The sequence below is a fragment of the Spea bombifrons genome, chromosome 7 (assembly GCF_027358695.1).
Source record: "Spea bombifrons isolate aSpeBom1 chromosome 7, aSpeBom1.2.pri, whole genome shotgun sequence".
Classification (NCBI taxonomy): domain Eukaryota; kingdom Metazoa; phylum Chordata; class Amphibia; order Anura; family Pelobatidae; genus Spea; species Spea bombifrons.
The window spans coordinates 34,300,559-34,564,634 of record NC_071093.1 but is presented as its reverse complement, the minus strand read 5'-3'; the positions used below and the strand labels follow the sequence as shown (position 1 = coordinate 34,564,634).

General features: G+C 39.2%; 7 protein-coding genes across 16 annotated transcripts; 4 read left to right on the top strand and 3 right to left on the bottom strand.

The window, feature by feature from the left end:
- Positions 1-9,350: 9,350 nt before the first annotated feature.
- Positions 9,351-16,632, bottom strand: HAPSTR1 (HUWE1 associated protein modifying stress responses). The gene is made up of 4 exons (XM_053470424.1): positions 16,197-16,632; positions 15,339-15,419; positions 12,002-12,277; positions 9,351-10,814 (listed from the first exon to the last, which is right to left on the bottom strand). Exons 1-4 carry the CDS (start codon positions 16,390-16,392, stop codon positions 10,570-10,572), a joined length of 798 nt encoding a protein of 265 aa, XP_053326399.1. The 5' UTR covers positions 16,393-16,632; the 3' UTR covers positions 9,351-10,569.
- A 12,684-nt stretch (positions 16,633-29,316) lies between these two features.
- On the top strand, positions 29,317-61,856 carry USP7 (ubiquitin specific peptidase 7). The gene is made up of 31 exons (XM_053470422.1): positions 29,317-30,070; positions 40,295-40,399; positions 41,854-42,052; positions 42,821-42,959; positions 44,750-44,838; positions 45,352-45,460; positions 46,317-46,447; positions 46,874-46,928; positions 47,035-47,115; positions 47,194-47,284; positions 47,807-47,889; positions 49,554-49,663; positions 50,049-50,205; positions 50,732-50,876; positions 51,707-51,837; positions 52,745-52,879; positions 53,268-53,369; positions 53,828-53,933; positions 54,147-54,239; positions 54,330-54,397; positions 54,825-54,925; positions 55,087-55,240; positions 55,474-55,541; positions 56,127-56,235; positions 56,441-56,518; positions 56,861-56,961; positions 58,110-58,209; positions 58,614-58,733; positions 59,380-59,451; positions 59,849-59,939; positions 60,628-61,856. The coding sequence occupies exons 1-31, from the start codon at positions 29,989-29,991 to the stop codon at positions 60,732-60,734; spliced, it is 3,312 nt and encodes a 1,103-aa protein (XP_053326397.1). The 5' UTR covers positions 29,317-29,988; the 3' UTR covers positions 60,735-61,856.
- A 7,397-nt stretch (positions 61,857-69,253) lies between these two features.
- On the top strand, positions 69,254-152,993 carry MAP2 (microtubule associated protein 2). 10 transcript variants are annotated; one of them, XM_053470414.1, is made up of 17 exons: positions 69,277-69,318; positions 82,006-82,051; positions 104,820-104,882; positions 114,728-114,801; positions 121,658-121,941; positions 131,308-131,421; positions 133,997-134,074; positions 135,079-135,312; positions 136,956-140,513; positions 142,425-142,631; positions 142,813-142,947; positions 145,712-145,767; positions 147,119-147,266; positions 147,404-147,744; positions 149,349-149,430; positions 150,005-150,117; positions 151,683-152,993. In XM_053470414.1, exons 5-17 carry the CDS (start codon positions 121,680-121,682, stop codon positions 151,896-151,898), a joined length of 5,544 nt encoding a protein of 1,847 aa, XP_053326389.1. In that variant the 5' UTR covers positions 69,277-69,318; positions 82,006-82,051; positions 104,820-104,882; positions 114,728-114,801; positions 121,658-121,679; the 3' UTR covers positions 151,899-152,993. The 10 variants fall into 10 exon arrangements, with proteins under 10 accessions (XP_053326395.1, XP_053326394.1, XP_053326389.1 ...); XM_053470411.1 differs by having other exon boundaries at positions 145,709-145,767; XM_053470421.1 differs by lacking the exons at positions 69,277-69,318; positions 82,006-82,051 and adding exons at positions 104,516-104,691; positions 148,392-148,484.
- Positions 152,994-158,077: 5,084 nt separating this feature from the next.
- Positions 158,078-223,688, top strand: UNC80 (unc-80 homolog, NALCN channel complex subunit). The gene is made up of 62 exons (XM_053470747.1): positions 158,078-158,239; positions 159,786-159,834; positions 161,055-161,211; positions 161,306-161,601; positions 161,708-161,831; positions 162,413-162,486; positions 162,739-162,878; positions 163,413-163,674; positions 163,771-163,905; positions 165,346-165,562; positions 165,661-165,801; positions 165,908-166,176; positions 167,258-167,611; positions 167,966-168,091; positions 168,875-169,022; positions 169,255-169,403; positions 170,482-170,648; positions 176,518-176,616; positions 179,984-180,234; positions 181,340-181,446; positions 181,984-182,080; positions 184,474-184,646; positions 185,945-186,157; positions 186,676-186,811; positions 192,106-192,239; positions 192,654-192,819; positions 196,317-196,414; positions 197,266-197,466; positions 197,946-198,053; positions 198,907-199,045; positions 199,954-200,135; positions 200,240-200,371; positions 201,068-201,254; positions 201,421-201,549; positions 202,087-202,230; positions 202,517-202,617; positions 202,741-202,827; positions 202,963-203,146; positions 203,240-203,334; positions 203,478-203,567; positions 203,889-203,990; positions 204,167-204,347; positions 204,628-204,896; positions 205,215-205,349; positions 205,522-205,663; positions 206,214-206,310; positions 207,366-207,536; positions 207,743-207,835; positions 207,937-208,155; positions 208,325-208,525; positions 209,460-209,583; positions 210,265-210,390; positions 210,895-211,018; positions 211,118-211,324; positions 211,518-211,702; positions 212,148-212,313; positions 212,810-212,989; positions 213,615-213,756; positions 218,454-218,535; positions 219,676-219,787; positions 221,206-221,402; positions 223,159-223,688. The coding sequence occupies exons 1-62, from the start codon at positions 158,148-158,150 to the stop codon at positions 223,420-223,422; spliced, it is 9,672 nt and encodes a 3,223-aa protein (XP_053326722.1). The 5' UTR covers positions 158,078-158,147; the 3' UTR covers positions 223,423-223,688.
- A 2,654-nt stretch (positions 223,689-226,342) lies between these two features.
- RPE (ribulose-5-phosphate-3-epimerase) lies at positions 226,343-229,871 on the top strand. Its single transcript, XM_053470893.1, has 6 exons — positions 226,343-226,524; positions 227,994-228,073; positions 228,200-228,339; positions 228,464-228,598; positions 228,952-229,038; positions 229,397-229,871. The coding sequence occupies exons 1-6, from the start codon at positions 226,403-226,405 to the stop codon at positions 229,517-229,519; spliced, it is 687 nt and encodes a 228-aa protein (XP_053326868.1). The 5' UTR covers positions 226,343-226,402; the 3' UTR covers positions 229,520-229,871.
- A 1,443-nt stretch (positions 229,872-231,314) lies between these two features.
- KANSL1L (KAT8 regulatory NSL complex subunit 1 like) lies at positions 231,315-248,834 on the bottom strand. The gene is made up of 15 exons (XM_053471690.1): positions 247,794-248,834; positions 242,911-243,046; positions 241,990-242,181; positions 238,716-238,825; positions 238,343-238,544; positions 237,643-237,802; positions 237,435-237,545; positions 236,664-236,762; positions 236,482-236,570; positions 235,467-235,624; positions 235,229-235,277; positions 234,640-234,749; positions 234,278-234,440; positions 232,653-232,874; positions 231,315-231,476 (listed from the first exon to the last, which is right to left on the bottom strand). Exons 1-15 carry the CDS (start codon positions 248,828-248,830, stop codon positions 231,432-231,434), a joined length of 2,883 nt encoding a protein of 960 aa, XP_053327665.1. The 5' UTR covers positions 248,831-248,834; the 3' UTR covers positions 231,315-231,431.
- A 6,349-nt stretch (positions 248,835-255,183) lies between these two features.
- On the bottom strand, positions 255,184-263,481 carry ACADL (acyl-CoA dehydrogenase long chain). Its single transcript, XM_053470748.1, has 11 exons — positions 263,323-263,481; positions 260,756-260,926; positions 260,098-260,235; positions 259,632-259,796; positions 259,487-259,553; positions 258,842-259,006; positions 258,371-258,472; positions 258,150-258,263; positions 257,133-257,260; positions 255,693-255,779; positions 255,184-255,430 (listed from the first exon to the last, which is right to left on the bottom strand). The coding sequence occupies exons 1-11, from the start codon at positions 263,436-263,438 to the stop codon at positions 255,337-255,339; spliced, it is 1,347 nt and encodes a 448-aa protein (XP_053326723.1). The 5' UTR covers positions 263,439-263,481; the 3' UTR covers positions 255,184-255,336.
- Positions 263,482-264,076: the final 595 nt, after the last annotated feature.

The window sequence follows — 264,076 nt, the reverse complement described above, 5'->3', positions numbered from 1 at the left end:
AGCTATATACTGTATATCTATATATACATACATGCATACATACGAATCAACATACAAAATCAATGCATGTTTATACATGTATATATTCCCAGATTGCCCCATGTTTATAATTAATCAGGGCTATATATATTAATTTCTCATCCCTTGTCATTCCCATTCAAATTAGTTGTTCGCTGTACATACTTGAGAGTGTTTGTCTCATTAATAGAATTTCACAGCCAAAGGTTTCATGTACTTTATAAAGAATGCATTTGTTTGCATGGTAATCCAATATTAACTTTTTAATTCTTCCTTTCTGACAGTATATATATATATATACTGTTTGTTACATCAGTGTAAAAAAAAGTATATCAGATAGAGATAGATTTGAGACTTAATTTTATTTGGACGATAACTACATTAATGCCCGTTCATCTTAATAATATTGTAACTTCGAACCCAACACGGTACCCTAATATCATAATTCCAAAAATACACTTCATGAATTTGCTAAGAATATGTATTTATTAACATGTTGTATAATAAACAGTTTACAAAAGTATAATGGTTATTGCATCATTGTGTGAGTGCTATTCTTGTTACAGACAAACAGAATTCTGTCGCGCAGTCTAAAGGAGAATCGCGCACGTGGTGTCTACACAATTTAACCCCTTCAGGACCGGCGTTCGTGTACTGCGTCTTCCCTTGAAGACCGCAGTTTTATTTAAATATTTTAATTCCGTGCTCGTGGTTTCGCTTCAAAGCGATCGCGTGCACGGAATTGAGGGGGAGTGGTTGCTACGGACCGCTGGGGACACCCAGCGGTCAGTAGCAGCCGCCCCTCGCGATCCCAGCGTTCATAGCGACGCTGGATCGCGCCTCATCGATGACGTACCTGGTACGTTCCGGTCTGGCGGTGACGTATGACCAGGAAGTACCAGGTACGGCCCGGTCTTGAAGGGGTTAATATATTGGCATTCCCGGAATCAAAACATATGCATGTGCACCAAATTAACATAGTTTTGTTTCATTTTTCAAAACAAATTATGTTCCCTGCCCTTTCTGTTCTGATAAAATTCAGAGGATTTTTTTCATTTGGAAATGAAATTTGTTGTCTGAAAGCAACTCTCTCTCTCTCTCTGCCCCTCTCTTACTCTGCCCTCTTGCCCTGGTCCTATCTGTGCCCTTTACTCTCTCCTTTTGGCTCTCTCTGTGCCCCCTGACTTTATTTCTCTAGTCGTTTCTGTATTCTCTCCTCCTCAGCCACTGCCTGGCTGCTTCTGAACTTCATGTCTGCTTCTGAACTCTCTGTAGGAGCAGCAGAGAAGTCACTGCCGGGGCAATGTGAAGAAAGAGGGAGAAGGAAGGAGTTTGTGTGAGTGTATGGTGTGGTGCTTGTGCGCCTAATAACTTTAAGTCAAGCTCAGTAGAATATTAGGGCAGTAAAACCCACTAATATCTATACAGACAACATCCTACCTCAGATCACTCTAAAACATAACGTTTAATAATATCATTAAGCTCAAAGTGTGCCTCCCATGACATCATGTCTTTGTCAGGGGGTTCAGGGGAAACATGCACTGGTGGTAATGGTTAACACTTAATACATTAATGATAATCCTCGTCTTGAGGAATACTTTTGCACCTGTCTATTATAGTTAAGTTTTAGAGTGATCTGAGCTGGAGTTTTTTTTTCAGTATAGATATCTCTGGTATTGCAGTGGTTAACTAGTATAACTGCAATATGTTTAACCACTTAGAACCTGGCCCTGATTATTTTCTTGGAAGGTTGCCAGCAGTTAATTAGTTATATTTCTTGGAGTCATAAAAGCATAACAAGACATAACTACTTGAAAACCTCCACCAGATTTTCTGAGAACTTTGCCAAAAAGTCAATTACAGGGTGTTAAGTTTTTAAGACTCTAATAAATGTAACAGCTGCTAATCAACTGCTGGCAACCTTCCCAGAAGATGTGGGAGAAAGAGGGGAAATTCAGTCACAACAGACAAATATTGTGAGGCGTTTTATTCATTTTGTTGCCTTGGGGTCGCTCCTTGTCTACTGGATTTTGCCCAGAGACTTCAGGGAGAAGTCCTACTTCTCCCGCTCTCCGGGTCACTGTTTTCAGTCTAAAGGTGATAGAGTTAATTGGGGACTTCCCGGGCCTACTCAGATCTCTGTTTTCTTGAGGAGTGGCTTAGTGAATGGGTATGGCTAGATACACATAGTGGTAGCTGCATGAAGGGGCAAGGCCAGTATCAGACAACCTTTCCTGGGTGGGAACCGCATATCTCCAAACATCGCTCCCCAACGATAGACAGTACTGTTCCAAAGATGGAGGAAGCAGGCCTTCACATTGAGACTTCGGGTCAAATCCAGAATTTCGAAGTATGCTACTGTGAGGGTTCACTTACAATTGTTTCTCAAGCACAATACAATGCAGGAGTACATACAAATGATGTAAACGTGATGCCTACAAACATTATATTATGCAGAAACTACAAGCATTTTGAAAAAGAAAACAGTACTGTATTTTTCAAAATATAATTTTAATAAGGTCCCTTTAAGGGTTGACCTTCCTATCATAACATGTCTTTTTTTCAAGATATGTACACGTTTATGCTTGATGTAACGTGTGTGTGCAAAATATTTACCAGTCTTATTTACGTGCTAATAAAATAATTCACTGACCATGTATCACGAACTTACCTGGTCTGTAGTGAAGGAGGAACTGTAGGTAGGAATGGCCGCAAGCTGCTGTCACCCACCGAGAGTGACCAACATAGACTAGCCAGGGAAGGTGAGCAAGGGCAGGATGGGCAACAGAGAGCCAGGCTCAGGGCAACCGTAATTCTGGATGAAACTTAGGTGTCAGAGACAGAGGATAACTCAGGAGTGAAGTCGAACAGGCCAGAGGTCAGGAAAGCTTGGTAACAGGAGCACAAATGTATCCAAAAGCGAGGTCAAGTGCCAGAAGTTCGGCAACGGAAGTCGAACAGCGAAGTGGCTCACCAATAACAAAAAACTTTAGGTTTTGGAGTCTGCTGAGAGTAAAAAAATAAGCTGAGGAAAGTTCTTGAAAGGTAAGGACAGCTATTGACTGTTCTAGGAATAGCTTTTAAAATACAGTTTTTGAGTATGATGTGAGATGAACCTAGCTTATGTGTACGACCTCATGTTTAATTAGAAGGTGCTAATTAATTGTTTTTCCTTGTGTTTTAAAATTTCTAATAACAAGCAAAATATTGCAATTCCTGTTTTCATACTCAAGCAATGGCGATGACAAAGCATACTAACAACAACAATCCTTAACTCTAGTGTTTTGCTACAAATGAATAGTTGTTCTTTAGTTATACAGACTAATACCAATTTGGTCAAAAATCTTGGTATGGGATGATGGGGTCTGTAGAGTTATTTGACAGGGTCGCATTAAATGAGTTAATTCACTAGAGTTGAGCAAGAGTGTTGTGATGATTATGATGAAAGGCCATTCCATCAATCCAAGAGATGTTTTATCCATGCATTTTGTACAAACAACAAAGGCCAGCAGTAGAAGCTTGGTGTGGTCAGATCTTCCTAACTTATATCAGCGAGGTGAAACCTAAATTCTCCCACCAACTCCCACCTTAATGAATAAACTCCACATTATTCTGAATAACGTACAAGTATTCTCACATTTTCTAATCTCTTCCTCTACTCATTTTCTTTCTCTCCTCTATTTATGCTATCTTGCACACTATCTCCAGCCCCATAGGTATCATTCTTTTTCTCTTTCTATTTAATATAACAGGCTTACACAGGCCTACACAAATTAGGTTGTTACTTGCCAAATGAAACAAGAGAGCCTATATAAATATGAAAACCTTTTCTCCATCTGTCACCAAACCTTCATTTGAGAATTCCATGAGAGGAGACTATCATCTCTACAACTCAGACTTGCTGATTACCTAAAGTATAGCAAAAATATACATCAAGTAATTGAGATTTAATAGAAAAAATATCAGACTTCACAACAAATTATTATTATTTGGGTATGTGCCCATCGTGGAAACGGCACGGCTGAAAATCTTTCTCCCTTTCTCTCTATGCCATATCTCTCTATCCCAGTCGTTTCTCAGTTTTCTCTCTTCCTTCTCTTCTTTTGACATAACCCTTCCTCTCCTTAACTTTTTTTTTATTGGAGTCATACTTCTCATTGCCATATGCCCTTACTCTACAACACAGAGGCAGAGACATAGCTGTCTCCCAACATCCTAAGCAATAAACACAGATACTTATATATGAAAGTGAATTAAATCTTCATGGCTACACTTAAAGATATAAATTCTTCATTATGGACAGGATTAGATTGGAGGGGGTGGGTCAAAGAAAAGGACAGCTGGAAAGAACAGGACAGAGCAGAGAGGGTCTGGAAGGGGCAGCTTGGAGCAGGGAGGGTCTGGAAGGGGGGGGGGGCAAGTGAGATCACAGGGGCAGGAGGGCCAGTCCAGAGGAGCAGGAGGGAGTAGGTTAGATCACAGGACAGCAGGAGTAGTGGGTCAAAACACTTATTCTTGTGGGAATTCAAATGCTTTGCAACAAGCCCACCTAGCAGACCCGTGACAAGCGACAGGCTAATTAATATATTTAATTATCACTATTGTCTTATACTTATGTAGTACTAACAGTTATACAAAATGATATAGTTAAACAAAGGCAGTCGATGACAGAATATGCTTGACATAACTTAAAATCTACACCGAACTGTGTTGTGTGTCTTGATCACATCTTTTTTACATGGGGAGTAAGAACTAGACTGTCCAGGCTTTCATACCTCTAACTGGTATTTAAAGCCCTTGCTGCTGGAAGTAGGTGCTCTGTTTGAAAGGCATATATCTGCTTTCATTTCAGAAATAACCACACTGGCTACCCAAACACATGCGATAGAGAAAGATCCAACAGCTTCACTGTACTCCAGGTACAGAAAACCGAATGTCACAGTATTAGGTATTTTTACATCACATAGCAAAGAGTGAAAATTAGAAATAATGTTAAAAATTACAATATACAAAATTGACAATAACATTAACACACATAAAAACATACTGGTACAAAAAGAAAAGAGGGTCCTGCTCTTTTTACGCTAACAGTCTGTTAGGAATGACAGAAGTCGTTGAAATCTTTGGAAAAAGTTGATCTTGCGGCGAGGGTCGTGCCGAGAAGTCAGTGGGATAGAGATCTCAAAATTTGGAAAAGCAGAGGGTTTCTTTTCAGAATCCAGTTTGTTGATAAGAAATTGCATTCTCTTCTTAAGAGGTAGTTTTCAAGTTAATAAGTTGGCAACAGTCTGGCAGATCAAGGCATGGAATTCTAGAGGATAGGCTCAGCACAGATAAAAGTATGGATATGTGAGTGGAAAGAAGTGATGACAGTGAAGAAAGTCTGGCAGCGTAATGAACTGCAGTGGTAGACATTTTGGTATGCCATAAGGGATAAAAAAGGGAAGGTTGACATTAAAAGCATGGTAACACATTATCTGCTTTGAATCTATCCATGCATTTGCAGAGGACAACACAACATGTAAAGGGACCTCTCGGCTGCCATACGCATCCCTCTATTTAGTTAGAAATAAGGTGCACTACACAACCCAATCCACAAGGTGGCGCTGCAGGAACATGAAGGGTGGACAGACTATAAAAATAAATAAAATACAAAATGTATTTGGCCAAAATGAAATACACAAGAGTGATGCCGCTATCTCCCAGAGCCTCAGCGAGGTGGCTGCTTATATTGTATTTGTTGGGAAGGAGGGCAGTAGCAGTGTAGAATTGGGATGTGCCGTTTGTTTTATTAGATGCGTTGCTGTAGCAGGAGTGGTCGCATTAATGCGCCGAAGAGATTTAACGCACTACAGGCAGGCAAAATGCATCAGATGTGTGGCTTTCAGTTCGTGGCCACATATTGTGAGCATACGAGTAGTGTGTGACCACTAGATTCTTACAAAACTATTAAATTTTGCTTATTTTTTCCCTTAGCAACAAAGTACCTTCTAAAATGCTTTTAGGATTCCAGCTGCGGTTGGTAAAAGCGGTCCACGCGCAGGCAAGAGAGGCAATATCTTATTTTTTTTCTTCTTCTTTCAAGAGCCCTTAGTGTTCCTGCGGTGGTTTCTTGCAGGCAATGGTTGGAATATTTAAAAAAAAATGCTTGATGCAGAGCGTGGTTATATTCACAAGCTGCAAATAACAGGTTTAGGTGGTTGCTAAAATAGATGTGGAATTTTTACTTGATACCCCAGGAATAGTTAGTCCTTCTCTGTACCTGCTTTTTTTTTTGCGTAATTAATTTAATATTGCCATTTCACCAAATATGATTCTAGGCACTGGTTAACTGACACATCCCAAACATATCTGTTCTACTTAATTATGCACTGTGGGGTGTAAGTTTGCATATTTTCTGGCACGGACAAATAATCAGGTACAATCAACATAAACGTCTTTCTTGTCTTTGTGCTGAAGGGCCACTACATTTGTTATGACACCATTTGTACTGAGCGTGTCTCCTACCTCAGGTGTTTCTAGGCACCCAAGTGTCAAACTGCCAAGGTGGACACAACAAATTCATTTGAGCCGGTGCTCGACACATCAGGATAAGATCTACATCAGAAACTAATAGCAAGTCCATCTGACTGCAAATTAGTGTATATACAGCAGCAAAAGAGCACACAAAGGAGTTGTATGATGAAACCTCAAGATTTTATATATTTACGGCTGCATATGTATTATTTATGCCACATTTGCAATCAGAGGGGCTTATTAGATTCCGATGAAGATGACCACCCAGGCGTAATCACTTAAGATACATGCAATTATACATTAAACTACAGAGCAGGATAGTGATATACATATACACACTGGATCAGGACAGGGCTAGCACCTTTGTGTTGCAAGGATAACCAGCGCTCCCTCCCCAGCCCCCCCAAATTCCAGTGTAGGCAGTTTTCCTCCAGTGACACATTCATTTGTGACTCCATGAGTAGCACAGCACAATGACACAGTTGTACCCACTCCCACCTAACCCATGCCTGCTTAGAACATGTTATTACATCCCCCAGAAAGTGTCGTATCATATAACAGTACATCCTACAGTGTTTGCATCTCCCACTCCTGACCAACAGCCTGGACTCTCCCTGTCAACAGGAGCCCTGAGTGTTTACTCCACGCTCTTGCCACTAGCTTTAGAATGCCCACAATTTACATTAGGGCTATTCAAGCCCTGTCAATGATACTACCAGCTGCAATGGCTTCCACACAATGATCCAGTTTGTAGGGCTGCACCGTCCTGATTATTTGCGATCGTGTAATCTAAGATCACAATTTTAGAGGGAGGTATGGGTGCACTAAACACACAAAAAGCAATATACAAAAAAAAAAAAACAATACTTTGGGAGTATGTCCAGAAAGACAGCCTTATGGCTTCAGGAAGTTGAGCGGGGACGCACCAGTAATGTCTGAGACACTCCATCCCATGATCATGGCAGCAGCTCTCTTAACATGATTGAGGTACATCAGCAACCGCACATCAGGGTATATAACGTGCTGTAAAACCCGAAAGCCGTGTCGTATGCCACAGAAGTGACTTCAAGCCACAACAGTATTTGTGAGCTGCATCCAACTTCACATTGGTTTGAAGAGTGTAATGGCTTCTCGTAGGAAAATCAGGCCATAATTTACACAACACTGAATCCCTGGCCTGATTTACTTTTTTTTGGCTGTATAGCGGCCTGGAGTCTTGAAACCTAACCTCGCAGGATGATTGTAGTAGTCCTAGGTCCCGAATTATTTGGATTTACTTTTTCCAAAGTAACGAGAAGATATCTGTGGGGTGGGCGGTAGAGACATTGCCTGATCAAGCTGTCCAAACTCAAAAACCACATTCTGAATTGTCACGTGTGAATAAAACGTACCACAGAACTAGAGACTTTATTTTAACTCGCTTCTCATACGCTACAACAGGAAGCAAAACATTTCGGGGTCACTAACTGTACAAGCTCTGAAGAAAATAAAAATACAGCATTTTCATTGTCAATTGAATAAAAGGAATTGGAGAGTTTGGGTCGTACATAAAGCTTTGCTAAAGGAAGAGCGGAGAGGTTCTATGTATTTTTACCGGAAATGTTCAACACTGAAATTCCTATTAAGGGAACACCCAACATTCCTTTTAAAAAGGTTCAAATAATAAAAATATATATAAGAGCCAACGTGACATTCTGAATATTGACTTGGCACTTAAGCTGCATAAAAATACTTGAAATCAAAATCAAAATTCTCAAAGGGGGGGGGGGGGTAGAAAGCACCGGAAAAGGTTTGTCTTGCCAAATATTTTCAGCTCTATTCCATTTGCAGGCTAGTTGAACATTTCAGCCACCCAATAGGACTATGCTTTACAGACAGTTTGGTAGCAAGAATGGCTAAACTAGCCCCATGTAATGCATATTTCAAATCAGAGACAGACATTCAATATTATTCGTTATGAATTATGCAGGGACAGTGGAGCCCTCAACCAAGCACAGCTATATCACAAGGTTGAAGTTTCCGCTGCAAACTGTCTTTAGTTAGCACAGCCTATTGTTGTGAAACCATCTCTTACCAGTACGGCATACATCTTTCTTAAAGATGGCACAGCACTGAAGCCGGCAATAAAAAAAATTTCAGCTGAAAGCCTTCTGTTAGCGCCTGGGATTGTCCATTACCTCATGATTTAAGAATAGATGCACTTAAGACTACCCAAAAAGAGTCACATTGCATTACAAGTTTTACACACAAAAAAAAATATGACCCCCCCCCCCCCAAAAACCAAAACAGCTAAAAAATAAGAAACTTTTAGAAAGTGGGTTTTAAGCATTAAACATTTTCTCTAGAGTATTATAACACACCTTGGGGCCTCCAGAAACATCGATTGATAGGAGCGCCTTTGTTGCCACAAAATTAAAGGTCAATTAATAGGTCAAAGATAAGTCTAGTGATATACTCAAAAGCTGGATAAGCATATTTGAAGGCCAAACAGTTCCAAATCATGTATTACGTTTGATGGTTAACAGAAAAGAGATTAGAAGTCAAAAGGGCTTTGACCGCTCATAAAGCTGGGTATCTCTCACATAAACAAAAAAAATCAAACATAACGCCGGTTACATCATAACCCTTATACTAGCCCTTTTATATTTCTTGAGGCATTCAATCTAGGCTATCCTTTCAATAAAGAGCATATAGTGGTGTTAGCAGTTAAGCGAAGGCCTTTAAATAAGTGGCATGTTCACAAAAGCGTGCCATACGGACATTTTACTGCGCTTCATGGAGGATCTGTGACAATACAGGAGACTATGGAAAACCAGTAAGTGCAAAAAAGGGAAAACCCTACATTTATTGAGTAAAAGGAAGCTAGAGCAGACTGTTTAGTATGGCATGCCACATATAGAATAAAAATGTAAGCCATTTTTGTAATCATAATAACCACATCAAAATTGTGTTTCCATCCAGTTACCCTAGAATCTGATCTTTCTTGGTACCATCAGACATATAGGGGGTTTAAGGAAAGCATTTACAAAATTGGTATAAAGGTATGGAGAATATACATAGGATTCCAATGCAAGTAGCCATTACCCAAGAAAAATGAACATACCGAGTGAAAAATGTTCTGGTTAGGTAAACTTTACTGTGGCTTGAACAGTTCATAATTAGCTCACACCGATACAACTAGCATGTATTTTCCAAAGCCTATGAAAATCGTAAATGCCATTTATTAATACACAACAGTGAATCCAATAAAGTTCTTTGTATTCTAAGTGGCACTGTCGTAAAAAATAAAATATGACCATTAGACTGAAAAATGCCTATATGTTGTGTTTACAATTGTTAAAAGCCCAAGTCAGAATATCTGTAATAAGAGATGTGAACCTAGTTGAAACAGTGCACTGATGTGAACCTCCTATTGTTCCCTGCACTGTTAAAAAAACAAACAAAAAAATAATTTTAAGACTTAAAAAGCTGTTAGAGCATGCAGGATGTAGTCAGCATCAGCCCAGATACATGTTCGGTTTCTTTCAGCGAGATGATCTAAGTGTGTATCGTTTATTGCAAATATCTTTAAAACTACCACGTGTAATTGAATAATACAGCATACAGGCATTTTTGAGCTGTAGCGTAATGTTCTTGGTGACAGGGCCAATTAAAGCCATCAGAGGGAGAAGGGAAGAAAATTATATCAGAAAAATAACAAGGAATGAATACATTGATATTTTCCCTTTGCAAATACAATAAGGCCACTTCCATTAAATTGATAGATGTTCACTTAAGATGATCTTTGACAACTACAACAGTTTATATTGTCCTCTAATATTTATATAGTTTACAAAAGCCACAGTTACAAGAGGTACCTACAATACCCTTATTAAATAACCCTTCCTTTATGGCAATCCTAATTGCTTTATTTTTTTTCTCAAACAACGAAAAGGGGAAATGACCCTTGTGGTTCCTTTTTTTTTGTTTTTTTAAACAGTATGTTGAGGATTAAGTGGCTTTCAAGCAGCATGGTGGGTTTTAGGTTTTTGCAGTTTAAATCATTCGGTTGCGTTTATGGGTTGGCGAGTCTGTAATGACATCTCCACACTGGGCTGAGGTTCGCTTTCTGGTACCACCATTGTCCAAATGGAGTGCCATTTCTTCTGATATGAATGTGTTCAAATCCACATCATGGAGTCCATTTCTCCTACGGGTAGTGTTGGAGCTGCTGCTTACATGAGTAGGTGAGCCTGGGGTACTCGACCGGACACTAATGCTAGCCATTGCACCACTCAAACCTGGAATTATAAAGGAACATGTTAAAGATAATATGTGTGCAGGCAGAAGAAAACACTAAGATAAACATTTAACAGAGGAACACCAGGCTGTAAGGGGGCCACAAGAATTTCCTGACCTTTCCATATGCACATCTTACCAGGGTTTGCTCTGCATGATGCATCATTAACTGTCAAAGTTCAAAGGCATAATCCATACAGGAGTTTGAGATGAAGTACATGAACTCCCTTAATTCTTCACTCTTTCAGCAAAGCAGTCTTCCCCTTTTGACATCCTAAACTTAAAGGGGGACCTGCACAGCTTATTGCATGTCAGACATTATTAAAAACGGTTAATAGATTTTGTGGCGTGTCATTTGGTATAGAAAGGGCCTATTTTAAGATTTGCGGGACAATATCAGAGCAAGCATTCCAAATCCCTGGCCAGGCATTTACCCATCTCCTACCCTACATGCTTAGGGAAGGCGAGCAAAGGGGAATAATCATTTACAATGAAAATAAACTCTAAAGGAGGCGGCATTCACCAACACATGCAACGCAGGTTTCTAACACCTGGATCCTTCATCTATTAACATTATATTGGAAAAATGTGCTTTAGAAACTGATTTCTACAGCCCTTTGTTATAATTTATATGCGAGTTAATTTTAGACTGTAGCAAATCGGTGAAGACATTTACTTCTGTCCGAGCATACGGTGATGCACTTTCTGCACAACAGAAACCAAGCTGCTGTCAAAATCCAGGGGAGAAGCAGCGGCCATCCTGCACACGCATCTCTGGACGACCTCTTTAATAATACGTGTGCTACAGAGCATGTGCAAGAAGTGTACAGAATAATGCTTCCTTGTTTGAATGGAGGAGAAAAGTGACAACCAGTTTGCATGCAGTAACACACATTTGGGTTGCGTGGGGGACTAGACTGTTCTTTTAACGCCTCCGAGATACTCCCAAAGAGTTACATTGCACCGTGAAGAGTTTATAAAATGGAGCTCCTTTTGTGCAGAAGGAACACAAACTGCAAGGGAGCAAGACCTTTTTACAGCTCCTCCAGTATTGCCACCAGTATGTTAAGTGCTGTACCATACTTATAAGGATCATTTATTTTTTTCATAGCATTAAGGTTTGTACAAAAGGTAGCAGTTTGTATCACCCTTAATACAGAAGCAGACGTAAGAAAGTGAAGATCATTACCATGGAGCGCTATCGCTTCCCTGAAGGGCTGCAGATCAGTTTCTATAGAAGAGTCAGTTTCCGCTGCAGCTGCACGATTAGGTGATACAACAGTCAGTCGTGGGGGAGCACGGGAATTCCGAGGAGGAGGTATTTTCCCACATAAAAAGCTGATCAAATCTTCCCTGCGTATAGTTCTTCGCCGTTTTTTTACCCAGGCTAGCACATCTTTATTACGCCGTTGATAGCCAATTTGAATTCCTAAGTCAAAGCTCCTCTGATGGGCATCCACACTCTCTGTAACAGAAAAACAATGCCAATTTAAAATGGAAGGTCAGTATTTTCTTCGTTGCGCAGGCAGACATTTTCACATCTTTCTGAGATTGTATGGTTAGCATAACACGACTCTAGCAAAATCGTGTTTTATTCCTACAATCAAAGCAAGGTAGCCGCAGGTAGAACCCAAGATAAGCCTGATTTGTTTAGGAACCAGGAAAAATGAACATAATCTAATCTCTGCAAATTAGATTGTCACGGACTCACGTGGGACATTTCATTGGTCTTCGCAAGTGCATGGCACAAAATGAAGGCTGGCAATTGTTCAGTCTCATTTTGGGGAGATGGTGTTGTCAATTGGCCTCATTATTCCAAGCAATTAAAGAAATAAGTTTCTCTCAAGAGCATCGAAACATACCTCCTTTAGACTGCTTTTTAAGCCTACAAATTAGGTTTACCTAAAAAGTAACCCACCAGCACTAGCAATTTGTTTCAGAAACACCATGCAAAGCTGGCGCTTTAGTAATATGCATGAATACAGATGTTGATGGGAAGTGAATACAGATGTTTTTGGAGTAAATATTAGTTTGGAAACATGCTGCTTCCTACTACTGACAGATTAAATCCCCACTGGATGCAACTCCTAAATGTCCAGAAGTTCAGGTATTTCCTTATATCGCTGGGAAATTTGGGATATGGCCAGGATTTGTGGCGTTTGTATAGACCCTCATCTGGTCTTCTGCCACAGTAACTCAGCGACTGATCGCTCAGAGCTACACACAGCAATCAAAGGGATCTATATAGGATTCTGACCTCATGTCACTGGGGAACCCCAACAGGCGATGTCATCAGAGAAATAACAGGGGTTCCCCTGAGCCAAGCCCCCTGGGGTCATAAAGAGACCCTTGAGGGTGATCTCTAGACAATGTGCACTGCTCCCCTCACAGCTATCCTTTACCACCTCTACAATGCTGCCCAGGTTATTTAAAACCGTATTCACAACTTAACACTTTTGTTTTACACGTTCATGAATTACATAGCGTTAGAACCAGTGGGGAAGGAAATCGCCAGATATATTCATTAACTTGGTCTGATTTGGAAACTACCTTATATGCCCTGGATTTTAATCTGTTTTGTCCATAATTTTCCCATCCCCCACACCTGGGTTTCACTCATTCATATTTTTTTTATTCTGATTCTCTTGCCCAGAATACGGGCAACTGCATAAAATACCCTTTATGTTCAGTAATACGTCCTAGACCAGTTGTACCCAATTCAATCTACCCCACATGTTTCAGTCAACCCACTGTTAGCATTTTATATAATATATATATATATTTATTTTCTAAGAGCCCAGCTTGTTTTAAATCTGTTAGTGTTGAAAGCTTTACAGGGTGATTAATAAAACACACACACCAAGAATCATACAATTTCCCTCACAACAACACAATAAAATGCCACTTGCTCATTAATAGAGGAAGTCTTTCGTACATAAATGATTTTTCTGGTGATTAAAAAGGTGCCGTTCCCCCTACACTGCTGAGCATGAAAAACATAATCCCCAACGCTCTCCCAAACACACACCATGGAAAATATAGCTCTGAGAATCTTGCGAAAGCCGTTATCAGGTTTTCTCGCCATCGCCGGGATTTTACCAGCGCTGCTCACGTATCCAGAAGCAAGCAGTCTCTCCCACGCCCTACATTAAGGGGGCCATCCCACCCACCTAGATAGCCGACTGAACCCTTACAATCCCTCTGCTGTTCCTCTCTCTAATACCCCCGGCTGCAGAATCCACCCCCTACACATCTGCCCCTTTCCAAAACACGCAACACAATTACTACCAGTCAGATCCAGCACCGGCTAAGCAGACGCTCAGGGGGGTGGGTGGTCCTTTTAGGTTTTTGGTGAATATAAAGGAGAACTTCAGGATAAGAAATTTGCTATATAAAGCTAGTTTTGCCCCCCATCCCTCTCCTCCATGAGATAAACTATCTCCAAAACAATATGCCCCTGAAAAGCATAGAAGACAATTACATCAGTAAAATGAAATTTTGGTAATCTTATAAAGAACAATTCAGATGTATTGTTTTAATTTGTCTTTTAGCCATAGCATCCAACGGAATGATCCTGCCAACTGAACCGTTCCACTGGTTACTATGGCAACACCATCCCTCTTTACAGAAACACCGTTTGCTTAGAAATAAGAACCACCAAGCTCGTCTATTCTGCCTATTCCCCCCTGCTATCAAAACCTATTCTTGTCCTTGGCTTACATTCAGGATTTCCTTATACATAGATACCAGACTACATTCCTTCTACCACTTCCACTGGAAGGCAACATCAAGATTCTACCACCCCCCCTCAGCTTCTATAAGTTACACTTCAGCCTCTGATCTTCTAGTTTCATGCCCTTTTGCATGCCCGACCCGAAAGTGTCTCCTATGAAACATGCTTCGTTTCACGCATAAAACAAGCCCACCGATCAGCCAGTATATGAAACATAGCAATGAGAGTTCAAGTGACGCCTGTATAACGCGATAGGAAATAGACTGTCGAACTTTGCGTAACAAATAGATGGAGAGACTATACAGAAGTCTACTCAAAACCAGCGCTGGCCACTGAACTCACGAGAAGTCTAAGCTAAACCCAGTTATGTGCCCATGACCACTGATGGCTCTATTCACTAAAGGGAGGCTGAACAGGGGAGTTGGGTTTCGGCTCCTTGGCTTCACTATAGGTTAGTAAAAGCCAACCCCAGTTTCTGCAGCAGGAAGTGCTTGGCTGGCCCTGGATGATGTATAATCAAATCAGTTAAGGTTCTTGAAAGTCAATATATGGGGCCAGATGACCTTATTGCTGGACGAGCCCTTCATAATGAACAGTGAAGCGTGAGCTGAAACCACAACGCAACCATTAGTGAACAGACTCCCCCAAATGAGTATTTACTCTGGGATCTAGTGTTACTTATACAGATTCAGACCATATATAAAAAAGCAAGACAATCAGAACCTTACTTTAAGCCACGCCCACTACCGGACGTCAGCACCTCACCCCAAAATGCAAATAAATTCACATCTACCTTTATAAAGATTGGTGACAGCTGTCGCGGCGTTTTGGAAAGGGACCCACAGTGACAGCCCTTGCTGCTGACACACGCGATCTGCAATTGAGAAAACGAGCCACATGTAAAGAGCAGAAAACTTTGCGGTATTTTACGTAGAGTCCGTAGGGGCCCCGGCTGGGGCGGCTAGTCTGGGAATCGGGTCGGGGACACCGCGATTAACGCGACAGCTTCCTCCGATATATGACATTATAATCAACGGTAACAGGGAGGAGTCACTACCCAGCCGGGAATTTAGCGATCAGAAAAACAAAATGGGAGCAAGCGTGAATGACACATCCTTCACAATAGAGGAAAAAAGTGTAACGCCATTTTGTTTTACGAAAGCAATGCTTTCCCCGTTCGTAATCAGGATGACGGCCTACAGGCGGTGCGTCTCTCGTTGATACGATAATCGGTATAATCGCGTTAAGCCGTACCGGCCGTAACCGTACGGTAGTATGCCGCTGTACGGAAAGCCACCCCCCCCTCGCGAAACCGATTAAAATTTGGCTACATTGCGAAATTCCGCCACCAGCCGGGTCTGTGGTAAGAAGACCCGCCTATTCGATATAAAGACTAGCTGTAAGCCCCTGGAGAGATTGAGACAATACTCGTTACCGCCGGATTTACTAAACAATACCGCAGGGCGAACATGTGCGAGCGGTCGAAGCCCTTCTGGTCGTGTCATTTACTCGCTATATCCCTCCCATTTTTAGTTTCCCGACTCTGCCGTTGGACAATAGTGGGGTGGAGGGCTGCGTATTACTGCACCAAACGCCAGAGCTAGGCCTCAACACGGCACCGTCTCACAGACCCTTCCTCTAGCCCTCTGACCTTTATATAGCTGCGCCACGGCAGTCGCGGAGTTCTGGAAGAGGTGCCAGAGCTTCTGCTGATTCTGTTCGACCTCCTCTTCGCGTTGTTCCTCCTGCTCGGCCTCCGCCAGACACTGCCGCTCCCATTTACTAAACCAGTGCTCGGGTCCGTGTTCCTGTATTTCGGCCTCGCCCTCTTCTTTCTTGTCGTCCATTACGGCTCGAGTAGTTCGGCCTCTTCGCTTTTTATTTTGTAACTCCAGAATACAGCGGGTGCATAGAGCGTGTGCAAACGCCGCTTCCCACCCTCGAATACTTTAATAGGGGCTCGATAATGGATCCAGATCATTAACAAATCCCGGCGGAAAATAACCCAAACCGGCCCAATCCAACCTTACCTCACCCCCATACCTCCCGTTTGCTGACTCCAAACAAACTGAGTCTGTGACGCCGCTGACCTCAGACTAAGCCTTAACCCAGTTAAGTTTGCTAGCACCTAAGCCCCGCCTCCCATCCTTCCCATACGTCCATCAGTGGCTGGCTTCTTTCCTTGGTACCGGTTTGAATCACAAGGACGCATCTCATTGGGTGGTTGTAGCGCACATCAATTTATGTTAACTAGCTGAAAAGGTTAGGTTTGGTTGTCGGTGAAGCTAGTGGGCGGGGAAATAATTGTGCGCATGCGTTTTATTAAGGGAAGTGCCATGGAAACATTTTTTTTTTATGAGTGTTGTGTACACTAATGTAGTTTAGCGTTGAGGTAAAGTGTTAGGCGTCATTTTGTCCCAGAGCATTTTGCTTGCGTGCAGTTTAGTGTGTAGCCCATTGCAAGCCGTCATATGTTTTTTTTCTTCTTATCCCTCCTGATATTTAATAAGACTGAATTATGATTGAAATAGAGTGGTGGGATAAGGCCCTTACTGACCCCAATAATTGAAATATTTAATAGTTGAAATGTAATATTTAATCTTCGTAAAAATTCCATGCGCTGGCTCAGCAAATTCAAATGGCGTTGTGGAAAACGTGATTGCAATTATTTAAAAAAAGACTTAATTGAGTCACCTGCATTCAAGCAGGGGTATCAACCATCACATACTGGTAGTAAAAAGAACCAATTGGGAGTCTGAAATTGGGGCAAAATTCCTGAGACTTGGGGTAAAACCCTGAGATTTCTTAGGAATGGATATTATGTGATATGGTGCTACACTTCAATAGGACCCAAGGTGGACACTGCGTCAGAAGCAAGGGTCTCAAATGATTCTACAGCTCAAATGGCCGATCTTTTGCCCCCCTATAGGTCCATGATCACCTCTGTCCACAACAATGGGACAGTGGCTGAAAATCTGGCCTGTCTCTCTGGAAACGGGACAGTTCTGAGGTATGACTTTGGGTGAACGCTATTGCATAGGTTTATTGAGTGTATAGAACTTGTAGTCCTAATTTAAGTCTTTTTACAAAACCCCACATTTTGCAGTTTAATGCATTGATAAAATACATAAAATTAAAAGTATAAACGTATCAGAAAGCCATCTTGGGATATTTTATTGGTAAGTATAATTTGCTTTCATGGAAAATTAAGGCCAAAGTAGATTAAATTCCATACTTTGGTGGGTCCCAGTTGTATTCAGGCAGTTTAGCAGCCCATGTATTTAATCTCACCCTAATGTCTGTTTTATTAGTTAATTTTGTTCTCTTCCCTACGTGGACACCAGTACAAACAACAAATGGTACCCAAAAATAAAACAGCGCGTTCACAAAACATTTCTAGAATGTGTAATGAAAAAATGTGTAGAGTGCTGTCACTTTGCCCTAATGTGAACTGATGTGACTGCATGTCTGGTGACATCCTCTCCCCGATCCTCCAATTGGGGGAGAGGATGTAACCGGACTTGCCGTCATTTTGCCCTCAGGGCAAAATGAAGGAGCTTTTGGTGACCTCCTCTCCCCCAATTGGAGGATCCGGGAGACAAAGTCACAGCAAACACTGCCATTTTTGGAGGAAGTTCCTGCTGGGTAATTATTATTATTGTTTTATATGTGGCCATCAAGTTCTGTAGTGCTGTACAATGGGTAGACAGAACATAACAAGTAGTATATAACATAACAATATGACTTACAGAAACAATAGGTGAGGAGGACCCTGCTCAAATCAGCTTACAATCTGGAGGGTGCCATTGTTAGGGATGGAGCAGCCACACTAGTATAAGTATTGCAAGAGAGGTACTAGCTAAAGAAATATGGGAGGGTGTTAATGTGCTATGTTGTAAGTGTCTTTAAAGAAGTGTATCTTGAGGGATTTTTTGGAGGAATGAAGACGGGGGGAAAAGACGGATAGGACGGGGGAAGGCATTCCAGAGAATACGCAGCCCTTGTGAAATTTTGTAAGCGGGCATGAGAGCTAGAGATCAGAGGAGAAGATAGAAGTAGATCGTTGGATGAGCGGAGGGACCGGTTAGAAGTGTATTTAGAGATGAGCGAGGAGATGTAAGTAGGGGAACTGCTGTGAAGGGCTTTGAAGGTAAGAGTCAGGACTTTGAAGTGATCCTGAATCGCACAGGCAACCAATGAAGAGAGTGACAGAGGGGAGGATAGGTGTCAGCGGCATACAGGTGATATTGAAAGCTAAAGGATGTGATTAGTTTGCCAAGTGAGGAAGTGTAAAGAGAGAACAGAAGTGGTCTTAGAACTGAGCCTTGGGGGACCTCGACTGAGAGGGGGAGGGGAAGTGTTACTGGAGATGGAGACACTGAAGGTACGATCAGAGAGGTAAGAAGTGAACCAGGAGAGAACAGTGTCACGGAGACTAAGAGCATGAAATGTTTGAAGGAGAAGAGGGTGGTCCGCAGTGTCGAAAGCAGCAGAAAGGTCCAGTAGGATTATCATGGAGTAGATACTGCTATCTTCATTTAAAAAATGTTAATTTAAAGGTGACTTTTTATCATAGGCATTAAAAGACGGCTTGAGTGTCTCTTTAACGTGGGTAAGGTGAGAGACTCAGTAACAGAATGTCCAGTTCATTAGCCCTTTTTGGTTTGATTGGCTTGTGTGCTTGTCTGCGCTGTGATTCATTTAATGCTTGTTTGCAAACCACTGTATTCAAATTTTGACAATGATGGCAAAAGAATCAACCAGAAGATTATGAGAAACCTGTTTGTTTTATAGGAGGCTCACCACCTAGCAGCAGTCATTGGAGTGGAAGGCTCTTGGAGTAAAATTTTAATCTTTAAATCAACAAGAGTGGTTGGTTACCTGTAACTGAGGATTGTGAGAAAGTGTACATTTCGTTTGATGACATACACAATCACCCAATGATGTATGATTCACTGACAAAGTGCACTGCTGCTCCAGATCACTAGTTCACTTATCTTAAGGTAAAAAAAAATGCTAATTTTCTATATTTATTCTTTTAATTCCATTTTCCTATGTACACATATTTGACATATATGTGCATTTTCTATTTTATAATGTTGTTCTTTGAATTAGTATTTGCAATAATGTCACTATGATGTCATTTGGGTGCCAAATTTGAAAGCTTCCCACACTATTTATATGGAGATCTTTAGAAAGCCCTTTTGTTTGGGCGAAATGCGGTGTTTTATCCACTTTTGCTTTTATTATTTAATAAAGCTTTGGATTATTCTTATTTTTGGACCTCCTTTTTTATCCTAAATTTTATCCTGATTTTTATCTCACTGGAGTTATTTCCTTGGTGGGAAAATATACCACCCATGCTGATGAGGATTGAGCAACCTTTATTTGCTCTCAGAAATGTGAGTACTTTTTCATTCCTTTAAAGCCTATCCCATCCCCACAGTGTACACTAGGTCTTGCATCATTTATATCTCCACATATCTACTCTGAAAACCTGGGACCTAAGTACATCACCAGAAGAAGCCTAACCCGCAAGAACATCCACAGACCCTAGGCGTGACGGCCACATCCATCCTAAAGACTCTACATTCAAGCCAGATAGGAGAGATTCCTGGTACGGTTTATGTTGCTGCCTTCACCTCTGTTCAAAGACTACTCCCAGCGCTGAACCATCCTTTTGATTTTGAAAGGCCCCTCTGTGCCCGTCATGTCAGAATAAAGGACAAAAGTCACAGGTCTAGGTGAAGTTCACTGGACGCCATCGGTGGTACTTCCCTTTTTATGTTGTTGCTTCGAGACATAAGAGTAAGAGTAAGACAGACTTCACCAGAGTCCCTCTCCTCTACTGACTTCCATGAGATACTCTGTGCCATCAACTGGCATAGTGAAGTTTTTGACTTTGACTGTTTATATATCTCCTCTGGTATGTCTTGCACATGAATTACACAGATTAATACAGTAGCATAGTAATTTAGGATAAAAAGTAGACGTGTATTGACAACCAAAGTGGTCACTTTTTTGCCAGCAATGAATATGCTTACTATATTATCTATGTCTTTGAGCTCTATTTTTTTCTTCCTTATCTTCATTGAATCTTAAGGTTGTCAAGATGTACTCCTGAGGATTTCTATTTTTGTTATTATAAAATTTAGAAACGCAATAAAGATATATTGTATAAAAAAAAAAGTAAACGTGCACAGCGTGCAAAATCGGTTTGGAAATTTTTTTTGTTTTGGATTTGCCACATTTGTTTTTGGGCAATGAATTTCGTTTTCCAAACTCCTAAAATTCATTTAGGACCAAATTCGGAGGTCTTTTTTTATTGAAATGCCTGGTTTTGTCACCAATATTTATTTATCAATGAAGAATAATAGATGCTACAGGTTTGGCTGGTAGCGTAAATGAGCAACTGTCTTAATCAACTGAACTCTACTCAGGAACAGAGGAAAAAATGTCTGCCGCAGTCAGTGGTGTCGCTACAGGGGTTAAGGGGGGGCAATTGCCCTCAGTTTCCTCCACGAGGCCTCTACTTCCGCCTCGGTGCCGGCGTTTCATGTTGAGCGCCGGAATATGACATCATATCTGGCGCTCAGCAGTGAAGCAGCGCGCGCCACGGGAGAGCAGGAAGACGGAAGCCTCGTTCTCCGGCCGCAGGACTTAAAGGTGAGTGAACTACAAAGGGGGAGAGGGTAGATAGTGAGTAAGGAAAGAGGAGGGAGAGGGGTTAGAAAGTGATAAGGGAGGGAGAAGGAGTAGAAAGTGATAAGGGAGGGATGAATGTGGATGCATTGTCTGAATGAGGGAGCGCATGAGTTAATATGCGGATGAGTTGTCTGAATGAAGGAGAGCATGAGTTAATATGTGGATGAGTTGTCTGAATGAGGGAGAGCATGAGTTAATATGTGGATGCGTTGTCTGAATGAGGGAGAGCATGAGTTAATATGTGGATGAATTGTCTGAATGAGGGAGAGCATGAGTTAATAGGTGGATGAATTGTCTGAATGAGGGAGAGCATGAGTTATTGTGTGGATTAATTGTCTGAATGAGAGAGAGCATGAGTTATTGTGTGGATGAATTGTCTGAATGAGGGAGAGCATGAGTTAATGTGTGGATGAATTGTTTGAATGAGGGAGAGCATGAGTTAATGAGTGTGTGTATTATAGATGTATAATTGTGGAAGGGCAAAGATGGCACTAGCAGGATGTTTGATCCTTGGGGACAAAGATGGCACAGGCCAGGCTGTTTGGGGACAAACCTTATGTGTGTTATCTGGGTGCTAGCCAGGTTCTATGTTCAGGGCTGACTTTAGGGTGTGCAACCTGTGATCTATGCCTGTAATTTAGGGGGTTCAAATATACCTTTAATGCCGTGTTTTTATGTGAATTCCAATTGATCTATACCTGCAAAGCTGGGTTTTGTGTTATTCTGTAGATCCATATTTGCTATGCTATGTTTCCATACATTATTTATGTATACCTGCAAATGCAGGGTTTGTATGTCTTGTTCAGTTGATTAATACCTGCAATGCTGTTTCCATGTATTTATTTGATCTATACCTGCAATGCTATGTTTCGTATGTTATTATTGTATACCGGCAAATACAGGATTTGTATGTCTGATTCTGTTTATCTAATATTAACAAAACTGCCAGTTCAGCTGTAATTTTGAAATCATGTTTCAATCATAGTCTTTACTTCAAAGAGATAAGTACTCATTATGTGGTTAAAAACGCATGTCTAACGCATATATGCGATGGGGCCATCACATAAATCAGTAGTAAAGGGAGGGGCTTGCTGGAGGAATTAATACAAATGGTGGGTGGAGGCGATCATACAAGGGTCGGGGGCACCACATTAATCTATACTAAAAGGGTGCTGGCTGGGGCATCAATACACAAGGGGCAAAAACACTAAGGGGGGTATAAACGACAATGCAGTGTGAAAAATCCATCCTGATGTAGATGTCTGTGACGTAGATTGTGTCCTGCTGTTTGTGTGTTTTTGGTTATCAGTCTAGCAGAGCCTGTCCTGGGGTGTGTGTGTGTATAGGTGTTGGTGTGGCAGAGCCTGTCCTGCTGTGTGTTTGGGTGTTGGTGTGGCAGAGCCTGTCCTGGTGTGTGTGTTCGGGTGTCAGTGTGGCAGAGCCTGTCCTGGTGTGTGTGTGTTTGGATGTGGGTGTGGCAGAGCCTGTCCCGGGGTGTGTGTTTGGGTGTCCGTGTGGCAGAGCCTGTCCTGTGTGTGTGTGTGTGTTTGGGTGTCAGTGTGGCATAGTCTGTCCTGGTGTGAGCCTGTCCTGTTGTGTGTGTTTGGGTGTCGGTGTGGCAGAGCCTGTCCTGGTGTGTGTCTGGGTGTCGGTGTGACAGAGCCTGTGTTGGTGTGTGTGTTTGGTCATCTGTTTCCTGGCACTTAACTTACAATAGGAATTATTTCATTTATACTTATCCAGAGATAAAATGCCCTCCTGAAGCTGTAGTGACTTCAGGGGACAAAACGTTCAAGGCCCTGAAATCATTTAGTGGAAAAGTTAAGGTATTGTGTTAGTTACTCTATAATATTTATTTCAAGGATTAGTCGTACTAAATTGTGGCTTCAGGCTTCCCATGTTGAATGATCAAGTATCATTCCATAGCACATTACTTTTGGCAATATATATATATATATATATATATATATATATATATATATATATATATATATATATATATGTGTGTGTGTGTTTTTTCAGTGGTATGATTTAATGGTGGAAATTATTAATGCCCCCCCAGTTTGACTGTGGTATCTTGTGTGCCCCCCCCTATATATTGTTTCTAGAGTCGCCACTGGCCGCAGTCCCTGTAATACACAACAGCAGGGGTGTCCAACCTGCGGCCCTCCAGCTGCTGCAGGACTACAACTCCCTTATCCCTCAGCCAGCCCCTTAGCTGAAAGAGCATTATGGGAGATGTAGTCCTGCAGCAGCTGAAGAGCCGTAGGTTGGACACCCCTGCACTACAGTATTCACAACAACTTCTCTAATCCACCCCTCAACAGTACATTTTCTGCACTAATACTATGAATTAACTTGCAGTATGGTATATGAATAATGGGCATTAATCTGAGCCTCTGCTAAGATGTCATTGTCTCACACTCCAACTCCCATCAATCTGGAACCGCTGCTACTGACAAGTTAAAATAGTCCTTACACATATTACAGTGTTTAGGAACACTGTGTTTCTGGCTGTTATTACGGGGGTATAAGTTAAAATAGTGTCAGCACACTTATATATCTAATGCTTGTCCCTTCCCCTTGTAACTGCTGATTGGTCAGAGTGAAAAACGTAAGGAACAACGCCCACAGGTTGTTGGACCCATCAATCACAGCCATAACCTTCACCCCCATTTTCTTTGTTACTTCTCATCAAGTATTGGTATGTTCCCTACATACAATCCCTACCACTTTACCTTATCAAAACGGCTTGTAATGGTGGCTACATGCAGGGCTATATTTGCCACGAAGCAGACAAGGCAAAAGCCTATCGAACGCGCCCTGCAAGTCAGTGGTGTAGGCGAGAAAGGAGGGTAGTACGAATATTTAAATAAAAAGTGAAAATGAGTATTAGTTAATGTGTGGATGAATTGTCTGAATGAGTGAGAGTATAAATTAATGTGTGCAAAGCTGTGTTTTTGTGTTATTCTGTCGATCCATATCTGCTATGCTATGTTTCCATACATTATTTATATACCTGTAAATACAGGGTTTGTATGTCTTATTGAGTTGATCAACACATGCAGTGTTATTTCCACGAGTTGTTTATTTGATCCATGAGTTTACATGTGATTTACAGTTGATCTATACCCTCAGTGCTGGGTTTGTGTGTTCTGTTGATCTATACATGCACGTGCTGTTTACATGTGTTGTTTATTTTATCTATACCTGAACTACAGGGAGTAAGTAAAAGAGAGGAGTGGCTTAGTGAATGAGGGGACAAAGGTACTCTTACAGGGGAGAGGACCTCTCAATGTCACGGTAGGGTCTAAGAGAGGGAAGACTGCACTGACTCACAGTCTTCTCCTAATCTGCAGTCAGTGTGGCAAATATTGTTTTTGGTGCGGGAGCGGAGGGCTTGACAGCATGCTAGGGAGTGTGAAGCGCGGCCCAAGGAAATTCTTTCCTGGGGTCCAATTTTTTTCAATATAAAATATATTGGCAACAGGGTCCAATATTTATATATATCGGCAGCAGGGGCTAATATTAATATATTAGAGATAAGCACATATTGTATAGTTAAAAATGCATGTCTAAAGCATATATGTATATGTATATTTGTGTATATACACACATAGAGTGTATATGTAGCGTTTTATAATTGTCCCCCCACGTGACCCCCCTAAATATGAAAGCTGGAGAAGCCAATGCTGCAAGTGTTCCAGCCAATGGAGTGCGCCTGCGACAATTTTTGTGGGTGGCACCGCAGGATCCGATTGAAACGTTTGCCGTCAACAATGTGTCGCATCACTGTCTGCCTTGAATGATTGAATTTACACTTATCATTATTTTATTTAAATATAAGTAGGCACTGAGTATCCACTTTTAATGTACAGAGAGGAACAGGTGTAGTTTACAGAGGAAGTGGTGCGTCTTAATCAGGAAGGGGTGTGGTCTTGACAGGAAGGGGTGGGCCAATTTTAGATTAGGGGGGTGCCCGAGTTTAGTCTTGCCTAGGGCAGCACAAAACCAAAATACACCACTGGCTACACGTGGCAACAAGTCTAAACAAATGTTTGTCACTTTTGCAATTAGTTTTCTTTAGTTTTGTCAGAGATCTCCATCGTTTTCATTGATTCGTACAAACACAGGAAACAGGCAATTATCGTTAAAAATAAAGTTTGTACAGAAACAAATGCACAAGTCAAAATGTGTTTAGAAGGTCATCAGAATAACAAAAGCTCAGAGCCTTCATAGCTATCCTAGCAGCAGAGAAGACTGCATTCTAAAAGCCTGGTGGTTCTATGCAACTGTGCATTTATTTTTTGGATTTTGCCGTCCAGTCCGTGATGACTTTTTTTTTAGTTAGTGCTCTGGTGAGAGCTAGGTTTTCTTTTTGTTTTATTAATAAATGTACTGTTACCTTTGAAATTGAATAATAAAAGAAAAAGAATTGAAGGCTCTGTCATTTGTGACCCAAAAGACTGTACTAAAATCCCCAAATCTGTGAAAATCAATACACAAGCTATCCCGTCCTTATAACCAAATATATATCTCTGCATTTACTTATATCCTAAATAAAAAAATCTAGCTCATATTTACAGGTATCTATTGAAATTGATAGCATGATGTCCGTGGGTAGCAAATTCTACATCTTTATTGTTTTTTTTTTACTGTAAAGAGCCTTTTTTGCTCCTTTAAGTGACCTATGGTTCCTTGCACAAAGCTATTAATTCATGTTAGCATACACATATACATACATTCTCATTCTAACATACATACTACCTCATACCTCCTTACTTTACCCACAACTTTCTCTATGGCATTTGCACACTGTGCAAGCAGCCTTGTTCGTGACGTGGGTCACGTAACGTGACCTACATACCTGCCTCCCCGTGTCGGTCCAAAATTATTCACAAAGGGCTGGCCCTAGGCATGCAGGGAGAGTAGCTTTAAAGGGAGGTACAAGTTTTCACAGGGATCACCCAGGCCCTAAGAGGGGTGGGCCCAGTCGCAGTTGTGATGCCTCTGCCCATATACAGTATCTCACAAAAGTGAGTACAACCCTCACATTTTTGTAAATATTTTTTTTTAATCTTTTCATGTCACAACAGTGATGAAATGGCACTCTGCTACAATTTAAAGTAGTGGGCGTACAGCCTGTATAACAGTGTAAATTTGCTGTGCCCTCAAAATAACTCGACACACAGTCATTAATGTCTAAACCTTGGCAACAAAAGTGAGTACACCCCTAAGTGGAAATGTCCAAATCGGGCCCAATTAGTAATTTCCCCTCCCCCGGTGTCATGTGACTCATTAGCGGTTTCACAGAACAGGTTCCGCTCAGAACAGGTCCCACCCAGACGTAAGAGTGCTGCCAGCATTGCTGCAGAGGTTGAAGGGGTGGGGGGTCAGCCTGTCAGTGTTCAGACCATATGCCACACACTGCATCAAACTGGTCTGCATGGCTGTCGTCCCAGAAGGAAGCCTCCTCTAAAGATGATGCACAAGAAAGACCGCAAACAGTTTGCTGAAGACAAGCAGACTAAGGACATGGATTACTGGAACCATGCCCTGTGGTCCGATGAGACCAAGATAGACTAATTTGGTTCAGATGGTGTCAAGCCTGTGTGGCGGCAACCAGGTGAGGAGTACAAAGACAAGTGTGTCTTGTCTACAGTCAAGCATGGTGGTGGGAGTGTCATGGTCTGGGCCTGCATGAGTGCTGCCGGCACTGGGGAGCTACAGTTTGTTGAGGGAACCATGATTGCCAACATGTACTGTGACATGCTGAAGCCGAGCATGATCCCCTCCCTTCAGAGACTAGGCCGCAGGGCAGTATTCCAGCATGATTACGCCCCCAAACACACCTCCAAGACGACCACTGCCTTGCTAAAGAAGCTGAGGGTAAAGGTGATGGACTGGCCAAGCATGTCTACAGACCTAAACCCTCTTGAGCATCTGTGGGGCGTCCGTGACGGGGCCAACCCGTACCACGACTGGGTACGCCCGCCGAGTGTTGCTTCCTCCGCCCCATGGCCACCGGGACACCAGCGATTAACCCATTCATTTGGGGCAAAAGGGCTACATTTGAAGCATACACATTTTTTTTAATGTTCAACTTTGACATTTGGTGATCCTGTGCCCATGCCCTATTTGGTACATCTTCGAGCCTGGCCAATTTAATGTGCCCAGTAAAACCATATACTTTTGAAAACTAGACACCCCAGGGTATTTAAAATGCTGGTATTTTAACTCTTTCCATGCACGCAATTTACCACCAGCCTTTGTTAGCAGTAGTATTTTTGTGTTTATATTTCCCCCACACACGTTGTACTGGATATTTTCTCTTTTTCAGACAATTCTCTAATAAACCCTAGAGATGGTTGTGCATGAAAATCCTATTAGATCAGCAGTTTCTGGAATCAGACCAGCCTGTCTGGCACCAACAACCATGCCATGCTCAAAGTCACTTAAATCCCCTTTCTTCCCCGTTCTGATGCTCGGTTTGAACCTCAGCAAGTTGTACCTAATAAAGTGGCCAGTGAGTATATATATATATATATATATATATATATATATATATATATATATATAGATTTAGGGTTTGTCTTGCTGTCATTTACCGTCATTTAGTAGCTCTGGCCATTCCCTTTACAATAACCAGTATAAACTAGTCGACTCAATTGGTCCTTTGAAATTAATGTGGAGCAGAGCCGATAAAAAAATGATTGTGAAACTGCTAAGGTTTAACATCGCCCCTTTGCTTGTAAGCCAGATCTTCCATTACATAAAGTGAAGCTATTTCTTTTTCTGAAATTAGATGTCCTTACAGACCAATATAAAAAAAGAAGCAAACTGCACACAAGCTTGGTCCACCTGGCTAGATTTTGTAAAATCTGACAAATCGTTCATCTGCTGGAAGGTTACTTATAGGGGATCTGGAAACTTGGTGTGAAATCAGAAGGTGATCGTGATCGTGATCTGGAGCTTGTCCCCCGACTCTCGGCTTCTTCAGCCTCTATTGAACTGGTGCACCAGGTATGGCTCTCACTCAATAAATACAAGTTGGGTCTTGGTGGTATTGCATCTTCGCATGGAAATTTGTAGCAGGGAATTTTAGGTATTGGCTAAGGTGGCATCTCATCTTCGATTTCTTGAATTCTTATACCCTGTTCTTTTACATGTTTATTCTTATGTTTATTTTTCGATAAACTAAGACAGTGTCGTAAACAGACATCTGATTACAATCTGTCCTATGCTCTTGGTCTGGTAGTGGACTAGCTGTGGAAAAAACACTGTCTTGAAAGTACCCCTTAACCTCTTATCCTCATCACAGAGCAGCTATGGTTAGTAGTGCTGGAGAACAAACCAGCTATAGCGTCATTAGGCATTAACACCTCAATTTTTAAGGCCTGATTCTTAAGGATAGTTGGTATTACATCAGCAGCTGATTGAGGACTTCATCTTCTGATTTTCATATTAAATAGTGACTGGATTGTACCTAAAAGAGACATAATTATCCATCCCTATCCTGCTTTTCATGAAGCACGTGTCAGCATACATACGTGGCTCTAACCATGACAACAATGTTTCGGGTACCACATTCCTTCCAGCACATTTTGGGAGAGATAGCTCTGGAAACAATTTTGGAATGACTGAGGAATTAATATAGGATGGAAAAGTAAGTTATCCCAAAATAACTGCAATTAATATTGCATTCTCATGAGCCTTGTTATCCACTATCTATGACACGAAAGGCGTGTTACAGCATCCTCTCTAATGTATCAGTTTAATAAAGGCTACTGGAAATTTAAATGTGATATTTCATTATTTTGGAATATGTAACAACCCCAATATCAATGTATCCTATCTCTCCATTCCTCCTTCCTATCTCTTTATTCCTCCTTCTCCTCCCTCCCATCTCTTTATTCCTCCTTCTCCTCCCTCCTGTCTGTCTCTCCATTCCTCCTTCTCCTCCCTCCCGTCTCTCCATTCCTCCTTCTCCTCCCTCTTCTTTCCTCCTCCCACCTCTATCACGCTGCCTCATGCGGATATGACATTTCACTGAGCCGCCATTTTGAGAATCTGGCGTCTCCACAGTGGGGCTGTTGAAGCGGCAAGTCTAGAAAAGGAGGATACCCGATAAAGCAAGTTCTAAGAGAACGAACACCATTGCATGGGGTTGGCTCGTCCTGCAAATCACAAATAAAGAGCCAGGGTACTGTGTGGAGCGGGGTATATGATGTGCTGTCTAGAAGCGTATTCGGGGGCTTGGATAATATAAGGCCTCTGGGCTCTCCTTTGCACCGGTTGGGCTGCTACTCGACCAATGCACTTGAGGAGGGAACCGCATAAAAGCACAGGAGCTCCCCGCGGCCCGGAGCTGCAAGGTCTCGTGGCGATTAATAATCCCTCGCAAATTGATCGCTGTTAGAGCCCTCCCCGGAGTGTCGGTGCTCCCCAGTCACTCGCCGCTAGCAGCAGTTGAAGGCCCACGGGGAGAAGCAGCTGCTTTCCTCCCATCTCCTAACGGCGCCGAAATTGGGCGAATAGCGAGCAAATACGTCCGCGTTTCGTTGCCGCCGGCTTCTTCGGATCTCGCTACCCCGCATCTACTGCAGCCTACGGGAAAGGCCCAGGCTACCGCCGCTGCGCAGGCCCAATTGAGGCCGCTTTCCGCCCCACTCCCGCTGGCCCTACAGGCCAAGCCGGCGCAGCGAGCAGGTTTGACTGAGGAGGCTGAACCTAGAGATATGAACCATCACCACCATCATCAGCAGCACCAGAAACCAGGGGAGCAGCAGCTCAGCGAACCCGAGGACATGGAAATGGAAGGTACGCGTTCACTGCTCTTTATATTGCGATAATATACGATTACTGCGGTGGCGAGATGTCTGTACTGTAAATGCGTATCGCAATATGTAAAGGACAGAAAGGGTACGATAGAAGAGATTCACCAAAGTGCACACGGGAATTCTATCTCAAAGAATGAGGATTGTTAGAACAGGAGTTTATAATCTAAACAGAGGGTCAGAGGCTTAGATACAATGTAAGTAAGTTTTCCTTTACTGAGGGGTGGTAGATAAATGGAACAGCCTCCCAGAAGAAGTGGTAGAGGTACTTGGTATGAGGCTTTAATGCTTCTTATCTGCTGTCAAATTGTCTGTTTGTATTATCTGGTCGTTCCCGTTATAGATCCCGTCCTCGGGAATATGTAGTGGTTCTGTGGCACCGTCCACATCCGTGGCGGTATCTGCGTCATTAAGACACGGCACACTTTCCAGTCTTATTCTTTATGTCCCAGTAGAGTTTTTGGCAGCGATGTTGTGACTAGTTGTACCGCATCTTGTTACGTACCGCTCTTCCCATGCCGCTGTCATCCTCTCCTGGCTTTCTATACACAATGCCTGACCAGATCTCATAAACATCTTCTAAGTAACGGCCGTACAAAAAATATTTCTCATTTCATTAAGGGGTAAAAAACCCCCACACCTTTAACCCATTTATATATTTAGCAATTAAGTTATTAGTGAATATGTGCTCTATATTGTAAGCAGGGCCCTCTCCACTTAATAAATCGGTTCTAGTCTTATGATACCCCTTGAATATATGTATTGTAAGAAGCCTTGCATAATAATAATATGCAAGTGCCCTAGATATGTTTGTGATGCAGCATTTGCTGGGTCCGGCCGGGTTCTCTCGGCGGTGGCTCCGGCCGGGTTCTCTCGGCGGCGTTCAGGTGTTTGCTGTCTACGGGTGTTTGGTAGATCGCTAGTATGATGCAATACGGCCATCTGTCAGAAAACTCCATTCGGCCCTAAACTCTCAAGTCCTATTAGGAAGACTATAGAAAAATACTATATATTTACCAGTTTTCCCTGCTGTTTAAATCTGACGGCAGCAGCTGAACAATCATCGCCTTACGAGGAGGTGTCATACTTCTGGATCTGGCATTATTCATATTTTGGAGCAGTATAGTCTTCGAGCTGTACGTCTGATAGTTTGGGACCCTAAATGATGGGGGGGGTGGTCTTGGAGTTTTTTTGAGCCAGCGTAGGAAAAGATGGAGTCATACGAGTGTTTCAGGATCTGAGGTCTCTTGGAACACGGTTTATCCATCCCCGCTGCCTGCAGCTGTACTGCTTTTCACACAAACTTTCTCCAAGGGGGGCCGAACTCTGTAGGTAGTTTGGCCGTATGACCTGAAGGTAGGTGCCGGGTTGTTAATCTTCTCCTGACGGGTATTTTTATGCCATTATCTAAATGTTTAATCGTACTTTCTCCTGTCCAGCCAAGCTAAAAATCCATCCATCGGGGCTGTCTGCTCTCTTCTACATTTAGGTGTCATTTAGAAGAATTAAATATAAAAAAGGCAAATATTGGGAATGAAATCCATTTTTCTTTATTCGTTAATATGCATATCATCGGAGCAGCGGAGGAGAAGTGCCACAAAAGGTTTCTTTCAAAGATAGACAGTCTACGGTATTTCCCTGGGCTCACTTGGCGCTTTCCCTACAGCCTTTTCCCCAACCGTCTCACAGATCTTGTAGCAAAATGTGTGTTTTCTTCACACACGCGTTATATTGTTACTGGAAATGTATCTCGGTTGAGCGCAAATTGCAAGTATGTAAGCAAACACCAGTTTGTGTTCCTGACATCATTGCAGTTAATGACCCGTCTTCTCGTCATGATGGAGAACCAAAGCTCAAGCTTTCTCCTTTCAAAGATCAGTTTGCTGTCCGGAGGTTACGTTAGGGGCAGTTTAGCAGCCCCCTGGTTTAAATTACCCCGTTTAAAAGTATAGTTCTGTACCGAAGCAATCCGGGGTATGTGTTCTGGCCGTGCAGGTCGTACCCCGCCGGTGTGTCTTGCGTATTTCACGCACGCTTAGTAATGTTATACTAATGTTATAAAGAAACGTTAACACATTTATACCCTCGGAACATTAATTCTAAAAACAAAATGTTATTCCAATATAGACGTTATCACTATGCACCGGGATGCTTATTTTTAGAATACTACTTATTTTATTAATAACGTTTGATCAGGTATCTTTATCTAAGCAAACTTTGGTGCAGTTGTCACCAAGATAAGTCCCTGCATATCTGCAGTCTGATACCCAATCTAACAATGTAGATCGGGGGTTGCTAATCTTTCTATGATTACAGACCCCCCCCCAATTAGATTGAATATGTCCCCATACCCTCCTTTCACCAAACTGTCAAAGTACTTCAACCAATGTCGATGGCTTGGTTTTACTTTAGGGGCAGCTAGCTAGGGGCAGAACCGCTTAATGAACATCTTAAGGATTTTATCATATTTATATTGTCATGATAAATCACAAATATACACGCTAGCAATTTTTTCAAAATAGTGATTCGGTCCTGAACCCCCATCATTTATTTTCCAAACTCCCAGTAAGGAATACTTAACATAGCGCTTTTTAGGTCAGAACACCTTAAAAACCTAAGCTATTAAAGTGTTAAGGTACATGCGTATTTGTGATGCCTCCCGGTGGCCCCAGAATGTTCTGTGATGTTCACTAATTCCACTTAAGTGCAAGTTTGCAGGAGTTGTTGCACTTTGTCCAAAAGAGGGCAAACAACCCCAATGCCGTAGTCGTGATTTATGTATTTTAATCCAGACTGGGAAACCAATCCTTCTCTGCACCAAAAAAAATCACCCCTCCACCAGGAATATTAAAGCACCTACTACAGCAAAGCATCTCTGTTTACAACAGCGGTGGAATGAGCTATGAGCGGTGGAATGAGCTATGAGCGGTGGAATGAGCTATGAGCGGTGGAATGAGCTATGAGCCGCACACTTTGTTGGTCCAGAAAGAGCAATGCTATGGAGATTCTTTTAATCATGTCACATAGGGAAAGAGCAACTGAAGAAATCTGGCCGATTTGTGGCACAGGATAAAATGCTTTGTTAATCAGTCTGTACTGCAAGGTATGCAAATCCATGCAAAATAAGCGACTTATCCTTCAGGAGAAGCTGCAGCGTAACATCATCTCTGTGATCTGTTAGGGACTACTGACTGGCCAATCGGTGGCAAGAAGGTCTCTGTAGAGCCCTCTCTCCTGGAAGCCAGCAGTGAAGCTGACTGGAGGTAATTATATCACCTACAGCTTTTAGAAATAGCTGGGTGATTACCGAAGGTTGAATATCCTCCACCTATTCTTTCCACCTTATTCACTCCGAACCTTATTTTCCTTCTACATTTCCTAAAAAGACCTATACAGCAGTATGCATTTTTAATTAAATGCTAAAACAAAGATTTCAAATAAAAAGGCAAGTTATCCCTTGACCTGATACCTACACACACACATTCTTTTGTCTAGCTTTATTTACTTGGCCAAAAAAAGTATTCGGTGGTAACGCAGTTGCGTCCTACTTATTCAAATAGATGAGGTCCTTTTCAAGACTGACTCACGATGGCCCTTTGCAATTCAGTGTAAAGTCGATGAGCAGAAACTACCAGTTTTAGTGGAAAAATGCTGTAAGGCCGCAAGTAGTAAGCTATTGACTTGCTACATGGGGTAATTAATGCACATTTAGTGACCCAACGGTGCTGTCTGACTCGTGTCGGAGGATGATGTAAGTGCGTGTACTGTAAAGGCAATTCCCTGTGGAGGAATCACAATTGGCAGAGTCTGCCTGTTATTCCCATGTCTTCAATTGATATCCGTGGACTTAGGCTTCCGAGGCACCCCTGGAAAGTGTCTAGAGGGAATGGCTGTTTCTCCATAAGATATCGTTTAATACCCCGGGGCCGGAGATAGCACAGCAGATTTGGCTTCTGTAGCCCAAACAACTGTGGCCCTTGGTACAGTTCACTGTAGCACACCTAACACAATCTAGTACGGGGATTTATTTATTTATGTGAATGTGGACAGTACAATGTTTTAGTAAGATATAATTAAACATTTAAATTGCCTACTTTTCTGGATTCTAGATCTAGATATTGATAAATATTTTTTCTACAGTCTAGCCAAAGCACAGACATAAAGCGGAATACATATAGAAGGCTCAAGAACATCAAACTGGACTGTTAGAGATTAAGAACACATGAATGTACTTTACAAAATACCTTTTGATGCATCTTTATCTTTATTACAGTTTTAAATGTTTTTGAGAACCAAAAAAACACTGTTTAGTTCTGTTTAATTGAGCCTTTGTCTAAGTGTGTAGCTTTGTTTTCTAGTAGCCTTTATAGGTGTTTTTTCCATCATAAGAAGTCCTCAAGGATGTTATATTCAGGAAGTGGAATTCTGTTGAACAGAGATTGATTGCAGCACCAAAGGATAGAAGGATATTCTCCAATATATATTCTAGTAGCCAAAAGTAATATTCCCAGAGGATGACAGTTTAATGCATGTATACCTGAATCATATGTGCGCAAGCTGGGATATTAAAAAAAATAAAAATATATGGCCTGTTTGCAGCCCTGAAGGACTGGAGTTGTGCTCCCCTGCTCTATATCTGTCCAACCCCTGACTATATGTCATGCTTCTGTTGAATACATAAGAATGTCAGCGAATGCTTTGGCTCTATCTGCCGTTGACGCACTTTTTGGCTGAACCCTAAAAACGGGCAGATTAGATGGGCTGAATGGTTCTTGTATTCTATTTTTTTTTTTTTTTTTTTTGTAACCTTAGACTGACTTCCCATCCAAAAGGAAGCTGTCTTCCTTCCCGTTTCAAGTTCACGCACTGTTCAGTTGACAATTGGCACAACTCCCAAAGAAGAATGCAGTAAATCCCTGCCTCGGGATAGAAGGACTCATGGAAGACATGCTGATGCTCCATTTTTCCCTCCTCCGATGTCCACCATATAGGTTTTCCTGACAGGTTTGGCAGAGCTTCACCAGATGCTCCTCAGCAATCCAAACATGTTCATCTATGATGTAGCTATCTCTTGAGACTGCAACTCTGGCTCCATCTTTTATGACAAGCTATCACTGACGTCTGGTTGCTTGGTATCTTAGAACACTGCTACAAGCTGGGATTCTCCATGAAAGCTTCATGAGGACCCAGGTCACTGTTGAAGTGTCCGTTACTGATAGGTGTTTTGTGTGTTTCCTTGAAGAGCTGCCCTAGTAAAAGTGTCAAAATATTTCTGAGGGGGTACTGCATAGCATCGTGCCTGATCAATATGGGACATTTTCACTGAATATTGATCTGGTTTCTTCAGTCATTGTACAGTGTATCAGAAGGTCAATAACGGCAAACGTTCAAGCTTCCATCAGTCTTCCACACCTTGAGGATTTCTTGGTTACAGTAGATCTGCAGGATGTATACTTCTGTACCTCACATACACACTATGCACAATGTATGTAAACCACACATTAAATGATTACGTTAAAAATAGACAAGGATTTCATGCTGTATTTTTTTAAAAAAAATGTATGTACCTTGCATGGTTAATGAAGGAAAGGTCTGAGATGAATGTCCAACAAAATCATGGTAGCTGGGAATGAGAGGACGCCATACACGATGCTGCCATCTTGTACGTAGGAGTGCCTTTTGGCTGCCGGTACATGTTTGCCGATCTGTGCTTGGGTTACAGGGAGTCTTTGTGCGATGCAGCCGCCTAAGTGCACCGCTCACTTATTAGGCTTATCAGGTTAATACTCTTAGGACCCTGGAGACTGGCTTCGCAGGCTCGCTTCCTGGCTTGTGAAGAAAATAATTGTTTGAAGATTCTGAAAGATATGAGAAGTTTGCTACAAATCTGAGAATTTCAGAAATCTGCCACATAGATGAAAATTCTTATAAATGTTATGTAGGTGTCTTACAGTTCCTTTGGAACCGTATTTGTAGAAGTAACAGTGCTTACTAGATACATTTAGTATTACCTGTAAAGCCCTGTTTTCCCAGTTACATCATGTGTGATCAGCAATAATGGAGTCATCAGAGACCTCGGCGGTGTCTACAACATTAATGGAACCCGTCTGCTGTCGCTGCTGCGGGGAGGGCATGTCCAAACATCACAGAATGAGTGCGGTTACTCTTTCTCTATTATGTCCCTTTGTCGTTCTGACGATTTTTTTCTCAGGGCATATTTGAATGTATTTAGGGCGACATGGGAGTTCACCACCCTGCGAACAATTAGCTGGATCGATGTTTTTCAGCTTCCCATTAGATGTGATAAACATAAAAATAGAAATTGACTTCACGTAAGAACCATTTGGCCTTCCTATTGTAAGCCCACAAGAGCAGGGCTCGCTTCTCCTTTTGGACCGGTTCATTTTATTTTACTGACTCTTGTAACGGAATCTCCTGGGGCTATATGGATAAACGTAATGTAATCTAGTTTGTGAATATTCCTGTTGTAAAGACTCGGACCGTATTCAGTTCTTGGTCTCGTCTTGGATCCAATGCATGCTTTACCACTTCTGATGGCGTTTTCAATTATGACCTTAAACGTTTCTATTACATCTCCCCTCTCCTTTTCTTCAAACTATATGGTGTAGTAGGGCAAACTTGATATATTGTGACTCCCAGTACAATTTAGTATTACCGCCTGTTCGGGTTTATGCCTTTACAATAAAAATGACAAATGTATGTTGGTCTGTTTGATAGAAATAACATTTTGCTTCTGTTTTTTATGCAGACCCCCATTAGGCTTTTATATTCTGGTTCGCACCGCGATACCGCAGCAGTTTACAATAAAATCCCATCTATAATACTTTCCCCATTTGAGGATATGATCCAATGTTTTATATTGTATTTTTTACAAGGGATATTTTTTTTTTTTTTAACGGACTTGTGTTTGTATGATATATTAGTGGTAACATGGAAATTAAAATGGACAAAACACTGGCAAACACTCTGTTTTGTTTTTAGCAATTTTGCTTATGATTTATCATGGGCTGTGCTGGCCCTGAATAATGGCTGATTATGAACTATGCATCATACTGGGCCAGCCATGCCAGCCCACTGGGGTTAGTCCTTCATCATGTATAAGTAAAGTCAAGGAGCAGAAACCACAACTCTCCTGAAAGCTGTCTTTAGTGAATAGACCCTTTTCTTCTCTTCACCCTCTCTGCCAGACAAGCACTCGCTCCTTTTCATACCGCTTCTGGTAAACAAAAGGCTGGCTTAGTCCTAATCACCCAGACACTGATACCTCGGCTAATGAATGTCTGTGGATGAAGGGGATTACATTGGCTCTTTAGAATTTTCATAAACAACTCGGTGAGGTGTTTGAGTCAGAATAGACACTCAACATGTGACCGGCAGCAGTGGCAGACTTCAGAACCAAGTTTCCCTCGGTGCTCATCTATATTACTGTATTTAATGCTCAAATTAAAAAATACTTTACCCTGTAAATCTACCTCTCCTATAGTAATGCTGCTTTTTTTTTTGTAAATCTGTCACCATGCGGATCAGACAGGCATATGCCTGGAATTTGCAAAAGCTGTTGATACAGTAACGTATCGCATGTCCGGGTTTGTACAATTCAGAAGGCTCGGTTCTAATCGGACAAGCGTTTTAAGTGACCTGCGCCAAGGTCCTGTTTCTGGTCCTATTCCTTTTAATTAATGTTTATTAACATTGAAAGAAAGCTCTCGATGTTTAAAAAATTAGCCGAATCGGGACTGGATGTTTTTCCTTTTCACGTTCTCATGGGTGTCCCACAGGAGCCACTACCTGCCAGCTCTCACCATGCCATCAAGGGGACACATGAGTGTGAAAGCGTTAACCGGAAAACAACCCTTAAGGCTCACTTGCTCTGGGCCCTGCAGGGAGAGAGACAACTACACCTTAAATACCTAAGAAGACTTCAGTAACCTCTTTATTTACTAAAAGTGTAGAAAAACCCGATTTAGAGTAAAGTAAAATGTCAAAATTACAAAAAAAACAGTAATGTGCTATCCAATGTGAAGCTTTTTATGTTTAATCCAAGCAAAAGTGGTCAGTGATTTAAAAAAAAAATATGTAGAGAACATAAATCACAATATAACACCATAAAAGAAAAGCGAAATCTATAGAAATCTCCAGATGTTACTCCCTTGTCCCAAAATATCTAGGTATACTATATGGACAAAAGTATTGGGACACCTGAACTTTACACCAACAGGGACTTGGATGGCATTGCATTCTAAATACATAGACATTAATATATAGTTTGTCCCCTTGCATCTAGAACGGCTTCCACTCTTCTGGGAAGGCTTTCCACAGGATTTTGGAGTATTTTTATGGGAATTGTCGCCCATTCATCCAGTAGAGCATTTGTGAGGCCTGGCACTGATGTTGGACCAGAAGGCCTGACTCACAATCTCTGTTCCAGTCCATCCCAAAAGTGTGCCAGTCAAGTTATCCCTCCTCCACCAAACTTTGCAGCAGTCATCAGACTTCCAGATAGTGAAGCATAATTCATGACCCCAGAGAACGTTTTCATTGATCCATAGTCCAGCGGCAATGTGCTTTACACCCCTCCAGCTGATGCTGGAAACCTGTTTCAGGAGGCTCCTGGTGCTTGTGGGTGCGCGTAGTCTACTGCTCTGTGGCTGAGCTGTTACTCCTAGATGTTCCCATTTCATAATAACACAATGGACTGGGGCAGATCTAGCAGGGCCATGTTTAAAGTCACTGAGCTCTTTAGTATGACCCATTCTACTTCTACTGTTTGTCTATAGAGATGGCTGGCTATTTTCCTGATTTTATACACCTGTCAGCAATGGGTGTGACTGAAACACCTAAACTCAATAATTAGGAGGGGTGTTAACATACTTTTGGTGTTATACCGTAGGTTGTATACGTGGGAATATTCTCTACTGGCTTCTGCGGGCGGAGGTTACATTTGTTAAGACACTTCATGCTTCTGGAGACACCAATTTTTCAGTCAATATGAGTGTTGGTATACCACATGAAGGGAGACATGAATAGCCGTTCACTCGGTTGTGATGTCCGCTCACACCTAGCAACGCTTTTTTCAGGAGAGTCCAGGCTGTTGTAGACATTGCGATCTTCAACGTAGTGGCGAGAGAACCCCAGAAAAATTATTTTCCGCTGCTTCTGTCGTTTGTGACCCCTTCTTTCAGGATGTGCTGGTGTGTCCTATTTTCATGGTTGTGTTAAATGTTTCCCTGAGATTGGAAACTTAGAGGAGATGTGAAAGCGAGACGGGCGAGTTCAAGACAAGCAATGCCTTGAACTTGTGTGTGGAGGCTGAGGCCTTAATCACCTATAATGCCTACTGTGTAGGAGATACATGGAAGACAAACTGCTCAGAATGCTGTCCGGATACCTATTTAGTGCTGCTTTGTGTCCCGCGTTAAGCAATTGGTGAACGCAAAGGCTGCTGATCCACTCCTGAGCCGACAGCCACGTATGTTTAACTGCACATGTGAGATTACCATTAGATCGATCATGCGCCAATCATCAGCTGATGAGCTTTTGGCTACTATAACTCCAATCACAGCTTGCCAGAATAGATATGATGGGAGTTGTAGCCCTCAAGTTTGAGGTGCTCCAGAGATGCAAAAAGGATGTCATGCTTCTGAAAATGTAGATCCAGCCTATACTTTTACCTTAGCACGATTATTACATGTAAGCCTTTATTTCTAGATTGTATGCGGGCGACCTTTTTGTGTTTTGTGATGCGCCATTATGTCTTGTATGCTGATTGTTAAGCTTTGTATACCGCAATGGTTCTGTATAAATCAGTAATTAACACTGTGCGCCTACCCTGTAATATGTTGTCTATTTTTGCCTACAGAGGCATCATATGTAGCCTACATATATGTACATGATCTGGATAACTGTATGAAGCGGGTGGGGGCGCTTTTAAGAAAACTAGGTTTTGTTTTTAGTATTTTTAGTATTTCTTTGATCTTCGGTTGCTTGGATATTGTTTTTTTTATTATTCTTGTCCTTTGCGTCAATCCCGCAGAAAGTATTTTATGTCTGCTTTGTAAACACTTTAGTTGCTGTGGATTTTTTAGTTTGAAGTATATTAACAAAATGTCAGTTACATTATGGCAGATTTACTGAATGCACAAAATTCTAATTCCTTTCTCATTTTGTGATTTTCTCCTTTTTTAAGGTGGAGAAACAGATGAACCCCCAAGAATCACTCAAAATCCTGTCATTAATGGCAATATCTCCATTGCAGATGGCCACAACAATACAGAGGAGGACATGGAAGATGGTATGAAATATTTCTTGAAGTTTTTTTTTTTTTTCAATTTTGTTTTTGTGCACCTGCACAAATTATATAAAGTACAGATAGAACTTTGTTTGGGGAAAACTATAGCTTTTTCTAATGCAAAAATTATCCCTAATCCAGTTCAGTTGACCAAAATACCATAAAATATATTCACGTGCCTAAATTTTGAAAAAACCCAAATGCATAGTTTTTTTAAACATGTTTTGGAAGTTACAGGACAGAAAATTGGACATGCCTATTCCTTTTTCCAAACAAGAATATTTAGCATTTTATTCTGTGAGGCTTTTGAGACACATTTGTCTCATCTGTGACTGTTTAGCAGCCCAGCAGCTCAAAATACCCCATAATCCATTTTTGGCAGGAAGACAGCCCAGGGTACTTCTCTAGGTGCATTCAGACCCTTATCAAGCATCCATTTGGTCACCAATCCCTGGTAATTTTATTTTTCATTGCTTTTTTTTTTCAAGCAACATTTCCATGTATTTCAGGATTGTTTTCACAGTTTGCAGAGAAACCCGCCAGAATGTATTCAGCTGCATCTCCAGATTACATTAGGTCTTTTTATGTGTTTTTGGAAGCTGCAGGGCTGTAAGAGAATAGACGAGATCAGAGGAGGGTTTGGGCAGCTTTGTGTCTCTACCAGGCAGGGTGCTGAGGTCTTGGGGCAACATAAACAATACATGGACGAGCTTGTTGTAAAATATACATCTATCATTCATGCATTGCATATGAACCAGTTGTGGACCATTTAATTCTTCTATTCCAAGCACTCTGGAGCTTGTACATAACTGATGATTCCTCAGACTACGGGGAATTTCTAACTACTTGCTTTGCATTCTACATTCAGACAAGTTGCCTATTTGCATTACTACATGGGACACATTTTGCCCAAGTTGGTGCAAAGGATGGTGAATAGTCTAGCCCTGTGTGCTGTATTTTTGATGGAGAAGCCACAAGGCTTTTAGAATGGTCCCTGAAGGCGATGATGCTTATGGTTAGATGCTGTACTGTTCTATAACTGCTCTACCTGTAGAAGAAGTGAGACCTTTTTGATGGCGGTCTTTTCAAATTTAAATTGTTTGCGCCCGTCCTTCCGAAAGCAGGTGAACCCAGGATATCAGATGCATGTGACTAAAGAAAAGTACGTTCGATAAGCAATGTTTTTGTAGTCAAAAAGACCAAACAAATTCTCTCTAATGGAAAAAGAAATAGATGAGCTGAGAGAAAATATAATCCATAAAGATTAGGGGGTATTGCTCTAGCGGTCAGTGAAGGATGTGGCCAGTAGTATTTTCTAGAAGGAATATTTTGTTCACTTTAATTCACAATGGAAATAAAACGTACCTTTTTAATTGTTACACAAACCGAGTAAGTACTCTAGACAATGTAAATTTACCGTGCTTTCTAGCTACTGACCGTTTCAATCTTCTTTCTAGATACTAGCTGGAGATCAGAAGCTACGTTTCAGTTTACAGTCGAGCGATTCAGCCGGCTCAGTGAGTCTGTGCTAAGCCCTCCTTGCTTTGTTCGCAATCTTCCTTGGAAAATTATGGTAATGCCAAGGTTTTATCCAGATAGACCACACCAGAAAAGCGTGGGATTCTTTCTTCAGTGCAATGCGGAATCCGATTCGACGTAAGGCCTTTTGTCTTTTAATGTAACCTTTGAGTTGGATTCAAATTGATTCAGTTGATTGCCATACTTTAGTTTCCGTGTGGGCTCATAGAATGATTGCCATGTAATTCCATTTTTTTTTTATTTTATCCTTGTCACAAACCATGTCTGCCTCTTCACGTCAGCAGCCTGGGAGTGCCGGTGTGGTGTCTGTGTTACTGTTGTTGTGTGAGTGCCCATTTCCGATGGTTGGCGTGTGTGTGTCTGAATGCAATGAGTTGTGTGACTGAATTATGATTTGTTTGAATTGCGTAAATGCTATGAGATATATTGCTCCAATAAGTAAATATAGCTGTACATTGGCTTAAGTTTATGGAGGACGGATTTCCCCTGTCCAATTTTAACATACCTTATGTAGGTGGTTATGGGTAATTACAAAGAGAGCACAACTTGAAATTTGTTGTCATCAATGGCTGAGGCACACCTGGATTAATGTTCATACATAGACTTTATGTTCGTATGATAGACACAAAATCTCGCAGAATGCTTATTTATTCCCCTTTTTAAATCACCATAAGGGAGGGGAGTATTTATGTATGTGCAAAATAATATAACTAACATATAAAGTGTTGCTTCAAATTAAGTTCTTATGTATTATGAAATTTCACTGTATTCATTGTTATCGTTTTGTATGTTATTGCAGAAATAAGATAAATACTAATCTTCAAAACCTAAATATTTTATTATTTCTAATGAAGTTTTAATGTTTTCTCGATTCTGATTTTGCAGGTCATGGTCTTGTCACGCCCAAGCTGTGCTGAAGATAATAAATTATAAAGATGACGAAAAATCATTTAGTCGACGCATTAGTCACTTGTTCTTTCACAAGGAGAACGACTGGGGCTTTTCCAATTTTATGGCATGGAGCGTAAGTGTCGTTGTCGCCTATATACATACACAACATATGCATACATATAATTCCAGGATTATCAGATCAGGATCATCAAAAATCCCTGAGCATCATGTTAACCCTACAGAAAGCGTGTTTGATGTCTGGTCCCGAAGATTAGATGGAGTTGTTGGGCTTACTCACAGAGTGAGCTTGTATAGAATGGACAAGGACTGAGCAACGCTGGGGTGGACAGAACGCAGGGGTGAGCGTAGGGCTAGTGACCTCTTGGTTCAGTATTTCTTTGGTCCCTTTCTGTTCTATTCTTCCAGGGCCCCTTAATCATGAGGCCGTCCCTGACACTCGTAGATTGACACACACTCATGCTAATGCCATACAGTAACACGTACCCTAACACCCTTGCACACACGCTTACGCCTTCACACACACGGCCACTCATGACCTTGCTAGACACCTCGGTTACTTGGTGCTGTGCGTCCGCCGCAGATGTTTGGGTTTCATTTGCTATCACATATTGGTGGATTCACCTCCTAAAGAACCGACATTTTTCCATCCATGTTATAACATAAGTCATTTTTTTTTGTTGGCAACAACAGTTTGAATGACATACACAGATTTAGGAGGCTTATCTCTGCTCTCTTCCCGGGTGTATGTTTTCTTAAAAAGCTCTAGCATAATTCAAGTTTTTTTTTTTTAAAGATTTTATATAATTTCAAATATAATACCCCCCCTTTTCTATTTTGGCAAGGACATCTACTAAAAGAATTAAAAGTTCCCTAATGATTCTGAGAGCATGCTCTGTTTGCATGAGAACTATTATGTGCCGTTTGGGTCAATTCTTTTTCTCTAAGCTGCCTTTTATCAAGCAATATGATCTGGGGAAGATAACATTTCTGAGTGATATTAGTCCTTTGCTGTTATGATAATGGTGGCACTTGTGAAGTAGAAGACCATTAAAACCTATGACTTGTTGCAGGATTATACAAGGGACAGACCCTTCCCAGTAATGGAAGCATCCAAAGGGAAAGAAAAGATTTACTAAATTAATAAAAAGGAAACATTGAAAAATGACTTTTGCCCCTTCCCTATGTTTTTTTGCCCCCAGATATATGTACTTTTTAACTAACTGGAGTAGTGTTTGAAAGATGCCTTGTTTGCAGTGACTCTTCCACTACCCTACACCTGTAATATATCCCTTCGAGTACAATCGGCTGACACACAGCCATAGAGCCGTGTAATATTAGCAGCTGTCGTTTCCCTTGGTCCGCCTTTCCATGTGTGATAAAAACAAGTCTAAAAAGTCCCTTTCCTTGTGCTTTTGTTGGCATCACGTTTGGATCGTAGTAAATGTTTAACGCATGTTTGCTTTGGATGCTATTACTTTAGAAGTTTAGTAGGGTCTCCTTACTTTTAGTTTATTTCCCAGTTTCCTAGTGATGACAGAAATAGATTAAGGCATGCAAGCCTCACTAATATTGCGCCTCAAACCCACCCGCCATCCTCTGTCATTATTTCTGCACCCCTGGAAGTGTTACATTTGTACTTATTTGCATTGTGTGTGTGATTGACTGTTAGATATACTGTTTGCTATTGATAGTTCTCTTTAAGTGCCGATCTTCGTGTTCTGTGCTGCATTGTATGTAATGCAAGTTTTGTTAAATGCTGAGACTTACTGTCTCAAGGGGTTATTTTGCGTACCTGATCTGTATCTAAATTTATGATTAACGGTAACTGTTTACTTAGGAATGGACATTATCAAAGCTTTCCACAGTCATCACATCATTTTCCATTCTTTTTATTTTTTACAGGAAGTTACTGATCCAGAAAAAGGCTTTGTTGAAGATGACAAAGTCACGTTTGAAGTATATGTGCAAGCTGATGCTCCTCATGGTGTGGCGTAAGTATCTGAATGCAGTTTTTATTGCATCTCCGTGGTCTTAGATGGGCTCTGCCTTGAGAGGCAGGACAGGGGGTACTACTTAAAAACAAAAAAACGCTGCTCCCAACACCCCATTATATCACCGATTATACACCGTGAGTGTGTGCTTCTTCTGCCTGGTAGGTAGCTTATCGTTTCTACATCTCACAGAAGTAGAGATGATGATGATGGCTGTGCTGTGCACATGTGCTCCTTTTTATTTACCCCGGTATTGTAATTAGTCTTTTTGACATAAAGGCAGGAGCTTTCAATGCCAAATAAGAGCCAATAATTAGGTGGTTAGGTAGGAATTATCACAAGTGACAGTGATCAGGAGTGTTTGCCAGGGTGGCCGCCGTTTGTGTAAGTTATGCTGAGGTGTTTGCCAATTTGGCTTTGCTGGTCGGTGTCATGAAATTGTCCTCCCTTTTGGAGGAGAAAAAATAGATTTCCAATGTTTGTAAACCCCCCCCATCTTTTTCTCTTCTGTAGGTGGGACTCAAAGAAGCACACTGGCTATGTTGGTTTGAAGAACCAAGGAGCGACTTGTTACATGAACAGTTTATTGCAAACGTTATTTTTCACAAACCAGCTTCGAAAGGTATCTTGAAACGTTTTTATCTTTATTGACTTTATTGCTTCTGCAGTTAATAGTAACAAACTCGGTAGGTTTTATCCCAAGAACAGTTAAGTTGGTTAAATGTTACCAAACAAAACATTACCAAACCCACAGTAGTCCTAAATAACAAACTGCTATAGCCCTGACACACATCTAATCTACATTCTAACATGTTATGGAATATAGACTGTATACATGCACAGTATACTGTAACAGCTGCCCTTCCCTCCTTGTACTTCTTCATGCGCGCTCATTACTTCTGCAATGTAGCTTTGATGTTTGAAGTTAAAGGCATCGGTTAGATCTTTCATCGTTATGATGCTGTCTGTAATATATTACAGCTTAGTCTGCAGTAATCTGTATGTATGTTTTACCATGATATAGTATTCCTATTGATGTGTAGGTGCAAGCCTTTTGGTCGGCATCCTAATTTAAGTCTATATCAGCCTATAAAGTTGATATTTTCTTTACTGTCCCTCAAAGGCCAGTTTTTCCATTGGTTTTATTATAAAATCGGATAACTTCCCCAGCAGGTCTGTTAAGACCCTGAGGAGCGCATGCAACATTATCTGCAAAACAGCACACCGGATGACTGCATTTTCTACATTAGTGTCCACACACAGATTATATATTTTGTTCATTTTAAACCATATTAACCTATACAATTCATCATTTAATATGAAAAAAGAAAATGAAAATCAACGTGTTTTTTTTGTCACACCTAAAGCGCATATGTGAAACGCTTGCAATACAAGCAGAATTATTTAATGTGTTTTAGTGGCGGTTTTAATTTTCACTTGATTTGCTAATTAAATATTGCTTTCTTTCTCACTCCAAGGCTGTCTATATGATGCCTACAGAAGGTGATGACTCTTCCAAGAGTGTTCCCTTAGCTTTGCAGCGTGTATTTTATGAACTGCAACATAGTGACAAACCTGTAGGAACGAAAAAGCTTACAAAATCATTTGGGTAAGTATAAAGTGTTGCACGAATGCATTCAGAACTATGAAGCTCTAAAATAAACATAGGTGTGGTGATAACGGCAACATTGCTGTGTATGTATATATATATATAAATACGTACATACATACATGCATACATACATACACTCGCACCGTCCATACGTGGGTTTACACCTGGAGTATATTTTACAATTCTGCTTGCTTATTGCCACTGTATACGCAGTCATTGTCAGAAAACCATTGCTTCATGAGAAATCATTTTGTACGCACTTTCCGGCAGCCTAGTATTGTTTTAACGTCATTGATGCGAAGTTAAAACAGTCCACGTATTATAGGTTTGAATGTAAGACACGCAATTTGTTTTGTAGGGCAGAACCTAGTAGAAAATGTACTCTAAGCGGCACTGCGGTTCTAATATCTCATGTTATCTTAGGTGGGAAACTCTGGACAGCTTTATGCAACATGATGTTCAAGAACTATGTCGTGTGGTAAGTTCTTCCTTAAAGGCAACTTTGCATATCTATCAATCTGTCGCCTTTTAACCACATAAAAGACAAAATCGTGTGTCCGTAACTAAACGTTTCCTTATTGCAGTTACTTGATAACGTGGAAAACAAAATGAAAGGCACGTGTGTAGAAGGAACCATACCTAAATTATTCCGAGGAAAGATGGTGGTACGTGTAATAGCTTGTTTTTCTTGGACAGATGTGTGTTTTTGGTGCTAAACCGATTCTGATGTTTCTTGCTTTTAGTCCTATATACAGTGCAGACACGTGGATTATCGGTCCGAACGCATAGAGGATTACTATGATATACAATTAAGCATTAAAGGAAAGAAAAATAGTGAGTACACGGCAAGACGTTCGTTGATCGTATTTTTTTTAATGCTGTTTTATTGCTGTCACAGTTCTGTTTTTTTAATGTAAAAAACATTAAAAAACAGCTATGTGTCTTTACATTTTGGGTCCCGGATTGGCAATTTTATGTGGCATAATAATCTATTTTAACATATGCAACTTTAGTACCATTTGTTCTTTTGTCAAATTAAAGAACGCTAAAGATCCCCTTACGTCACTCCGCTAGTGTCTATTACAGCCTAAAATCACTTGCTTTTTTAAGAAGTGTGGTAACACAATAAAATGCTTGCGCAATATACTTACACCACCCTTTAGTACTGAAAAAACAATATGGGAAGAAGTCACTTCTTGTAAACAATATTTAGTTGTAAACATGTAAAGTGTAAAATAGTCCTTACCAAAGAGGGTTCTTAAAGTATTTGTTAGTTCTACTAGCTGTTGAGTACAATCTTTTTTTCTTTCTCTCTTTTTGTTGGTTAATCACAGTGTTTTGTGTTTTTTTATTTAGTATTCGAATCTTTTATTGACTATGTGGAGGTGGAGCAATTAGATGGTGATAACAAGTACGATGCAGGGGAGCATGGCTTACAGGTATGGGTTTTAATCATGTATGGAGGTGAATACGTGCGCATATATGTAGCGTCTGTGAGCCATATACAAAATGTTGGTATTTTTAGGTTGCCAAAGGGACATGTACCCGTAAGTCATCAGCTTAAAGTTTCATCATAAAATGTACCAATAACATTGTAGGCGCTACAACTGCTGGCCTCTTCCATTTGAATAGGCCCTAGTGTTCCCCAGTCTTTCGCGGTAAGTTATGTGTTAGCCATGGCTCTGCAAATCCATCCTAATAAAAGCTGCCAACACACCATTAAATACGCACTATGAAGTGTATGACACATTTGTTACAAGTACAGAGACAAAGACGCAAACCGGATCTCAGTATGACAGCAAACCCACAAGAACGCACTGAAGCCAGAGACCCCAACGTCTCAGCATGAATGCGCCTTTCTCATCTAAATATATATGTAAAAAGATTAATGACCTGTTTAAGTCAGAAGAAAACACTTGATGTCCTGAAGCACGAACGTCATAGCAGTCATTACGTGGGTGTGATCAAGCACCATTGTGAAGGTCATCATGAAACCTATTCCCCAAAAACACTTTAGGATTTGAGATCCATGGTGCTTGTTTTTCTAGTTTCACCCAGTGACCCACAGCCAATATAAATCTCCCAGGCTTTTCTAGTTGTCTCCTGACATCTGCCGCCCCCCCTCCCCACAAACCTCTATGGCAGGGGTGTCCAACCTGTGGCCCTCCAGCTGCTGCAGGACTACATCTCCCATAATGCTCTTTCAGCTAAGGACCTGGTAGAGGAGTTTGGGAGATGTAGTCTTGCAGCAGCTGGAGGGCCACAGGTTGGACACCCCTGCTCTATGGATTTCCAATACATTTGTTTAACCCTTGGAAATCAGGAATGTGAAAACAGCACATTAGTGAGTTAGGATAAAGCCACAAATTCTTAAAGAATCTTTTGTCCTGAAATATGTTTTTAATACTTATTTTTTTATACATAATAAATAGTATACCCTGTGTAACAATTGCCCACATGTGGCAGAGGGGTGACCGGATCACACACAATTTCTGCTTAACCTCCATAAAATTAGCTGTGTTAATTTGGCTTGTCTTCTCAACCAGATGGCACACAATGATTATAGACTTTATGTCCTCTTTAAATTCTAGGTTAGGTTCTACCATAGGAGGGTAGTTTTATGGCTAGGGTTTAGATGTTGGATTTAGATCTTGGTTGTTTTGGGCTTTCACCTCTTCACATTTTAGGCTTAGGGTTCATGTTAGGTGTTTGGATTACTGATTGTGGAGAGTAGCTGTGTTAGGTGTTAGGGTTAGAGATGGGGTTAGTATTGGCCAGATCCCCAAATCCTTTCTTCATGGTATACACCTAATATGTTACAAAACAAAATAGGGAATATATGTATATACAAATCCTATAAGTTGGATGTAAGGGAATGTAATGGCCCTCAGTCTCGTGGAAGCTGAGCACTTGTTGCCATAGAAATCAAGTGGTTGTGTTTAAGAGTGTTTCCGTATGATTAAAGTGGAAAAAATGTACAGCTCTGTTAAGGTTAATTTGTTTAATGTGCCAAAGATGTAATTAAATGGAACAACACTTTTAAATTATATTTTTTAATCCAAGAAGACATGATATTAATATTTATGTATTTCATTGTGTGTAGGAAGCAGAGAAAGGTGTGAAATTTCTAACACTGCCACCGGTATTGCATCTTCAACTTATGAGATTCATGTACGACCCGCAAACAGACCAAAATATCAAGATCAACGACAGGTAATGGCATGAAAATCCACCAAATCTGTACTTTGACATGTATTACGTCAGGCTCTATCAGTGTGTTATTTTTATACGACCTTTACATGTGGTCTTTAATATATATATATATATATATGTATAAGAACATTAAGTCTGCTCCTGTTGGGCAATATTAGTTCTTTTGTTGTGCTATGGTGAGATTCTCTAAAATGGGTTTTGCGTAAGAATGACTTTCTTAGTAGGTTCTTTTTTCAGACTTTTTGCACTATATTCTTTCACCAATATAACAATCCTTTTTTTTGTGCCGCCTTTCAGAAATTCTAACACCATTGTACATCAATTAAAAAAATAAAAAAAAAATGCAAGATCACATTAACAATTATAACTTATTTTTCCCCTTCAGGTTTGAATTTCCAGAGCAATTAGCACTAGATGAATTCCTTCAGAAACCAGATGCAAAAGATCCTGCAAATTACGTCTTACATGCCGTGTTGGTACACAGTGGCGATAATCACGGAGGACACTATGTTGTGTACTTGAATCCCAAAGGAGAAGGCAAAGTATGTTTGAGGGTTGAATATAGGAGGGGATATGCTAGTGTGTCATGCAAAAGTATTATTTGGTCGTCTTATCGGTTCTCTTACATTACCGACTTAAAAATGTTACCTTGTAAATTCAAAAAGAAGACGGTTTTATTTTTTAACTTCAACAAATGCAATTAAGATGCTACTTTTAGTCAATGAGCGCACTGCTTGAATTGTTGCATTAGTTCTTGAAATCTGTGATTCTACAGCAATGATTTACTGAGGAGCAGCTTTGAACTTGCCAAATTTCTATATTTTTGCATGGCCCCTTTTGGCTTGCTTAGACATTTTGGAACATGCGACAGCGCATTGATTAAATTCATTTTATTAACCCCTTCCACTAGAATGGAGTAGTGTGCTTACATGCAAGCCACATAGTATTTTCGGTGTGCAAATCCCATAATCCTGGAACTTTTCAATTATTTTATAAATGTTGTTACGTCTTGTCATTTTTTATATTGTATGTTCATGTCTAATTCTTTTTCCCTTTAAAATATGGCAGTGGTGTAAATTTGATGACGATGTGGTGTCGAGATGCACAAAAGAAGAGGCAATTGAGCATAATTATGGAGGCCATGATGATGACTTGTCTGTACGACACTGCACTAATGCTTATATGTTGGTTTACATCAGGGAGTCCAAGCTTAGTAAGTCTTTGCTGCTTCTTGTATTTTCATCAATATGTTGAAGAAAAAAAGGTTGTATTTTATTTACTAAAGGAAGAGTTGATGGTTTGCATGAGAGTTATGGTTTCAAACTCCTCACTTCTTCTTTCTACAGCAACTCACCAAGGTTGGCGCTTCATATTCTATAGAAAAGTCAAGTTGAAACCATTGTATTGTCTTGTATTGTCTCCTGTGCTGTCTCAAGTCTCCTGGAAATGCAGTTGTCTCCCGCCTCCTTGGCGCACGCTCAATGTCGCACTACCATCTCCGCTAATCGTGTCTGTGCCCGGTCTCCTTTTCCCCGGCTCTGATTGTCTTGCCTCCTCTTGTTCTTCTTGCTTTCCCTGGTATCGGCTCCGTTGCCCAGGCCTCCTAGAGCACTTCATCAAAAGGGCCGGGCCTCCATGCACACCCTTTCAACCGATGGCTGTGGCTTTGCCTTTTTGCGCAAGTATGCTAAGAGGCCAGAAAACTGCAGACTTTTGAGGACACGTTCCCAGGAGGCCTGGTTAACGGAGCTGATACCGAGAAGAAGCAGACAAAGCAGAAAGACAGAACAAGAAGAAGACAGACACTGAAGTGGTTGGAGAAGGTAATGAGACATTGACGGTGCACGTGTGAGAGAACATGCTGTTTTACCCTAATGTGTATTTTTTCCTTTAAGCATTGCATTTTTTTTTCAAAATACACCAAACTATAAGAATGAGGCCTGTAATTGGAACAATACTGTATCTTTTGTGTCAATTATTGCCAGCCTGAAACATTAAAAGCCGTTTAACATTTTCTGCTAAAATGTTTCTTTTTATTATTAGGTGAAGTTTTACAAGCTGTAACAGATCATGATATACCCCAGCAGCTTGTTGAGAGACTTCAGGAAGAAAAGAGAATAGAAGCCCAGAAAAGAAAGGAGAGACAGGAAGCCCACTTATATATGCAAGTGCAGGTCAGTCTATTGATGTTACCGATTCAGATATGCTGGCATAAATATGTGTGCAAACATGTCTTTAAATTGTACCCTGCATTGCCTGTTCTGGTTTTCAGAGTTTGCGAAACACCTTGAGTAATCTACTGGAGACATCCCTGCTTTAATCCATGATAACTTGCCTTTTGGATGCCATGGTATCCAGAAGGCTTTTCATTCATTCATTTTGTTGTGTCTTGGCTAGGCCGTGGCATTTATTTTGTAGGCGACTGTCTGCAATTTTTTGGAATCTGATCATTCCTTCCTTACTAGCATGCATCCTTGTCAGTAGATAGGTTTGCAGCTTCTGTCACATTTACTGACGGTAACTCTCAGCAAGCTCCCTAGCAGAGGCTTTCCATGTCTTCTGTTGGCGCTGTCAGCAGACTTTAGTATCCTTTTAGCGGACACCTTGTCAACCTCTTCTTTTGGATGTGATTTATTACATTTTCTGAGAGAGTTTGAGAACCACCGTGTAACCCGTTTTCTAAGATTGACACTCAGTCTGGGTGGGCAGACCTATACGTGGCTATAGTGCCTACAATGTTATAGCTGTTCCTATTTTATATTATATAAAGATTCTATAGATACATCCCTCCCTTCCTAGCTCCAAAACATTAACACTACTCTATCTCTAGGTTATGAATTGTGCAGCAATACAGCATTGTAGGGAAGTCTATCCCTGCATTTAGCAGCTATTTAAATGCCCTATTTACATGTCTCTTATATATCTTATGTCTCTGCAGAAAAATGCAGACTTAAAAGAAATACCCACTGCAAATTAATTCCCTAAATTGCTAATATTTTCCTATAACATAGTTTACACCTGGTAGTGTGTTAAATGCACTTTTGTGTTTTAAATAAAATTGTGTATTTGATTTTCTTGCAGATAGTTGCAGAGGACCAGTTCTGTGGGCACCAAGGCAATGACATGTACGACGAAGAAAAAGTCAAGTACACAGTATTCAAAGTATTGAAAAATTCGACCCTGGCCGAATTTGTTCATAATCTTTCACAGACTATGGTAGGTAATTTAAGAAGAAACTTGGAAAATATATATATTTATATATATATATATATGCACGCACGCACGCAGTCTGGGTGAAAATCAATGGTGGCACGTATACAGTTACGTGGGTTACCTTATTTGCATTAGCTTGCTATTTGTAAATGTACATGCACCGATATGGTACAATGGACATTTTCACATAGAAAAATACCATGTTATGCAACACAATTTGTATCCAAGCAAAATTGAGTAACATGCTTGAATTTCATGTGTAAGAAATGCAGTTATCCTGTTAAATGACGCCGCTAAAATGTATTTATATCAATATTTTCTTTTTGATCTTTACCCTGTCAGTCTACATCACTCTCTAAATCTATATCTGTCTGCCTTTCCACAACTTCAGGGGTTCCCCCAGGATCAGATCAGGCTATGGCCGATGCAAGCCAGAAGCAACGGAACAAAGAGGCCAGCGATGCTGGATTATGAAGCGGATTGCAGCAAAACTGTAATTATTCAATCTCTATAGAGAGACTACACTTCACTTCTGGATTCATGTACAGAATGTAATTAGTGTAGTTTTTCTAAATGCTTACTTTTTGTGCAGTTTGTAGTAGGTCTTGGGTAATAAGTGTATACATAAAGTTAGTTTTTATACATGCCAGAAACATATTAAAAATGTTAAGCATTTTTAACATGTTTCTGGGTAGACAGATTTGCTGCTCGACAAATTTGTTGCATATGCAAGCGAAACAAGATGCCATGCCATTACTTTTTTGGGGTTTTGTTTTTAATCAAACAATATATAGGGTATTGCAATATAATAGTATTGTCTGTCCTACATGCTATCTGTCTAGGATTTCCAAATGCTGAATATAAAAAAACACCCCTTTCTGAACTATTTATAAAAAATTTCAGAGTTTTTTTTTTTCCCTTTTCTCAACTTTCTGCCTTTCTGATTCATAGATGATTGAACTCAGTGATAACGAAAATCCCTGGACGATATTTTTGGAAACTGTAGATCCAGAAATGGCTGCTAGTGGTGCAACCCTTCCTAAGTTTGATAAAGATCGTAAGTGTAGGCTATCATTTATTTCATGTTTCTAAGATGTGTGTGTTCGCTACAAACAAAATGTGGTAACTGTACTTTGTTGCTTTTATGTAATTTTCTTGTTTTAAATTGGTAGTTACTAATGCTAGCGATTTGTGGTTAGAAATAGCAGACTTCACTTTTCAAATGTTTTTTTGTTTTCTGACACATTGTACATTTTTGTTTTAATTTTAGACGATGTGATGTTGTTCCTTAAAATGTATGATCCCAAGAGTCGAAGCTTAAATTATTGCGGGCACATATACACCCCGATATCCTGTAAAATACGTAAGTTGGGTTTTTTCCGTAAATATTCCGCTAATATTTAAGTTCGTCCATATCCCCTCACATTGCTGACTCGATTCCGTTTCTCGATAGGTGATCTACTGCCGGTTATGTGTGAGAGAGCAGGATTTTCACAAGGAACGGACCTTATCCTCTATGAGGTAAAAATTCATACTTGGGATGAATGAGAAATAATGTCTCTTAAGAGTTGCTTTTTTATGGATCGGGTACGAAAACTAATAGACAAATTGATTTAAAACGTTCTATAGATCTATGATAGTTTTTGAATCAGGGTATTGTTTCGGGTCCCATAAATTGTTTTAAATATAATAAAAAAGCAATAACCGGAAGCAAGGTATTGCAAGGATCGCTTTTATCTGGTCCCTTGCCCTTTTCTTCGCTGCCAGAAACACCTCTGATACCACCTCCTGCGTTTCTACTACTTAACATTGTTGCAAATAATCTCTTCGTATCATGCGTTTCCATTTTTTAATCTATGTACTTGAGCCTCACCTTAATGACCAATATAGTCTCCTCGGGTCAATGTAGTTTTTAAAATGTCTTTTTTTTTTTTTTTTTGCCTTGCAGGAAGTAAAACCCAATTTAACTGAACGGATTCAAGATTATGATGTGTCCCTTGATAAAGCACTTGATGAGCTCATGGACGGCGACATTATAGTGTTTCAAAAGTGAGTATAAGTTTTCTTTAAGAAGATTGCCAGAACTCCCGTTCATAGCACCGGCAACACGAATCTAGGATTGTGATTACCTTTGAGTGCAGTTCTGTTTCTTCGCCTGAAATGTATGTTTCTACAAAAATCATTCATTGATTTGTGATGTTTCTGTGCAGAGACGATCCTGAAAATGATAACAGTGAGTTGCCGACCGCGAAGGAATACTTCAGAGATCTTTACCACCGTGTTGATGTAATCTTCTGTGACAAAACAATTCCAAATGACCCTGGATTCGTTGTAACATTGTCTAATAGAATGAATTACTCAAACGTACGTATAACGAGATAAAATGCATTTCGAAATTGTATAATCCCTTCAAAAAGAATCCTTTAGATCTGGTCAGAGTTGCTTTATAACAAGGATGCCATCCCTTCGCCCATTGTTTGGCCCGCTATGGGGAAGGTTACCTTCGCTTTGATTTGGCAGATTTTTGTAAAGGATAGGAACTCCTTAGAACTCCTGAACAGAATGGAGTCTTCATAAGCGTTTCTTTGTTTCTATAGGTGGCAAAGACTGTCGCACTGAGACTTAACACTGATCCTATGCTTCTGCAGTTCTTTAAATCTCAAGGGTAAGTTTTTCTGTTTTCAGATTGTGAACAGTCAATTTAGAAGGAAAAAATTGAGATGCAGTGTTACGGTTCATGAATTTTTTAATCACATTTAAAACCATATAATTTGACAGCAGATGAGAAGAATTTGGCTCATCTAATCTGCCCATTTTCCCAGCTGAAGACGTGTGTGCCTTTAATCATATAGCCCATGTACATGTACAATAAATGTTTAAATCCCCCCCTTCCAACCTCTACAATTTCTGATGTGGTGCTGTTAAACTTATCTATTCTGGTCATTAAGACCAGAATGAATTTTGTTTAGCAAACCTTCGGGGGTTAGACCCTGTTTGGACAGGGAAGCCCATCAATGTGTTTGTTTTTCTTCACACTATGTAATAACAGCTTTTGTGCTGTTTCTCTGTTTGATTGTCTCCTAAGTTAGGGGCAAAAACTATTTGCCCTGCCCCCCCCACGCTCAAATGGTGAAACCAGATTTCTTTCACACATTAAACATAAAATCTAAAATAACTGGATTTACTAAACTTAAGGTTACTGCCATCCTTTCAATTGTCATTCATGTATCTTAATGTGCAATATTTATAGTTACAGGGATGGTCCTGGAAACCCTCTTAGACACAACTATGAAGGAACTTTAAGAGATCTTCTACAGTTTTTCAAGCCAAGGCAGCCTAAGAAACTATATTATCAGCAGGTAAACCAACCCTTCATCAAATGCAGTTTTTATATGTCTTTATTTATATATATATAGATATATATAGATATATTCCTATTGGACTAACATTTAGATTTTGTGCTGTAAGCACATTGTATATACGAATATGTACATGCTCATACATACCTGTGTAGACATGAAATCTGTATTTGGATGATCTGAATGGCCTTTGTGTTTGTTTCAGCTGAAAATGAAAATAACTGACTTTGAAAATAGAAGGAGCTTCAAGTGTATATGGTTAAATAGTCAGTTTAGAGAAGAGGTACGTATAACACACCTGTCTTGGGGATTGGTAGCAATCGGTTACATGCTAGTGAACATTTGATGGAAGCAATAACCGTTTCAATGTTGGTCCTATACCAACAGTAATAAATATGACACAAGGCAAGATTTAGTGTAATGTTTTCACCCTAAGGGTATCCTAAACAGCTCCGCATTCCCTTCCCGTATGACACCGAGTAGTATGTGGTTAATGCTTCATTGTATTTTGTATTAAAGTGCAGTCAAGGTGTTACCAAATGACTTTGAATGCGTAAATACAACTTAGTCATGGTAGGAAGAGCGTGTACTGACATTCCATGCGTTTGTACCCCTCGCCTTATAGGAAATTACACTATACCCAGATAAACACGGTTGTGTGCGAGATCTCCTAGAAGAGTGTAAAAGAGCTGTTGAACTCTCTGAGAAAGGATCTGGTAAATTAAGGTAAACAATTTCGGTATAAGTATTGAGTTAATGCAGTGAAGCGTTATAGTCTAACAATGACATCTACACCTTGACAAATACTCATAGGAAGCATTGGGTGGTTTAGTTATTTTTTTGTTTGTATTTAAGTACATTTCCGGTCCAAAAATAAAATTCATTTTATTGGCATTACATGCATGTCAAGTTTATATTTGTGACAGTCCCCTTAGAACTCTAAGGCATGTTCTCTTTAAAGTTATTTGTGTAAGAGAGAGTGTCACATTCCAGACAGTCCCTTATTATTGCACATATGTACAAGATATTACACATCTTTTATTTATAAATAAATGAATAAAACTGCTGAAATTATTTTGACTTGCACGGTTTATTGGAATTATCCTGAGACCGTGTCTTCTTTTCTTTTTTTTAAAGGAATGCCTCCCCCAAGGTGCTAATAAATTTACATAGGAATCTGTTTACTAAAACAGTGCCGCATCAGTCCATGCCAAATATGTACACTAAGATAACAGTGCCAAAAACCATAAAGGATCTTTAATAATAGTGCATAAAGTTAAATAATAAATAAAACTGTTTTAATGACAGTGTCTATAGTTTCAGATCATTGCTGCTGCAATCTGCTTATTGCCTATTAAACTTCGCCACCTAATACTACTTCCCGGTGAGTGAAATTGATGACATCCACTTGTTATACTACTTAAACAGGTGCTGAAGTCGGCATACCAGTGATCTGAAATAATAGACTCAAAAATTAGATTTAGACTTTATTCAAACTTCATGGATTGTTATGTAAGATATTTTTTTTAGAACGTTTCTGTGTATGATTGCCTTTGAAGCTTTATAATTATTTAGCAGCTGCTTGGTGTTATGTATAGTAAATAAAAATTGACTATTTATACTAACACTCGTGGCATTAAGATGGATATATATGGCAACTGAGTTGAAAGTACGACGACAAATCACAAATTTGAATTACTGTTTGTGGTGCAAAGTAGATATTGAGTTCAAACCTATGTTTTAGCTCTATGCACAATTATACATTTAGTACATGGGCCCTGCTGTCAGACTTTTCACTTTCATTTAGACCTGGATAAAAGCTTTATATATTATAGAATAGCTTGTGGATATAACGTTACCATTTTTTGTTATAGGCTGCTAGAAATCGTGAGCTACAAAATTATTGGCGTCCACCAGGAGGACGAACTCTTAGAGTGTTTATCACCTGCAACAAGTCGGACATTTCGAATAGAGGTGAATATTGGGTTACTTTTAAGAACGCTCCTTATAGTTTGTGACATGTTGCTTGAGTGTGCATTCTACTCTTCAGTTTTGCATTTTTAATGCCATAATTTATATTTGCACCACACACATAACGATGGTTTCTTCTGCCAGATAAGACATTTCTAAAGTCGCAGTTCACAAACTAAATATGAATCTGCAAGCTTTTTGCAAAGAAGTTTGAGCCTCTGTATGGTTATCTTAGAAGTCTGCTCTCCTGAAATAACCTAAATTTGTTCAGAAGCCCTTAAAATCCGGATTCATTTTTGAAAAGTATTAATATTAACCTGTTAAAATGAAGCTTCCAGTGCTCAGAACACGTAATTGATCTTTCCCCCATTGGGCTATGCCTTAATTACGTTTCAATTGCTTTCCAGGAAATTCCTCTGGACCAGGTAGAAATAGAAAAAGAAAATGAGATGTTAATCACTGTGGCACATTTTCACAAAGAAGTGTTTGGCACGTTTGGAATTCCCTTTTTGCTGAGAATAAAACAGGTATGGGTTTTCTACCATTTACAATGAAATACATGTTGAGATTGCAGGAGATGTGTGTTGGAGGAACACATCACCTCCTTGCATGCACGATATACGCTCATGTAGACCCCTCCACACAGAAAGTGCTATTTCCTGCTAAGTGGTTTTCCTGCTATTTATTATGTTTTATTTATATAGTGCCAACAATTTACACAGCGCTTATTTGTCTGCTTTGGTCTGGAAGGCCATACAGGAGGCAGTGCATTTTTTAGAGCAGGAGTGTCCAACTTGCAGCCCTCCAGCTGCTGCAGGACTACATCTCCCATACTCCTCAGCCAGCCTTTTATCTGAAAGAGGATTATGGGAGATGTAGTCCTGCAGCAGCTGGAGTTGGCCGCAAGTTAGAGGTTTCTTCCCTGTGCTCAGACTTCCAGGACATGGGTTTTGACCCAATTCTAATTCCAATTTACAAGATGCTCACTTAATATCAACTTCCTACTTGAGAGAGATGGCAAACCTATGCGGCACTAGTGTGTAAATTTCACATTTCTTAATGTACAATAGTGTACCTTGTGAAACGTCTGGTACTTTACAGCTGATATATTATCCATGACAATTAAAAGCAAAGTGCTGTCATTAAACTAATTCTATAATGTTTTTATCCCAGGGAGAACCTTTTCGAGATGTAATGAAAAGGATCCAAACACTGCTGGATATTCAAGAAAAGGAGTTTGAGAAGGTTGGTCTTAACCTAAGATACATTTTTTGTGTTTGTGCAAAATATAGTATTCATAGCAGGATGAACATTAAATGTTGTTCAATAATAAAAAAAAACATTGGCTAAGGTCCATCTTTGGAATAGATGGTAAGATACTGGAAACTATTACTCCTGGAAGAATGTTCTCTGAAGAAAAATAAGAAAATATATTTTGGGATTTTGTTCCATTGCACTAGTGATTGGTTTTATATATGGACATGGTTTACAATCCCTGCTTGTCCTGAGATGAAAAAAAAAACATAATTAAGATGCATGCAGAGTGAGACAATCCATAAGAAATGGTAAAAATGCTGTATTGTAATGTTTAAAACAATTCCTTACCCTTAAGTGCCAGTTTAACTGTGTCTTCTTGTTACAGTTCAAATTTGCCATTGTAATGATGGGCCGGCATCAGTACATTAATGAAGATGACTACGAAGTGAGCTTGAAAGACTTTGAGCCCCAGCCTGGTAAGTGATCGCTTGTGAACCACCACATCTTATGGGAACTGTTCGTAGGAAGCGCATCTTCTCCATTATACGGCATGGAATTTTATTTCTTGTGAATTTTGTAAAATTTAATAATCTGCATATTATTCAGATTACCCTAAAATATGCATAACCTATTCCTGTTATTTAATATTGGTAATATTCCTCATTTAACTTTGAAAGAAGGATATATTTACAGGTGGTCTTGAGACTGTTTACCTCACAAATTCCTGTGAACAGTATTTTACTCCCTCAATTACTTTACCATCGAGTATATTGTACATGTGCGTGCCTTCCAAATGCATTCCCTCTCAGGGCTCCTGCTGGCAGCTGTCAATGTACCAGTGGCACACCATCCTACTAGATGTGCCATTAAGCTGACATGAGCAGGACCTAGCAGCCCTGCAGTGTGTCTCAGAGAAACCCTCCACTGGACAGAGACAGGGCTACCTAATGTTTTAATTTAAAGTACGTTAAGTCATAGTAATTAAGTAATTTGCCAAATATTTAGTTCATTTCAGTATTGGAATTCTGGCACTTCAGTGATTTGACAAGTTGCAGTACCAACTAAAAGAAAATAAGAGTCCTATATTTACATGTAGCATAAGATGGCTTTATTCCAGATTGCCTTTGCGATTATGCATAACTTTTTGAAATGTTCTCTCCTTAGGTAACATGTCCCACCCAAGGCCCTGGCTAGGCCTTGACCACTTCAATAAAGCTCCAAAGAGAAGTCGCTACACCTATCTTGAGAAAGCAATTAAAATCCACAACTGACTCACCAAACCAAGTATCCAAGACACAAAAGTGTGTGTGCACCTTTTTAGCAACGCTAGAATGCTAGAACTTTGGTACACGTGCACTATATAAGTCTACAGCAAGAGGATTTGCTGATGATTGTTTTATTTGTCGAGGCTGTTCTGTTTGGCTTCTCTGTAACTATTGACTGCCTTTTTTGAAGAAAGCAGAGGTGTTTTATGAAGCTTAAATGCCCATGAAATTGATCTTATGGTAAACATCAAGCAAGGCTCGAGTCTGGAGAGTAAGAAGGGAGTTTAATCGATCAAACCATTTTGCACAACTTTTGTCCGTAGAAGATTTTTTTTTCTTTAAGGAGCGTAAAATTGACCGGCTGCCCACCAACCTTAGTGTTGTCATTCCACATCATTGCGGCTAATTAAACTGTGCACTGAAGACAGATTTTCCTCCCTTCAAATTGCATATTTGTGAATTTGTAAATTCAAGAACCCTCACTTCAATAAATAGCAATCTCTACTTCATTGTGCATATTGTTGCCCCTTTTTTAGCGTTTCAAATACTACCACACGATATCCTAATATTTCGTCTTTTGTTTTGCTAAATGGGTTAATAAATAGGTATGGTGTGCAATTTTGAAGTATAGGCATGACGTACAATTTTGCAAAATATACCGCTGCACCGAGTTGGCAGAAATCGATATACACCCATCCATTTCTGTGTGTTCTGTACACTTACACACAGTTGAAAATAAAACACATACTGTTAAACTCCTTTGAGAACAGAGGGCTTGCTCACTAGTGTTTAGTTGGATAACTGTACAAAATACAGCCTAACATGTATATTTAATGAACATGTACAAATTAACACATGGAGATTCATATTGTTGTGCGAGTCTGCAGGTCCTTCATTGATGTTGATATTCATTTTGTGTAGTTTTATTTACTCTATTTTTTTTTCCTTTAAGGGCAGCAGTGTGTCTAGTTTGAGTGCGGTAAATAGAATACAGCCATTCAACATAATTTTACAATTTTCCTGGTATTTTATGATTTTTTTTTCCCTGTAGCAGCAGTGTACAATTCTACATGTATATTGCCTTTTGCTGGAAAATGTTGTCTTGAATAAAATTTTCTATAAAGTTGTCATCTCAGTGAATGATATGAAAAATACCATACCTATGATATTGGCAGAATATTTTCTTTATTGAAATGGATTAGACACAGTTTTACTAAATGAAATGTCACTTTTCCCCAACTTGGGTTAATAAAACGGATGAAGGAGAGAATATAAATATATTATTCTATATAGCGCCATGAAATTTCGTAGCGCTGTACAATGGGTAGACAGGACATAACAATTTGATTTACAGAAATAAAAATATACCGTAACTAGTTAAAAGAATTAAGGTGTCTGAAGGACATACTTACATAGAGCTGATATGGCAGTTTTGTGCTACTGGTTTTGCTTGTATGACATACAGGTTCCGAATGTGAAGAAATACAGTAGCTGACATAACCAAACATGACTTTGAAACTTTACGTACCAATTCCAAAACTCACATGCCAACTTATATTGGTAAATAAGAAACAAAGTTCAGAATGATCTAATGGATCTCTCTGTGCCAAAAACGGGTTCAGGACCTCTGCAAATTCCCTGATATAGCAGACTGGAGAGAATGACAATATCCTAGTAGAACCCTGGTTCTCCATGGGGTCAAGGTGCCTTTGCACATGATCAGGTCTCCTGAGCCGAATAGGATGTTTAAAGGAAAAAACACAAAGCCAGCAGAGAAGAGATTGTGCATCTAGGAAGAAAGGTCTCCATGTATAAACAACAATAATGACTGTTAATAGACAGATCCTAACGGCCAAGATCCCTGTCCCTCCAGGCAAAAATGTAAATAAGAAATTTGCACAGCGCGGACTTTTACATAGTCTTATTTTTATATGATGAAAAGATGTAAGAACCACAGGAAGACGCTGTTGAGAATGGTGGATGGATAGAAATCTGTTATTGGGAGAACTCATTACACAGCTTTCCCCTCGGGGACTGGTAAAAGACTAAAACAAGCACCCAAAAAATAAATGAACTGGTTGCCGGTGTTGGCTGTGTAAAGATACATAAAATATATATATATTTTTTTTTCTCCTCCTAATGCTAGCATAAAATCACATGCCTCCCCGAGCACCTGCTCTCTTATGGGTATGTAAGTACCCCAAAAAAATAAGGTTAAAGAAAAAGCATGCAAAACCGTTATAAATAGAGCTCAGAGATTCAAGGAACAAAAAGACAAAGTATAAATCCATTGTGTTTTGAAAGCTGGTAAAGTACTATATGAATGCCACTGAAAAATGGTGCAGAAAAGATCAACCCACAAAGTGATTCCTCTGAAAAAAAGGTGTTTCTTTACTTCGTCATAAGGCCTGCATATAACATGTAATTCACAAAGAACCTGCTTCAATCATCTAAAGAATTTTAAACCTCAGTGGTTATTCGGTCCACCCACCATTGTTATGCAATCAGGAGTTTCAAGCTGGTACACCTTTTTTATTATGATAAAACAAAGGTTGTCATTTTACCGCCAATCAGCAAGTTCTAGCAATGCAACGATCTAAAGACAGATTTTCTTATATACAATTACCTTGTTTTGCCAACCTACAATTACCCATAGATATCGCCAGAGACCACCTCATCCTGTAAGACTGGACACACTGTACTAGTTTACTATAAACCCAACAATTTCTTCATCTTCAAGGATTCAGTATTAGACCCAATGTTCTCTGGACATTAATCCAGAAGAAATGGTAAAAGATACTTTGAATACCAATGGGCTCTCAATTTACAATGAAAATGGCCTGCAAAGCAGACTATAATGCTACGTTGTACGAGCAATTACCCTCATTGTGCACATGTAACCTAACCCATATTTACTTAAGAGACAGGGCATGCCCTACAGTTAAACCTCCTAAAGAAAAGTTTATTTGTTAATTGAGCTGGTTGGATGTTCTTCATTGGCAACCATACCAGAGGAGAGGCTCTGTCCTTTTGCAGAAGCTCTCCAGGAGGACTGGTTAACGGTATGGAAACCAGGGAGAGGTTGGTGAAGAAGACAGAACAAGAAGAGGCAAGAGAAGCAGAAGATTACAGAATTTAAATTCTAGAACTACTAAATGTGCTTTTATAAATGGTAAAACTATAAATATCCTGGAAAAATGCCTGTAAAATAAAACATTTCAACCTCTATTTTGATAATACATTTAACAGCAGATGGAGCTGTAAGCTTTGACTTTACATCTTCAAATCAACAAATATATAAAATACCAACATAAACCTTATAAAATAATGCCTCATGCATCTCTCCTCACCCGATCCATTCAAAAGCAACCTGAAAAAAACTATGATATATTATATCAATAGTGTATCAATATATGTATGAACCTAGATCCACCATTCATGGTGGAAGTGGTTCTTGCAGGACTTTTGAAGGACCGAAGGCAGAGGGAAAGGTGGATAAGCCGGGGGAGCGTATTCTAGAGGATAGGAGCAGCCCTTGAGCAATCTTTCAAGCGTGCATGAGAGTTAGAAGTCAGAGGAGAGGACAGAGGGAGATCATCGGATAAGCAGAGGGACCAGGTGGGACTGTATTTGGAGTTGAGTGAGAAGATGTAAGTAGGAGAACAGCTATGAAGAGTATAGACAGCATAATGGCTGTTAGTAAATTTGTTCTTTCAGGCATTTTAGTGACTCTCTCAGATTCACTTTTCTTCTCCCTGTTAGTAACTTGGACTTCTTGATTTGTAGTTCCCAATTAGCAATTATGTAATTGTTTTGACATCAATAACAATTTAATACAAACATATGGTAAATGAACTGGATGAATTAACACTAATGGTTGCATAAAATGATTTAAGTATCAGTGAGAGAACACACCTTGTATTTAGGCTTGTCCTATAATTACCTGGGTGTCTGAAAAACATGTCTGGTTGGGATGTGCCATTTGTTCCTTCCTGATTACGAAAACAGCTATTGTATTGGCTCCACTAAGCCTATGCTCACTTTTACATGTAATGCCCATATTAATGTCAAATACAAAGCTCTCTGGCTACATTAATAACATGAGAGGTATGTATTGGCTAGCCTAAAACTACATTCACACCTGATGGTGACCCATCAACTGGTTAATAAATAAAGAAACCCTGAAACTGCCAGGGAATCATATGGCTTGATGCTATGATATAAAACTCATAGCTCTGAGTAAAATTCACAATGACATTGAGACAGGAACCTCAGCCTGATATAAAATCGAACACACAATCCTGCGAATATTAAGTACTAGACATCCCAGACAGTGTGTCTGTTAAAATTCAGTCTACATAATTAATCAATAATCCTATCTGAGGTTACACTGTGCTATGGCATAGAGGAACCAAACACTGTATACGGTATATTCAAAAAGAATGTGGTGTGCATTCTTAGGGTTTTTTTTATTAGTATGTGTAGGGATAATCTTCTGTCTATCCACTGACTAGCTAAAAGTAACATTATGTACTAAACATAGAGATACAAGGAATATATATATATATATATATATATATATATATAGTTATACAAATGCTATGCAACTATAACTAATTTCATTTACTTACTAAATGACAATACGTTCTGCAGCAATGGTGGTGTAATAGGGTAGCCAGATGGCTGCGGTATCCAGGGATACATTTTCCATAAGTGTCCCTGCTAAAAGTGGAAACCGTAGGTAACAATGAAACATACTGAGCCTTCTTAATAAGTAAGGCTTTTAGTTAGCGCACGCTTTCAAGACCTCTTCACATGATCGTAAGAGCTTAATTGTTAAGAACAGGTGCATCTGCGATAGCTATGGAGAGGGCCTTATTTATGTCTCAGATACCCCTAGGCATTAATACTGCAGATGCCACCTCAAGTAAAGTTATTGAAGTATTATGGATAGTCTACTATACATCAGACAGGACATTTGGTGAACGGATTGGAAGGATTGAATATGGTTAGTGTAGACAAACCCACTCCCCTCATAATGGAGTCCCAATGGGATACCCATTCTTGATCATGGAAAACTACATTCTAATGGAATTCAAATGCCAAAAAAGTTTGTTGTGGATAGTGAATATCTAGACAATTGTTCTATACTATAGAGTCAGTGAGCTTTCAAATATAAAGACTGTATTTGTAAGTAACACAGAGTCATTTGCAGAAAGATAGAGGTTTGGAAGGTACTCGGATACTGAAGGCCATTCTTAGATCATGCAAGTATACACAATTAATGACACATGACATAAAGAGGCATGTTCATACAGCACATACCTATTTTACATACATATACAGTATTTAGCTGCTACTGGGTGGCATTGTTATGGGGTCTACAGATGATGCTCACCAAAACTGCACTAATCTTGTAGGTGAAGATCTCCTGCTTCATACTGTAGAGCACTAGGCATTGCGCAATTAGACACCATTTCTAAACCCACAGCAGTTATCATTGTAAATACTTAAAAATATATATATTTTTTTGTTGAATACGTAGTTTCTATTGAATTTAGGCATATTAAAAATTATGTTGTCCGTATTGTTATTTGCAAATCAATAAAAGTAAAATTTGAAAGTAAAAATCTATTGTAGTTTTTGTGCATTTATTGTACAGGTTCATGCATCTCTTAAGGCCCGTGAAAAGGCCTCAAAAATTCTCTTGGTGCTGCTTTAAATCCCCCAGGATCCATACAAATATTATTTGTCAGACACAAAAATAGATTTGTTCATTCGTTTGTTCTTAGCTGTGACACAGTTTGTTTCTATAGCAACTCCTGGATTGCGCAAGAGCTTAAGGATGTGCTTCTCTCTCTTTCTCCTCTCGATGCCTTCAAAAGTACACGAAGGCCATACTCATAAACTCCCTCACCTCCACCAACGGCAGAGGCAATGACAAGAAAATATCTGACCTGACTATATCTTTAAGAAAATTACATATTAGAGTTAGGAATTCATTTTTTGTAGACAAACCTTGCAATTGCTAGTAAAATTGGCGTTTGTTTTGAAATGTTCCTACTTTAAGATGAGGCCTACAATATGATACATTAGGAAATGCGGTATATTCTCTCTATACTGTATCATACCACTGATATATTAAAAAGTACAATTGGAGGGAAGATAAGAAACTAGTCTGACTATTTTTTTCCGTCTGTAAAATAAACTTTTTTTGGTCCCTGGTCTTGTCTTCGATTTAGACATATGCCTCACCTATGCCCGTTTAACGTTCCTCAACCTCTACCATGTCTGTTGAAAGACTGTTGAATTTATTTACCACCCTCTCAGCGCAGTAAAACAGGTTTTTTTAACCCGTTAATCCAATAACGTTTGATGAAATAAAGGCTATGGTTAAGGGGAACTAAGACGCTACCAGGTATCCAACAAAACATTGCGCAGTTGTGCAGTTCCATGGCCCTATCCTCAAGCTCTCAAGAACTATTAGAGAACTCTTACTGCTGACCATTTTAGGCCTCACTCCAAAACAGCCTCCTTATGTATCCGATGTGGCGGGGAAATTCTGTAAGACAACAGATCTCTTGGGACTAAATTCAGACTATCCGGAATAAGCAAATATATTTCCATGGCAACATACAGTGTTCTGGTCCTACAAGGAAATGCATTTACATTAATCTCATGGCGATTGTGCGGAATCTTGTGACCACAATGTTCATATTCAAATCAAAGGACATCCCAGAAATCATTGAACGCCACCGGAAAAGGAACAGTCATGCCGGGAATAACTGGGCACCCAAAATGTTTCTCTCATCGTTTGGCTATTTTATTAAACCGTGGATTTATTATTCTGGCATCAAATTTATTTGGTGGTGTTGAGATGAGTACGAGTTGTGCAAGCAATTCTATATTCTAGAAGAGAAACATGGAAGAAAATAATATAATTCTTCTGGGCTATAGAGCCATTCGCATGCAGGAGTAATTCTCAAAGGACACGTTTTTGCTCATCAGTTTCCATGGTAACAGAGCGTGGTAAATACGCTGTCGTCACCTGAATAAAGACATGTATAGAATGACAAGGTAATGGTTTAATTTTTACATCCTACCACAGCCATATAATAACCAATAGGGGCTCCCTTGTCTTGACAACACCGACGCACATGAAATTATGATAATTTTAACCATTTAAGTGAAATGATCAGTTTAAAGTAATTCTTTGTCTTAAATTTACACTGTCGGAAAAGCGTCTACCCTATCCCCACAAAAATGCATCATGCTTGTGAAATGAGCTGGAGAATGTTCAATCAACGCAAGCTCAACAGTTTGACGTTTTCAATTGGAGATTTATTTCGGGTGAATATACACCGAATTCCCCATTAGCAGTAACTTCAGAATTGTCTAATACAGTGGAAGAGAAACGACACCCCAGTTCCCGGCAGAGGATTTTCCAGTTTAACCCTTATAGTTACAGAACTTCTACAGGAGACGATCTACCTGCCGCAGGGCCAGCTCTATGGTTTCTTCTACAACCCTAAGATAACCATGTCTTTGTCTTCCCTTCGTCTTCCAGGAAAACACTTCGCGGTGGCCCCCACCTGGGTTTTCATTAGTATTTTGGATGGGGTTGGGGCACCAGTGATTTATATCACTAAGGGTGCCTGGAATATACAACCTTATGTAACCCTTTAGATGCATGTGAATGATGGACAATGTTGGAAAACCTGTAAATAGCGAATAAAGACAAGGAGACAAGTTGGATGTTGAATTAATCACAGCATTTGTTTAGAAAATATTGCAACATGTTAACGTATCAAACACGAACACGGTTGTGATTTATACTTTGTACCATACTATCTAGCGTATTCGGGTCCGTGGCATAATCTAATGAAAAATACGAGAATTCATATTAAATGTACTTTACAGCTAATGTAATATGCATTCTTTAAAAATATAGCACAATAGGGAACACATTAAAAGCAAAAGGGGCATGGGGTGTGGTGTCGACATATTTACTATGTTCACCAAACTACTCTTTAAGAGTTAACCCCTCTGGGGTCAGACTAACTAGTCCGAGGGGACAAGTACAATCAAGTGGATATCTTTATTGGGTAACTGAGTAGATTTTGAGCGCAAGCTATCAGGACCTCTCAGGTGTCTTCTTCAGGCACGCATGTTGTACAGTGAAGTTCTAGTAGCCGTGCAAAACTCATTATTTGGGCCATAAAGAGGAACTTTTCCTAAATAATAAAAATGCACCATTTAGCGGTATGTTAAGCTTTACTGCAGCACACGCCTGCTGAGCAGCGACGGAGAACTGTATACAGCTTTACCTCCCGATGCATGCAGATCCCTATAGGTGAGTATAGGAGATGGGAAGCACAATAGATCCGCCCGTGTGGGCGTGGCTGGGCGGGGCGCATGGTTTCAGGGCTGGAGTTAGGCTTGAACGGTGCTGCATAGTGCAGTGTTCACTAGCGGGCGTGGTTACGCCAATAGAGGGCGTGTCCTTGGTCCAGCCCCAGATTCTCGGTAGTCGGAGATGATCAAAGCGATCTGAGCATCCCGAGAACTGCGGCTGGAGCCTGAGCGATCGGTGAGTACGTTTTATCGTAGATGCTGCAGTTTGCGGGGAGTAGGGCACTGGATCTGGAAACCGGCTGAAGAGAACACAACTCGTCTTTCCTCGCTATCTATACATAGTGACCATCCTGTACTGTCTATACATACTGCCCATCCTGTACTGCCTATACATACTGACCATCCTGTACCATCTATACATACTGACCATTCTGTACTGTCTATACATACTGCCCATCCTGTACTGCCTATACATACTGCCCATCCTGTACTGTCTATACATATTGACCATCCTGTACCATCTATACATACTGCCCATCCTGTACTGTCTATACATACTGACCATCCTGTGCCATCTATACATACTGACCATCCTGTACCATCTATACATAATATCCTGCACCATCTATACATACTGACCATTCTGTACTGTTTATACATACTGCCCATCCTGTACCATCTATACATAATATCCTGCACCATCTATACATACTGACTGCCCTGTACCATCTATACCTGCCGACTATCCTGTACCCTGTTGATTCATCCTGCCACCTGCACACTATACTGTATTCTATACTTGTCCAGCTGCCATTCATTCTCCCCACTGCGTTACTCTTATAGATTTCACATGTATATCTTCTGTGTAGAATCAGATACAGTAACATCAGCCTGTCATTCTGTAGTAGCTTGACTATCACATACATGAACCTCTTCCATCACATCTGCCCCAATTACTGCCCCTCTAAATACAGCTATATTGGGTTTCGCTTCCATCTACCCCTTCTAGTGACCCCCGCTCTCAGCCAGCTAACTTCACACCTTTGCCTACCTTCTATTTAAATCATCTACAGAATATACCGAACTGTCACTTGATATGTGACCACTGCTGCCACGTGCTGTTCATGCCATTGTCTCGTGGCTGTTGGCATTCTCCCCTCTCCTTAAATCCAAAGCTTTATCCTCAAGACATCGCTTGCATTATGCACAGACCTACTTTGTCTTGTCAGTTGTGGAGCATCAATGATTGTCCAGTGCAGAGACTGTATCTGCTCGCTGTTGGCTTCTCTAGACACTGTCTGTCTGCATTGCAGTGTCGTCTCGTCTTTGTACATAGAGTCATGCACAATGGAAATGAATCCTGCATAAAGACGCATTTGTCGGTCTACCTGCCATACTCCTGATTACGCTGGAAATATATATACCGTACATGCCCGCCGTCCCTGCAATGCATCTAAATACCCACCCCAGCCTAGGGTGCATTATGCCTGCAGTGCGCCAGTGTTTCAATGTGATAGATTCTCATAGTATCCTATAGGAGAATGGAAAGAACATATTATATAGGAAGAACCTATAGAGAAATGCCTGTTCATGTTGAGGTTTATCATAGAGGGATGAGGAGGGACACACAAGGGACCTAATAAACTGATGGTGGGCAAAGAAGACTTGAAGAAGGTGTAGCAGAAGATGTGTGGGTGGTGATTCACGTAGGAAAATACCGCAATTTATCTCATCCATCTTTGCACAGACACACACACTCGCGCACATGCACACGCGCACATACACACACATACATACCCATTGTGAGTATTATGCTGCCATTCCAATGAAGGCCTGCAGTGTTAAATCACGGTTGTGCAGGGGATAAATGCCAGACAGCAGAAGATAAAAAGCTCCCAAGAGACCATTTTAAAATGATTTACTGCAATCACCGCATAAAGCCGGAGGTTATTCTTAACACAGATCTCTAGTCATTAGACCTGTGAATATAAAAGCTAGCGATCCATGTAACTCCTCAGCGCTGTATGACCTTAGCATATTGCGAATAGATACCTTGGCTTGTTGACCACATGATCTTCTAGATATTCAACATCTGTGATGGCTAAAATAATTTCCAGGTAATAAACAAGGAAATATCAACCACTTCCCGGCCCAGACATTTGGCATATTGTACATCTTCAGAACATGAGTATTGTCAGGTTCTTCATGCGACCGAAAATTCAATTAGGTCCTTCACAACATTACTTTTGGATAGGAGATGTTTTAGAGCTGATGCTCTTACTAAATAAAAAAGAATAGAAAAAAGGCACTCAGGATTTTAATGGCTGAGAGAAAGCTTCTGGTTATTTTTAGGGGTTTTTTTTTGCTATCACCTAGAATTGATTATCTATCTATCTATCTATCTATCTATCTATCTATCTATCTATCAATCTATCTATCATCTATCTATCTATCTATCTATCTATCCATCTATCTATCTATCTATCTATCATTGTCACGAGGCACCCGTGAGTACTGCATTCTATGTAGTCCAGTTAGACTGGTATTTCTACTATAACAATCAGCCCTGCTATCATAGTGAATAAAATAATCATTAGTAGATTGTTATAGCATACAGGCGAATTGTGTATTTAAGTGTTTAATACTGGCAACAATCACAGGGAGGGACAAAAACAAAGCTACTAAAAAAAAACACATTTCTTTTTAAAATGATGGGATTTGATCATCAATAAATGTACCGGGTGGCTTTGTCTGGATGGAGCTCATCCAGGGAAAAGTGGAGTGAATCTTTTGTCTGCTTTGGGAGTGGTTAGCTTATTCTATATACCGAGTCCAAATCATATTCATAATGAGTTTACTTAGTTTTCCTTTTATATGTATTATCTGTATTGATAAGAACATTCTGGGGTATGATCCGTCTGTAGAATTATGTGGCGTGTTCTGTGACCGGCGTGATACTTTGCATTGTCGTCGTATAAAACAGAGAAAATTACTGAATGGACCATGTAGCGGCTGAGAAAGAACCATAGAGGCAGACGAGGAACAAAGACTGGGAAAGAATATGTTGCAATGTGAGATACCATGTACTCGATACAGGGGGAGGTAATCTAGCTGTGACTGCATGAGAGTGATGGGAGTTGTGGACACAGGCTCGTACTGTGAGATTTCTCTATGATGTATTAAGTCTCCTGTGAGATTTACTCGGCACACCCAGCTTGCACTACGTCTGCCTGCTGACAAAAGCTCTTTCCATCCTTTCGATGTGTGCCATTTCATCCTCTCTTTTTTAATATGAATAGTTCGTTTTTTGTGAAGATAGTAAATACACACCTTTTTCTCATTGTGTTTTTGTAGCAAAGCGATTTGTGGTTTAAATAGCGCCGTGCGATCGCTGCTGCTTTAGACAAAGGAAGAAGAAAGGACTGACTAGGACTAATTATTAACCCCATAAGTGCCAGAGTTGTGGATGTCTCGCTCTTATTAGACTCATAATAAAATAATGTCGTTTTTAAGTGTTGTGTTGATTTCAGATCAGCCAAATAGTGTTAATAGGGTTTTTAGCCTTTTATTAGTTTGGTATGAAAATTCATACATGTGAACCCAGTTAGAAGCTCTATATTACCCTAAACTAAAGTATGCTTTACCTCACCTCTAGTGACATGTCTGATAATACGTGCCACGTCGTTGTACAGCTCTACAGAAACTGCTGGTGCTATGTAAATCAAAATGTGATAAGAGTAATACCTGCTTTAGATTCAGAGACCTTTAAAATATTTAACCAGTAAAAAAATCACAAAAGGATTAAGTACAGGACCGGACTGGGTATTTTAATTGGCCCTAGTAATTTAAGGCCTACCAATATAATGACACATGCTTCCCAACTGTCCTGCTTTGGACTCGCGCTAGGATCCTAGACTTTTGCATCACGTGACAGCGTGAATCCAGCCAGAGGCCGCACACTAGCACGAGCGACGGTTAGGGTACATGCGAGACGCCATGGGCACTGCCCACCAGGCCTTGTTATAAGAAAACAAAACTGTGAGGTTTCCTCACTTAAGAAGACTTTAGTAGGTTAGTTGCCGTCTCACCTTAGCTGCTCTACTATGCTTTATGAAGGACCAACCTTGCAAGAAGGCCTCCTGGCCCAGCAAAATGCTTAGGATATAATGCAACGCTCAAGATATCTTACTGATTTATTTATGTATGGAGGATAAGCTCACTGGGGTTGGTCCTTCCTCACCTCATGCATAGAGACGTTTGTCCCGTTCTTCTTTTATAGAGTGTAGACAGATGAGGTATGTTGTCACGGAGGGGTTATTTGCATATCCTAGATTGTAAGCTTGTATGAGCAGGGCCCTCCTCACCTGTTGTCTCTGTTAGTCAATTTGTTACATTACATGCTACTTGTTATGTCCTGTCTACCCATTGTACAGCGCTACAGAATTTGATGGCGCTATATAAAACAATAAATAATAATAATAATATTCTTACCCAGAATGCATTCGAAGCCTTAACTCTTAAGATTGTTCTTTGACTTCTTCCTTCATGAACAAAACACGTCTAATGATAAGACATCGTAACACATATACATCTCGTCAGCTACCATTCCAAGGAATTTGTCGTGTTCATTTGCTATTAACCGCATGATGATTTAAAATGAAAAGGACAATTAACCAGGAATGTGTTTGGTTTCCCTATTTGTTCAGCTGGGAGGTATGTTGTGTTTGGCTGCTTCCTATGCGTTGTAGCGGGAGAGGATCGCTGTAAGCAGCTTCTGAGAGCGCAGGGAGAGGTGCTGTCTAGACAGTGACGCTCATTGTCATTGCACCAGCCACCAGGCTCCCCATCAGCTCAGCGATCTGCTTCCCTTTGGGCAGCACAATAGCTGTTTCAGCGGCTGGTACCTTATACATGTTTTGACATTAATACACGTTGGCATGAGCTCATCTCATTTTACATACATGACTTTTACGTATATGACAGCGGATCACATCCATTTTTGGATCGTTACAGATTTGCTTGTAGCTCCCCCACTCGCTCAACATTTCCGTCACCGTTCCTTATCCACAAACATAGATCAGACTTGTCACTTTTTACATTTTAAAGTCTTATACAAATTGCAGTAAATAATTGCAATGTAATTGCAATGTAATTGCAATAAATAAAAAAAAACATGTTTTTAGGTGTTCTATGGGAGCCAGGGCCACCATTAATGGTTTATAACCAGTATAGCTGAATGGGGACTGGGGTCTCACACCTCCCCCATATTCCTTTCTTGAAAACGAATGCATTGGTAGTTATCTGTAAGACTTTGACCCCAACTCAAAGGGTTAGCTATAATTTAATTTCTATAGGTATTTTTGTCCTTAATCTTGTTTTTTTAAATAAGTATTTAATTACACTAATGTAGTATCGCAAAGCTAGTAGTACACGTTTACTAAAGTATAGATCACGCGGTGGACTAATGTGATTATAAATACAAGCATTTAAATGTCGAATACATAGGTATATATTTCTGCTTAGTAAGTAAAACAATATAATAATAATAATAATAATAATAATAACATATCAGAATGTCTATATAAAGAAATAAAATAATGTAAATTTGATATAATTATGAGCTTTATTTAAAATAATAAAAAAAAAACAATTGATGCTTCATACAACCAATTTTTACCTTTATAAATCATCTTCTTAGGTAAATGGGGTGTTAGACGGGCCAAATGGTTCTTATCTGACATAAAATTCTACGTTTCTATGAGTTCTCATTGTACTCAGACGCTCACAACAGGTCGATTATATATATCTTAAAAACCGCCATGTGGAACAAACCGTTAATACAATTCATATGTCATTTTTACGTCTTTATGTCAACATTATTTTTGATGACTGAGCACTGCACAAATCCAAGCCAAGATCTTTGTGAATGGACATAATTACACTAGCTTTTATCATAAATTAGAGAGTTCATCGTTTTTTTACATTGCAGCCCCATCCCAATTCAGGATTACTTTTTCAGTTTAGGTATGAACCCACACAAATTATATATATTTTTTATTTTGAAACCATATTCATAAATGAAGGACATTGTTTTGTGTGAATAAAATCTAAAAGATGGAAAAAAAATATTTGCAGTTTTACAGGTATATAAATTGTACACATTGATGAGTCACACATTGGGGTTTATACAGACCCCGCGTGTCCCTGCCGCATCAAGAGATTTCCTGGCAACGTCAGTGATGACGTCGCTGGAAGGAAATGCCTGAACTTCCATTCAAGCATTTAAATCCCTGTAGAATGTAACAACGCTCAATTAGAGCGCTGTCACATTCAATCTGACAGCTCTGGGCCACAAATTTTGCCCACAGCTGTCAGGGGAGAGTCTAGGCTTTCATTTGATCTCCTGATCTGTTCACCTGGAGGGTTAAATCCCATGATGTAGGGGATATGTCCTTGGCCCCCAAAGACCACTTTTTCATGCCGTATCCCCTACGTCACTGGTCGTTAAGGATTGAAGGTGAATTGTCACATCTAACATAAAAAAACAACATTTTAATTGGGCAGTAAAAACATCTGCTACTTGCATTATTGCAATTTTTTTGTGAAATCTCAACTCTGCTAGGCCAAAGGCATTTCCGTTTCTAAGACCCTTCACTAAAGGATCTGGAAAATATAAATCAGCCCAAGTAATAGTAATGCGTTGTAACACTTCTGAAGCTATCAGATTAGCCTACAAAACATTAAGGGGTGGTAATTCTTGCACTCATGAAGACTGCTCTCTAACCACTTGTATGGACTATTTCCAGGAACTCAGGTGGAGGGTGCCATTGAAGAAGCTTGGCACCTGACATGTCAAGGATGGTTTTTAGTTTGCCAGGAATCACCAGATCCTGCGAAGGGGAACAGATTACTGTCCAAGGCTGTCACAGACTGATCCTCAGCTTGCTCAAAGGCAACGCCATCACTGACACTCAATGATGATCAATTCCCAGTCCCCGCTCTTCTGGTTCCCTTAGTCCTTGGACATTTCCCTTCACATACCTTTTACTTACCCCCCTCAGGCGCTGTTGCTGCTGCAGTGCCACTAGTTTGTACCCCTGGAACTGTTTAATGTTTAATGTATTGTGCATGAATGTTTGTCTCAGGGGTACCTGTATATATTTGATAAAGCTGCTGGTGTTTGTGTTCTGCGTCGCAGTTTGCCTCGTCCATAATGGAAATTCTATTCTTGAATAAACTGAATCAAGCATTGCTTTAGCAAACTGCATGTAAGATGCCAGCAATAGGGATTTCATACAAACCATATAGCTCTCCTCTAAAGTCCATTCATAATAAAACCGGCAATGTCCCGAACTGCCAATAACATGAACACAACTGATACAGAAGCAGAAGAGGGGCTTACAATCTATTAGCAAAAGCAACTAGACAAACACATTTATAAAACAAATATGCAATTGTCAAAGGCAGTTTTTGATAAAGGGATAAAAACTATGCTATGAATTCATCTTGAAGTGATATATAAATGTACTTGATTCCACTTTGCCCAAAAAGCAAATATACTCTTGGTTAGTGTGGGAATGGAACACACTTCAGATGCTGTTAAATTAGGTAGACTCCTCAGCCTGGAGTTAAGTAGACTCCTCAGCCCGAAGAAAGATAAACACGTATGTAAAGGGAATGCTTACAATGCAAGTTCCTAAACTAGTTAGACCGCAACTCCCAAGGTCTGTCTCTTTTTGTTCAGAACTGATGCACAAGTAGGAAGAGAAAATGACTGAAGATCAGCACGACTCGCATACTGCCTGCCAGAGATGGCATGCCTTTAATTAACATTGGGAATAAAGAAATACATTTCAGTGCGGTCCAATAAACAGCACCATCCCGTCCTGCGTTTGTCAGCGCAGACTGGAAGTTAAAGCGTCGGGTGGATGCTGCAAACAATATGAGTCACAAATCTGAGTCACTGCAGGTCCCTGGGTTCTGAAGTATACGAAATCCAAACTTAGCTATGTATTATAAAACCAGGCTGTATCTAATATTAAAACTTGCCTTAATGGGCAATGTGGTTAACCGTCTCTGCTAAGGAGGCAAGCAGGGGACACGTGCTGAATCAGGGACACAGGTGTCCGTCACAAAGCATGAGGAAGTCCACTGTGTCTATGTAATATTTTGTCAAATGTCCTTCATAAAGGACAACAACTGAGAAATTGACGTAACGGTCAGCGCAAGTACCTGTGTACTGAATATTTTATTCTTCTGGAAGAATTACTAAGATCACACTTAGGACTACAAGTTGGCTATGACTTGGCTATGACTACGGACAACAGCAACTAGGATTTTTATACTGTTGTTTTTAATGGTAGGGTTAATGATACATTGGAATTTAGATATTAGAACTGGTGTTAAGGTTAAGTCTGTGCATTCAATGTCAGGTTAATATTGAAACAAAATTGCATACCATGTCCCAGTATAGTCCCAGTATAGTATTTTGTTTTCAGCTGTTTTCATGGTATTTTACCTTAAAGGACCTTCTTATGGAAACATTTTTATACAAGTTGTCTTTCCCATGTTGCTGGTACTACAGTCTGTAAGACAGCATTTGGTAACTTCGAGGTAGGCATTTTAAGCTCATCTAACCTTTTGATTTTAAATAATAAGTCAGAAATAAAAGGTCATATTACTTCCTTGACATGATTTGAAATTGGCGTTGGCAATAGTGTTCTGACATGTCTCGTAAAAACCTGCCAGTAGCACATTTGTTACAAACCCAAAAATATGCAGAGGACACAAAATAGCTAGGAATGGCAGTCTCATGGGGGGGGGGGAATCTTTCTGAGCATAAAATACAATGCTATATAGAGTAATTGACAAAAAAAAACAGTTTTATCTCAATTTGACCCAATAAATGACCTTTGTCTGCAGATCTGGAGGCTGGTGTTCCTGATATTTTGTGTGACTTTCCTTGCTCAGACTCCACACTGAGCTGTTTTTTTATGATAATGATAGAGAGGTCCATTCCTCCAATGACTTTTATTAGTCAGAGTGTCCGTCTAGGTGATTAACAATGAGCAATTCTATTTTTTTTACTGAAAGCAATGTGATAAGGAGTTGGAGTGTTTGTCTAGTAGACTGGGCTAACATAAGAGGGCTAGAAGACGTAAAATGTCTAATTTAGGGAAAAATCTAGAATTGTTTTAAAAAGAAAACTGCATCAGATTTTTTTAAAAAGTATTTTTAGTCTGATATTAGTCTTTTAAAATAGCAGGAATACCTATTTAATAAATTACGCTTTGAGTTATCATTGACCTGTCCATTGTGTCCACATTTCCTTTAATAAGCAATGTATCTATACAGAAACGGAGCAGTAGCATTGGCATCTTTATTTTTCTTTTTAAAAAAAAGCTAGGATTCATGTTCTAAAATTAGATCATGTGGGATGAAAAAAAACATGAGAATTACCCTGTAATTCCCAGTGGGTTTTGTGATATGTTGTGACTACTTGAATTCTCAGGACCCTTACAGTCTTGTTGCTCATTTTGCAGAGCAATCATCCCCTTAGGTGAGGAAAGGGTTAAGAATGTTTTATGGTTGTAGAATGTCTCAATATCTGTGTTGACAAAATAGCAGCTATACAGCGGCTGATGTATTCAATTCCCACAATATTTGACACGCTGTGCATGAAGTGATACCAATGGTAGATGTTAAAGGGGCACACTAAGGTCCCTGGCATCTCCCCTATAGAAGAATGAATGTATATGTGCATTCTTCCAGAAAAAATAAAAAAGCACTTAACTGACCGGCAGCAGCTGCCCTATTCCTCTGTGATCCAATAATTATGGTCACTGGTTGGCTATTTGAAGCAGCCAATCAGTGTCAGGAAAGCATTCTCATTGAAATCAATGGGGATGCATGTCATGCATGTGCACAGGGCTCTGAACAAACCCTGGAGCTAACTGGATGTGCATGGCATTTAGCTGAGGGGAGGGGGGCAAAGGGGCAAATGCATGCAAGAAGATTAGCATTAGCAGATCAAACGAAAAGTGCATTTGATGCTTGGAATGTCCCTTTAATATGATAATGAAATTTCAGCGTATATGGACTGGATATAAGGACCTCCTGAACATAACAAGTAGTAAATAACATAACAATTTGATTTACAGAAACAACAGAAATCAAAGAAATAGCAGCTGTAACGAAAGGCAGGATCCCAGCTATTTTAGATACATTTAATAATCTTCCCCTTAAACTGGAAATGTCACACTCATAGAGTCCATATTTAACACGCCAGTTAATTCAGTATAAAACCATGCTCAAACTAATTATGATTCTCTCCTTTTAAAATGTCCACCCAGCTTCTTGACTGTGTCAAATTGACCCTAAATGTTCTTATGATGAGTGGCCTCCAAATAATGGTAAAAAGCTAACTTGACAGCATTCCAAAAGGGAACTAAACCCCTACAATTATCAAACTATAATGAAACCTGATAAAACAGATCACAATGGGAAAAGAGGACATATGTTGAAATTACTTCCCAAAAACTCAACAAGAGCTAAGACAAATGTTGGACGATGTAGGGGAGAGAAGAAACACTAAAGAACCACAAGGCTGTGAGAGATGTTTTAGTTGCCTTTTGGGAACAAGGGTATACTTATAGATGCATACATTTCAAGAAGAAAAAAGGCACTGTAGAGGCAGCGCAAGCAGAATTATCACCCACAGAATGGAACAGAGACTTTTTATGGACAGAATAGTACTATGGCAATATATCATGGCAGCTATCGCACCCCATCGTATGCTCATGCAATGTTCAGCTAGAGAGAAATGATGACTTCAAAGATATTATCAAGGAGACAATAGAAGAAGCTGCCCAATTTCCAGGTTCCAGGCATGCAATAATAAACTTTTACTTCTACTAGAAGCAAGAGTGTGGTAGTAGGCATGGGATGTCCACCATAATCTACAAGAAAGTAGGTAACACAAGCAATTGTAACCCTACAAATATCATATAAGCTTTATGCTTTTTGCCACAGTATACTCTATAGAATGTACTATTTCTTGGGACTCCTTTATCCCTACACTTATATCCATAGTTACAAATCATTTATACATAATAATTTATGTTCTCTCATAAATTATTTCCCTTTCATAATTTCCTTTGAGTCAATTACAGCCTAATATCTGGATGCTGTATGTAAAGCATTATTATGTCTGGTAATTAAATGTCCAGGTTTATGAAACTAAATTTACAGCACATATAATTTTAGAAATCACATCATGTTAGCACTTTATAAAATCATATTAACTTTATGTGGGTTTTTACCCTTGTTATACATAATACTAATATACGTTTATCAAAATACCCAATAGAAGATGATGTAAAATTTGCTTTAAACAAGTATTTCTATGTTATAGATGTTTAGTATGCGTTTTAGCGTGTTTAAACATAAAATAATTACATGATACAAAATAATTACAGCTCTACAGAATCCGCCAGTGCTCTAAAAATGAAATCATTTCTTAAAGGTTTTCTGTCTATTGAGAACTGCGGTTCAGTAAAGCAATTTAAATAAGTCAGAGCGTCACAGGCATCCTTTATGTCTGTGGTATGGATGCGTCACTACTTAATTATAGTTTCTGATTCCTAGGCTATCAGTAACAAAACTGACGAGCGATCCAAGGTGAGGTTTAGTTTTTAATATTAAAAATGAGAACTTATATTTCTTATGACATGTTAATGTCACCTTTCATGTCATCTTCCGGTACTTCTGTGATGTTACTGGTAAGGGTACACAACATTGTACCAAGTCAGAAGTTGGTCAACTGTGCTGTTGATTGCTGAGATACCCTTGATGTTAATACAGATTGACCGGGGGAAATATAATCAAGCAGTCACTTTTAAAATAATTGGCCAAGCACTAATATCCAAGAGACACTGCTAGTAACTAGTCACTACCTATGGAAGTTGACCACACCACCCTACTATGTTCACTGAGTTGATCATCTATTATCTAGTGTATGATCTTGGCAAACAAACAGTGGCTAAGTGTTTTTAATGCATATTCTTTATTAATACTTGGAAATGATAAATATAAGCAAATAGCCACATTTATAACGTGCTTAAGTTAGGTGGTTTCTAGGTGGTCATGTGTAACTGCCATTGCACAATGATAGACACCAGCCAAGCACTTCCAGCTTTTGCAATGTGCTTCAGATATTCTGTGTTGGTTTAATGACTGGGTGTTGAACATCAGAGTTGGTGAAACAATCATGTACAACCACCACCTTTGTGCTTAACATTTCCCTAGATAGCCCACATGAACCTTACTCTGAGCAGCTCTGCCATACGTTGAAGTAGAAGTGGATGAACTGGCTAAAATATGGCAAGAGCTAAGCCAGGACTTTCTGTGGAACTGGATCATTCCACTCATAATATAAGGCAGAAAAGCAAACTAAGAAGAGATTTTTAGTAAGTATTTGCTGACTAATGTGATGAAAGGTATGTTCATCCAGGTGACCAGAAAATCCCATGAATCAGAAGATGCCAGTTCAGAAACTAGACTGTCTACTTTCAAAATAGAATTTATATGAAACCAACCAGTTAGCAAAGACCATTAGTAACTTAAATTGTAATGCTTAGAGAAACATACAAATACAAAACAAAGAACATGCCGTGAAACAAGTCAAGCTTACAGCACCTGAGCCCCTGACATTTTAGAGCTTTAATGGTGTTCGTCTGTATTTCTCCATTATCTAATCCAAGAGAAGTCCCTCTGCGGTGTACTTATAATTACATCAGAAGACATCATTTTTATTAAGAAGCTCCATTGTATGGAGTACAGTATATAGAAAGCATTTACTTCTGTACTGCTCTGCAGATTAAAGATGTATGAATAATTAACGGGATTTCCTTTGTGGTTTCAGATAACTCCCCAGTTGTACCCAGTTCTGGAAGGCTCACTCACTACAGGTATGCTTTCTAGTTTTTTCTATTGTAATAAATCATCTTCGTGGTTTTTCATGCTCAGTGTGGTTATATCAGTTGGTGGGGTTCATGTTTCATATATATGGCATTTTCAGATTGGTTGTATTAATTGTTGTTGTTTCACTGCTTTTCAGAAGTATTTATTCCATTCTGTCTCGAAAGCCATAAAATCCCTGTATATCTGGAAGCACAGCTGTTTTGGATGCTTCTTTACCTTTCCCAATTTGCTCTACATTTAAAAATAAATAAGATGTATCATAGGTTCTTGTCATCTATATAATATCGTTCCACTTTGGTGCCTGTTAAGTATGTTAGTCAAGAGTCCTTGTGAGCAAACCGATAGACCTTCGTATATAATTTTGTAATTTGCCATGCTGCTTTCAGATTACGGAATACTCAAATCACTTACTTTGTACTGGTATTATAGGCTCTGTGAGTAAGAAATCTTTGTGGTGAGTGATCCGTTATTTATTAATATTATCTAGGGATTCTAAATTGTGTTAGTGATTAAAAAGGTGTCTGTTTATACAGTTACAGTATATGTTTTATGGTGGATAATGATGCCCCTTCAGTTACACAGTACCTGGGAACTAATTGGAGTTGGAATTGTTGACTGTAAAAAAAAAAAGTTAGAAAATGGCTTGAGTTACGGCTAAAGGGATTTGGAAGGAAATTATGGAAAAGGTTTGCAGAGCATTACTAAGGGTGGAAAGAGCTGGTTTTCACTTGAGGGGGGAAAAGTCTTGGTGGGAAGTAGAGGTGGGGGAGCTGCCAGGTGGAATGACATGATCCAAACTGGGACCAAGCCAGATCTCATGAAACATTGGGTTGGGTTTGTATGTCTTCAAAGTTGATGGATACTAGGAATAATGAAGAGGTGATGAGGAGGTCTTTTATAGGGGGAAATGGCTTATGATAAAGCATTAAGGGAAAGTATTTAGACAGAAGGGGAACTGAGAGGGGTTATTAACAATGACTGGAGTGGCCAATAATATGAATACACCCTTGACTCCGGCTTGCTCTCCCACTGGAGTAAGACTTTGAGGAAAGTGTAAGGGAGGTCAAAGATAAATGTAAGAGGGGCTATTAAAAGTGAAAATATTTTTGGTATACAAGGCCTACTAACCTTCAGTTCACAAGGGGTGCAACCAGGTCAGGAATTCTGTATATCCCTACCTGAAGACAAACATGGTAATTTAATTATTGTTTAATTAAGATACCAGTGCTCAAGCTGGGATCTCTAGAGATTGTGGCCTTTTCGCAGCCCTTAAGTCTATAGATTTATTTTAATACCATTATATATTTTTCCATATACAGCATATTATAATTTTTTATTATATAAAAAAAAAGATAAAAAATAAAAGTAAAACAACAGTAAAGAATATTTTTGTTTTCTTAAGAAATAATTGGATCTCAGAATATCATAGCCTGTAGTTTTTGTGCTAGCTTCTCTATGCACTTCGGGTAAATTAGAACCAACTTGGAAAATGATCTGAGACTTGCTGAGTAAGTGTTTTTTTTCCCTCTATTTGTTCATAAATATATGCCACGTAGAAGTGGAAGTAGAGCTTCCAAGGGAGTTAGTTTAAAAGAAAATGAAGAAACTCATTACTGCTCTGCTAGAAAAAAACCACATTTTAGTTCATGCGTTCTTAATTGTTAAAATATTTGTTTATCTGAAACTTGCAAGGATTTGACTTTATAATTATTGTAATAAATGAATTCTGTCAGATGATGTGAAACCACTGGATAAGAGAAAAAAAATCTGTATCGAATTAATAACTCTAGATAAAGGGTCTAATTACAATGAACGAACAAAGGTCATCAGTTTATTTTTCATAATACATACACCATTTCCCTCCTGTGGACATGGAGTATACAGAGTCTTTGGGTAAAGCTCTGCTTCCTTGGGTCTCTGAGTCATTTCCCTCTTCCTCCGGAGGCAGATGCCTGTCCCTCCCAAAAGTCTGAATAAAGCTTTTCACAGATTTTTACTTTACATTACATTGTTTTTGTATATTTGAAAGTCTCTTAAATGCTCTTTAAAAAGTTTTGCATTGTATAAAACTCATTGTTATAGCAAAATTATATTTTGCTGAACTCAACTTTGAATCGCATTTAGCAATGGACCAATGTGGTGGCCATATTTTTAGTTGGTAATGGATCCGCAGTAGTAACAGCAGATTCTGTACAGTACTGCTCCTGGCCCCTAATGTCCCTGTACCCATGATGGCCGATACCCCTAGTATTTATTGTCAAGAAGCAAGACCATAGGAGTCTCTACTGTAGAGTTTGTAGTATGTGCAGAGTTGCTTGTGATCACTCAGAGAGTGGATGGGAGTGTCCTATGCAGGGGTAGGATATATTTATTATAATGTAAAACCGCTATTATAATCTTTAACACTTAATATACATGTGAGTATATGTATCGTGTTCCATATTTTGCGAGTATTTACAATAATCACTCGTATTAGTGATAGCCCACCTTTTCTGATAGCCCATAATCCGGTATATTCTCAAGGACATTGATGGACAATTTGCCCCTTTTGCCTGTTTGCTTCTTTGACATATTTAATTAAAATGAACTTGGTCCTGATGCTTTAGATAGGTTGGGAAAGGACACACTAAGGTGGAGCGCTCCATTAAAATGTACTTTTCATGATCAAGAATTTGGATATACTTTATGTATCTACAAGAAACATTTCCTCAAGACAGAGTAAAAAGAGCAAATCTCCTACATGTCCCTACATCTCTTTCAAGGCAAGATGAGATGTGCTTCTTCCTTAATTTTTTCTTCTACTAGGTGTAATAAAGAAGCCGAACAACAATCGCAAAAAAGCATTACAAAAAGTAATAAAAACCCAGTGATGTCAGCAGTGGGGAGGGTGGAGCTGTTTCTGGAGAGGCAGTGGAGCGGGGTGAGGCTTGTTAATGCAGCTTTGCTGATTTATGTCCCGTCAGAAATTGTATTGTAGGTTAATCCATTTGCACCTCCCTCATTCTGTAAATATTTCTGTCAGACACACCTCAGGTGTCACAAAGGGAGATTCCAGCCGGGATACAGCGATTAAACATGTATCGCATTTTCTTTCATCTTTCCAATCTGCATTTTTTTCCACCCAAAAGCATAAGCAGAAGATCGCAGAATAAATCATTCCTCTCTTCTATTCATGGCTTTAATGTAAAGTCAGAGGACATTACAGCTTGGCGCTGTGTCTTTTTTTACACCATTTTCAAGGTCTCAGAGTGAAGGGCCATTGTTATAACTATTTCATAAGCCTCAACAATTCAGGTGTCCCATTTATGTTGGGGCATGGCCAGTGGTAGGAGTGGATGGCACCCTGCCCACCCCCTTACCCAAAGAGACACCTTTCAGTGCTCAGCTTTAGAGCATTGCAAGGTGGCAAATTAGAAGCTGAGGATCTCCCCAACAGTCCTCACTGCCTGCAAAAGTGGGAAAGTAGGGCAGCTATGTGAAAATTAGGGCTGTTTCATGAAAACTGGGACACTTGGGAGGTATACCATTTGATTGCCACCATTAGGCAGTCACTACAGAACAATTAACATGTTTGGTAATAGTGTTGATCGATCAGGGCAGTAAATCACTCTGTTAATCCATCACTGCCGAAGCTATTTGGTCAGCCATTTTGCTTTATATTGTACACATGCACCATGTCTGAGCCTATCTCACCTTGACTGTAGGTTTATTCCTTAACTGATGAGGCTATTACGATAAGAAATAGGGAAACAAATGACTACAAACACCTCTCTAAACATCTGACATAGAAAAAAAAAGAAGAAAATTGCATGTTATGTCCTTGAAGAACAAAAGCACGCTGCCATTTGTTTAAGGAAGACATTTATATTGTTAAACTCTTGAAAAGGATGCTATTTCCATTGATTGATTGGATTTTTCTCCTCTCCATCTCCTTTGTCTTTTTTTTTTCCCTCCTGGTGAACGTTAAGGTTTTTCAGATACACTCTATTAAGGCACAGTAACTGTTTCCATAGCAACTGGCACACAGAGGTATTTCAGATGCCGGCACGTTAAGCATGGTTTACCATTTCACTGCCTCACTGTTTTAGTTCATGGTCAATGTTCGCACATAATTATTATATCTATGCCAGAATGGTTTTTGACATGAAATATAGGAAGAGTATGTGATCCATGGTATTTCAGTAAGCTTGGTGCTCAGTATGCAGATTATATGGAAGTACTGACTGCTTTGTATATAGTGAGATAAATCTATCTATCTATCTATCTATCTATCTATCTATCTATCTATCTATCTATCATCTATCTATCTGTATGTATGTATATGTGTATATATACTGGTATCAATAGTTGTGCCCTATGCATTGGTATAATTTATTCAGTATGCAATATGGGTATTTAGGACCTCTCATTGTGATGACTTTTTGATATACCCAGAGATAAAAAAAAAGCTTAATAGCAGTAAATGTGTGCTTTAGCGTATTTTTCCAAATACCTGTGCGAGTAGGGAGGTGGCATGGGCACATTTAATTGCTCAATTCAGAGTCAATTGGTAAGTGCCCTGTCTATGGTCTACAAGTGCTCTGAAGTGTTTCCGTGAAGATAATCTCTTATTCAGGAGAAAAATAAAAAGGAGCATGAGTAGTACCATCTGACTACAGGTTTAATCAAACAGCTGGTAAATGGGGATATTCTGAGTGCAGATTACCATTACCTTTCCAGTGGCCCAAGGGCCACTGTTCCCCTTGTACATATTGGCATCTTTTGCAGAACACCCTGCTGTATATTACACAATTTATCAAGGAACCATGCCAGGTCCAGGGAAGCTGCATTTCACACTTCTATGGAGCTCCAGTGCAGCCCTCAAAGCTTAAGTACTGCTTAGACAAGTGATAAAAATAGGGTTCATAGTCTAGTTTTAACAAGGAATACCATCCAGATGCCAGAGAATATCAGTTAACTACACATGGGTTAATGGCTTTGCCAAAATTGTCTGGCATCAGCTATTTCTGCAGCAAATAACAGTGTGCCAGGCACTCTCATTCCGAATTCCTTCCCTGCTGCCCCCCTACAAGGCCAGTTCTGTCGTTGCCAATAAATATCTGAGACGGGAGGCACAGGCTCGGCCGAGAAGTAGGACATTTTGCTGCTGGAAATCTCAGCAGCCAGGAAGAGAGCACGAGTGACATATTTTGTTCAGGAACTGGTGTCTGCTAAGCTAAGAGTTTTGGCACAGTTCCTGCGAACATATGCACTTGTTCTCCACCACGTGTTGCAGTCTTGCCATATGCTTCTATAATTTATTCAGTTTATTTAAACACAACCTAGAATTCGGAGTAGAAAAGTGTTGTCATTAAAGCAGAGGTTAAACACTCGCGTTCTATGAGCTGGTAAGATTCACTAGAATACCGCCAGGACAAATATGTTAAACTGCAAGAATGGCAACCAACTCCGCTTTCAACAGTATTATTAATTGTTAAAGGACTTTAAGAGGCATCTAACATGAAAGAACACTGTATGCTACTAAACTCAACTACTAAAAACCTATTATGGTCTCACAATCTGTAACAATGAGTACAACCTGCACATCATACACCATTTGTTACTTTAATGTTTCATTTATATAATCTGTACAAAACTATCACTGATGTTACAGTTAGTAAGAGCCGGGCCCACCCACCATTAAACTTTATAGTCACTATCTTTTGCTCATGAAAACATAACAAATGATATCATCATGTAAGAAGTCCATGCCCTGTGTAATTCTGCAACCTATTGAAAGCTAATTATGTAATGGAGTGGGGCATTCAGAAAAAGAACAATACAGTTTATTATTACACAAATCAATTTACTATTAATACATACGTTGTTACTTTTTGGGCTGCAGAGCACTGTGATCATACCTGGGAGCCGGAGTCTCCGGATAAAGCCCTGATCCCTGGGTCTCTGGGTCACTTACCTTTGTCTGTGGGCAGGGGGGACTGGTGCTTAGTCATGCCCACTTTCCCTCCTACACAATACTGCTTGGTGAAAGCCTCCCCCTGTGCATGGCTAGCCACACCCCTGTGCGTGGCAAGCCCTACCTACACAACCAGATAGCCCTGCCCCCTCATGGAGCCACTCCCACAGAATAGGTAGAGCTTCAGGTCCCTGGGAAGTTCTTAAGAATGACTGTGATAAACTCATACCCACAAAATATGTTGAGTTCCTGAGAAATGAGGGATATCAGGGGAAGAGAGCGGGGCAGAGGGATTAGAAGCAGCCAATCAGCAGCAGGAAAGCACTCCCTTTGAAATCAATAGGAGCATTTTCAGGAGTGCTGAGAGTTTATTTTGCAATGATAAGTGTCGACTGTGCCCAAAGCAAAACTATAACACTCTAATCCTTAGGATCTCAGAATAGCCATAAATACAAAGCAGCCACCCTAACAGGAAAAGTATTTCACATCTCATACTGTGTACAATGTAACAAACTGTGGAGGAGACAAAAAAAGGCTGGCTGCAGATTTCTGGATTCATACTCAGCAGATTCTCTGTACTAATCCTAGGAATCACTTATTATGCTGATCAAGGTAAAAATGGTCAGAGTAGAGAAGGCCCCCAGGAGCTCTAGACCTAGTAATTACTTTCAGCCGCTCCTACAGAAACCAGTCCTTGTTCAGATCGCTCACTGCTTCCCTAAGGAGATGGAGTAGAGAGTATCTGCATGAGTGGATTGACGTATCTTTGAAATCATTAAGATTAAGAAATGTGCACTCACAAATAGATAAAGTGTGGAACACATGGAAATGTGCCGACAATATTTGGCAACAGTGTGTAGGAAAACATTCTGCAATATAATACAAAGTAACAGGCAAACATAGAACTGCCGGCAGCTGCCTTTTTATCTGATAACCAACTGGACCTGTGTCAGTGAGGTGTCAACAGCTTTTCGTTCTCCAACGCAGCTTCATCTTGGTCCTATCCTAAAATTTTGATGACTAACCACGCACTCAAATGTAAATCCACCTTTGAAATTATTACGCCAAAATTTATCATGAATCATTTATTTTAATAATGGATTGCATCATTTAAGGAGAGCCGCAACAAAATGTTAACTTAAGGCATGATGGATTGAAATAAATTGTTACACGCATTACACAATATTATTTCTGGCGCAGTTTGTGAAATATGTGAATATGATAGGATGGGGTGAAGTTTGAGCCCTCTCAATGATCTTCTATAGCAACCTTGCACCTGGAATGTATCACAGCGCAGACTATTGAGATGCTGTCCTTTCTCAGCCAGCCTCATACCTGTTTGTAGACATTTTTCTTCTTTTGGGGTGCTCCCAAAGTGTAACAGTGAGTCCAGACATGGACCCCCTTGCTCACAGGTAGCTACAGAGTTCGTAGCTGTGAAGGCTTAAAGGAAGCAAACAGACACTGATACGGTACTAAGCATTTGATTCACCAGCATGTGTTTTTTTTTCTATAAATTTGCACCTGATTTTTATTTATATTGCAAATGCCACAGTGAAGCCGGGTCCCTGAAGACTTGGCTCTTTTGGTGGTGGGTGGAGGGGGTTGTGTCTTTTTTGGCCACCACCTCTCAGTTAAGACTTTAGTGGGTTCCTCTTTGTAGGGGAGGCTATACGATCTGGCCCTCCATTGATTTCAACCAGGCAGGGAGGGCAAAGGGCTACTTATCCCACATCGGGAGAGTACAGGCCCAGAAGAAGATTGGGGACCTTGTTTCCACTGTGGCCCTATCAGTTGGAGCACCTTGTTCACTCTCTTCACATTGGGTGATGAGAAGCACTACCTTTATAGTTGGTTCCCTTTTACAAATGAAAACTTGACATAAGTCAGATGCGGGGATGCATCATACGGCAGGTTGTATGTTCTGGGTTAAGCTAATCTCATACTTCTGTGCATGCATTTTGTCCCTTTAGGGATCTCCTGAGGCTTTGCCCAAGTGTAAAGGTGATCCACGAGTACCTAGAGGAGCACCTACCACCTGGGAATGCTGAGTCCTGTGAAAGATATGTCTGGGGTTGTTGGCTCTTTGCGTAGAGAAGCTCGCCTTGCGTTTTAGCCCTGTACTGCCATTGTGGGTACGATTAGTCTGATAGGCTGATAGAAATCTTTCCTCTGTAATGATGCTATCTGTTCTTGGTTGTGCCAGTCTCATACTCCGTTTTATGCATAAACCTGGCACTTTAGCCTAAATGTGATCTATAATGTATCTTAGTGTTTAAACATGCGTAAAAGCCTGGCAAAAAAAATAGTGCAGTCAAACCTATAAATATCATACCTACAGCTGGTTCTGAGTTTAGAAATAAGGACTTTTTGTGTCCATATATTTTCTGAGCAATTATATACAGCAAAAGCTAATGAAATGTGTGCGGGGAGGACAGACACAAACATTGCAATTAATTTAAGCTTGCTAATGTTGTTATGGAAACAAAGCTTTTCGTTCCTGATCTGATGCAGCTTTCCGAACGTAGAAAACATTTTGTCTCCGTGGCAGCGTATCTCTGATCGAGGCAGTGCCAGGAGTAGGATGCAAGTGGCAATGTACGTGCCATTCATTACGATTATTTACATTTGTATAGATGTTGGCATATTTGGTAAATAAAACATCAAATAAATGTAACTGGGTCAATCAAACTAACCATAGCATGTACCGGACTTACCTCCTCCCCTGTTCTTTTCTATTGAGATCATTTCACAGGGCTAGTGTTTTTCTAGATGTGCTCTGTAAAATATCCACTTCTTCAATGTAAAGCAGTATACATCCGACAATTGTATACGGTACTGTTTAACGCACTGCATACTCATTATGCTGTTAATATAGTTGGTTATACATTACCGTTACAATACTGTTTGAAAGGTTGTGATAACTTGGAAAACATGGAAATTTCTAGCTGCGTAATATAATTGCAAAAGGGTTTTCTAATGACCAATTAGCCTTTTAAACTTAAACTTGGATTAGCAAACACAACGTGCCATTGGAGCACAGGAGTGATGGGAGTGATAAAGGGCCTCTGTACACCTGTGAAGATTCCATTAAAAATCATCCGTTTCAAGCAATAATAGTCATTTATGATATTGCAAACGTCTGTGCTGTATTTCTGTTCCATTTAGTGCTATTTTAATGGATAAAATGTGTGACCCCAAACTTTTGAATGGTAGTGTACACCATTCATCTACGTAAACATAATGTTTTCGTCTTACGCCACCTTTGCATGAAACCTATGTATAAAAAATTATTATGATTATGTATAAAAAATGTGAATGGTTATGTATAAAAAAGTGGTTCTCATCAAGGTGATAATAGTTTTAAAATGTTTCTGTTCTTCATCAGTATATTTTGTCATTAGTAAAACGTGATTTATCTCTGCTTAGTACAAATCTCCCTGTTCGAAGAATATCACTATACTTTATAAGAAAGGTACTTAATTACAGCATGTCATGATACGGATGTCCGACGGTGATATTGTCAGGTACTCATTACATTAATTAGAAAGAGGTGGCGTGGCTCTGTACTTGTATCCTGCACACAATGGTATCAAAGACTGAGCGTCTGGTAATCACTGGTTTTCCGTTTCTTAGGAGAGATTAAACCTTCAAGGTCTTGAGCGATGGTATCAGTCTCTGCTTTTAAAAGAATTGGGTCACTGGAAGGACCTTTTCTTATAAATGTCACAGGAGAAACGTTCAACTCTTCTTCTATGCCTGCGAAGCTTGTGATTCATAATAGCTGCGTTTGCAGTAAAGGTGGCGTGTAGCATGTAACTGAAGCATCATATTATCAAAGGGGCACTCTAATCCCCTAGCGATAGTTGGATCTTTACTACATACATGGTGCCTTAATAAACATGTCAAGGCTCTTTCAAATGTTAACCTATTAACAACCCATCACAACGATTCTTTTGTTGGAACAATGGTAGCAGTGAAATGATTTTAATAACACTAAACCATTCCAGGTTAGTAGGAGAAGGTATTCTGGATTACCTCATCTGCATATAAGCAGGAAAACTGAGACATCCCAAGCAGTAATTGGGAAGCTCAAATATCATGAAACCAGAGAAGAATACACAAGGGTCAGCTCTAGACAGAGTGACCCACATTCAAATTTTAGCATATTTACCCAATGAACCGCTCCCATTCATTTTACTTCTGTCTGGCTGAAGGACACAATGGGGAGGCCAGGCTTTTTAATCAGCAGTGTCTTTTGTGCATTATGCATTATGACTAATTTCTCAAATATACCCGCAAATGCATACTGCTAGTAAAGAATGGGGTATGGGCATACCTAGGAACTTTCCAGGCCGGCTACCTGGAGCTCCTGGGGAGAATCATTCTGTAAGAGTGGAGATAACTGTGCATAGGGGTGGGGCTAGCAGCATATAGAGGGAGGGCTAGCTCCAGAGAACTTTTAGTAGCAGGGAACTAATTACACACGACTGCCCTTACACACAGCCTTTACACACACCTGCTCATTAACACGCATATACACATACACTGCCCTTACACACACCTGCCCATACAAACTGCCTTTACACAAACCTGCCCATAAACACACATATACACATACAATGCCCTTACACAACCCTGCCTTTACACACATATACACACACCAGCTAACAAACATACAAATACCTACACTGCTCTTACACACACTGCCCATACACACACCAGCTCACAAACACACACATATATATATACACACACTGCCTTTATAAACGACTGCCCTTACACACTACATTACATACACCTGCCCATAAACACACATATGGACATACACTTCCCTTACACAACCCTGTCCATACACACGTGTATACACATACACTGCCCTCACACTCCCCTGCCTTTACATGCAGATATACACACAAACACCAGCTTGCAAACACACAATTATTTCAGCCTTCACAGGACTCAGCCTTCACAGGACTCAGCATTCACAGGGGGTGGGTGCGCCTCTAGGTACCCATGGCTCACCTTTACACTTGGGCAGAGCTTCCGGAGATCCCTAAAGGGACAAAATGCATGCACAGACGTTTGAGATTAGCTTAACCCAGAACATACAACCTGGCAGCAATGTGATTCACCATGGGGCCCCAAGAACGCTGGGCCCCTGGGCAACTGCCCAGTGTGTCCAATGCGTTTGGATGCAAGCTTAATGGAGTCCTGGAGGCTGCAGCTGATGATCAGACGGCTGTGCGCCCCCTCGCAGCTGCGCCGAGGCGAGTGCCTCTCTGGTCTCACCCTTCCTACGGCCCTGGAAGCAGTGTTTCCTTTGAGGTGATCAGTCTAGAATTCTTAAGGGGATCCTTTCTGGAAACATAATTCTAATGTTCCAATATAAACTATAAAGTGCATTTTGCCATAACCATATCTTTCTTCGCTAGTTCAGTAGTTGAACTCACTTTAGATGGAAACTGAAACATATTGTTTTCTGTAACTTTTTTATATAATGTACATGTTAATTTAAAGGCGACGTGATTTTGTTTGCTGCATGCATATTGGTGCAAGCATCCTTTAGTTATTGGAGCTATTCTGTCATTTAACTCTTCATTCAGTTGCCTCTACTGAAAGCAGTGGGCATACCTTACACATGCTTAGTAGAACTCCAATTCTAGTCACTAGCAGCAGCCAATCACATATATGCTATCTGAACACTGATGTTTTGCTAGCATACATGTGATTGGCTGCTGCCTCAGTCACTTTACTGGGAGTGCTGCTGAGCATGTCACAGCGTGTCACATGCTAATACTCCTGAACTCAGCTGAGATTAAATCAGATAAAAGTCTAATTTCATAATAACAAGTTTGTGCAAAATGGACTCCAACAAGCATTAAAATTAAAATAAAATTTTGGGGACTAGACTGCCCCTTCAATCATTGAATGTCAATAGATCTGATTTGTTTTATATGCTCTGGATGAAGGTCAAAGTATCATTCTTACATGTCTTATCGACTTTCAGTACCACTGCCATGTGCCAGATCATCACTGATGGCCCCATGTACACACAGTTGTTGTCCAGTTTATAAAACACACAAGTTACAAGGCTTAAGGTTCTCAGCATATAAAATACAGTCCAACCAATTAAAATCTAATAAATAATGCAAATATTATTTTATTCCGACTATAGAAATAGTTCACCATCTAACACTTAAATTTGCTCTTTAAACTACCTAGAACTGCATAATCCACAAAATAACAATACATTTTATTTTAATATCTTAATAACAATCTCCAAAAGGTTGGTGAGAGGCGATGCCAAGATCCAAGATTACTTGATTCTCCTTTTGACATTTGCTTTGGAGTTGCAGTTGTTGTAACAGCTGGTTGATGTAATTGTTTTATATTGTCTTCTCATTAAGGGGTTCTATTTACATTCTTTGGGGTGTTTTGTGTTAAGTGTAAGGCGTCTGGACCAGGAGACCAGCGGGCTTAATTGGGCATTGCATTGTTTTCATTGGAATTAAATTCCTAGTAACGGTTGTAATTGTTTTTGGCTATAAAATTAGTTAGACTTGGCATACACAGTTGCCACTGATGGGACATGTATGTGTTGGAAAATATATATATATACGTAAATAGTCACTTCCTAGAACAGAAAAGGGAAGGGTACAGGGGTACAGTACTAGAGTAGCGTACAAAGTTTGAAAAATAATGTTATTGCTGTAGCATCCAGTGGCACGTCTCTACTGATTAGACCTGCAAGTTCGGGCACTTTGTGGGTTAAATCAGCACAATTACACAGAGATGATAATGAGAAGTTTAAATGGCAGTTTTTTGTATACTCAACCATTCTATTTTATTGTCACCACACCTTCTTCTCATTGTCACGTTAACTGACCTGTCTCGTTGGGTTAGAAGACCATTGGAAGTTCCCAAGGTCTTCTTCTTCTTCTGTACTAGTATCGCTCACGTGTGCCCATAGTATTGTTCATTTGTACATTGTTGGCTGTAAAGTTATTGTTAGTTTGTGTGCCTGTTTTAATAGCACTATGTTTTCCTGTGTTTGTATCCCTGTTGTAATAGAGCCTTGGGATCTGGTGCATTATAAATAAAATGTAAAAGAAAAAACAGTAAATAAGAGGTCCTGTTAAATGTGACGCTGAAGACCAGTTGATACGCAGTCCTGTTGAATGCTTCTTGTTCATTTCTGCATTAGAAATGGTGCTCAAGCTTATTTAAATGCTAATACACAGCCATCTGCTTCCTCAGGATGACTGTGCACCGGGCCATGTGACATCAATTAATATAATTGTGAGCTTTTCATCAGCTCAGCCACGGTGTCGCAAAGGCAGGCCAGCATCTGCTTTGCTTTTCTCTTACCCCCTCCTCACAAAATGTGCACCCCTCATAGCAGGAAGGTTACAATATAAGTGCCAGACAATGCCTTGTGGTTGCTTAATTATTTAAACCCACTTCTTCACTGTAGGACCTGCAGATTTTTGCCATTCTACACAAACATAATCAGCTTCAAGGTGACCACAGTTGGATTATTTAAAATGATTGATTTTAGTGAAATGAAAAAAATGTACTGTAATTGTGAATTGTAATTCTATGTAATATATGTTAATTATGTTTGTTGTGCAAGTAAGTCATAAATTAAATTATTCTTGATTTGTTCTCTCCTAATGTTTCACTTCCCCCTCAACCACCGACTAGATTGTAAGCTCACAAGAGCAGGACCCTCTTCTCCTTTTGTACCAGTTTGCTAGTGTGTGTGACTTTAAATTATCCCACTGATTGTAGCAGGTGCTTTTTAAATAAATGTAATATAATAATTCATTAGTCAGATGATTAACTTTACTCTGTGGCACCCCCTGCTGCTTGTCCCCGTCTTCACATTTATCTCCCTGAATAGTGTTTGGGTATCCTTGGGTGCTCTAGAGGGCTTCCACTCTTCTTGGAAGGCATTCCACAAGATTTTGAAGGTCTTCGATGGGTTGAGGTCAGTGCTCTGTGTGGGCCAGTCCACAAAGATCCACAATGACATGGTTGAATGAGTTTGGTGTGGAAGAGCTTGACTGAGCCGCTCAGAGCCCTGACCTCAACCCCATCAAACACCTTTGGCATGGACTGGAACGGAGATTGCGAGACAGGCCTTCTTATCCAACATCAGTGCCTGACCTCACAAATGCTCTACTGGATGAATGGGCAAAAATTCCCACAGAAAAGCTCCAAAATCATGTGGAAAGCCTTCCCAGAAGAGAGGAAGCTGTTATAGCTGCAAAGGGGGAGCAACTACATATTAATGTCTATGAATTTAGAATGCAATGCCAAATAAAGTCCCTGTTGGGGTAATGGTCAGGTGTCCCAATACTTTTGTCCATATAGTGTATATTAACACAGTTATAGGTTAATGATAATGGTTGCAACCTGTGTGTGAATATTAATATAGCTATGCATGTGTTCTGTCAACGTGTAATACACACCTACTGTACGTACAAGGTCTTTTTGGTAATATAGTTATAGCTTTTATATTTTTAAGTATCTGAGCTTTGATTTAGTTCTTTAGTACCCAGAGCTGATACCATTACCAAATAATGGGATAAGAGATAGAATTTGGTTTATCCCATTACCATATGTGCATTAACAAACAACTCTTACGCTAACAGACAATCTGTTGGCTGATCTACACAAAGGCACGGAAAGAGCGTAATTGTGTTTCAGTACAAGGTGATAAAGGTTCAGTCTACTGGGGTACATTTCTGTTAAAACAGAATGAATCCTGAATAATGTGCTTTAACATAGGGTATACTTCATCAATCTCTTTGAAGCAGTCAATCAGCTGCACAAAAGTGTTCCCACTGAAACTAATGGGAGTGTTTTCTATGCATGTGCACAGGAGTCTAAACACATCTCCTGCAATAATATAGCTGATGGAGCAGGCAAAAGGGAAAAATTAATCTGCAGAAAGGACACAACTGAAATCTAACCCTTAATAACAAACCCGTACATGTACGGGCTCAAAATACATTGTTTTGAATGGGTTTAGGGACCGCCCATTGTCCTTAAAGGTTAAAGGGACCTCTTAGCTATCATTTGTATTAACATGCACATAATGGCGAAAGTGTCCCTTTATGTGGAATATTATATTAAAAGCACTAATCTACAGAATGCTATAACAGAGTTAAATAGGGGAGAATGTTGCACATGAAGGGGGCCAATAAACATGGAAGGTGAAGGCAGTGTGCAGTGGGCATCAGCTTGTATGATGGTAGAATGCCATATGCACTCTTTATATGAAGACACATACTGCAGTATAACAATAGAACAATAGCAGTCACAGTTAAAGTTCAAAGAGCAGCTGGACAAAGCCAAGCAGGCATCGGTCCCAGAATGCTTTGTCCCACTGGGGAGTTATCACACACAATTCAAAAAGGAAGAACTTAATATAATTTCCGCAATCAAACCTAACACAGGACAAATTGAGACAAAATAAAATACTAACATTTCTAAATGGGCAAGTTATAGGCACAGGGAATTAACATTGGGATATGGGAACCCAACTTATTCTTAAACCTCCTAAATGGAATGGAACTGCAAGCTTTATTTGCATTCTATTTAATTGCACTGACCACCACCCTAAAACATGAAGTCCCATGGAAAAAAATATTCTTCATAAAACACAGCACTGTATACAGTAATGTAGGTTAGCACTGACAAAACCAATTTTTATCTCAGTTTGTACCAATAAACTTCCCTATCTGCATACCTGGAAGCTGCCATTGTTGTGAGTAATATAATATTTTGGGTAACGTTCTCTGTCAGAATTACCACACTGTGCTGATTCTTTATGGCAGTGCTAATGAAGTCTGCTCCTCCATTGACATTCACGAGTCAGAATGTCCGATCAACAATGAGCCATTGTATTGTTTACCACAGGCAGTATGATAAGGAGTGAGGGTGTTTGTCTAGTTGATTCGGCTGAGGTAACACAGATAGAAGATATGAAAACAGTATATTATGTAAAAACTAGAGCCCTTCCCTGCCCAGAGAAAAGGGAAAGTGTCCGGAGACCCAGGGAAGCATCGCTTCACCCGGAGACTCAGGGCCAATTCCAGAGAGCTCCAGGTATGTCAATAATGTAGTGGATACAGGGTTTTTTTGTTGTTAAAATTGGATGCTGATCACCTTAAATGCTAAATCTGTTATTGTAAACAAGGTGTTGATGCAAGAAAGTTTTGAATTGTTTATGCAAATGTTACCGTATTTGTATGTTATAATAATTCTATGTTAAGGTTCAAAATTGCAAAAATAGATAAAGTTGAAGCTAGTCTCATTTAGAATGTAATAAAGCTTTTACATCAGTCATTCATGTAATATTACTCCTAACATTAAAATTATAATCTTAAAAGATCACATGAAAAACAAAGCAAAATAATTATTTGTGGCAGTTGAACTGCTTTGTTAATTCTATGTGCTTATTAACCATATGACGTTTAATTGACAGTGCTGTCTTTTATTATATTTACTGAACTGTATTTTTTGCCTCCAAGAAACTGTATTGCTTTCGGAGAGACATAATGCCACTGCTCTCATGTGAAAACCCTAGATAGGCTAGTGCTTGTGAGCTGGCCTAATGATATTTGGACAAAAATTGTCACCAGGGAAAAGATGCTCTGACTTAAGGCTGCCACCAGTCCCTGTTAGATCGGGACGGTCCCAGGATAAAGATGTAAGATCTGAGTCCTGGATTATCTCTTTTTGGGCAGGTGTCGTTTGTATCTCTGGGGTTTAACAGGGTCAGGTAATATGACATGAGGGAGAAATGTGTGTTAGTGCGGGTGTGTGTTTGAGTGTGTGCCTCACTTGTCTTCCTTCTCATCTCAAAACCCCATATTCTCATATCTCCTCTTACCCCTCTCCCTTTTTCCTCCACTCTTTCCTCTGCTCTCGTTTATCCTTTCTCTTATCTTCCTATTTCCTCTTATACAACTTCTTCTTTCTTTTCTCTTTCATGTCCTCTCTTTTTTCTTCTCTTCTTTTCCCTTTAACCTCTTGTCTCTCTTTTTCTTTCACCTTTCGCTCTTCTTTGTTTTCTTTCTGTCTCACCTTTCCCTCTTCTCATCATATTTCCTCTTTCATTTGCTCTCTGCTATCTCCATTCTCTTTTTTCTCTCCTCTCTTTTTACTATTGTTACATCTATCTATCTTGTTTCATCTATCTATCTATCTATCTATCTATCTATCTATCTATCTATCTATCTATCTATCTATCTATCTATCTTTTTCTCTCTCCTTTGCCTGTAATGAACAAAATGCCAAAACAAACAAAAGGCTCGGGAAAAGATGGCCACTCTAGCCTTACTAGGTGGGCCAAATCGTTTTCTCCCAACCGATCTCTATGTTTCTGCTTCACTTAGGAGATTAACGTCTTCACAATATGTTGTTTCTTTGCATAACATTGCAAATTAAAGATCATTTCAGGTCACAAAGGTGAAGCTTGTTTTATTTAACAAGGATAACGTCACTGCAGTAACAATGCTTGTTCTTACACCATCACGTTGAGAAGGTTCACCCCTCTAAGGATCATTATAAGTCATATAAGTTTTAGGAGCCAAAGACCTAAGAATATTACTATACAACATAAATAAGTAGTATATATATATATATATATATATATATATATCTATAACAGGGTCATACTTGAAAGCAACTTATATAACCATATTTTTATAGATTGCTGGAAGCCCAGAGGAAAATATTCAGCACCCCAGCCTTATCTTTGATCGCAGTGTGAAAAGTAGTTCTTCGAGTTTAATCATCCTCTGTGTGGGTTGTATTGAGGGGGGGGGGTGGAAGTTACACTAGTATTTTTTGTGTATTGAACAGTTTTTGATCCTGTACCCACTCACGCCGCATTAACATGTTTGCTGGCAGAGAGGTCTGCTTTGCACAGATCTGTATAACAGCAAACACATCTCCCGATAGAAATAGAGTTAAAAGCTGAAATTATACGGAAAAAAACAAAGGTTTTCCATTGCAATGCTGCGTCTGTGACATCACAGTGTTTTTAGGTGTGTAGGAATGAGCCAAGCATGTCGGGGTGGGGAGGGGAAGCCTATACCGAGGCTTTGAATCTATCATGGGTGACAAACTACATTCACTTATGAATAAAAGCAGGATAAAGCTCACTGCGGTGTATGCACACACCTGTATGTACAAAGATATATTGGGACAAATATTGTACATCGTAATGTATCTGGCTAGCATAATTAACCAATTAACTGGAGTGCTAAACCTTGCTTGTAATTTTTTAGTGAAGTTATTTAAATACATCATTTTTGCAGTAAAGAAAAGACATGCATCATGTGGAATATCTGTAACATTTACCAGGTCAATAGTAAAATATATAAAGACAGATCTTTTGTTTGATCTAAACCCTCAAACCTTATTAGGTCCATTGCCTTGGTTTTTGTCCTGGGTAGCTTTTTGTTTATTCCATGCATGCAACCTTTTAATTTCACCAATGACCGCTGTGTAAGCTAATTTCCCAGGTGCATCTTCAGGAATGCAGGTAAAGCTGTCTTTACAGAGTCGGAAATCTGTTTACTACTGATCTTAATATTCATTTTGTCATCAAGTTAAATAATTGAATGCAATGTTCGTGAACCCAGGACACACTTGAAAACAAGAGAGATCTTCCGTGCTAAAATACTTTATAAGTAAATACTTTGCCTTACTGCCAAAGAAGTACTGGCTGAATCAGGGCAGGGCTGGTCATGGGGCAACCACAACAAATGCCCTGTGGCCTGGTGCCCAATGGTGCTGCCCACATACCACTTATACGGCAGATCCCATCCTTTAGTGTGAGGCCACCAGCTGGATTCACACAGGGCAAAAGTGTAAGAGCGTTGCGTGTGGCTGCATGTATCCAGCATGTGATTGCATGTATTCATTATGGTAGCCTTAATGTCCCAGGTGGATTTCAGTCACCAATCTTGCCCTGGACTGAATGGTCTGGCTGCTCAGCAGTGCTAAATGGAGTAGTCTATGGATATGAATTTTGAGAACAGAATGGTGCCAACATGGGCACTTGTCAACATGCACCTCTGTGTCTAACATGCATTGCGTTGTCTTTACATTCACAAACTATTTTCAATGATCACTATTCGTGGTTGAAAATGGGCAATGTAATACAGGATTTAGTGAACATGTCATGAGGAAAGCTACAAGTGTTGGGGTAATATTTTTTATCACAAACTGCTTGGTTTATGGTTCAAATGTTTTGAATACTAAATCTTCATTGGTTTATTGGCACCCTTCTTTGCTTCTCATCTGAATAGATAGTAGTAGGCATTAGTGTTAGAAGGTGTGTATTCCCTCTCTTTGTAGGCTAAGTATGAGTCTGTCCATGAGCAGTTCAGTGTCATGGGTATGTAGTCCATTGACCTTTACCCTGTACTATGTATACCATGCTCTTAATACAGCACACTAACAAACATCTCGTTTTTTTCCTCTTGCTCACATCAAACCCTAACTACTACTTCCAGCATGTTACTGTACAGTAGATACAACAGCTTGTTATGCAAATGTAAGTTTTTGTGGAAGTGTATTGGAGAGATGACTCGTCCTCGGTGAGCTCAACATTAGCTCATTGTCACAGATGGCAAAGTAAAACATACTTTTAAACCTTCTGTTTTCAAAGTGGTCTTGAGTTTGTGGCACGTAAGAGGGCCAGTAATGGCTATTTTTATCTGGGCACCAGTGCATTGTAAACTTGTGAAAAAGGGGTACCCTCCTTCTCACATCTCCATACTGCACCAACCCAGGTCGGAAGGGCCCTTTCTAAACTATTTTGAACCAGCACAAGGAGACAGGAGAGTATCAGGGGTCATGTGACACCCTACATCTATAAAACAAGTGTTGTACACCCAGAGATGTCAACAGAGTAGCTCAAGATGTCTCCTAAAGACCTCAGAGATCTTCATCATATGTAAACTTAAGCTGTCTGGTAAGCTTTTGTTAACCTTCTTCTGTTCTAAGAATGTTAAGGCTGTGCCAAACTTATGCAATGTATATTACAATATCCACATTTTGTGCCTTAGTATTGAAGAGACTTTGGTTTCAGCAGCACCAACATAAAACTGGGCTACTTATAAACATTCGGAAGAGAAGCAGCACTGTAGTCTTTGGCAGCTCTTAATTATTATACTCACAGTATCTTGATACTTTATTACCAATATACTTTTCTTATATATAAAACATATATCCCTGTTTTTTTAATATGTTTTCTTTGATAGTCCTGTTTTTTATTTATTTTTTTAAGCCATGACCATAGACCTTCGCCATAGATAAATATAGCAAAGATTTCCACTCTGATTGGCAGGCAGCCATATGTCCTGCTTCATAGAGTGCAGTCCTGTCCTTAGTATGCATGTCAGCTGTCAGTAACCTACTCCCCTGTTTCAGCCTCCAGATTCTGTGACTGCAGCCAATAATTGAGAAAGATTTAACCAGCCAATAAGAAGTCGAAGGAGCTATTAAATTGCCAAGAAACGGTTTATAGATCAATACCTGCAAGGAAAACCTAGTTGCCGATTGCAGCATTTTGGAACAGAGAGCATTGTATGCAAGTTTTTTTTAATTTGTCTTTAAAACGGCTGCACAATAGCTCACATTCTTCATACCATTAACATGCCATTCATGCGCACATTATTTTTCAGTGAGATAGAGATGGGGGAGAGGCTGATACAGAGAGACTGCGGTATGGTAGAAGAAAAGAGAGAGCTTGATTTTTTTTTTTAAAGAAATGGAAAAGATTATTGATTATGATGTCATTACTATTACCATTGATATTATGTGTTATTACTCTGATACATTAAGTATGCCAGTCCTGCATTTTTTAAGGTGACATGCTGATTGCCGTACAGTGTTCAGAGAGTCGTGGGGTTCTACAGCTCTGAAAACCTCTAATTTACTATACATCACACTTTATGCTATGCCTTATTTAAAATTTAATAAGGTTTTCCCTTGCTTTGAAGGAGGGAATCAATAGTATTGAACGGCGCTTTAAGTAAAAATGACAGTGTTGTTAAATATTTAGCGAAAGGGGATCTATCAGCGAAATGCCTTTACAATTTTATGTAGGTCTAAACAAAGCTCACGTCGTATTGGGTTTCATACATGTAACAAATTGCATAGCATCCAGTGTTTATCAGTGCGGTTTTCTTGGGTTACATTTTTTGCAGTTATCTTTAATCAATATTTATGAAGGGATAATTAACGTGCAGTATAACAAAGGGCATCATTGTAATTAATTTATGTTATTTAAAATGGCTTGGTTGATACATTTCTAAAAACAGATCATTGACTCAGCAAAGCAAGGTATATCACCATCAGCCTAGGTTACATGACGTTGCCAGATCTATGTAACTGCAAGCAATTTTTCACAGTTTTCTTTAAATCCTCATGTCTGTTAAGCAGTAGGGCCCTCTATTCTTGTAAAGCCATCATTTATGCCACAGTAGGTTTAACGACTGACATATGTGGGGATTATTAGCTCACCCGCTGAGGTTTCTTATTCTGAGAGTACATGCCTATTTTGTCCACAGATCAGCAGACAATAGTTGGACTCTCTTGAGCTGTTCAAAAAAAAAAAAGGAAAAAAGGAAAACACCAACAAATGATTTTTGAGAAAATCATTTTAAAAATGTACAAAAATATAACGATGTCAACCTAGTGATACATGACATGAGTCAGTGATATGGTGCGTGCATGAGCCAAAAAACGATACATTTAAAAAAAAAAAAAATGTCTCCTAAAAAACAGCAGAAGGATATTTCTCCAAGTGTTGACCTTGTGCCCTGGGTATACATAGAAAATGCAGATTCTCACATTGTTAGGTTATGGTAACAAGCAGTTGTTGGGCCATAACACCCACCATCCAAGGTTGTTGAGGATTATGGAAGCCCAAAAGCTGCTGGAGGCCTTCAAATTGGCCACCTCTGCTTCTTAGAATTAGCAGCCGTTCCATTAAAATGCATGTCCAGTAGCTGAACCAGCATCCAATGACACCAGTGCATCCTCTTATAGCGCGAAAAAGATGATTATTGTGTTTGCTTTTCCTTCTAGAAGCTTCTAGAGCTAGTGGTCCCCTGAGCCTATCATCATGTTGTTTCTACTATGATTTCTTGTTTTACATCATATAACCCTGTTCTGAATCTCCCGACTTTTCCTCTTCTTCCCAGTCCTTTGTTTTCCTTCAGTCTAATTCCATCTTCCATCCACCTGCCAATTTCCCCTATTTCCCCTCTTCCTTTATTTCTCCCTTCCTTTGTTTCCTTTGCGGTCTCTTCCCTCCTCCTCTTCATCAAATATTTTCTCTCTTTTCTTTCTTCCAGTCTCATTCCCCCCCCCATCACACCTCCCTGTTTCTCCCTCCCTTCCCCCTCCTCTCCTCAGTACCACTGCAGGCTTCATAGAGACAGGCTGGTGGTTGACACAGTCCTAGGCAGAGAGCCGGTGGAGAGAAGGGAGGAGGTGGGGGTGAATAAAGCAGATCCTCAGCCTGTGTGTTTCGCAGACAGCTATTAACTAGTTCTGCTGCTGCCTTTCTCCTAAGCACTAGCTTCAGCTGAATTAAAACAAAGAGCATTATGGTGAAGTGCCAGGGAACAGAAGGTGTGTTAAATCCACATCACCGCTGTCTTCAGAGCTCAGCGCAGGGAGTGCATCTTCCCAATGCATTGTACAAAAGCCTAACGTATCGTCCTCTCTTGTTTCTCTTCCCTGTTATTTTATTTCTCCAGTTTCTGCCTGACTCCTGGTTTTGATCCCGTCTCCTTGTCTTGCTGCACCATCCGGATTAAGAGGTAACTACAGAAAGGCACAAAAATGTTAAGCATAGATATACATCTATTGTGTGTCTTCTCAGCCGTCTTTAGAATGGACAACTGATCGCCACGACATCTAGGTGGCATTAATTTAGACATTTTCCATGTATACTGTAAAAAGGGAATTAATGCAATTTATGTATTCTTTCTTAATGTCTTTACATAGAATGGTCAGTGTGTGGTTATTTTGTTCAATGTTGTCACTTCATGCCTGCGAAGGCCAGCAGTTTCCAGTTGGCTAGCGTATTTCATAAAGGGTAAACATGTATTCAGCATGTACATAAGCAACGTGATGGCTGATAGGGGGTTAAAGTGACAATAGACTGACAAAGGATTTTAAATATTGTATTACGGTGATGGTGCCACTTGCCACATGCCCTGTCACCACCGTTTTAATGTTCTTGTATTTTTTTCGCTGCATCATCTGCGTGTTGCAGGGATGATGGAGGTACAGACGGATCTGGTGCTGAATCAGCAGCTACCAGAGGGCCTTCATATCAAGAATCAGCTCTATCTATTTAGAATAATTCACAATTCCTTCCTATTGCACAATTATAATACATATAGATGTGATCCTTTTTGTCAATAAATCATAATGGCATAGCTTCACCATAAATGAGCACATCTAGGGGGAAGGAAAATACGGTACACATATTTATATTTGACAATATACATTGAGAAGTATGATTATGTGTATGGTATACAAGACCTTTAGTTGTATATAAATGTTAGGAAAACATCTGTTTTGTGGGATGCTGGTGGGTTGATGGCGACAATAAGATGTCTAGCTATACTGGGGTAGTGAAGTAAGATGTGTATTAAGAAATGCATACGGTGAAAGGTTTACTTCCATTTCCTTTAAAAATGTAAGATTCCACTGATCTTTAATATTCTTGATGCTTCATATAGTAAAACCAATACTCCCAGAGTTTTAATTTTAATATCAAATTATTTCTTCTCACCTAGTTTGCCAATCGCTGCTACCTAAACTGCTAAGATGAATGAACTTGATTAGTGTAGGACCAACAACATTGCTTGCACATTTATAGCTGAAACACACATTTACCTGGAGTGTGCTTGTATTGTTGGCGAATAAGCTGTAAGTGCACTTGCGCATGGTTTAGTACACGTTAGCAAGTATATATACCTGTGCATTTGATGCACACAAGCCAAGGGGTCAGATCATTCCAGGCTCTGTGCAGTTTCCCGTTTTCCTGGTAGCTAAAGACTATGACTTATGGAAAGCTACATTCTGGTTCTAGATCACCCTTGATATTTTTTATACTTGGATAAGGAGTCATTTAGAATAATAGTCCTTGGGGTGACTATTTCTCAAGGGGCAACGTGGTTTGTAATGTAATTTGGGATCATTTTGTATACAACTAGGCTTTTCTTGAAGTAAGATAACATTGTCTAGTGAGTGTTCTGTATGACTATACTGTTTTTCATGCATGATAGTGTTTTATAGTGCTGTATAATAGAGGTGGCTTTATGTTCTAGACTATTTCTGAGGTGGCTTCATGTTTAACAGTGCTAAACTATTCTTGAGTTGCCTTTACGTGTTACAGTGCTAGACTATTCCTGAGGTGGCTTCACATCCTACGGTGCTAGACTATTCCTGAAGAGGCATTATGTTTTACAGTGCTAGACTATTCCTGAGGTGGCTTCACGTTCTACAGTGCTAGACTATTCCTGAGGTGGCTTCACGTTCTACAGTGCTAGACTATTCCTGAAGAGGCATTATGTTTTACAGTGCTAGACTATTCCTGAGGTGGCTTCACGTTCTACGGTGCTAGACTATTCCTGAGGTGGGGCTTTCTTACTATATATAGGAAAAGTCTACTCAAGAGATGGGACTACATTATATATACTGTATAGGATTAAACTAACTCTGATGCCAATGTTGTATTATACAGTTTTTTACTTAGTAAAACATAGATTTTTTTTGCACGATTATGGAATTTGTGCTCCTACAACCTTCAGTCTGTAAATAAAAATGTATTTATGGATAATACCCAAGTATTCTCACTAACCCACAGTGTTAATTCCCTGTCTTGCCAGCGGCTCCTGCCCATCCTCAGCAGTGCTAGAATGAGTATGCACATTTACAAGGCTGCTACTGAAATACGGCGCAGCCACTAACAATTCGCTTTATATCTATCACCTCCGCAGATATCACCTCTCAGTGGCAAGTTTAACGACAAATCTCTCGGTGCATAAATTCACTATATAAAACATGCGAACGCAACGTGTGCTAATTAAACTGAGCTTAGCTAAAATCCAAATTAAAGGAGCTGTTTCACTGCACGCATGAGCAAGCAATTTATTTTAGTGCATATTTTGTAAACTGCTCCTCCCATCATGCTCAGCTGTCCAAACAGAACTGGCATTGTAGTGCGCTACATGATGGGAGTTATATTCTGCAACAACGTCAAAACATTTTTAGTCCCTATGTGTGAGAACAATGGAAAAGATGGCAGCTCCTATTTTCAGCAGAATGGTAACTTTCCCAAATATGACATTTCAGTGTGCGTAATAAATAAATAAATATGTTAAAGCGTATATAGGTCTAAATATGCAATATATTAATATAAGCATGCCACATGGTTACTCCTCCCCTTTGGCAGAAGCTGATTGGCTCTGGTAACTTGACAAGGAGGGATACAAAGAATGATGGGAAGTTCCCGGTAGGAAGTAGTTATGCAGTTATTGCTCTACCCAGTTTTGAAAATAAATAAATTACTAAGGTGACAGTCTGATGTCCCATACGACAAAGAAGTATGGGAGTAGTTAAAAAAAAAGAAAGCAAATAGGTGAAAGTGCTGCCGCTTCAGAGTTGCAACATTACCTCCCCTTCTGCTGTCTGAGATTGGCATAAGTTTTGGCGGCATTAAGCAGCCAATCACTGGCAAGAAATGGCTCCCGTCAAAATCGTCAGAGATTTGGTTAGACCCAATGGAACTCTTGTGAGAGCTGAATGCAAATGGTGTTTACACATTATGAAATATACTGAATCATTCTTAAAGCTGAGTGATAGGTTAACTTCCAAGAGGAAAACAGCATAACATGGAATATATAGCTACAATCCAGGTGTGTGAACTGCATTTCCCAAACACTGATTTAACTGTGTTCAAGTAACAACTATTTTGAGTAACTGAGTAGGTTGACAGCTTCACTTGGTGAACATTGACATTTTCGGTGAGATACACTCATTTCCTCTGGACCATTTGATTAGGGCACAGTACCTGCCATTCATGCCACTGGGCAGCTCTGCCTACCATCTTGGCAGCTGCTAAAGAAAATATTACCCAGAATATATATATGAAGTCAGTGTACCCCTCCACACCGCTGTGCTTTTTTCTGGGTGTTGGAATCATATGCCATAACCCACTTGAAGGAATCATGATGCTGAAGGAAACTATGGTGGACTGTACTGACGCTGCACAACCCTAATATTGTTAAAGGGCTAGTTGTTGAGATCAGCACTCTCCCTTTTAAACAGCCCATCAAGTAGTGACATAGCAGGGAGCTGATCCCCTCAACCTACCTCCCTAGGCCTAGGCTATAATATGCCACTGGTCTGGGTCAATACAAGTCATTTGAAAGTTAAAACTGCATAAATGACCACAGATTTTACAGACATCGACCCCTCTCACTGTGGTTGGACTGCAGCTTCCATGATCCACAGCCAAAGGTTTAATGGCATTTTAGTACAGCTGTTGGATGTTGATATGTTGATACTTACTGTATTATATACAATGTAGACATTCGAATGGCTGAAGTGCGTTTCAGTTTAGAACTCAGCTGGTCGGTATAAGGAATTAATTTTGTGTCCGACACAAACTGACATTTCTGCAAAGAGCAATTAGTGAGTTAAGATCCTTGGGATAGGGAAGGTTACTGCTGAGAGGAACAGAGTGATGAATGTTACAGCCAAAGCAGTTATTCTTCCTTGAGTCACTGGCCTCAAGGACTGAAGAAATCCAAAGACGTACAAGTCTGCCATCTCTTTGCTGTAGCCAAAGGCTATACAGACCGACCTTCTGTCTTAAGAAAGGATGTGAGAAGATGGCCTTAATTTACCATGATCCTTCTCCAGTCTATGAGGATTCTTTTCTAACATACAATCTGCGATTTGTATTCTTGTTAACTGACTTTTACTGACACAAAGAGTCATTAATGGCATTAGTCATTTAAATAAAAACATTGAATTACATGTGAACCTATACATTTCTTTGGTTTGCTTAAAAAGGATATGTCACTTTACATACCCTATGCTTTACAAATTCATGCATTTAATAAACAGAGTTTACAGATTAAATTAAACAGTATATATAATTGAAGACCTGCTGGAGCTGTCTCCAGCAGGTATCTTGCAGGCTAGCTTGTGATACTCCTTCGTCACTTTACCAGTGAGGCGGGCATAATGGAAATAAAGATGAGAGAAGGAAATGTCTCTTCTCATTTTTCCTCCCTCGATGTCCATCTTTTCATGGAGCTCAGAATGGTTGCGGAATATGAGTGCATCGCAGGGTTCTACACACCTAGAAGCTCGATAATGTCTATAGAAACAGCAGGAATCATTTTTATAAATTAAATTTTCCAAACAAAGTTATTTTTCTTCTAAATGCCATTCACAATGTCACAGTAAACCCAACCCTACATCTAACCATACCAAACCAAAATGTTGCTCTTTGATAATTTGAGATAATTAAAAGTATAACATTAAACTATTTTCAGGGCTTTTCTGTCCCCAGTGAATTATTCTTCAGTTTTATGGTAAAGTCTTTCTCCCTATGGTGGAAGCTGATGGTGTCTGTACCAAGAGGCAAAGCAATCTGTAGGAAAGGATCGATGGTATAAGTCATGCAGTTTTTTTTACTTGATTAGAAACTTTATTTTTCATTTTCATTACTTTTCATATAAGTAAAGATTAATCAATTTCTTAAGTGTTTAAAAATAAAAGTTTGCTGCCACTTCTATCAATTATGCCAGTCTTGCCACTGATGTCTCCACTTTTGTTATTTACTCAATACTCAGTATTTTGGTAAATTTGGTATTTTCCAGCTCCAAATGGTGTAACGTTTATGTCCTTTAATGAGAGCTTCTCAAATATTTGTCTATGTTACATAGTCACATAGTCAGCGAGGTAGGGTAAAGACATCATTCCCACCTTGCCATATTAGTTAATTTAGAAAAATAATGAAACGTGGAAAATTTACTTTGTCTGTGCATTGGACAGACTAATAGTTGGACTTGCTGCCTACCTTCACAGCACCCACATTAATTTATGTTAATATGTTAAAATCAGATATCTACAAAAAATATATTTACGTCACTCTCTAGCAGGTAAAGCAAATAAAGCTTAATGGATCTGTTTTTTTATTCTTTTATCTGAAGCTTTTGTATCACAAGTGAAACTTTCCCAGCAAAAAATTCTGAATGAGATTAATTTTTAGAAATTTGTTAAAAAGTGTTACATTCTGCAGAGTAGGTGTTATAGGACTTTTAAGGAAAAATTAAGTACTTTTGTACTGCGTGTCTCTCATGACATGTCAGCATATGTATGTATGACAACATATGTCACCTCCTGCTGCACCATACGTAGCCCACTCTTCATTCATGCTAAATATTTATATCACTTAGATCTTGCTATTCGAGTGATTGTCCTCTATCCACCATTATTCAAATGTATTCTGTAAAACAACTCTCCAGGGAAGCCTGGGCTTCTACAGGCACCGCCTGAGAACCTCTGTCATTCACTGCTTAGTAAAACAAATTTATGTCAGTGTTAATGTGTCACAACGACAGACATCTTGAAAAGCGACGCCAGTCTGTGTTACTTTGATTTTGGATGAATAATAACACTATTAAAGCTTGCCAGTGATTGTGCGGCTTTATACTGACCCTGTCGTAGTAATTCAGCAAAATCAACTAAGTGAGACTCCATCTTAGGTTATGGATATGGCTGTTTATATTTCAACACAAAATGGCTGCCATGTGACCCATGTAAAGTGACTTTAATGATCCATTTATTAATGGTGTGCATAGTAAAAGAATATCTGAGCCTCACTGCACATCTTGTCCACTTTCTAATTCTAATATCACCCCTCCTTTTCCTGAATCTAAACAGCTGCTTGTATGGAAGGAAAAGCTAATCAACAAGCATTCTACATGCACACACATATATACATACATATATATATATATATATATATTGTAATTAATTTGTATAGTTATTTTGTAATTAATTTGTATAGTTATTATGTATAACGTAATTATCATTTAAAACAGGGCCCCGTGCAACCAGTTAGTTAATCAAATGAAATAATATCTAGTCTTTTTCTGGATGAATTGTTATAGATTGTAAATCTCATTCTTTAGAAAAAATATTATCTTTATAGAAATATTGAATGTTAGGGATAGAGTAACAATTCAGCCCCATTTCATAGGCCTGTGTGATTTAGAAGGAGATAATTGATCAAAAGATGAGACAGGGCAGTTGGAGAAATAATCTCAGGGTGAACGGGCCACAATCTCAGAGTCTGGAGCTGACCCATTCTGCACCCCCTCTGCACAGATCTGGTGATACCCAAGCCTCCCAATTCATTCATTTGCTTTAAGTATGGCATAGTTGATATCCCAAATAAGTGCATTTGTGAGTAATGATCCAATCAAGGTACCCATGAGGGTCAGCGCTTTTAGAAAGTTCCCAGGTATGTGTATGACTGACTAAAAAATGGAGAAGGGATAGGTGAGAAGGAAGACAAAGAGAAGGAATCAGGGACTGAATAGTAGATATATTTAAAAAAAGAGGAAGTCCCTCTACACAGCAATAGTTATTTATTTACATTTAACAATTTGAGTTTCTATGCTACTTTTCCTACCTGTATACATGTTTTACTACACCAGAGATTCAGGGTAAAAAGGCAGCTGCACCAGCAACACATACACATTATATTATGATTTAATCAAAAATCTTCCTTCTCTAACCCTACATTAGGAATAAGTGCTTTAATGCTTAATTGACTTGGCTATTACTTGAAGTGGACACTTCCTGGCCTGAATTCTTCTTCCGCGTCGGCCTCTGGCAACAATATTTCTGCACTATAAAATACCTCACCTGTGAGAAGAAAACCGGAAAGCATCCGTGTGGACCCTTTAAAGCAGAATAAGCAATATTTATGCTCTGTGAGCAGATGTCTAAAGATGTCTAGAGAAAATATCATCCAGATATTTCACATAATTCAGATTCCAGAAAGATTCTTTTTTGTAATACTGCTAAGTTGTATTTTGTATTATAAAGAAATAAACGTTAAAAAATGTACCTTTCTTATTTAATAGGTGTTAGGCTTATTCCCATAATCAAACCTCTGACCTCATACTGTAGATAACCTTTTCTTAGCCTAGTTTGTTCATTTTATTTGTGAACACCCCCGAGACTTTACCTGAACCAACATATTACAGATGGCCCATACTTTGTATGGCCCATAGTAAGATGTTGCCCTCCACCCTGACCTGGCACTTTGGGCTATTACAGTACCCTTTGCTGTGAATAACGCAGAGAAGTGATACATTTGCATGTTTAATCCAGGATACAATAATGAAACATTATATTCTAGTTGGGCTTCAGTCCCTAATTTTGGGTACTCATAAATCACGTGAACCTCCTTGACAAAAAAGGTCTCACCTGGGGGTGCCAAGCTCTAGGCCAGCTTTGAGTTCAATCCCCCTGCTATTACTCACTGACAGGTAGATGGTCTAGAATTAGCTTTTGTAGCTGATACCGTGTATTCTGAGTGGTGCTTACGTATGTGTTAGTCCTATGACTTTTTACTCTGGGGGATGACTTCATTGTGAATAGAATGGGGATGGGAACAGTCAGAACATGGTGAGGAGATGGCTGAGATAGTCTTCTGTATTGAGAAGAATGAACTGCCTGCAAGGTGTTGCAAGCAAATGCCAGACTTAAGGGAAATCAAGGATGGTATGATTATAAACTCTGAATAGTGGCATGCATTCGCACTCATAATACATACCCTCCAACTTTTTGAGCTAAAAAAGAGGGGCACCCTTATTTCAGAGGTTGCAGATAAGGTTATGCTGTGAGGTATTTAGAAGAATTACACCAATTTATTTAGAAGCCAATGTATGCTTATGTATGTATGTATATATATATATATATATATATATATATATATATATATATAATGCATTCCAGATGATTCCTGATAACAACATAATAACATTCTTACACCAATGTGCATCATGCTTTCGTTTCCTTTCCATTTAAGTGATGTTATTCTCTGTTGTGTAGTATGCCAGAGCTGCCATCTTGGTTCTGCACTGCAATTTAAAGTGGTGCCTCGCTCTGACATATTCGTAAGAATTGCTTTACAGAAGATCTGCTTGGTTTTAAACATGATTTTAAACCATTTCAGATAGAAGCTAGAAACTATATTACAACTTCTGTTTGTTAACCAAGAGATTGCGAGAAGCAAAGTAAAAAAAATGAAACACTGACTATGGTCCTGGTGAATGTTTCAGGTCGGATGTTTCTCCTCAAATATTGTTTTTTTGATAAAACCCTTTTCCATGAGATACAAAGCTTTGATTTTCAGTACCAAGAACTAGTAGGGATCACCTAGTTAGGGTCTACTTTTGTCTAACACCCCAGGACCTAAATGTATATGTACAAAGAAATTGATGCACTAAATGTTACCTTTTAAAGATGTCTCCACAAACTCCCATATCCTAAATAGAACTCTATAAATAATTTCTAATCTTTTCTAGATTCACTCTGCATAGCCATCAATAGTAAGAGGACCAAGTTGTTTTGTAGGAAAGGACAATCACAAGATGATATTTAGCAGTTAAAAAGCTTTGTTAAGTAGGCTTAAGGCGGGAGGCTAATGATGGGTGACTTGGAAACCTATATAGAGCTTTAGGCATCACACCTTATCTCGTGCAAAGGCCAGCACCCAGTATTCGTCTGCTGAGCTGAGATTCAATTTGGAAGAGATTAAACAGGCATAATGAGAATTATGGGTAATACTATGCAAATGAACACAAAATCCATGGGTAGTAATTGGTACCAGATTTAAGCAGAAACTTGGATTTCGTTTAACTCCAAAGCAACCAGAGGATAGAGCTGTTTCACCGTGAATATGTTGTGTGTGTATAGTACTGGAGGGATAGGGGAAAATGGTTTCTTAAATTCCCATGGCACTAATAATTACCTGGAATAGCTTCTTTGTTAATTGCTATTCCACATGAAGTAATTGTACTGCTCCATTCACAATGATAAAGTATGAGTATGTATTTACTTTACAAAATGTCTTTGGAATATTTTATTCCATTATGATTTACCATAACCCTCCCAGTTTATGAGCAATTGGCCAAAATGCTTAGATACTCAGATACTATGCTACTTGTTTGAGATGTGTATAATAACCGTATGAATTTCTCATAAACTTGGGGATCTCTGCTATTTGTTGCTACAACTCCACTGCCAGGCGGCGAGCTTCATAGACAATCAGACCACCGGGCGTTTTATATACCAGTGCATCCCACAAATGCTAACAGCAGGAGGAAAGGAATTACTGAACTGGGGCAGGGGAAGAATTACACTATAACCATTAAAATTACCAATATTTCCGTGACGAGTAATAAAATCATGATTATTAATATTTTTCTTTAAGACTTCTGGATGTTAAGTCACAGTAGGGTGTGTTTAAGTTGGCACCAAATTGTTGCATCCTTTCTAATTTAAAACTTACATCAATTGCTAATTTATTTATTATATTTTTTATTATTATTTTTAGGTGCCTTGTGTCTGACAGCTGCCTGTTGTTCAGCTCTTCAATAGCAGAGAGGACCCCAGCTGTTTCTAGAACAGGTAAGCATAGACAGCACTGGATTGGGATTCTCCTGTATTACCTTATTCTTTCTGAACATTTTGGGGTAATAATTTTAGTATGATGGAGCCTCTGTTGGAAGTGAATCGTCATCAAAGCTTAAGCATGTAGTAGATAAAAGATCCAAGTCCCAAGCAATGAAAAAGGAAAAGCCATATTACTCCTGGTAGAACAAACCAGTGCAAGGCAGCATGTTCTTCGATACTCCACTGAAGTTCCTTTAGTCGGTGGAATACTTGTCTACCATGCAGATAAAACCAACCTTGAGACAGAGGACAAACACTGTGCATGTTTTGCACTACTCGGTACCCAAGTGTAGACTGACATAACATATTCCAAGTTCTAACTAACTTCTAATGTGATTAAATACCCAAAGTTCACAAACAGAAAGTCCCTATACCTTGTAAGCCAACTCAACCATAAGGCAGGCCATCCAGAGGCATAATACGCCCAAGCATTCATTTGGTATTGTTTATATAGAAGTCCAGAGATGGCTACAAAGCTGAAATCTATCCCTTAAGCAATATTTTGAACATGTATATGGCGTGCATAAAGATTTAACACTTTTTATGAACGCAGTTGTGAGCAGTTGTGTTGATCAAACTCAGCAGCTTGCTTGGCTGATATAACAAAGTCATCTCCTTGCCTTGAGAGTGAGAAAGATATTCATTTACTCGGCTGCAGCAGATCCGTGTAACTGTCACGCTGTCCTTTTTATCTGTCCCTGATTCCTGTCAACAAAGATATATTATTCTATTTAGTTCAGTGTCTTGTATTTAAGACACGCTTCACAGGAAAATGCAAATCAGCAATTTAGATATGCTGTTCAAGTCGCTATTACTGCAATCTTGGGGGAGCGCTTTGATAAGCTTGAACAGTGTTTCTCAATCATTTTCCAACAAACTAGCAACAGTAACAAGTTTGCTTTACCAAATATACCGAATGGCAGCCTTTTATCCACCAAGTAGCTTTATTAGCAGCTCCTACCAAAGTGATCTGCCTTAGAGTCCATCTATAGAAGAGACCTCTTGGGTCCTTATCCCTTATGTAACTATACATGTCTTTTTATATTGGCCAAATAAAAGGTATCAACTTCAGCTAAAGACTAAAAGGTTTGCGCTGTACTTTAATTGTTTGCACAACAGGGCTTCATTCTCTAATTCACTCTTTGTTATTCTACGATGTTTACATACTCTATCCAGAACCCAAGAATCTAACATCGGCAATGAAAAAGTCTTTAACTCATTACAAACCTCAGCACCTGGGTTTATTATTCCTGGATATTTTAATGATGTTTAGTGTTAATATGCACATTGTTTGTCTAGGGTGAGTTAAGAATTAGGGATTCTTAATAGCAATCCCTTGTTGTGTTTTAGACCCGCGCTTAGCCAGAGAAAGGTCTCGCTGCAGAACCGAAGTGAGCTGAAATACTGCATTGCAGTTACTGTAGTAAGGCTTAACCATTTGGTTGCTGTTTAAGAATGTAACACATAAAGGCAAATCTCCTGCAACTGGTTCTGTTGTACGGAATCATAATGTTTATGGAAGCATTACTTTGCTCATCCGCCAGCATTATTCATTGCATCTCATTTAAAGCACCCAGTAAAATTCATGCTTTACCACTGAAAATAGAGTTATGTCTGTCTCAGATATTTATATTTTTGGTTATTATTTTGCCTTTACTAATCATAGTTAAAATCTGTCCCATGAATCAGTGTTTTTTCCGTTTTTTTGCATGACAATGCTTCTAAATCTGGAGCCCTTCAATGTCCACAAGACAAGGCAACCAACTGGTGTTGGCTTATAATCCTTAGCATCAATATTAAGAGCATAATGTAGGCCCCCATAGCACATGTGGTGCAGCATTTGGTTCAATTTCACTGCTCAAGAGAATGATTTGCAGTTTGCGATCCCTGTGCTCATGCCTGCACTGTCCATCTGACACACTGGGCAAAGCCACCAAAATCACTGGAGTGACAGATTGGGATGTAGCAAGCAGCTGGATATGCCTGGCTGCACACTACATCAACGTTGGCTGCACTTACATCATGAGGCCTTAAAGAGCCAGGGCCGACCAACCCATTGCAAGTCCAGCCCTGTTTGCAGTAAAAATGTACTTATGGTGCGGTGCAATGCTGTTATAAAATGTGTGTGTCTCTCTTGAACATGCAAGGCTTCGGTTGAGAAGGTAGGGGAAGGGAAGGCTTAGCCCTTCTGCAATAAAGAAAAGTATTTTTTATGACCACTTTATGTGATTGCTAAAAATAGAGCTTAGGATGCCACAACATTGGGCATAAGTAATTAGCCAACTGTGCCCACTTTGCCACCTATGTATCTCCTACATAACTGACACTCTAGGGGATATATATAAACTTATAGTGAGAAATGCGTTTTGACAAATGCAACCAAAAAAAGATTTACTAAAAACAGTAAATTTCATCAATTTTATAAATATTTTTTATTTTTTTATTGTTATTAAGCAATGATACCCTTTTTTCCATTTAAGTTAGCAGAGTAAATATTCATGTTGAATTAAAGCAAAAACATTTAAAATGGAATATCTGAAACTGTGTACATGACGGTTACAAAAACGAAATCAATTGTCTGCTAAAGTAATGTCATACGGCATGAAAGTCTCGTTCCATACACCAAAGACTTCCAACAGGTCTTCAAAACTGTAACTGCTGGTTAAAAGCTGATGGCATCTCCCACCTGCTGTTTAGTAACACAAAGCCCCACAGATAGAAATTGTGCTGTCGCTCATCGTTAATCTTCTTAACATCTACAGTGTATCTGAAGAACCTGAGTTCAGTGGAATCTAGCACAAGTGTATTTTACAGAGGCTGCTAGCTTCCTTGGTTTAGGATATTGAACGCTATTATATATGGAGGACACTTCTACGTCCTGAAGTATTTTTCATTAGTTTTTGTGCAATTCCACATAACAAGAATTTTACGCAGCATTTCCACAGTATCTTTCCTCTCTTTCACAGTTTCTTTCCTCTCTTTATGGATTTTCTGTGCATTCTATTCTATGCATTCCATTCTATTCCATGAATGAGTTTGGATAGTGGAATGGATAATAAATATTTACCATACCATATATACCTTTTGCTGGATCACTTGGTTTACCTTACCTCTCTAGGCTCTAACACCAAAAAGCCCCCCATTGGGGATTGTATTACTTGTGGACGGAAACATGAGTGACAATTGACCCTGATGGCAGAGAAGGGACACTTGCAACATCTACTGTGACAAAAAAACCTAATCAAAATCAGGTCTAATTAATATTTCCCAATCTCCAATACACATCCAAAAATCTTAGAATTCCAGTGAATGTAGGATCTTTCTACACAGGCTCTCCCATGTTCAAGAAGGATCATGCGGAAAACTCTAAATTGAACAGCGTAATTTAATCATCCGTAAAATGCAATTGTACAGCAACAGTGCTCCTTATCACGTACAGCAAATGTAATACATCCAGATAAAGGAAACATTTGTTACTGGTTAATAGCTGCAATAAATAATAGTCTTTTTTTTCTCTGATTTAATATTTATTATTCTATTATATTCAGCAGAACTGAAGATAAATGAAAAACAAAAAACAATGACACCTATTAAAATAATGGTCCTGCATTATGCATGCTTGTGGTTATGTAACTTTACAATAGTCATTGGCTTGGCTATAATTTAGTTGAATGTTAAGGAATGTTGTCAGAAGAGATGGAACGTTAAAAATCATCATGAACACAGATGTCTTAGAAAGTATATCCATGGTATATAAGATTATGGTGATCTCTCGTTTCACATTGAGTAACTCTAACCTTTAGGTACATTTAGGGGATTCTCAGATTTTGTCAGCATTGTCTGTTGATCACATTTTGGCATTTTACAAAAATATCATTAAATGTGTATGTTGGACGTTGGAACCCATAAAAAGCCAAAACATTTCCGCTAGGCAAGTACTATGCGTTAAGTAAATTTCACAACATTTGTTCACCCATTGAAATATTTCCAGAGCTAGACGTCTGTCCATAAAAGGCTGCCTTTATGTATCATAAGTACATGTATTTAGAATTATAAACAGTCACAATAATAATAGCAAACTGACTTCAGTACCCCAGGAGCCATTTTTTGTATTGGCAGCCACACTGTTGCCCAGAAGTGGCCATGATAATTAGTGCCGGTATGTGCTCTTATGGAGGTGCACAATGGAGGATTGCACTTATGTATGGGTCATACCAAAAAGAATGCCCTCTGTGCTGCCTCATACTAGTGGACTAAAATAGACTTGTTTAAAGCTAGTGAAAATAAAACATTATTACATTACATATTTTTATGGAGAACCAACAGATTCTATAGCACTATTAAAATGAAGAGAGAATGAACATCTAACAATAACATTAAATATTGAGAAACATTTACACATGCTAAGACAACTTGGTATAGAAGGAGAAGATGGTCCTACTCATACAAGAAAAATATTTAACGTGTTAAGTGAGATCTATTTTCACTGACAATCGGAAAAATAGATTTTGGATTCAACAATGAGTTTCACCAGACTGTGGTTGGTGGACTCTCAAAGTACTAGTCTACATGTAAAAGGATGAGCTCTACAAACACTAGCTTTGGCAGTGAGGGCAGAATGCATCCATGTGCAGCCTACCAAGGCACTTTAGAAATATCATCCCTGAAGGTGTCATATGTTCAGCAGAAGCCAGTAGTCAGCAGGAGTGATTAACAAGACGTAAAAATTGACCTGATTCCTCTGCATTCACTGAACTGTAGCACACGGCCTGAAGGTAGGGAGCTACGCCGAACGCTAGTGACCTGAACCTGTCTGGCCATGCTGTGCCCAGGGCTCGTGTAGCTATATTGAGATGCTAAAATCACCCCGATGATAAATACATTTGCAAAGGTCTGCTCTGTAATCCCAAGCGTGATAAATATGGTATTGTCGATGTCATAGAATTTTTCTGGCCCACCATTCGGTATTCATTCCAGAAACTGCTCAGTAACAGGAAGTTGCTCAACTCCCACCTGACCCTTAGGGAACCTCCGCTTTAATGAACTCGATATTCGGGGTACTGAAATAAATTCAGCTGCAATAAATTTGAGCTATATTTCCCATCGGTCTTAGGTGGTATCTGGGGATAAAGGAAGTATCATGATGACTCAGAAAGACGCTCTTTACAGGGAGTTTCTTTTCCAAATGCATCTTCTGCTGTAACGTAACAGACCCCTGCGTCATACAATAACAAGATATTTCACGGCTGCCGCATTGACTTGCCTCTTGAATGCCGTACACCGTAAAGAACTGTACTATTGTTTCTGGCCTCTAGGAAATCTAGATAAATTGCTGTTTAATAGCCATTTGGGCTGAATATTGGGCAGTAACTGTATTGGGAGGAGATGTCCATTATTTTATCTCTATCATCAAGCAAGATTGTTCTAAAAAAACGATCAAAAGAATCAAGTTAACCAAATTAATTCTCTTTTCCTTAAAGTGTACAGTCTCCAGCTTTGTCATGTCCTGCTACACAATGCTCTCCATTCACCAATTCACACTTGTAGTTTCCTTGCTTATTTCAACTTGATAGTGTAGACAGCAAAAGAGGGCTTTGTTAGCAGTAGTAGAAGCTGGGTTAAAGGTTTCCCATTCAGCTACCAGGGAACAATGCTAGTCTGTTTCAAGCCACAGTTCTGCTGCTTTATTATGCACATAACTGTCTGTACCTCAGCTAATTTTCGCTGTGGGAGTAGGAAATACGATATTTGGTGCAATGGGAACGTTAAAGTCATTTTTACCCTCTCCGTGGGATGACTTGAGGTTAATATCAAAACAGGTTTATTATTTAGCCAAGTAAAGGTGACTGCCCTATGCATTATGAAGAATAGCCAGCAGGAAAACTGAGCTGACCCCACATAATGCATAATTAAATTGACACTCAGGAAATCTTACAAATTTTATCATGCGGTACACAAGGCCATTCAGGAGAAACATAGTGGAATCCTTTATAGTACATTGTGCATCTTTAGATTGTAAGATCTTGGGGCCCTCATAAACCCACCATTCTTACCGAGAACCAAAAGTACCATAAGGCTAGATGGCAAGGTAGTGGAAGTCTTCACTGATAGAAATTAAGTTTCATTATAATCTTAGTCCCTCACTGAAACCAGGGCATACATTTTGGAATGCATTACCTATCGGGCTTCCATTTGGTCACTGGACTCTGGATGGCAGAATGTGCCCCTTTTTGCCCATGTTTAACACAGTAGTTTGGTGCTGTACTATATATTCATTGAAACACTAAGTGCCACGGATTAAACATGCAAGAGTCACCAAGGGGCAATTCCCTTGCATATCCTCATCCAGGTGTGGTGTCACAAATGAGGTAGGGCTTTTGATCCTATCCAATACTCCAATAGCTCTAGTTACGGCTCTGGTACATAGGACTTTTTAGTTTGAAACAAAGTAACATGCAAACTAAAGCCCAGGTACTGTCATGAAACCATTGTGTTATGCGTCAAAATTGTCACTTAAGCTTCAAATGGTCCGAAAAAAATGGGTTTACCAAAGATTGTGATTGTGATACAAGTTTAAGTATTTAAATTATGTTTAGTGATTGTTTTCTGTGTATCATAAATCTGTTGCTTACCCAATCAAATATTTCCTTTTACAAAAATAAAGAAAGAGAACAATAAGCATTATGTATAAAAATATATGTTTAGTTTAATGAATAGATACTCTATTTGAACGTATAAATTGTATCATCTAAAACAGCAGCATTAAGAGAAAACAGGATTTGTAAGAAATGATTTGAATATTATTTTCTAGGTCTCTGGGTAGAAGGAAAAGCATGACGGACAACAGGCAGGATGAGCCCAAGTCATCTCCTTGGGCAGCTGGACAGCTCATGGAAGCTTCCTCTCTCCCGCATGCCACAGACATGAAAGAACAAGGAGGGGCAGGAGAAGGGGTAGTCCACAGCTCCAATGGCATTCCCTTCAGAGAGGCAGAGGACAGAGGATATGGGGAGCGGGCTCTCCAGGCCTCTCATCCCAACACCAAGGAGAATGGCATTAATGGGGAAATGCCATCTGCAGACTCCGAAACTGCAGGTAATCATATTTAAAGTCACTCAAACTAGAGACGTTTAATTAATAAACATTTTTTTCCAGGTAATTGCACCTTTCATAATACCTTTCCCTACATTCCATGCAAAAAAAAACTGGTGTACTTCAAATAGTTAAATACATGTGAAAGTAATTAACCCATTTTGATCCACTTAAACTACTGAGATGATCACATTTTGTACTCTGATTGGTTCCTTTTCTTCTCGTCAAGACCCACAGTTTTTGCTTTTTACTTTTTTAAAATAGAGAGGTATCCTGTATGCTATAGAGACCCTCTGAACAGCAGGCACAGTCTAAAGACTACCGGATTTCCCCACATCTTCCTCCCCTGGACAGTAGAAATCTCCTCTCCCCAGCCACTTACACAGAGTCCTAGGAAAGACAATGATCCAATGGCAGAGCTACCCATTCCCAGTATTGTAGTCGTGAGTGGGATGTGACAATGGATGATGTCATGTAAGAGAAGGTGGATGGGAGATGGTTACCAGGCAAAAAAAGCAAAGTAGAGAGTTCAAAGGAGGGATAGAGAGAGTGTAAAAAGAGGGGAGGGAGAAAGAAGGGTGGGAGAGATGAGAGTGGAAGAAAAAAGGAAGGTAGGAGGAGGAGAGAGAAAAATGGAGAGGAAGAGAGGATGAGGTGAAAGAAAAGGAAGAGAGAGAAAGACAAGAGAAAGAGAGAGGGGAGGGATACAGAGGAGTGGAATAGATGACTTGGCCATGTCATTTCAATTATGCAATTTTGGATCTGACTATTTAGATCTGACTGTCACAGTCTGTTATTCTATAGTCATTTGCCCAAATTGTATGTCAATAAACTGAAAAACAAAACAAATACCTTTTGTATATGTTGGTGCATGTACAGTATATTTTCTTGTCCGTGTCTTTTGTAAAGCAATGTAGCCCTGGCTACCCTCAACACCTGATTAAACTGAATGCTCAATGAGAAAAAAAACAAACATGTTACCACACATATCCAGGAGGTCTGCAAGATACCTGTATATTCAGATTACCTGTTCACAGAATCCTCAATGAATGGTGATACCATATATTGGGTCGAACAAAACAATAAGCTTTAACGTTTGGGGCCTTAGAGGTCTCTTCTTCAGATAGAATGGTTGATTTAATTCCAGCCATCATTAATACTTCTGCAGAGAATACCCCTCTGTTTAGTAAAACAAACTTAGGGCAGTTTTTGCTACCATGGATTAACCCCATGTAAAAACTGCTGCCCATCTGTCTTCTGATAGGTCTTCTTCTTCCACCCAAGTCAATAGAATGCTGCATTCCTTGACTGTAAATCTCTCCAGATTTGAAAAAAGACCCGAGTTAATAAAAAAGAACGCTGTGTCTTTGTCATAATGTTTGTCCCAGCAGTTGGAGAAACAGCCCTTTTTCTAATAGAAGAAAATCCATAAATTGTATGTTATTATCGAATTGATAGTTAGAGTTAAAGTGCCTTTTATGTTGCCCTTGACATGGAGATATTTTTTTGTGGTTGTACTTCTCATGAGACCTGCTACATAATTGCATGTGGAAAGATTTTCAAGCCAGGAGAGCTTTCATACTTGATGAGCAGGAGCCAGAGATAATCTTCTCTCTCAAGGTAAATGTAATTACTGATTTGTGAATATCCTGCAAAAAATACGGTATTGTAGAATAATGTTTTGAACCCTTAAAAAATATCCCATCCTGCTTACTGAATAACCATCAGTCCAAGGGAACTTTAAGAGTCCAACAGTAGAGTATTTTCAAACACATCCAGCAGGCAGTGGATGGATTGTTAAAATTAATTCTGTGCCTGAGGCTCCAAACTGCATTTCTGCAATTCTTTGAAGTATGAAAAGGTCATCCCTGGTGCCATTTAAACTTTGTTGTGATGTTTGGCTGGAAGGAATGTTCTATTCTAGGTGGAAGTACGTTATGTTACCATGCCGTTGTCTTAAATTAAGTTGGTGGCCTCTGTCACTGATGCGTGTAGACATTTTCAGGGAGACTGGAAGCTTTACGAGGATTTTTTCGGCGCAGTCACTTATTTTCAGAGGGCAGCAGATGTAGTAGAGTTTTATATAATGAGGGGATTCAAACTTGCATGAGATAGGCATAATGCCGAATTTGAAAATGTTTATTTTTGTAAACATCGCTCATCATTAAATAGTAAATTCTATAGTGCTGTTGAAGGAAGACTTTGCAAACCATGGGGTAGTCTGGACATGTTTCTGTTTATGATTATGTTGTGATTTTCTTTTGCGTGTTGTCCACTATGGTAGTGCATAACTTTTGTAAGCTTAAGTTTGGGGTGGGAAATATGAAATTACTAATATACTGCTATGGGCATTTTTGGGGATTTTTTGATAGGGTGAAGTCAACACAAAACTCATCGAGGAACGTATGCATTGGCCACCATACCAGTTTGGCAGGCCCTAAGGAGAGCTGAGAATATGTGCAAATGTCATATGCTATACGTGTATGACCTTCCATTATTTACTTATTTCTTTTCCACTGTACAAAGATTTACATTTTTATTAACTTTATGGAGCCAACTTTTATCTTAAGTCCACCGGTTGCACTGTAATTGCTTCCCCTGGTTTTAGTGTTTGATTCATTACATATTGCTCTTTGCTTTATCAAATTAAAGGCAGACTTTTTACCAAGGATATGTGTAAAAAAGGCATTGTCTTTAATGTAACTGTATATCCACAGGCAGATCACTGGAATATTGCAAGGCTATGCAAATTATCCTGGTCTGATGCAGCTACCATTACATGTTACTCAATTTATTTGTGCCTACAGGCAACCGGGTATTTTATGAAAGGGAGAAGAGAAACACGAAGTAGGATTAATTTACTTGTATTAGCCCTAATACTAACACCTGCTCCTGAAGCCTGCATCTGGGCATTATAACAGGGCTAGCAGCTCTAGGCTTGCAATTACTGTTGATGGATCTATAACCATTAGAGTGCACCTACGTCTAATGTGGTTTGTGTGGTTGGAGCTGTGCTTCACTCAGAGAAATTCAGGAGCCCTATAAGCCAACTTGAACAAATGTATCAGTTTAATTAATGGTGAGATTGTTTATTGAGTCCATATTGTTAAAAGGTGAGGCATAAATGCATAGGTGTAGCTGATTAATAGTCCAAGTAGTCAATAGTTGGCGATAGTTATATGTATCATAATATGAATCTAACTACAACATGCAGTGTCCTCCACAAATACTGGCATCTTTGATAACTATAAGCAAAGAAAGCTACAAAAATTGTCTTTATTGATTAACCTTTTGTTTAAACAATACACAAAAATACGTGGATATCAGACTGCACTGTATATTGCACTGTATATTGCAGTTATAAGTGGATAGTAGGGAAACCATTACTGCTATATAGGACCACTTATATGTTATGGGTCAGGATAATCTAACAAAAGCAATCATCAATGTTGGCATGACTGAAGTGATGCAACAGTATGTACGCTAAAACAATGAAGAACTTGATTTGTAAATAGAAGCATAGATTACGTACTCTGCAACCTTCATAATACAAGCTTTATTGCAAAGCTCAATCAGAAATGGTCCAGACAATAGAATTATGGATGATGGTGTCCCTTTAAGCCTGGTACTCGAATTCCACACACCTGGTCCCATTGTCATAGTAACCAGCCATGTGATGCAGGGTTTGTTCTAGGATGTTATAACCAGTATCATCAAAATATAGGTTGACATGACAACCAGAGGCTGAAAACCCATGTCTCTAGTTATTTCATTTAAGCACGAGTCACCACATCACCCCTCTTCCCAGTATAAATATAGATATATATCTACATCTATCTATCTATCTATCTATCTATCTATCTATCTATCTATCTATCTATCTATCTATCTATCTAGATAGATAGATACTTTCTAAGCAGGAGATGTCATTTGTTGTATCCATGTTTTCTAAATATAATGAAATTAAATTTAATCACCATTATTATATCTGTATTTTTTCAGAGCTTAAGACCTTATTTTAACCCTTTTGGAATGGATAATGCAGGTTTAAAACTGCATTAACTTATTTTTACTTAATATATGTTATAAAAGGATGGTGATGCAGTAAGATTAGAATAGTGGATACAAAGAGCAACAATGTAATTAAGCCTAATTTTGTCCCTGAAGAGGGTGTCGGTATACCTTTCCACAGACCTGAATAAATCTTATTGCACAACCTTCCCCATTTATGCATATTTTTTAGATTATCTTCATCATTCCAAATCTTGATGATGAAAACACTTACATATAAAAAGTAATATCATTAGGAGAGCTCTGCATTTTCCACCATAACTTTTTTAACAATAGAATTACTTGTGTTTCCCTGTCAATGTGTTATATGAAAGTTGTGTTTAGAAATATATAATTTTTAAGATGCATTATAGGGTAATTGCTTTAAGACGTGTTTTAGGAAATTAAGAGCTGCTGTGCCAGTTAAATCACTGGATAAGATGAGGCAGTAAGGCCTCTGTCTGCTTTGATGGCCAAGGCTAGCTGCTTCCTTAATATGTTGTCATGACGACCCTCCTCAGAGCTGTGGACCTTTTTTTGCTGTGCAAGGTGGGTGATGGGAGCCAAGTTCTCCATTCAGCATAATCCTTAATGCACATATTTAATACAAAGTCTTGATCACTTCATGTCAAAAAGCACAAATATCTCTAATGGAGGCTGGATATACAAAATACAGGGAATATGGAAAGGCCTTCTTGTCAATTAAGTTTCAATATAAAATAGAATTGTATTCAACCTATTTTTTTTGTAATATGAACTGTTTTATAAATCTAATATGACTATACCCATTGATGTTAAGGTCCATCTCTAAGGACAGCGTAACAAAAATTCACACTTGCTCTTTAGGTTGTGAGCCACAGATTTTCCATTGTTGTGATTAATAGATATCTACCTAATTTAAAGTAAATGTTTTATTTTTGGATCTACTTGATGTAAGAAATCATATGTACTTTTATCACATGGAGATGTGTGTGCATTTTTATTCAAAGCTGAAAAACTCTGTTTCATTGGAATTATGATGAAGTCACATATATTTAAGGATCAAAGTAGTTTTTCTATATTTATTTTCTAAACATACATTGGTTATTTATACTTTAGATTTTAAAATACTTACTCATAGACAACAATGATTATGGTGAGAATCAAAGCTTTATTATTCAACACGCAGGAGAGGAAAAACATTTCAGAAGGAAACCTCTGGGTAACCTTGGCTTTAAGACATGCCCTTCCCTGGGCACTAAGAGGGTAACTTTGTAACTTTGACTACAGTAAAACAAACAGAAAATACTTAAGCTGCCATATACAAAAAGATCTACACATAGTACATGCACTTTATGCTTGAATCCTGGCACTCTGTGAGTCTCTTTGCCAGGTACCCGACACCCTGCGTGTCACTTTGCCAGGAAGCCAGCTGTCTTGGATGATCCTTCAAAATTTCACTCTGTGTGTGGAGAACCAGTATATATATATATATATATATATATATATATATATCTTCCATTGTGACAGCACAATGATAACTGGCAGGAGAGGTTCCATCTTTATTTATATAAAAAATGTAACCGACCGATGTTATTATCATTATTATCATACATAAGTTATCGTTCTATTGAGTAAGTACATTTCATTAGTTATATAGTGTAGCATAAGGCCACACCATAGAACAGTCTTCGCATGAAATGTGCATGTATATACATTGACGGATATGTTTGTGAGCATTGAGCCACAAGTAACTGTTTGAATAAAGTGTAATTGTGCCACTTCTGCTAATTTTGCTTCTATTTGTGTTAGGCTGTCAAGTGGTGAACTGGGGAGCTGTGCTAGCTTTAAACCAATGAAGGGTTACCATGGGTTACCATGGAAACTCAAGGCACCCTGCTAGCTTAAGACATCTATGTTTTGACTACTCAGCTGAAATTATTGTTATATCTAACTCTTAACAAGCACAGGTTTTATGTGCAAAGAATCATAAGTTGTCATTGCAATTACAAAATTATATTACAGCAAGAACATATGCGTTATACCCTTTATTTAGGTAAGTATCTAATTTATGTAGTTATTTTATGGATGTAGGTTTTGATGGTCAATGCTTAACTCATTAGGATAATCTTATGAAGCACATTGAGCTGAGGCCAGTAAGTAGAAGTAGAAGTGTAATCTAATTAATAAAGAAAATTCCTACACTAGAATTGTATGTTTTCCCAATACACATTTCATATACTCCTACTTGCATGTTGAGATCAGGCACAATAGCCCTTAGGTATTAGCCACATTACCTGTCAAGTAACAACCAGTGGGGCCCCTAGGCAGCCACACACAGTGCCATACTTATAGTGTGGGGCCACATGATGTGACCCTGCTGAGTGTCCACCTCCCAGCTAAAGTAGCAACCGTAGTGCAGTTACCGCTGTGCGGCCATTTGTGGTGCACCACCAGATTGTTCGTTAGTGTATATAGGCCACCAGAGCTTAGGAATCCCTAGACAAGCGTCCAGCCTTATCATAGTTCAACTAGACTGCTGTATACTAATAAGACATTTTGAATGTGTTGGCAAATTTGAGGAGTGATTCTCAGGAAAATACCATTAGTTGCTGTGTGGATTGCACCATTTTTTTAAATAAATCATGTGTAAAACCCCCAAATGTGTGCTTTAATATTTTGAAGTAAATAAAGTTGATTTGGTGTTTGCCAAAGAGTACAGTACCCTATCTGCCACCATTTTTATAGATAATGGTGGAAATTAGTTCAGAACTTGGGTAACAGAGGTACATCCCATGTACTCTGTTTCACTAGTGATTCAGATTCTCTTGTCCAGAACACTTAACTAGATGTAATATCTCTTCATTCTGTAGCTTTGTGACCTCTGTTCTTGAACATTTGCTGAACTCTTCTGTGGCTCAGCTCCTGCACTTACTACTTGGATAATGTCCAAACCTCATTCTATCACTACCAATTACATCTATTCCGTTTCATTGCTGGATCTGTCTGTCTTGTTACAAGGCACCAAATGGCACAATTCTTCTTTTCGGTTACCATTTACTTTCATGACACAACTAATCCAATTTCTTTAACTTAATATGTTAATTTGGCTCCTGCCTTTACCCAGGTTGTTGACATAATCATTTTAGTAAGTATTGCCTGAAAATACAGCTTTTTGTCTTTTCCATCCACTGAACATCTGTGACCTCTCTTGAAATACTATAGATATATGTAAATTCAAAATCATTCACACAAAAAAGGAAGACAAAAATATGCTTAAATTATATTTATTTAAGTATAAGAATATAGATTTGACAAATCCAGAAATTACTTACCAAAATAAATAGAGAAAGAAAAAGATAATCTAACACCCTGTATGAGATCTCCAATGTTTCGGCAACTGCCTTTTCCCTAGCCTACACTTTTTTTTCTTATTTGATCTATTTGGAGTGCAGTGCCAACTATTACATCTCTCTTGAAATATATGATGATGTATGATGTTCTAGTGTTGTAATTACAGGTAGATGCGTACTCTGCTCCCTACATTATCATTGATCCTGCTTGTTGACTTTTTGTACTAGAGATGGCATTATGCCCATTTGTCCTCTGAATATGTGACATATGTAACAAGAAAATCAGAAATACAGTGGAAGACACATGCCCAAAGCTCTATGTGCCAAGGGGTGGAATTTTAATGACGGAAATAATTTGATTCTAATACTGTATAAATAATTGCTGATGAATGTAAGGGGCAGACATTTCTGTCACCGCATTTCTGGTGAAATCGCGTCCTAGAGCTATTTTTGAGATTCAAGCGACAGATGAGCGACAGCCAAAAAATCATAATATAACTGGAAGAACTTGCAAACTCATATATTCTACTGTTTATGTTTAAAGGTAATGCAAAAATTGGGATTCAGCTGGAAATAATAGAACATGAAAGAATGAGGTGAAAAAGCATTAAAATACATACATCCAAAAACATGAGCTTCCACAGCTCGTGAGCTTTTGGCAAGCTGCATGATATTTCCGCAGAATATACGGCATACCCTTTCTGTACCTTGAACTTTTAATGAACCCAAAGGAAAGCAGAAGGAAACTCTGCATCAAGCCTTCAAGGATATGCTGGGTTGGCTGGCACTGCTATATTTAGAGCCTGTCCATTAGTTTCAAAGTGTTTGTCCTTTTTTCAGCATCATTAATAGTAAAAACACAATTTCCACCGCAATGCTCATGCCTCCTGTCTCTTAAAATATGTATCAAAGTGGAAGATATAAAGCTTACATCCCTCTTGAGGAAACCCCTAGAGGCAGTCTGGTTACTTCTAGCTCCTGTTAAAGTCTACGCTGTTTCATACTGTCGGAAATCTGTATTTTTCCACTGTGCCCTTGGTATTATTATAGAAATCATATCCAATATGTTTATATGGAAACGTTGCTGCAGCTGGTTGAAGCACAATAGAGTTCACCTTATTATTTTGTTATCTTGGCAAATAACTGTATGTTGATGACAGATGTCAGTTTGCAGTTTACTAGGCAGGTAGGCTAAAAAAAGTGTCTTATTTACTAACCTAATGGAGAAAGATTTCTTTCAGGATTAGCAATAAATACATCCCAGACTCAACCTTATAAAGTTCATATACGTGTTTTTTCACTCATTTTTGGACATTCTCCAACACTTCGGGCATTAGGATCATGGGCTGGTTGGGGATATCCACTGATCTCCACCGACTGTCCCAGGGAACTGTTTAATCAATTTTACTGACATAAACAGACATACAATTTCCAATTAATTTGTCTCATACACAAAGAGGCATATACAATATACAATGTTACAATTCACAAACAATCTTACTCTGTCGATTCCCGAGGCTTATTTTATAGGAAAGAAGGTGCTGGTGTATGTCCATATTGGAGTAAAAATAGCGCAGTAGTCTGCTATACTGCTAAAATGATTTTAACATAGTCTGAAATACCCCTAGATAAAAAAAAACTCATGAAAAACATTTTGTTGATCTGGGAATTTGTGAAACTATGACTTCCATGAAGTCATGCTATCATTTGGCTTATTTTTTCTTCAAGTATGCTAGTTTAGCATTATGGGAGGTGTAGTTTTGCAGCTAGATGGCTACTCTGGAGGGCGTGTAGCCCTGTGCATATTAATCAGTATGATTTACAGAGATGGCTTTATAGCTATTTAGTACATCTTTATCATTGTGCTAAGGAGGTAATATCAGCCCTTTTCTATAATGTTGTCCAGTCCGAGGGAATCCCCAACACCATATTAACAATATCTGTATTGTTTGCTTCTCTTGTTTTGCCCCTTTTGGTGCTTCGGCAGAGGAGGTATCTGCACGAATAGTCCAAGTAGTAACTGCTGATGCTGTAGCGGTCCTGAGAGGTGAACAAGAGAAGGAAGCCCAGCACAAAGGACCCCCGGGACATCTGCCTTTAGGTAACACAGGGAGCAGTGGGAGAACGGGAGTGTTTGTGGGACCAAGTGTCAAATCAAGTGAGGGACTTCCTTAAGCTATAAGGTTCCATTCCCTCATCAACCAGTTTCTTAATTTACTTCCATTTTAGTACAAAACATATACTGTACATATATCACACACACTTGCACACTTATTTATGGCTTCGGGTGGCTGCATACAGTAAGAAATAAACCTGTACCAGTCTCCATTGAATAAAATGGAGAGAGTGGGTGCTTCTTGGATTGGTCACCCTTCCCCATAGAGTAATATGGAGAAGGAAGGCATACCTATCATTGGTCACCATTAAAGGTAGGCCTGTTTCCCATTGGCTACCTTATCCCAGCCCCCCATTTTTTCATTGGTAAACTTGGTAAAATTGGTAAATCTGAATATCCTATACATTGTTTGTCATGTGTGAATACAAGCGGTCCATTCATAAATGTAATTCCTTTTAATTTATCATTTCAATCCATATCTTTTAAAGATATCTGATAAAGCATCCCTGTTGTTTTCCCCTTAACCATAATATTGCTGTGGACAGGAGGGAGCTCTCTTCAGGACCCTAAGAGATGGATTGACAGTGATAAGTGCCAGGGTTTAACCCATGTAACACAGGTATTATAGGAACAAGCATTGTTTTCTACGTTTTAACTCCAAAGATATTGAGACCCGCTTGAAAAATATAGTCTGGTCGATGAAGCAGACACAGCTTGTACTGTATACACAGTATATATTAAATCAAATTAAGTGCATTTTATGTTTTGCATTACCAGGAAAATTGTGTTAATAGATTTTTCAAAGCAAAGCAAGTACAAAAATCAATTAATATCCACCATATAGGTTATCATTGGAAACGCATTGGAAGAGAATACAAAAGAAATATGAAATATGATCAAACATGAATCTACAATGGTTTACCAGCTTTCTTTGGAAATGTATTTTGTGAATGGTGGGCAGTTAAATATTTGTCTCCTGTACTGATTTCTGCCACTGCAGTGTGCTCAATAACAGTCTCACATTTGGTAATTTGTTCAGCTATATCTTTTTACAAATCTCTTGAAGGGCTGCCAGCTTTCAATGGCAAAATTAGCTTGTGAGAATGAAAGTGGTCATGGTGAGGCATACACAGAGAAAATGACTTTTTAAGTATTTTTTCTCTGTAGGAAGGATAGCTGAAAATGATAATAGGGGTTTGTACTTTGCGAGAGCAGTGAATGGATAACATTAACTGTTAATATGTGACAAAGTCAAGCATGCAGTTATATTTATAGATGCATATTCAAATACTGGAGACAATGTGTGGGCATAAAGAACATTCCTATTGTGATCACAATTAGTAATAAATGAAATGTAACTGAAAAATAAGTACGTTATTGCATTCTGGTGTAAACTGCAAATATGTCCCAGCTTGATTATGATTTGATTGAGTAATTGGGGTTACCATTTACCAATACAGAGTAGGAGAGTCTTTCTGTACAGGGTACTTCTGTACAGTTTCAATTGCAAGGAAGGCTAAATATTTACCATAACTAATTTTGCTAATTGCCGTAACGCTGAGGAGCTTTATGTGCATGAGGAAAGCTGATGACATTCGACCATGGAGGTAAGACCAACTACCTTAGCTATAGACTGGCTCCAAATGGCCACGGGTAGGTAGCAACATGGTTTGTGAAGACATTTCATGAAATGCCATGGGTTTTTACAAGACTTGTCACATGTATGAAGACTTCAGTGTATGTTCACTAATTTTTCAGTTCTGTTATCACTTATTAAGAAAGGCTAACCCCAGTGAAAGGCTTTGCTGTATTATCCATAATTAAATCACTAAGGACAGTTTTAAGAATTGTCCCTCGCTATATTTGCATTATGCAGAGCCAACATTAACTGTCTTGCAGTATAAACAGTCTGGGATTCACCCTTTTTAAGGCATAGTGATATCAGGGATTTGAAAAATTAAACCTCTCCTTAATAGACCCTTTTTCTTCTACCTTCACTTACTTGGAGTTCGCTCACTTATTGTTACAATATGACTGTCTACATCAAAATGGTTTTACTACCATTGGATGAAAAGTAGGAACAGTCTACCCATCAGGCAAACCAGACCAATACATGTTGGACAGGTGCCTGAAAGAGGTTCCCACACACCTTTATGGCCACTGCAAGAGTGTAAGAACATACATATGTATTGGTACCTGACCTTAAAGTGCCAGTTTTCATCCTTAGTCCATCCCTGATGACCATTATGTAATGTTATGAAAGCATAACGTAACATTCAGTAATAGAGTTTGATGCAGCTTTAGTTACAGTATATGAAATTCAGTTTTCCAAGCAAATGTGAACAGCGCAAAGAACAAAAAATTCTTCCCCCTCATTCTTAAAAAAGAACCACATTAAAAAATGTATCTGTGAATACTTCAATGTCTCCCATGTAGCATTATATATACAAATACGAACCAGTGCATACTCTATACCTACTGCCATGTAACTGTTTATTATGTTGACTCTTTTCTGGTCCTTAACATTTGATTCACCTGTTGTCGTCTCTTCAATTTCTAGTTGTTGAAGATACGACCAACTTGCCTCCTTCTCCTCCTCCTTCTCCTGCTTCTGAACAGATGGCTACAGTGGAGGAAGGTAAGGCCTTGTAATAAGAAGCTTCCATTCTGTGTTTCTGGATATAATCCCTCTGGGCCAACAGAGATGGGCCCATCATGCATCAACGCTAAACTTTAATTGTCAGTTGTCGGATGATCAACATACCTCTCCTCTGTTCTTTGTGGATAAGGCATGAATGTTAAGATTATTCTGCATTTAATACTCATTTTTCATAAACATTTATCACGTATACTGTGCAGTTTTCTGTAAAAATCACATGGACAGGGATTTTTTTTTTAACCATCGACCAAACAAGGTTTTACTTTTTGGATACAAAAACAAGGTCTTAAAATTATGTTTTTCAATGATTTACATCCTATAATGAGTACACTAGTTCTTCCTATTAATGCTTTATGGAAGCATCAGTAATTCTGCTGTAAGTCACCTGTAACAGTTTACCCCCAAGAAATGCAGCCATTGTAGGTCATGTCACAGTAGTGACCACTTACTGTGGTCTTTATCCAGTGTACACAAGGGCATGATAGGAATGATCACTGTGGGCAACCAGGTTGTTTATGTGGCCAGGGGACAGTATATGTATATATATATATACTAATCATAAGCATAAACATGTGATTCCAGGTTGAACATCTATATGGTGTGTCTCATTATATATATATATCCTTAGTTGATTTTTAGCAAGAAGAAATAAACTGAGAGGAGTCATTGACATATATAAAAGGATTTTGCTCCTATCAGGGTAAAATATTGAAGGGTCTGTTAAACAGTTCTTCAGTGCTCACCCAGGTTTATTCTGAGATCACCATTAAGAATTATTACCTTCAATAATGAATGGTAGGCTGCATAATAAATTAGAAATCTATAGCCTGGGCCATAAGCATTTCTCCAAGTGACACCACTTCCAACAGTATATGCTAATAACTCACCACCTCAAGTATAAAAAAACAAGTCCTTGGATAACCACCTTCCTATGTTTGTCTTGTCTGTTTTTTTTGCTATCATCTTGTTTTTCATTCCAAAAGAAGAGAGAGTTAAGGGCCCTGTGACTGAGGAAGAAGAAAAGAATATTCAGGGGACAGAAAGCAGGTCAACTGAGCCCTCTGTCTTAGGGCTCAGTGAAGACCAAGCTGATTCAGGCTCTGATGTCACACAGCTTGGTGGAGAAAGTGTTGTATGCGAATTACCTGGTGGGAAAGGTCAAACAAAAATCAAGACAGAGTCTACTCCCATTACGTTGCCTTCCTTACCAGAGGAAGGTGTGTTCTGTAAAAACTCTGCATGTACCTATGCCTCAAATCAGCTTTTCGTCAACGCTTATCTAAGGCTGCTCCATCCCTACATGTTGTCATAATGATTGGCTTCGTTGTTCTGCTATGCTGGCTGCAGTCCGTTAATCCTTTGAGTGCCAAAGACGTGAGCTGCCGATTTACTTCTTTGGCACTCAATGGGCTCAGTGTCCATTGTAAATATGACATGGTTTCCAAGCTCAGTAATTGACTTGCAGGTTACTTTGCCATGATACAACAATGCTTTGCTGCTAAGTTAATGCTTCACATTAGTCTCCTGCCATGTTAGATGTGTTTGCCAGTCACATTGCTGAAAACTGTATACTATCTGTTTATTTTTTTATTCATTTAATAGTTTTTGAACTTTTTGAATTGATTTTTAACTCTTTTCATGTAGACTTTCAATAGCTACACTTGATTTTCTTTCTTCTTTATGTCTGGTTTTTGTGTTTGTTTGTTTCAGTTTTGTAACATTTATTCTACCAACAACTTCTGCTTCTCTGTCCTATTCTGGCATGTGTTACTCCCATCCATTGCAGTCTGTGGCTGCCCATTGCTAAGTTATGAGTTGGTATTCTTTTTCTTGCCTTGATATTTTCTGTAACTTTCTTTTTCTCTTTTGTATTTGTGGATCTAGTGAACTGCAAAAATGTGTCATGCTCTGTTGATCAAGGATTATTTGTATAACTCAAAGTTAAAATATAAAAATAGGCCAGAGATTGATTATATTAGTAACTATTTTTTCTGATACTCACCTTAACACCATATCTGCAATTAGTAAAGGTCAGTATTGAATTTAAAAATCTAAAGAGACATCTGTAACACAGCTTTAATCAAATGTGTTTGTAAGTATTATATACATTGCAGGTAAAATGCACTAATACTTAAGAATTGAAGCATTTTATTATTTTATTAAGTACATATACTGAATTGACTTTGTAAGACTGGATCTACATCCTTGTAAGAGAAAATAATGGGTCCAGCTAGCATGTTCCTGTCCTAAAGTTGCTCCTTGACCCAGATCAAAATGTCTTTAATGAAATTAAATGGTACGTCAGTGTTATTTTAGGAGTCAGTACTACAAAAAATTCCTTAGCTTCTAATGCAAGTTTCCTGCAGCTTGGCAACTAAGTAATCACCAAAGTGGTTGAACCACATTTGTCAATCTTACAATGCGCCAACCTGACTATTTATGGAATCCCGTTAAATAACCATACTGTACTTGCATTTTGGGTCCAGCAGTTAAATAGAGTTTACATAATAGTTAACACTGGTTGAGGTTTAAGCCTTGGTGGTAGAGATAGCTGAATGTATATATGTGAGTCCACTAGACCACTTTCACATGTTTTGTCACCAATTTTGGGATTTTGGATAATTCTACATTGCATGCATATACGGCTTTCCTTTTATATAAAATATTTTTTTAATAGTTCGTATAACTAAAGCTACATGAATCATTTTATTTTATACTTACATTATACTTTGTTATTGCAAGAGTTGCTATTTTTAAGTACATGCTTCTCCCATTCTATGTCTCATTTCCTCCAATTTGCAATGAACATGTTGTTTGAAAGCATTTATGATTAATGTTTTGTGAACAAAACCTGCTTTAGATGTACTTACAGCCTCGAAGATGGGAGCACGAGAACAGTTGGATTCAATTCCTTTCTCTGTGGAGGTTGTGGACACTGTCGAAGATATGACAACAATTAAAAAGACTGAAGATGATGTGAAAGAAGATACCTTGGCTGTGCACACACCCGAAAAGGACATGAAGAAATGTGACAAGGAAGATGAGGTTCTCCAAAGCACTGCTGTAGGAATGGAACCATCGAAAGCTGATGTCTCCACATTGGATCCATGCACTTCAAAGTCTTCTGATGCTGAAACACAAGAACTTGAAATACCAAAGGATAGAAAGACACCAGAAAGCGATACAGGCCCAGACACAATCAGAGATTTTTCTAGCAAGGACAAAAATAATCTTTCAAATCCAAACACTGAGACTGATGTTCAGTTCACTAGCTACCCTTCAAAAGAAAGTGAAAGTTCTTCTGCGCAATCATGGCCTGAGTTGGTTGAGGAAGGACAGGAAATCAAAAATGAACTTCTTTCACATTCATTATTACCAAATACAGATCAAATTGATAAGGATACCACAGGTTCAGCCAATGTAGAACCATTTAAAACTGATATAGCCAAGGGTAGCCCAACAGATAACATAAGCGAGGTAATTTTCTCAGATGATGATAAATCTGGTGCACATAAACAGCATAGTGTAGATGACTTACCTACATCAACAACTTCAGGTGTTGTGAGTGAGAAAGACGTGCTCAATCAAAAAGTATATGAAGATGAAAAGTCCGATATTCAGAGCTTACAACCCGTGGCTGTAAGTAAACTCTTGCCCCAGCAAGATGAAATTACTATTAACAAATCTAGTGATAATGTAGACACATGCAAAGAATCTGAAACAAAGGATGCAGCAAGTATCTTAGATGAGTCAAGTCATCTAAATGTTGCATACCATACAGATGATGACTATAATATGGAAACCCAGTACTCATCACCTAAAGATCAGACTGAGGAATTTGAAGTACTTGAAGCTACTAATGTTTCAGTGTCTGAGTTTCCTCAAAAAACAACCGTAACCCAATCTAAACCTGACAACAAAGAGCAAACTGACAGTAAAACACAACTACAGGAAGATAAGTCTGGTATGTCCACATATTTTGAGACTTCTGCTTTGAAAGATGATGCAGAAAGTGCAGTTCAGCAAAGCAGTGATTATTATGAGTTGACTGATGTAAAAGAGCCTCCGTATGAGACCTGCTCCATGCCTCATTTAGATAAAGGTGAGGATGATGAAGACAATGATGATTTAGAACCAATTGCTGAAGAGAAGGGCACTTCTGGTCATGAAGCAGGATATAGCACGCTCACATCTACAAAGCTAGCATCTAACATCGCTAAAGGTGACAGGTTGTTTACTATAGATCCAAATATCTATGCAGACAAATCAGAGTTCCTTAGCAAAAATAAAGATGATCTCACTCTCAGTCGAAGCCTTGGCCTTGGTGGTAGATCTGCAATTGAACAGAGAAGTATGTCAATAAACCTCCCTATGTCCTGTCTTGACTCCATAGCACTAGGCTTTAGCTATGCTCGTGCCCATGACCTCTCACCCTTAGCAACAGATATACTTTCAAATACAAGTGGAAGTTTAGATGACGGGGATGAATCTGATTTACCAGCAACCACCCCTGCTTTAGAGAAGGCTCCCTCATTCCCAGAAGAGTCAGAACATGAAGAAGTAGAGTATAGAACTGAGACAGAAAAGACCACTGAAAAGGAAAGGTTTGAGCTTGAACCGTTGTGTGAATCACAGTACCCAGCCAAAGAATCTTATAAAAATGGCACAATAATGGCACCTGATCTTCCTGAGATGTTGGATTTAACTGGATCTCGGTCCCGATTAGATTCAGGAAGTGCTGATTCAGATGCAGCCAGGAGAAAGTCTGGAGCTTCTGAGATCATTATTGATGAAAGTAGTGTTATCCAGCAAGCTACGGCTCTTGATGGAAGCCAACTTCTTGTAAAGGCAGACAGTCAGCAAGAAGAACTGGGCTATTGTGTTTTCAACAAATACACTGTGCCTCTGCCTTCCCCAGTGCAGGATAGTGAGAATTTAACTGGGGGTATGTCTACACTTTATGAAGGTCTTGGAGTGGATCCATCAATCATTGAGATCAAGTTGGCAGCTGCAGAGAAAATGGAAAAAGACATGCAAGATCTGCCTAGTGAACCAGTCACACCAGGGTGGGACACAGAACTGGATAAAAAAGCCTCTGAGACCAAACTTGACACAGTCTTAGAAAAAAGTGAGGAACACATAGATACAAAAGATACTTCTGAAAACGTAGAAGGAACCAAACAACATGGGCAAACCTCAGAGCCTGCTTTGAGCATTATAGTAGAAAAACCATTAGCAGAAGAAAACAATGAAAAACCTATTGACATGCAACACACTGCACAAGAAGAAGACGTACCAGAGAAAGATTTGAAAGATACATGTCTTTCATTATCTGAAGTTGCTTCCCCCATTGCAACAGCAGAGACAGCTGCAAAGGAGATATCAGAAACAGAAGCATCTCCAGAGCTTTCTAAGCAAATTAAAGATCACCCAGTGTCCGATGAACCAACTAACATTGAGGTACAGTCAACAGTTGCTTTAAAAGAAGAATCAGCTGTTGCCTCTGAAGACAGTATGAAGGCCATTGATTCCAGTAAAGTCAAAGATGCCAAAGAAAGCATTAATAATGAAAACATTGCACAAATGAAGGAGGGTGCCAAACTTTCTGAAACAGATTTAAAAGAGAAAGGTGCCAAGCCAGACTTAGTCCATCAAGAAGCAATGGATAAAGAAGAATCATATGAATCCAGTGGAGAGCCAGAGCAGACACAGGAATCTTCACTGGAAGTGGCCAAAGAGATCCTGGCTGAAGAATTAGACAAACCAGACACAACTCTTGAAATTCCACAAGAACCTTGTGATGTATCGGTTTCTCAAGCAAAGGATGTCAAAAAAGATGTTGAAGAGGAAGCCCAAGTGGAAATCTTAACTGAGTCCCAAACTGATGAAAAAGGAGACAATTTGGTTGAAAAGGAGGAGACTGAACAAGAGATTACAAAACCAGCTGATGAAGAGTATGACAAAGAAGAGATGGAAGTGATAGAAGAAAGCAGCAAAGACCTAACACTGGAGGTCCCAGAACAGGAGGCAGAACCTAAGACATTTGATGAAGAACCTGCAGTTGAGTGCTCAGAAGAGGTGACAGGAGTCATAGAGTCTGTAGTCACAGTTGAAGAAGACTTTATTAAGGTGGTACAGACCACTGTGGATGAAGGTGAATCATTGGCTCACAGTGTTCGCTTTGCTGCTGTGGTACCAGCAGAAAGTGAAGAGAAGCCCTACACAGAAGAAGAGGAGGAAGAAGAAGAGGAGCTTAAGGATGAACCCAAGGAAGGCTCACCTTCCATTCCAGGTTCTCCAGAAAAAGAAGAGACCCTTCTCACAGACTACAAAACAGAAACACAAGATGATTACAGAGATGAGACAACAATAGATGACTCTGTGTTGGATACAGACAGTGTCTGGGTTGATGCACACGGTGGGTTTCTTTAATTATTCATTTACCTTCTTTATTCATATGTAGGCCTGACAACATAGAAAGGTTTCAACAACATATGACCTACTAAGCTGCATACAAATAGAATACTGGGCAATTGTTCTTGAACTGCCACGATTCTGCCAAACATTTGTAGAGGGTCATAGGAGATGCGATTCAACCACACCTGGACATACTTAAAATAGTAAAATATGGTAACATTGCAGTCATTAGCCAAAATGGGAATGCACTTTGCAAACTAAAAAGTATACGGGTTCATTGTAAAACATTTTAGATGCAATGTAATAATTAGCCTGGCCCCTGACAATGTTCATTACATACAACCCTGTTGCAAACTTGTGGAAATAAAACAATTAATGCAGATTTATATATATACACATTTATTAAAGCAAGCTTGGAGCCCTTGTAATGTGTTGTTACTGTAGGTGTATCATTCATCCTTCACCAGCTGCCACTAAAGGCATAGATCTTGCAGCAACAAAGCTAGAAGATATGGAAGGAGACTACTCCTTCTACTGTGCTATTTGCCCGCTCACCAGGACACAGTACAAAACTTTGAACACAAAACCGAACCAAATTTGAAAACCAAGGGAAACACAGTAGATGGAGATGTGTCTAGATTATCCCTGCCCTTCAGGTCATACAGTATAAAGCTATTTTTATAATTTCATTTATTGTGATTATTTGCATTTCCTTTGAACCCTCCCCATTAAGAAATCTGGGAGCTTCCTCATAAGAAGTTATTTTTCTGTAAATTGTTTCATTAAACCTGCTTATTTCCACCTACTGAATAATCTCTAACCCAAGAATACCTGATTTTGTTGATACAATTAAAATAAGTCAATCTCCCTTTTGATGACCCTTTGAAATACTTTTCAAGTGGTCGGATGTCACAATGGTGCAGGTTTTATGCAGCTCCAGGTATCAGTGACAGCCTCATTACAGGGTTCCAAGATAGTTCAAATGACAATAGTAGATTCCTCCTAAAGACATTATTTAAGTTGCCTTTAGCCACATTAAACTGCAAAATATGTCCGTGTTAGGTGGGTCAAATTTGTGTTCCATTGATGGTATCATTTTTAGAGGAGACCCAGAATAATACAAAAAACCTTACACTGATTCATGCTATAATAGAATTACATATCCATCTATATTTAATACAAAACTTGCAGTCTCTTAAAACCTTAAAACCTGTGTCAGCAAAGTCAAGTGGTAAAAGGCATAACTACAGAAGCCCCTTCTACCAGTGTATGACTGAAGGCTATTGAGACATTCTGGTTTGTGGGGGTTGGGGTTATTCGTGCACAAAGCTGCTGTATAGAAGTCAGGACAACTGAAATGAACATGTAAACAGTAGAAACAAAGTCATTTCAACACAACGAGCAGCTGTTGGCTTTTGCAGCCCAACCAAATCTGCATAATTAGTAGTTTAGTAAGAAGAGGGGGCGTACCGGGTTAGACAGCAGACAGTTAAATAAGTTATTGAACAATATAATTAGCACTTGCTCATATTCATGAATCACACACACAAAAAAATTAAACCATAGGATGGTAAATAAAATGTAAATGAATTCATGGTACAAAAACAAGATGCATTAAGCTCACATAGGTTATTAAAGGATTAGCGCAGCTGTTCACTGGTATGGATTCCACTACCTGAATCACCACATGATATCTGCGTGTTACCGAGACCCTGCAGATTCTAAGGTTTAAGCGTTACATATGGATCGAGCCCTGCAGTATTTTATCGATCGGCAGTTTCAATGTAGGAGTAGACTTTGTTATCAAAAAAGTTAGAGGACACATACAAGTGGGTTACATAATCCTTCTGAAGGTTGCAAGATGCCTTCTCTTTCCATCTCTTCTGCTTTCCTAATTCTTTATACCATACAGATGATGACAGGAGCATTATGACTGAAGCTATAGAACCCATCCCTAAGGAAGAGAAGGTTGACCGAGACTTGCAGAGGCCTCCCGTAGAGAAGCATAGAAAAGAAAAGCCTCTCAAATCTGGCCGCGGTCGAGTGTCTACTCCAGAGAGGAAAATAACCAAAAGGGAATCCAGCGCAACCTCCAGGGATGAAGTGAGAAGGAAAAAAGGTCCATCATCATTTCTCTTAATACACATTGGTGCAGCCACCAAGGGACTTAAATATGGTTACTTTTAATACGAATATAATATAGGTCCAAGGAATGTATAAACTGTGACTGTACCCCCCTGACTATGTGCTTTCTCTCCTTCTTTCTCTGTGTCTCTTCTTCTTTTTTTCCCTACATATAGCTGTACTTAAGAAAGCTGAACTTTCTAAAAAGTCTGACGTTCAGGCCCACTCTCCATCCAGGAAAATTATTTTAAAACCTGCCGTCAAGCAGTCTAGACCTGCCCAACTGGCCTGTGCGAGAAGGAAGCCGGCAGGTGACTGCTCTGTTCAGTATTTGTTTTTTGCAAATGTGGCTGGCAAACATTATTTTAGTTGGTTTCCATGTTGTGTTGCTTGCAAAACTCATCTCTGCCGAATTTCTTCTCCTTTTATTTCTTATTTATTTTACTTCAGAGTACGTCCAGGCTCCATGAAATCTGATTTTCCACAAAATTGCCTTGCAACTTTTTTCTTTCTGTTACGCTTTTATTTGATTTCCTGTGGTATTTGTTTATTTATGGAATCTTGTTCATTTCTTTGCAGACCTCATGATCACATTCGCTTGCGAGAGCCATAAGAATTCATTGGTTGTATCTTGGCATAGTGACTTTAGTGCTTTCTTAGAAATTTGTATATCCATGTCTCTGTTCTGGTGGAAACTTCATGAAAGATTGCATCCATGGTATACATTTCATTGATTTGCTTCCGTCTCATACATTAAAATACATCAACTTGATATCTACATTTAGTTCTATAGGGGATCAATAATTGTTTTACTTTACTGAGAGGACAGTAGATAAGTGAAACAACCTTCCAGCAAAAGTGGTGAGAATTTAAACACGCATGGGCTAGACATAAACATACCTGGGAACTCTCCGGGTTTGACCTAGAGATTGCCGGGTGAAGCACTACTTCTCCGGTTCTCCGGGTCATGACCCGACTCCTCCGGGTCGCAGGAGCAGGGTCTTGACACACCCCGCTCCCCGCCCATTTTCCCTTAAAATTGGGTTTTTTCCCACTGCCGTCACTGGGAACTCCCCCTGACCTCCCACTGACGTCCCGGGACCGCCCACTGACGTCAGTAGGCAGTCCTGGCCGCATCCCGCAAGGGAAGGTACCCGGTAGCCAGAGCCCAGAAGTTCCCAGGTATGGACATAAAGCTATCCTGAATCTAAGACAAGATCAAGAACTGATTAAGGTCTGAGTCTTACATCAGGAAAATGGGAAGACTAGATGGGCCAAATAGTTCTTTTTTCAGTAACTTTTTCAAGCATCAGAATTGTTCGTGCCAGAACGATTTTATAGCTACATCAATTCTTTTCACAAAGCAACAGGAAAATTATTTTTTACTAAAACAACAAAATAAGGTTTTCTTTATCCGCCTTGTTGAAATATTGAATACTGAAAGAGAGGAATATACAACCTGAGCACAGAATACGTCAAAATAACATACATCTGGCAACTTTATTTTATGTATCTATACGTATTTAATCTCTTTACATATACCAGCTTTGTACATCATCTTATTTAGCACCATGCAGTTTTCACTATTATTTTTGTTGTGTTGTTTTTTCCCCCTGCCATATTCTTGAAAGGGACAGATGGAGCAAAAAGGCACAAGGGCATTAGACTGTTTTTTTCATTTTTGCTGCCACTTTGATTTTATGTGTTTAGACAAGTGACATAAAACCTATTTGACATTTATGAAAGTAAATGGCAATACATTATTTCTAGGACCTCTGGCTAAGCAGTGTAATAAATAAATTAACATAGCAGTTAAAACAATAATTTAGATTGTGGTGCATTTTTACCAGCAGTGCCGGATTTTTTGAGTACACTTGAGCAGATGACGTTTTTAAATAATTCTTCCTATTATACTTGAGCCGTATATATATATGGACCACTGGTACATCAAAATAATAAATAAATCAAAATTACCTAAATTAGAATCACTTTCCTGCACATCTGTGCACTTGTTTTGAGGTTCACAAGCTTGGTCTTTCTTCGTTTTCTTTTTTATTGAGTTATAGGATATCTTATAGTAATCACTTGCGATAGGTATGACTAAGCCTCGGAATGTCAAGCAACCGTGCACCGACTGCCCTTGTGTTAAGTATAGTTTGCATATGACTGCCCAAGCAGTTTATGGATCCAGACTATCTAGCACACCAGCAAAGTGTCCCAGTTTTCATCTTGCTGTCCTGCGTAAACCTACTGATCTATCCTAACCATCCTAGGGTGCTGTAAAGCCAATGGAGGCCTATGTTGTAGCAGCATAGACTTCCACTGCAGCTCCCAGACCACCTAATGACCCTCTGCAGCTGAGACGTGCAAGGTGTCTCTTCTGGTATGGTGGACAGGTGGTCCTTCGTCTCCCAGGTCCGGCTAAGGCTAAACCCACCTCTTACCACGCTCTCTAACATTGTATTAGTAGTTGCTAGGTTCAAGCAAGTCTGCTTTCATTCTTACAGATATATTATATTATTATTTATTATAATCTCTTTCATCACCAGTAGTGATCTCAACCATATATGTCATATGGGGGTAATAAACATAAGCCTACACTCCGTAGTTCATTTTGCTTCGTAATGTTCTAGTTCTGATGCTCGTTGTCATTTTCATACATCATGCATGTTGTGTGTTTTGGAAAGACAGCTTCGCAATTAGGGGTAATAATGAAATAATTTGAAAGATGAAGGTAAATGGCAGGTGATTGTGTTGTGTATTAAAGTGTAGACTGCTACACACGGGGCAGCCCTAAACAGACTGCAACAAAGGCAAATAAAAGTCACAGAATTTTACAGTAAATAAGTAATGTTAATTTGGATGTCACCTGATGACCAGGGATAAAGATCCTGTGGACCATCTACATGTTCTTGAACTACAGCTTGCATCCAAAGTTGGTTTGAGAATGATAAAAGTTCAAGAGTTGAGGGGACCACGTGTTCCCCACCATGGTATATACCAATTCACTTCACACAAGATCTTGCCATAACCATTACGTTTTCCCCTTTCTTTTTCCTGCATTGATGCCAGCAGGGGGGGAGTCACAGCATGCCTCTAGTGCTGTTCGGCAGGCCAAAGACAAGGTTATGGTGAGTAGCCTTTTATATTCACCTTCTACATTTTACTTGTTAAGGTTTTCAGCTATAAGTCAGCGGGTTCTCATGGAAAATATCAAATTGTTTCATAAAACAACTTGTTTAATTCATAATTTATTATTAATACATTTTGGAAAATGCTCTACAAAATGTGGCCCCCATAAATACTTGTTTACTAAGAGTATTTGTTTTAATTTTATAAAACCACCCAACTTTCTACTGTACATATCTTAAATATTTGAATGGCTATAAAAAAATTGGCACGGAACAGTGTCTATGCCCTCTTTTTGGAATTAATTATCTTATGTTTCTCACGCTCATTAATAGTGTCATTATTTTGTTTGCATTTTCCCTCATTTTTTATGTTTCCAACATAATTTTGTGTCTCTGTTACATTACCACTAATAATTACGTTTTTTATTTCATTTTATTTTTATTTTATACTTTTATACTATATGCAACTTGCTTGAGATCTATACTTGCTTTGATGGTTATTATAACTGTTTTTTTTTATTCTTTTATATACATTATCCTGCCATGACCTTTTTCACCATTATATATACACCCCTGGCCATGAGATAAGACTTCTCCCTCTAGCTTTTCCCAATGATTGTAGTGGTGGTTGAGTTTATTCGTATTTAAAGATATAGTAATCTATGTATTATTGTCAAGCCCCGGTCCACAACTTCTGAAGAATTGTTTGCTAGAAAGGGCCCTCTTGCATAGTGTGTATATATATATATATATATATATATGTATATATTATATTATATAATATATATATATCATCCAGTCTTCACTCAAATGTGAAATCAAAGTAAAACAGATGATAGAAAAGTAAATATGACAGAGAAAGGATAGTTCTATGTAGCCTACATATAGCCCATTACAAAACACCCAGTTCTATTACGGTATATTATGTGGCACAATAATCACACCTATACTGCACACTAACATAGAAATTGACCGGACACAAGAAAGATCTACCATGACTTGCTGAAGAACCCAGTCTTTTTGCCAGCCACCCACTGCTTGCATGTCAATATATACCTTTCTTGGCTTACACCACACATCTGTAAATAGAACAAAACAAAGCAATACTTTGGTTAAATGCCTTTCATGTTATCAATGTAAATTTGTTGATTGGCATTACTATATTCCAGACTTTTGAGAACAGGGTTGGGTGTGAAATTTAGTCTTATGGTTTAGTTTGACATTTTAGAAATAGCATTCTTATAGGGGTGAACTTTTTTTTTTTTAATAAACCCTTAGGTCCAGGCAGACTTATATGTCATTATTCTGCTGATAAGTCTTCAGATACCATAATAAGTTTGAACATTTGTAGGAAAGTACAAACAAGAGTCCAGAAAAGCGCTCATCATTGCCAAGACCTTCCTCCATCCACCCCACCCGGAAAATCTTCCCTGTAGAGAAAGAAGAAAACTCGGTTTCTACTAGCATGTCTGTGTCATCCTCAGCACGACGCACCACCAGTAAGTGTTTTCTACGGACTGTAATTACCTTTAAACAAAGAACCAGTATAAGAAATACATTTCAAGCCTATCACTTATCAAATACTTTTTGTAGCATGTATTTTGTTTAGTTTGATGATATTTTGTTTTGTTTGTAGGGTCTGAGCCAATTTGGAGTAGAACGGGTAAGAGTGGCACTTCTACACCAACTACCCCAGGCTCTACTGCTATTACACCTGGTACACCACCAAGCTATGCTTCTCGAACACCCGGCACACCAGGTACCCCAAGTTACTCCCGCACACCTCGCACTCCAGGTACACCAAAATCTGCCATGTACTATGCGGAGAAAAAAGTGGCAATCCTCCGCACACCTCCAAAGTCTCCTGCAACACTTAAACAAATGCGTGTCTCAAATCAACCCATGCCAGACCTGAAAAATATTAAATCGAAAATTGGATCCACAGAAAACATCAAGTATCAACCTAAGGGTGGACAGGTGAGTTAATAAATATGTTACTGTGTGTGAAAGTATGTTAATGTAGATTTAAGTATGTAAGTATGTTACTGCATCAGTTTGTGTGTGTGTGTATGTTAAAATGCGTGTATGTGCGTAAGTGTGTGTTTAAATATGTTACAGTGTATGTATTTCAGTGTGTAAGTGTGTGTGTCAGCACTGTGTTTGTACGTGTAAGTATATTACTGTGTGTAAGTAAGTCAGTACGTGTGTGTAAGTACGTTACCGTGCGTGGGTTAGTGTGTGTAGATATGTTATGGTGTGTGTGTAGATATGTTATGGTGTGTGCATTAGTGTATATATTTGTTTGTGTGTTACTATGTATGTGTGTAAGTATGCTAATGTATGTGTAAGTATGTTACGTTACAGTGTGTGTAACTATATTACTGTGTGTATAGGAGGAGCTTTGGGGTCTTTACTGTAAGTCTTCCAGGGGGGTCCAGCATTTTTAATACACCACTGTTTATAAATTATGGTTTATGATAAATAAAATAAAAAATTGCGGAAAATGATCAAAAAGGCCGGATCGCTCCCGTTATATCTACTGTAAGGCAGCAGCGGTGTTCCTGATGGTATCTGTCCCCCATACATTACTCGGGCTCTCTTACTCTGCCTCCCATTCCATGTAGGTTAAGATCTTAAATGAGAAGATTGATTTTAGTGGAGTTCAGTCTCGTTGTGGCTCCAAGGATAACATCAGTCATAGTGCAGGGGGTGGAAATGTAAGTAAGGGTACATTTTGGTATGGGATCTCCTCCTCACTTCCTCCTCACTTCCTTGGCGACTCTTCTCTAGATCCTACAAGGCTGTATCCACTTTTGGGCACACATTAGATGTCAGTACCTGGTCTGTCCTTTTTTGTCACTGTTACTCCTGTCCTCACTCCGGGAGCTTCCAAAACTAACCTAATGACGCGAGCAGGTTTCTTGAAGTCAGCTATCATGTGTTTCAAATGCATGGATGTAGGAGAGATTATAGGTTTTAATATTGCTTAGGAAATTCTGATAGGATAACCATTGGCTACAATTAAATTCTGATAAATCAAAGAAATACATGCAAGAGAAATGTGGGGTCAGAAGTCGAAGTCAGAAGTATTAATGAAAGTCACCTACCAATCAGAAAGGAAAAAACCTGTCTTGGGGTAATTTAAAAGATTGCTATCACTAATAGCTATCAGCTATGTTGACAACCCTAGGACCATGTCATGACTAGTGAATCATTTGGTGGCCATTCATATCATAGCGGTTGCACCTCCATTACTCAATGTACCAGAGCCAAAGACCATACTGCCCTTCTCCCATTCTTCTGTGGGAGGCAGTGGGTGCACAGAATACTTCAAGCCTTGCTCAAGGTCAGATTAACCGGTGCTGGGAACTCCTCTGTTAAAAGCTTGTGTCTTAACTTTCCTTGGTAGAGAAACTAACGTCTAAATGTTCTTGGGTTTGTAGAAGCTTGCTGCACTCAACTTCATTCTGCCACGCATTATGTAGCATGCAATGAATTCTGCGCTCCCTAGAGTTTACTCTCCCTGGTTCACCCTTTAGTCTGCTTTTCTAATTTTAACATTGTGTTTTGGCTTCTTGCAGGTCCACATTTTAAGCAAGAAGATTGACCTGAGTCATGTGACATCCAAATGTGGATCTCTGAAGAACATTCACCACCGGCCAGGTAAAGAATAAGTAAGAACAGAAGACCCAAGTGCCAGGATAAGCAAAACAGGATTCCAAAAAAAATTTCTAGTGGCCTACTTATTAGTAGTTGAAATTCCTAGAAACAATATGTTTTGATCTATATGATGTGAAAACATAAAAAGTATAGAGTTGACTTGGTTAAAAAAGCAAAAACATACAAATTCAACTTTTCCATGTTCTTGCTTCTAGATCCAAACATCTTGTCCTTAGCTGAACAAAAATGTATTTCCTTTAAAATACAGGGTGCTCAACATCCTATTACAAGTTATTGTTCCATACAGTCCTGATCTGAACAGCCAGCTAAATAAAAGCCTCACGTTATCCAAGTATTTATGCTCATATAGTGTCCTGACTGGCATGTCAAGGGCATGTGGCCACAACTGCCCGCTGGGATACATTGTATATTCAGTAGAAGAAACCTTATACCCGTGTTGTGTTAATATATAATCTTTTATTCCTTGTGCTGTAGTGACTTGTGTCTAGATGTTTCTATTTTTATAGTACCATAGCTTTCTGCAGTGGTGTAGATATTGTATTATTGTCTTTTCCAGGAGGTGGGAATGTGAGAATCGAGAGTGTGAAATTGGATTTCAAGGAGAAGGCCCACGCAAAGGTTGGTTCTCTGGATAACGCTCACCATATCCCTGGAGGTGGTAACATTAAGGTATGTGCACCCTGTTACTAATTTTACTGAACAACTGTACTCTTGAAAGAAATTTTCTCCACTTAAGAGTTCATTTATAGGTTGAAATGTGAAAAACATAGGTTGAAAAACATATCTAGTGATCATGAAAGTAACGCCAGCATGGTAGAACTGACAAAGATTGAACGTACATCGTAAAGGAACAACCAGTTAAGGACGTATAGATGAAAATAGAATTCAGTTGAAACGTAGAAACATGATTAGTAGAGCCAGCAGTGGTGTAACATTTCCATTCCCAGAAAGTTAAATCCCAGAGAAAACGCAGAAGGGATCAGCTATTTGTTTAGTGATTTTCTAAAAATTGTTTTGGCTCATCCTTGTTGGCTCGATCTCAAATTTTCTTGGGAAGCTAGAAGAAAAATTGACTAATTAGAAATGCTTAAAATGTTCTACTTATATATAATTGCATATAATTAAATGGTCAGGGAGGCACAAACTAATAATACAGGGGGCCAGAGAAAATCAAGATCCATAATTGAACCTTCCTGGGAGGCCAGGGCAATATTAGCCATTTTACTATTAATTAAATTTAGGTGTCAAACTTATAAACAGCATCACCTTATGTAATGCGTCACATGATTTAATGGTAACAATGGAAAAAAGTTAAACATGCACGTGCCATACGAAATAATAAAAAAGTTAAATATTTTTTCTTAAAAGCCTCAATAACCCCTAAGAACGGTACCTAATTGCCATAATTATACGAAGAAAACAATCTAGATATGACACGCTTTTGCCCCTCTGATGCATACACTATTGTGCGGTACAACTCCCATAACCCTCCTCAACATTCTTGACAAGAGTCATGGGACTGTAGTCCACAAACTAAATATATATTATATCAGACAAGTTTTCCTACTTACAACACACACGTTCCTAACATGCAGAATGGTTCCTTTTGTAACTTTCACTTTACACCAAGCGGCCATATTTCCCATTGTATTAATATCTTGCTCCGGGAATTGTTTTAACTGTGCATTACTTCTGTGAAGGTTTGTTATCATAAATACCAGTTTGAAACGGCTGACTTCCACATAAAGCACAACAGAAAACAAATGGCATTTTTTAAATATCTCTGGGTGGTTTTAACCCACAGCGGCACAAGCCTTTGTGGACAGGCAGGGGTTAACAGGTTTGCAGATAAAGAGACACTTTCATTAAATAATGCATATATGTTAACCAATCAAAATACACGGATACTAACCAGCAACAAAAATGTCCTGTTATACTTGTTTATGTATAGGATAGCTAAAAAAAACCTACATATTAACCCCTTCCTTAACAACATGTCTTCACACTATTAACCCTTTTGCATCACATTTCTCTTTTGGGCACTACATTAGCATGTAGATATAACAATCAGGGTTAACCTGGAACGTGATAGAATCCTTTCAATATAAGTTAGAAAGCGCACAGCTAAATTGGGTCCACATTGTTTTTTCAGGTGACGTTCTGGCGTTGGTATCAAAGAATATGGAAGAGTCTTTGCAGAACGCTATTATATATGCATATTCATCTTTCCACAGATTGACAGCCAGAAGCTGAATTTCCGAGAGAGTGCTAAGGCCCGTGTTGACCATGGCGCAGAAATCATCACACAATCCCCAGGTCGCTCCAGCCTCGCTTCCCCACGCCGTCTCAGCAATGTGTCCTCTTCTGGAAGCATCAATCTGCTAGAGTCCCCACAGCTTGCTACCCTAGCAGAAGACGTCACTGCAGCCCTGGCCAAACAGGGCTTATGAATGTGTTTTAATTTAGCAGTGTATGAAGTTAAACATAAATATTAATAATATTAATAATGATAATATTTACGCATGAGCTCTTGGCAGGATTTGGGCTCAGAGCAGGTATCCCATCCATTACTTAACAGATCCTTCTACACAGCATACAGATATTACCTAAAGACAACATCTATGTCAAGATTTATTCATTACGTACATCATTTTCCACTGAAATCCTCCATGGAGAGTAGGGATCCTATGATTATGATAGACAGGTTTCCTCATTCTGATTTATCAACGTTCACTGAATTAAGAGCAAACCTCACATATTAGAATACTCCCAAAACATCACCCCAGCTGTAATCACTGCTCTTGACTAGTCTTGCATGGAGCCCTAAAGTACTTGGTGTAACTTCAACATGTGCCTGCCAACCACCCAAGCAAAGTTTGTATAAGAGCCATGTGCAGTTAGAGAGGCTGCTCGTCTCCCTGTTCAGATAGTGGTCCACCTTCCATAAACCAATCCCCATTGGCTAGTGACTACCATTAATGCTTTTCTGCCGTGCGCCACCTAGAAATGTGATCGGTTTTAAAAAGAAATAAACACACTTGCTAGTACATGTCACAGAAGCCGGATCATTGTCAGCATGCAAGCTGACCATGCTAATGGAAAAACGGGCCACTGAAGGAGAAGAAATGGGGATCCAGGGTGGATAAGGAACAGCAAACGTAAAGCACTTGTTTTATGACTAGTTCCTGTATAGTTGTTAGACTCGTAGTTGCTCAGATGACCTGCATTGCTCTGTGGAGCATCAAACTCCTTCAAGCAGCAGAGATCATGAAAAGAAACTTAGCTTTGTGCATAGGCAAAACATTTCCGCTACCTTTTTCCACCCGTTTGATACAGTATTATTAATCTAGATGTATATATATTTCTCTGTGGCCATGTTTTCATTCACTCTCCCGAAACCCTTTCATATACTTGAAAATTCCATTTCTTACTCACAGTATCTGTGTCTATTGCGCCATTTGGTAAAGCAGTTTTAGGTAGGCATAATTTAATGTTAGGAACGCTTCTCATTTTTCCTATATAAAAAAATGCAAAAAAAAAAGAAATGACATGCATTGAAAAAAAAAAAAATAATAAAAAAAAATTAAACAGCAAAGCTGTTTAGCATGAAATTGCTCATTATGAGGTCTTTAGACCCATTGGCTGTCTCAGTTTGACTTTAATTTCTATGCTGGAAGGTTCTGAAAGCAAGAATGTTTTGTGATTGAATTTACCATTTTCTCTAGTTCCTGACTTAAAGGGCTGCAGTATGATCTGGTATTTTAACCTTGAAGGTTCGTGTCATCTGTTTTCCCCTTTATGAGCTGAAACCAATGAGGTTTTATTCCTGTTTTTTTCCCCTATTTGCTAAAGTTGAACTGAACCAATTTCTGCTCATCCGCATGAGAATTTTGAAGTCTTGCTAAGGTGAAGTGGTTTGTAAAAAGGTCACAGCTTTCTGAAGGCCTATGGCATCACCTCTAAGTGATGCAGTGGCTTATGTGTGCTACAGCAAATCTAACGTAACTTTGGCGTACAATATATCTAAGTGGTGATGCTGTTTAAGGATGACCTTCAATGAATGGTACGGAGATGCATTCTAGAATGATACAAGAAAAGTGTACAAGACAAATACTAACCTGTTTTTTGTAACGCTGTATATATCGTATAGTTGGAGACGATTGTGTGGCCCAGATATTCCTTAAGATTTTCTTATTGCCAAGATTGTCTTCATTTTGCTGTAGGAAACACCAAGGATGCTTGGGCGTTTAGCCATTGCTTTAGTTTATTAAATATGCACTAGGTAAGTATATACATTCTCTTGGGGTGAGTGAAATCGAGCACCCTTTTGCCCTACACCACCATTTTTGGGCCTATATGTTAGATTCTAGCATCATTCATTTAATGGCAAGGAACCGTACATAATATAAAGAATAACACCTTAGCTAGTGACTACAAGTAGCCTGGATTTTCTACTGTCCTATGAAGATTTACTTAAGCATACATTTTTTCCAGTTTGGCGGTTAATACAGTGAGGGAATTTATACAGGCATGGGATAGACACAAAGCTATCAACACTATGGGACCAGACCAATGATTGATAGGGGTTTGAATTCTTACATTAGGAAAAATGGGCAGACTAGATGGGCCAAATGGCTCTTATCTGTCGTTAAATTCTATATAAAACAAAGAAAACATCCCAGATTGCTCCATAATGGACATGTATGTATTATTGAGAGGAGCTGGTCTTGTTTTAGCTTCCAACTTCATACAGCATCATACATTGAACTGGAACAGTTTAATAACTGTGCAGGAATGAATCCCATTTCGTCACATGATGAGCATTCATGCACCTAAATGTATAGCTTATCTCCCTAATAAAGATTTTCCAAAAATGCAACAGTCTTTTTGCTGACACTGCCACATTTGGTTTCCCCAGGCGCACTCAGCAGTATTATTCAAGGTACAATGTTGACCATAAATATTGTTTTGCAGGTGCTTTCCCTTTCTTAGCCAGTCATTAATTTTAATACGTTTTTATAGCCGGAAACCTTGGATTTTACATCTCTTCTGAATTAGAAGTAGGTCAGGTGTAGTCATAAACAGTGGGGTATAACATTTCTTGTGTACTCGACATTAATAATGAGGGTACTGTGGTCTAAAACAAATAGATTTCCTAAACCAAGCAGATGAACCAAAAGTAAAATATACAGGCAAGATCGTATAGTTATCCGGTAAATAAAAGTACCTAAGCCACCATCAAAAATCAAACAGATCTAATAGGAGGCCAGTACAAACAGTTGGAGGCATTATCTAGCCTGGGTTAGAACCCCTACCGCTCATGTACCTTATATTTCAATCCTTCAGTACTTTGGATATACATTAGAGCAGGTATAGGAGATGGGGTGAAGTTTATACTATGATCCTTTTCCAGATAAGTAATAACAGTAGCAGATTTTGTTAAGCATGTACGCTATATTTTGGTGAGCACCCTTAAGCCTGCTACGGTAGTGCCCCTATCATCAGACGGGAGTATTTGAAGGGCTCGCTACCGATGTGACATCCATCAGCAGGGCAGCCAAGCTATCCATGTGGGCTTACAAAGTAAAATTTCTTAGAGAAAATGAAGAACGTGTTATATTCTGGAATGAGAAGAACATCGTGTGTGAATTAAAATGAAGATACCCGTTCTCCATGAATCCTAAGCATCCTGTATTGGCGTATTCTATGCCGTACTTGACATGTCACAGAAGACTTCCACCCATTGTGTCTGTCTAGCAGTTAAAGACATAACTTAAGTACTGTTTGGCGTTTAATAGGGATAATGGATGTTCACATTATATTTGCTGGGTTGTTGTATTAATAATGGTTGTGGCTGCCATTTTTTTCCATAACAAATGCTACCATAGAGATTATAGGGAAGCCACCTTCCAATTCTAGTGATCAGTAACTTGAGTATAATTTATGAAATATTCAGCGCACAATGTCAAACACTTCAACTTTAGCAAAAAGGGAAAGGTCACCTCGGCTGAGATACAAGGGGTACAATATTCTGTTAACAAACTGTGCATTTTCATGATATCTTTAAAGCCTGTAAACATAGGGAGGTGTTTATTGAATGGCTGGTGGTAGTTAGTTCATGTTTTTCAATCCAATTTGCAATTGTATTTGTTGCTGTATAGTGATTGTTTTGCAAAATAAAACCGCTTGTCATGGTCTGTATTCCATTCTTTTCTTTGCAAACTCTTACTAATCACCCTATTCTGTTGGCCATTGAACTGCCCCGTGCTGAGAGTTGCAGAAATGTAAAAACAAATGACAATAGAGAACGCAAAGCCAGAGGCAGCGCTTGAAAGGTCCACAGCACCTTCTATTAACCCAATAAATCTCCCAATAAACAGCCATCTGGCACATAAGGAGTTAATGATGCAGAAACAACTCATCAGAGGAAATTCAACAGGGTTGACTCTTTACAATGTATAATAATGATATCATAATGATTTAATGTTTTCAACAAACTACCCCCTAGGTTACAGCCCTGCCTACGCAAAGCGTGTTACGCAGTCAGTGTGCCTTCTGTTCGAGATTCTATGTGCTGTCTCAGATCAGTTCCATTTTATGCGGTAGAGTCCTAGTTAGCAGTAGCCTACAGGACCTACAAGGTATTTACAGCTAAGCACTAGAACAGTATCACGATGAAATGAAATGAAACTCCTAACAGTTTCTCCATGTATTAACCCATTTCCCAACTCTATTACAGGGAATATTATTTTCCATCTCTCTCTTCTTTGTTTCCTCATGCAAAGTGGTTTTAGAACACCAAAGACGGGAACATTTGCAGCATCATTTCTTGTAGCCGGTGGCCTTTCTAGATTCAGCGCTGCCTTATGCCTAACCCAGGGCAGCGTCACCAGCGAGCCCTCTCTGCGCTGCACCCCTTACTGCTGAGCTCCACAAAATGATGTCATATCCTGGCAAGAACTATGGAGGGGGTGCTGATTCGGCACAGTCCTCCATAGTGTTAGTGGATCAGCTAGGCAGATCACATTTCTCCCTTTTAACAGGCAAAAGGCTCCTTGTTTTGCAGGGTCTCCCACCTTCTGGTGACGCATCTTGGGCGTGTTAGTTCATCAAAAACTTGCAGTTTAGTTAGTGGCCTACACCTGGGAAATCGGTAAGGACAGTATATTAGGCCAAAAGTGTAAGCAGCAATACACGTCAACAATGTATGAAAATGAGATGGGTTTTGATGCAATCATCTAATAATTATCCAACAGAAGGAAGAAAAGCACACAATAACTATGGATTTCACATACTTTTACATACTCTATGCAAGCCGCAGATCGACAGTCAGCCAAACAAAGCGCTGTAAATCCCTCCATTTGCAAGTGAATATAATATTTAATCTCCTCCCCAATTTCTGGATGCAATCATATGTTAGCACCCTAGCAATATTAACAACGTGGTAGTGCATAGTGTCTACAGAATATAAGGAGGCTGTTCTAATGAACTGTAAAAGAGGTGACTGTCCACTCCCGAAAGCACCTACAATGGGAACATGGAGAAATGTTAGAAGGTGGCCTGGTCTGATGAATTATGTTTTCTTTTACATCATGTGGATGGCCAGGTGCGTTGCTTACCTGGAGAACACATGGCACCAGGAAGCCTTCATGGAGGCCCCACCTCGCAACTTACAGGACATAAGGGATCTGCTGCTAACATGGTGACAAAAACCACAGCACACCTTCAGAGGCTTAGTAGAGTCCATACCTTGGCGGGTCAGGGCTGTTTTTTGACAAAAGGGGGACCTATATGATATTAGGCAGGTGGTCATAATGTTATGGGTGATTGGTGTAGCTCAATCTACAAATATTCACAAACCCTGGATAACATTTTTCCACTAATTGAAGCTGATAAAGATTAACAGGAAAAGGAGTTACACATATAGTGAAAATCAAGGGCAATATGGTCAAATTGGTGCTGTTATCATAGAATCCAATGGCATGTTTCGGAGCGCACCGCTTTTACCACAATACAAAAATAGCTTTTTGCATATAAACCTTAATATTCCTTCACATACAGGCATTTGGTTAAATAAAGATTAAGATCTCTATGTAAGAACATACAAGAACAGATATTCCTAAATATAAATAAAAAGACTAATCAAATGACATTGGAATTCTACTCCTCAGGTAAATTAGAACATGTCTCTTTTCAGTTATTTTCTCCGACCAAAGTCTCCCCTCTTCATCAGTCATCACCAGCTGTTATCATTCAAGACGTTTAGGAAGCTTTTAGGGCCCCTGCAATATATGGAGATACAAAGATATTAAGATGGGGTGAGACATGCATTACACAATTTGAGTCTTACCATACTTTATAAAATACATTTCAGCTCCATTTCAGCTCCAAATTAATCATGAATAAAGCTGTATATGTGTCCATTTACCCTGGTAGCAGACAAGATGATTGTATGATATCTACACCCACCCCACCCCTCCTCCAATGCTCACATGAGACGACGTGTTGCTTCTGAATCCAAGCTGCTTGCAGTTCCACCCTTTGGCCACTTGGTGTCAGGGCGCTGTCCACAAGGGGAGGTGCTGAAAGGAGAAAATCACAGAAGCGGACATCTTCCTCGGCTGCATCCACAGAGCCGGGAGAACGGGTGCAGCCGGCTGCAGGGGACGAGCCGGGGCCGGTGCCCAGCAGCTCCAGACATGGTGAAGAGGAAGAGCTCGGAGGGTCCGGATCAGGAAAGGCATCGAGGAATCCCTCTCCCTATACAGATCTTCCTGTGGAGACAAACAAGGTGCAGATGCCCCTGCTAGATACTTCTTGCAATGTATCTGCTTAGCATTCACATTCATCCTCTGATGATCTCCTGTCAATGGCTGTCCCTCTGCTCATATTATTTAACACCTGATCCAGTATCTCTATCCATCATCCAACTAATCTCTCACCCCTACCTCCTCCCAAAACATCCAGCATCATAATAACCACAGCAGTGCATGTCTTCCCTTTTACCCTCAAGTTTCACATAATCACCTACTCCTTATATTCAATACCATATTCCCTCCCTACAGCATATATATATATATATATATATCTACATATATATATAGCTTTATATATATATATATATAGAGAGAGAGAGAGAGAGAGAGAGAGAGAGAGAGAGAGAGAGAGAGAGAGAGAGAGAGAGAGAGAGAGATTCTATAACTTACCTACACATTTGCCTTACCTTTTTTTCCTATGACTTCTCTGATCATTTTAAATGGCTTCACATCACAGCAGTTATCATATATGTCTCTTTCTATCACACATTTGTTATTCATCCCCATGCTGATTTTACTTGCCACTTCTGTTCAACCCCAGACATCCTTTTAGAGAATCCTCCTCTTATCATCCATTCTGTATCTCCTTCTTCATCTACATGGTAACCAATAACCACTCATATTTTATTACTTTCCTAAAAGAGTTAATAATCTAAACACCGTACATCAGATCCTATCAAATCCCATCTTGCTATGGCTACAGAATCCTTTCTCTGTCACTGAATCATTATTTCATAGCAATCAACAGGATTTCATATTGTACAAAGCTCTTCCGAGGATCAGAACACATCATCCTTTATGAAACTGGATGAGTTAATGAAATACATACATTTCATACAAAAAACATGCACAGAAATTCAATATATATATATATATATATAATCTATCTATATATTTTTTATATATATCTACACACACTATATATATATATATATATATATATATATATATACTGTATATAAATGTATATATATATATATATATATATATATATCTTGATTCTCTGCAAGATTCACAGCATTTTGCCTCCAGTGGTGTAAAAGACCAGTTTAACCAAAAGGGAGAGAAGACTATAAGAGAGAGACAGCTATTTATATACTTCGGTATTGAACATCGTCAGTGCTAGGCTGCCTTGTCCTGTTAATGATTGACTTACATATGAGTTTGTATTTCGGATACAGTGTCATTCTGGTGGCGGCCAGAGTCTTGAACAATGAAATAGGAAACCTTGGACACAGCGTCAGACCCGTTCCACTTCTCTCCATGGAAACAGGATTAGGAATTATTTGCATTTGAATCCCAATCATGTTAAAACATGTGTGTCTGAGTATTCTTCCATTTAAATGCATGTTTGTTTCCCTTCTAGATAATTCCCCTTTTCCCCATGTGTTATTATCTGGTTTCATAATCAGTAACAGCATTTTAATTTCCTAGGGCTTCTAGGTCATGTACCGAAGTGTGTAACACAATTCTTTATGCAATCTCTAGGTTTTAAGTAACAAACCCATTTGATTTTTGCAGTGCATTTCTGAGACCAAAGCTGGGCAAACAGTATGAAGCCTCATGTGTGGTACGTGCTAGTTCATTATTAAATGAGTCAAATAATAAATCTAACCAAGAAAAAGTAACGATTTACGTAACAAAATATTTTTTCATTGATTGAATGCTTCTGTCTTAAGCTAAAGGCTTGTACAAAAAATTCCAAAATGTATACTTAGAGTGGCCATTCTGAATAATACATTGTCAGCCATTCTTCGAAATATTCAAGGACCAGTAGATCACTTTGCCCAAATTTTACTCTAGACCTCAGCTGTACTATGCACATTGGCACCTTTTGGCCCGGGAGGTGGAGGTGTTCCTGGTGAAGCGCTAACACATACACACTGAGACACATATTTACACACTTACACACTCACTTTAACTCATACACTCAACACACACATACTATACCTACATAAACACACTCTTACACATACACATTCATGCTAACACACGTGCACATGCACTCTCATGCTAACACACACAATACAAACTTACTTACATACATAAATATTTATTCCCTCCCTGCCCAGAGCCTTCTTTCTAGCTGTTCACACACACTGTACCAGCATCCTTGCTATTACCACAAGGTTGTGTAACATTGCACGTTTATGCAACTGCGACTCGGACCGACCCTTTTTGAAGAATTGCCCTCTTTCCCCTGGGCCTCGCCTTCTTACTAGGTATTTTACTTAATGCCTGTCTATGAATCCAAACCCAGAAAAGAGATATCTTTGTCTCAAAGTTAAGAGAGTAAATTTGTATAGACTCTTTTATACATTAGGAAGACTTGCCGCCTATAGTGTATGCTTCAAAGTAATATCCATAAACCCTTTTCTTAACGGGCAATATGATAAGAGAAAGTATAAACATATAAATAAAAGTGATAAAGATTTATCGTGTAACAATGTTGCATTGCAGTTATTTAACTCTTAAAACACTACACTAAGATTATCGGGATCATCAACCAACAGTTCAGACATTATTGGAATCTGTGTCGGAAATCTAATAAATTCACCCTTATCAATAAAACGGGATTGTATTCTTTGTATGGCTATATGGCCATTATATATATATATATACAGCAACTATGATAAAGAAGAAGTACAGTGCAATCTCTGTGCCAGGGTATGAAATGTGAAAGCTTATAATTAATTCATATTTCAGTTTTGTATAATAAGGTCTTTTCATGTTCCTTTTTTGCCATGGTTTTGTCTCTTTGTGGATTTATTTTTTATTCATTGTGTTTAGTCATTTGAGAGAGTTCTGGTGGAGAACAAACTACATGGTCTGTCACCTGCCTTGTCTGAAGCAATCCAGAGTATCTCCCGCTGGGAACTGGTCCAGGCTGCACTACCACATGTCTTACACTGTACAGCAACCCTGCTCTCCAACAGAAACAAGCTAGGTTGGTTATCACTTCACCCATCTTTTTGAGTGTGTTCTTCCATCTTCTTTCTATTTTACTGTATTCTCTGTGTGCTGTTTGTTTTACTGTGTAGGACATCAGGACAAGCTTGGTGTTGCAGAAACAAAACTTCTTCATACTCTTCATTGGATGCTCCTGGAAGCCCCTCAAGATTGCAACAATGATAGGTTTGGGACTGATCGAAGCTCCAGCTGGGGAGGAGGCAGTGGGGCATTTATTCACCAAGAAAATCAAGGTTCTCCAGGACATTCCAGGCCAAGCAACACCAATGAGGAGGATGAGAACAATCGCAGGAAGTTCCTGCAGAATTCTATGGCCACAGTGGAGCTCTTTGTGTTCTTATTTGCTCCTCTGGTCCATAGGATTAAGGTAACAAATATAATTACATTTCAATGCTAAACAAAAATGGATGCCCTTTAATTGTGAAAGATGTGGCTTAACTGTCTATACTTCATTATTTTTTTGTTTGTTGCAGGAATCAGACCTAACATTTCGCTTGGCGAGTGGCTTGGTGATCTGGCAGCCAATGTGGGAACACAGACATCCTGAAGTTCCTGCTTTTACATCACTTGTGAAACCCATTCGCAACATTATAACAGGTAGGGGGAGGCTACATTTTTAGAAACGTTTTTTTCAAAACTGTTAATTTAAGTCCAGTATATGTTGGTTTGTTAAATACTTTTATTAGGATGTCATTATTAAATAAAATACATGGAATTTAGTATACTAAAGAGTTACTAACCTGCCAAGGTTGAATTATTGGTTATTGGTCACAACCTGGAAAGAGAAAAAAGTGAGTGAATTTAAATTTTTGATGTAATGAAATAGAGGGTTGTAGTCAAGGCAGGAGTCTGCAGTGTTGAGATCGTACCAAAGTGTTGTATCGTACCAAAGGAAAAATATGAAAAATAACATAGGAACTATGAAAAATTAGGGTAAAGCTTCTCTACGTTACATATAAGCTCTTGTTCTAACATTTCTCCTCCTTAGAAATAAACTTCTCTCATGTACTTTGTTAAATCCCTTTATGTATTTAAATGTTTACATCAAATCCCCTCTCTTCTTTCCTCCAAGCTTTAAATATTGAGAGTTTTACTGCAACACAGCACAAGCTCAGGTAAAAGCATTAACTTTATAGGAAAACAGGTCAGTTTCTCATATTGAGTCTAATGTCTTTTAGCCAAAAGAAGTTCCCCGTGTAACAGTCAAAGCCAAGTGGTGGAATCGCCCAAGTTGGATGTAGGACCCTCACAGGTGAGGAACTCGTCACAATGCATCTTAGAAAGTTATGACATTTTTTTCTCATATTTGTGTGTCCTTCACAATTCATGGAGAAAAACTACAATGCAACCCTTCTTCAGAGTAAATGAAACAAGAAACCTTTGACTTCCACGTGAAATAATATAAAATAAGATGGTTTTACCAACGATCCTCATTCACTGGAATACCAGAATTCTTTCACTCTACGGCGGTGTTATATTTGAGTAATCTGTTTTTTTGTAAAAGGGATTTGAGGTAGTGTCTGAAGTGGCCCAGCCAGACTCCATCTCTCCCCGAGCTGCTGTCTCCAGCTGTCAGAGGGCAAACTCTTTTGATGGCTGCACCACCTCTCAGACCTCGCAGGAGAGAGGCCCACCATTTCCAAGGTACTTTCTTTGACAAATTGAGTCAAACACTTTGCAACTGTGGAGATATTATTTTTTTAAAACATTTTTGGGGACCTTCTAAATAATATTTTAGTTTAGTTTAACTAACCTTCTTTCATATCCAGGTGTTTCTTAATAGCTCTGTAGCCTATAATATTTACTAGACATGTGCACAGCGAGCAAAATCAATTCTGTATGATTTTCGTTTAGTTTTCAGAACATACATTTTTGGACAATTAATTTAATTTCCTGACCTTTCAGTTCGGACAGAATTTGGAGGCTTTTTCAGGTTCAAAAGTAAATTTGGGGCAGTCTCTCTCTAGACAAACAAACAAATGAATTGAGGTTTTGTGTTCATTTTTGTAGATATGTACAAAAGCACAAATTTGGCCAACATTACAAATCCAAATGCACTATTCTATTATTTACTGTTTGCTGTACATTTGTATATCGAATCAGAGAAAATGCTGTTCTTATCATTGACTTCTTCTCAGACTTTGAAACTAATTATATTTTACTATACCACCTTTTCAGAGCATCTTTGGTGATTCCGCCATGCCAAAAATCTCGCTATGCCACATATTTTGATGTGGCTGTTCTAAGGTGCCTTTTACAGCCTCATTGGTCAGAAGAGGGTACGCAATGGTCACTCATGTACTACCTGCAAAGGCTCCGGCATATGTTGGAGGAGAAGCCAGAAAAATCTCCTGAACCAGAGGAGCCTCCACTTCCTCGTCCAAGGAGCAGCTCTATGGTGGCAGCTGCACCTTCCCTTGTGAACACTCACAAAACACAAGTAAGAAAAAGAGTAGAGGGTTTTTTTTTAGTTATTAGTGACAATCTTAATCATTTCGAATAAAGAGATTTAATTTTATTTATTTTTCATATAAAGGATCTCACCATGAAGTGTAATGAAGAGGACAGATCCCTGGGGACTGAACCTTATGCCAAGGTCTCCTTGTCCAACCTTAGACGATCAGCAATTCCTGATCTTTCCTCAGATATTGGGATAAACATCTTCAAGAAGGTGAAACCCTTTACCTTATAAATTCTTTTCACTAACCTTATGGCTCTGCAAAATTTGACTTTGAACATAGTAGTAACAATGAAATATTGAATGTAACCTTACTGAATGTAATATCATTGCTACTCGCAAGTAAGCAGCTGACAGAGCAAGTGTAAACCAGGATGTTAGTGCGTAGGGGCAAGCGTGAATATCCGTGTGTATGTATGTGTGAATGGGTATGTGTGTGTTTTTGGACAGGCATTTGTAAGGACAGTGTATATTTGTGCATTTTACCACTCCATTACTGTTGGTATTTTGGACCTAAGGCGAATAGACTGATTCACTGTAACACATGTTTAGCCCAGGGAACAATTTAGATTTGTTTTAAATTAATAAACAATTGATAGTGTCCTTCACTGGGTCCAGCAACTGTAAAAACCATGTCCATGTCTATCAGTAGTTAAAATGAGAGTGTGTGGGTATTTGTGTACATGGTTAAGTGTGTGTGTGGGGCAGTGTACAAGTTAAACACTGTATGTGTCAGTGTACGGTGTTAGAACATGAGTCAGTGGAAGTGTTACAATGAGTGTATGTGTGTTAATGTACAGTGCTAGAATGGGTATGTGTGTGAGGAGTGTCAGTGTACAGTGTTTAACTGTGTGTGTTTTTAAGGGGTGTCATTGTACAGTGTTTGGTGTTAGACTGAGTGTGAGTTAGTGTACAGTTTGTCATTGTAAAGTGTTAGAATGTGTTGGGTGTCAGTGTACAGTGTTAGAGTGAATGTAAGTGTAGGGTGGTAGTATACAGTGTTTAGGGGGAGTGCCTATGTACAGTGTTAGAGTGTGCATTGGTGTGCATTGCTTGAGTGTCACTGTACAGTGTTAAAATGTGTGTTTGTGTATGGTATTACTGAGTGTGTTTGTTCATAAGGTTTGAATGTATGAGTCAGGAAGGTAGAGCGCAAAGTTACATGCAGGGAGCAGAGCAGTGAAGAAGTTTGTACAGAGTAGGGGGCAGAACAGTTATTTCCTGTTCCTGTCTGTCACCATGTGTAGCCCCTGCACCATACTACAGTCTGTATAGCTTTTTTCACTTCTCGATCTTACTAGGATTTAAAAATATTGCAATGAAAGGGGGAGGGGGCAAGATAATATTTTGCCTGGGTTGCCACATGATTAAGTATCAAAGAATAGGATTTGGATCCAAAACACAGGAGAAAATAAAAGTCAAACAAGGTAGTTCATTCAATATGCCAGTTTATGTACCTCATTTGGCCAACCTCAGAGAGGACTCGAAATCTGGTAGGTGAACGTCTAACACGTTACACACCCAAAAATGGCGCTTACTCATAGGCCTATTGAATCAGTGTTTTGGACCCAAGTCTCATTCTTTGATACTTAAGCATTGCTAATGGTGGAAGTGCCGAGCGGTTACACAACGCTATCTTCTATCTGCCTTTAGTTTAAAAGCCGTCGGGAGGATAGAGAACGCAAGGGTTCTATCCCTTATCATCATCAGGGGAAGAAGCGACAGAGAAGAATGGGTGTGCCATTTTTACTTCACGAAGACCACTTGGATGTATCTCCAACACGCAGCACATTTTCTTTCGGGAGTTTTTCTGGTGTTGGTGAGGACAGGCGTACTATTGAAAAGGCCGGATGGCAGACTACAATACTTGGTGAGTACTAGAATACGTTATAATATAGTTTTTTTCACTGTGCAGAAACTTTAATGTAAAAAAAATTGTTTAAAATAATTTTCACAAAATTTCCGCAGGTAAATTCACCAGACGTGGGAGCTCGGACACTGCTACGGAAATGGAAAGCTTAAGTGCTAGACATTCTCACTCGCATCACACTCTATTGAGTGACTTGCCTGACCACTCCAACAGCCATGGAGAAAACACCGTTAAGGAGGGTAGGTGAACTGTTCTACTCTTTTGATGTTTTAGGACAGAGTTCCATTTTTTTTTTTTTGCTGGACATGTCAATAATGCTCATACATTTATTTTTACTCCTTCCAGTGAGGTCCCAAATCTCCACTATCACGGTGGCCACTTTCAACACCACGTTGGCTTCTTTTAATGTGGGCTATGCTGACTTTTTCACTGAGCACATGAGAAAGCTGTGCCACCAAGTGCCCATTCCTGAATTGCCACATGAACCCTTGGCCTGTGCCAATCTTCCACGGAGCTTAACTGATTCCTGCATTAACTACAGCAGCCTTGAGGACACCGATCACATAGATGGAACCAACAATTTTGTCCATAAGAACGGAATGCTCGATCTCTCGGTAAGCAGGGTAGCGTGTGGAGGAATCTACAACAGAAAAAAAGAATTTGCAACAGATCAGAATCTGATAGATAAGATAGATGGTTCATCTAGTCGGCCCAGAAGAGGAGGCAAATATACAAAAATAAAAATACAGCGCTAACAATTCTCAATGTCATAATACGTTTATATAAAAATACATTTTATTCAATACATATATAATAAACAAATCAAAATCAATTAACACAATGGAGATATATACCAGAAATAAATATCAACACTATATGATATTGTGATCTATATGATGTTGCCACTGCTAATGGAGGAAACAAAATGTCTGTTTATCCTGGCGGGGGGACAACGCCAGAGAAAGAGGTTTGTTTTTATAGTTTATTGGACCTTTTTTTTATTTATTATTATGATGATTATTATTATAAATATTTCCTGATATTTATTGTGTTTTTCTATACTATATTTTATATCATATAGAATATTGTGGTGATTTTTACCATATATATGTACATTGGTGCTTCTGCATAGCCTCACAGCGTTGATATATTTATATATAAATATTTTGTGGCATTGGATAATTGTAGCTCTGTCTTTTTCTTTTTGAATTTAATTCCTTTTCGTGTGAAATACTGCAGCCCAGAGACTCGCAGGTTAATTGCCCTAATAATGATATCTGGAGACTCCTCTTTGTGTATTTTTGTTTAACCCTTTCTGGTTCCGATTCAATGGTGAATTGTTTACCATGTATTTCCTCGTGGAGAAAACCCTTAGGGGAATTTTCAATGGAATTTCTGGGATAGTATATCAGCGTTAACTGAATAGAAATAAAAAATGCTGGCTAACAAATTTAGCATTTTTCATGCAAACAATGAGCAAATAGATAAAATTAGGAGAGCCAAAAATTAAAATGAGCTCTAATATGCCATTTATATAAGTGACAATATTTGTTATGGAGAACATCAAAGAAACATTCATAAAATACATTAATATCCTTTCTAAGAATTTTCAGGTGACGATGTAATCATAAAGACATGATTCATGTACAATTTTACACAAATGCATATGGATTTTTTGTCTACTTTTTTCCTTAGTTTGTTCTTAAAGCGGTATATCTCGTCTTAAACCATGACATCAGCTCTCGTATATGCGATGTGGCCCTCAATATTGTAGACTGCCTGCTGCAGCTCGGGGTTGTTCCCTGTGTAGAGAAAAAGAGGAAGAAAAGTGACAACAAAGAGAATGATTCCTCCTCTCTATCAGGATCAGCCTCAGTTTCCACAGAGAAGAGACAGAGCGAAGGGAATTTTCAGATGAAAGGGGCAGCCAGAGGATCAAATTGTGGTTTTGGAGGAGCTCCTAGTGGGGCAGCCGGTGGTGGAGGAGGAGGAGATGGAGGAAGTGGTGGAGATGGCTATTTTGACAAGAATGACAAAAACAATGAAAAGGTATGATGGCATAAATCAGATTCAGTGTCCAAGGTAAAAAATGTCCTACTCACATTGAAATAATTCATAAAATAAGATTTAGCAAATATGTTCTTTAAACCAAAAGTTTTATACCCACCAGAGTTCAAAAAATAATCAAGATCACTTTTTATACTATTTTATCAGATCTGAGACATTATGTGAGTATTACTTACCGGTGGGGTTTAATGGCATGACATCTTCAGGCAGTTTTGTGTTAATTCTTCTTACATGAGGATTGATAATTGACTCACAATTGTTAAACTTTTATGTACGCTGGTTGCCTTGATCAAAGTTATTTTTCCTTTCTCTGTTACGTGTTCTTTGTGTTTTCAGGATGAGAATGTAACAACCCACAAGCTGGCTCTTACCATGCTTATAAAACTGGTGAAGTCTCTAGGTTGTGCATATGGTTGCGGTGAGGGGCATAGAGGGCTGTCTGGGGATCGCCTAAGAAACCAGGTATGGAGAGAACAATGGTGTTGGTAAAATGTATCACATCATTTCTGCATATTAAACTGCGCAAATGCCAAATAGGGCAAAATAACAATACATAGTAAATAACTAACTATAACCTGCGTATGAGGATACAGAGATGACGCTTTCACTAAAAGGATGAAATCAAGCATATAGCTTATTATCCAAATCAAAATACATGCATAATTGCATAATAATCAAATAAAAGAAGAATGGAACAGAGAATAACTGAAAAATATCATTGTGACATTTTTCTCAACCATTAACCATTACACCAACATGCCATTAACCCTTTTGCACCACAATTATCTCACGGGCACTAAAATGTGTTTCAGATAATCAGACTGTTATTTAGGAAGGGAGTTGAGGTAAGGGGATATTTCAACTGACAGACTTCACAATGCATTATGAAGATATAACATTTCATGAAAGTCACCTCACCAATTTAACATTACATTCTGCCTGGCCAGTTTGGCCCTTTGTGGAGGAGAAACTCACTGGCCCTCTAGCACACGTTGAGAAGTCACATCTCAGAAGTTTCATCTCACCTCAAATCACATTTAAGCAGTTCAGTAAATACCCACTTTCAGGAAGCCATTCATAACTTACTAATCAGAGGTAGGTTCACAAGTTCCTCTACATAATAACCCGTATAAGGTTTGCTGATCTCCATGGTTTAAATGTTGATTTGTGATAGTTGATTGCAAGCTCCTTTGCTACCCTTCCAGGGTTGATAATACTAAATGGATATTACTTTTTTTTGTCTAGGCACAGAGCTGCCTTACCAAGCTATATAAATTGGATAAAGTACAGTTCCGGCAAACCATGAGAGATTATGTTAACAAGGATTCCCTCAATAATGTTGTGGACTTTCTGCATGCTCTTCTCGGGTTCTGCATGGAGCCAGTTACTGACAGTAAGTCCAAAGACAAGAAAGCTAACAAGTCTCTGAATTTATGGGTGAACTTAGGGCAGAAATTGTGTTTTCTATCATCAAACTGGGTTTACAAAGGGTAAGACCTCATGATTTATGACGAGTAAGCATTGTCACTTGAATTCACCTGTTTTTTTAATAACTCTCCTTTACACAGTTCTGTGTATTTATGATATAGGTGTCCAATTTAAATACTGTCCTTGTATTTTGATAGACAGGGCTGGATTTGGGAACAACTTCACCACAATGGACAACAAGTCTACAGCCCAAAGTGTGGAGGGCATTATCGTGAGCTCTATGTTTAAGTCTCTGATTACACGATGTGCTTCAACTACTCATGAGCTACACAGTCCTGAGAACCTGGTAAGAGTATCCATATTAATGTTACAAACGGATACATTATGTATCTTTACTAGATGTTTCTTTTTTTGTGTGTATAACATTATTAATATTATATTTTTATTTGCTCAAATATTAAAGACAATTCACAATTTTAGCTACAATCAAACACAACATATTCATATGCACTGATAGGATGTTAGTTCAAAGAAGAGGCAAAGTCACTTAACTGTAGAGTCTAGATCCTGGAGGAGTAGATAGGTGACATGAAATCTGGAAATTAAATGTTAGAAGGAGCAGAGGTGGTATTCATGGCATATAACGTTAATCAGAGATCAAGTAAATTTGGACACAGTTTAAGGCAGATGCTAACTGAAGTTCTCCCCATGCTTCAGGTCTCCAGAAGACCTAATGGGCTTAGAACAAGCCGTCCACAACCTTATTGTAGTCATCAAACGTTTTTGAGGTGGTAAAGGCACTAGAAGCCATTGTACTCTAAACCAGAACTTTTTTAACATCTAATGGGTTAGATTTTCCCTTACATTTTCAGAGTTCATACTTAGGGTCACCTAGTTTATCAAGAATGCAAAGTTGACCCATTTTGATCTATTTAGTCTTTACCACTAAAAATACAGTTTATGAAGATTTCAAGTTTAATTTGACAAGACCAAGAACTGAGTAAGGTTTGAGATCTAACAAAAGATAGAAACAATGTTGCGGCTATACACACTGCAGGGAGGAAGGTTTCTTAACTGTTTCAGCGTTAGGCTGATCACCGTGGAGGGAATGGTGCTAATCTGTTCATATGTATTTCTATTTCATATACATTTTCATGTTTATTTTTGTGTGCATTATGCATCAAAATACTCAAAGCCCACATCTCTGTTCTTATGGTGTCACTGTTTACTTAACATATGGCAGGTGGCCTAATATGATAATTCATAAAAGTAGGTGGTGAAATATAAAAATGTAATTGTCAAACCTGGTTCAAAACATATGCTCAGTCACTGAATAAACAAAAAAAACCAGAACACATGGGAACATCCATACAAAATGAGTTTTTTTGGAAGAGCTAATTGCATAATGTATCTTCTCCTTTCAGGGTCTATATTGTGACATTCGACAGCTGGTACAGTTTATCAAAGAGGCTCATGGCAATGTTTTTCGAAGGGTTGCCCTGAGTGCTTTGCTGGACAGTGCAGAAAAGTTGACACCAGGGAAAAAATCTGAAGACGGAGAACAGGAGCCAAGACCTTCAGGAAGCAAAAGGTTTGCGTGTGAAAGTGGGCATGTAGTAATCATGCTAACTAATTGGTTACTATCCATGATTATACACCACTGTGACTGGTTATTTTGCTCTTCTGCTGCTGCTGCTTGATGAAGTTTGTTCTGCTTAGCTGGGTTTAGCTGTTTTGCTTTGCTATGGAGGTTGCAAAGATTCAACATTTTGTTTACAGCATTGTGTGTGGCTAAGATCGCTTTTGCTCAGATGTCCTCTGCTGTGCAAGGCCGCCACTCCCTCATTTCATTCAGCTTCTTTGTATTTCTATCAGCTGTACAACTATACATGGAGTCATATGTCATATAAACCACAGTTAAGACCTAGGTCCAAATCATATAGGCCCATATAGGCATTAAAGCTACTTTCCAGGTACCCTAAAATAAGAGACGTTAGACTTTTGCTTTAGAAGGCCCAGATTAGACTTGGGCGCAGGCATAACTTTTGTTTTAGTTTTCATGTTTTTGGTTTTTTGGGGGGGTGCTTCTTATTCGATGGAATTCGAAATTTGTATGTCGCTATGTTCGTCAGTCTGGTTGCCATGGAAACAAGAAATAAACACGTCGAAGATGTTGAATAGGGATTTTGAGACCAATGGATGGAAGAAAGAGGGTTAAATTATCTTAATTTTTAATAGGTGTTATTAATTACATTTAAAAAATTCTTTAACACCATCTATTAAAGATTAACTAGTCCACTACCACCCTTAAACTTAATTTATAAGTTTATAACCTAATAATTAATGATTATATTAAGAATAACCAAATATTTATCAATTAAATAATACAATTATATAATTTTAAATTACTTAATCTAGGTAAATAATAATAATTAATTAAATATTTTTTTTAAAAAAATTATATTACTACTGCAAGTGCCTGCCTGGTTATTGTCTTAATACAAGAGTTTATTATTATTTATTATTGCCGTGACAAGAGTTTACTTAGGGGTTATTTATTATTAACTTATTATAATATTTATTTATTTATTTTTTATTATAATAAGAATAATAAATTACTTACTCTAAGTAGTCTAAGTCTACCCAAGTCTACCGTCAAGCTCACTAAGCTAAAGTGAAGTTATATTATTTATAATTAATATTATTAATTTATATTAATTAATAATAATAATATTATACTTTGATATTCATGAAATATATTATGGTTAAACAACCAAGAATTTGAAGTTAGTTACAAATTCAAGATACAGTAGTACTACTTCTGCTAAGCCTAATACTACAATAGCTAATTTCTTTGTTACTATTACAGCTACCTTCAAGCATTGCAGTCGTCCTCACACAGTCCATCTTCCTATAAATAATTAAAAAAAAATGTAACAGCAAAACAGTTATATTATTGATATTACCAAATTAGTTGCGTTAACTAACTTATTGGTTTGACTGACCGACTGTGCTGAATTTTTCTAAGGAACTGTGAGGCAAACTGTCAGCTCAACAGCACTAGCACAAGAATACACAGCTGACAGAAGCACTGAAAAAATCCTCTTAAATGACTTTACTTTGGAAACTTTAGAGAGTCTTAGACACTGTGAGAAATGGCAGGCCGAGGCTCACCAAGTCTCACAAAGAAGAATCTCACTCTGTAAAATGCTCAGATGCAGCACAGCAGTGTCACATAAAGCAGTCACATTGAAATGAACGGATCCCCTGCCTGCTCTGCTCTTATATAGGTTTTCTTCATTGCTAGTCTGCTTTTTTTTCTTTGAAAGATGCAGCACAGCTATTGGACAAGCCCTCAGCATGATGTGACAGGAATGGGCTGATTGGACAAGCAGAGATCAGCTCACTCAATGTCCCTCTTCTTAGTGCAGGCAAAATGACGATCTTCTCCTTCTCTTAGTGTAGTTAAAACAGCGGCTGTGGCGATGATTGAATGAACGAATAAATAAAGACTTTTGTATTACGTACATTAGTTTTTCGTTTCTTTCGTCCAATGTTCCATTTGTTAGTTCGTTATTTGGACGAATAGACGAAACTGTAAAATCTTTTCTTGCACCCTCTGATTTCTTTTCCATTGTACTTTGTTATTGCAGTGAATGATGATTCCAGATTAAGATGTTGTATTCCAGCACCATCATTTACAAAATATACCGAGCCACAATTGGGGCAATAGAGTGGTCTGTGCCTTTCCAGGAGATTATTAAGTCACTTGACACTTGACCAGTCCACATAGCTGTGGAGGGGGCAACAGATAGAGCAGGTCTCAAACTTGTTCAAGTATGAGGGGTCTTTAATTTGCAACTTATGTAAATGACCATTATTTAGCAGTTAAGTAGCATGCTCCGCCCCAGGCCCTCTGATGGCAAGAGGAGGGCACTTGTGATGGCAGATGGAGCTACCCCCCTGCGCTGCAGCAATAGCCTATGCCTATTGACTAGGGGGCATTAAAGCAGAAGTCTGAAATGACAGACCTCGAGCTCCCATGACAGCATGGAGCATGTAGGATGGAGGATGAGAAAGGTTAGAGATGGGAGAAAGGGATGTAAGGGCAGTGTATGGGTATATATGTGTGTTTTTGTAAGCTGGTGTGTTTCAGGGCAGTGTATGTGGATATATGTGTGTTTTTGTAATCTGGTGTGTGTAAAGAGTATGTAAGAGCAGTGTAGGTATTTGTGTGTTTGTAAGCTGGTGTGTGCATGTGTATATGTGTGTTTAAAGGCAGAGGTGTGTAAGGGCAGTGAATGCGTATTATGTGTGTATGGACAAACGTGTGTAACAGCAGTGTATATATATATATATATATATATATATATATGTGTGTATGGACAGAGGTATGTAAGGGCAGTGTACGTGTATATGTGTGTTTATGGGAAGCTGTGTGTAAAGGCAGGGTCAATAAAATTACCTCTTTAAAAAAAATAGCTATGGGGGCACAATATTCCATTCTTGCCTCGGGGGAAAAGGAGCATGATTTAGTGGTGGAACTTATTGGTGCCCCCCAGTTTTGACTGTGGTATCTTATGTGCCCCCCCCACTATATACTGTTCCTCCAGTGGCCACTGATAGGAATTATGCCTCGGGTGTAATTGCAAAATAGGAAATCTACAGGAAAGTTAAGCATTTCAGCTACATCTCATCATCATCATCCTCACTATGCATGATCAAGGGCAGTGAGCTTGTCCTGCAAGAACGTTAGCAATGCATAATGCATACATAATATAGGAGATTAGTCAAAAGTCTCGAGCTCAGCTATACCTGTAGTAAAGTCCTTTGTAGGAACAAAAGATTCCTTTACATAAAGGTCCTCCTCACTTTCTCTGTGATCCCCATATGGTCTCGAGAAGGGTAGCAGAGGTAGACCACTGCAGGACAGCGGGATAGAGTGGGGAAATCAGGACTGTCCTGGAGAAATCAAGACAGTTGGGAGGTATGCTAACAAACCACAGTTAATGTAGTTTGTTAATATTATATATATATATATATATAAAGTCCAAAATTAACAATTGCACACCAATCACCACTTTTTTAGCCCGGTGCCAAGTAGCTGCAACAGCAAATCTTATAACATCCAAAAATAGTTACCGGCACTCCAGGGACTTCTTTAAATAATCACTCGAGAAATTATTTTAATTATTTAAATTATTGAGTGATTATTTAAAGAAGTCCCTGGAGTGCCGGTAACTATTTTTGGATGTTATATATATATATATATATATATATATTAATATTAAAAGAATAAACAGATATATCTGCCCCTTTAAAAATGCTCTAAATCTTAACGATGTAATTGACCTTGCAGACCTAAACAGACATTTAATATGTACATGCACAACTTTATAAGTACATACAGAAAAATAGAGAATATATTAATATGAATACTTAAGACACACATTTTATCTCTTGGTGGTACATTCTTGGCTGCCTTTTGTGTGACTGCTACTTGCTATCAGCTTTTGCACCGCTATTATATTTATTTTTTTTGCTTCACCATTAATGCTTTTATTAGAGTGCAACAATACTTATGTTTGTAAATGTACACATTTGATATCATTTGTTCCCCATCATATTCCGTTAACCTATTGCACCCAAAAACCTTAATACACATGTGATAACACCTGCCTAGATCATTGGTTCCTAAATCACTGGTTCCCAGCTCTGGTACCTAAAGCCTCAACATTTAAGGGGGGGTTTACCTATGTGCCTTCTAAATTGCTAAGACTGCACTTATATAAATATATATGTTGGTGCTATATCCCTAAAATCAGCGAGAATTCTTCAAAGGGATTTATTCACTAAAGGTAGAGTTCTCATTATTGAGGCCAATTATTCATTATTGAGGCCAACAAACTATACTGCCAACTCTTCCTTTAGTGAATGGACTCCAAAGTCTTCTTAGACCTTCACACTGGAGAAAGTATTGATTATGAATAGTGAGGTGAGGGAGTTAAAACCACTACTCCCCTTCCAACTGATTATTTGTGCTGGTGTATAGACAACCTTAACCTCGGGACAGGAGCTGGGAACCATTGAATTATATGGTTTGTTAACATTTCTTTAATATATGTTAAAGAGGGAGTGTCACCTATAAGAAAATTATTATATATAATCATACATGGTAACTCCTGGGGTTTGACCTTGAGTCCCAGGGTTGTCTCAACATCCGAATGTATGGTAATTGCCAGATTGTCAGCGTCTGGACTTGACTGCTTCTTAGTCTACCTGTACATACAATTGGTTAATTGTAATAAACTGATAAATGTTCATATAGGTGCTAGAATCCAAAGGTCAGCTCATTTAGAATGCCCCCTGTATACATATAACATTATTCACTAAAATATCAATGACATGCTTTATGCTATGTAAACATATTTCAAAATAGTTCAGCAATTTTCATGGTTAAAAAAAAAAAAAAGATGAACCCCAATATTACTTTTCTCATATGTTTAAAATGGCATATGAGTCCCTATACATGAGACTTGGGTCCAGACAGACAACACCTAGAACATAAGGCAAGCAAATTCAGGACTCATTCAACTCTTTTTTGAAAATCCGGAACCCATAGCTCAAGAGCTGTAAAGAACAACTCAAGTGAGAAGACGAAACAACAACTTAATAGCACGCCCTATAGTACAACCCTGCTTTTCCACCGCATGAGGGAACCAGCAAACCCATTTAATATTGTGTTTTAACAATTAAAAAACAATAATTTAAAAACACATCAAATGTTAATATAGATTTGCTTTTAAGGTGACATTTTCTCTTTAATTAAATCAGTGAAAATAAATAATGCATATTGACCTGTCAGGTTTGTCATGTAACTGATCAAAACAGTTAAAATATTGACCCAAAGGCTAAATTTTTTGTAAGGCAGATCTACAGTGACAAATTTTGGAGGCAAAGGAGAAGTATTATTGGTGAAAAACCCATTCCTCTGTATACTCTTCTCACTAATCAAGCCATCCCATTTAAGTTTACTAGAGGAGCAATGGTGTCCGAGCCTTGGGAAACATGTAATGGGAAAAATTTGAACATACAGTCTCCATTCTAAACTTAAATCTATTTGTAACTTGAATGCCTTCAGTGATACTTACAGTGCAGAGATTGTTTTTTATTTCCAACTTTGGCAGCGGCCTTGCTTATTTAAGAAAATGGCCTGTCATTATTAGAAATAGTGGAAGCATTGTCCCCAAGATTTGTATTGTAGCCATTTAATGAATGAATGAATATGAATGAATGCACCAATATGAATTAAAGTAATGATTTTCTTGTGACTTCATCATGGTGCTTGATAGTGCTTTAATTGGAGTCTATAAAGTACAGTACAGTTGAAAGCCAACTAAAAAGGGATTGGGCCAGTGGCTGACTTTTCTCTCCTGTGGTTGGCCCTATTGTACCCTTAGACCGGAAGAGGGGAGTGCTCCTGAAAAGGGCCGTGTCTCCTATGCGCCCGAGGAGTGCCGAAGTTACATCTCTAGCCACCCCCCGCAATCACCAGAGCAGTAAGTAGGCAATTATCACATGGCTCATCCTATTCCTGCACTGTGTCTTCTGGCATAAGCATTTGTATTACCGATCTCTGCTAAAAAACACTGCTACAACCTTTGTCAGTAAATTAACTAACAGTTTTGGACATGCATAACAGGTTTTTTGGGAGGACAATATGAAACTTTTTATTTACCTTCCATTTTACACTGAGTGTCCTTTTCATTGCAATTAAGTCAATGCATTTTACAAAGCTTCTTAGGCAAATCTATTCAGTAAAATGCCTTCGAGTGAGCATGCATCAGCAAGCCCACCCCTCATTAGTTTTTACTAATTTATTCCTTTTTTTTAGAAAAAAAATGAATGTAGTGATTTGGGTTTATTTTGCAAGTTATGGGTGAGGACATATGAGTTTATATTTAATTTGAATAATCTTGCTTGCACTTGCAAGGATTAACTAGACTGACTAGACTCAACTCCAGTTGGATGCACCTGCATGTTAATACTCAACTTCTTTGGAAAGAGAACCAAGGGTTCTAATTAACCTAAAAATAAGTAAATTACAGCCTATAGCTTTTTATCAATGTCAACTTTCTTTTGACTAGACTTAATATTATTTTAACAATATGTTCTACTTTGCAATGTTTTAACAAAAAAAAACCACCCTATTACCTATACATTTACTAGCAAAAGTAGGGCAATGCACGGCACCAAGGCTTTACTCTGAACTATCAATTCAGGAAGACAGGTTGTCATCAGAAACAAACATCCAGAGCTAAAAGGTATACTTTTTATGAAAAAAACAAAATGCACACTAAAGTCAGACTCGCTAGTTAGCAATTCAACTACCAGAGCAAATATGCTAACTGCTAAGATGGACCCAGGCAATAAGAGAGCATATGACAGCATAGAGTGCTGTAATTCCACATCTAAGCCAATGCATACTTGATAATATAAAGTGAAACAAGTCATTGCCACAGCAGAAGCTCATTAAATTCAATGTATAACAACTTGTAGAAAGAACTTTAATGTTTGCTGGTGTTTCTTTTCATTCATTTTGCCTGTGCATTTTGCCTGTGCATATATTTGTTTTGGTTTTGCAACTAATACCATTTATTATCTGGAACCACTAGTTTGGAGTTCACGTGACACTTAACTAGATCAAACAGTATTCAGGGCACACGAATGGTGCATTGAATCACTTAGTAAAAGCTGTTTGCTACATCTACCATAGTCTAGAATCCATGACCACTGTAGTGTTTCTTGTCGGCAGGGGAGGGCTGGCCCAGGGGGTAGGGCATCCCAGGCTGGTCCAAAACTCTTTTTCCTCGAGGCAGAAATGATGTAGGATCAGGTAACAAGATGTTATGTGACCTCACATTAAAAGAGAGGCTTGGAAAGAAGGTTCCGGCCAAGATAAAGGGGTAAGGGTGTGAGGAAGACAGTAAGAAGTGAGGGGGTGGGACAGTGTATGTATGTGGGTAAGTTAGAGTGCCTGTCCATGTGTAAATATGTGTATCTGTTAATATGAGTGTGTATGTGTGTGTTAGAGGCAGTATGTATGTGTAAGTGTGTGTGTGTGTGTGTGTGTTAATGGTGTATTAGTGTGAGTGTGTAAATATGTGTAAATATATGTGCCAGTGTATATATTAGTTTCTGGGAGGTCAAGAGGTTTTTGGGGTCAGAAGGTGCCAGCCCTCCCTTGCTAGTCAGGGAGTTGAATCACAGACCATGCATTGTCTATTAACAGTGCAAACCTGTTAGTGTTCATTGAATAAAGCCCCTGAAAACAGTGGAAATTAAAAAACAAATATATGTAAAACCAAATTTACATAAATGGTTTTATACATTCTCTATTATCATTCTTTCAAGAGGGCATTTTAGAAGAAGTGTGCATGTATAAAACACTTTGGGATGTAATCGCTTGAGAATGATATAGTTATAAGTTTGCAGCCAGGAAGCATGAATACGTCCAATTTGGAAACTTTGATCAAATCAGTATCTTGTATGTTCAATAAATTCAGTGCAATTTTAAACAACATGGCATAACACACATTTTCATGCAAAACCAGCTCTTATGATCTTCCATGGGAGAAGGTTTATAGGAGAGGGCAATAATTATTAAAAAACATTGACTGATCCTCCAGTCAACACGCAAAGAACCCAGGTTTTTTGGTTCTTGAAGGTATTGGTTTTTTTATTCTTTGTTTTTATCAGTTTGAATTTTCGTTGTTGCTTTTATATAGATGTGCCTCTCAACCTTCTCTTACCCTTGGTACTTATGAAAAGTTGTTCACAATTATTATAGTTAAAGCGCATTTGTCTTGTTGATTTATGTGTCAGGTTTATTAGATGGTACATAACGAAGGTTGCCATGTATGAAGGTTAATTATGGTGTAATGTTTGAAAAGTGATTTTATCACCATAGCGACCAATCGACGGATTGGTTGCTATGGTGACAAGAAGATATTTTATACATCATGCCCACTGTGTGCCTCATCCGTGATATTGCTTTGTTGTTGGAGTATTTGAGAATTGAACTTAAGAAACTCTGATCTGACACCTTACTGGTGCTCAGACAGAGATATCCATAACATGTATTATTATTGTATTTGTCACCCATCATCTGTTTGCTTATATGTGAAAGGTAATATGCATGCTTATTAATATTATAAATCCATGCCATTTTTGCCCAGAGCCATATCAATAGCTATGATCCTTTTCACTGTTTAATACAGGAGATTTTATAATATATATTATAAAAAAGCACAGAACGTGCAAATTCGCTCATTTGCAAGTTACTTTGCATACCCCCGCAAACAACAGACAGACTGCTGAGTTTGCAATCTGTTGAGTTAAGCCACAATTGTTCACTGATCAATCTATAATATATATATGTATATATATATATATATATATATATATATATATATATATATATATATATATATATATATATTGTTACCAAGGTGATGGACCCAGACCTTTGGCTGTGTAGCGGTTTTTAAGTCTACGCTTGATCACAGCTGGATGGCTAGGCTTGCAGACATGATCCTTTCTTATAGGGGTTTACATTGGCAGACTAGGGTTTGTTTACTAAAGAGGGAGTTGGCAGGAGAGTTGCGATTTCATTCCACTGACTTACTATACACTATGGAAGGCTAATCCTACTTAGCTCTGAAAATAGCATGGATGGCCTTGTATAAAGCAGATTTATATGAAGAGACACTTTCCATGATTGGGAAGCACAGCTCTTATGGAAACTATCCTGCAAACCGCCACTTTAGTGAGTGAAATCCATTGACATCCTTTGTTTAGAAACCCAAACATCTTTAAGTGATGTTCATAATACTGAATGCAAGTTTTCCTTTTCTCGTTTTACAGCAATGCAGAAAATCTTAACGTTCACCCTGATCTATCTCGCAGCGACGAGCAAATGCAAGGCGCGGGACTTGGCAGAAAAGATTTTTGGCGCAAGATGTTCAAATCCCAGAGTGCGGCCAGTGACACCAGTAGCCAATCAGAGCCAGACACTTCGGAATGCACTACTGCCCATTCTGGAAACACCAATGAAAGGAGATCACGATCCCGGTCACGCAGGATCTCACTCCGCAAAAAGCTTAAATTACCCTTGGGTGGGTACGGCTTATCTATGAAATGATCCGTAGCTATTTACGCTTGCACTGGAAAGATCATTCTGCCTAATGTGTAGCGCTCCATTTTAAGATATTCTTTAATGGGAATCTAGCAATAACTCTTTTGATAAAGTTATCAAGACCCATAATGTTGTCCCCTTTTCCTATAAAAAATAAACACAGACAATGCAGTCCACAAAGCGTTTGCTTGTCTTAGAGATCAAAAGTGCTGTTCCGAGTACTGAATTTAAAACTTTTAGAATTAAAAGGAGCATTAGAAACATCAGTCATAATACTTTTCATAAATTTACTGTAAACAATTGAGACAAAAGCAGGCACTGATACGATGTTGCCATAGAAACCAAAAAGGCTTCTTAAAAGCCGATTTCATTTTTTGTGATAAAACTTTCAGGAAATAATAAAAGGGATATAACTAAGTACAAAAGTTCAAAAGAGTGGGAATATTAGAACATAAGTAGAGGGTTAGATGCTCAGATGTAATGTAAGGAAGTTTTACTTTACTGAGAAATGGCACAGCCTCCATCAGAAGTGTTAGAGGCTAATACAGTGAGGGAATTTAAACAGGCATGGCATATCCTGAATCTAAAAGACAAGTCGTGGGGGCAAATGGTTCTTATCTGCCTTCACATTCTATGTTTCTATGACATTCTATGCTTTTATGACGTGAAAAAGCCTTAGTGGCCTACTTTTCAGAAACATATACGTCGGTAGGTTTTGGAATCTGCGCACTCTATTATGGCAACGATATAGGTCTCAGCAAATCATATTTGAAAAGAATTCTAGCTCGTGAACCAGCACACGCACATTCTAATGTTTTCCTGTAATTACCTACAAAACATGAAAGCCATGTTTCTTCATTTTTTTATATTTTAATCCCACTATGGTGTCAAATATGAGAACACTCTCTAAAGGAAGTATCTTCCCAGAAAAACAATATATCATTTGTGTGGGTGTCCTAAATGTGAAATATGGACATTTCTGTTGAACAAATACATAGCAAAGATGTTGGAATGACAGCGATCATCCTTAAAGGGGTCAAAAAATTGCCCTGTAATTTTCAAAATCTCCTAATGTTCTGTTCCAGGCAACTGGTTGAAACGTTCCTCCCTTTCTGGGCTGACGGATGGAGTTGAAGATTTTTTGGATATAAGTTCAGTCGATCGACTTTCATTCATCAGACAGAGCTCCAAGGTAGACAGACTGTTAAATATAATGTCTGAACACAAATCTTTCTAAGCAGATTTAAGTTATTCTTAACATGAAATTAATGCTAGGGGTGTCAAAAGCAATTGGGCAAATGGTTGGCTTCAATACAAAGACACCACACGTATATAAGTGTCCTCCAGAAGATAATCTGGTCCACAGCTATGGTTAGTTATTTGAGGCCTAAATGCATAACAACACATTTTCAGTCTGACAGGCACTCATAAAATCTCACAGACACTCAAAACAACACAGACAACTCAACATTTTCAAACATTCAACAATCAGTGATTGACACTCGCGCAAAAATGAATTTGTTCACAGACACTCTTACAGCTCTTGATATAACACTCTTGATATACTTTGCAGTACAAACCTCTACTCAAATAGTAGATCAACTCACAGATTAGTGAATAAGCCAAAGCAGTGTGTATAAAATGACCCATTTTGTAAGCACATTATTGGCTTTCTTCTGTAACGATTTGATATATTCACAAATGGATTCCTATTTCTCCTTGGCATCAGGTGAAGTTTACCAGTGCTGTAAAGCTGTCAGAAGCTGGACCAGGAACCGGACTGGAAAGCGGAAGAGATGAAGAAGAGAATTTTTTCAAGCGTCTTGGTAAATGGCGCTCAAGCAGAAGGAATACATCCAAGCTTCATCACACAGAAGAAAAAGATGGTTAGACATCAGGGTTCTCTTTTTCTGTTCCTTTGCAATTATTTCCCTTTTTCATTACTTTAACTCCATTTGCTGCTGAAGGGACTTGCAATGGATTTAGAAATAGTTCATTGCAACCCCCCTTATCAGCAAAAAAAATAATTATTCCGAACCTTTACCTTCCCATACTTCCTCTATCCGGCCCAGAAGGGACTTTTCATCCCTCCATCTTTTCTTGCTTATTTACTTGGTTTCTCATCCTGCATGCAACAATTTCAAATTGAAGAGGGAAAAAAAATATTGATTAAAAAAAAAAATTGTCCAAAAACGAGACTTTAGAGCATGTTTGAAATCCACAACGAAACTGAACCTCCTTTACATTTCACAGCATGAATCATTCCACTTCATCCTCCCAAGACACTAACAAGACCTAAATCCAAGACTAATTAAAATGGCATCATTAAATCCTTAATCATCAACAATTGATGAATCATCCATTTTATTCCCCATTTTTTTTTTACGTTTTACTAGAGTATATTTTGATTTACACTCCCCTAAAACATTTAATGAAATGAAAAAATCTCACCCAGATACCTTGTTTCAATTATCTATTTTCTTCTGTGTTTGCATGTTAGCATTTGCATAACCATTTCCAAACAAGACACTGTCCTTTTCCATCAGCACAAATAAACGTTACTAAGAATTGTGATTGGGTACCTCGGGCATATATAAATTACTCATGAGTTCCATAGAACTTTTAGGGTTAACAAAATAGAGCCCTTCTCCTAAAGTATTCAGAATAAATAATAAAACAGTATGATTCAAATCTGGGGGGGGGGATTATCCATTACTTACAATGTATACCTACCAAGAAGAGAAACTCTTAATTAGTACTACAAAGATTTGTTATCTAAAGTAAAGCATTTTGTGCTTTCCATTAATTACATTTTAATATGATTTTTCTTAAAAAGCACTGATATCTTTAGCGGGATCATAAGGGCAGATATGAATACCTGATTCCAAAATTATATAGTGAGAAACTGACTTTAGACAAGAATGCTTGTAAAATAAGTCAAAGTAATCACGTTACAGCTTTCTACTGGATCTATTGTGTTGAGCAACATGGCTTTTATTACCATAGCCACCAACTCAGCATATAACAATTTTGGATCAGCTGTGTTTGACATGGAGAGCTAAGCAGAAGACAATTGTGATGGAGCTGACCTCAGGACACTGCCTTTGGCTGCATTCCATCTCTGTCTCTCTGCCCATGTGGTGCTGTGCTTTGTGAATTATTGTAATCTGCTTTGCTTTGTTCTCCTAGCTTTTCTTTATCATGCCTTGCCATGTGCTGAGAATGAAAGGCACAGTATCTTTAGATACCATCAGGGTTGGGCGGCATTTTGAAACCCATCTCATGCAGGCTAATAATGTAATCACACATGATGAACGTGATGAGGGTTGCACCATGAGTTGGAATGCCAAATGTTGCCTATATTAAAGGTAGCCATAAATTGATTCCAAAATGCTGCGTCATAGGCTTCTTTCAGAATTCAACACATATGCGAACAGGTTACAGAATATTTAATGAAAAAAGAACCATGGCTGAATTCGAATTAGGATTATAAATGATGCATGACATAATAATTTCAAGTTTAGCTTCGTATACCATATATTTACACAGTTAATTATTTTAGAATTTGGTGAGGGACAGTTAATGGTTGGTGGATCCCAGAAGGTCCTCGTGAGCAAACATTTTCCAAATGTACTTTGTATAAGATCCAGCATTAGATGTTTTTAGTTAAGCAGTTGGTGTGTAATGAGTACAGAGAATTTACATAAAACTATTAATCAACAGAGTGGGTAAACCTAGTTATAGTTCTTTACCTGATGTAAAACTGCAGAAAATATATGTTAATGTTATGTAGCTTTGAACCAAACTGAAAGACGGATAACGCACTGATTTACTGAAGATATTCCACACACTATTAATGATACTCAGTCAAGGGTATACAGGTTCTCGTCTGTGCGTAAAGTGTTTAATTGTTAATTTGTTCTACTGATAAATCAAATTTTTTAGGATGTCTGTAAGTAAACTGATGTTCTAGATCCCCACTTTCTTGAATGGTAACTGCTAACTTTTAAAGTGTGTGGAATACCTTTAATGATCATCGTCTGTGTTCTACATAGTTTGCTGGGTGTTGTGGGTGATGCCACCATATGCGCTAAGCTTCAGATCACGCATAAGTCTAGAGAGCTGGGCAGTCTAATATGATGGCATTCTGCAATGGCTGTTTTATTTGTGAGATCTTGTGTCTTCCCCTTCCCTCTTTTTTCCATATCTGCCTTCTTAGGGTGTCAAAACTTTGATGACAATATGACATCCAACCAGGAGGCTGGGAAAAGTAAAAATGTAGTCAACTTGGGCGCCATAAGGCAAGGAATGAAACGCTTCCAGTTTCTTTTGAATTGCTGTGAGCCAGGAACCATACCTGATGCTTCAATATTGGCAGCAGCTCTAGATTTGGTAAGTCAACTTGGTAATTCCAGATGTGAACAGGAAAACATGTAACGCTTTCTCCATTACGTAGAGTTGAGAATCCTCTGCTCTTTTTGGGAATTTTTCTAAATTTGCATTCTTATTCATGTTCTGCATCTTTACTCCTCTATGTATAGCAAATGGCAGGTTCTTTCTCCCATATTTCTTGCCTTATATTATCCAAATTCAGGCAAGAAACATGTAAGTCACTCTCTAGATGTAGCCATCACGTCAACTAAGTAAAAATAACTAACACAAGTGGAATCTGTTTTGATTGCATAAAAACAACATTGTTGCCACCATTGGTTTTATGCATTCTGACTAGTACATCCCATACTCTTTTTTTGTTTTTTTTGCATCCCATTTTAAGACATTAAACATAATAACATAATTCATATATAATGCATATGACAACATAATCGCCCACTTGCCGTATGTTTCCAGAATCAATTATCATCTTATGCTTTGCAATCACATTGTGACTATTTTATGGTTATTTTATATTTAGCTTTTTTCCAATGTTATCCTTAATTTTGGAGTTATGATCCTGTCTGATATAGCCATCTGTGCACATAATTGTTTTAAAGTATGTAAGCAGTGGTAATGGCAATATGTGGTTCTTTACAGCTTTGCATCGCCCATTCTTCTCCATTTGTGGTGTGTCTCTGTGTCCTGTGATTCCATCTCTATCCATTCTATTCTTATATCTCCATTGCTTCACTTGCCTCTTCTACAGGTGTCAGGTAAGAAAACATTGTGTACGAAATATTAGAAGGACCATTTGCCCATAGCCCTTGTTTTAAGCCCTATACTGTACTGTAGAACGCCATCGCATAGACTGTCTCTAAATTTCCCAGTAAACCTTTTCTCAGTCATTCAAGCTTTTCAACAGTATATATTGATTTTTTTTTTATTATTTTCAATTAATTTATATTTAGTAAGAACTGATGAATGTTTTCTGTAATTATCCAGCAGGATTTCATCTCCCTGACTTCATTACATACAGCTAAGATGGTCCTGTATAAATCATACCCAAATCAAGTTACCTTGTTGATGGAACTATGGTTTATGAAGGGCCAGCTCAGCTACTGTTGCAGAAAACTTTGCATTTATAATACATAGTGAATTCACAAAGTTGAAACTACATCTCTCCTGACAACATCTACTTTAGTGAATAAACCCTATTGTCAAATGAGATAGACCTGCAGTAGTGAGCTGCGAATTGCTAACATACTGATATAAAATTACTTTTTTTGTCTATTAATCCCCAAACCTTTCAATATTAGGAAGCTCCTGTGGTGGCCAGAGCTGCACTCTTCCTGGAGTGTGCCCGTTTTGTACATCGTTGTAATCGGGGAAACTGGCCAGAGTGGATGAAGGGACATCATGTGAACATTGCCAAAAAGGGCTTGTCACGAGGTCGCTCCCCAATAGTCGGCAACAAACGCAACCAGAAGTTGCAATGGAACGCTGCCAAGCTCTTCTACCAGTGGGGAGATGTGAGTTACCGAACTTATATCTTATCAGGAAGAACATACTTAAGTTCTGTAGTCTCTCTTGGGCAGCTCTGTTAGTAAGTCTGTAATCCCTTTTTCTTCACATGGTCCCTGTATCTCGAGAATTGGGTCAGTGGGCTGCAGGGCTGTACAGTGGATGAAGATGAAGGCCAAGGAACAATGTGATATAATAGCCATAAACTCTTTTATATATATAGGGTTGCCAGTTGGCATGTTATCTGTGCTTGTCTTGGGAGTCCCTTACTTGATTGGGAAATCGATTTGTGTCCAAAAGTGCATAGCCATACATCTATGATAGATTAGTTATTTCCAGAAAATAATTCTCTTAATGGTTTACCCTATGTTATTCTGTTTAAAAATAGAATCTACCCAGATGAGCTCTGGCAGGGAAGTTTGACAAGTGATTGCTATATGTACAACTACATTAAAAAAGTAATTTAGTAACTTGGATGAATACCCCTTTGCATGATTAAGAGGCACGTAACATGCTTGTATTTCAGGTGATAGGCGCCCGTTTAAATGAGGTTTGCCACAGCGAGAGTGAAAGTCCAGCCAACCTGCTGGGACTTATCTATGATGAAGAAACCAAGAGGCGTCTGAGGAAGGAGGATGAGGAAGAAGACTTTTTAGATGACAGTAAGGAGACTCCCTTTACTACAAGAAACCCTGCTTGTAAGGAACTCTGCTTTAGGAGCACTCTATTTCTACTTTCTATTTCTCTTGATGGTTCTTGCTTGGATTTTTTAAAGGCAGGTTTATCACCTGATCCTTATTTCTCTGATCAGATTATGCCAACCATGGTTTTATGCATTTGGTCAGGAAATGAGAAACATACATCTGTACTTCCTCGGTGGAATAAATGTACAGTGTACTTCTCCTGACCTGGTTCTAAAGCCTGGTATGGTTAGATCGTATCATGTGATCTGGAGCCAGGTGGCAATCCTTCTCACAGGCTGTATGCACAGAACTCCATTCTATTTGCATGTGCCTTTGGAAGACAGAGTAACAGAGACGGCCCCAGAGCGTACCCTTGGGCGCCAGATTCTGTGTTCAAGTTCAACCAGTATTAAAATAAAGTACATCAACGCTATCTCAATAATAGATAGAATACTAGCTATCTCAATAATTGTTAATTGATTGGCCTTCCAGGCAATACACTAGTTTAATGAACAATGTTGTAACAGGCTTGTTGGTGATCTGTGCCTCCTGATTGTTAAAGGAAAAGAAATGGACTAAATTTATTTTGTGCTTCTCTTAGGTCCAAACTGGAGTCAAATTGAACCTATTTGGTTGACATGTTATCCCTCCCTCTGCAAGTTAGCTGTAGTTCAAATTCAAACGCAGTTCCAAATATCCCTTTAATATAAATCGCATACAACCGGTAAATTAAGGAATACAGATCTCAAATATCAGAAAAAAAAATAGAACTGGATTTATCGAGTCCACCCCAAACGCATTACACAGATACATTCTTCTAAGATGTTAGCGATCTTAAAATTTTCATATTCCAAAGAATAAAATTTGGATTCTCTTTAATTAATCATAGCTCCCTCGTCCTCAAAACTGAGGTGCAGCATCTGTTTGTGTCCAGACGGGTCTGTGCTGTGTGCCTTATTGCTCTGTGGAAAATATTATGTTATCTGTCCTTAAGGCTTCTTTCTGTGCAGTCTGTCTCCATATATTGTCAAGATATTATTCATTAGGACTGTGTTACCAAATCTCTAAATTATAAAACACGTCAAGGAAACGTCTATCGGAAACACATTCTAATTCATACCAAACTGCACAGCTATAAATAATATCTTGGCCATATATTTTCCTTGGCTAGAAAATGATTCACGTTTGAACGTTTTCTACATGGTATTGGATTTTAGAAACTACAGCTGAAGCAAAGTGAAGAATAAATGATTTTTGCATACTTTAACTGGCAAAATAATAGTTTAATAAAGGTTTCCCGAGAGATTTGTACAATCCAGATGTTTTAGAAAAAGAAAAGTGGTTGACCAACCTTCAGCTCTATTTCTACTCCCCCTTCTCCTGCTGGCTGTATGCGACATTACCGCGATGTGGCTAGCCATGTATAGGGGATGTCATCACTGTGTCATTGATGTCATTTATGTCTGATGTCATTAGCAGAAGAACATAGAGGAATTAATTTCAAATAGCTTTATAAAATACGTAGTGCATAGTCTATATATATATATATATATATATATATATATATATATATATATATATATATATACTATAGACACAAGGACACGTTTACCTTCCAGGAGACCTTAAACACATAAATAGGGTTACATTTAAGCCTTTATACTTCTGCAGAACCCCTAAAAACATGACATAAAATAAAAAGGTGCCCCCCCCCTCCCCAAAGTACATTGATAATTATTGATGTGATAATGATTACCAGCCATGGAGAAGATTATAACTAAAATCATAGTTACAACGTACAAATCAAGCTGAAATAGACAGGTACATCTTGTACATGAAAATATTAATACCATTCATACCTTTCAATGTGCTCTTTCTTTTAAAAACAATTAACACATTTCCAAGTAAAGGCATCATTGGAAACATAATTCCCAGTACCGCTGAATACCTAAACCCTTCCTAGAAATAATATGTAGTTTTGTTGCTGGGAACACTTATGATTCGACACAAAACCTGGTGATGAGAGGTTGTTGTCACAGAAACCAACATGATTCAATATCTGGAAGAAATGACACATCCGCAAGAGTTTATTTCATGTTAATATTTCGTTGGTGGAGCAGTATGTTCATAACATTTCTGTCCACAAACATCTGGTTTGTGCAAATTCCTCAAATAATAAAGGTGTCTTTTTGCACAAAGGATTTGCCGGTACAAAGAAATTTTGCTCAGGTTAAAGTTATTATCTTAGGCTGATTATGTTGTCTTTGTCAAAGCTTTAATTGTATTTATCATGTTTATGTTACAATATATTCTTAAGGCCAGAAGTGCAACCAGAGCCCTTTCCTCCAAATAGTCATATAATATATGTTTAATTTTAAGGAAGCGCATAAATGCTAGTGCTAATGTCTGAAAAACGCAATTTTCAACGATTCAATAGATTTGTAATAGCAAAGGCATCGCATTTTATAAAATCACATGGAGTAGGCAACACAAAGTTCAAATATTGTGACTTATTTATGGTCATGCACATAACGTGAAGTCCAGTGATCATAACCAAGAATATGTATATTGCAGACGGTAATAGATCTTGTATGGATTTGGATTCTCTTATTAGGAGATTTCACATTTGTTTTCTCCCGTTGAGTTCTGGTTGCATTAGTCTGGGCTAATAACATGGCTTTCCCCCTATCTAGCCATAGAACAACGCATGCATCTGATGTAGGTTATGATGTCATCTGAGCATGAACATAACCTGTAACATGTTGAGAAACCACCATATGATCAGATTAGGGAATCAACAACACCATACGTTCTCTTCCTAATCCAAAAACCATTACAAAGTAGTTCTTTAAATGTGAAGTCAGCAGTTATGCCATAGGCTTTAAATCAACATAGTTTTTTTGTAACAGCTATCTATTTGTGTTACTAAAAGGGCAATTTTATGTGATTTAGATTAGATGAAATTAAATTAATTGTCCCTGTTACGTAATTTTTTAAGTGCGTCCAAACGTTTTTATTTAATGTACATGAGCACCAGTTGTTTAAGGGATATATATGTACTGGTACCTGAGATCTTTTTGAATGAGCTGAATTCAAGGCTCGTTAAATCTACACTTATTCTGTGAAGCGATTCGCCAGATACCTTAACCAAATGGCTGTAGTATTGGCACTCATGAGTCACCTACTTTAAAGTAGGGATATCACCCATGACATGCTGGTAGCAAAAACACTAATTGGGAGGCTCAGGAATCATTAGATTATCCATCTATAGCATAAATGAGTCTGTTCCAGACTGTGTGACTCATATTCTGGCACTTCATCCGAGTTTGGGCCAAAAAGTCAATATTTTACACCAAAAAACTGTTCACTTTATGGAAAACATAAACTGTAACTCCATCTTGTTAAGGGATCAGGCAATATTATCTCTTATTAACAACATATATTTATCCTGGTGAAGACATGATATAATTGTAGATGGTGAGTTTTCTTAATAATGAGTTGTGGTTTCTCAACATGTCCAAAGTGCAAGGGTACACCCACATCACTGTGCAATATCATGACCCCCAAATTTTACCTTTTATTAAAAAGATGTTTATTCTATATGTATGTGTATATATACAGTATAATATATATATATATATATATATATATATATATATATATATATATATATATACACAAGTAGAAAATGCATACCCATAATTGCACAGCATGTGGGTCCCATTGCACATGGAATTAAATAACTTTTGGTAAATGTTCGATGTTTGCAAAACCATTTTTCTTACTTGCTGTGTTTCTACTTAGTGGACTGGATTATTTATCTGTGAAAAGTAGCCTTTGCAAATATACATATAAATAATTTCTTGAACATGTTCAAATGCATTCATTTACAAAGCCACGGATAATGCAGAGATGGGGAAAATGTATTTCTAAATTCTAAAGCAATCATGACATCATGAATCAGACCTCATATGTAAATGAATTTGCATATTTACCCATCCTAAATAATCCAGCCCAGCATTTGGTTTTGCTATTTACTTTAGTTTCTTACATATTCTCCATATTTCCTCTTCTTTTCAGATTTGCGGCTCTCCACATATCTGAAGCCCACACTCCTTTTCCCACTTTAATTTTTCACAGAAGATGTTAATCAGTCTTGCATAGCATTATATTACCTGTGATAAAGTACACAATGCTTTTATCTCCAGAATATAATCTATGTTCTACTGGGAGAGTCTGAGAATTTTTTTTTTAATAAAATAAATTAAAAAAAAAAAAAAAAAAAACATGATTAATTCCCAGGTAATAAAATTCTATTCTAAGACAATCTGTAATTAAAGCACCAAAGCGGGTGAGAGACTTTCATCAAGTCTTTATAAAGAAGAAGATGCTAATTTAGCTCTTTGCATGTGAAATTCTTTTAAAGGGAAAACAAAAAATGCAATTGTCTCCATTATGAAAGAACATTTTGTAACTTTAACAAACACGTTTTAATTATGTGTTGATGTAATTAAGTTGACGTGTTATTTTAGCAGACTGAGGGAAACTATTTTCAGTTGTACTGATGATTTAGAACATTTACAGAAAAATGTTGAGACACAGTCCGGCTGTTAGGAGAGCGCAAACAGAAAATGACTTCCCTCAGCCTCAACGTTCAAGACACTTTCGTTATTGAGGTAGACATTCTGATTTTACCTTCTCACTATCTGTCATGGTGGAGAAACTTGTATTTACTGCAACTTCCCTCTACAGCAAGAACAGGCTAAATCAATCCTTTGCACCTACCTCACGTACGTCACATTGGACAGGAAGGGAAGGAAAGACAGATACCCTCACCATGCCAGCGATCACGTGTCATTGATTTCTGGATTTATTCTGTCACTGAACATGAACATTGTGTACAAGAATTGCCCCAGAACAAATTAAAATACATAATGGCACAGCTTTCCAGAACATAATATAAAACAGGCAGAGACAAACCATTAAATTCCAAACAAGGTTTAGGCATTTGTGCAGAAACTAGGACCTTCCATGATCCAGATTCAGTTCTTTCAGATACTATTTTCCTTAACACGCTACAAGCAGCAGTTTTAAAATGTAGGAGGGAATTCTTGTACAAAGGATCTCATGAATTCCATTACTTTGCACCTCTATGACTACTGATCTCTGACCCCTGGTGTTGGGTGTCTGGTTTTTGTCACTCGCACGCTGGTTCTTCTCCTTACCAGGTCTGAGTATGCTCTGCTCTCCTTACCCAGACTCTCAATTTATAGGTTCCGTAAACCCAACCAAATGTGGCTGTCCATTTGCCCTGAAGATGTCAGCATGTCAGCTGCTCTTGGAAATCACCACCTTTTTACGTGAAACATTCCCATGCCTGCCAAGGCCCCGAGCCGAACCTCTTGCGGTATGTTTTGGCGTTAATCTCAAACTGTTCATTGTTCAAACTTTCAGGTATACATTTATTTGTATTTTAGGTAAATGTTAATTGTGTTAGGACTGAGTCACCTTGATTCATTATATTCAAAGTGGAAGATCAAAAAGTTCTGAGACGATGAAGTTGGTTATTATCTCCCAGATAGTCTAAACATCCCAACATACCTATCCAGATGTTGACGCAATGGAGTTTTAGAACAACCTTAGTGCTAAATAATATAGCCTACATCATAACTCAATATAGGTGATTGGTTTTCATGGATCTACAGCTGGGGTGTCACCTTTTATTAATTAACTAATTGTACTTATTCTGGATAAATGATTATGTAATATATCACCTAATATATTGCTAGATATCAAATTGGTGATCTAATCCCTATTCCAGGATCTGGAAACATGCCGTCTGCGACTGGACCCAGAGATGGACCGACATAGATACGAGAGGAAGATCAGCTTTGCTGGGATCTTGGATGAAAATGAAGATTCCAAAGACTCTCTACACAGCAGCAGCCACACTCTAAAGTCGGACACAGGCTATGAGGAGAAGAAAGGTAGGGAGTTCCTGGACCATAGCATTATTGTTCAATGTGACTTAGGCTATTGGTAAGGTGACATCATGTTTTTTGTGAGATGCATATTCACAGCTTGGCTGGTATATAGTATATTACAATAACCGCTCCAGCCCATCTTCACTGAACCATGGAAGGCACTGAGAAAGGGATTGTCGTTTATATGTTGTCCGCATTACCGTTGCTTAAGGTTGAGCCTTCTGGGTTCAGTTAGCCAAATGAGCATTTGTTCTAGGTAAATGAATCCAGTATGTATTAAATAGGAACTTTATGTAACCGGCTCATGGATGTGAGCACTGGGCCATTTACCCAATGCAGACAGCTCCTGATAGTATAATATTCAACAGGCTTTTTTGATATATTTTGTGTGGTATATTGGGCTTGATGACTGAATCTCATTTTGGAAGGATCTCTTGATTGTTCCGATAATGTTTAATAATGGTTTGGCTGGAATTGTTAATGCAAGGTAATTGCTTCCCAATTTAGTGCCGTAAACAAAAATGGAAAAAGAATTGCATCCCAGTAACGCTACAAATACAAAAGCCGGGCTGTCATATATTTGTGAGAACATTAGTCTATAACAATGTCAATCACACTTCATGGAGCCCCATATACTATTGCAAAATTCTGGGTAATGTTTTCTCTGCTAATGCATATTTATCAAACTTGAGATTTCCTGTCCCGCTGTGAATAGTAATGTGTATAAAAGTATTTAACAGAGTGGGGTTAAGCTTTCTGCAGTGACAGAAGGCTTCCCACAGTCTCCATCGCTTTTTCAATCAGCTACAGTGTTAGGCATCCTTGGGATTCATACACAAAGAAACCTCTCTGGCCTCCACATTCTGTGTACGTCCGATTCTAAATAACGCTGGGACTGAGATAATAGCGCACATAACCTGTCCACTTCTAACCTCAAATAACCATTGCCTGGGCCGTGTTTGGTGATCATAAACCCAAACACAAAGGGGTTCCTTTACTTTTCTTCCTGGTACCAGAAGAGTTAATCAGGGTATCATCCGGTACATACAGTAGAAATGTTCTAAGATCGGAGGTCAGAGTGTGTACCGTACATACCAATCTGTTCCTTGTGCCATATTTTGTCAGTTTTTTCGGTGAGTGGTGTAATTTATTTAATTTATTTTTGGATGTCGTCTTCCAGAAAGCCCTGGTTTTTTTTTTGGGGGGGGGACATTTTTTTTTTCTGTGTATCATTTTGTGATATGTGTGATGAAGGCTGAATATGTAAACTTTTTAAAGCTGGATAATGTAACTGTAGATTCCCCAAGATATCCTTTTTTACGTCATGGTTTTCAGAATTGTAATGTCATTCAACTTTAGAACTTTACTAGTTCCTCCGTTCCAGTATAATAAAAAGTTTACTCTGCAGTTGACAATTACACATAGTTTATGCCACACATTCTTTGTTCCTTTGATCAAACTCTTTCTTGTATTTGGATCAGAGTCTTTCAGTAGTGTTTGGTGGCTATGCAAGTAGATAATCAGACTTAATTAGAATATAGAATATAATAACTTTTCATAAGAAACACAAAGTTTGTGTGTGTTTTTATTTGCTGAAGAAGAATTATTATTTTTTTTTAATCGATAGCTATATCTATGGATATCTAAAGAGTTTGGTGAAAGGATAACAGTGGTATAAACAACAATATGATATACTGTTTGTGTTTTTTTTTTTCCTTTTTTTATTTCTTTTTATAAAGAAGGAGAACCAATTCAAATGCTATGAATGATGCAGACCAAAGGCTTACCCTGTACCCAGTTACGCCTTGGTTCTTGTATACTCAACCCGTTTAAATGCCCTTTGACCTATTCTACCACTCCACCGCATGTTCTGGCAGTTAATATGTTAATATCAACTTTCTGACGGATATGGGAAACTGTATATCTAGTTGGAGCTCTATCCAGTCCACTAGACTTTAAGGAAAAGAATTGGCTTATTTCTCATCCCATAATATAATGTATTCTGGAGCTTGAATTATCCACCAATTGAAAACTGGAAGAGATTGGATCCTACTTTTCTTTTTACATCCATGCCCTACAATCCTTTAAAGTGACAATATGGTACAAAATCAGACGCAGGACAAATATCTGAAGATTCCATATCTGGAAGCATCATAAGTAATGAAAGCTTGCAGAGAGGCAGATACTTATTGTGCAGTCTTGTTCATATCCTTGATTAAACTTGCTCAATTGGCAAAAAAAAAAAAATAGAATTAGGTCCAGTTCAAAAAAAAAAGAACTTTGCACAAATAAGAGAAAATTGGTAAACATTTAAAAGGAGGGAAAATTCCTCTTTTGTTCTTTCAATGCAGTTCCCAGCAGGAAGATCAGGATAGGAGGCTCCCGCCTGCTCCAGATTAAAGGAACCCGCAGTTTCCGGGTGAAGAAAGGGGGCTCCCTGTCCAGCATTCGCCGGGCCGGCAGCCTAAAGAGCACCAAACTAACACGGCAGGACTCAGGGTCCGAGAATGAGGACATCCAGCTGTCACAGAGCAGGGACACTGTTACTGACATAGGTAACCCGGAGGAGAGGCTCCAAAGGGAAAACATAGCAGACATACTTACTAATAGAGGTATCTACAACCAGCTTGTACAAACAGTAGCAATAGCCACTCTGAAAAATCTTTTGCCACCATTAGGACTAATATTCAGGCAACCAGATGTACTGGAAAGGGCTGATCAGCTGTTTGGCACTGAAACTGCAGTTGCTGATAATCAAGACAATGGGTGAATTTGGAATATATAATATATTGACCTTGGATGCATAATTCTATTTTGAAGAGTCTATTGGAATTTATTTTTTGTAAGAACTGAAAAGAAATTAGGTCTATTAGTACAAAAAGTGTCTTTGCAAGCAGAAATGCCAACAAATCTTCCATGTGTTATTGATATGTACCATCTATTTAATTTTGCAAAGCATTGTGCTTCCAATGTCAACTTTTGGTCTAATACGACCCCCACCCATTGCCAGGAGCAAGATTTTCTGTGGCCATAACAGCCTTTAATTTTGACTCACAATTCCATTATCATAATTCAAGAGCATAGTGTGAAATCTTTGAGGACACAATATTCTTCCCTCAAAGACTGTAAAACAAAGCATCATAGAAACTTTATTCTGTTTTTATAGTTTAATGATAGTCTGATGATGATAGTAAAAAATCCCAAATGTGTTTGTTTAGCCCTAAAGCTCTATAACTGCAGATCAGTCAAATGGTTTGCAGCATCTTGAAGATGCAGGGAATTCGTTCTCCACTTTTGTCCCAATCCCTTTGAGGGACATGTGACCATGTGCTTGTTGTCGCCAACCCAGCTGGTAGTCAGAGGGAATGGGAGTGGGGGATAAGCTTTGTGTTGTGTTGTGAAATCATCTGTGCATGGCTGTGCAAGGTGTGATCATGGTGCTGTCAAGCCAAAAAAGACCAAGTAACCTTATGGCTTCTTTGATGTTTGTCTCTGAGAAGAAGGGAGTCCTTGGAGCACTAGTGAACCAAGTATTGAGCCAGAGGGAAGCAACATTGGCACAGAGGAAAGCTACCATCGTAACATGTCCTGGCTGCATGTGAGTAGTATGCAAGAAAACGACTTACAGCTGAAAAAGATTTCCATCGTGTACCCGCAAACCAAGGCCACCATCAATATGATGCAAAGGCTCAACAGGGATATATGCATCTTCATCAAATCCCATTAAATAATGTATTTACAGTGTAAAGTACATTCTACAAAAAATGGGGATCATTTGGGTATATTCATCTAACTTGTTATATCGAAATGCTATGAAACACAACCAAATGGCCAATACAAAAGCAACTTCAATTACCATTGTTCATAGTTCATAGTTCGAAGTTCTACTAAGAGAAAAGTCATTATAATTTGTTTGTGCAATCTCTACTTTGTAATGTGTTGTCCTAAAGTTGTTCTTTTTCCCTTATTTTCCCCAGAATAACTTGGGAGAATATATATATATATATATATATATATATAAAACCAGGGGTTATCTTAGCCCTTTTGTCATACCAAATCTTAGAGTATATTACTATTCAACATGGAATAATGTGGATCCATAGGCTCCTCCATTTAGTGTAATGGCAATATCCTTATCTTCAAATCGGGAAATAACTCATCATTTTTGTTTTCAGCATGCCTACAGATGTTGAGTGGAGGTGTAACTGTTACCAAGTTATCTTGAAATCAGAACCTCTCTGGTTAAACATGTTGATGCTTCTATATATAAATCATATACTAACGCAATGGGAGTATGTTTTATTCAAGAAGATAAAACACGTGCATGTCTGTACTTTATCAATGTGTGCTTTACAACTATTGGTACCTGCTTTTCATTCTGTTTATGAAACAATTTTGCATTATGTTTTGTGTGTAGACATGTAACTGAGGGCTGTTCTTTGGTGTTAGGTCATGATCCTTTTATGCAACCAACAAAGTTTCATTTGTACTCATGTGGATTACTGCCACCCTCACTGCTACCTTCATCACAGTCGCTCCTGCGCCAGGTTGGTAAGAGCAATTAAGCTGCTCTATGGAGACACCGTGGATTCGCTCAAAGAAGACAACCTGGGCTGCGGCTCTGGACTTAGGGGCAAAAAGGTGAAAGAGGTGAGTGTTTCATACAAAATAAGAAAGAGGGTTAAGACTCCATGCAGGAATCCTGTTGCATAATTTTAGTAATCTGCAGGGACATTTTTAGATATACAGTATGTGTAAAGAAATTGAGTCCTTCTAGAATTTATAGCAAAAAGTAAGACAAGGAGCAATAATGGGGCAGATGATAAGCGTGCGCCAATTATCACTGAATTTCTATTAGTTTTTATGGAGACTGCATCTCTGAAACACATTATGTCTAGCGGAAAGTAGGTGTTATATTTAGATTTTCCAGCACAACTAATCTACAGTTACAAAAGTTCAAAAGTTTTCAATACATGTTATAGTTAAAAGTAATTTAAAGTATACTCATTAAATTTTAGATTGGAGACTCCCATTCATTATTAATATTGATCATTGTGTAGCTTGTCAATGTGTTCTAGGTTTGAATACTAAGGGTGCATACATGTGATTTTTTAAAATAATTTACATAGTGTTCTGATAAGTCTTGCCTGCGAACTCCTTCTCTGAAAAAGAGAGTGACAGAGGCCAACCTGGAAGGAAAGAAAGACAGTGGAATGCTGAAATATATAAGGCATCAGGTGAGTTATTATTGAAATAAAAATGAGAAACGTATTAGCATCTAGAATGCTATCTGAGACATCATGTAATATGGATCTGACTTGATTTTCTGAAATTTTAAATTACATTTAAAAACTCCCTATTAAATTGCTCAGCTGCTCCGATAACAGGATTGGCCTAATAAAGCCCACAATATATCACCATAAGCAATTAATAGAGAATTAATCAATAAAAAGGCAATAGAGAAAAATGATTTTAGCTAGCTTCAGTATTGAGAATCAGGTTTCTATAAAACAAAATCTGGATTGACCTCAGACATAATTAGCATTATTATATTGAGTAGGAGTTATAGGGTTCAGAGCATTAGATTTGTGTTAGGTTAGAGGTTATAAAGGAATTAAACAAGGTCCCAAGCTGTGCTAAGGCAGGCAGCAAGACTTCCAGGTCAAAGTCTGAAATGCATTCACCGACCATGCATAGTACCTTTTTTACTTAAATGATTAACCCAAGGTGTGATGTGCATATGTTAGTAATTGTGAGATGACACACATGTAGTCAGCACCTTCCGAGAGATAGTTTAGGTTGGAAGTCTTATTAACTCAGATGCAATAATGGTGGGCTCTGTAAAGATGTGAAGTAAATATTCTTGGCATTGCTCTCAGCCTGTGGTATAATGTACACGGTTGCTTATTTCACTAGTTTGATAGGATACAGTTGGTAGTTTTGGAGATATCAGGCCATTGAACCTGCTTTGTTCATTGTGGTAGAATTGAACCATTAATGGTTCACTTGGCTTCCCATTTGTGTTGTAACTCTGTAAGGGACACATATGCTTTATTCTCTAATAATGAAATACCCTTCTGTACAATGTAGGTGATGAGTTTGTCTCCAGCGCCCCTGTCATTGCTTATTAAAGCGGCACCGATCCTAACAGAGGAGATGTACGGAGACATCCAACCAGCTGCTTGGGAGCTTCTACTGAGTGTGGATGAGCACATGGCTGGAGCTGCAGGTATCTGTTTAGTGCAGATAGTTTGTACGGAGCTATCTTCAGTATTATTGAGAGTCTTATAACACTAAATTCCATTTGTACACCCCACACTATTTCATAGTTGTATAGTAGCTTAGGTTTGAAAAGACACAAGTCCATCAAGTGCAACCCTGCAGATGATCCAGAAGAAGGCAAGAAAAAACACATTGAAGAGATTCACAAATGTGCTTCACAAAGAGAAAAATCCTTCCTGACTTCAAAATGAAATAGATAACTATTTCCTCCAGCAAGGATCTTTGTAATGTTATCAGCATTTTATGTTGCAAGTTCTCAAGAAAATCTAAGACATTGTTGGTGGTCTGTAGGCACAATGGGGTAGAACGTGGCTTCTGCTCCATGTTAGCCATTCCACTTTGCCTCAGCTATTAAATGCATGCACAGTTACATTTAATACTCAGGTATGGTTTATACACTTCAACAGCGCTAGGTTCTTGAATCAATATAATCAATATAGCATTGTTAATTCCTGGAGGCATTCACTGTGTGAATCTTGTCACCCATCCTTATAATTGTTAGACCAAGAAATACTGCATCTTCACCAGCAAATAGTGTATTCACTAACGCTGTAACAATGCGAAGGCAGCTTGTGTTTTATGGTTTGTCAGTTCAAACTTATGGTTTGTCAGTTCCAACTAAAAATGTTTAAAACAAAGCTTATATTACAGTTTGGAGGTACCCATGTTGAACGGAAAACAATCCTGGCAATGCAGATGACCAGAGACACAGTAAACATTGTATTGCTGATGTTTCAAATTACTTTCCCAAAACATGAATGATGGTAGAAATAAATGCTTTAGCTAAATGACCCTACCATGTCTTCCTTGTACAAAATTTTATTTTTAAATATAAATACATCTGCGTTCCTGCAGCTGCCATGTTCTTGCTGTGTGCTGTGAAGGTGCCGGATGCTGTCTCCGACATGCTAACATGTGAATTCCAGCACCCGGAAGCAGGGCAGAGACTCAATGCCATCCTGAAGTTCCATACACTCTGGAGGTTCAGGTACCAGGTCTGGCCAAGGATGGAGGAAGGTGCCCAACAGATCTATAAGGTTTATAAAACATTCTGTTTGGCTACTGAATTAACTGTCTGCACACGTACAGTGTACATTTTTATTCAGGTCATGTAATGCTGCAATGTTTTATCCTGTGACAGATCCCTCCTCCGAGCATTAACTTCACCTTGCCTTCTCCTATCCTGGGAATGCCCTCAGTTCCAATGTTTGACCCACCTTGGGTTCCGCAGAGCAGTGGAAGTGTCCAGGACCCAATCAACGAGGACCAGTCAGTGAGTAGTAGAAATAGTTGTAATGTTATCGGGTTCATTTTCTTGTTTTTAAATGAATGCCAAATCATAATCATATATATTATTATTACATTTTATATATTAAGCACCGAAAAATGATGCACCGCTGTACAATTGAATTGGGGCAGTTAACATACAAACATAACAAATATACATTTACACATACAGACATATCAGCAGTTGAGAGCCCTGCCCACAAGCTTGTCATCTAGCCTTATGGTTCTTTTATACAAAGTTCCTGGCAGGAATGGTGGGCTTATGAGGGCCCCACTTGTGAACAATCAAAGGGAGTAGTTTGGGTAATTGAAACAAAAGGAGGGGTGAAAAGTAGTAGTTGCTCTCTTGTAGCGGCAATAAAAAGTGGTTTCAGAATGCAAAATAGAATGTATACATAAAATGAAGGTGATTTGCAGAGGGTGATTTGCTTTATACCACTGAAATGCTAAATCCGATACTTAGGTTACTTTCCCTTAACTACAATGTTCAATCACATTTGTGTAAGTACATCTCCTTTTCACTAATTTAATATTCCTTAATGTTATTAAGAGCCAGGTCAGCGCATACACTCCTTTAGCACAATTTTTCTTATCCTAATCCTTGACTCCACAAAGATGTACAACCAAGGTACTGAGACAGGATCCTTCGCTCCTATCTTTGTCTCCCATTTTTCATATCCAGAAATCATTCTCTGCCCGTGCTGTGTCTCGGTCCCACCAGAGAGCTGAACACATTCTCAAGAACCTTCAGCAGGAAGAGGAGAAGAAGCGATTGGGAAGAGAGGCCAGTTTGATAACAGCCATCCCAGTGACACAGGAGGCCTGCTATGAACCGACCTGTTCACCCAACTCTGAGCAAGAGGAAGAAGGTTCGTCCAGTGTTGCTATTACATTTTTAATCAGTTAGAATGATTATATGTAAACCCTGTCTAATGTAAAGTTCTATTGTGATTCTTAATATAATGGGTTTAAAATTACTGATAGTTTGCCACGTGAAAAAATAGGTTTCACCTCATTCATTTTCTTTGCCAGTAGAAGAAGCCCCAAATTTGAACTCTCGCAGACTCTCAGTGAGCCCATCCTGCACCTCCAGTACCTCACATCGCAACTACTCCTTCCGCAGAGGGTCCGTGTGGTCTATCAGATCTGCTGTGAGTGCTGAAGGTGAGTTTCACTTTACCTTCAATCTGTACATCTTAACCCAACTACAACAAGGGTGAGTTGGATATTCAAAAAACAATTAATGGGATATTCACTGGTGAAGCTTTGGGAAGATGAAATGTTTCAGCTGAGTCTTTCTTGCAAGATGATTTATAGTATTGCAGTGAGACAAACCATTTCATGACAACTTACCTACCAAGGCTGGTCCCTGGCACCTCCATTCCTGCATGCACATGCTTACAAACATAGAAGAGGATCATGTGGCAGCACCCCCTCCTAGCTTGGTGCACTAGGCAGACCCCTAGCTCACCTATGTGGTGGGGTCAGCCCCATCACTTATACCTCAATGTTTATCAAATACATACACAGTTTAAAAAGACTTGCTAACTGGAGAAATGAATTTCTTGCAGTGCCCCATCTGAAGGCATCCCAAGTGATGCTCCTGGATGTTCGTTTCTAGACAGAAGAACCTGTAGAGCATGTTTTTTGTTTCACTATCATTAATGGAGAGCCTTTGTTTCCCTGACCATTATATTACAGATGAGGAACATGCCACAGACCACTCGGCAAATCATCACGTGTCTCAGCCACCCCAACCTGTCTTTCCTGCCTGTATCTGTGCTGCGGTCTTGCCTATTGTTCACCTTATGGAGGATGGTGATGTCCGTGAAGATGGGGTAGCAGGTATTAGCTTGTACAGAGAGCATGGGAAAACCTATCCTAAGAAATCCATGATTAATAAATTGACTGCGCTTTCAGGTTTTCATTCTTTCAGTATCCCAAACATGGGATAGATCTTGATAACTCATGATGACGTTGGTCAAATAATTCAGTAGGCCCCTTGAATGCACAGTACCACATTGTACACATGTGTAGGTTTGCTTACTATTATGGTAGTTTTCAACCAACATTTGACCGCAGTAAACATTTAATAAATATATATTTAGTATTTCTTTACTTATGTGTGTAGTGAGTGCGGTGGCACAGCAGGTTCTATGGAATTGTTTGATTGAGGATCCCTCCACTGTCCTCCGACATTTTCTGGAGAAACTTACCATCAGTAACCGTCAGGTGAGATTCAAAAACATGCTGTCAATAAAGAGGTTATAATTTAACCTCAGTACATAATCCGTGACTTGAATAATGTTGCCTTATAACATTAAAATACTGAGGTCTATGATATTCATGTTGCAGGATGAGTTGATATACATGCTGAGGAAGCTTCTTCTAAATATTGGAGATTTCCCTGCCCAAACCTCACACATTCTGTTCAACTACTTGGTGAGTACACCACGAGCTACATTGCCTAATGGGTTCCAGTTATAGAAAAACCTTAATTGCCCTTAGGCCCAGCTTTTAATTTTTTTGATACATTAATGTCCCTTTATGTGGCCTATGAATGTTTTTTTGCCTTAGGTTGGCCTGATCATGTACTTTGTCCGCACTCCATGTGAATGGGGCATGGATGCCATATCAGCCACTCTGACCTTCCTCTGGGAAGTTGTCGGGTACGTTGAAGGTCTATTTTTCAAGGATCTAAAGCAGACCATGAAGAAGGAACAATGTGAGGTTAAGCTTTTAGTGACTGCATCCATGCCAGGTGAGACTTTAGTTACAATCACTGCTGTCTATATATTTAATTTAAATATAATGTTATATATATATATAAATATTTGTGTTTTTCCTACTATAGGCACAAAGACTCTAGTTGTACATGGACAGAATGAGTGTGATATCCCCACACAGCTCCCAGTACATGAAGACACACAGTTTGAGGCGCTCTTGAAGGTGAGAAAGAGAAACAGTTACAATATTTCAAGGTTGAGATACATTTTTGTTGTATGTCCAGTTGTTGATAGAATAACTATAGATTAGCAGAATGACATAACAATGTAGGTGGGTTGGTAAGATAACTATTTTTATATTTCTAGGAATGCCTGGAGTTTTTCAATATAGCGGATTCTCAATCTGCCAATTACTTCCTGATGGACAAAAGGTGGAATCTGATTCATTATAACAAGGTAAGAAGAAACATAGAATTTGACCTCAGATGAGAACCAGTTGGCCCATCTAGTCTGCCCATTTTTTATGACCATAATTAGTTCTTGATCTCATCTTAGGTTCAGGATAGGTTTTGGCCTATCCCATGCATGTTTAAATTCCCTCTCTGTATTGTTTTGTGGCAAACTGAAAATAAACACTAATCTAGTTACCGTGATTTACAGATGGTTTCTTAGTGACCTTATGGTATAACTTAAAAGAGCTATGAGTTATATGGGCATGTCATGAACTTTTATTAACTGCTGTCCTCTCCCCTGCTTCTCATCTTTCAATCTACTCAGACATATGTTCGTGACATTTATCCTTTTCGGAGGTCAGTTTCCCCACAGCTGAACTTAGTCCATATGCCACCAGAAAAGGGTCAGGAGCTGATTCAGAAACAGGTAGGTAGTCCCAGACCTTTTCCTGGCATGGTTACTATTAGTTATAACGTTATGAGTAACATGATACTTCTTGGGCAGTAGAATAGTCCTTCAAGTGCTATTATTGTATTATGAAGAAAATGCATTCCTCCATTGTAGATTCTGAAGTCCTCTGATGGATGTTTTTGTTTCACCAGGTGTTTACAAGAAAATTGGAAGAGGTTGGGCGAGTCCTCTTTTTGATATCACTGACCCAGAAGATCCCCACTGCCCATAAGCAGTCCCACGTCTCCATGCTGCAAGAAGATCTCTTGCGCCTGCCGTCATTCCCTCGAAGTGCCATTGATGCTGAGTTCTCCCTCTTCAATGACCCTCAAGGTTCTTCTGTTATATTTATATTTAATCTAGTATTAGTCCTGTTATCCAAGTATAGCACCTATATATATACCTAAATGTCACCATAAGAATACTCTCAGTGTACACAATACAATAATATTATCAGTATTAACAATAACATAAGTACATTATTCAGGCTAATAACACATATCTCTCATTTAGGGGGCCTGTGCCCACACATCTCAACCTTTGTTTTGAATAAAGATCTGTCACTGGGACAAGGCAATCATCCAATATTACTTCACCTCTGCATTTCTTCTAGCTGGAAAGGAGCTGTTTGGCCTGGACACCCTGCACAAGAGCCTTTGGATAAAGCTCTTAGAGGAGATGTTCTTGGGGATGCCTAGTGAATACCCCTGGGGTGATGAGATTATGCTTTTCCTGAATGTCTTCAATGGAGCTCTGATTCTTCACCCAGAAGATAGTGCCCTCATCAGGCAGTATGCTGCTACTGTCATTAACACTGCTGTACACTTCAACCACCTTTTCTCACTCAGTGGATACCAGTGGATTCTTCCCACAATGCTACAGGTACCATAGCTACTGGTAGATAGGGTGTGAAAATGATTGCATGCAATCGATATTTAGGGGTATATGATTTGCATAATAATTGAAAGTATCATAGAGCCAGTGCTGGGACATGCAACAAATTGGCTTAAATTTGAGATTTCAGTTTTCTCTACAAATATATAATGCTTGTAGTATTGTCTAATGCTAGCATATTTAGCCACGTTATATGCGTGGGAGATACTAGACTTGCATTCAGATCAGTACAGACTAAACTTAAAGGCATTGGAGAACCACGTGAATCCATTGTATTCAGCTGCCTTTACTCATTAATCTTTCCAGGTATATGCCGATTATGAAAGTAACCCTCAGCTGCGACAAGCCATTGAGTTTGCCTGCCGGCAGTTCTACATCCTTCACCGTAAACCATTTGTACTGCAGCTGTTTGCCAGTGTTGCTCCTCTTCTAGACCTTCCTGTAAGAGTTTATTATTAAATTATTTTTGGCGTTCCCTATGTATAGAACTAACATTCAACATGTAGCACAAGCTACCTACCTGAAGACTTGATTTAGTAGTTTCCATGCAAAATGTTTTCAGAATGTCGATATAATATAGTGTCTGCTTGTAATATGACATTATGTTTCCCAGGACGGCGTGAGCAGCTCCTCATCCAGTAAAGGAGTATCTTCTCAGTGCCTTTTTGACCTGTTACAGTCATTGGAAGGAGATACCCCGGACATTCTAGATATCCTGGAACTAGTGAAAGCAGAACGCCCTCTGAAATCATTAGGTAACACTATTAGAGGTGTTTCAGTGTTCTAGTTTATATATGTTTTATCCACCATGAATATCAGAGATGTTTTGAAATTTAAGGCTGTGTCTGCCCAAAAAAATATAGAATAATTCCTTGACTGTACTAAGGTGAGGTTCGTAAAAACTTCAGTGTATTAAGTATGTTCCTTCCATTTGTTTCTGTTATTGTCTTCTGTCACTTGCCTATTGTTAGTTACTCTGTCTTCTGTCCAACAATAAAATGAAACTGCATCCACTAACATCAAAACAGAAGGTGTATGTTCATAATGACCTCCAGGAACAATATTGTGAACTAGAGCTTTTTCACACGCGTTTTATAGGGCATTGTTGCTCGGTTTGTTGGTTCTATTGAATTTCTTATTTTGCCAAAACAAACTTGAAAATGTGAAATCACTGTTTGCGTCAAGGTCAGATTCTAAGCACATAAAATTGATTTGAAATTGTTGTTAACAGGAAATTGTCCGCACAATCCACCAGTTACAAACTATTTTTGTTATTATTGTTATTATTATTGTATATTATTTTAGATTTTTGCTATGGAAATGAAGATATGGCGTTCTCCATCAGTGAGTGCATCAAGCTGTGTGTGACAGTTGTAGCTTATGCTCCAGAATCATTCAGGAGGTAAGGAGACACCTTGACATTATATGAGACTAAAACAATGAAGAGGCAAAGCAAGGAGATGCTAAAGGACAGACACAAAAGACAGAAATGTGAATAATTAAATATTGAACTACAAGCATAAGTAGAGGAACACACAAAAGAAACAGACGTAGATAAGGAAACTCACAAGAGACACACTTGTGGATAAAAGGAATTGATGGACAGCCATTGAACAATAGTGTTCTAAGAATTGATAAATATCCGGATGTAAATGGTTTACAAGGTCAGAAACCACATTTTTACTAAAGGGCGAGCTTGTCAAACTAACATAATTAATTTTTTTTAAACATAATTAATTTTTTTAACATAATTTATAAATATATATAAATATAATCTACATTTCAGTAAGGCATTTGACATGGTCTCTTGTAGAAGACTTTGGGTTTGTTTGGTTTTGGATGCTAAAATAGTTGAATGGATAAAGCAATGGTTGGGTGACAGGAGACAGAAGGACAAAAGGCCTTTTTTACTAGTGGGGTAACTCAGGGATTGGTAATGGGTCTCAAAGGTAAGCTGCAGTTTAATGTTCATAAATGTAGAGTATTGCACTTGGGTAACTATACCATTAGGGGTACTGTGCTGTCAGCAACATCAGAAGTGAAGGACCTAGGCAAACTTAAAGTTAAGCGGCAAAGTGTTGGAAATAGCAGGGTGCTGGGTCGTATACCGTAGCTAGAGGCATTAGTAGCAGAAAGAGGGAGGTGGTTCTGTCACTTTACAGATCTCTGGTCAGACCTCACCTAAAGTGTTGTGTAGAGTTCTGGAGTCCTGGTTACTTAATGTATTTTTGCCCAACATTTAATGGATTTCAAAACTCTTTTCTAAAATTGATTCTGTAAATGTGCCCAGTAGCCTCAAATGACTTAAACATCTGGGGACTTCTCTATGTCCTAGAGCTACTATCAGTTGAATATAAATCATTTTAAAAAGAAAATCATTGGAAATGTCGATGTGCAATGTATTTGTGAAATTCACAGAAAAGGACTGTTCACTGACTCTGCCGCTATGTTTCTCAGTCTGCAGATGCTTATGGTCCTGGAGGCACTGGTTCCCTGCTACCTGCAGAAGCTGAAGCGTCAGACATCTCAGCTGGAGACGGTGTCAGCCGCACGAGAAGAAATAGCTGCCACCGCTGCTCTGGCTACTTCTCTTCAGGCCTTGTTATACAGTGTGGAGGCTCTGACGAGGTAATATGTGGATTAGTGTAAACCGTGCTGCACTTACATATTAATATCAGGAGTCATATTATTTACCAAATGAGAGTAAATTTGGGTTATCCTCATTTATGATATTTATCCTTAATTTTGGATGAAAAAGGTCTGCGGGGTTGTAAGTAATAATAATTAAGGAGGTAAAATTAGATCATCTGCTAATTACAGTTGTTCTTTTACAGGCCTATGACAGCTCCACAGATGAGTAGGGGTGACCAAGGCCACAAAGGAGCTACAACTGCCAATCACACAATGTCAGCTGGGGTCAACCTCAGGTAGAAACGATTCGACTCATCGGTGATGATGGGAAACATGATCTCTAATGCAATCTGTATTTTAAGTTTAACAACTTGATGTCTATTCTTAATTCTTCCAGAGATAATCTCCATCTTCTTGAAGAAGGTCAAGGCCTGCCCAGGGAAGAGCTTGATGAAAGGATTGCAAGAGAAGAGTTCAGAAGGCCTCGAGAGTCCCTGCTCAACATCTGCACTGAGTTCTACAAACACTGCGGGCCCCGACTGAAGATTCTACAGAACCTGGCAGGAGAGCCAAGAGTCACCTCTCTGGAACTACTGGATGTAAAATCACATATGAGGTATATTGTCAAAAATACTGTTTGTTAATATGTAACATGCTTTTGAAGTTTACTACATGGTTGATGTAATAAATGGTTTACAAATTGATTCCTAAACATTGTAGGTTAGCATAGGATAAAGAGGATTCAGTGTGGAAAAAACATCAAATGTCCCAAAAAATTTTTTTAGGTTGGCTGAAATTGCCCATTCGCTTTTGAAGCTGGCACCTTATGACACGCAGACAATGGAGAGCAGGGGATTGAAACGTTACATCATGGAGATGCTGCCTATCACAGACTGGACAGCTGAAGCAGTGAGACCAGCCCTTATCCTCATCCTAAAGCGGCTGGATCGTATGTTCAATAAAATTCACAAAATGCCAACTTTAAGGTGAGCAGGTGCTGCAGAAACGTGGTTTGCGTTTCTCGTGTTGCAAACCTTGAAGTAAGGGCATGACCAAAAATGACTTTCCTCTGCTGCTGCTCACACGCCGGATCTTGGGTGGCTGAAAGGGCAACAGCAGGGGAAACATACCCATAAACTTAAGGTAAGTAAACCACCGGGATGAAATGTAATTCTGGGCTCATTTTAGGATTTACCATACTGAAAACCAATGTGTATATAGCTCAAATGACTTAAATTTTGTGGCCCATCTCATCTCCACCCATAAAGGGGGTATAATTGGGGTGTTGTCTGCTCTTATGGTGGGGAGTCTGCTATGGTCTTACATTGGCAGTGCTCATGTTTACAAATTTTTCTAATAAATACGTTTGTTTATATTTTTCTATCCGTATAGTTTGATCTCCTAGTGTGCTGTTTAGGGGAGTTCTGTTATTATTTTTTTTATTGCTCATTTTAGGATTTTCCAGCTTTAGAAAAGAAGCACATACATATGCATATAATACCATATAATATGTTCAATGTTAGTATCGCTGAATAACAGATAATTAATTTTGTTTTTCCAGTATGATAATTCTATAAGAAACACGCATTACCAAAGTGTTTGTGAGACTTGACCGAAAAAAAATGATGTACTGTAAACAAAACTAGTTTCTAATCAGTTTGATGGTTTCTGTCTAAAGAAAATCTGTCAGGTTTCATGCCTGCTATAAGATGAAGATACAGGACCAAAAAAAAATCATTCAAGACATAAACATATATGTGAACTGCTCTATGTGTGATCTTCGGGGATAAGTCTCCGAGAGAAGGCTTGTGTTATGAAAGCTTGTTGCTGGATACCCCTAACAATCATAAAGTACTGTCTCTTTTTCAGTTCCAGGCCATCGTTTTTTTCTCTTTAACTCTTCCTCCTGTTGTATTGCAGGCGACAGGTTGAGTGGGAACCTGCCAGCAATTTGATAGAAGGGGTTTGTTTGACACTTCAGAGGCAGCCAATCATATCCTTCCTGCCTCACCTTAGGTCTTTGATCAATGTTTGTGTCAACCTGGTGAGTAACCATGAACCATGGGCCCTGCCTTCTGTTTCAAGGCTGCCGTCTGAGTCCCTCATCTGTGCTGCATGCTTCACAGGACTACACCTGAGGAAAAACCGCAGCGTGTGTCACATCCTATTTGGAAGTGTTTGTGTTTCGCTCTGATTCCATATGCAACAGTCTATTCTTGGTCCCTTTGTGGCTCATAAGTGTGGTCTCTTGGTCTCATTGTGGCTCAAAAGTGCGGTGACATCTACAGTGCTAGTTTTATCACAATTCTTCCATCAGTAAATATAGTTCTATGTGTCGGCTGTTAACAAGATCTTAACTTAATAGTTACCTAGATCATATTCTGTTTTCTTAATCATTTGCGTGCATGTGAGGTGAATAACATATGGGTTTGCCAGAAACCAAAAGGGTTCAAGTCCCTTTTATCATTTTATCATGTCTTGGTATATTTCCTTCTAAGTTTCAGGCTGTAGGGATGGTTTCTTATGAAGTGTGTCTTTTCCTTTCTGCTTGCTTGCTCCCTAATGTTGGTTTTCAGGTTACATCAAGCTGTATAGCTCCGTAGACTGTGATCAGTGTGATCAGGATTCCAGAACTTATTTAGAGAGACAACTGGACTAGCAGGCCAGGAATTCCATGTCCCATATAAATCTGTTAACCCTTGGCTTGATGGTTTTTGCTTTGCAGGTAATGGGTGTGGTGGGGCCCTCAAGTGTTGCAGATGGCTTGCCTCTTCTTCATCTCAGCCCATACCTCTCCCCTCCTTTGCCATTCAGTACAGCAGTTGTTAGGCTGGTGGCTCTTCAGATACAGGTTAGTAAATGGGGTCTTTTATGTAACCATCTGAAACGTGGTTTATGATACTGGAAGACGATAGAGAAGAACGAATAAAAAGTATGTTTTGTCAAAAGTCATACTAATTACTTCTCCTGTCATCGGATCACCACAGTTTTCTTCACTACCATCTTAATGCGGCCAGATGTCCATGTTCTTTTAAAGACGTTTGTCATCTTTGTGGGAGTGGGGCATTCAAAAAGTTTCCTAATAGAGTTGGGTTATCCACTGTGGACACAAGCCCTTTGCCTGGTTTATCAGGATCTAGGGCCAAGCCAGAAGGCATAAGTGCCTCATCCGCCTCTTGGACCTATGTTTCCTGAAGGATACGAGTGACTTGTGTGCAAGCGGTGAAAGCCAAGCCATGCTCTGTGAAATGTGGGATTTCATAGACTTAATATTCAAGGCACCAATATTTTTCACACTAATGCGAAAATATAAAAGTAAACAATATTGTTTGATATATTTTGCTTTTTCTTATAGGCTTTAAAAGAAGACTTCCCACTGAGTCACGTGATCTCGCCATTTACCAATCAGGAAAGGCGAGAGGGAATGCTCCTGAACCTCCTGATTCCTTTTGTGCTGACAGTTGGATCAGGAAGCAAAGGTAGATAGTTAAGATGTAAAATATTAACCACAGCTGTTCAATTATTTTAAAGGTTTTGTGGTGAGCGATGGTATGATCGCTATGTCTATATTCTCTTAGATAGTCCTTGGTTGGAGCAGCCTGAGGTCTTCCTGCTACTGCAGACTGTGATAAACATCCTGCTACCCCCAAGAATCATCAGCACCTCCCGGAGCAAGAACTTTATGTTGGAAAGTTCTCCAGCCCACTGCTCCACCCCAGGGGATGCTGGGAAAGATCTGCGCAGAGAAGGGCTTGCAGAGTCTACCAGTCAGGCTGCTTATCTTGGTGAGGACATTTTAACACAATGTTTAACATTGAACATTAGTGTCCCTACATTAAGGGATTAATCACGTGCATGGTGTTCTGTAGGCTGGTGTTCTGGTAACTTACCACCCTACATTTTCTGTGATTCATACTTTTGGGACTCTTATTTGAGATGCTAATGCAAATCATCCCTTTCTTCAACCAATCTCTGCAGCCCTCAAAGTCATATTGGTCTGCTTTGAGAGGCAGCTGGGAAGCCAGTGGTATAGGCTGAGCTTGCAAGTGAAGGAGATGGCCCTTCGGAAGGTGGGAGGACTAGCCCTGTGGGACTTCCTTGACTTCATTGTGAGAACTCGTATCCCAATATTCGTACTCCTGAGACCTTTCATACAATGCAAGGTAAGCCTATTCCTAAAAGTAAAAGTATCTAAATCATGCGACATCAGACCTCATACTGACATGAACACCAACTGTGGCTGAATTGTCATACACACTCATAGGCAGGTACACTCTGGTGAGCACAGATCGGTGTGGGATAGTATGATAGTATTTGAGCAAACCATAACATTTTCACCTGGGTTTTTTTGGAAAGCTAAGCTAATCAAGAACATTAACACCATGTATTTCCATATAGAAATGTAAAGCTTTAGAAATGTAAAATATTGTAGATAATGTTAGCAGTTAGAAAATATGGAATCATATTTTACGTAATATGAGACACACTTCATTAACAAGAGGATAAATATCAGTTTAACTCAACACTATGTCCTCGATACTGTTAAAAAGCATTAGTAGAGTCAGTCTGTCTTATTAGAATTTAATTTGATTTCATTTCATTTAACAGCTATTGGCGCAACCAGCTGAAACCCAGGATGAACTAAGTGCGCGGCAGCATATTGCAGACCAGTTGGAGCGCCGCTTCATCCCGAGACCCCTGTGCAAGAGCTCACTGATCAATGAGTTCAATAATGAACTGAAGATTCTGAAGGAGGCTGTGCATAGTGGTTCAGGTATACCGAAGATGCTTAATGGGTGGCCAAAAATACAACAGTTTGGTGATAGGACTTTCCTTAACCAGTGGGATTAATGCAATTAATTAGGCCACATCTGAATATATCACATTTTAAGTTTTACAACTCAGGGCAGTGCCCGCAGGAGTCCATACTGTGGCCACTATACTCACTGCTGAGCACCTGGATATGAAATCTTATGCCTGCGCTCTGTGCCTTAAAGGCACACAAATCCTTTGACTGTATCCTTGTAACAGCCCCATTGAGTAGCGGCACACCCAGTAGCTGATCACCCAAGACTGCTGTCCCTCTGGACATCGGCCCATGTCAGAGTACATAACTGTACTCTGTTCACTTTACAATACTACTGTATCCACTGTAGAAATGAACACCATCTCAGTAATGTCAAAACTACATTATTACTCATGCTAATTATTTAACAGTGACAATACCAACGACTAGGGGACTGATGAGCTTTTGCTTGTTATTTCCTTAGCATACCAAGGGAAGACCTCAATCAGCACAGCCGGTACATCCACCTCTGCTTACCGTTTGAGTTTAGCTACAATGTCCCGCTCCAACACAGGCACAGGGACTGTCTGGGAACAGGACAGTGAGCATTCCCAACAAGCTTCACAGGACACACTCAGCCGCACAGATGAGGAGGAAGAAGAAAGTAAGTGGGAAAAAACAGGGAGGTTATTCATTATTTCTTTATGGGACTCTAAGGAAAAGATAAAGCTTCTAGCTGAGGGTGATATTGTTTATTGGGACAACACATAATTTATAGCTGAATAAACCTTTGGGACCTCTTCTAGAAAAACCCATTACATGAGAAATCAGCCAGTAAAGGGGAGGCTACTTACATTGCAGAATGTGTAATCCATCAGAAAACAGGAAAATAAAATTAATGTCTGATATTAATATCGTCTTAAAAACTTGGTTATTCAAGCTTAGTATTGTATTTGGGACTGCAGTAAAACAAGAAACAAGAGTATTTTATAACAAAATGAATATTGTTGGCTGGACTGAGTATATGGATGCACATTGTGTAGTAAACAATATCCCAGAACATATACTGTTTGTGCAGTTAATAGCTAAGTGCTTAAAGAACCTATGTGGAGCCAGAGGCAATCATAAATGCCATCATTATCAAGACATTTCTGCTGGTTGCGTTGTGGTAATTTTTTTGTGGTCTTGCTCTTTGACATAATCTGAGGCTCAGTCTTTGCCTGGTTTAATGCAGTATAGCTTCTACCTATTTTCAGGTAAAATATTAAAGTTCTTCCTTGTGTTTTTAGATGACTCTGTGAGCATGCCCAGTGTGGTAAGTGAGCAAGACGCTTACCTGTTGAGTGCCATTGGGAGGAGACGTTTCTCCAGTCACACTTCCAGCATGTCTGTCCCTCAGGCCGAGGCCGGAGGCATGCTTCCAAGTCAAAGGTAAACTGTGCTGTCCATCCATTGCTTAGTGGGCTGATTACCATCGAAGGGGAACTATGACATAACCATACCATGCTTGTAGCCATTAATTGAATGCACGACTTTCAGAATTACCTTGACAGTTACAGAATCCCTGCTGATCAGTAATATGTTGCTTCCATACTGTTATCTTTGCTTGTTATGCCTTGGCTACTAAAAGGACTGTGATCACTGTGATCCATTGAGATGTACAGGTTCTGTATAATGAACCTGTTAACTTTATGCTCCTAACATACACAGAGCTATAAAGCCTAGGGCACATCCTTATTGAAACATTTTGACTTAGGCACTTCCCATATTCACAAAAAGTAGTTATTCCTGAGCCCAAGATAACAGGAGAACAAACATTGCAGATAGTCATGTCTTGTCTGAGCTATGATATGTTTTATTTACGTATAGAAAGTCCACATGAAGAGCTGCCATGATATTCAAGTAGTTTGGCTTTTATTTGATAAATTGACTAGATTCCCATTTTAATCAAGGACTTATTAAGAAACCAGTGCTATGGTACCACATTGGAAATCATTGTTTTCCTATGTGCAGGATTAAAATGGTTATCCAGTTTGTTTATTGTGTAATTAAAGCAGCAGAACTAGCTACACGTGTTGGTCCATGCAATATCTCAAAGCTTTGTACCTTGGCCATTGTTGATGATGTCATTTTGTCCTGTGGGAAGTGGTCAACTCAGGAGTGATATAAACAACCACAATAAATGTTTCATGGGAAATACCATTGTTTGCCCATGTACGGTATAATCTATTAAGAATTAAATTAGACGTCACTTGTTTTAATGAATAATATAGTCTTTCCCTACAGCAGGGGCAACTGGTAGGCACCCTCTCCAGATGTTTTACGGACCACTAGAAAGGATGATGGGACTTCTTGTTCCATATAAGAGTAACCTAATGCCTAAAGATTTGTTCCTATGGCCCTATGAACCGATTGAACAGCCTGAACAATCCCACTAAGCACTACTGGTGTTGTTTTTTATTAACTGTTTTGTACGCCCGGAATTGGTTACTGTATTTACTCATTGGTAGGACTAAATTTCACATCCCCCAGTACTGCTGCTTTAATTTCTAAAACATAGCACCTAAGCTGTTGCTTCCTCTCCTTCCCTCCTATTTTCCATTCAATAGCATTACTTTGCCATTTTTCTCCACCCTTGGAGCTTGTTCTCTGCCCCGTTGCCTGTAGCATTATATCAATGGTATGGCCCAAACCAAAGACAATTTGCCGTTGTTTTGTATTTTTGTTTTGTTATATATTTCTGTTCCTTTTGATAGTTTTGCATGCAGATTTTTGTTTTGCTTTTTCTTTCCCTTCAATGCTTCATCTCGCTCCCCCTCCTGCAGCGAACCTAATGTTCTTGACGACTCCCATGGGCGTGATGGCGAGATGAGCCTGTCTAGGTATGAATGCTACCTGTCTGTCATTGTGCTGTACCAGGGAAAGAGAGGATAGAGGTCAGAGTACTGCTAAAGAAGCGTGTCCTCCCTCTCATTCTGTCTCACAGTCATTCTCGCCAGTCGCCATGCATTATTACAACATGGACATTAAAGGTGCAAATGTCCCTATGCCTAGATCTTAGATTCTGCTATGTGTATTGCAATAGGTTTCGTGTTACTCATAACCAGATCCTTAATTTGATATGGATGTCAAATATTCTTTTTTAACCTAGGTTAGAATGTTATTACAATTATATGAATGTTTCTGCTTTAGGACTCTTGATAGCCTCTCATTTTTAGTAATTAATAATTGATTCTGTGTAAAAAAAATATATATACATGCAAGTTAATCCCACGTACTACACAGGCATTTTTGTATGAGACACAGAATGTTAAAAGAAGAATGCCCCTTTAACGGTTTATTAACATATGTTATCTATTTACTTGGCGGAATTTTAGAAAAAATATATGGAAAAAGAGGAAAAAAGTTCCCATCATATGCATGTTTTCTGATACAGTGAAAAGTAATTGTTATGGGAAGCCAGATATAGGGCATTTTAGGAAAGGCAAAAACACAATTTGTTAATAGATGGGCGCATGTATTCCTATGTATTCTAAAAAATAGACAGCTTGCACCTTTAATGTTTAATGTGTGATCCACTATGACTGTGATTGTGCACTTAGAGCTTTTATCTCTCACTTCTTCCTACCGAGGGGATATTTAATATTACTGAAAAACTGTAATATGTGATCTTCTAAAATACAGCTAAGATTACATGAAACATCAATATGGAATATAAGAATTTGGTGAAAATATAATATGCTTATGCAGTAAAGCCATAGTTGGGGTTTAGGAATTGGATTGAGATATGAGTGAAGAACTAATGAAAGGAGCAAGGGAGCAGTGAGCTCCAAATATTATTATCTTATATGAATATAAATGTTTTATCTACAAATTTACAACTACATTTAGGAACACTAATGCAGTTTTGTAGCTCCAAAGACAGTCTGAGATGTTAAGAACTGTTTGAACAATAAAACATCTTTGGACTGATTTAAACAGATATGCTAATATCTTCCTGAAATAGATATTGGCCTTTTGTGTATTTATTCTCAAAGTACAGTTTCTGCCCCATTCTAAAAGTATTGGTGTCCGGGTTGTAGCTTAGTGTGGAAATTCCATTAATAGGCTAGCGTTATTCTTAGAGTTATTGGGTATCCACGAACACTCAATTCATGCCTCCCCAAGACGAGGAGAAGCTGAGAGACAAACTTAGAATCGTCATTGTTTGTAGTATTTTAGTCATTAAACTGGTGTATTTGGTGCCTCATCGTCATGTCTTCATTGTCAACATTTGTAACTACACCGATTTACTAACACAGTCAATTCAACAGACATACTGATAGATGAATAGATTGGCTGACATACAAATGTCCCGGTGATCGTACAAACCTATAGTGTGAGTTCCCCTTAGGTTTTGTGCATTTTCTAAGTATATATACTTCACACTTCTCACTGCCACAGGAAGCTCTGATTATTGATAAATGGCTCGTTCTGAGCTGAAAGTAACATAACCGATATCTGCTCATTTGCCAGTTTTTATGAGGAGAAATAAAGTTTTCTATCAATGCAGAGCGAAGGCCATGAATGAGACACAAGTTTTTCGACTTGTTTTTTATCACAGTATTAAACATCTTTATTATTATTGTGTTCAATGTGGAGCAAACATGCAATAACTAAGTATAATAATATGAATAAAATGTATCTTTATAGCTGCTCCTAGATAAACCCCTACCCTAAAGCTCTATAAGACTGAAAAACTTCCCCAAACTCAGATCATGAGTAGGGAAGTGGTTTCTTGTTGAAGTAACAAACATTTAACCGGATGTTGAAGTGTTGCTCCGTTATTGAGCTGTAATATTTTTATTAGATTGTTCAAGTCTGTGGTGAAGTGTTACTCAAGCTGTAAGTAGATGTAACTATAGTGTACAGTGTGTGGTGAATAAGTTCAATTTTGGAAGATGATGGTTGTGGGCCAGATATCTCCTCCTCACCTATCCAAATTCTTAACAATAGGGAGATGAAAACTGAATACAAGCATTTTATAGTCTACCGAGTTTTGATCTTATTTTCTACACAAATTGGCCCGCTGGCCGGTCCATATTCTTTAACTAGGGCCAATCCTTCTTGGACCAGCCCACTCATGGAGGTTTGAGCTGTAACGTAAAGTATGTGTTAGTGTGAGTGTGTGTATGCTAGTAGGTATGTTACTTACCAGTTAGGACCAGAAGCTGTCGGCCCTCCCCTGGTTTGAATTCTCCTACTATACCAGCATTCATGCAACAAAATTCTATATAATATTCTATATAATATATGTTGTTGGAAATCATTATGATGAGGGGGGATGGGGGACTAACTTGCTTCACTATTTTTCTCTTTCCTCCTTTCAGTCTACCCACCTATAATTTCCCTTATTCCTGTGTTAAGGCCTACAGATTAAAATATATTTAATAATTACTATTTAATGGGCAGTGCTAATGTTAGGTAGGGGCTGAGTAACCCAAATTGCCTCACTACTTTGCATAGTCACAGTTCCCACCACATTGACAAAGACTAGGACTAGGTTATGCCTAGACTAGATGACAACCACAAATGGATAGAGTTTGGCCACAATGGAACATGAGGATCTATTCCATTCGCGTACTTTGAGTGTTATCATAACCATGGTCAATATGAACTTCTCTGGCTCTAGTTTTTCTCAAATTTGGGTTTAGATCGCAGTGGTGCTGTGCCATTTACATGCCTTGCTTGTGTCTTCTGTGTTAATTAGTTTAAACTTACAACATTTGGAAAACAGTCTCCAGGTAAACAAAGTTGTCAGGCCAACACAAGTTTACAGCGTTACTAATGTCAGATTATATCTAAGAAAGCAATTGCCATTTAGATAACATGTATTGGTATGTCCTCTAATTTTCATCAAATACCAATTAAGTAATTAAAAGAGACATAGGCAACATCAGTCCTTAGTTGACAAGTGACAAGGTAGCCCTTATTAGTATCCAAATATGTCAGCTGGGTGGTACATGAGGACCTCAAACCTTGTGTTAGGTGACTTATGTTTATAAATGACAAACAACTTTTAGATGTTCTTGACTCTCTGGTGCTTTTCCATGTGGACATTTCACATTAACACTATTAACACTTAACAGGGTAGCAAGTGTGCAGAGTGAACCCGGCCACCAGAACCTTCTCGTTCAGCAGCCGCTTGGAAGGAAGCGAGGCCTGAGACAGGTAAGAAACAGATGCTACTGCAAAGGAGACTTTGACTTTCCTCAACATATCCTCAGGGCATCTGCGATCTTTTATTAGGGAAAAAGCTGTGAAATATTAGCTAATATCAGTAGCATCCATGAAAACCAGTGTGCTGCAGTGTGCATAATATATTATATCAAGATGGCATTTGTTGCACACACAACAATTAAATAAAACAGCTGTACATTCAGACACAATTAGGAATATATCTCTGAAGCTGTAAAACACAATACAATAGCTACCAGTCTATTGGGGAAAAGCTAGTTTACCCCTTCCAAACAAAAAAGCTACTGGTATGTATTTTTCCATAAGTGTCCCATATTAAAATGGTAACATATCAGCCCTAGACCCAATGCAAGATCTACTTTGAAAACAATTATCCGCAAGCTAAATGTGGTGTTAATTAATGCGACAAACAAGTCAAAATAATTAGTTATTTTAATATCTGATTTGCAGGTGGTCGGACAGCACAGAACATTGTTAACAATAAAATGTTAGATGTCATTGTAATCATTGCCTTCACTTTGCATTATTAAGAGACAACTCTGACAAATTTCTCCTTTAGGAACAGCAGAGTTGGCCCTTAATAATATTTAGTTATTCACTAATGTGTTGGTGTTTCATTCCTATGTCAGTCACACTGAAGTGATTTATGCCTTGGTTAGGCATGGGTTGGCAGTGCAAGTGTAAGCTCCTTAGATATTCCCTATTTTCTTAATGGTGTCTTAGAAAATGTTCCACCAAAATAAAAAAGTACAAAAAAGGAAGCCATTACCGGGCTTCATTATAGCAATAAGACTTAAGAAATCAACAAAAGCAACTATACAGATACCCACGTTAATAGTGCTACTCTGGCACTGGATTCTCCCAAGCTATTCCTTGACATATTTTATGTTTCGAGAAATATTTTTTACTTATTGCATCCAGTTGCATGGTGGAGCTATACCTAGACAACCATGGAGAGAACATAGATATGCAGGGGGCACAGCACTGACCACAAGGTTCACAGAACCACCAATGCCCCCTCGGCACATTATGAGTCTGAGTCTTCCTGAGTGATAATATCTCCCCTGTATTGTGGTGTAACAGGGGACTTTCTCTCCTTCTCACCTGGTTCAGCTTCGAAGACCTCTACTCTCACGCCAAAAAACACAAACTGAACCAAGAAGTCGGCACGGGGCCAGGCTTTCAACCACACGTAGAAGCATACAGCCCAGGACCAAGCAAATAGGTGACGATAAATTGTATAATAAATATATGTTTTGTGTCTTGGCTTAATACATGCAGAGGTAATGGAAATACAACCACGTGAGCGTTACACCGAAATATAGCTACATTTATAGCTCTTCAAAGTGGGATAATTTAAATTTTTGTAATTTGTAATTATACTTTCAATTTCTCCCTGTTGTTTCACAGAAGGTTTATTATTATTTATTAATTTATATAGCACCATCATATTCTGCAGCGCTGTACAATGGGATGTTGGCTAGACCATTTTTATACTGTGTAATATTTAATCACATAAGGAAGACGTAATGTAACAGACTGACAAAAGATGCACATTACCTAATTAATCACGAGTGAGTGAGAAAACATGACACAACATTTTAAAAGAACGCTTAAATGTGTCAAATGTCGACTGCCCACGGTAAAGCCCTCCGCTGTTTATATATCATAGTATATACATAGTTAATATCCCTCAATTAGCACAGTGACTCGGTAATATAAAGGGCAAACTGAAAGTAATCCTTCTAACAAGAGAAAATTCTCATGGACTGTCCAAAAGTAGGTTACATGCAGAATGACCACTGTGGTCCCTGTGGTGTTTCACACACGTAGGCATGATGTAGGCTCCAGTTGGGTACTGCATACGTCCAAATGGGTGGACTGCGTTCAGAGTTTGTAGATGGGAGATGGGAATAGACAGGACTAATGTACAGACATGCTGCAGGCCGTCATTTGACACATGCCGCTGAGAAGTATGTAGAATGTATGAACTGAGCTTATGAAGACATGCCAATGCATGTATCCGACATACTAAGGTGAACTGGAGTATGCAGAACGTGTAGCTGTTGGGTTTTAAATGGACAGTGTGGCGATTCTACCTGTAACAAATACATCAATGTCATTGTAGCTTAAAGTGCAAATTGCCAGGGGCATTCAATGTGCTTATTAAAAGGCTTATTCTTTTTTGTTTAAGTCCAGAGGTGAGCTCAGCTCAGGGGAATTAGTAAATAAAATCGCTAATATCGCTAAAACTAGAACACTGCTTAGCAAAAATAAGTAAGAATGTTTCAAGATAAATCAGTAAAGTAAGAGATCCACCCTGATCCATGGGTAGTGCTGAATTATATCACATTCACTAATAAATCTGCAGACTATTGCCCTGAATCTCATGTTGCCTCCTTCCTGGTTACATGTTCTAATCATGTACTTTATATCACGATGGAAAGCAAAGACTTACAGCACAATTTAATCAGGCACTTTAGTTTAGCCCCATATGCCTCACTGTGCGTGGAGAGTATGAGGAGAGTAAGAGAAGGTTTGAGATGTAGCTAGTGACCGGCAAAACAAATGTGTGTGGCCCTCGACTTTTTGTTTATAAATGCACATCTCATTCCCTGTACCTATTTTTTCCCTTCCATCCAGTGGATCAGAAGCGATCAGTAACTTTTACTGAAACGCAGCCACAGCCATCCACATCCCAAGCTGATGCCCCTACTGTGGCTACTCGTTCTGGATGTAGCCCCGCAGCATCCATCAAACAGGCATCCACAGATAGCCCTCTGCTCACCTCCTCACCGTCCATCACCGTGGCTGATCTCCACAGCCCAAATGACAGCCAGGTAACACCACAAGAAGGTTAGAGCACCGTGTATCTCACCTCCTTCATAGTGGTCATTGTGCCGGAGAGGCCTGCCAGGTGGGGACATTGGCCAAACAATCACAATTTAGCATAAATAAATAAAGAAGCAGGGAAAGAAGCCTTTAGAGGATAGGCTGGGTACATTATGTGCAAATTATTTCAAAGATCCTAGGTATGTTAAAGCGACCAAACAAGGTATTAATACAGTTGACTAAATGATTCATATATATATATTGTAAATATTACAGTTTAATACTTTTGTCGGAATCTATCTTTGTTAATGTTCTGCGACATTATTCCATTACTTCAGTACACATGAAGCTACAACCCCCATCTGACATAAATCGGGCCCTTCCTTTTCTAAGTCCTTCTTGCTTTTAACTTCATCTGCAACCTTACTAACATCATATCTTTGCTCTTTGCACTGTGCAGAACCATGAGGCACGTTCTTGATTGCAGGTTGCCTCAGGTAGGCCAAGTCAATTCAGGCTTAAACTCTCTGCCTCTAATTTTATTCGTTTTCTGAGTTCTGAAGCTACAGTTCATCCACGGCAGGTCTCTCTGGCAGAACATGAGTGTGAGTTGTTATAATATTAAGCTATTTTGCAATCTCAGGGGTGTTTCTATGCTTTTGAAAGATCTTATAAGTGTCTGTCGTGGTGTAAATGCAGAGATAACATGTTTTGAAAATAGATTTACCAAGAGCAGAGAAGTTGGAGAGTGAAGACCTCAGTCTTTAGCAATTGAAGTGTCCTCACACGTAGTGCTGTGGTACAGGCTTTGAGGTTACATTCAATATATGCCCAAACAGTATGAATAAAGCATGTAATTAGATTTAGCTAATGTTTCCTAGTCACTTGGGGACTGGAATATATTCTAGTTAGTGGTATCCGAGGGCTTTGGATTTTACTACAGAAGCCAGGTCAAAGGGGACAAGGAACCGATGCCCATGGTATGTTGACAACTATAATATAGAACCCTGGGTATAACTTTGGCACATAGGAGACACACATTCACTAACCAATCAGGGCCAACGTGTTCACCACTAAAGAGACCATTGACACAGAAAGGATCCTAAGAGAAAGAATTGTATGAACACATGGCTACATCTTATCTCATGCTAAATGCCCCCTGTGGCTATATTTTTGGAAATAAAGGATAAACCATTGTTGATCAGTCAGAGCTACCCTAGGGTAACATGTGTCACTCTCCCCAGGCCAATGTATATAACCTTACTATGACCCACCTTTGTCTTCATAGATGCAGTGTGCAACATCATCAATCCGTAGCAAGCAGATGATCCACCATTAGCATTTCCCTAGTATGGTTTATATAAATCTTTGTTTGCAGGGATGATGGCTACCTCAAAATAAATTGAATTTGTGTTCAATATTTTAACCTCCTAAATGTTTCTGCATTGGTTGCCATTATTATTTTTTTAAAGTGGCATCAAATTGGGAAAAAATGGTAGGGTCATACATTGTATTAACCAATTAGAAAGCAACAATGTCTTCCAATGCACCCCTACTCTGTTACAGACTATAGCGAGGCTATTACAGCTGTCAATTTCAATATCAACATGTCTGCTGTAGATGAATAGTTAATCAGAAATAGATTGTGTTGTTCACATGCTTGTGGTTGACATCTACATGTTGATTTGGTGAGAAACTTTGACTTTAGGGTACTTTTTAACTGCATTGTCTTGGTGACCTCATTGATGATTTGATTTATTCCAGAGAGGGGGCCGCTTCCTGGTGAAGGAGGTCATTGATCCCAACAGACTGGCAACCCCAACTTTACATAGCTCCCCAGCCTCCCATCTTTCAGACCCCGAAGACTTTGAAGGCCTGGAGACTAGCAGCCTTCTTCAGTATGGAGACACTGTTCTACACATCACAGAAGATAACGGAATGGAGAACCCTCTCGTCTCAAGACACTTTAACTTCTCCCATATTGAGTTGGGGGAGACAGATATTGACCTGGATGAGTCTCATGTGTAATACCGAGAGTTTAAAAGCTGCCTATGCTTAGACTGGTATGTTCTCACTAGCGTAAAAAGGCTCATTTGTTAGCCTGCTTTACATGCACAGAGCACTTAATGTTCCTTTCCTGTGATGACTGCTGTGACCTCGATGCTGTGCTTTTTTTGCGTGACCAGTTCAAATATCTCAAATTGGCTACCTTGTTTAAGGCCAAAAAAGTAGGTGGTCAGTGTTAATGTGCTCCTGATAGATTCCTATCTTTCTTGCTTAGAATAAAAGCTGATTTTAGAGAATTTTGTGCATAGTCTGCTGTGGATTATAGTACCTAGAATCCACAATGGTGACATGGTGGGGGTTGTAATCCGCAACCGCTTTAGTGCTTTCCCCCCCTTTTCTTCCTGCTTTTGGACCTGGGGCTGTCCCTGTTACTGTGAGAAGTAGATACAAATGCTGCTTTCCACTTTGTTTGAGGCCTTACCGGTGCCTTGCAGAGTACAATGTGCGTGGCGTTCCCTTGGCTCACTGTACTTGTTTTTCCATATTGTTGCGTCTTGGTGTTTTTTTCTGTACTGTTTCCAAAAAGAATTATTTTGTTGTAGAACAATATTACTTGCAACATCAGTAACGTTAAATGTTTGTTGTGTCTGCGGACCAGTTTTCAGCAAAAAGATAAAAGCTAAAGAAAGCAGCTGCAGGCTTGCGAATTCATTCTTTCTGCTTCCAGCTTATCTTTGCCGTTTTCAGAGGAATCCCTACGACTCCTCCGTGTCTGCTTTTTGTATTGAACTGATCTGGCTTAATATTGTCTCATGTCCAGTAAGACTCCTTTTCACGTACTCTTATAATGTTAATGTTTGGCCTTTAAAGCCTTCTTTAAGCCTTCTTTAAGTAGATACACTCTGCGGAGATGTTTTGGTGAAATGTGACATGGCTTAGGTCAGCTAAGTTTTGACTCTTTCACTACAATAAAGACAATGGACCTCTCATTTATGGAATAAAAGCTCTTGGCTTGCTGAGGCCTAGTTCATATCTAAGTTCATTTTCTACCTGAGAACACAAATATACACATAGTGGTATTTTCTGGCCTATGCCGGCAACCCCTCTTCCACAAAACAGGGAGCCAACCATGGTTCCTATGGCACAGCCTGTCACCGTTCTAGATTTGATACAGTGTGCAAAGCCATACAAATGAAATGAATACTTAAACGTGACTTATAGGAAAGAAAAATAAAGTGGTTTCTGTTTTGTTCTCTATCGCCAATAAATATATATTTATATTGTTATATAAAAATATAAATGTATGTGTGTTCTGATGGGGTTTATTGTATGAAGGTGTAAAAAAAATCTATATGTGAAAAATAGATGTATAAAAAAAATAAATACCTATTTAAAAAGAAAACAAGGTTTTGGTGTTGTGTTGGAGTCGCGTTGCACGGTCTGAGCTGTGTCCTTACAAATTCTCAGACGCTGCTCTTCACTGGAGGGACAATAGTATTTTATCTTTGCATTTAGTTTCTTCTCCACTACGCTTTTCATTGCTGTACCTGCTTGGGCTCCCCTTTCATGAAACTTTCATGCGCTGATGACACACACGTCTACATCTCCTTTCCCATTTCTACGTTTTGGGGGCATCTACAATGTCAGCCAAAGGTTGGCCGAGAATCCGGGTGTAGTTAGGCTGAGCAGTTACTTAATACTTTGTGTAACAAATAATTTGTTAATGGTTAGAAAATGATACATACTTTAGATTCACAATTGTTTACAATTACACATTGATTCACTGCGACAATAAAACAAGCTTTGTGGTTGTAGGAACACATAAAAAAGAGGAAGAATAAGCGTGTTTTAATATTAATGGCAACTAAAACCAGCTCCACATTTAGGGAGATCAGTTTATGTCAGGTGTGATAGCCATAGTTGTATTTTTGAACCAATCTTATAATTCCCTCGTGTTAATCTTTAATCATGAATTTACATCAGCTAAGAAATGCCAAGGATTCCACCCGCTAATTAATTGCATTTGACTTTGATTATGAATAGAATTTGGGTTTTATTAACTAACCAACCGGCTTTACTAGAAACATCTGGAATCTGCTGGTGCTTTATACATAAAACATGATGTAAAATCCCCAAAAATGTTCCTATCGGGCATTCACCATCACAAGTAATCTCAAATTCTGTAACTCCTTATTAAGGAGAGACTTGTTGGAGCAAATGTACTAATTGTACAAAGAGTTGTAGAATAATGACAACATACTAGGAAAGATTGTTACTTTTCTTTTTAATTAAAGTTTCAAAAATGAGTTTATAAAGATATATTATCTGTGAGACCTCTTTAAAGCCGCCTCACACCTCCTGTGACCCGGAGAACTGGCGCTTCTCCCGGAGTCTCTGGGCAAAAGCCGGAAAGTTCCCAGGTATCCCCTCCAGAGGACCCTCCTGCGGACTCCTGTCATCTCCCCATCATTGAATTGATCCAAATATCATTTTCCAATGACAGGCGCACCTTAAGAGAAACCATTTACATTTCATGTCGGTTACCTCAGCAAACCCCCACATTTGTTCCAGTGTCAGAGGGGAATCCCTTGAAAAAAAGGAGATTCATTTAACTGGGAACCCCACACATTTATAAAACTTTATAAAACATGGATGCGTCCCTTCCCGGCTCCTCAAAACCCCCTCTGACGCCCAAATTCTGAATTCATCTGTCCATGCAGACAAGAAGAAAGAATCTATGAATACGTAAACCAGCTCCGCGGACATCGTGCTGCCTCCGCACAGGGGGACGCGTTCCGTGACCCCTCAGCATACAGAGTATGTAGCCCTAAAACACCCCGCTTCTCCTGACAGCACTGGGTTATGGTGCATGACGGGTAATGTAGTCCCTTGTCTTCGCTAAGAGCAACAAGCCCCGCCCATTGAAGCGACGTTTCCCTTAACGCCTTGCGGCTGCCGGAGGAAGCGTGCTGTGTCTGCAGCGGAGAAACCGTCTTCCGTCATGTCGCCTGCCTGCAAGATCGGACCGTCCATCCTGAACAGTGACCTGTCCCGCCTGGCTGCGGAGTGTGACCGCATGCTGCAAGCTGGCGCCGACTACCTGCATCTGGACGTTATGGACGGGTAAGGGCCCGAGTGCAGGGGGCTGAGACCCTGCCAGTGTGATCTGCTCGTCAGACTGGACATGTGGTTGCCCCGAGTTTAGTACATGCCGAGTACACACGTGTGCGCAACACTCCTTACATTACTACGCTGAATTCCATGTTAATGAGAAAAAAAAACACCATATTATTTTCAGGGGTTGGTTATATCTGTATATATTTGTACCCTGTAAACGATGGCACTATATGCATTATATATATATATATATATATATATATATATATATATATATATATAAGGAATAACCCTGGCTATGGAGGCATTAGTTACTTTAGTTGCCCCACCTGTAGCTGTGCCCATTGTGCCAATAGCTAAATAAGTCTTTATCTTACAAATACTCCTGTAAATATAACTCTCCCTTCTTTCCCCTCCCTGTGATCCGCAAGAACACACTTAGAAATTGTCCCTGATTTACCTTTGGCTGATCGGAGGCATTCAAACCGCTGCCGCTTAAATGCCAGTAAAAAGATATTATTTTACTTTAAGATTAAATATTGGGTGCCGACCAGTAAGAATGTTGCTGTTTTGCAACTTTAGAAAGTTGAGTAAGAATGGATATTGCTGTATTAGCCCAAGGAGGAAACGGAATCGTTAGTTGATGCTGTTTATTGGGCCGATATAAAAAAAAAAGTTGTAAAATCACATTTTTTAGGACCTCAGAGGTCTCTTCTTCAGATGGAAATGTTAAATTTTTATATATTTTAAGAGAGAACATTGAAAGGCATATGTTTTGTTAAATGGCAAATGACAGCTTCTGATCTGATATTGTGGTTTGGCTCAAACGGCTACATGACTGTCAAACAAATAAACAAATAAATAGAGAATGTTTTGGGCCGTGGTGTAATCGTGTCCGTTTTTATTGCATAAGATGTGCAATACGTTGTAGAAGTCCTAGGGTCTGCGCACGGAAAAATGGATAGTGAAGTACTGTTTTCTCTCCGCAAGAAAGGAGAAATTTAAAAAACCTCACCTGGCACGATGGGAGTGCTTGCCGCGCATGTGCACAGAGGACTGCATAGACCGCTGCCCGTAGCGTTTGGCGAGCCAACGTTGGAGCTGAGTATATCGTGTGCATGGAGAATAGCTGCTGAAGGGGCAAATGCATATGGTGGGCTTCTGGAGAACCCCCCCCACGCTAACATTTAAAGGGACCCTGCAGCTGTCATGGGTGTTAAAGTGCTTGTGGGGCAGGAGTGTCCCTTTAAGTCTGGGAATGACTCCGCTTCTGTACCGTTGTCAGACCCCCTTGTGGCCGGAAAGCATATAGTGACTTTGGAGGAGCTTTGGGACATTTGACATTAAGGAATGATCTGTTCAGTGCTGTGCATACTGACAGACTCCCTATTTGGGTTCAATGTATATTATTATTGATGCATATCCTCGCATGGTATTCTGCTGCGCTGTGTTCTTACGCTTGCTTTCTGTTGCAGGCACTTTGTTCCGAATATCACCTTTGGACACCCGGTGGTAGAATGTCTACGGAAGCAACTGGGCAAAGACCCGTTTTTTGGTAAGCAGTCCAGAGCCTGTCCAAGTCCTGACTGCTCAACTAGGGCAGCGTTCTATGCAACATCTTTTTGTATGAGTTTAGGAATCGCGTATTTAATATTTATTTCTGGTACCCTCTTCCCAACAGACATGCACATGATGGTCGCAAATCCAGAGCAGTGGGTGAAACCCATGGCAGCTGCCGGTGCCAACCAGTACACCTTCCACCTGGAAGCCACCAACAACCCCGGAGCCCTGATCAAGGAGATCCGTGAAAGCGGTATGAGGGTAAGTGGCATTCCACGGACGGCGAGTGGCACTGTAACAGAAGGCTGTGATGTCATATGTAGTTTGGGGTAGTTTTTGGCCACGTCTGGCTTTGTTCGAGGCTGACTCTGTTCTTTTTTTTGAGGTGGGACTTGGTATAAAGCCGAACACTACAGTGGAATACCTTGCGCCGTGGGCGAGTCAGATTGATATGGCCCTCGTTATGACTGTGGAACCAGGTTTCGGGGGCCAGAAGTTTATGGAGGACATGATGCCAAAGGTAACAACTTGTCAGTAAGTGCGTATTATACTATCGTTTCCTTTCTAACGGCGAGGAATTCACCACGGAGAGCGGTAATAATGCTGTTATGGGGATTGAACGTCTGGAATTCTAAGTCCCCCCTTTATTAAATAACCATATTTAGACAAAATGCCGTGTGATTTTGCAGCCTGTATAACTGAAAAGGCGGAGGTGCTGATTTTTTTTCGTTCTGGTGCACAATACGTCCAGCTCTGATGGGTGGAAGGTGGTTTATCCCCATCGATATAACGGCAAGGGCTCTAAGAAAGCGTTCACTTGGCTGTGGATTATAGATGATGATCTGGTGTTCACGCGTCACTTTGTGCTTCCAGGTGCATTGGTTAAGGTCGCAGTTCCCTTCACTGGATATAGAAGTGGATGGCGGTGTAGGACCTGAAAACATTCATAGGTGTGCAGAGGTGAGAACAGATTTTATTTTTATAGCCGTCTTCGGTTGGAGGACCTTTTTGGGGGGCGAACATAGAAACGTTAACATGTTGATCCGATAAAAGGTGTCAACTTCAACTAAAGACTCCATCGATTCTGAAAACAAACTTGTTTCATAGTCCATAAAATGTTAGATATTTTTCTCTGCTCTGAAAGTGAAATAAATGGAGATGGTCTGTTCTTTAATCGTTTCAATGAATAATGCTGTTCTAGTACTGCTGGATTTTCCCATTGGTGATTAAATGAATGAACTCGGTCCATGTGGAGTCATTGGTCAAAGGGCTTACCTTTTTATCGGGCCAACATAGAAACGGTTTGTTTTTCTTACAGGCTGGAGCAAATATGATTGTCTCTGGAAGCGCCATCATGAAAAGTGACGATCCCCGCACAGTGATCAGCCTCTTGAGAAATGCATGTTCTGAGGCTGCCCAGAAGCGCTCCTTGGACCGGTGAAACTGGGAGACAAATGTAATCATCCTGGATCCAGTGTCTGGTTTAAGCCATTACACTGGGGAACCATTCCAACACAAAGACCTGTCCTCGGACCATGGGCAGGGTACCATATTACCCCGGTCGTGGCACAGGGGCTTTACCCCTCCACGACAATGAACTGACAAACATGAGGTACATTGACTGCCGATTCTGTTCCTGCTGTTATACTGTCCAAGCGTTAGTTTACTTTCCCCAGCAGAGGAGTTATCTACATAATTGTGAATTATTTGATCTTTGTATTCATGTTTCCTTGCAGTCTTACAAGCCTATGTCAAGGTTTTAAATTACTATGGAATTTATCAAATTATTTCTGTGTCTGACTTCTAAAGCTTACATCGGCTCTTACCCAGCCCTAGATCGCTGTCTACTAATACAATCACACAGGGGCGATCATGGACGTGTTTTACTACGTGGGGTTTGTAGTCTGGGAGAACTGCAGTATTATCACACTGACTGCATGTTATGTTGTGAGGGGATTACTCCAAACAGTGTTGGGTGGCCCTGTATAAAGCATGTTTCAATCAGTGAGGTTTCTTGGCAATCTCCCTGATTTATATACACAGCCCAGCAGTTCCTGCACTGAAGGAAGGACATTTATAACACATGGTGAATTCAGTGAGTTAAGTCACAACGCTCCTGCTAACTCCACAATTTGAGTTTTATTCGACTCCTTTAGGTAATTGTGGCGGGTTACTCAGCAAGAAGGGGGGGAGCTGGCCCTGTATAATGTATAGTTCAAGGGCTAATGATGTACAGTTAACATTTAAACAACTCTCCCTCCCTTATGCTTTTTCATGTATAACATGCTATGTGGTTTCCAATGACTTTACTCCACACATTGACTTGAGGAACAGTTTTAATAAGAAAATAGAACCTGCAGAATAAGATCATTGTCTGTGCGAGAGACGGTATTACAGGACGTCAAACACCTACAATTAATTAGAAACTTTCCCACTGTGGACAAAATCAGTAGGGATACATTCCACAAACAAAGCAATATAATACACAACATGTAACCGGAAATGTGAGTGAATATGGACAATGAAATTAATACAATAGTGTTAAGAAACTGATAAAGGGGGCACAGTCCAGTTACTGTAAGACTTCACTGGAACCCCATTACAGAAGGCCCTGTAACCGCAAAAGAAAATCAACTCTCTGCTACAACCATTTGTTGTACTTTAGAGAAAAATGCCCTTTTTATGCGACAGAAGGTGTGGTACAGGTGTGACAGCGTGTGTGTGTGTGTACGCTGCCATGTCTTTACTACGCCCGTAACAAAGACGAGCATCTGGCTCTCCCTCCCAATCTCGGTGATGAAGACCGAGATATGAGGTCTTGCTTTTTCACCCCTGTTCAGCAGCCGCAGGAGAAGCGGCACAGATCACGGATCCTGCGCTGTCCCAACATACACAACGAGGTTCAAGTATCGTGAGATGCAGAGAACAACATGAAAACTGGTTAAATGAATCGGCAGACAATAGCGAGGCCTGGAATGAAGGAGGAAAAGAAGAAGGGAGTGGGACATGGCGTGAGGAAGGATAGAGGTATATTTGACGATTGTTCTTTGTAAAAGAAATGCAGTAGGCGTCACGGCCTCCGTCAGCTACTGAATAATTATTCCGATTTTGGACTTTCTTACAAAGGGTTTGGTCCATCTTATATTCCAAAAATACGGTCAGTGCACGCATAGCATTTTACCCATTCTTTAAAGCCCTGAAGCACAATATAACTGTATTGTCCTCTATGCCTGAAGTACCGGTTTCTGAAATTTAGGGTCTCGAGTGAGAATATATTTAATTCTTCAGAGTTCAGGCAGGCTGCTTCTGGACCAGTGTTGAAATGAAGAAAGCGTCCACCGAGTACAGGCTCGTCAGAAGGTCGCTTGTAATTGGTCCGTAGTTATCGCAAGCTGCACCTTTATACAGAAAACATGTAGCAATGTTAATGTTTATAGCTGCTTCCATTACCAATCACTGATTGTTTTTAAACAAATGCTACTTTTTAGAGAAATACTGTAGATGTAAAAGGTGAGTATTGTTTCTGTTAACTTGACAGCTGCAGAGCGACCCGTTTAGGTAACATCGGATCTTTTTAAACACTGGAATAATGCCTGCTGGGCCCATGAGAATCAGGTTAAGTTCACTGGAACTTTAGTGAATAACAGGGCCATTAATGTCACCTCAAATTAACTCAGGAGGAAACCAAGCCTCCATACATTTTGCAGTTTCACTTGCTTCACAATATCAAAATCTCCCCAAACACACACAAGTGAATTCTGCTGCGGTTTGCTTATTTAACGAACATGTCGGATAAGACCCTCGATACCCGCAGTACCACCTGTTACCAGCAGGAGGTGACAACAGTCAAGCGTTCTCTATCCAACACAAGGGTCACAACAACTGTTTGCTACGAGGTCCCAGCATTTAAATGGTTTAATCTACAGCGGTTAGCGCATTTCCTATAATTACTGTTTATTCATCTGAAATATTTAAACAGCATTGGAAATATTTAAATTTTTTAAAAATAATGCCAAAAATTTACTTCTTAATCAGATTCTGTGGTTGGCATCCGCACACGTGTATTATGTTCTTGTGGTACATAAACATAGCACAATAGCATATTTCATGCACTGTAATTATATATATATATTATACACATATATATTATACACACATAGATAAATAGAATAAAGATTTTCATGCTATCACAAGAGTGGAAATTCATCAGACTAAGAATTTAAGCAGAAGGCGATGACCTCATGGTTCATTCCCAACATTACTCAATCACATTAAAATAAACATGCTGTGGTTTGAATAATACATTCCTTTTTACATCAGTGCGTAAGTATTTTTTAAAACTAGTGCACTTCTCATATGGCTGCCAGAACTGTGAACACAATTTCAACAATCGCTCGCTGTCACCAAAGAGGAAAGAGTCTTAGGAAAGAAAAAAAACATGTTTTTACTATATTATTCCATCTGTAGCGGCAATGATATATAATACAAACAGTATTTTTTTTATGTGTGTGATGTTAAATGTTGTTTTATACAATAGTGTGTGTGATAAAGCTGTATCAAGCACTCCAATTTACCTTTTTCTTCTCCCGGTTCTGTGACGGTCTGCGAGTGTGAACACAGATAATCCTGTCACGTCTCATCGGAAGCCCGGCTGAGTGGAAATGTCGCTCCCTCTCCAAGGGTGATTGTAGCAGATGCGATTTCAGAGCGCAGGGTGTTTGCTTCTCTGATTTATCAAGCAATTTGTCTGTGTCTGCTTCTGTCATTGGGAAAGTCCTGCGCTCCCACTGCTCCGTCTGCCAGACAGATATAAAAGGTCACCAGTCTATTGGTGTTATGTTGTAATATTTCCCCCCTTCAATCTTCTGACTGCCTACCTCCCCATATAGTGTTGTGTTACAGGATCCGGATGGTATGGTGCGGGATACTAAGCTTTGTGGGACACTAACTATCACCTTTTGTCAAGTGGTTGTTAAAATTAACTTTATATACTTATAAATGAAATTTTGTGCCGTTCGTACCAGTCCTAATTGATGTAAAGAACACATTTGGAACCCACAATTATATCTGGACAATGTTTATGTCATAAGATGCTACAGTAAAAGTCATACATAGCACAAGTAACTCAGAACTATATATCAACATATAATAGTTTATTATTTTGCGTGTTTGGCACCATGAGCAAAAGTACCTAAAAATACACACCATATATCGGGCCGTCCAACATGCGGCCTGCGAGACCTCGAGGTGCGGCCTGCGTGAGATCGGCTGCTTACCTGTGGTAGGGTCTTTTGTACTGCACAGAGGAAGCGGGACTCAGCAGAGTTCACGTGACATCACATGACTCTGCTCCAGTCCTGCTTCCAATGTGCAGTACAAGAGAACGCAGAGGGAGGCCGCGCCCCCTGCTGAAGTCTGTGAGCAGCATCGAGAGAGCTGCAGTGCAGGTAAGGGGGTGGGGGAGGGTGTTGGAATGAGTATGCGTGATTGAATGAGTATATGAATGAATGATTGTGTATGTGATAGCATGGATGTGTAAGTGCTGGAACCTAGGCATGATGGGACTGTGATTGCTGTTAGCAATCACACTCCTATCATACCAAGTCAGCCAGTACATGCTGAAACCTGGTTAGCTGTCCCCCTTGTGTATTAATGCTGCCAGCAGTATGGGGTCTGCACATCACTTACAGCAACCCCATACCAGCATGTACTGGCTGACTTGGCATGATAGGAGTGTGATTGCTAACAGCAATCACAGTCCCATCGTGCCTAGGTTCCAGCATTTACTTGTTGTCTGGATATGATAGGAGTGTGATTGCTGTTAGCAATCACACTCCTATCATGCCAAGTCATATTGTTGAATTTTTTTTGTCCAGGTGTGTTACTTACTTGTATTAAAAGTGAACCCTGAATTTTCATTTTGGTGCATCCCTATAATAAATAGAACTATTTCATTTTTAATTATCCTGAATTTGTAGTCACAAAACTTTCTAGGCCCAGAAATCAGTGAGAGGAAAAGTAAAGGTTTTGTGTCATTTACTTTATTTTAATCTGCATATTTTATTAAAGGCCATATTTTCTCACAGTGAAAAATGAGTGAGGCCCGCGCACATATACAATTCTGATGAAGTGGCCCGCTGCAGAAAAAACTTGGACACCCCTGCCGTATATCATGAAACAAAACAAGATTAATCAATACCTTCACTTTAATAGCGTCATCTGTATCTTGTGAGGATTGGGAATTATCTTCATCAGTTAAGTGAGTGTTGTGAGGATCTGGTAATAAATCACTAGGGCTACTGGAGTTCTCACTGGAAGGCAACACAGTTCCTGACCAGGCATTGAAGCCATTGCTTGAAGATCTGAAATCATAAACCATATTCATAATATGATGGGTTATTGCAAGGTGTTTTACTGTCATTCACACAAACACATACATATATATCTATACATTATATAAATATATTTATGTTATTTTCCTTTGACATATTTAAGCCACCTTTGTGTTGTTTAATTTACGGCATTTGCAGGACTGGGTTGTAACGAGCCCCTAGGACTGACCTGCTCCGCTTGGGCCACTTGCTTTGCTCCCAGAATGACCAGCGAGCCTTTTCTCTCCGCTCACACTTCTCATGTCGGCAGCTAAAAGCCTCATCTGACAAGTCTTCCAACTACAATTAAACAACATACTGGAGATGAAGAGGACCGAAAATCAGCTTGTTAATAAGCCGTCATGTGCCCACTAGGTATGTGATATACTTGTGTGTATGGCCAATTGCGTATGCACTAAAGATGCTGGGAGAAACAACTGAAGTCAAGAAGCTAAGACAGCGGGGTAGTATAGTGCTTTTTGCTTGGTCCCTTTTCTTGTGTGTTACTTTTCCACACGGCTGAAGTTTTCTCAGCTATTTTTCATCAATCAAGGAGTCAGCCTACACACTACAATGAATATAACTCCTGGTCAGACCCATCCTTTCTATTGTTTATGGGTATATACTATTCATTTTTTAAACAGCAAAATGCAATTTTATAGTAACACTAAACTGCAAAGATGACTTTGGTCTTTTTTGCAGAAATTCAGAAAAGTGGCATTTAGCATTAAATCAACAACAACTCAAAACTGCAGCAAAATAGTATGAAGAATTCTTGCCTCTTCGTCGGGTTTGGTTTCCAGAGGTTCAAGCATCACTACCTTCCAACTGTTAACAATAATAATAAAAAAAAAACATCTTGAGCATGAGAACGCACTGAAACAACATACACTGCTGACTAAAGAATACTTGCATTCCTGAAACATGAGATAAATCCACCATCAACAGTGGATTTTTTTTTAGACAGAATTCAAAAAGCAAAAACTCCACGTGGGCACTTGAATGTTAAGTACAAACCTGGGGGTTATGATTTCTTTGTACTGCAATTTCTCCAACTGGGTAGGAGCAACCAAACTCATGGGGATTACAATATTATCGATGTCATAAGAACTTTCACTTCTTAATCTGCGTCTTGACGCACTGAACATAGTATTGGAGTCCCGCATAACGCATCTCTGCAACAAGAAAAAACAAACGTCTATTTCAAATCCATTTTTGGAATGCCCAAAAGTGATTTTTTTTATAACATAATTTGTAGTCTATCAAAAAACAAACAAACATACACATGGCCAAGATGCGCTTCTTATAAAATGCAATAGAATTCTGGGGTCCCCACCATGTGAAGTATAAAGGAAAAGAAGGTGTCCAAAAATGCATAAAAAGGTACAACCTTTTAAAGGATGTCTAGCCTAGAGGAAGCCCGCTGTGACGGGTGAAACGCGTTTCTGACTTGTTCATCATTGCTGCTGATTTGATGCAAATCTTCATGTAAGGCATTTGCTACTATTAAATTATACACTGCTTTCATATATGCTGATTTTGGCTCTTTCATTATTGGGAGGCTCTCTTATTACCACACTGGGAAGCTTTCAAGATAACGACTTGGGATCCCTACAGAGACCTACAGAAAGACCACCTATATTACACTCAATGCTCAACACTATCCTATGTTTAGGATTTTTGCAAGTTAGAGGACATTTCCAAGTCCTCTAAAAGGTTGTACCCTTTTATGCATTTTTTGGACACCTTCACGGTCACTTAAGCGCTGTAGACACACTGTTTTTTTCCTCTATAATTTGTAGTCTATATTGAGGGACAAAGCTGCTCCCATGTCTGCTTAAGTTGCGAAGAGAAATGACCCTAGATCGAGGTGTGTGCCTTTTATATAAAGAAATAACTTCATTGCAGACCAGACATATGGCCAGCGTCACCTTTTTAGGGATGCAGCGTGAAACAAAGGGGAGGAAAAGCTTTGTATCCGTCACCGTTTGCACCACCTCTTAACTTTTGCAATTTAGCTTCACATTTCTACCTGTGCCGATGATTTCTGAAGAGCTGGAGAAACATCCTTAACTGGTGCAGCATGTTTTATGGATTCTAATGTGGAAGATATGCAGCTATCTGTGATAAAGAAGAGAGACACTCTGCATTATGAATGTAAAAACAAAAAGTAACGGCACAAATTCAACCTCTGGTCATTAAGCAGATTGTTACCAGCTTCCGTCTCACTCATATATCTCCTCTGCCTCCTGCGCGTTTCGTAGCGTGTCTGCGGCCTGCAGGTGGTGTGATACTTGTTCCAACTTTCAGGAACTAGAGACAAATAAATAATATTTTATATAACATAACAGATATATTGTAAACATTGGCAGAGAAAAATAAATAAATAGAGGAAAACACAACACACAAATCACTCCTGTCTGCTTCTGCATTGTTTTTTTCTCTCTCCATTTATAAATTAGAGGTCTGAAGGGGTTTTAAAAAGTTGTACAAAAAGCTGCACCAAACTTTTAAAAAAAAAACATATCATGCCCGTGTCTGATTTTCTTCATATTGGAAACGTATTCTATGTGTCATTTCTAATCTAATTTTGGAGTAAGTGATTCTGACAAGGTGACATATTTCTACATTTTGAGAAAACAGCCATGATGGGGGCAGCAGGTCAATAAAGTGTTTGAAGAAAACAAGCATTTCAATGTATAGAAGGTCCTGGGTTTTAAGTGACATGGGTGGGCAAAGGGAGACCATTTCGTTCCACAGTGTGATTTTTTTTATTACATTGGTACATTGAAATGTTAACTTAGTATGATAGCCTCCATGCAGTCTCGGTGGCACTGTACTAGAAGAGAATTGGCTTTCCACATTTTATTGATGCATCAGAAGATGGAAACTGCACACATTTGAAGGCAATAATTCCCCTGGAGGCAACATAATTTCCACAATCTAAATATTGAAATAAAGGGAAACTATATGGATTAGACGCACCACATGAGGATTCTCTCTCCACTTCTTCCGTGAATAGTGTGCTCAGAACAGCCTCCCCCTTAATGTCACTCTGCTTCAGCAATGCATCAAAGCGGAAATTTAGAGGGAGGTCTAGAATACAAATTTAAATCATCATTTAGAGGGAAAACTGCAAAATTTGAGGCACTAAACATAGTTTCTAAAATGGGCATACAGTATAACAGCTTACCAGACGGCAGAGATATGACAGGGTGAAAATAAGGGTCTATCTCACTTCGGTTCATTAAAGCAAAGCTCTCCTGCTTGTCACAACCGGTCCAGGTGGGGCCGCGATCTGGGTGGTATAGCGACTCATCACATGGATTTAAAGTTTTGTGGGAGAACAGAGCCTGCAGCAAGACAATTATTATGAGCAATGAAAGGTTAATGGTTGTCAAATAGAAGAGATGTAGAGAAAAACAAAGAAAACCGGCAACAAGACATTGCCTGTGGCAATAAAAATCCATAACACATAAATATGTCTCATTGTTTTCTTCTACAGAATAAATTTGGTATTCACGTGGTTTGGAGGAGCAACAATCATGCCATTGGCACAAAGAACATGGCATTAGACAGAAAGGGAGAAGTAAATAGATATTCTTTATTTGAGCATAAAGTGTTGCAGTGGAAAAATTGGTCCCTTATATGATAGCAAAAAACTGGCAGTGCCTGGAGAAGAAGGGCAGTGCATGAAAAATGCCCGACCACTAAGGCAAAGGCGAGAACCAGGACATATTGTGAAGAACATCATTTTCTACAAGCTCCTGCCATAGAGGATCATTTTATTTGTAGGTTTTAAGGCACACAGGGTAGTTATTGGATTATGTTTGCCACTGAAAAGCAACAAAGTCGTTCAGGAAGTTCTTGACCCTGTACTATTTAATGCTTACCAAATCAGCTTGAGAGCTAGTCAAACTTGGCCTATAAAGCTTCCGTTTCTGGAAGGCCTGTAGGGGTCTGGCCCTTGCACAGCTGCTGGTGCTGCTCCCATGTGCAGAAGAAGCTTTGACGCGGACCCTCTTCCTTTTTTTTTGTTGATGCTCACAGAATCCTTTCAATGAGACTGATCCGTCACCGTGCTGTCTTGACATTCTAGAAGGATACAACGTCTTGAGCTATTGCAGGAGGAAATAATATTTGCAAAAAGAGCTTTCACTGAAACTTTACCATGTCAGTAAAAGAAGCAGTCCATCATAGCTGGTATAAGACCTAAAAGACTGCTCCCACCTTGACCATGATCTACAAAAACTTAAGTCCACTTACATGTGAGGGCATCCGCCGGACACTCTTTTATGTCCACTGGATTTAGCCGAATCCATGGGAACGTTAATAGGGACCATGAGGCTGCTGACCATCTCCGTGAGCTGAGCACTCTGCAACACAATAGTTTTAATATATTTATACATCCTCCACTGTCCATTACAGCTTCCACATAGCCAATACACCTCAGAAGTAACACTTCTCACACTGTCTGTCCTGAAAGCATTACTATGCCATCACTCACACATCAAAATGACCCATCCACCAGAGCCATGAGCGTTAGACAGAAGCAGGTGTCTGAGTGCTATACAAGCCACTCTGTATAGACATTTTCTCAATGTGGTGCCCAAATACAACAACCCAACTACAAATCGCATCTTACATTTTCTCTTTGAGGGCATGGTGCGTGCCACAGGTAGTCAGGTGCAAATCCTGCCTTTAAGGTTTGTTATAAAATGCAAATACATAACAACGTAAGTGAAAACGTACTGGTAAAAATATCTGAAGCAGAAAGTAACCACAACATGTAGATACCAATGTAAATTAGTTTTAAATGGCCTCAATCACATAACTTCATACTGACGACACAATTTTAACATCATCAGAGGCCATTCATCTTTCAGGAACATGCAACAACTGTAGGAGTGATAAGCCTGCAAGGAACCCTGGTTTTCTGTGCCATGCTATATTGCTCTGTATAGACATATTCCTTTTAAATTACTCTACTGCTAATTACTTCTACATAATTTGATTCCAACCCTGCTTTAGGAACTACAGATCAGGATCCCTATAATCCTCCATCATAAGCAACGTTTTACGTTAGTAACGACTTACACAGGCAAAGCCCCATCCTTTCGTTCCCGTTTTGTTTAGGAGGCAGCCTAGGACTCCCACTTGTTCAGCAGGGACTCATAGAAGCCACTAATGTGTGCGAGAAACACATACAGAAGCACCTTGTGTCCCAAATCACAGGACTGAGGTGTTGCCAGCCTGACTTCTGGATGTCCCAACCTCACACAAGCCTGTGATTGGACTACGCATCAGCCAATCCGTATAGTCAAACACTGGTGGCTGGTGTGTTGTTAGCAGGAGCAAGGAGGGGGTGGCTTCTGCCTCAACGTTGCGTTTCAGACAGTAGAGAAGACTTTAGGTTACCATACCGATTACATTCATCCGGTTAGAAACGTGGTGTCGATTGTATCATCACTTGTATTTAGCACCCTGTTCACACAGGGGGTGCCTTACCATATTGAGATGGCACATACCATATCTGTCATGGGGATGGCACCAAGATGTCTAGAGGAACACTCTTGGTCAGGAGTGTTCTTGATTGGAAATGTGCGCAAATACAAATGCATACTTCATTAGGATAACACAGATGGCTATTCTGTGTGTGAGATACCCGCAGGCAAACAGGTTGACCACATATGTTTTCCAGGACATATACATTTTCACACATTGCTGATCATCACAGTTGAAGCCCTGCCCTGTAACGAGTGAGACTTTTAACGGAGTAATTGGTTCCTTTCGTTGAGTTTACATGTCGCACATACTGTGTGTTACAGCGCTTTACCTGTACCGCTCAGCAAAATGCTACCCGTTTTAAAAAACATAGCTAATGTGGTTGCTTTAATATCCAATGTTATTAAAAACCAAACACAAAAATACACCAAAAACAGCTTCCGTGTGCAGTTATTATATACAATTGTTTTTATATAAATGACTGTCAATACTCTTTAGTTTGCTGCACAATATGAGACTGCTTTGGTTGATCTCCAGCAAAGAATGCCAAATGAACAAGAACAATAAAATCTCAGTAAGATAACAGATCTAATTTTTATCAGCTCTCTTCCACATCTGATAAGGCACATCCACCGTGAGCTTTAAAACCCAAGAATGTCTCTTTTCTACATGACCAAGCCGAGCAATTTTCAAATTAATAAATGTCTACTGCACACTACCCTACTATGTTAAAACAAATCTGAGAGGGTTGTTAGCGGAGGAAGAATTTGAGATGATTGATTTCTTGTTAATAAGTAACACATAATTAACTAGCATGTTGTATGAGCACAAATATAAAACTCAAAAGCACCATTGTATGCTAGCCCAGTCACCAGGTGCATCTCTAAACAGACCGGTACTTTGTACAGTCAGTTCCCACTGGTCATATTTACCATCGCAACCATTTAATGGTCACCGAGGACAGGGTGTCTCAACCTGTGGTACGTGCACGGCCTCTGTGGACAGGGATCAGGGATGACCATATGTCTTTAGAATGAAGATGCCAAACAGACTATATTAGGAACCAAAAAGATTTTTGTATTTTATTTATTTATTTGAACCATGAGTTCATTAGAAAATGGCAGTCATTAAGGCCTCAGCAGTAATATTTTGGGACCCATGGGTGTGCTCGAACCCGAAAGGATGTACTTGAGTTAATCGTACATAAGGGGTATGTGATGACTGGTTGAAATAAGGGGTACTTTTTTTTTTTTTTTTTTAATTGGTCACCATAGTTACTTTTTTGAAACACAATGACGTACAGCAGTATCAGCAGATTATGTAAGCTTTGCGCTCCAAGTATTATTTATTACAAGTAATCCAAAGAAGAAGAAAATAATAACCATCCCCAGGAGAGGATGAAGATTTAACTATTAAGCCGAACACACTTGCATTGTCAGAAACCAATAATGTAATGTGTTTCTGACTTCAACTAGCAAAATGTCTAAACACAGTCCTAATACCTAGCACTGGGTACGCATCATGGGGAGTGATCTCCCAAAAGTGGGTAGATCCTCAGCGTTTTGAGCGTTATTCCAAATGGCTGGGGAAAAAGGCAAATAGTTGAAGGCTCTTTAGTTGACCACTAGCAAGATCAATAACGTCAATGGCACTGCTACTGATCTTCTTGAATAATAAAATTGGTATACAGCGAAGACTAGTGCGCTCTAAGAATAAAACTTTACAAGAATGCCATTTATGTTTAAACACCCAGTTATAAACCCGCGTCAGAGAAGCCCATTTTAGGCTAGACATCCAATGGGACACAACAGCCCATTTAAAAAAACCATCCAGATCAGTTCACCATGTGAAGAAAAGCAGGAGTTAATATTTAATTTACAAGAAGCCGTGGATGCGGAGCTGGCACAGAGGGCTTACTGTTCGTCACGGCGGAGGTGAAATACCTTCACGGTTCTGTGCATTATAATTATGTGGCTCACCATGATGCTGCTATGCCAACGTGTGTATTCCTTAATGCCTTGGTGTGCTACTTTACCTGCTTTTCTATGTTTCTCAGGAGAAGAGTCGGGCTGCTTGGCGACATTTCTAAATCCTTCACCGGAGACTGATTTCTTTCCATTGAGGGTCTCGGCAATCTCCCCGGAGGACTCAATAAAGCTCCGGGATCTGGCAAACTTTGCTCCTGCCTGCAAATGCCTTTAGAGGGTTTGTCTAACATAACAGTTCCCTGGGAAACAACAATAAAACCATCTGGTTTAGCACTCTAATAAGCATTTCAACTATTTCTTCTCAAAAAGGTAGTAATCCCATTAACCAGAGCTTCACCAAGTGCAGGGAATTTATTTTACACACCCGATAAACCGCATACACATTTTAAATTGGTGTTATTTGTTTCCATAAATACAGCCAACACGGTAACTTTTACAGACTGACACATATATCTGAAATCAAGTTGAGAATAGTTTATGTTTTTGTTTGTTTCAGACGAACAAGGACAGCGAGCATGATGTGGAGATTTAAGTCTGAACATGAATCAAAGTCACCGCCACACAGAGCTTGCTGCAGAACTGGTGGGGAGAGATAAGAATTATAATGCAAGCCAAAGATTGGGGGGGGGGGCAGCTTCATACTCATTTATTATTAGGGAACCAAAAGCTACATATAACAGAATATCTAGATATTTGTTGGAGGCCTTTAAGGATGGACTTGTATATACAAAGCGAACGCAAATGACTAGATAGTAAGATTAGAAGCAGGGCCATCTCTATTTAATGTATCGGTTAAGCCCATCGGTTCTAGTCTTGTCATACCTCTTGAATATATGTATTGTATGACGCTCTTCAGATATTATTGGTGCTATATAAATAAAATGTAGTAATAATCTGAATATTGACCTGGGAGTATCATCACACTTTACGCAAAGTGGCACTGTGTATATGCACGTCATTGATAATACCTTTGTAGAGCGTATTTCTCGGTGAATATCTGCGAGTTTCTGGATTTTGTATTCCAGCTCCGAGATCTGAGCCTGTAGCCAGACCCAGCGACTTCCAACGCTTGCTCGGACTGAAAGCCACTTCTGTTCAGCATTACTGAAAACACAGAAGACACGGGCGACCGTTAGCACTGAAAACACTTTCCAAGCAGTTTCTCATCCAGTATTTCATTTATAACGCACTTTGAGGTCACAGGTTGGGAGTAAAACTGTCCTGTAATTATCTGCCTCAACTACAGACACGAGACACCCGCATATTCATTCACACAATTATTTGATAGTTAAAATGTACTTAAATGCAGATATTTCTTTACCTATTGTGTTGTATCCGACAGATTTGGATCTTCTGGAAATAAGGGATATTGGTAACACTAACAATGCTTAATGGGGAAGTGCCATGGAAAAAAGTATTTTTCTCTTTGATCATAAATTTGGTGCATTATACAGTAATGTAGGTTGGCATTTACAAAAATCTGGTTTTATCTCATTTTGTTGAATGAACGTTATCTGAAGACCTGGAGGCTGCCATTGTCAGCAGTCATGTGATATTTTGGCTGACTTTTTGTGCTCAATCAGTAGATTCTTTATGTCTATGCTAATGAAGTCCCAGTTATCTAATGAAGTCCATTCCTCCATAGACTTTCACTAATGAGAGTGTCAGGATGATTCGTACCGAGCCATTCCATTGTTTACTGGTATGGTATGGCAGAGTGTTTGTCTAACAGAACACATACAAATGACTAATATGTAGCCATCTAAAACAACATAAAAATATGCAAAAGCTAGAACAAAACAAAAAAAAAAACAGGATGATATTTCAAAAAGAATATTTTTAATCTAATACCAGTAATGAAAATAAGTTGGTTGGAGTTCCGTTCTAATGTTTTAAGGCAAAGATGAGCTAAGCACTATGAACATATCTATCACAATTATATCTTAAGGACACAGACAGATACAATGGTGGTAGACCTGTTCAACTGATTTGTTACTTATGGCTTAATGTGGGGAAGCTGCATACACTACACATTCAATCATACTGATAGTCCTTTAGTGTGATTATATATATATATATATATATATATATATATATATATATATATATATACACACACACATACACACACACACACACACACACACACACACGGTAAAGGCTTAAAATTTTTAATACCTACTAAACACAGGGCTTTCTGTACCAGTAGGAGACAATTCCTAGGACATAATGCAGACACTCATTACTACATGTCAGGCACGGCTGATCCCAGACTAACAGGCCCTTGAGATAAACCATGCCTCTCAAAAGCTTAGAAAGTATATATAAGCACATACGTTTCCAGAACCAAAAAATAAAACACACGCTGCATGTTCACTATTTCACTACCTGGGCGCTCTCTGTATCATTAGAATTATAATGACGGTACACATTACAATGATAGCTTACTGATGCTTTTCTTAGGGATATTAAACAGGACCCGGCTGGTGCCGATAGATTCACCTCCAAGCTAGAAATCGTAACACGTGACGGACGTCACCACTTGAAACGCATTGAGGTGTTTTCTTATTGTTTTATGCAGCTCCTTATTGTGGTTTCCCTTTGTGGCAAACCATAGTAGCCTCGCGACTTCTAATAGATTGAAGGATACAAATTCACAGATCAAAGTCCCAGAGGCTGTGTGTTTGTAATAACATTTATCTCTGACACAAATGACTGGGATCAAGTGAATCTCTCAAAATCAATAGGATTTCAAAAGCAAACACCATTTTCTAACGCAGTGATTGTATGATCGTATTTTAAAAATGTCGCCCTAACGTGAGCAAAGTACACTTTTACTAATCCAGGAGGCTAGATTTGAATATCAAAGTGTTACCTAATTATGGGCTAATGAAAATAGATGATGAAGAATAACTATTGTTACCAGCTCAAAGAAAATTGTTCCTCTTATTGTGACTTTATCTATAGGATCCCTTACAATAAATGTCTATAAGTAAACAAAGTTTTTAATTGTAATCACGGTGGAATTGTGTATGCAGAGCAGCAGTCGTCAGCACTGGCTGTGAAAATGTCTGCTTCCATTAACATAGAACCCGAATCCTAATGCTACCTTTGCCGACAATAAATGATACACTGAAAATCCCAGCCTGCCATCCGCTGCAGAAAATATGAAACCATCTATTACTTTATAGGCAGTTTAAACATTATGCTGTCTCAATCTGGGGCAATCAGAAAGGGCTCACCACCGAGAAAATAGCATAATAAGCGTCTGCTTTTGATAACAAACCCCTGTATCCAGCTGCGTATTGAAAGATAACGCGAAGTTTCCATGGTACTGCAATTTACACAGCCCAGCTAACAGCTGGGAATTAATACACTAGTAAGCACTTTTAATACGACCTCGGAGTCCAATTATATGACACAACACGTCTGTGCGAATCAGCTTTCAAGTGTCGCCGGGCTCTGAAAAAGATGTGCTTTTTACTGTTCTGTAGGTTACAGGGCCATCATTATGCAGCCTGTATAAACACTGGTGAGGAAAAGAGATTACCAGATAAACCAAAGAAAAACCATTGGTCTTCAGGCTCCATGTTAAGCCCTGGAGTATTCCATCCATCCTGGGGAATAGTAGTAACTAGTGGATTACTCGGCCACCATGCTGCGGTATCACTATACATTATGAAGAGCCACCCCCAGTGAGCCTCTGCTGCAGGAACAGTGTGGTTGGCCCTGTACAATGGATAATTTAACCGATGAGATTATGTTCAGATCGTCACCCACTGAATTGTGCATTATTTAGGACCAGCTTAACCCTTCTTGAAGGTTTCACTATGAATGATGTAGTGAGGGAGCTGAAACCTGAACTCTCATGGAAACTTTAGTGAAAAGACTCTTTAGTGTGTCATCCAAACAATGTCAAAAGTGTGTTTCCCAACTTTAAATTTAATAAAACCGAAGTTCCCCCCAACCACCCTGTGGAGTGTTGCCTAGAAGAAGAGGATGCGTTCCAAGTGCCTGGGATGGAAGAATGGCAACACAAATGATCCTTTACCTTCCCATCTGAAAGAACTCCTTTTTGACGAGATAAACAGCATGGCAGACATTTATATGAAAATATAAAGCAGGATTACCCTGTGCCGTGTAACATAAATTATTACAGGCTTGTCCTCCTTGATAACCAAATACCCACGAATGAGTTATCAAAGAGGTACACCATCTGGCTCCAGAGATCATAGCATAAAAAATATTTGCTAACGTATCGTAAGGATTGCGGAGCGGTTGAGGGGCATTGAAGGCTGTTTGCTTTACAGATTCTGCTGTGCTAAGTGAACTTTATAATCCATGACTAGGAGCAGGCCATAACTTGCCACAGTACTTTAATTGTGCGCATTAAGAAATACTGGAAGGCTGTGAGTGTGGGGGTGGCTGAAAAACAGCTGGGCTCAGCAGTGCCAATGCATCAGATTTCACACAACACACACTTTTTTCTCCTACCTTCCTTCCCATATAATGTATTAACAGGAAGTTATTGCCTTCTAGAAGTACAACTCACAATAGCGCAATTTCATATTTGTAAAATTCATTTAGAAAGTAAGGAAGGGCTGGGAGTCCTAGTTTATTCAAGAAAAGTAAATAAATTAGGCTAATATAATTAAGCACAGGATATAAAAGTAGATTAAATTAGTGTCTGCAAATCATAAAATCTGAATTACACACCAACCGGTCTTGAATGTTCTTCTACATTAAATCATTCACCTCCTTATACAGGCTTTTATGGGATGCTCCAGCCATCATATGAACTTTAATGTGTGCGATAGCTGAATGCTCCCTTAATTTATTTTTTTTTGGTCCAGTTGTAATGTCTGGGGGGGATTTTACAGAATCACTCCATGTGCATTTGCCAGATTTCTGGGATGGGGTTCTAGTGAAAGACACCCCTTGTTGGCATGTGCAGGAAAGAGTGCGCTGGAACATGTCTTTAATGAGAGAGGGTGTGAGAGAGAAAAAAAGATTGAGAGAGAGAGAGACAGAGAGAAAGAGTGAGAAAAGGAGCAAGAGAGAGAAAGAGAGATAGCGAGCGCAAGAGCGAGATGGAGGGGGGAAAAAACTAAACTGCATTCCATTTTCAAAGAACCCACAATCAGATCTGTGGCAAGCAATTTAGTTCGGTAATTTCACCAAGAGTAACACAATACATTCGCTGCCGGTCTCATTCACTGTAATGAAAGCAGAAAGGTACAATACTTTCAGTCTTTCATTCTCAATTTGCTGCACACCAGGATTATGATTTCCCAGAAGGAAATCAACAGGTGAAGACATCGGTAAACAAAATGGTATAATTAGTACCCTTCAGGAAGAGACGGGTACTGAAAGAATCATGTGCGGCAGCATCTGTCTCGTGGATAATACATAACTGAATTAGGCTAAATCAGCTTAATGTTTCTTTTCGTTGTTATATTCCACAAACACTGAACTGGGTTTTTGCCTCCAACAACGTAAACACTATTTCTCATCTCCGGCCTGCTGAGGCCAGGTCACCATATCATTATCTACATTGAGTAGGAGTCCTTATAATCCCTGCCAGCTGTGTCTGGCAATTACATTGCTTAGCCTTCACTTGAAACACAATAAAAAAGACCTAAAATAATGTGCAAGGTCCCAGTTTTATTATATGTGGAATAATTAATTGCACAAGCAGACCGCCCACAAGCATGTAATTATTTTCAAATTCTACACATAATGAATCAAATACGGCCCACCTGCCACTAAACACGGGCATTCATATTCTTTAAACTATCAATGAAATCATTGGCAATGGTAACTCTTAGATTAAAGGCCATTGCACACCTACCACTTGTCTTGAAATACCCCTGCTTTTCCATCCCAATCCTCATCAGAGCTGCTTTCGGTGACGTCAGAATCCAAGTCTTGCTTGATACGGCCTAGAATCTCCGTTGACGACACAGAGAACTTTCTGATGTCAGCCGACATTGTGGGACTGGCGCCATTTTTGAAATCGCTGTCTGAGATAACCTTTGAACTGCTCTCCGCATCCTTTCCTGAATGACTATCATCGTGTGTGAGAGACGTGCTGGGGACCTTCGTATTTCGCATCTGATGACTCACAAAACATCTTATCTGTTGACTGCAGTGTTCTGCAGCATGATTTGCCAAAAGAGATTGCAAACGTTTCTGATTTCTTTTTGCTCGGTTTACAAGCGCTTGTTGCTGTTTGAGGCAGTGCAGGAGGCGAGAATTAATCTCACTTCGTTTGTGAGAAACATCCTCGGAAAAATCTGAAACACCATCAGGCGAAGAACAGCTACTGGCACATGGAAAAGCGAGCAGGTCTTCCTTCTGGCTCCCATTCAACATAAAGTTTGTATTGAGGAGTCCGCCTATGTCTTGAGTCTCCGTCACGGTTATATTCCAGAAGTTGTGCACGTCCGCTATAAACTGGCTCATATTTTCCGGAAACAGCTCTCTTTTCACCTTTTTTTCAGGCTGTAAAGCCATACTCATTAACAGAGGGTGCATGTCTTTCTTCGCATAGAACATCTGCCTGCATGTGTCCTGCTCCTCAGTCTTCCTCCCGGGACCACTACGCTGTAGATTCAAGGCCGCACTTGAGGTCACAAAAAAGACCGTTTCATAATGTGGAGAGCACTGGGAGCCAATTTTCTTTAAGCTTGTAAAATCTATATGATGGTTCTGCTCTGTATCAGTGCGTACCATGCTGGGCCCGTTGGCTTTAGGAAGGCTGATCTCCACAGCCCTGGAATTATCCGCATGTAAGTTACTATCAGAGCAGAGACTTCTTAAGGTCAAGGAAGGGGAAAAATGAACTTCAGGTCCCTGTGTTGCTGTTTCAGTAAGGGCCGGAGTCATTATGGCTTCTCGGGGTAGGGAGTGGTAGGCGCTCTGTAGAAAACAAAGCATTTATGTGAGACACACCAGTAACTGCAAATCCCCTTACAACTGGAAAGCCTTTATTACAATGATCCATAACAATCCAAAAGGGAAGCAGACAAAGCAAACTGTTTACAAACATTTGTGAACTCAAAATACAACAAAAGACTATTTACTATAAAATGACAAAACACAGCATTAAAAATAAACAGACTGACAAATCTGACAGCAAGCTTGACTTTTATGTAGGAGCCAGAGAGAAGTACAAAACATTTGAAACCACATCTTAAAATCTAGAAGCCATGGCTACCTGACTGCTGGGATTTTTCAATCTGTTAATATCGGAAGTGATAATTTAAACGATCAGGTAGTGTAAGAAGCAATGTTTCATACATATTACTTACATTTCATTAGCTTAGTTAGCAGAAGACGCAGCGGAAAAACAATATTTTCTCAGTCATCACAGTTTCTTTCTTTTTTGTTCTTTGTTTTGCGGTTAGGTTCTTAGACGGCGTCGCGAGATGCAGGTTGAGAAGTATTGGGATGGGCACCAAGCCCCATCAGCTTTCTATACAGAGAAAACAGGATGAACAAAAATCAAAAGTACACCGGTTTATGAGATGAGAGGCAGCCTTTATGCCCACAGAAACATTAGTGACCCTAAACCTGTGTTAAGAAACATGGAATTCGACAACTTTGGAAAGTTGCAAAGTTTTGTGGTGAACATGCCTTTACCTACTAGTGTTTAGATCACAATCATGCATCCCGTTGTCCTCAATACACCTCGGCTTCCCATTTACTCCGAGGTGCTGCTGTTATATAAGCAGGTGCTTAGGGCCCCACTGGCCTAAGGGCGTCAGAGGTTGTAAGAGGGGTGAGATACAGATCCCCCATAAGTGAATACCACTAGAATTTCTAAACCTTACCTGCCCCAGCTACTTTTAGTGCAGGAGATGCGTTGGGCCGAACATATCTCCTGGCACATGATATACTTACCACACGTCAGCTTCAGCTTGGCGTGCTCCCTAACATGAGCCTCATGCGTACGCACGGAAATCGCTCCTATCAATAGGAACACTTTCCTGCCAGTGATTGGCTGCTTCAACCAGCCAATCAGTGACCAGAAGCATTGGATATTAGGAAGTACTTTTTTTAGGCATACATTTGAAACTCCCTAACAGGCCTGTGGTTGCACCGGACGCCTGGCATTGTTTATTTTAAAATAAAACTGTCTATCCATACAGAATGATCAAAGTTTCCATGACAACCCCCTTCAAAAACCCTAAATCATAAAAAGTGGTTAAAGCGTACAATTGAAAACTTTTACTAAGAATTACACATTTTGAGGTATTTTGCTATATCCCCCCTTATTTCCAAATTAAAAAAAAAAGGCTAATGAGCCAAATAAACGGCAACACGTCACACCACCTTTTGCGATCGTTATCATGCCAAAAACCATCGATTTAATGTTTCCAGTTGGCCCCACCCTGCGCACCACCCACGCACAAAGCTTTCGTCCAATCATCTCGCGCATTTAAGAATAGTCCGCATCCCTTCCAGCAGGGATCGCTTCGTGCCTTAAGAAGTCGCGCGCTCTGATTTGTTGCGCGGGCACTACACGCGCTCCCGATTTACTGAGGGAGAAAGAACGGCAGAGACAGAGGATGATAAAGAAGGGTTAACGAGCCCAGGGTTTTTCCTCACCTGCCCTTCTGCCGACTGTTCCGAATTTAACCAGGTACTGTATGCGCAGCCCAAGGCGTGTGAAACCGACCCGTTAGCAGCTTCACTGTAACTGAGAACAAGTCCCGCCCTCCTTTATGTTGTTGCGTTACTCCTTTACACAGTACCCGCCTGACAGTCGCCGCTGCCCAACTGACGGCTAGAACTCACTACGGAGGGCTGAGGCGCTGCAAAGGCAGAGCACCAATCAGATCCGCAGTTAAGTAAATCTGACTAATCGCATATGTCGTGGGCGGGGAGTATCTCGTCCTTTGCTTTCAAGGTTTTATTCACGCTTGACCAATCGCATAGTAAATAGGCTTGTTTAAGGACATTTTGGACATCTACTAGCCAATAGAAATTGCTAACTGCGCAGAATGAATTCTACTGCGCGTGTAGTGTTGTAGGCGGGGCTACAGACAATCACAAAGTAGTACATTAGTAAATATTATGAATGGAGCGATCGCAGCCGGGCCCTGACTGTCACTACAGCGCTTGCTTGTGCTGTCAGTCTGTACAGATTACCGATGGCGGAGGACATGATTATACCCTATATCACAAGCGTTACTTTCGGAATTATAAGTATGATAATTATGATAAACGCCATTTTTTTTGTATTCCATCTGAAGAAGAGACCTCTGAGGTCCTGAAATATTATGTGACTACACATGATTGATTAGGGGCATTTTGGCCTGTCCCGTGCAGCTGATTCCACACCAGCGTCTTTCAAACTTGGTGCAACAAAACTGGATTTTTCAAATGCACTTTGGAGTTACACTACTTTATGTTTTTTTTCAGAATGGATATGTGAAATAACAAAAAAGTTTTGGATTTGTATTAAGCAACACTCCCTCGAGTGCAGCAATAAGTCATGTTTCTCAAGTTTTCCAAGTTGTAATTTTGACAGATGGCTCTACAGGGCCCATGTCTCATTTGAGACTCAGTAGAGATCCCATATTTTAATTTAACTCCATAAGACTATATATTCCCTAAATGCACACCCCTTAAAGAGTTCAAACACACCTACCCCACTTACTAGGTGGCCCACTTCAACAACAAACCTAGCGGGAACACAGGAATTTGAGTATTTTTCCTTCACCTTTTCACATGCCATGCATATTTTGGAATGCATCATACTGGGCTATCTGGAGCAAGAAAGAAAGGAAATACAACAAATGAATCACACATGTCTACTGAGCACATATTTGTAGTATGTCAGTGTTATACACTCACGATTGACCCCCCCAAATCATTAGAGCGCTAGGTGGTTTCATTTTCTTTACAGTTGGATACTGAAGGTGGAGCTCATGCAAAAATACTCCTAAACACCAAAAAAAACCAATAAACTATATGTAAATGTGAAAACATATCACATGAGAATTGTTTTTATTTATTTTTGCATACAAGGCAGTTCCTTTGGTCAATTCTTTAAAATGTTTTTGGTGTATTTCCTTCCTTGGGTTTGTAGCTAATTTTTCAAACGTTTTTTTAGTGACCCAACCTTCTAGAAAAATCTAAATTAAATCAATATTTGGTGTGAACACTCTTTACCTTCAAAACAGCGTCAATTGTCAAGTCGCAAGATTTTTGGCATAAAGTTAGGTGTACGATTAAACAATAACCGGTGCTAATGATCATTAATTTAATATGTAGCTTGAAACGCAATCATTAACTGAAACAGCTGCGTGGAAGGAATAAAACTGGGTGAAGAACAGATTGAGCCTGCAAGATCGCTCCCGTAGGAGCAATCAAAAGCGTGAGGGGCTGGTTTGCCCGGCAGGACATTCTTTCCCAGGTAAGTCAATGGACCTCTAGGGACATTTTCTCATGACGTACGTGGTATGTTAATTGTCGCTAAGTGGTTAAAAGTACTAATGTCCCTGACCCCTGAAAGTCTAATGTCCCTGACCACCTGTAAAGTAAAAAGCATACTAAAGTTGAGCATAGAAAAGAAGCACTTACCTGACCTTGAAGTTGCAGCCCTGCTGTAGAAGCTGCCCTGCTTCTCCTCATTTGTTGCCACTGGATGCTTGAAGCAGCCAATAAGTGGCAGGAAAGGACTGTCACTGAAATCTAAGCAGACCCTAACCCAAAGTGTTCACCGAGCCAGCACGTGCAGGAAGATATGATTGGCTGAACGCTTCTCCTACACTGCAAATAGCGTGCAAATGATGTGTATTCTGCAGAATACCTCAAATGCATTTACATCAACTACTGATAGAGGAGAATAATGCGGAGAATTATTTAGAGGTCCAGATAGAGTCAAGATGTTTCAGTTTTCTAGAAAGCAAGGTTTCAGAGGTGAACTTCACAGGTAGAAGGTCTGAGCTCTTCTTCCCAAGATGCAGCAGGTCTTCAGCATTCTGCTACAACATGGTAGGCTCAGATTCTTTTCAAGGCAGGATGGGTTTTCCAGATGATCATACATAGATGGGGTATCCCCAAAACCCTTACAAGACCTTACAGTCTCCAGTCAAAATCACCTTTTCAATGAATTTGGAAGCTTGGCCGGTGGCTCTGGACACCCTTTCTCAGTAGTGGGATTTTTATTTCAGATTCATTTTTTCCCTCCCTTCCATCGTATCTCCAGAGTTGACTAGAAAATCTGACAAGGAGAAGCTTCAGTCATCCTAGTATTTCCGAGTTGGCCACAGAGCTTTTGGTACACAGATTTGTTCAACCTCAGCTCTCTGGCTCAGTTAAGACTACCAAGTATGGGAAGATTTCCTTTACCAAGGCCTTCTATTCCAATGGAATGGTTCAGCTGACGGACTGCCTGCGGTCACAGATACTCTTCTTCTGGACAGAAGTACATTAATTTCCTTAAGATACCTGAAGATGTAGAAGTCAAAAGGCTGCTCTGCTTCATTTAGTCCTTTCCCATTGTTTCTGGACTTCCTTCAGGAGGGCTTTGCTCATTGGCTACAGCCGACCACAGCAAAGTTTCAGATTTCCATCAACGCTCTGTTACACTCTGAACACTTGCAAGAACTTAGCTTGGGCTTTTGTTGTTTCCATGTTCTTTCTTTTCCAAAAACAGGGGAATTAGGACCCATTTTGTTTGTTTATAGATATGTCCCAGTGATAAACAAGCTTTATACAAGTGTGGCTGTAAAGAGACAACCACATGTGGTGTTTATATGAGGACATCGCAGGATGGTAAACTTAAGAGGAAAATTACATCTGAACAGGAGAAAGCACATTAAAATCACGACTAAAAATAACAAGTGCAAAATACACCATATACGTTTGTGTTAAGAATAGGAATTTGTTTAAAGTTTAACTGCAAAACATGAATATGTGCCATCACTCTGTAATGAACATGCTGAATGCACCATCACGTGAAAAAGGGACATTTGACGCGGCTCAAGGGTCACTCTAGATTAAGTTATTCGGGGTGAGATAGTGAGGTCTCGGTTTAGAGCCTATTAAAAGGTCAGTCACATCAATCTTTTCTTCAGGGATCATCGCCTACCTGCGATCCTGCACGTCAGTCAGCACGGCCAGGTGCTTGCGCATGCATTCGCTGCCGATCCGAGTCATCAGCATGAAGCATTCTTATGATTTTAAGGCTGGAATTTCGTTTGGGCTTTTTTTTTTTGTTTTATATTTTTAAACAAACGTTATTTGTTGTGGGATCCTGTTGTAATTTTTTTTCTTGGACTTTGAAAAAAGTATTTTAACAACATTTCATGAAATTGAACAGTCTGCCTAAGTATTATATGCACCGCATTGCCATATACAATAGTTGTTTTAGCTGAAGTGTCTAAAAGGAGCAGATGCACTGAGGTTCTTGAAGAACATCTCGCCACCTGGCTGCACTGAATGGTCTTAAATCCTCTGCTTGCTCACTCAACGAACATTAAGACAACATGGCTCATTACTTAATGTATTTTGCAAGAGAGCTTCAGCTGGCTATGCTATTCATCATAAAAGGGCTATCCCCAGCCAGCTTCCTCCTGCAAGCTTGGTGAACCTTGTACAGCCATAGTGAGAATTCTTAGAGGATAAAAATCTGACTTCACTAGCCATTAGATGGGGACAGGTCAGTCATTCATAACGCACAGTGAGCGAGGCGACACTACAGCTCTAGCTTTCATATTTACTACCCACTGAGCCAATGAACCACAATTACGTCATGCAACAGGGTTGTCCAACCTGCGGCCCTCTGGCTGCTGCCAGACTACATCTCCCATACTCCTCAGCCAGCCCCTTCGCTGAAAGAGCATTATGGGAGATGTAGCCCTGCAGCAGCTGGAGGGCCGCAGGTTGGACACCCCTGCCCTACAAACTCTTGTGATACGCTGCTGAAAATCCCCATTATTCTACATCATATTGGATGAAATATGCAAAGCCAACCGTGTAAGAACAAACATCTCTAACATATACTGCCCATTATTGTTGTATGAAAACCATGCGTTACCATGTCGTTCACCATGAATATGAATGGTCCTGCCTTTTTGCGACTGCAGGGAAACAAATCAGTGTCCCACTAGAAGAATATAAGAAGTTGTAGACAAACAATTAAGAACTACGGTCAGCGACCGAAGAACAGTAGTTGTGAAGAAGATATTACTCCTGACAATGCTGATGAATATAAACAACACAGATTGTTGACAAAGTTTTTGCATTTTATTCCCCCCTTTGTATTAGGTTTACCAACAAACTTTAGATGTGTATTTGTTAAATCGGGATGATATATCAAAAATGTCTTTTCAAGTGAGTCTCTATGGCAGGTTTCAAGCACGGGCTGCAAAAGAGAACTATTTGTTCTTCACAATATCTCTTGCAATGAGTTCCTTCATAATCTCATTGGTACCACCATAGATTGGCTGAACACGAGAGTCTACATAAGCTCTGTAATAAAGCGGGAAAACAAAAGGTTAATATATTATCGGAATATTATCTGAGAAGAAATTTACACACACACGTATCTGTTTTATGTGGGGACATAAAACATTTTTTACTGCTTCTTCCCATCACAGGCCAAGTACATTGCTTATAAAAACCTAAACGGTTTAGTGAAGTTATTTTACAATGTATAGATTAACACATACAAAGTGTCCATGGCAGGCTAAAGTGAGTAGTTTAAATGCAATATTCATTGTATCACACTTACTTGGCAATGGGGTACTCCCACATGTATCCCCATCCTCCGTGGAGTTGGACACCCTGCGTTGCGATAGCATTCTGGAGATCAGAGGCCCTAAAAACACATGATCGGAGGTTATTTAGCATTAGTATTAGTCAAGTACAAGAATACCCTTTTTATTTATGTACAGAAAGTGAGTATGATGTAAAATTGGTAAAGTTTTTTTTTTTTTTAAATCACCATAGGAACCAATGACCTGTCCTTTCTCATTAGATCATTAAGTTTGCTATAGACTATTTTTTCAAACTTTGCACCAGAATCATTTTATATACATAAGCCCGGTTGTATCCTAGTAAATATGCACAATATACACCAACTTGCACCAGGATCACTTTTAAATGTATATGTATATTATATACACACACACACACATTTTTGTTTTATGTCATGATTAACATTCCTGTAAACCGTAATATTTACATAAACTGCATTTTGCATCATTAATCTGGTTAAGAGCTCCTTTTGATTGACATTTGTACTACAAGTTGAGGATCCCTTATTCAGATAAGGGATACTCACAGGTGGGGGGGCAGGAAAGAGGTGTGACCTCTCCTGTAATTAGTAGACCCCCCCCCCATTTGTCTTCTAGGATGTCCACGCCATTATTCTGGCTTCTCCTTGCGGCCCCTGAGCGCTTCTGGTCTGTTGCTCTGGGGAACCCCGAAGCGCTCCGGGTCCTGGGGGAAAAGCCTGACCACCAGAACGGACACAGATCCATTACCCGAGATTATCCCTTATCCGAAATACTTCTGGTTCCAAGCAGGTTCTCAACCTGTACTAACCCCGATGGAGAATTTGAGTGCAATGATTCTTCGATATATCATTATAAAAGATGCACACGCTTTACATACATATCATCTCACTTGCCTCCTTGTTGTTTTGTCTAAAGAAACTAAACACAGAATCTTGCCCTCCCCGCTCTCCAGACATGACAAATCTGTCCAGAGCCCGGTGACCTTTTGGATTAAGAAAAACAAATTCCGTAACTTCGGCCAGACTAAATTACCTAGCACAAGCTGGAGGAATGCACCCATGGTACTCAAAGGGCTTTATAGGCTTATAAAGAAGGGAATGTTGACGTCCAATTTCCCCTCAGAAGACAATGACTTGAAAAAGTTCAAGTGGAAACAAACACCAGCTTGTGAAAGAGCTGCAAGGACAGCTCCATGGAGACCAAGGCCAACGTGAAACTGCTTCACCCAATCAATAGTTATAGGTTACTCTGCAAGCAAGCCGCTATCACTCAGACCAGGTCAACAACCTCCTTGTTGTGTCCACCAACATGTTCTCCATTTAACATTCTGTACCTAAATCATAGCTTTCCCTTTCTAGAATGTGGTTAATCTTCAGTACACGGATGCTGTATTGTGCGTGGATTTTTATTCCAAGTGCTTTTCTCATGCATACCAGTATTTTGCCATGGAAGCAGTGCCAGAGTCCAGACGTTTTTCGGCATGAAGATGGAGACAGCTGTCCAAAAAGGCACGACCCACACAGATCTGTGTTTTCATCTCTGCCAGCTTGTGCTGAACAGTCTAGAAAAGAAAGAAAAAAGGAAAGTATAATAAAAATAAATAAATCAAGCACCAAAATGAATTAATGCAAGATTCGGATTTCTCAATGTGAAGCTATCCCTTTCACACCCTACTGTGAAAAAAATAAACAGTAGTACTGTTAAAACACTAGTCCCCAAAATTGTATATTATACAATTATTATATATTATTCAAATCCTCTGGCGGCTGCCTCTATTGAAACAAGGAAGCATTCGCACGAACACCTCTTTGCACATGCTCAGTAGCACTCCCACTGAACTCAGTAGGTCATTGATTAAAGCAGCAGCCAATCACGTGTGCGCACTCAAAACATCGGCGCTCAGACAGCATACATTGGCTGCTGTTACTCCTGCTGAATAGCATTGGAGTTCTGAGCATGCGCAGAAAGAGTACTGATGAATGCTTTCAGTAGACGCAGCCAGGATAGGAGTCCTATAAGTAAAGCACGTCGCAGCAATACGCAAATGTGCCGCAGTTCATGCAAAATGGACTCCAATATGCAGGCATTATATTTTCCTGCATATGCAGAAGGCGGTAGTGGAAGCCGATTTTGTGGCCTATGTGTCTCCAATTTGGACGGCATGTTCAAATCATCTTCTCACAAAACACAGATTATAATAAAACAGAAGAAGATTAACAGTTTAAAATGAGTACTGATATTGCACATTTTTACAATAAGGATACATTAGATAAGTATACATGGGGCAGCCATTCCCTCTTCCCCCCCAGGGATATTTGTCCATTTCTCAGCACTTTTGTTTACGTCACTGCCCAGCCAACCATTAGGACACTGGTTTAATAATTGAACTCGATCAACGAGGTGCCTACAGATGCATCTGAACAGACAGCGGAGGCGCATGTATGTTGTACCTGTAAATGTGCAATCGTTTTGCCAAACGCTTTTCTTTGCGTCACGTAGTTTCTGGTTTCTTCAAACATGAATTCACAACTAGCAAGGGCCATATCCGCAATCAACAACCTTTCCTGGAAGGAGTGGAAAGAGACAGATTGGCAATGACCCGGAGACAGAGACCGCAAGGCTTTGAAATGGGTTTCTCTCTTTTAAATTGGGTTCAGTGTGTAAGTCTCACCTGGGGGAGCTCTGCCATCAAGTAGTAAAAACCTTTATTTTCTTCTCCTAGTAAAGCATCAGCTGGGAGTCGGACATCTTCAAAAAACAACTCTGCTGTGTCCTGAAAAGAGATGTCAAGTAGATCCCTATTAAAAGCATCATTATAGGGGAGGGGGCTTATAAGCCATTTAATATTTACTGCAAACCACTGACATAAAAGAGATATTAGATTAAACTAGTATTTGCTTAAAGTATTACCAATGTTGAATATAAGTTAGATAATAGATCCCAAAACTCAGGTGCGTCCACCAGCCAAAAACATAAAAAAAATCTTTAAAAAAATGTGGCGCACACTAGAACATCTCTATATTATATATAGATGTATAAAATAGATTATTTTAATGCAGGATGAGCTTTTATTTGAACCACATGATGCAAGTTTTGGTGGAAGAAAAAGCAAGCTTGGGTAATAAAAGCAGGGTTATAGTACCTGTGCCTTCAGACCAATTTTTTCCAGCTTCCGGCCCTTCACAAAACCTTTGGTGCCATTGTCCACAAGAAAGAGGCTGATGCCGTGAGCCGGGGTACGGGCTTCACGGTTTGTGACGGCAACAACGATAACTACATCACTCATCCAGCCATTAGTAATAAACACCTGCGGAAAGGCAGCAAACAGAATCAATTTCAAGCGGATCGTTTCCTTTTTCTCAAATCAGACATTTCTAATAGTGTTTACAGGTTAAAAAAAGCAAGGTAGAGCTACGAAAACCCCACCTAACGCGAGTACCAGGGCGAAATATACCTTAACCTACTTTATCTCAGGATCTGCAGGATTATTTCTACTTATTGTGTTATCTCACACTTATTGTTGCACTACTGGTTGTTGATTAGTTCAGGCAGCTTTTGTAAAAGTGCTGCGAGAAGATGTGAGAGAACCTCATGGTAGGACGCCGACTAGATAATGTTGACCTTGCCATAAGCTGCTGCCAACCTTGGCTTAATATTTTCTTTTTAATGTAAAACCTGTCTAGAAAATCCTGGTAAATGCTGATTAATATGTGCAAAGGGTCCTGAGATCAAGGAGATCGTTTGCCTTTACAGAGTCTGAAGGAAATGTCAACAGACCGGGCCATACCTTACTGCCATTGAGTATCCAGTCACTTCCGTCTTTCTTGGCATTTGTGCGAACTCCTTGTAAGTCACTAAAGACAACAGGAAGGGTCAGGTTAGTTTAAACTTGTTTCATTTCCTGCAGAATATTAAAAACAGGCAATACTGACCTTCCAGCCCCAGGTTCAGTCATTGCGATAGCACCAATGCATTTGCCGGCAGCCATGTTTGCAATATATTTCTCTATCTGGCTCTTGCTGCCATAGTTTGAGATATAAGGCATCACGATGTCGGAGTGAAGGCTGAATCCTGGGCCGGTGCAATTCACATACATCCTGAAGAAACACAAATATAATAAGAAAAATGTCAAGAAAAAAAAAAAAATTCCCTAAAGTCACACACACAATAAAAATGGCAATCAAACACTTGTTGAGCTGTCATTTTAATATTTACTATTAAGACTTCTTATAAGGAGAAATTTGGTTGGATTATATATTTCCAGGATTTAGGTGTTCCATAGTATAAGGAACTATATTGCAATACTGCAGTTAGTTACCAAAGTGTTAAGTTCAGCAGAACAGCACCTGATATTTATCAAGCCAGTTTGATTTTATCACATAACACTGTTTTACTTACTGTTCCTCCCATACGATTGCAGATGACAGAATGTCACCGCCAATGCCTCCATGTTCTTCACGAATAGCGGTACCCAAAAGACCCTGCTGTCCAGCCTTCTCCCACAATTCCCGGCTTACCTGACCGGCTTTCTCCCATCTGCAAATACAGAAAGAGAACTAGTAATGACAGTGCTGTCCCCTAGTGGAATCAGTGGGTACTACCGTCAAAATATCAGCCCACCACTGTCCTCTGCTCACGGCACACAAAAGAACTAAACATTGGGCACATTTTCAGCGCTTATAACGTTAGAGGGCAAATTTATTTTTAAATCAAAGTCAGTAGCAGTAGGATACAAAAACATAATATACACGGGATTATGCACAACAAAAGTGATTATGGGGCAGAGATTATCACATAGCAAAGAAATAAATGTGTCTGCTCATTAGTTGCTATGGTCATAACACCACTTGGTTGCCTGTTTATTGCTGCATATACAGAAAAAATGTCAGCACTAATAAAACCCTAAATTTTTTACAAAATGTGCATTGGACTAGCACTATTAGGCCATTAAAAAGTATTTTGAGTTTTCAGAAATACTTTACAAAGCTCTCTCTCACGTTCCAATGTTAACGTATGACATCATCATGGAATTCTCACTCAAACTTCCTCTACGTACTCTGCATGGTAAGGGACTACTTCCTGTTGGAAGAACTTCCTGGCACTCTGCCTGAAAATGTCATGATCAGCAGAGAAGATACGTCTTGTGCCTATGTCCATTAAGGTCTTGGCATGAGAGGGCTCTGGGCGTAGCGGCTCTCCTCCGGCATCTGGCTGGCTGTGTTGGTACCTTAAATAAATAAAATATTTAAATTTCTATGATAAAAAATACACACAACGTATCATACATTATCAGTAATTACATGTATCTTGAATTTTTTTTCCATTTTCTAGAATTATGCTCAGTTTAATAAACATCATAAAGACAGACTGTAAGCGCACAAGAGCAGGACTGTCTCATGGGTTAATGCCAATTGTTCTACGCATTATATTTTAATGATATTGTTGATTTTAAATTCCCCTATTGTAATAGCGCTACGGAATCTGCAGGTGCTCTATAAATTAAATCTAATTTCAACGGCAATGTTTATCCATTTTGATGCCATACTTATGCTTAAGGTCTTGAATCTCCAATAATTTAATAAGAAGCCAACCTGTATTTTCCTTCTAGAAGTCACTATAGGTTCTTATCTAAAGGACACTGAAGACTAGCAAATCCTAATTAGAACTCAAGCTCTTCTTGTCATGTATTCACGTAACCGTCCCGTGTACTCCATTGTTTTTCTCAAGTGCATAAGTTTAAGGTTATGCATCTGTGAAAGTTCATTATTAAATATAAATATCAAATATTGAAGCCATATATAGTTATATAATATTTCATTTCTCCTGGAGCGTAGCGATCTGGAATTCGTCCATCTGCAGAGAAGAAACATCGTGTTCTGAATTTAATCCCTTACAATTATTTATGCCAATGGTAAACATGAAGGTGCCACTTCAAGGTCATCAACAGACAAGTTTAAACCAAGCGAGTCCAAGAGAGAATCCCAGGGGGTCTCTCTTTAGATTGCTACTAATTGAAAAGTAATCCTCTAGGTTTGTACGGTTGCTGCACATTATAACGTTCTTATGCGCTTTCAGCATATGCCGGTCTAAACGCTACGCATGCTTTCATATGATATAGGATGTCATTCTTGTCAAAACATCACCCGCACCTCTCCTTGTTTAGGTCGCATAAGGATGTTCTACATCAGTGGTATCGCCTTCATATCAACAAGTAAGTTAGAGATTGCTTTGAATACTCCAACCGCCAATAATGTTTCTGAGCATTATAGCCTGACGCCAAGTACACACTTCCCACAAATCAAGTGGGCTTTCAGCTTCAACTTCTACATTTAGTTTTTCATAAATTAGAATTCATTTCAAATCTGCTTGCCATTAAATCATTTAAAGATTGTTATTTTCAAGAAAAGTGATGTTTTGGGCATTTCTACATTAGGTTTTTCCAGATATTCTCACTTTAGGTCTTAACAGACATGCAATCTAAAGAATAAAACCAACAGAGGACAAGTTGCAAGATTTAGATGAGGAATATGCAAGCAGTTAAGGACCATCAGACATAAAGTAACAACAAAATAACGATAAGCCGGCCCCATAAGTGATAAATAAAAAAAAAACCACAATATTAGAGTGTTGTTTTTTAGATATACATTGTTTCTCAGTATTGTGGATAGAATATTGTAAGTTTATTTATTATTTGATCTGGTGCAGAGTTATGATTATTTTGTTATTATTTGCAGGTGTTGTGTACTATTGTTATCCTCGCCGCAGGGCTTCACAATTTCTCTTTTGGCCACTCCTTACTTGTTATTTTATTATCAGACCTATAGGCCTGAAGGTTAAATGAGGTCTACGAGGGTTTTAATGATCTCCAACACAGAATGGATCACATGCTTAGAGTACACGCTACTGCCATTCTTTGTATTAACCCTCTGAGGGGCTTCCACGTGTTACTATTTGTGGGTTACACATAAACAAGCATATTGTAATCAACGCCCAAGATCTGTGCTCACCGTATGGATCAAACATATCAATCCACACTACTAATGGGAAAATGAGCCCCTGGAGTGATTGAGTTAATCAACCATGCTTTATTTTAAAGTCAGCTGGAGGAAACCGGTTGCTTGCTATTGGACTAAAAGATCCATTTGGCTGGCAGTGTTGGGAGTAGTAAAAAAAATAAAGATTTCATAGATTAAATAAACCAATGTGTTAAATTGAAGCTTTGCACAATACATTAGAACATGCTGTACCTGCCCCTTTATCTCCCAGTGCCAGAAAAAGTAGGACAGAGGTCACAGCAGAGAGAAGGATATAAACAGAATATCAAAGGTCCTTGAGGAGTGAGTAGATTGTGAGCTCACCATATTTATTGCCCTGGAATTTATTAGAATGATTGAGATTATATTAAGAAAATGCTGATTATTTCTGAACTTCATTGTACATTCCAAAGCACCAATTTCACACAGCATGCTTTTTGTTTGGGGCACAAGGGGAATCGCACAGATCTGGGTAAGGCAGTGTGATGACGTGTACAGAAAACCGTGACATCATTCTGCAGCAAATGGTTATATAATTATGTATTATGCAAGTGAATCTCAGCTCTTATAGAAGGATATAAGAACTTACCTAGACTGAACTCCACTCCATAAGGGGGTCTTGGTAGACACACATGGGGCATGCTTGGAACAGACTTTATTGAGATGTTGAACTGATCTCCCCAGAAGACGTAGCCTCGCAGCCATTGTGGATATTGTTCTGTTCTAAAGTGCAGAAATGACAGGTCCTAAGGCAGAAAGTTGAAATAAGAGAAGAGGAGGAGAAGGGGGAGGGGATGGTGCCTGAAATATAGGCTTTAACGCCCTTCCTTTGATAACGTTTATAGGGCAAGGTCGCCCTCTGGTGACCTATTGTTGTAATTGTTGTGGTATAGCTTTGTCCCTGCTGGTTTGGGATTAGAGCGATGCTAGTAATATATGCTGTATCGTTGAATTATGGTGGAATTTATGGGTCCCACCCAGGAACATGTTTTTTTGAAGACTTGACACACTTCAGGTAGTTCTACCAACCGCAAATCTTGTATGCCACCTCCCAGGGGCACCTCTTTGAGCAAGAAGCACACCTGAATTGGTAAATATCTCAGGCAAGACAAAAAGTCCTTAACAGAAACAGGGTCAGACAGGTCAAGGAGCGACACAAGTAGGGTGATCAAATGAAATGTTTAACAAGGGGCTGTTGATTTGAGGGGTGTTATTGCAACCTTCAGTGGGCATCAAGAAAAAGCCTCTGTACAATACATAGCCACATGGTTAACACAAACTCCCAGCATAAACCTATAGGGGACGCCTCAGACCTCATGATGCTGTACTGTCAATCATCAGTG

Excerpts from the sequence above, each read along its gene's own strand:
- HAPSTR1 (XM_053470424.1), bottom strand. The coding sequence starts at position 16,392 with ATGGACGACAAGAAAGAAGAGGGCGAGGCCGAAATACAGGAACACGGA. Across the intron at positions 15,420-16,196 it reads CGTGGCGCAGCTATATAAAG|ATCGCGTGTGTCAGCAGCAA; the intron begins GTCAGAGGGCTA and ends TCTCAATTGCAG. Across the intron at positions 10,815-12,001 it reads GGAAGCGATAGCGCTCCATG|GTTTGAGTGGTGCAATGGCT; the intron begins GTAATGATCTTC and ends TTATAATTCCAG.
- USP7 (XM_053470422.1), top strand. The coding sequence starts at position 29,989 with ATGAACCATCACCACCATCATCAGCAGCACCAGAAACCAGGGGAGCAG. Across the intron at positions 46,448-46,873 it reads AAGCTTACAAAATCATTTGG|GTGGGAAACTCTGGACAGCT; the intron begins GTAAGTATAAAG and ends ATGTTATCTTAG. Across the intron at positions 49,664-50,048 it reads AATATCAAGATCAACGACAG|GTTTGAATTTCCAGAGCAAT; the intron begins GTAATGGCATGA and ends TTTCCCCTTCAG.
- MAP2 (XM_053470421.1), top strand. The coding sequence starts at position 121,680 with ATGACGGACAACAGGCAGGATGAGCCCAAGTCATCTCCTTGGGCAGCT. Across the intron at positions 131,422-133,996 it reads CCCGGGACATCTGCCTTTAG|TTGTTGAAGATACGACCAAC; the intron begins GTAACACAGGGA and ends TTCAATTTCTAG. Across the intron at positions 147,745-148,391 it reads ATCAACCTAAGGGTGGACAG|GTTAAGATCTTAAATGAGAA; the intron begins GTGAGTTAATAA and ends CATTCCATGTAG.
- UNC80 (XM_053470747.1), top strand. The coding sequence starts at position 158,148 with ATGGTGAAGAGGAAGAGCTCGGAGGGTCCGGATCAGGAAAGGCATCGA. Across the intron at positions 211,703-212,147 it reads GACCTTTCATACAATGCAAG|CTATTGGCGCAACCAGCTGA; the intron begins GTAAGCCTATTC and ends TTCATTTAACAG. Across the intron at positions 213,757-218,453 it reads GGCATGCTTCCAAGTCAAAG|GGTAGCAAGTGTGCAGAGTG; the intron begins GTAAACTGTGCT and ends AACACTTAACAG.
- RPE (XM_053470893.1), top strand. The coding sequence starts at position 226,403 with ATGTCGCCTGCCTGCAAGATCGGACCGTCCATCCTGAACAGTGACCTG. Across the intron at positions 228,340-228,463 it reads TCCGTGAAAGCGGTATGAGG|GTGGGACTTGGTATAAAGCC; the intron begins GTAAGTGGCATT and ends CTTTTTTTTGAG. Across the intron at positions 229,039-229,396 it reads ACATTCATAGGTGTGCAGAG|GCTGGAGCAAATATGATTGT; the intron begins GTGAGAACAGAT and ends TTTTTCTTACAG.
- KANSL1L (XM_053471690.1), bottom strand. The coding sequence starts at position 248,830 with ATGACTCCGGCCCTTACTGAAACAGCAACACAGGGACCTGAAGTTCAT. Across the intron at positions 237,546-237,642 it reads TGTCATATCTCTGCCGTCTG|ACCTCCCTCTAAATTTCCGC; the intron begins GTAAGCTGTTAT and ends TTTGTATTCTAG. Across the intron at positions 231,477-232,652 it reads AGAACCGGGAGAAGAAAAAG|GTGCAGCTTGCGATAACTAC; the intron begins GTAAATTGGAGT and ends TTCTGTATAAAG.
- ACADL (XM_053470748.1), bottom strand. The coding sequence starts at position 263,438 with ATGGCTGCGAGGCTACGTCTTCTGGGGAGATCAGTTCAACATCTCAAT. Across the intron at positions 259,797-260,097 it reads GCAATCGTATGGGAGGAACA|GATGTATGTGAATTGCACCG; the intron begins GTAAGTAAAACA and ends GTGTTTCTTCAG. Across the intron at positions 259,554-259,631 it reads ACTGAACCTGGGGCTGGAAG|TGACTTACAAGGAGTTCGCA; the intron begins GTCAGTATTGCC and ends TGTTGTCTTTAG.